Source organism: Emys orbicularis, chromosome 9 (genome assembly GCF_028017835.1).
Source record: "Emys orbicularis isolate rEmyOrb1 chromosome 9, rEmyOrb1.hap1, whole genome shotgun sequence".
Taxonomy (NCBI): domain Eukaryota; kingdom Metazoa; phylum Chordata; order Testudines; family Emydidae; genus Emys; species Emys orbicularis.
Window position 1 is genome coordinate 83059670 of NC_088691.1, and position 288358 is coordinate 83348027.

Here is a 288358-nt window from a genome sequence, read left to right on the forward strand (position 1 = left end):
CCTGTTCTACTCCCTGCAGGACATCTGTAACTCCCACAGAAGTCTGAGCCCCTGAGGTCACGTCCAGTTTTAAAGTTCTGTCTAAATTTTTACCTAGAAATTCATAACAGGGTTTTAAGTCAGTGAGAAAATCTGCTTGGTTTTAGAACAAAGCTCTCTGTTGAGGTAGCTCTGAGGCAGGATGTCTTAATAGGCACACCAATTATCTCATTCCTGTGGAAATGACCATCACAGATCCAGGTATCAGGTCTGGTGCCACAGACAGGCTGATCTAAGGGCTATAGCTGCTATATGCTTGCATAAGACTCCAGGCCATCAGGGACTGATTGTTCCAATAACAAAGCTTCTGTTCTGCCTGCTCTCTCAGCACTCCACTCTGCTCTAGTCATTAACCCTTTTACACGGGGTCCCATGTCACAGGAGAGCCAAAGAGCTTTTCCTCTCAATTCCCATGCCTACTACTAGCCGTGCACTCCTTGCACGTTAGCTGGTGTAGATACATCCTACCAGCTTCAACACACTTGGTAGCCTGTGGGGAAAGGAGGCTGGTGTAATAAGTAGGTGGGTGCTGGACGGGTCTGGTCACAGATGGGGGAGGAGCCCTACATTTCTTATTTCTTAAAGGACTCTACCAAAACTAGAGCTGATGCTGACCAGAACATAAAAGCTGGATGAAATGCCTTTCTTTCCCCACTCTTTTCCATACCCCACTGCCACAATCCCCAAGAGACGGGGCTGTCCATTTCTAATTGGACTTTTCGTTAAGCATTGGCAGGGCTATTATTTTCTTTGTCTCTCTTTCCACCACCCTCCTTCCCTCTCTTACACCAACTCTTTTGCCAGAGGAAGGATTAGTAGATCATCAAAACAAACAGGGAAGGGCATCAGGAGCTGCCCAGCTTGAGAGACGCCGCCGTACTGCACTGAACAGCTTTTATTTGTGCAGCACGTCACACCCAGAAAAGCGGAGATGAGTTTGCATGATGTGAGAGCACAGCTACAGAACTGTATTCTTCCAACTGTGTAAAAGAGCCTGTGTGTGTCCGATTGCTTTGCAATACTTCCACCTACAGTATAAATCATAGAATGACAAGGGTGAGCCATATGCAGTGTTGGTGTAGCCGTGTGGATCCCAGGATATCAGAGACACAAGGTGGGTAAGGTAATATCTTTTATTGGACGACTTCTGTTGGTGAGAGAGACAAGCTTTCGAGCTTACTCAGAGCTCTTTTTCAGGTGAGCTATAAACACAGGACTGTAGGGTGGGGAAATCTTGTAAGACATAGAAGTTGTTGCTCTTTCATTATTGTGCTTCCTTATTCAATCACTTTTCAAGCAAACCCATTTCTGCCAGTGTAAAGAGTTTGAGTTTTCATGGACTCCCCTTCATCGTTTTCAGAAAAATTACCAAAAAGGCGTCTCTTTACAGATACAAAAATAGCACCTTACTTGACCTCTCTTCCAGCTGGAACATAAAAGCACATTTTAGGACATTTTTTCATAAGTTGTAAGGGTTGTTTTTTTAACCCACTATTGGTTAATGACCAGTTAAGAGCTTGAAATGGAATCTATTTTCTTTACCCAACGTTTTTCCTCCACGGTGTTTACCCTTCATTGGTAAAAACAGACTGTCAGCACAGTTAAGATACATAGTCACAAAAACGGAGACCTCAGAGAGCCTAATTCCTTAAATGCCAAACAGCAGAATATAAATCCATTCAGTGGAATGGTGAATAGTCGACCTATATTGATGCAGCACCTTTCACACAAGACACTTCTACAAGCTTTACAAACTGTGATAAAATTAATACGTTGCACTTCTCATCTCAAAGCCCGTAGTCACACATTTTACAGAAAGGAACACTAAAGTAAAGACTTTAGTGGCTTATTCCAGGTCACACAAGAAGGCCATGGCAGAGCAAAGGAGAAAAGCAAGACTGATTCCCAGTCTTGTGCCTTGCCCCCAGTAGTGTCCTTCCTCCAGGGGAGGGTTTCCCCTGAGGGCTGGGACAATGGCATATATATTTATAAAGCTTCAGGGGGATATGTCACATGGAAAGAATACCATACTTCAATTCCTGTTCCCCAAACCACACCCACCTGCAACCAAGCATCTGGAGGAGGGGAAGCCCATTACTGTAGTGACATACAAATAGCTTATCAACAGTTATAACAATTGCTTTTTCCCCACTAAGTTGTTACGCGTTACACTGCAGCCTGCTGAAACAGATGTGAAAGGCTGGAAGCAGGAGCGGTTACAATAACCTTGAAAGGAACCATGGTCTGGTGACCTGCATGCAAAAAGAGGCTTTAGGAATTCCTGTGTTCTAACCCGGCTCTGCCACTAATGTTCATACAAGTCTCTTAACCTACCCCTGCTCTGTGCAATGGGGCCAGAACATTCCACCTCCCTCCGCAGGGTGCTGTGAAGCTAGATTAGCCATCTTGAGATTGTTGGCTATTTATTAGCCCACCATCTCCTGTCAAAGTATTTTACATCATTTACACCAGTCTCAACAGCTTATAGTAATAGATTTTTGTAATACATGAATGTGTTATTTCTTATGGTAGCACCACAATGCCCTACTCAGGGTCAGGTCCCTACTGCACTAGGCACACACTGTCTGACTGCAGACAAACATCAGCAACCTAGGAACAAGAGGAGGGAGGACAAGGGTTAAACAATGGGAAAACGCAGTTTCTTTGATAGGTTCTATGTGCTTCTTAAAGGACCATAAAGTCTTCTTGTTTTTCTATAAGTTAGTCATGAGATCTTCTGTTAATGCACAGGATGTGGCATCAGGAGAGTGGCGCGCTTGGTCCCCACTCGCTCTGAGATCTTTGGCAAGTTGCTTACCCTCCCTAAACCTTGGTTTTCCCCTTCTGTAAAATGGGGTCAATGGTCCTTGCCTCACACAGATGTTGCAAGGCTACATTCCCTTATGTGAGTAAAGTGCATTGAGATCCTGAGATGGAAGGTTCTAGAGGGTGTTATTGTTGCTGATGGAGTCACACGTTACTGTAATGCCAAGTGTTACCCTTTTAAAAAACACCGCAGCAACAGTGCAATTGTTTGGCCAAGAGCAAAGCTGCTGTGTTGCCCTCCATCCGGCAGGAAAACGCTTCGATTTCCTCAGGCTCCTTTTATTGTTCTCTTGAGCTCTGACCACTGCCAGCAGCTTGCTTGATGGAAGGTGTGAAAGCCAAAACCCGGGCAACCCTGCCAGCAAATTCAAAAGGGTAATAAAAACATTGTCAGGCAATGTGAGTGACTGGAATTGTCTTGCTGCCAATTGGAGCATGACGGCAGTGGCAGCGTGGCTTCCATGGCATAGATAGAGAAGGCAGGCACTTCTCGAAAGGCCCAGTGGCTCCAAACAAGGCCTTTGAAAAACTTCTAAGCCTTCCAACCACCCCTCCAAAAAAACAGGGTGAATATAAACAGGAAACTCCTCTGTGCAAAAAGGAGGAGGCAGAGCCAAGCCTACCTAGAATAAGGAGACAAAAACATTCAAGGGATTTTCATTTTGAAACAACCACCCCCAAATGCACAGAATTAGATGGCCTTAGAAAACATAGGGCAGGGAAGGCGTTCACGCCGTCCGGGCCAACCAGTCTTGGCAATGTCCCTTTAAATTTTTCAATCCTAATGGCATTGTGGTGCTTCAGCTCAGCACCCCCTGTACCTTTTTTATAAGTACACTGCGTGATCAACACTGGATGCATCACGCATTGCTCATAACAGCCTTATATGGCAATGACACAGTGGTTTATAGCATGTTCCTGCTCTGATGCATATAGAATCATTTGTTTCCTTAGCTGAAGTTACACAAAAGGGGGAAAGGATTTAGGGATTTTTTTCCCCTCCCACAAGAACTCCCCGAACTCTTTCCTGCTCTGTGTGTTGCTGCACGTTTCCATGTGACAGACATTTCCTCTCTGTATTCTTTTCTCCAAGGTTCATTAGTTTAGTGTTATCTGCACTGAACTGCATTTGTTGTTTGTTTAGCCTTTAGTGAATGATCTGGCTCTTTCTGTACGTGGCTGGGTTATTGCTCTTCCTTTTGTAGTTCTTTCACATTAGCTATTAGCTGCAAACATGCAAAACTTTCCAGCCATATAAAAATGTGGGGGAATCTACAGCTCTGGGATCCCTGTGGGACTTCACCGGAAACAGCTCTTCAGAGTCCCTTGAAAATGCTCTTTATTGGGCTGCTTGTGTTTTCCTGTCCTAGAGCCAGTTAGTTAAATAAACTACTTGATGACTCTGAGCCTGGGTTAGTAATGATTGATTTGCAGCTTTGGCTAATTCTGTCTGAAAATACAACTATATATATCAATTATTTGTATTCTGGTAGTAGCCACATAAAGATAGGATTCCTGCCCCCAAAGACCTTACAGTCTGCATTATGAATGATGTATAGAGGTTGGGGTAGAGGAACATATTGAGAATATAAACAATTGCCAACTTTTTATACTTTAAATAATTATCTGTCATTAATTATCTGTCACTAATATAGTAGAGGGGCTGTTTTTGTGGGGTAGATCTCCTGGCAGGAGTGGGCCTGGAGAAGGACTTGAAGGAGGAGTGGAGCAGCCTTAAAGATCAGCTCAAGAAGGGTGATCCATGTGTGGGAGAAGGTGTGCTGTGAGCTGTGACAGAAGAGAACAAAAGGATGATGAGGGCTGGCATCATGGGCAGAGTGGCTGGAATGGGTGCAATGTGATAACAGCAGGTAAGTGCAGAGTTGCAAAGGACCTTGAACATGATGTAGTGGAAACAAGGAAGCCAGTGCAGAGATTCAGAGAGCAGGGGTGTATCATGGTGCCCGTTTCCAGAAGCATGCTTTCTCTCTCTCCTTAGCCCCGTCTAGTCTGGCTATATACTTCTCCTGTCAGAATAGTATTTGTATGGGAATCCCAGCTACTGCTGCAGTCAGAGAGCTAAAGAGCTGACAAATCTTTTTACAGTGAGATTAGACAGTCTGTGACTTGTTCATGTTTGTCTCTCCTGTTCTCTTTGAAGCTGGAGGACTTTGCTTAGGGATCTAACATTATGCATGAGCTACTTAAGGCTCCCTGCAACTGCAGGGTCAACTGAGCCCTTCATCCTTCCGAGGTAGATAAACTAAGCTGCAGGTAGTTTCATATGTCTGTGCATCTTCTGGTTTAAAAACCGAGACCTTGTCTACTCTGTGTGGACATTAAAGTTCTTCTGTCACATTTTATAAGTCTGGGTGGGGGTTGGGGTAGAGGGTTTCCCCAGTGTCCTTTTTGGCCTCAATTTTCCCTCTTCCCACTGGGGAGCTGTTGATAGGTCGCCCCCTTCTAGCAAAGGGCAGGCTGGGTTTCAATGGTGCTCTAGGTGTGTAGCTGTAAAAAGCTTTCTAGACCCTTCAGGCTGAGAAACACTATTTCAGTATAAGGGATTTTTATTTTGCTTTGGTTTCTTATTTGCATGATTTTTATGATGATGATGATGATGATGATGTTCGTCCATCGTTATCGATGAAGACCTCAACAACTCATTCTTTCGATGACCGGGCTCTGTGCGTCTGGAGATGACTGATCAGTCCGATTCGGGTGTGGAACGTCCTGTCACACGTCGGGCAGACATATAATGGCACTGTCGATGGTGTACGAGAAGCTCTGGACTTGCGCAGCTCACACTTTTTTTCAGCCTCAGCAATACGCCTCGCCTCAGAGGTATTACTGCCTGTGTGAATGAGGCTGTGCCATGCTGAACGGTTCAGTGCGAAGGTTTCCCATGTGGCGGTGTTGATCTCGAAGGACTTCAAAGAGGTCTTCAGCGTGTCCTTGAACCGCTTCTTTTGTCCTCCATGGGAACGCTTTCCCTGAGTGAGTTCTCCGTAGAAGAGCTGTTTAGGAATGCGTTCATCTGCGCATGATTTTTATACAAAGCCCATAAAGGACCAGATAGTGTTACCCTTACTCATGTTGACTAGCATCAAAATAAATGGGACAATCCATGGAGTTACTGTGAGTAAGGGTGGCAAGATCTAGCCCTTCAAGCCATGGTATCCGTGTAATGCTTTCTGCTTACCTTTGACACTATTCCACACTTTCTGGTTTAAGAACAGCAGTGTAGGCTGTGGCCTGAGAGACTTTACAAAATGGAAGGCTATGCCTAAACAGGACTTTCTGGACACTTACTGATTTCAACCAATTTTCTTCAACTCATTTATTTCCTTTTTTGACATTTAAACCTTTGGAGTCTAACCACACACCAACCATTCCTGTAGGCATGACAATAAAATCCTGCACCGAAAAGCAACAGCAGCAGCCAAGAAACATGACATAAAGATGCTCGAATAGCTAAATGCCATTGGGTTGAATGCTCACCCTTGACATCACCCTCATCTTAGTTTCCTTTTATCATCTTCTGTATTTTCACACTCATTTACATCCTGGAAACGTCCATCCCTTTCTTCATGACCCCTATGTTATTGTTTTCATCAGTATCTAGGGCCCTCAGGATCCTCCCTTTATCAACAGCTTCTTCTTGTTATTGTCTTCACTGTTGGCTGTTGGCCAGATGTTCTCACCCATGGGCTCATGTTCTCCTCTATTTGTCCTAGGAAATTCTTGGAGAGGCCAAGGTGTTAGTAGAACTGGTCTTTCCACTACTAAACGGTGGGACAGTTTCATTTGTTTAGTACAAATTACTGTCTCTACTTGGATAAAACAAATGCACCTGCTGTGTCATCATTTTAATAGCATGCAGGTCCCATAGGCACTAGAAATCATTGAAAGGCACACTAGCCATTCAGACAGCAGCTTTTCGTTGCAAGGATTGTTTCTTAATGTGGGGTTTCCATGCATGAATTGAACAGCTAAAGTAGGATTATACGTTTTTGTTTTTCTTTAACAAAAGTGAATAGAGTAATGAGTTGTAACGTGTGCACAGACATAATGTTTAGGATTTAGGGCTGGGATTTTTCCTGTGATTGAGTTCTGATTGATGGAAAAGAGGCAGGAAGTCCAGATTCTGAAGTCCAGTCTGTGTTAACCCTGGCTGTGGTGATAGTTAGAGTAGCTAAGGGATTGCTTTACATTATACCACTGATGGATAAATGTAGCTCCACTCTGCCACACCCCCTTTCTGCCCGGTCATGCCCCTCAGTCCCAGAGGTAGTGGAGGGGGCTGGCATAGGAGCTAACAGCTTGACATCAGCCAGGAGTATTCCAAGGTGTGCCTCTGTGTCCCCGTGTGTACAATGGGGAGAATAATACTTGACCACAGGACATTAACAAAGCACTTCCAGTTCTAGGGATAAAGAGGTGCACTCTAGGATTTAATTATGTATGTTTTTAAAAAATTCAGATTAGACATGTAAACTGGTAGGGGAGAGTATTTTGCTTTAAATCAGGTGTCATAATGCCAAAGGCCCAGATCTTCAAAAGTAAATTGGTACCCAACTCCCAGTGGTTTCAATGAGAGCTAGGTGCCTAAATAGCTTTGAGGCTCTAGGCCAAAGCAATTTCAGGTGTTTATTTTCTTGGCCAAGTGTTGTTGCAATGAGCACAGCCAAGTCATGTTTAGTCTTTTCATTTGTCTTTTTTTCCCTTTTTCTGAAAAAAAAAAATTCAATGAGAAACAAAGCCAAACTCTCACAGTTAGTTTTTGTTTTGAATGACTCTGCTAGCAAACTGAAATACACCTCTGTGCTCTGAAACTTTCAGCAGTTATTGCATTTGGTGGCACTAAAAACCCCTCTCAGTTGAGGGCTGGGCTAATAAACTGCAGCCTACCCTGTGATGGAACTCATGACTCCTGGCAACTCATGACTTCAATAGACGCTTCTCATTTCTTGAAGCTTATCTCACCCTCTCATCCACCCATCCATCAAAGAGCAAATGCCAACACAATGAAGGCATGAAGGGGTAGAGTCTCAGCTCCAATCTCACAGCGCTAAACAAGAACAGCGCTGTCATCACAAGTGCTTTTCAACAGCTTCATATCAGCCACAAACATTTGGATTTGGTCTTGTCAGTGTCAGAAGTCCTTCTATAGGTAAATTTGCTAAACACTGTCATCTAGTGGTGAAAAAGATGTACCAAGCTGTTTTGAATTGAATATTCACGTATAATTATGTAGGGTTGTTGTAGCTCTGTCAGTCAGTCCCTGTGTAGCTGTATTATTTTCCCAACAGATGCTAGGATCTTTGGGTGGTACTTCTTGTCATGCCAAATCTCCACAGTGCTCCCTGAAGTTGGCTCTACATTCCTCCCAGTGGCACTGTGGGAGCATCAACCCTCCCAGGCACTACAGACCAGGGTTCTAGTGATGGATCCTTATGTTTTCAGCTGGATTGCTTCTTCAACCTTGGAGGTCTCAATATGCATATTTTCGATGAATTCTTCAGGGGCATGGTTGCTGTCAGCCTAGCCACCTCCTCCTGTAGTTCTCTCACCTCCTTCCTCAGAGATTCTACTAGTAGGCACCTCTCATACTGGATGGTCTCCCCAGCCTGGCTTCCTATGAAGGGAAAATACAGACCAGTCTCCTCAAAGCCACATCAGGACCAGGGTAGAAGTATCCATGGTTTGGTTCTCTGTCTGGACACAGGTGCAGGTGGAGGAGCCAGGAGTAGTGTTGGCATTGGCAGTGCAGCCTTTCTGAACCATGGCAATTTTATTCTTGCTCCGTCTCAAACTTCCTTCCTCGCTAGCTCCCCTTGGTCACTTAGCATTTGGCTTTTAAGTCCTTCTCTCTTAGGTCAACCCTGCCCCCTCATTAACATACAGGGGAAGGATTATCAAAGGCCAGGAGGCTAGAGCCTTGCTAGAGCACACTCAACTAGTAAGCCGCTAACCCCCACTCCCACGCAGTCTCCAAACATACAACCCCCAGCAGACCACACTGTAAACTTTAGGCAAGCCAAAAGACAAACCAAATTGGCAAACAAGCTCATTCACCCCCAAGAATTAGTACTCATTTGTGTTCGTTACAGGATTATTGCTTAGTTATTATTATATCCTTTGGAAAAGTGTCCAAACTACAGTATGTCATCCAACAGATAGGAGCTCAGGGCTCACCATGCCAACTCAGGAAAGTCAAGTCTGCATTGCAGTTTGGCTCCATGCAAGCTAGTAGGGATTTAATACTAAAATCCCTACTCAACATTTTAAGGAAGAATCATGTATTGAATGGAAGTTGATGTTTGCCAATTCAAACCTAATGTTGCAGATGGCAGCAATTTAAAATTAGCTTTGCATGAGTAGGTAGGTGCCTTTTCTAGCATGGTCTAAAACAAAATAACTGTAGAGTTAAAAACTCACCCTCCTGGGCTTTGACTTTATTAAAAAAGAAACTAACAATAATATAGAAGTTCCACTCAGACCTTCTCCCTGCAGTATGGGTAATCAATCACTGGAACAATTTACCAAGGGTTAGTTGGATTCTCTATCATTAGCAATTTTTAAATCAAGATTAAGACACTTAAATCTCTGGATTTCATTCATTCCAGCATCAAAGCTTGGCTATTATTGCTTCAGCTTGAGACTGCAAACCCAGTGATACATCAAAACCCTGAAGTCTCAACAGATGCGATTGCAAGAATGCATCTTACAAACTCAAAAGCAACAGGGGATAAATCTACAAAACACAAAGTATGCCAAGAGCTCTGACAAATAGCTCACTACCTGCCTCATCCTCCCATCATTGCCCTACACCGTTGAGGAAGTAAATAAGATCCTCTCACTGACAAAAGAAGTGAAAGAAACTGATGGTGTCTTTCCAGAATTTCTTAAAAACCTAAGAGCCAAGGGAAGGCAATGGCTGGCAGCACTGTTCTCCGATATCCATTCCTCAGTGCTTGTCCTGAAGATCTGGGGTGAGGCTATGGACTCTGCAATTGCCAAGCCCAGGAAGCTAACTAATAATCCCTCATTGTATCATCCCACATCAGTCCTCTGCATGTCGTACAAGCTCATGGAGAGAATATTACTGGCAAGGATTGTGTTGCTTATAGGAGCAATTATACCAGATCAACAAGTGGGTTTCTGATCAGACCACAGCTGTACTGACTAAGTATTAGCCTTAACAACAAACATTGAGGAGGGATTCCAATGAAAACTCAATACTGGGGCAGCTTTCTTAGACTTATCTGCCACCTACAACACTATATGAAGGGATGACCTCCTTCTGAAAGACAGCAAAATTCTCCCATGCAATGCAACAGTAAAATTCTTCCAAGACGTTATGACCAGTCATAATAACATATGGAGTTATACCTATCTCATAGAGCTGGAAGGGACGCTGAAAGGTGATCAAGTCCAGCCCCCTGCCTTCACTAGCAGGACCAAGTACTGATTTTGCCACAGACCCCTAAGTGGCCCCCTCAAGGATTGAACTCACAACCCTGGGTTTAGTAGGCCAATGCTCAAACCACTGAGCTCAAACCATTTTCCTTGATGACCAGCTTAGAAGGCCACTCAATGATGGGCACAGGGATTAATCCTTACGCTGATCCTATTTAATATTTACACAAATTACCTTTCCCGAACGTTATTATGAAAATCTGTCTATGCTGATGATGTTGCTCTGACTACACAGACACAGGATTTACCTACCATAGAACAAATACTAACCAAGGACCTTAACACCATGGAAGAATATTTCTTATATTGGCAGCTAAAACCAAGAACCACCAAGACTGTTGTGTCAGCATTCCAAACAAACAATCAAATGGCTATGGCGGAACTGCAGATAAGACATGATTCCACCCCAAAATATCTTGGTGTGACATTATATCGAAGCCTAACATACCACCAGCACCTGAAATATATCCATGATAAAGTAAAGATACATGTCAATCTCACCCAATCTGGCAGGAATGACCTGGGGAGCCAATGCAAAAATTCTACAGACCTCTTCACTGGCCTTTGTCTGCTCTGCCGCAGAATACTGCTCACCCATCTGGACACACATAGCTCCCACACATCACTTGTCAACTCTCAACTTTACACTGCCACATGGATAATTATGGGCAGAGTAAAATCAATGTCACAACTGCGGCTTCCTCTACTGGTGCACATCCACCCCTCCAAATCTGTCGTGACATGAGAATACTTCAGAAATCCCATTATATGAGGGAACAAGGATCTTCTAATACAAGAAGACCTAAATAACTTACTGAGATTCTAACTCAGATCTAGAAAACCTTTCTGGCTTGCAGTGGAAGAGCTCGAAGATTCAGGATTCTTCTTGACAATGGGAGCAAGGTGAAAGGTTGCCAAGGTCCCGAACAAACACCTCATCAAGGATCCAACTGAAGAACCCAGTGGTTTTTCACTCCGCTGGAAAATATGGTCACTTTGAATCACATCTGCACATCACATGGCAGATGCACTTACTTTCTCCATAAATTGGGACTGAAACTCAATCCTCTTTGTGACTGTAGAAACAGTCTTCAACCTATCAATGTCCCAAAATAATCATATCCGTGGTATCTCTGCCATGCACTCTGCATCACCTGAAGCAATTAATTGGATTGCCAACCGACATTTGGATATCTAACATGGCAGTTTCTAAGTCACATGAAAAACAGAAGAAGAATAATCAAGACTGCATTTTTTTTCTAAAAGATATATGCTAATTCAAACAAATTAATTCAGGGAAGTCCTATGGCCTGTGTTATGCAGGAGGGCAGGCCAGATGATCTAGCTTTATAATCTACGAATCCATGAACACTGAATGAAAAGCCTTGCTAGTGCTTCCGATTTCCCTTCAAAAATTTGTAAGATTTAGAGCACTCCCAGCAGCTGTTTTGGCTGAGAAGGGATTTGAACCTGATTCACTGACATCCCAGCTGAGTTAGGCTTTAAAAAAATACAAAGGCAAGCAACACCTTCAAATGGTGGGAGAGGCATGTCTTTAAAGAGCAGGGCTTTAGTCAGACTTTATTAAGCTAGTAAGAGCCCACAACATAATGAAATTAATATGCACATAGTTATGTTTTATAAACTTTCTGGCCCCATCTACAGCATTGCTGACATTCTCAAAACCAGATCAGCTGCTGCCTAACTCTACGGGTGCCAGCAGCTGTTTCAGCTAGAGAAAAGGAGTAAGAAACATGTGCTTTTACCTTGCAAACTCAGGCCTGTTTCCCGCCCCCCCTTCTGCCATCTGTTGGCCGTATGCATTCCTATGGCGTTCCACCAAGACATGCATCTTGTTTGAAGGAGGGCAGTGATTTCTGTGCAGTTTAATGAGTCACAATCACCTCTGCTCCAGTTTCACAAAAGATATTTGAACATGTATTCTTCATTTTTTTAACAAAAGTCATTATTTCTTTCTGGCAAGCGAACTGGTTTCAAAACCTGTTTTGTAAACATTGTCAGTGACAATTTTTGTTTTAATCACGGCAGGCCCATGAAATCCCATCTTACTTTGAGTTGTCTGGGAACTTTCTTGTAACGACTAATGTTACGGTTTTGCAGCAGAGTTGGGTGTTAAACTGATTTCTTAAAACAAGTTTAACAAACTAGAAAATGTAGACTCAATCCAATGTGTCGTGCAGTTGGCATTTCAGTTTCATTGTGGCTGCCATCTGCCACTCTGTAGCAACTGCATTTTGATTTCTGCAGTATAAAACAAATTCTCAACGGCTGACCATATGGCTTTAATATAACAGATTGGGTAACCTTGCCTGCTGTGCCTTCAGCAGAAGCAGAAATCCATGTGCTGAAGTTAATGATTACTAAAAATACCTGCCATATAAAAGGGACACATTATATCCTTCACTGCACTCTGCTATATGAGTGTTCCTTAGCCCTTTATAGATTTCTTTAGTGTCATGGCAGAAGGTTATATTAAAACATGTTATCAGCCATGTATGTCACTGTTGAACATACAAGTACAGTTGTATAAAAATACATAAAAGTGATGAGTATTACTGCAGAGGAAACAAGAAATCTGGCAGCCCCGGCATACTAGAAGCCAGGATTTAACACAAATATTATGGACAGCCACCCACTCCCAGAACTTAGCTATTTAATGCCCGTATAAGGCATCACTGCTGTAGGATTTACTTGGTGTATCTGTTCAAATTGCCACTCACCTAGTGGAAAAAGCCTGATGATCACCTGGAATCAGCAGCAATTACTGGCAATGAGCATCTGACAGCAGGGTAAGCTAGAACCCCATCACCATTCTTGTGTTGCAGCACCATTATACCTGAGTTCACCTTACACTTGATGGCCTTATTTACTGCCTCAGTCAGGTTCTAAAGTTGCAGCAGTTCAGATTAGGGTGTTAAAATTCATGAGAGCTGCCCCAGCACCCAAGGCAGAGAAAGAGAGGGAGGGAGATATTGTACTGCACTCCAGGATACCCCTGTGCAGGGGCAGAGCAGTGCAGGAGAGAAGGTAGTGTTACTACTATTCAAGCTCAGAGATAGAGTACTGATGTCAAGATAAAGGCTTATTTTGTTTCTGTAAATTTTATTGCCGTGGATTAGTAAGGCATCTGAGTTTTCTTTTCAGTGTGATTCCACTCGGAAAAGTGACCATGTAAAAACACCTTCTGACTCATCAGGTCTGTTCCCTGGGTGTAGCCGATTATAAACTGTGGTGCTGAGTTTGGAATAAAAACATATAGATTTGAATAGGAGAGAGATTAGCTGTTTACTTTAGCATCTGAAGTGTTACTGTTTTTTACTCCAGTTAGCACGGCACAGCCAACACAGCTAAGAGAGTGAACTTGATTCAGTAGAATTGTTTATTAAGATCAGTTACACCTGCATAAATCCAGGGATGGCAGTTGAGTTGTGCTATGTTGTGATATTCAAAAACACTGAACACAATTTTCAAAAGTGACTAAGGACTAGAGCCACAAAGGTACTTAGGTGCTGCTGACATTCGCAGAACCAGATCAGCAGCTGCCTAACTCTGAGGGTGCCTAAGTTTCTATTGGTGGGCCTGTGTAAAGCCACCTAAGTCCTGCTGTCACTCCATAGCTAATGAGCTGCTCAGGGCCTTTGCTCAAGCCAGAGCCCCAAAGCATTCCCCTGCCTATCTCTCAGCAGAGCCTGATCCCACATGTATGTTCAGAACATGCTTTGGGGATTGGGCCCTGCACAAAGCAATGGGATTTTTAAAAAGGGTGTCCCTGGAATACCCACTATCCCAGTGGTTAGGGTATGTAGCTGGGATGTCAGTCAGGTTCAAATCCCTTCTCAGACTGATTTAGAGCAGGGATTTGAATGTAGGGCTACCATATCCCAGGAGGGTGTGCTAAACACCAGGCGATTAGGAATGCTTAGGAGGGTGTCTCAGTCTCTCTTCCTGGAGCTGTTCCACTTTGTGTTAATAATGAATGGACAAGGGACGTGAACCTCAGTCTCCGACATTCCAGGGGAGTGCCTCAGCCACCAAACTATCGTCTCACCCTCTCTATTGTGTAATGAATATTTTATGAGTTATACAAAGTGGAACTTCAATGGAAGAGATAGAGGGTCCCAGCCCAGAATAGCCTGGTGGGTAGAATGCTGCCCTTAGATGTAAGAGATCTAGGATGAAGTCCCTACTCTAAATCACACAGAGCAGGGATTTGAATCTGGGTCTCCCATGTTCCAGGACAGCACCCTTAAAAATGGGTTATTGGCTCTAACAGGGTGGGTTTCCTTTTTGTGAAAAAGGTCCAGGTTTCATCTACTAGCCCATGGGCTGACCTGGCTTAGGTGCCTAACTCCAGGGGGAGGGTTCAGGGCTGAGAGTTCAAAGCAGAGATAGGAGCCTCCCTTTGGTGGCCAGAAATTGTGCGGGAAAACAGGGAATTCTGTGAAATTCTGCATTGCGCAGAATTCCCCCAGGAGTAATTATATGAAATACATATTGCTATAAGAAAAATGATTAAATTAGGCTCTGCTTATACTTCATTCTATTTCAAAAATAGATTGATGAGGCAATTAACATCCTTCCTGACTATGCATATTTGTTATATACGAAGTATAAGATAATGTGGTAGGGCAGAATAAGGTCCTGCACTCTAACTTTAGCCTACATTGTAATCCATGACATCACTGCCTTTCAGTATGGTTTGTGCCCACATAGAGCATTAATATTAATAGTTAGCTGGGAATTTCAGAGGCCTAAGGGAGACAGAGACCTTTGGCTGCTACCCCATGTCACACTTGTCCATGGCTGATGATGTGTTCTTAGGGTGACCAGATGAGGGAAAGAAAATATCAGGACACATGGGGTGGGAGAGGGGGGTGCAAAAAAAAAAAAAAAAGCCGATTCAGTCCCACCCGCTGGCGGAGCATATCAGGACGGTCCCGATTTTATCGAGACGTCTGGTCACCCTGTGTTCTTGTTTTTATTTTGCTTATTTTGCTGTGTAGGAAGCACCCTCTGCCGGTTGACCCAGGTTGGCTGGTTCTCCTTCCTCTCATTGGCCCATGCCGCTGGTGCTGGTATGTCCTCTTTGGGCAGTCCCTGTACAGCAGAGGTGAATGAAACTGCCCCATACTCCCGCCGCCCCCCACAAAAAATTTTACTGTTCCAGTCAGAAGAATTTAAATACTGCCCAGTGTGACTGACTAAATGGAAGATACGAATGGCAAGATTGGCCTATGTAATGATGCACACTATTGTGCAGTGGCAAAGAATTGGTAACACAGTTTACTCCGGAGGAGTACTCAAACATTATTGGGACACAAGATTTGCTAACTAGCTAGGATACCCTTTTAATTGAAATAGGTAATGAAGTTCAAAATGCTAATGAAGTTTTAAATCAAATGTTTGATGGAAAAGCTGAAATGTTGGTATTTCCTAAGTGTAGAGGAGTAAGGGAAATTGAAGTCTCTAGTCTGAGAAAAATGGAAGATAAGTAGGATACTGTTATGGGAAAGTAAGAGTTAACAAGGCCATGACCCAAGCTTATGCTACCATTATGTTTTGAGCCAGGTTTTTAATGATTGTTTCTGAGAATTGTAAATGTTTAGTAAAATGCTATCTATATTGAGAATATGGGAAAGCTATTGGTGCAGATATGAATTTAAAGTGTGTATTGTAAAGGGACCATAAGGAGGTAGAAATATTATTGCAAAGGGCAGTTTAATATTGATTAGTATTATAATAGAATATAAAAGGTGTCGATTTGTTAGGTTATGGAAAGAGCTCCAACTAACATCAAAACAGGACTGTTTGGGTCCAGGATCTGTCAGTGGACTGATCACCCATTGCTACATCATTTCATCTGAGAGTCAGAGTACAATAGCAGCATATGTGTAAGTAGTAATTGGATGCCTGTTTTGCTTAATTGTTTTTTTTGTTTTTTTTTTAAAGTACGGATGTATTATTGAAAGTATAGCCTAGTGGGACCTCTAAATTTTCTGTAATTGACCTAAAGGCTTGAACCTGAAAAGTAAGTTGGGTTTTACTGCATCCTTGAGAACTGTAATATTAATGGAGAACATTTCAACATAAAATACAAGTAGTGATGGGATTTTTGTAGTACACGTGATCACCACCCCTCACTATCAATTGTTGGGGGAGGGGGAGGGGGAGGGGGGGAAAGTGGAGGAAAAGGTGCGCTGTGGCTTGTAGAAACCTCCTTTGGAAGGCTGCTTTGCCCAGTTGAAGTCTATCAATCTTCTAGCATTTAGTGAACCTATGCAGGGATACACAAGATTGATGCACCACAAACTGTTCACTGGCTCATGAAGCTGCCATTGCCTTTGTGGAATGGGCTTTATATGGCTCCAAAGCTTATCTCTCTCACCAACAGAAGTCGGTCCAATAAAAGGAAATATAGTGACACTTGAGAAAGGGGTTTGAAAAGGGAACCCAACAGCAGATTTAAAACTAGGAAAGCTCACATGTAGCTATTTTGCAAATAAGGAGTCTGATTAGGCTGGAGAATTTTTTGTTTTAATGGGCAGGGGCAACTAGCTTGACCCTCTGCTACCAGAACTGAGGATAGAGCTGACAGGTGAGACCCAAGTGAAATGTACTGCAATTCCAAACACAAGCCCGTTCATAAGAATCTTAAGAGCAATTCAACTAAGGCCATGTCCACTGTGTAGCCGCCTGATGTTAACCATGAATCCAATGAGAATTGGAGGAAAGCTTGCTGAACTTCAGCAGGATTGAGAACACGTCTCTGGTACATCCTAGTGATTTTTTATTAATTAACATGCCCTCTCAATAACCAGGCACTCAGGTTTAGAGATGCTGGGTTGTGATAGAACAGTCATGCCTGTAATTGAAGATCCAGAGTGGATAGTAATAGTGGAGAGGCCAGATCTCCCACTCCATGAGGGCCGAAAACCAGGGATGTCTGGCCAGGGCAATGCAATCAGAATCACTACAGCGTGTTGTCTCTCTACCTGTTAGGTGGTCCATGCTGTCATGGGAAAAGGAGGGAATGTCTGCAGCAGAGCCCTTGGCCATACCTGGGAGAAAGCATCAAGTCCCCAGGCCCACCACTTTCTGCTCCTGACCTAGAAGTTGTTCCTCTTGGAATTGGAGCTAGAGGAGATGACACATTGGTTTCCAAAAAGTCTGGGTTATGCCCTTAAGCTCCCTCTGCTGAAGACACCATTGTTAAGGTGGCTTTGTAGCGGAGCATGCTGCCGTGAATCAGCTTAGTGATTTTAAAGCCAGGACAGCCCTGTACTTCCATTTCTTTGGCACCAAAAACAGTATGGAGTGTAAGTCCCGATACCAATCCTTGTCTAGGACAGGCTCTATCACCCCAAGATTTGCCAGACCATAGTCTTCCTCTTGGACAGGCTGATTTGGGGGAGGGGAGATCTTTTTCATTTTTGTGGCATAACCATTGGGGGGATGGGACGGGGAGTCAATCATTTGTCCACATTGGTGGCAAAATAGGTGTGACTAAAAATGGGGGGCAGCATGCACTCCACCTCCTCCCAAAATAGGCTGGTACTCTGATTTCACTTGGGAGCATTCCTGGAGACTGAATCACCTCTAGGATTAATGGTCCCAGCTTTACCCAATCTAGGGTAGAAGAGAAGATAGATTCTCTGAGCATACATATTTGAAGCTCCAATACCCCACAATGGCTGCCTACAGAGGAAAAACAGTTTACAATCTCTTGACTAAGTTATCATTAAGAGGGGAAAACATTTTTTGTCCTGTGCTTCAGATGCAGCTTTTTCTATTGGTTCCCCAACCCCCTCAAGTATAGGTTTACTACCAAAAACCTGTCTTCCAGAAGTATCTGCTTCCATAGCCATAGATGCCTTCTTGAGCATCGAGTGAGGCATCTGAAACTAAAGCAGATGTTATGGAAATTCTTTTTAAGTTTGATCCCAACCCCAGACCTTCTTGGGAATGTGAGAGAGCAGGGTCTCAGTATAAGCAAATACTGCTCTAGTGGGGGTGGGGGGAAGTGGCCTCTGCAGAGGCTCTAATCTCTTCATAGTCTCTGCAGAGAGCTCATTCTACCCATCTGTCAGTGAAAACTTGAGTAGGATTTTTTTTTTTTAAAGCACAAACAGGTTTACCAAGCTGCCTTTGCACCCTTAAACAAGATAGCCAGGATGGGAACGTAAGGGTCAGTTTTACAGCTCACTGGAAAATATTTTTGGGTGTTTTCTATCTTAGACCTCCTCCTGATCTGTGTCCCCTTTTTGGCTGACTGCTGTGGGAAGATAACAACAACAGCCATACTCAAGAGTAAAGGCAAAAAGCTGTGTAGGGAAGAATCATTCCTGATGATCCTCTAGGATTTCTTTGCTCTCTGTCTGTGACCCTTACACTGCTTAGAGAGGACTACCAGGAGAGGGGGCCAAGGCCTTTGGAGTAATAAGAGTCCGGAGAGGAAAGAGCTTATGCTTTTCCACCTTGGACTCTAAGATGGCTGCTGGGAAGGTAGGACAGGAACCTGTTCTAAAATGGCTGCCTGTGGTACACAAGCTCCCTACTCAAAAATGGGCACCAAGCCCCCACTACAGAGCAAAGAGGGGACAGAGGCAGGAAACTGATTTCACTGTGCTGCCAGTTTTCAAGAGGCCTACAGGACTGAGTGGGTGTCCTGACCACTGCATGTCCATTGGCATGGAGAGAGAGGGGTCCAGGCAATCTGCTTAGCTCCCCCATCATGATGCTTTGGAAGGTGACTGGGGCCCTGGAGTTTTACCATGTTGACTGGAGCTGCTGAGGTGGGATACTTGCTGATAAGGGCCCAGTCCACATTGGCAGCAAAATGGGCCTGTTTCCTGGGCACTTTCTTCAGTGCCTTGTCTTACTGGGCTCCTCACTTAGCAGCAGCCACCACTGCACTGTCCTATGTCAGGGACGTATGCTGTTTGCTTTCTAACTGCAGTAGCCCTGAGCTGAGGTTGGGGGAGCAAAAGGAACGCTTTTCCCCTTAGTACACTATGCCAAAAGGGGTTGAGCAGAACAGAGATGCCCTTTTCTTTTTATGCTTTTTTCCGACATTACCAGGGCTAATTTGAAGGGAAAGCATGGTCAAAGTCCCCACAACTGCCTGGAGATCCATGAGGTAAATCTGAACAGCCCTTAAACAAAAACAAAAAGTAACGCTACACTAACAAAGTGGACAGCTAAGGGGAAATAAAAGAACCAGGAGGGAAAAAAATAGATTGACAATCTACAAACACTCCACCTGCTTTCCTTTTGGAGCCTGAGAAAATTCTGGAGGGGATTTTCTGTGGAAGGACTTATCTAGAGTTAGCCCAGCCAATCAAGACAGCTGACTGCCTCCTTTAGGAGAGACTGAAGAACCCAGCACTACTGAATTTATGGAGCCATCCCCCACAGTGAGAATGCACCATATCCACAAGTTATTTTTATACTTGAAAACTCTAAAAATGTGGTCTCTAGAAATTGCAAGAACATTAACAGTTTAACTACAGCTAAAAGATGCAAAAATGAGTGACATGATTCTTAAAGATTAACTGTCCCAAACTCAAATTTTGAAATTCTAAATGTTAGGATTCCCTCTGCTCCCAAAATGACTGCGAACATTTCCTTTTTCTCCTCAGGCCATTGGTGCTAGCCATAAGCAGCAATGTCTGCAGCTACACTTACTGAAGTATAGGGAGAGGGAGGAACAGAAAAGACAGTACTGGATGTCAATTCCTTAGCAGGGAGTGACACATCTTCGTGTCAGATGACAGCATCTAAGACTACCACTTATATTATGCTGCTCTCAAATGTTTCCATATTTGAAAGGTTAATATACAAGTGTGAGAATGAAGAGAAAAAAGTAGGCAAGTATGGGAATGGAAAACAGTCAATTGCAAAATGGGAATGGGGGAAGGAGCTGGAGGAGAGGTGCAAGAGAGTAAGTAGTCATAGCCAAGTAGACTACCCAGCCTTCAACATGCCTGGGTCAGTTGCCTTGAGGCTTCCTCTGTAGATTGCTCCTCCGAGGAGCTTGCTAGAACTCAGGCCCTTCCATAACTAAATGGGTCTCTTCACCACCCCCTGCTATAAGAGATGCCAGCACAGGTTGACATTAGAGCTAAATACTATAGTAGAAAGCAGACTAGACCTTTGCCAGTTTGACAGGTTTGATCCTGACACAGATGGCACTACCGAACAAGACAAAGGGTAAGTCTTCACTACCCGCCATATCGGCGGGTAGCAATCGATTTATCCGGGATCGATATATTGTGTCTCGTTAAGACGCGATACATCGATCCCCAAACGCGCTCACCGTTGACTCCGGAACTCCACCAGAGCGAGCGGCGGTAGCGCAGTCGACGGGGGAGCCGCGGCCATCGATCCCACGCCGTCTGGACCCCAGGTAATTCGATCCAAGATACTTCGACTTCAGCTACACTATTCGCGTAGCTGAAGTTGCGTATCTTGGATCGATCCCCCCCCCCCCCCCCCAGTGTAGACCAGCCCAAAGATAAGGATGTTAGACAGTAGCCACCCAGCAATTGCAGTGAGCAACTGGAGGCTGGCCTGATTCTCCCCTATGCCTGGTCTCCCTCTCAAAGCCAAACAGAAATGGGGACAGGATGAAGACATGGGTGTTAGGCATATGAGCACACAAAGACGACGGAGCATCAGGAAATATTGCACTACATCTTATTGCAGCCCATATCAGTTAAATTTTAACCCCTTCCCCAACAATTAGACTGGCATTCAGACAAACCAAGATGAAGTGACTAGGTTCTCTATTGTTGATTGTGATCATGTAGTTCTTTTGTGAAAATTAGTGTGGTTTAATATTTGTGACTTGTTTTGTAGCAGCCTTAAAGTGAAAATATTTTCAAAAATACTGCCTAGCACTGCACTTTTAAATCAAGACGACTATTTTATGTCAGTGGCTCCCAAACGTTTTACGAAGGCAACCCTCATCAACTGTGTTGTGTTTTTGGGGACCCACCATTATACACACCCAATCTAAATAGATATAACTTTAAACCGCAATACTATATTAACTCAGCCCCCCGTTTGCCCCCCCTCCTTCCTAACCAAACCCCAAAACTACCTGCTGGGCTCCCCCTAAGCCTCCTTGCTCTTGTTCTCCTAGCCCTGCCTGCCCCTTTCCCTCTCTACAGCCAGTCTGCAATTGCTAGCAGGCTGTTGACTGCACTCGCTGGCTCTGGCCACTTCTGACCACCTGAATCCTGCTCCCCTGACCCAGTGGAAGTGAGAGTTTGGGGGCTGCGCTTCCAAGGCACATGTGGGGCAGGCTCAAGGCATAACATGAGCATCACTCTCCTATCCCAACACCCATTTTAAAAAATCCTAAATCATGGCAACACATCTGGAACCTTCCCCTGACCAACTGTGAGTTGGGACCCACCCTATGGGAAACAAGATACTACTCCAACAACACAGGCAGTAAAAAGATTCAGTACCATCTACAAGCTCTGTGTTTAAATATTTCAAATCTTATTTGAGGTATCAACAGTGGGGGTGATAATTCAGTCTAACAAAGCAGTTTGCTCCGAATTAGCTTTGGTAATAATTAGAACAATTTAATTCAACAGAGCAGTAAAAAACAGCGCTATATTTTATTTCTTGTAAAAATCTTTATACACATGCAGACTAAAACCAGTGTAAGAAAGTATCCACCATTGTTTAGACAAATAACTATACTTAAATATAAGCGTCTGCAATTGGCCTGTATAAAAATAAGGTACTTTTTTTAAACAGAAATATGTTCTCCAGTTCTGATATTGATAAACAACACACAACTCTAATACGTACAATTTAACCTGATCATTATTTTCAATCGTTTGATACTGCTAAGGTATTTTATGTGCAAAAATTTAACATAGTTCTTCCAAAGAAAAATGTCCTACATGTTTTAGAAAATTAGATGTTGGACTTTAAATAAATCAATTCCTAATCAGTTTCTTCTCCAATCTCACAGTCCATACACTGTATTATATACAGGTTTAACTAAAATCAGGTACAGGCCCAAAACTTAACGCCTGTGTCTGCTATGTCCTGAACGACTGCTGCTATGGTGCTTGCCTTTATGAGATCTCTCAAAAGAGCGGGATCTTTCACGCCTGTCCCTGTGATGTCCCCGTTCATGCCTGTGTTTCTTGGCAGCCTCGGCGTGATCCCTGGATTTACTCTGAGAACGCGAGCGAGATTTTTTCCTTTTGTGACCATGTCTATTTGCACTCTTCAACTCATCCCTGCTGTGCTTGGCTTTTAGGTGTGGAGATCCATGATTATGATGTCTGTGAGGACTGCCACTGTGACTGCGGGACCTGCTTCTTGACCTTGAGCTGTATGTTCCTGATAGACTCCTCCTATTATTGTAACTTACAAAAAAAAAGTTAAAATTAGGATGTTTACATCTTTGTATGCTGTGAAAATAAAACTTATACAACTGCCTCAATTTTAAACAGGTTTGAAAAAAGTCAATAAGCATCCATCAAGTACAGGGCATAAGCATCCTATTGTTAGACAAAGTACTTTAACAGTGTGTTCCAAACTTTTGAAAGCTGAGCTTCCCCCCTCATCAAGAGCAAAGCAACTCCACTCCACCTTCAACCCACTCAGTGGTATTGAAAGCTCAACATAAGCAACCACTCAAGCGTAGATTGTAGTTCTTTCTATGCTTACTCTTTTTTACATGCTGTGGGCAGTGAAGTGTTAATAGTGACATGCCAAATAAGTTTGATCACAGATTTGAGATCGTTCACATCCCTGAATCATCATTTAAGGCTCTTTACAAACTCCAGTAGACACTGCATTGGTTAAAAACACTGATACAGGGTTTTCTTTGCATCAATAGCTAAAGATTTGTACATGTGTTCAACTCCTAACAGTGCAAATGATAAATGGGTATCCACAGAACAAGATTTGTTCTCCAAAGCTATACATTTAAATGGCTAAAACATTTCCACACATGTTCCTTAATATGGATCTTATATATACTTCAGATATTTGGGGAGGAGGTTACAACATGCATTGAAAATTTCAAAATTTGGTTGCATAAGAGACTCAATTTCTTATAGCACTTTCAGACATACAACTACTCCTACCGTTTTAAGGGAAGTGCTTAAGAAAATTCTCATATTTAAAATGGAAAACTTAGGTGCAAATGATGATTTTCAAACAAAAACCGTAAGAGGACCTTACTCTCTGCCATAGTTGAGTTTTAGTATTATAGTTGATTTATCTTAAGAATGTATGGATATTCTTATACCACTGATTTTCATCCACTACCATGTGCATTTGAATATCTACTGGATACCAGTACAACTGTGTGATACTATAATAGTTTACTAACAGCAAATCCCTCTAACTATTGTAAGACCATCTACTATATGGAATGCCATTTTGAATTATTCTCTTAAAACAAGTCAGTCATTTAGCAATCAAAAAGTACTATTTTACTTACTGTCTCCTAGGAGTATGAGATCTAGACCGTGACTTTGTTCTTGACCTTGATCTACTAGCACTTCTGCTGCTTCTACTTCTCTTGCTTTCTTTTCTCATGCTTAAATTAAAAAGAAAATTTGAAAATTACACTTAGCAAAAGCAAATTTATTTTCACAAAACTAGATGGCAAGGACTCATTTGAAAGTGCCTGACTTAAGTTTGACTGGCTTAAAAAGCCAGATTTCTCCTACCCATTGTAAGGACTCTCTGAAGCTAGTTGCCTTTCTTCTGGTTCTTTTTTAATAGTTTTGGCATTCACAGATACTGGCGTTTTCTCCTCAGTTTTCATTTCTCTTGGGGAAGCTAAGAATGAGAGCAAATAATTCAAGGTTAAGATGTTATACACTAGTGGTAGAATTTGCCATCAAGGAACAGGATTTTTTGGTACATTTTATGCAAGTGTTAACTTTATATAAGCGCTAACTTAAAAACTTTTAATGCTGACTGCTGCTTTCCTCTTTCCATTTAGTAGCTGCTCCTGTAAGTGAAAATACTACATTAAAGACACCAGTAAAATCCTTTTATTTAAGTAGTCTGTAAATCATACGATGGCAAGTACACTGTCTAATGCGTTTTTTTCTTTAAAGATGTATTTATCCTTTCGCCCAAGGTACATGTAATAGGCACAAATTATGAAACAAGATGAAGTATGTCTCTCCATCAAGAGTAATACCCTGCTCTAACCCGCTCCCCTCACACATACTTCGTAGAACCCTGGGAAAATAGATAGCCCTTGTACCTTGTCCTGAAGTCAGAATTAGGCTGTTGGAACAAAATTCTGAGAACAGAAGCCAGTTCTAGTTGGTCTCATTGAGAGCTGCAGCCAAGGTGTTCTTGCTTAGTTAAGATATGAAACTTATCTTACTACAGTAAAAGCTTTGTTGTCCGGCATGGGTTTAGTCAAAAATTCTGGTTAACTAAGCGTTATACTTACCAATGGAGGGAGGGAGTCTGGGTGCAGGAGGGGGCTCAGGGCTGGGGCATGGGAAGGGGTGCGGGGCGCAGGCTCTGGGAGGGAGTTTGGGTGTGGGATGGGCTCAGGGCTGGGGAGGGGGCACAGGAAGGATTGCGGGGTGCTGAATCCAGGCAGCACTCACCTTGGGTGGCCGCCCACAATCGGCAATATGTCCCTGCTGCTCCTAGGTGGAGGTGCGGTCAGGTGGCTCTGCATGCTGCCTCTGCCTGCAGGTGCTCCCCCCCCCCCGAACTCCCCACAGCTCTATGGCCAATAGGAGCTGCGGAGCTAGGAGTGCACAGAGCCCTGTGGCCATTCCTCCACCACACGTTGCTGCTTCTGGGGAGCCCCACAGAGCCAGGCAGGGAGCCTGCCAGTCCTACGCCAACCATACTTTTAATTTGTATTGGGAGATATCAGAAATGTCAGTTTCTAGAACTTTCCGGTTGGTAAAGTGCTGGATAACACAGCTTTTACTGTACTAGCTTGAGCACGTAAGCTCATGGACCCACACAATCAGGTCATCTAACCACGAGCAAAACATTTAGGGTTTCATTTCAAAACCAATGCCATGAATTGCACCACGTACTGGATGTTATTTGAGAGGAAGGTTTTATCTTATGCCTCGACTAACCAACGGCAGAATTACCATTACAAATTGAGTTGCTGGCTTGTTCTGAACGCCCTCAAATCCCATTTTCATTCAGCTTTGAGGGAGCTAGCCATACATAAAATTATCCCCTCACCCTCCCTTTAGGAGTCCATAAGGGACTTTTACATGCACTACTTCAAAGAACTTTCAAAGTTCAACCAAATTGCAAGTTCTCAAGGAATAGCTGTTACTTTGAAAGATACAAAACAAAATAAAGATTTAGTTTCTATACATTTGCTCTAGTCTTCAGATAATGTACTGTAATCATTTACTGTGTGTTTGTACATTGCCTAGTATAATCATGCCCAACCTAGCTGTGGCCTTTAAGTGCTACTGGAATTTAAACGTTAAAAATATAATTGAAAGAGATGTATTGGCAAAAAGTTGAGACTTGTATGTTCTAAACTGACAGGATCCTTTTAAAGTTCTTTACAGCATAATTTTAATTATTGGCTGGTCTGTTAAATGTATAACTAAAGCTATGTTCTATGCACTGTGCCTATTCTAGATTATTGCCAAGACTGCACTGCTACTGGAGCTTCCATTTCTAGATTTCTGAATTGTTCACATTCCCAGCTTTGAATTGCAGTGGTCCTACTGTACCTTGATGGATAAACACATACTGAAAGATGTTTTAAAACAATTTTTAGAAATACCTAGCACAAGGAAAATAATGAGCAGGCACATCTGTTAAAAGAGGAATTGAGTTGTGTCATGTGACTAGATTTCAAGTTAACAGTGTCACTTTAAATGTTCTATTGCATTTCAGAAACACTGGCATATGAAAATCCCACTTACTCACACAAGCCATACTTACAAGCTTTCAGTATTTATTATGTACTTCCACAGTAAAGATACAGTGATGCATATGCTGAATGTGTACCATTAAGTGGCATTAACCAAGTAGTATGACATAATGAGCATCTAATCGATATTGCAATTTTCCTTCAATATCACATTATTGCAGATTGCCAATAATGGGTGACAATGAAAATCCAGTAACCGAAAGTAATTAAAATGTTATCCTCTAGCTTTAACCATATGAAACGTTTAACATAACTTCACAACTCTCAATGGAGAATGAGAAATTTTACATCTCATTCCTTCTACTGCATCAAGGTATAGAATCAGAAGAGATTCATTATATATAGACATCTTCCTACAGGACTGTTGCTTGCATTGTAACTTACATGGTTTGGAAGCAGGAGAAAAGCCACCCAGTGTTGAGAGAGCTGGAGTACCATCTGGGTTTAATCCTTTTGCTTTAAGTTTAGCTTCCTGTAATGCCATTTTTCTCTTTTCTACTTCTTTATCCAGCAATTCATAATTAGGCTGTTTAAGAGAGGAATATGCACTGTCAAGATTTTGGACCAAGATTACTCTAATCAATGTACCACACCTATTATTGTATCTGACACCCATGCATTAAGCAACATATCTAACATGGGTTATATGTGATTCACTCTCTCATGCTCTTCCCCAAGGAGGGAATGGTGAATACAGGGGAGCTTTTTTCTGGTAGATTTTTAATTGTACGTGTTCACATATGTGTTCAAACTCCAACATACACACCCTACTTGGCAATGCTAACTTTATCTTCATTTAAGTTAGTCAATTCTAAACACAAGCTACCTTTTTCCTCGTATAAAGCTTCAGAGTTGTTATACATATCTCCTGAATCTCATCTTCTGTGGTGCCAAAGAGTAGAAACCAATGAGGACGGGTAGGCAGTGGAATCTAAAAGACAGAATTAAGCCTTAATATCTAAAGATCAAAGAAATCTGACCTTTAGTATCATTACAGAGGTTTTCCGGGAACAAAAACAAAGTTACTAATAATGACTATGCCAATCCCAAGCAATTAAACACAAACACGCTTACCTGAAGAGCTCTAGCAGCAAGATAAATACAAGCACATGCTATTGTCTCTGGTTGAAAACGAACGAACACATTAGTTCGAAGACTGTCATTCATGTAATTCCTAAAAAAAAGTTAATTACAAGTTCGTCTCATGTTCACTTATCACTTTCAGTTTAAAGAAACAAAACTGGAGACTCAATCTACTTTATTATTTTTTCTTTAACTTACATATACTTATTGCCTTTTTTAGACTGTAGTACTACCACCACTGTAGTTTTAAAGGGTTTAACATTTTGAATTTGTTGCTTCACTTTTGTAACATCAAAATATGCACCATTGTCATTGCTCTGAAGTCCCAATGCAAGAACTACTTCTCACTTAGAAACAGAACTCTCTGAATGTCACCAAATGAGGGATTTTTGCAAATTTTATGGTTAAAATTCATTTTTTCCCCAAATACTTTAGGATATTCTATGAAGTGTCCATCAAACTAAACTTTACAAATCTATAAAGTCTAACGAATAGTTTGTCCAGTTATATGATCAGCCAAGCATGTTTTTCTGTAGGTGTTTACTGTCACTAAGCAATGAAAGCCCTCTACCCAAGAGGTAAATCCTTTTTTGTCTGAAACTCAAGTGTTTAAGAACTGATATACTTTTATATCCACTACCATTATGAGGTAGCTAAACATATGACCAATAAAGTCTGTTAAATGTTCCACATAATACACCAGCTCTGCTTCAACTTTATTTATTCTATTTTGGAAGCAGATAACCATCTTAGCTGCTTGCCCTGTGTCAACCATTTAACCCTGTGTTGGATAAAGTTAAAAATAACTGCATCTTTCAATAATCATTGGGACTGGTTACTACAAATTGCATAGTTAACTTCACACTTACTAAATTATAGCACTTTTCCTCTACCAAGCTAGTATTGTCAAGTATTGTTATGCCAATAATGACTTTTGAACTTCAGGGACAGCTCTAAAAATTTATAACATGTGAATTACAGAAGTTAACAGCACAACCAATCACCAGTGATTTATATAAAATGGTGCCCAATGTTCAGTTTCTAAATACTATGATAAGAAATTATGAGCATGCTGTATTCACTGTAAGTAACTTCATAATCCAAGCTTAATTAAGTCAACTGAATCCATATTGGTTGAAAGTAGTCAATCCAAAATGTGTCCATGGGTCCTTTGGATACACTAAAGTAAATAGGTAGGCAACAAATATACATTTAGAAACATGTTGAACAGTTACTTCTAGAAGCAAATATACAAATCCTTTTGACACCCGGACAGAACTAGAAGATGCTGCCAGATGGATATGGACCACTTCAGTGAATCTCGGATGAGAGCTTGCACTGGATTGACTGGAGAGAAGGGCAGCCAATCAGGCCATCCCCAGGTGAGCTGTGGTGCAGAGGGCAGAGTTCTATGACTTACCATCATGGACTACCCTTTAATTAAAGAGTAGAAAAAAGAACAAAGTTAAATTGAGTTCTCCATTAAAGTAAGTTAATCAAACCATGAAAATAGTAAGCAGAAACAAGCATTAAATGTATTGTGAAATGTGTATATTTTAATCTAGAACTTACAGCTCAATGCTTTGCATATGGGACATCAAGCTTGTTATTTCTGCTACTATTTTCCTGGCTAGGAAAAATGGAAAAGAATGAACTTACCAGGCTGTCTGAACGAGGGTTTGATTACGTTCACATTCTAAGACTTGTAAATACATAACAATGATCTGAGGGATAAGAGAAAAAACTCAACTTTAACACACGAGGAAAAGCGATAGATGCATGTTTTTAACACAAGAAACAATTTTCTTATATTTTTACGTGGTGGTTTTCTACTTAATCCCACAGCAAAGGCTGTAAACCCATACACATCTAGTTCTTCTTGTCCATTGAGACATAGCCCCAATTTTACAACCTTTACAGGACTGTCACCTCTGCCATAGTGTAGGCAAGTGACTTCTACCAAGGCAACCACAAGCTACTAATCGGCCAAATGTTTCCGCTGTGTGGACAATTAACTCCAGTTACCTGTAGAGGGGTGTGGGAGGGAGACCCCGGGTCACTTCCAAACCTGCATTTCTTCTATTACAGCTCACAGAGATGCTGTCAAGGCAGCTCAATACTTGAAAGCATGTATTTCATTTGACAACTCACCTTATGTGGATGCTTGACATGAACACAAAATCCCAACTCCTTCAGTACCCTCCTTTCTGCTTTGATTACTTGATTTTTGGTGTTTATGTAGTTCTGATCAAGTATCAAGGGGCTTGGAGTCCTATAGTTTGTAAGAAATAAAATCAAAACTGTTTTGCATATCCAGAATAGTTGCATCTCTGTTTTCCCTTCCAACCAACTAATGGCAACAGAAACCTGTTTTAAACTCCTGCAAGCAAGTTTAAGCATTAATCTTGTGCTGTCCAAGTTTAAACTAGTTTAGTTTCAACCTGTAATTCCTGTAGCTTAGCTCTGATTATGGCTAAACTAAGACTGCCATCTTGCTAACATTAGTCCTCTGTTACTGACTGTGCAAACTGCCTTCCAGTCTCAAAACTAAAATAATGTGATTTACAATTTATAATGCAAATTTCAGATACCTACAGTACCAACATTTGAAAGTGAGCAATGAAAATAATCTGAATACACTAACCATTACCTCTAGCAAAAGGCTTGTTTAACTATTTAAGTGCTGTATCAGCCATTACTAAGTTTAATTTAAGCAAGTTAATGTTTTATTGTACTGGAATTGCCTATGCATAGGACAAAAGGGAAGAGTCCATATCAAAATTTGAAAGAAAGCAAGTGTACCAAGATCAGATTTAAAAAGAGTAAATAGAATTTCCAAGGGAGCTTCAAAAGAGACCACCAGTGACCTCTGAGCAAAGAGGACTCCGAAAATTACACACTGCGGGGCATCCTTTTACACAAAGCAGGACACCAAGAAAAGGAACAACCCCCCTGGAATACTGAGCTATTAGAAAAACTAATGGGTGCAGTTCAGTACATCAAACGTTTGCAAGGTAAGAACTCTCAAACAGAAAGATACACAAACCTGGTATGTCATGCAATTTCCAATGTCTCCACCCACAGTCCTGCAATATATTGTATTCAGGTAATTAAAAAGGTAAAGTCTCCAAAAACAACCCACAACGGCACGAATTACTGCACAGTATAGCAACCAAGCAACATATCCTATTTTGTTTATTCCTCCCTTTTCCTAGGCTTTTGCTTCCTAACTCATTTTTGTCTACATTTTTTCTTTATACTGTTGATTTAGCTTACAAGGTCTTAGAGCAGGGACCTGTCTTATATGCCTCTAAAGTACACAGCATATTTTGGGTGTTATACAAGTCAAAGGATAACAGTTTATCCCCTCAGTAACTAATTATACTTCAAAAAAGTGAATCAAATTGCATTATTTAACTTATCTCCAGCATTCCCAGCAAAACTTTTCTACATTATGATTTGACTGCAAAGATGCAATATCCATCAGTACAGAAAGACTGCAGATGCAACTCAGCATAATAAATGTGGTACTTATAACACCTCTTTCAGAGACCACCAGTCTGCAACTCACTTCTTCCAGCTGGACCACTGAGGGAAGTAATTAGTGGTCTAGTTCCCCCTGCTGGCAGGATGGGGCCAAATATATTGCAAGATGAACTTTGGAATGCCTTTGATGTTTGGATTAACTGTATGACCTGGGAGCACTCTAAATTACTAATTCCATGACAGCTCAAAATTTGTCATTAAACTGCATTTTACTGATGTACATAACTACAAGAATCTCAAAGAACATCTATTCAAAAACTGTTATATTCCTCAAACTCTGAGTCTACTTTGCTAATAAGACATTACATTGTTTAAAGGGGTAGTCTATTTTTTGTCTTGGTCACGTTATAGGTAAGGTGTGTATATATATATATATATATATATATATATAAAATAGTAAATTAATAATAAGTAAAATAAATAGATTTCGGGATCCATTCAAAAGTCTGGATTTGGCCCGCAGTCCACCTATTGACCACCCCTGCTGCACTAAAGCATAGTCACCCACGTTTTAAGCAGGAGTAACTAGTTTATGAATCATTGTTCAACTGAGGAAAAAAAGTCAACAAATGTTTGGTTTTTTAAAGTGAAGCTGAATCAGTAGTATCTCAATTCTCTATAGTTGTCACATGTTTAAGATCATCATCATGTACATAAGGTAAAATGCAGCAAGTTACCAAATCTGGAAACAAACTCATTCGAATCTTCTATAGGGATAGAAATACCTGGGGACGTGTGATTATGCCATCAATCTTATTAAATCTGTTTCCCACAGACAAGTAAATATTTGACAATGACTTGTCTAATAAGTACAGACTATATGCAGCTTATTCCACTTCAGATACTGCAAAGATTACAACCCAGTTATCAAAATATCTCCTCTTACTTTTAGGAGGGGATCATTGCTAAAGGAGGAATTTTTGAAGAACTATTAGGGCAGCAGGGATTCAATACTTTTAGTGTCTCCTGATGAGTTTTAAGATATGCTGAGACTTATCTTAAATGCTTAGGGTGGGATTTTAGATAAACTGCTTGGGTTAGAATACTAAAGGTAGGCTTATTCTGAAGCCTAGCTAAAGCATTTCAGAGACAGTATTAACTTGGATATTATATTTTATTTATGAGTCTAACAACCAAAATATTAGCAAAACCATTATGTTTCAAGGCAAAAAACTTGATAGTTTAGCTGTATCTATTCAACTCCTCCTCTTGTTAGTAGTATGCTACTTTGTGATAAGTGACAGAGAAACATCTCACTGAACACTTAAGTCCACAAGTCAGGACCGAGTCTGACCATTTTTATAGGCCTACTGTAGTCGTTTGTTACAGCAGTTCATATACAATGGTTATTTCCTACCTTCCATTAATATAGGCTTTTGCAAAGACGAATTCTCGAACTACATAAGAAACTCCAACATATTATGAAGACCTACAATGCTATCCAGACCTATAACCACCAGAAAGATTAGAAAATAGAATTATGAAGTACTCCATATTTGTAGTCTGATTTTCAGAGGGGCTGAGTACTTACAGCACCTACTTGAGCAGTAGGCCCTCAGCACCAAAATGATAGGGAAGGGAAGATAATCAAGCCATTAAAGGATGTCTGTTTTACTCAGTTACCCAGACATGCACCATGTTCATCAGGGACATCAGTTTTATGGTACTACAATCTTAACAAAGAGTCCAGAGAAAGAACTTATGTTCATAGCATCTAGATAGCATTAAAAGAAATGGAAGACTCATGACGTGCAATTTTGGATTTATCTACTTTATCACAAATATGATTCTGCATAAAAGGCAGTCAATTGTGCCCTACTGGTGACAGAAATTAAGTCTTAAATTTTTAAGCTAACAAAGAATAATTACACATGCGTCTGACGAAGTGGGTATTCACCCACGAAAGCTTATGCTCCAATACATCTGTTAGTCTTAAAGGTGCCACAGGACTCTCTGTTGCTTTTTAAAGAATAATTAGGAATTTACACCATTCTTAAGATGGCATGTTAGTTCTAAAACTTCTTAATTTGCACCTATCTCCTAGTAAGAGGAAAGAAAAAGTTGCCACTGCTTCTTCCTGCAAATGTCCTCGGTCATAAGGATTTTCATTGTGCGCAACACTCTGAATAGCCATTTTGCTGCTGGCCTGAAAGGGGGGGGGGGGGGGAGGGAAGAGGAGGAGGGAAGATCAAGTGCTGCAACGACTATTGAGATGTCTACTCTACCTACGCATCAGAAGTGCATCCCAAAGCAGCTTTCAGATTCTCTTCCTGAACACTGCACCCAACAGTCTACCTTGCAATATCATCATTACAGTTAAAGTGCCAAGTTTCACTAGAAAGGAAATATGTACGCAGAACATGGAGCTAGTGGCCATAACCTAGATAGCCTAACATTGAAGGTTAGTCACAAAATAATCTAAAACTATGACTAGTGAATCAGACCATAAAACGAGGACGTTTTGTAATACTAATAATTAAATGAACTGCCAAAAGTGCAGTCTCTTCTATCTTTTACCACTCCTAATTGGAATCACCACCTTTGATACTGATATTAGAACATTTTTTCTGTTTCCATTAGAAAGCAGATGGATAAGAGAAACAGAAGATGAAAGAAAAACCCTAATTAACATTTGTAAACATTAAAAATACCTCACACCACAGATGTGATCCACTCAGATCGCTCATTGCCACTGAAAGAGCCTGAAATTTGTCACATTATTTAATGTGACAAAAGATGAAATAAGAGTTCTATTTTGTGTGATATTCTAACTGAAACACTGCAGGCGTCAAGATTTGCATATATTACAAGCCAACGTCATGAAGTTATTTCACTGATGATGTAAAAGTAAGAGTGGCTTCCTAAAAGCTTCCCTTAAATCAGTTCATAAGACTATAAAACTGATGTCAGAGGAGGAGTGGGTGTTTATATATAATATAGTTAGCAAAAACCAAGGGCTATAACCCACATCAACTGCAACTTATGTTCCACATGCTAAACATGGCTCAACATATGCAGTCAAGTATGTTTTCATATATTGCAAAAGAACAAGTTCTTAGTGTGCGGTTATGAAAAACAGGCTTTCAATTTAATACCACAGGTACTTATTCATGCACACAAAAATTTTATGTACAATACTCCGTGGCATATTGTCACAGTGAGAATACAACAGAAGCATTTATTTGTCAAAAAAATATCTTTAGCCCTGTGCCTACTACCTAGAAGTGAGCTACTTAGTTGACCAAAGGCTTTGTATGAGCTTCTGACTTGAGAATTCAGGCGTCTGAGCCCCAATCATGCGAACACATGCACAGGTGAGGTAGTTAAAGTTTTTTATTTTTTTAAGCACAAGACTGTGCGTATGCTAGGTCAGGGCCTTTTTTGTATTCTTGAACAACAAAGTTTATATATCAAATCTCAACCGTAAGAGGCAAAAGTTAGAACTAGGAACCAGTAAGTGTCTAAAGAAGGATATAAAGAATGAGTATTTAATGCTTCAACAGAAATCAGTTTTAGTACTTTACAGATTAACAGAAATTAGACTAAGGCAATATGAAAACTAAGTGTAACATAACTAGACTGTTTCAATTCTTCTTGTGTCACGATGTCAGTGAAAATTCTAAATAGAGCCTAAGTGTTAGCTTCAAATAAAAAAATATTAAACTAATATACTAAAAACCTGGACAGCAAAGAAAAAAGCTTATAACAAGATACAGGAGTTCTTCCAAATGGTTCACCAGCGGCCAACCTGTTAGTCCCCCGATTCCAGTGACCTATTCTCAGAGCACTGGCTTCTCCTTGGGGATTTTCGATACTTCACTCACTGTTGCCATGACGACAGCTTCATCTCTATGTACCACTCCACATCACCCAGGCTTTGGTAAATGTAGCTGGTCGCTGTATAGTCGGTTGCAAGGGAAAAAAGAGCTGAAGTTAATAACGTGTACAGTTTACGTATTAGTAAGCTTGTAAAAAGTACAGAAAAAATGTTTATATCCAGCTTGTTTTAGAAAAGCAAGCCTGAGTGTCGCACTTCGACATTAAGATTAATTTCATGCAGATTCATTTCTCAGAATCTTAAGGCAATGATACCCATTTCGCTACAAGTGAATTAACAAATGGGTCAAGAAGTGATCTCTGTCTCTTTGGGCATGATGCATTGTAGACACCACTTAACATGCGTAAATGATATTCTGAATTGGAACAGACTATCTGGAAAAAAATAAGTTTCTCTGATCCTTCCAACACCATATAAAAGTTAACTCATTCTTATTCTCATAGCACAGAAAAGCATTTTTATATCACCAATTAACCTTTAGTCTCTGGCTCAAAGGTGAGACATTAAGTGAACCAGTTTTAGTAATCAAATAAGAAGATTCCTTTGTCGTAATTATGGTAAATGGTAATCTTCTAGAGATTCCATGGAATCCAAACTGTAAATTTACAGAATTCTCCCAGTGCCAACAAGTGCAAGAAACCATTAATTCCTCATGTTAAAAACTAGGTTCCATTCAAATCAGACACAGATAGTCAATTTTTCTATTACTAAAGCTGACTTTAAAGAGGTGAGCAAGTGGCAATAAAAGAAAGTTTAACAAACTGGCTATATTTTGTGCATTGTAAGTACTGAATATGTAAAATAAATTCACCATAAATACAAATTTCCCTAAACTTTTTCTATTCTGTTTCTTCAAAAAGTCAAGTTGTAGAATATTTTTTTTTTAAATTCCCCTTTCCGCCTGGCAAGACAGAATACAGAAAATAATAGTTTTATTTTTAACTAGTAGAAAAGAAAGTCCTTCAGAGCTTTAATTTACTGTATTCTGTATCTTTCAACGTAGTCAATACAACTAGGTAGGTTTACTAGAGACAACACAGGTGAGGTAATACGACTGAAATGGCTTCATGAATATCTGCAGAAAGTCTGAATTACTGTTTAAAAGCCAGGTTTAAATATTGCCTTCTTGTGAAATATTTATTGAGCATTCCTCCCCTTCAAACACATTCCCTGCACCTTCTTTAATCTAATAATGTAACCAACCTTGCTTTACACTTAAAAAACCAAAAATTAAGCACTCAACTGAAAACGGCACTACAAACAAAAAGCGGAATCACCACAGAACCACACACAGATCAGATAAATGAATATAAGTTTCAATTTTACTGATTTGAAAGTTCTCACTGTACCATTAAAGTACCACTCATGTTCTGTAATCACAGGTGCACTCAGCTTCCAAAATTCAATCCTACATTCCTTGCTGATGATGTGTCATTAAAGCTCCATACACTGTAGATCAAATCATACTTTCCACTGTCACTTTATTATACTGCCTTCTCACCACAAATGCTGTTATACTTATATACTTCAGTCTATTTTACTGTCTACAGTAGCCAAGTATAGAGAATATTCTAACAAGGTATGTCACTAAAATACTACAGAATTACTTAATTTTCACAAAGCACTTTTAGCAAAGTAGACCTACCCTAAAGATTAAAAACAAAAAAAAAAATACAAAACAATCTGCCAGCTAACCAAACTTATACCTAAGACTTCCTTTCAGAAACTCAAAGACCCCCCCAATTCAATTAGGAACAGACTTTACATTGGAACCAATACTCAGACCTGCAGCTATATGAATCATGCTTTCAGAGCAATATATTTCTGCCTTTTCCAAATCATCCAAGTCACATTGATGGAGACCAGCTGCAGAAACGTTAATGTGTATGTAATAGCCAATTCTCAATTTTAGAGTGTTGGACTTAGCCTGGAAGATCAAACTGGTTTGATAAATCTGACATATATTACAGTGATCGTGGGTGCATATACTGAAAATAGAGCTAGTCTTACCTTTTTGCTCTTAACTGGCGCAAATGATGAAAGACATTTATCACATCTCTTATACGACGAGGTGCTTCTTCAATTTTGGAAGCGAGATTGATGCAGGCCATAGCAACAATCTGAAAAGAAGCCCATTTCCGTGAGACGGAGATTTGTAGGTCCCACTGGACACGTTACACAATCAGATGGAGAAACCACCCCCTAAAGGCTGAAAAACGCCGCTTTACCGACACTACTTCCCTAAGGAAGTGCCGGGAGGGCCCGGGGCAGGGCTAGTGCCCTCCCGCAGTTCCCATGCAGATCGGACCAAGGAGCCCCACGAAGCTGGGACTGGGCGAAAGCCTCAAGCAGCCCGCGCCCCACCCCGGGACAAGCGGGTACGCCGGCCGGCCGCGCCGGGACTCACCTCGAAGTTGTGTTTGACGAAGGACTTGGAGTAGAAGAAGCGGTGGAACAACACCTGCCCCGTCGCCATCGCCACCTGCGAACACAAGCCCCCGGCCAGGGGGAGATGAGCCGGCTCAGTCGGCGGGGCGGGAGCGGAGCCGGCTCCGGCACTAGGCCGCCGCCATTTTGTGTCAAGCACCCGGCTGGCGCCCTCCCCCTCCCCCACTCCGACCTCCACACACACGCGCCCTCCCTGCAGCGCCTCCTCGCCACAATGGCGGCGCCACCCCTCGCCCTGCGGCCCAAGCCGCGCGGTGACCTTCCGAGGCCAAGGCCTCCTCACCCGCCGAGCCGCGGCCTAAGGCCAACGGGGCGCGCAGGGCCCGTCCCGCCGCCCAGCCCCGGGGGAGCGGGAGCTCTAGGCCCAACACTTACCTGCGGCAGGCGGAGGAGGATCCCGGCCGCCTGGATGAGCTCGCAGCCCAAGATGCGCAGGTCGGTCTCGCTGGGCAGGTCCAGGCCGTCCTGCATGGAGGGGGTGGGCGAGAGCCGCTCCTCGGGGATGAGCGAGTGGTCGATGGTGAGCGACACCTCCGAGTACAGCCGGTCCCCTATGAGGATGCCCGGGGCCGCTGGGGCCGGAGGAGGAGGCGCGGCGGGAGCGGCAGCCGGAGAAGTGTGGGTCGCAGCAGAGGCCATGATCGCTGAGCACAGAACCTACCGCACCCGGAGCCGGCCACGCAGAGAATAACCCGGCCTGCCCGGCTTCTAGTGACGCAGTACACCGCGGCGCCTCCGCGCGCTGCGCACTGGGAAAAAAGAGTCCCGCCGCGCGTACAGCCTCAGCGCCGTGGTGACGCGTTCAGGAACGTATTAGGACCTTAATGCCCGCGGTGGGCGGGGCTATGGTACGGGGACATTTCGCTGCTGGCCTGGGAGAAGCGGGTTAAGAATGAGAACGCGGGGCGCATAACTAGAGCACAACGCTGGGAACCCGGACTCCTGGGTTCCATACCCAGCTCTGCCACAGACCCAGTGCCCCGGGTGTGTGCTTCAGTCTCCTCATTCCGTAAAATGGCTGTAATCACACACCCCTTTGTGAAGTTTCAGAGTAGCAGCCGTGTTAGTCTGTATCCGCAAAAAGAACAGGAGTACTTGTGGCACCTTAGAGACTAACAAATTTATTAGAGCATACGCTTTCGTGGGCTACAAGAAAGAAGTGGGTTGTAGCCCACGAAACCTTATGCTCTAATAAATTTGTTAGTCTCTAAGGTGCCACAAGTACTCCTGTTCCCTTTGTGAAGGGCTTTAGGGCCATCAGACGGAAGGTGCTTATACATTAAACGCAGTACCTTGTAACGTGGGATAAGCAGCAACCCGTGCATACCTGCTCAGTCATTGGGGGGCATAGGCAGAGTTGGGATGCAGTAGGAATGATGCTATGCACCTACTGATAAAGTTTGGAGGAGGTTTCCAGTCCCAGCACCCTTGGTAAAAATAATGCATTAGGAATCGAGAAGGCCAGGACCAGACTCACACTTAATATGTGCCGTAATTTCCTACAGAATGCTGCTGCATAACGTGTGTGATCTCTGTTCCAAGCCTATTTATTTTTAATGGTTCTAGAAAAATCTTATTTGGCTAAACTGGTCCTTCATTTACAGTCAGGAGGCCCCAAATTTTAAGATAAGACCAAGCCTTGTCCAAATGATAGTGCCATCATTATAGGCACAGTCCATGTATTAAAGTTGAGATTCTGTCAATATTTTAATTACTGCCTTTTTGTAGGGGGGAAATAGAATTAGCTCGTGTACGAATGAAAACAATCCCTTCTAAAGTCCACTGTTTGAAAAATATGTATAGCTATTTTTTATTAATAAAAATACCAACTTAACCAAATTTGCTAAACACTGTATAAGTACTGAGCTCTGAATCATAGATCCAGAATTTAGTAAGATGCTCACCCTAGGGCTTGTGGATTTTTATGTCCTGCTCAGTCCTCTTCTCATCTTTGTGGGGAAACTTCTCCTCTGTCTCTTCCCAGTATTCCAGATCCTCAAAATAGCCATCACGAAATCCCCATAAATCATAAATACTTAGAAGAGTTCTGAGGAGTGGCCAGGGTGAACAACAGTACAGGTGATATTTATCCTGTTCCTCGGTGTCTAATACAGGGTTGATCTCAGAACTGGAGAAGAAATTATGGTCCTCTTGGTAGTCTTCATTGGGTTATTTAAGCCTTATCTTATTCACTAATAACCAATCAACCAACAAATACTTAACTATAATCCACAGCAGCGTTTTATTGCAGACTTTCCTAATCCAAATTCATTCCTTTTGTGTTATCAGCATTTCTATATTTATTTTAACCTCTCTAATCTAGATTTATTGGACAAAACTCATCCTAGTGAAGTCTGTGGAGTTACAGCAGGGATGAATTCGACCTCATCGCACTACCATTTCCCTATTTTTCATTTTTGTGTAGGGGCTTTTAAGGGGCAGCTCATGTATTTGACAGCTCTTGCATCCTAGAAGAGGGGACTGAACCTCACTGAGTGTTGTGCCTGACAGAAGTGGCAGCAGTGTTAGCAGCTACCCACTCCTCTTGTATAGGTCATTAAACAACCTCCTCAAAAATGCTAACAGTCCTCTTGCCATCTGTGAGGCCCCACTGGCTGAAGTATTTTGTCATGCCTCTTTTTCCCATCAGCCTTCCCAACCTAGGGGCTGGGCTCCAGGAGCCCAATATAAACTCTGACAGCTGGATTCCAGCTGCCAAACTCCACTTGAACCTGCTGCTTCCAACATTCCATGCTCCTGATTGGGGCTTACCTCTGCCAGTCAAGTATAGTCATGAAGCAGGACTCTCACAAACCCCCATTCACAGCCTACTCTTCTTTCAAGCTTCACTTCTCTAATGCAGTGGTATAACGAGTCACAATTTTGGTACTGCTATCAGCTTGTGGGGCAGGATAGCTGTTGTTACTGTGCAATGAGACTGAGGCAGACCTGCCTCATGGGGAAGGAAAGTACTAAAATCCAGGTACAAACGTGCCTGGTAACCTACGGGAACATTCACATCACACCCACATATAGTCTGGCCTGATCACTTTTAAGATGGGAAAGGAACATCCAGACCTTCCTGATTACTCTCTTGGGTTAGTAGGGAACATGTACACACACATAAAGACCTGCCAGCTCACTCTGCTAGAAAGGAAGGAAACTCACAACCATACACAGTCCTGCCTGTTCCCTCTCATGATGGGGGAGAGGAAACTATCACACCCACAGCTACATCCAGGCCTGCCATAGCGGAGAGTGAGCTCATAATAATAACTTGAATTTATTACAGCAGTTTTCATCCTAAAGTGATTTATAAACTATCATTTGTAAATTATTTGAAGTTGGGGGTTTTGGTGTAAATTCTTTGTTTTTAATGGCACAAGCTTGGAAAACTCAACACTTTCATGGAGAAGTATAAGATACATTTTATCCACAGAGACCCGATTGACTCTCATATAAACATTCATTTAATTCATAGACTCATAGACTTTAAGGTCAGAAGGGACCATTATGGTCATCTAGTCTGACCTCCCGCATGATGCAGGCCACAAAAGCTGACCCACCCACTTTCCCTTAACTCAGCTGTTGAAGTCTCCAGATCGTGATTTAAAGACTTCAAGTCGCAGAGAAACCTCCAGCTTGCGACCCCTGCCCCTGCCCCAATTCTGGTGAATAGGACTAGCTAAATACATATTTAAAACATTGTTATTCAACTAATTAAGTAAGCATTTGTGGCATGGACTAGAACAAGGGTCGGCAACGTTTGGCACGTGGCTCGCCAGGGTAAGCACCCTGGCGGGCCGGGCCAGTTTATTTACCTGCTGACGCGGCAGGTTCGGCCGATCGCGGCCCCCACTGGCCGCGGTTCGCCGTCCCGGGCCAATGGGGGTGGCGGCAAACCGCGGCCAGCACATCGCTCGCCCGCGCCACTTCCCGCCGCCCCCATTGGCCCAGGACAGCGAACCACGGCCAGTGGGGGCCGCGATCGGCCGAACCTGCCGCGTCAGCAGGTAAATAAACTGGCCCGCCCCGCCAGGGTGCTTACCCTGGCGAGACGCGTGCCAAACGTTGCCGACCCCTGGACTAGAATATTCTTACAGGAAATGGTCTCCTGCTGCAACATACATGTAGCACTAAAGCAAAGAAATTTATTTTTAAAGCAAGAAAACATCAGTAATATAACACTGTCATGTTATGACTTTATTTCTTTTCTACAAGGTGACTGATTTAGGTGTAAACCGTTTATTGATAGATGTTGGTCCAGTAGAGTGACAGTTGCTCAGTACACTAACATTCATCTGCTATATTCTGGCTGGCTTAGAAACCTATCAGGTGCTTCAGCCAATAAGATGCCAGCTTACTCATATACCCTTTAAAAACTACTGTATTGGTATGATTAAACTGGTCTTTGGCTAAATCTGATAAGGTCAGCTATCCAGTAATGTGACTGATCATCACAGATTCCATTTGGTATACTTAAGTGATTGACTGCAGCAATTTAAATGTAGAGGTCATTAAAACGTCTTCAAGTTGATAAATGTACATCCATATTTTTCTCTGGTGAAAGCTCTTAATCATTCTAGTGGCTTATGGTAAAGGTCCCTCAGAGAGGGAAAACTTTTGGGATGTAACAACACAGAGGACATGCAAACCGTGGTCCTGGATAAACAGGGATGATACTGCTTTGTTTGTACCTTAAGTGACACCTGAGAGCATGGGAAGGATTTGGATTCAGATGATAAAGGACTCTTTAAAAAAAAAAAAAAAAAAAAAAAAAAACACGACCTCCCCCCCCCCCCCAAACACTTGGTTGAATTACAGTACAAGATAATTTTACAGCTGAACTGTAGTTCTTTTCATCCCTAAACCAACCAAACAACCAACCAAAAATAGCCTTTAATGAAAATATTGACCATATTTACATTGGTCCACATATTGTAACTACAGTATAATTATTTATTTGTGCTGATCCTATTCTGTGTACCAACTTGGTTTTGTTTTAAAATTTGAGACCTTCTGGATTTAAGTGTAGTTTCATCATTTTAAAAGAGTAACAATTCAACCAAAAATAAACTTCCAAGAATTATTAAAAAATAAGTAGTCTTGAAAAAGAGATCACATGCCACCAGTGAATATTCTGCTCCCCCCTTATAAGCATTGAGTAGTGCCTTCCTCTGCAAGTAGCCACATTGAAATAAATAAAAAGAACGAGGAGTACTTGTGACACCTTAGAGACTAACAAATTTATTTGGGCATAAACTTTCATGGGCTAAAACCCACTTCATCGGATGCATGCAGTGGAAAATATAGTAAGAATATATATATATACACACACAGAGAACATGAAAAAATGGGTGTTGCCATACCAACTATAACGAGACTAATCAATTAAGGTGGGTATTATTAGCAGGAGAAAAAAAACTTTTGTAGTGATAATCAGGATGGCCCATTTCCAACAGTTGACAAGAAGGTGTGAGCAACAGTAGGGGAAAAATTAGCATGGGGAAATAGTTTTTACTTTGTGTAATGACCCATCCACTCCCAGTCTTCATTCAAGCCTAATTTAATGGTTTCCAGTTTGCAAATTAATTCTAATTCTGCAGTTTCTCATTGGAGTCTGTTTTTGAAGTTTTTTTGTTGGAGAATTGCGACTTTTAGGTCTGTAATCGAGTGACCAGGGAGGTTGAAGTGTTCTCCAACTGGTTTTTGAATGTTATAATCTTGACGTCTGATTTGTGTCCATTTATTCTTTTCTGTAGAAACTGTCCAGTTTGGCCAATGTACATGGCAGAGAGGGGCATTGCTGGCACATGATGGCATATATTAGGGTTACCATATTTAAAAAATAAAAAAAGAGGACACTCCACGGGGCCCTGGCCCCGCCCCTTCCCCTTTACCACCCCCGGCCCCGCCCCAACTCCGCCCCTTCCCCAAAGTCCCTGCCCTAACTCCCCCTCCTCCCTCCCAGCCATGTGAAAAGGGCTGCCCGAGCGCTACCGGCTTCACGGTTTGCCCGGCAGCCTCCGGACCCTGCGCCCTCGGCCGGCGCTTCCCCAGCGCAGCTGGAGCCCAAGAGGGGAAGCGCCCAGCTGGGGGCGCAGGGTCTGGAGGCTGCCCGGCAAACCGTGAAGCCGGTAAGCGCTCGGGCTTCCGGCAGCGCCCATGCCTCCGGACCCTGCGCCACCGGCCGGGCACTTCCCCTCCCGGGCTCCGGCTGCTCTGCTCCTCCCCTGACTCTTCGGCTCTGTTTAAGAGCCGAGCTGCCCGAGCGCTACCGGCTTTGGGCAGCCCCCATGCCTCCGGACCCCGAGGCGCCGGCTGGACACTTCCCCTCCCGGGCTCCAGCTGCTCTGCTCCGGCGGCGCAGGGTCCGGAGGCATGGGGGCTGCCCGAAGCCCGTAGCGCTCGGGCAGCTCGGCTCTTAAACAGAGCCGAAGAGTCAGGGGAGGAGCAGAGCAGTCGCGGGAGGGGAAGTGCCCGGCTGGTATTTTTCCCCGGACATGTTCGGCTTTTTGGCAATTCCCCCCGGACGGGGGTTTGATTACCAAAAAGCCGGACATGTCCGGGAAAAACCGGACGTATGGTAACCCTAGCATATATCACATTGGTAGATGTGCAGGTGAACGAGCCTCTGATGGTGTGGCTGATGTGATTAGGTCCTATGATGGTGTCCCTTGAATAGATATCACTGGTCTACAATTTTTGAGAAGTCGTCTGCTTCAGAGATAAAATGTGCTATTTATTATGTATTTTGATGTGCTGAATTCAAATATGACAATTAAAACAACTGGCTACTGTTTCTAAGATATTTAAGTTTTTACATTTTATGTCTATGTATATTGTGTAGATAGTAGAGTTTTAATCATAAATTGTAAATCTAGGTCTTTTCATGTGTTTATGGTTGCTTTACATGATAATATTTCACCTGTCCTGTTTATGTAACACTTTAAAAATCAGCAAAAGGGTTATATAAATAAAATGTATTATGAAACAAAAGGCAAAAAACTATTCTGTACATAGTTTAGTCCTATTCAGTGTCTACTCGGCGCTTCTTGGCTTGTCTCTTGTATTCATTCAATGGAGCATCTCTTGTCACTGTCCAGCAATAGTCTGCAAGCATTGATGTGCTCCATTTGCCCTGATAGGGTTTCTCCATTGTTGCAATGTCCTAGTGAAATCGCTCGCCGTGCTCGTCGCTCACTGCTCCGCAGTTCGGTGGGAAAAAATCTAGATGAGAGTGCAAAAAATGTATCTTTAGTGACATGTTGCAACCAAGGCTTTTGTATGCCTTGAGGAGGTTTTCCACCAACAACCTGTAGTTGTCTGCCTTGTTGTTTCCGAGAAAATTTATTGCCACTAACTGGAAGGCTTTCCATGCCGTCTTTTCCTTGCCACGCAGTGCCTGGTGAAATGCATCATCTCGAAGAAGTTCACGAATCTGAGGACCAACAAAGACACCTTCCTTTATCTTAGCTTCACTTAACCTTGGAAATTTTCCACGGAGGTACTTGAAAGCTGCTTGTGTTTTGTGAATGGCCTTGACAAAGTTCTTCATCAGACCCAGCTTGATGTGTAAGGGTGGTAACAAAATCTTCCTTGATTCAACAAGTGGTGGATGCTGAACACTTTTCCTCCCAGGCTCCAATGACTGTCGGAGTGGCCAGTCTTTCTTGATGTAGTGGGAATCTCTTGCACGACTATCCCATTCGCAGAGAAAACAGCAGTACTTTGTGTATCCAGTCTGCAGACCAAGCAAGAGAGCAACAACCTTCAAATCGCCACAAAGCTGCCACTGATGTTGGTCATAGTTTATGCACCTCAAAAGTTGTTTCATGTTGTCATAGGTTTCCTTCATATGGACTGCATGACCAACTGGAATTGATGGCAAAACATTGCCATTATGCAGTAAAACAGCTTTAAGACTCATCTTCGATGAATCAATGAACAGTCTCCACTCATCTGGATCGTGAACGATGTTGAGGGCTGCCATCACACCATCGATGTTGTTGCAGGCTACAAGATCACCTTCCATGAAGAAGAATGGGACAAGATCCTTTTGACGGTCACGGAACATGGAAACCCTAACATCACCTGCCAGGAGATTCCACTGCTGTAGTCTGGAGCCCAACAGCTCTGCCTTACTCTTGGGTAGTTCCAAATCCCTGACAAGGTCATTCAGTTCACCTTGTGTTATGAGGTGTGGTTCAGAGGAGGAGGATGGGAGAAAATGTGGGTCCTGTGACATTGATGGTTCAGGACCAGAAGTTTCATCCTCTTCCTCGTCTGACTCAAGTGAGAATGATTCTGGTGCATCAGGAACTGGCAGTCCTTCTCCGTGGGGTACTGGGCGTACAGCTGATGGAATGTTTGGATAATGCACAGTCCACTTTTTCTTCTTTGACACACCTTTCCCAACTGGAGGCACCATGCAGAAGTAACAATTGCTGGTATGATCTGTTGGCTCTCTCCAAATCATTGGCACTGCAAAAGGCATAGATTTCCTTTTCCTGTTCAACCACTGGCGAAGATTTGTTGCACAAGTGTTGCAGCATATGTGTGGGGCCCACCTCTTGTCCTGATCTCCAATTTTGCAGCCAAAATAAAGGTGATAGGCTTTCTTAACCATAGTGGTAATACTGCGCTTTTGTGATGCAAAAGTCACTTCACCACAAACATAGCAGAAGTTATCTGCACTGTTCACACAAGTACGAGGCATCTCTGCTCACTTTGGCTAAACAGAAATGTGTCCCTTTGCAAAATCAAACACTGACAAATAAGAGAGCATGACACTGTATGATTTCTAGAGCTGATATAGGGCAATTTGTTCAGCAGAGTGATGTAAGCTTCGTTATGACTGCATCATCCATGACTTCTAGGAATAACATGATGCCATTCATATCATGTATAACGCAATACCAGCTTCAGATTGCATCATTCATTGTTTTGCCTAAAAAGCAAGTACTGTCCAAACCCAGTCATAGATTTATTCATAGATCCAGTCAAAGATGTATTTTAGTCATTTCTAGTTTAAATTGAGATCCCTTCCCTTTATAACTCACTTATCCTCCGCCATTCCCAAGTCAAGGGTCATATATACTGACCCAATAGCATATCTTGAAAACTAGAGCCAATCAACAATTTTAAGCATCATTTTCGTTCTCAGTGACCCAGAATTAGTAAAGTTTGACTACATTTATTTCAGAAGCATTTTGGCTGTAGAGCAGTGTATGTGGACAGAGTTGGCAACAGGCTTTGTTGCAAGGATAGGTTCCTGTGTTAGTGTTTTTGTTGTGTGGTTGCTGGTGAGTATTTGCTTCAGGTTGGGGGGCTGTCTGTAAGCGAGTACTGGCCTGTCTCCCAAGATCTGTGAGAGTGAGGGATCGTCCTTCAGGATAGGTTGTAGATCCCTGATGATGCGCTGGAGAGGTTTTAGTTGGGGGATGAAGGTGACGGCTAATGGCGTTCTGTTACTTTCTTTGTTGGGCCTGTCCTGGAGTAGGTGACTTCTGGGTATTCTTCTGGCTCTGTCAATCTGTTTCTTCACTTCAGCAGGTGGGTATTGTAGTTTTAAGAACGCTTGACAGAGAGCTTGTAGGTGTTTGTCTCTGTCTGAGGGATTGGAGCAAATGCGGTTGTATCTTAGAGCTTGGCTGTAGACAATGGACGTGTGATGTGGTCTGGATGAAAACTGGAGGCATGTAGGTAAGTATAGCGGTCAGTAGGTTTCCGGTATAGGGTGATGTTAATGTGACCATTGCTTATTAGCACTGTAGTGTCCAGGAAGTGGATCTCTTGTGTGGACTGGTCCAGGCTAAGGTTGATGGTGGGATGGAAATTGTTGAAATCATGGTGGAATTCCTCAAGGGCTTCTTTTCCATGGGTCCAGATGATGAAGATGTCATCAATGTAGTGCAAGTAGAGTAGGGGAGTTAGGGGACGAGAGCTGAGGAAGTGTTGTTCTAAATCAGCCATAAAAATGTTGGCATACTGTGGGGCCATGCGGGTACCCATAGCAGTCCTTCTGACTTGAAGATATACATTGTCCCCAAATGTGAAATAGTTGTGGGTGAGGACAAAGTCACAAAGTTCAGCCACCAGGTTTGCCGTGACATTATCGGAACTGCTCAAACAGTGAGGTACTACTCAGCATGGGAGAGGGTAACTGAATCTGGACTCACCTGTGCAAATAGTAGGAGACAGAACACAATTCTCTGTTTTTAACTGATATGAGAGGGAAACTATGGAGGAAAATGCAAAGAAAGGTAAATTCTTAAATTTGACCTACTTTTTTAACTTATCTATTTTGGGAAGGCTTTATCATTTTTTAAATGGCCAGAAAGCCAAGGAAAGAAGAGTTTTCTTAGATTTGTAATGTTATTTGGTGGTACCTGAACTCTTTTTTTAGGGCAGGATTTGTGATGACTTCCAGCTTGCTAGAAGGAAGCAATCCTAGGGCCATTTACATTCATTCCAAGAGCCAGATGGGATAAACCTGAGCTTTGCAATGTAAATCTTTTTAGGTATGACTATTGATCTCCCAAAGACTGCTGAGAGGGTTGTATTACTGTTTGATAAATCGCTTCAGAAGAGAGATTTTTTGAGACGAGTACTCATTACAATGTGTCGAAAGTCATGTAGTTACATTTCTGTGTATTGGGCTGACTACTACAGCAGGACTTCAGTGGGGCAGAATTGGCATCCCGTAACGCGAGCAGAGGTTGGTGACAGCTTGTTCTCCTTTCCCTGGAAGCAATTTATTCAGTTTCCTCCACCACTCATTTACATTTATGGTGTTTATTGCTGAGATAAAGACTGCAAATGGAATACACACCATTCTATTCATGACATATTTTCATTACCTTTCCTTCATCTCATGGGGCCCACCAAAGGGCATGGAACATACATTTATGAGCATGCAGGGACATGAACAAAATTATCCCATGTGCTCACACTGACATGCGTGTGATGGAAAGCATGCTCACAAGCACGTGCTGACACAAATATCAGCCTTCCAAGAGTTTGCACTGACACGTATGAGGGAACTGCATGCACTGACACACCGGCTAGAAAACATGCTTACAAGCATCCACTGACGTGTGAATGAAATCATCCCCCATGCGCTCACACTGACACCTGTGCGATGAGCTGCACTCACGAGCACACACTCACTGACACTTGTGAATGAAATCTTCTCCCATGTGCTTGCACTGACACGCACGCTCACGAGCGAGCACGCACAGGCCCGTGTGAACAGACGTACATCTACCCGTGACCCTGCCAACAGCCGCTGCCAGCCGTAGTGGGCTGGCGCACGCGCACACTAACAACTCCCCATGCGCCGGCGGAGGGCGGGGTCCGGCTCCGAGCGCCCGCTCCCGGCAGGCAAGCGAGCGGAAAGCCGCTAAGCCCCACCCTGCCTTCCCGTCACGCAGTGACGCAGACCTCGCAGCCCTTTCACATTTTAACCTGGCCGTGCGGGAAATTTCCCTCTCACGAGTCACTTATCGGAATGATACCTTCTCACTCAACCTATATGCCTCCGCTTCTCGCGCAACCGAGCCGGTACTAGCTTCCTCCTCCCGGTCTTGGCAGCCGTTTGCGAAGGCGATAGCAGATCCCGCCCCTTGGGACGGATTTGAGTTCTGATTGGCTTACTCCATTTGATTGGCATTAGGCCTATTGCTCTGTGGCCCTTGATGCGTTCCTTGCCCAGGCCGCACCGGCTTGGGCTCCCTGCTGTGGCCTGGCCCGGGGTGGCAAACTGCCTCTCGCACAAGTCTGTCTGCACTGAGGGCAGCAGTCCCAGGGGCTGTGGCGGGCCACCCCAGGAGAGCACACCGGCTGTATAGCCGGGCCTGTGGTCCCCTCATCCCCTAACCAGCAGCAGGGGCAGGGGATGAAGGGGTGACCGTGTTGGACCCAGACATCCCCCCCCCTCCCCTCCATGCAGGGTCTCCGATTACCACAGTGCATGGGGGGGAGAGGGATTCCAGCAGCGGAGATCTCTCCCCTCAATGCAGGGCAAAGACTGGCCTGAGCTGTGCAGAGCTTGACTGGGGCATGGGGTCAGCAAAAATGCAGAGGATGGCTTGTGAGCAGATCTTGTCTGAACCTGGGTGGGGACAGAGCCCCTACAGGGTGGCTTCTGGACCCACCACCAGAGTGAGGAATAAACGATGATAGGAGACTGCCACCAAAGACTTCTTCCTCTCACTACACAGAAGCAGGCAGAGGAGATTGGACTGGTGTATGAGTTGCAGAGCTTGTCTGGATCATACAGGCCTTCACGAATATGGGGAGGTCCACATCTCTGGTCCATTGCCTGAAGAGGAGGAGGAGAAGGAGGTGGAGAACAGGGCCAGATTAACCTTTTGTGGGCCTGGTGCCAAACATTTATAGGCCTCCATGTAGGCATTATAGGCCCCTCCCAGTGTGGGCCCAGCACGATGGTGCTGTTGGCGCCACTGTAAACCCAGTACTGATTGTGACTATGTCTACACTACTGCTGGATCCACACTCCGGTGATCGATGCCCCAGGGGTCGATTTAGTGGGTCTAGTGAAGACCCGCCAAATCGACTGCAGATCACTCTCCGGTGGACCCCAGTACTCCACCCTGAACAAGAAGAGTAAGGTAAGTCGAAGGGAGACACTCTCCCATTGATCCAGCATGGTGCAGACACCGCAGTAAGTCAACCTAAGCTACGTTGACTCCAGCTACATTATTCACATAGCTGAAGTTGTGTAACTTAGGTTGACTTACCGCAGAAGCGTAGACATACCAGGATATAGGCTATGTCACATGTGGACATTGGGTGATGCCTAAAAAACTAAGCCTAACAAGCTGTATACTTACAATACTGAAAGCTTCTCCTTATGCTCTCAGTAAAAGTAAGTCAGTCAGTTGCTGTTTCATTCTATTTTGCCTTAACAAACAGATCTGATCCAGCTTCCTTCAGACACTTCGCTTTGACCTTTCTCTGTAGCAAAAGGAAACAGTGTCTTTCCAGGCCCCTCAGCAATGTTGATATCAGGCCCATCCCAAGAAAACATTAGAAGTTCCAGCCTGACTCTGAAGGCAGAATGATGTGATAGACCTATCTGTAGCTTTGATATGGACTGAGGCTCTATGTTACAGCAGCAGGTGCTCTGATACACCAGAACCACTTTCTGTTCTTGGGAACTATTATCTCATGTACCTCCTACTATTCTGCAGCTACAGAATCTGAAAATAGTGTGAGGAGAGATAATGAACAAATTTACCAGGTGTTTCCCTTGCATACAAATAAGCAGCTTCTACAGAAATACTTTATCTGCTGTGAGCAGCAAGCAAAGCTTTCAGTACTTAATCCATTTGTGAAGTAGTAATATTAATAGACCTAGCTGATCAGTACTGAAAGAGTAAGTGGTAAGTGCAGCAGTCACAGGACTGGCTATATCTCAGGCCTCGTGTACATATAAAAGTTGCATTAGTTTAAATAAACAGGCAAGGAATAGATGTAAGCTAAACTGATATAAGGTACTCTTGTCTTAAACAGATTGAAGAATGTTCATACAAGAGGGCTTTACTGATGTAACTAAATTAGCATAGAGTAAATGCTCTCAAATGTGGTGGCCGCTGCTCCTGGCTCATTTTGTGTAGACATGGCCTCAGCCTTGCAAAATTTTACTCATCTACTAGCTCAGGGACAGTTTTTTTTAATATTACATTTTATTAAAGATAAACAGAATTGTTGATAGTACCAGCTATTTTCTTATGTAAGTATTAAAAGAGAGGGTGACAGACATACAAGATAAGAATACAGCAGAGTGGAAGCAGTATACGTCAGGAGTCAAAGTACCTGTTGATTCTGGGAGTAAATCATCGTTAAGTTTTGCATTGCAAGAATTATAATGATGGTGGGAAACTAGATTTTGTGCCCGGGCTGGCAAATTTTTATGAAGATTTTGCAAGTCTGGTCTATTTTAGAAATGCTGGGGGGGAAAAATGAAGAGATGTATTTTATTAATTTCTTGTTTCATTCTCTGAAAAAGGTGAAAGTCAGTCTGGAGGAAAGGAAAGGCATTCTTTACTTTTCATTACAAATACTCAAGAAATTCACCTACATGCATCTGCCAACGTTTGAGGGGAAAACCTGGCCCCACTGGAATCAATGGCAAAATTCCCATTGCCTTCACTAGGGCCAGGATTTCACCTTTTGTACTGATCAATAGGGTGATCTGGGAATAATAAATGCTACAACTACTTGGTAATGTGCTATATAAATAATAATGTTAACTATTTGCTGAGGGCATCAGCTAGTTAGGAACACACTTTAATCCCAGTTGAAATATCCATCAGGAACAAAATGAGAAAATTTTGTGCTAATAATTGGGGCTGTTGATCCTAGCTAGGATGCAGTGTTGTTGTAACTAGACAGTTGGCGCACATACGCTATACTTAGTGGTAACATGAAATAAACGTGATATTGTAACCATCATTATTATCCACAAATTAATGAAGTATAAACCCTATCACCATCATTGAAAAAGAGTTGTGTATGCATACGAAAGTTGTGTCTATTTTCTGAAAAACACTGTACTCCTGAACTTTGCTTTGTAAATGATGGCATGCCATCTAGTGGCATGATCTGGATTTGCACAATAATCCTAACAAATGTAATTGATTAGTGATTGACATGTAACAAAATCAAGATGCTGAGAACAAATTAGAGTGAGGAAAGTGACAGCTGTGGGTGCCTTGGTTTGCATATGTGGCCGAGTGATAAATTCTAGACATGCAGGAGATGTTGTCAATACACTCTCCTACACTATCATTTCCTTATACAAAACCTGTGTCTATTGCCAATTTATTTTCTTATTGACTATTCATTTTTATATTATTCTATTTTTAATTATTAATATGTAACAATTGTTTTGAAATGTTATTTTCGAGACTACAAATGAAAGATATATAGGCATGTTATGTTGCTTTTCATCCAGCAGGAGGCAGCATTTTACTATAAAAATTATCAAGATATTTTTACCACTAACTGTTTTTTAAAAAGAAAAACATGCAAAAAAAATCATTTAGGATACTTATGCATAATTTGTTACTCTCTACAGTAATATTGTTAGATAAATGCTTGTGATATAGATAAATCCCTACAACTTAATCAACACATGTGAGGTATGGATGATGATTTAAGCCAGTCTGCATCAACTAATTTCAGAAAAATTGATAACTAGCCAGAAAAACTTTAAATATAGAAGGATTCTACATTTTCCTTGCATATAATTAGGTGCAAAATTTCAGTATACTGTAAAAATGGAAAAATTTACAGTGTTAATTTACATTCTGTGACCTTCTTGGAGACATCTTTCTCTGGGGGTCCTGACCCACATGTTGAGGAATCCTACTCTAAGGAGGCATCCCAAGGTGATGACACTGCAATGCAAATATCAACACATCACTAGGTTACAAGCAAGATGACATGAATATATCATCACTAAAATTATACGTCTTGTCCCCATGAAATCAGAAACCATGAGCAACTCAATTACATGCAGGTTCAAGCATCCAAGTGTAGCTGGCTGAGTTGTAAGTGAAGCTTTGTGACCCATGACACTTTACTGAAACTGAGCAAATATATGTGCAGTCTCTAGATACTTAAACATTTTTCAAAACTGTTTCAGGATTTTGCTTTGGTTTTATAGTGAAACTTATGACAACTGTTGATATGGGTCAGACAAACCTTCCTAAGCCCATATGCAAAGAGCATAACAAAACTCACTAGATTTGTTCTGAATTTTGCCTTCACCATATTGGGTTTTAGTGGCAAACTCAAACGATGTTAAGCCACATGAAAAGAAACAAAACAAAACCTTTGCTGAAATCCATCTGAACCCAAAACAGCATGGTTTGGACAGTTCTAATTTCAGTGTGACATCCCAACATTGAGACTGCTGATATTTGATTTTGGAGACTGCAAACTACTTCAGAGAAGTTCCAATTCTGTCACTGCCAAATAGTTTTGTCACTGAGCAGAACCAGTCTATTTGCAGGGCCTCTGCTACTGTCACACAACTCATAGTGCATACAGAAAACTACTAATCTAGGCTTAAAGAATTGCTAGAAGTGTGACTGACACATTCTCACTCACCAGAGCTATTCCCTTAGTAGATATGGCTCTGAATACACAAGCTTCAGTAACAAAAATAGTGGGTTTTTTAAAACTACATTTCATCCCTATTAGCATAGCAAAAAGCTACATAGCTCTGAGAGAAGATGGTGGAGTCAATTCTGGCTCATGCATTGTCCACAGAATTAACTAAGTTCCAGATGCAGAATCTTTACTACCGGTGCTGATGTATGAACCAGTAAGAACCCAGTTTGATGCTCAGATCTCAAGCTGAGATGGCAGCACTGGCAGCTAGAAAAAAACATCATTTTGCTTGAAAACCCCAAGCAGAATTGCCAAGGAGTCTTGGAGCAATGACAAACAGGGAACTGCAGAATGCCATTTTTAGAGTCACTTTTCAGAGCATAACCACATTTCAAAGTGGGTTTGTAGACCTGCCAACTAAATAAAAGGAGAGAGCTCTCAGATGGGTCATTTACTGGTGAAAGGCCATTAAATAGCTGTGTTTAAACAATCCGTTCAAGCACTAACATTTTGTAACAACCTGATGAAATTCCATTGATGGACAACAGTAGTCCTGGCTAGAACCAGTCAGGATTTTTTCATTGAAATGTTTTTTTGTTGGAAAACACTAAATCACAACAAAACCTTCTCAGGAATGTATCTGTTTTGATTAAATTTTCATCAGGAAGTTCTCAGGTCCAGGATGGAATTTCTGATCACAGCAAGAGCAAGCCCAGGCAATAGTTAGGGCACTTGTGGGAAACCTTGGTTCAAGTCCCTGCTCAGCCTAGTTTGTAGACTACTGGGTATTCTTGAGTGGGGTGCTCAATCTCTCCTACTGGAGCTTTTCCACTGTGAACAAATAAACGTTCATTGGAACCATCCGAGTATCCCACATTCCAGCTAAATACCCTACCCACTATGGAGCCAGTCTCCCTTTCTTTGGCCCAATAAATATTTATACGAAGTGGAACAGCTCCAACAGGAGAGATGGAGAGACAGACACTCACTCTTGACGCTGGCTTTTCTGGGTTTGCATTCTCTCTCTCTCAGCTTTTTTGTGAAAATCATCAAAAGGTCTCATCCAATGCAGCATGTGGAAAATGTCTGAAATCTCAAAAATTTTCACAGGGTGGGAAAACAACTTCCCATGCAACTCTAGACCTGATGTCTTGGGAGCCCCTGCCAAGCCTGGCAGTTAATCCTAATCCTGATATCAAAACAGTGTATCCAGTGAAGACCTTTCCTAAATGTAACACACATTTGGGACACAATGGTGTGTTACATTCTCTGCAGGAGGCATCTTGTTACAATGAGAACCTCATGTGCATAGTAAATTTCAATTTCTATTGACTAAGCTTCCTCTGCTGATTTGCAGCAAGTACCATCAATCCACCCACTTGGGCCCAAATGGGACTTTGCACAATATCAGTCTCTTATGCAGAACAATGGGAAAGTTCATTACAATGAAAAGTGAGCTAAAAGAAGGAAGGAAATGGCAGCTGATGCATCTTGCTTCATCTTTCCCAGACAGGCGAGGGGAAAAAAAAAGTGTCTTTCAAATGACTTGGCGCTTGTACCCTGTGACAAGCAGAAATTTTATCAGATGTTGCTTGCTAAGATATGGTGCACCTGATCCCATGAACACTACTCACAACAGTTGTCCCAGTGGCGTCACATGAATTATTTGTCTGAGTAATAATTATGATTATTCATGTGAGTAAAAGATGCAGGATTGGGCTCATCACTGTTTGTGATCTGTGAATATTTGGATGACTGCAGGGTATTTATGAAAATGGACATCAGATTTTTAATGAATTCACTCTCTGGTTACTCCCTATTCAGCAATGGCCATTAATTATTTTCCTGTTACGAAGTTTCAGCCATTCTTTTGGGGAGCAGAAACAATACCAAATCATTCAAAGGCAAGGTGAACAGTTTTCAAACAACTCATGGTCTAAAGGTTATATAGTTTAGATCTTCAGGTGCTTTATGCTGTACCTTGTTATAATTTGCTCATTAACTCATTTTAATCGTGGCCAAAGAGGCATCACTCCAGTATAAGAATGAACCTCTAGTGCCATAGAGCTGACACAGGGTTCCTATGTCATATCTGCTCACTGTTCGCACATAGCAGGAAAAAAGGATTTCTTAGGCCTATGCCTCAGTGTCATGCGTGCTCGTGAAGTGGTCTTTAATTCAAAGAACAATAACCTGGACATTGTCAATAAACTTAAGCTACATGGCAATGGATTATGTTAATAAAACCCAAAGGACTCAATTGACCATACTCAGAGAACACCGATGACAAAAGAGAAGTGAGGCTGAGTTTACAGGCCTACAGATAGTTATATGTTAAAGAAGTCCTAAACTAGTTTCAGTGTGGGATTTCCATAAGCACTCAGCATTGGAGTAACTCTGCTCTCACTGAGGTCAATGTGAGTTTTATCATTTACTTCAATGGGTATGTCTACATGGCAAGCAGAAACCCACGGCAATGAGTCTCAGAGCGCAAGTCTACAGGGCTTGAGCTATGGCGCTAATAATAGCTGTGTAGATATTCAGGATCAGGCTCTGAAGCCCAGGGAGTAGGAACGCTATATCACAAGCCCTATGAGCCCGAGTCTGTAGACCCAGCCTCCGAGACTCACTCCTGCAGGTTTCTACTTGCCATGTAGACGTACCCAGTGGGAGCAGAGTTAACTTGGTACTTCAGACAGTCTTACCCTGAAAGTTTAAAAGTGTGAGGGAAGAGACTGTCTGCATGGTGGCTGGAGAGCGTCACTAGAAGCAAGTCCCTACCCTTGTTTTGTTTTGTGTGGAAGACATTAGCAAAACAGGCAAGACAAAAAGCAACCTTCTGCAGCCTGCCCAGTTTCTGCAAATCCACACGCTCACTGGAGGCGTAACCAGCGCAGCGTGCCGTGTCATTGAGTGTAAGTTACAGGGAACTGGAGATGTGATGGTTCAGTGGCACAAGGATTTGTTATATCCAAATGAAAATTGACTACATTTTTATCACATGCACTAATATGATTTCCAAGTGCTGTAATACAAAACATACGAGCAATATAAGTGCAACTCAGAATAGGTGGTACAAAACTGACTGCCAAGGCTGTAAGATGCAATCTAGTCCATTAAGTTGCCAGAGACAAAACCAGGAGGTAAACAAAGGCTTAATCAAATTAATAAGCCTCATTCTCTAACGGATGCCAAACAAAGGCTCTGCTGGACTGTGCCAAGGGGAGGGAAATCCACAGGCAGAGCGCTCCGCTGAGAGAACTCAGGCCATTTCTCCTGGAGAGTTCAATGCCAGGAACTGATCCCATCCCAGCAAAGTTTAACTGTCATGATGTGGTGACATAAGGTGGAAAGGAGTCTTCTTAAGTAGCCATGTCCTAGGCCTTACAATCAGCGATATGGATTAAACTTGGCAGGCTCGGAACTCTGCAGCCATGGAAGCTGGAAATTGGAATCCAGCACAACTCCCCTGAAGTCCTCTTTATCTCACTGAACGAAGACTGGGCTCAGTGAATTCAAGTTTTGTATGAGGCTCTGATCAAGCGTGAAACAAATCTGGGCGACATATGGAGAAAATACACTAATGAAACTGATACCCTTGGAATTCTGCCTGAGAATGTATCAGACAGTCTCATATACATGGTGTGTGTTTAAAAGTTGCCTTTGATTCTTTATAGTTTAAGTTTTTGTCTCCATTTTAAAGCAATATCTCTAGGGTGTTAGGAGACAGTATACTTCTGCTGTCTATTTAACATAAAACCCAGATCCTGATTACTTGTTACTAGAGACTTGCTGGAAGTTTTTGAAAGAAGAGGTGTATTAACCTTGGGATCCTGGCCAAACGTCCCTTCAAATAGTTGCCTTCAGCCTACCTGAATTTCCCCTTCAGTCTCAGCTGGATATGGTATTCTTCTTCACTTAATGTTTGAGATTATTGTGCGCTGTTGAACAGCGGATGTGGTCCATGCTAGAGACAGTTGTATTCCTTTGGTAGGTGTAGTGAACCTTATGTTTGTCTTTTACCTATCTCACAAGTGTGTTGTGAATCTCAATTAATTAATGAGTTCTTCAGATGAAAAGCAATGTGAAAGTGCAAGGAATACAATTATAAATACTGCAATATTTCAACAACGGTTCACTCCATATATAAAACTTTTGATTAAATAGTATAGATCTTCCTAAAGTGTAGTACAGGATGTAATTGATGATCTAAAGCAGTGATCTAAGGGCCATCTGAAAACCAGTTTGTCTGATTATAATAAGGATCATAAGCAAGTTATTAGGATCAATTTTGGTTACACTGGAAAGCATTCATAATTAGCCAAATCAAAAAGCATAGGTTGGTGGTAGGCACTACCATAGTACAAATAAATAAAATAGTAATTCTATTGAACTTGCATTTCTTGGGTTCATTCTCCCACTGACAAATGTATTACCAATTAATTTAAAGTTCTTATAATTTATAAAAGAAAATCAAGTCGAAGAAGTCGGTTCTTACCTGGATTCACAAGGAGTTTACACGCATAATTCCCATTAGTGTGAATGGGGATTTTTTCCTATCATCATTGCTAGCTGAGAGGTGTTGAGCACCTCAAATTCTCACTGATGGCAGTGGGAGCTGCAGGTGCTCAGCATCTCCCAGGTGATGATTATGGAGCTACAGGCAGTCCTGGGGTAAGCAGGCACAATGGTCATGGACTTCAATTAGGGGTGTACCTGTCTAGGTCAGGAATTAACTTAGGTCCGAATCCACAAAGGTACGTTGGTGCCTAAATCTTGGTTTTATGTGGCACTGTGGTCCACTGCACCCACGCTTAGCTGCTGCCTCACCATGTAGGCACATAAATTCACTTGGAACCTAAACTTTTTCAGTAAAGTTCCCTACACACCTACATTTCTGCCCCTAGGCATGTGCACTGCTGCCTCATTGTCAGCACCCAGACATCTATCTCCTGCCTAAGCCCCAGAGCGGTCCATGAACCAGGGAAAAGTAGGTGAGTTCCTTAACCACTGGGCTACAGAGTGATTCATTCTTTCTCTGGCCTAACTTCAGTGGGATAGATTGAGGGTGATCCCATCAGAATATCCCATTGCTTAGTGGTTAGAGCACTCTCCTAGGAGGTAGCAGATTCTTGTTCAAATCCCTTCTCACCAGAGAGACTTGAACCAGTGGTCTTCCAGATCCTGGGGGAGTGCTTTAATCAGTGAGCTAAAGGGTATAAGGGATGTCCTTCTCCCCCTGGCTACTTTGTGTGGAGTTGTGGTCTCTGAGCACACCTACCAGATTGGGCCCTGCCTATAAGTCAGGTAGAGAAGCATTTATCATCCCCTGGTTTGCAAATCAATAGCAGCAATAGGTGCTTCCCTGCAGTCTGGACTTAGGTGCCTATTTTAGGACACACCCCTTTCACCCACATCTGTCATTGGCTAGTTTACGTGGCTCCACGCCCAGTGGGCTGGGTTTTATGAATTACATCCTAAGGTGCCTGTCTCTCGCCATTCATTGCAGAGGGCCCCTCCCTACCTTGTTCAGGCTTTGTGTGTCAGTGTTGTTCCTGTGATTTTTTAGGTACCTAAAAGTTAGACAGCATGACAGTGATTTTGTTTGTTTGTTTCATTTTGAAATAAAAGGTAGAAATGGCTATTATTTGAGAATAAATAGCAACCAATGTTATCATCTGATGTTAAAGGTCATCCATAACTGCTTTAACTTCCTGACAAATATCCTGAAGATGTGCAGAAATTTACATCCCAGCTGAGAAAGATTCAGGAGAAGCCATACACATCAGTGTGCTGAACTTAGCTCATAGACAGTTACAATTCATTTTTTTTTTAAACACACACACACACACCCCTCAGTGTAAAGGGAGAAATTAATTAAATGGCAGGATAACATTTGAATGTTAAAAATATTAGCAGATATTTACACTAGAGTATTCGCACTGAAGTGTTTAGAGTAACAACATAGATTAACTATATTTACTTCTATCAAAGTCTTTTGATGTCCCTGGTGTAGCAATGTAGGACTCACCCCCACAGCACCTCCTGTTGGTCATCTCAGGAATTGCTCTCCAGCCTCCAGAGCACCCTCTGCAGGCCAGTGTCCTGCTGCCACTTGGCCCCCCCATGTCCCTCCCAGACCCCAGATGACCCTTTCTCTGGGTGCTGCCCCCAGGCAGTACCCCCACAGTTTCTGTGGGTCTCCCCACTCAGGGGAACCCCTATCCCCACCTCACTTATAGGCTACTGCCAGTCACCAACTAGCCCCCGCTCCCTGGGGCAGACTGCAGTATAAGCCACTCATCACAGGCAAGAGGGGTTTGGATCTGCTGCCTCAGCCTACCTGTGGGCTGCCCTCTGCAATCCCAGTACCTGTTGGCCTTCTGCTGGGCTGCAGCCTGGGGCTTTCCAGGCTGGAGCCTCCCCAACTCCTCTGCCTTTCCCCAGCCCTGCTCCACTCAGGTACTCTGCTCAGGTCCCTGCAGCAGGTCCATCACCCTCTACAGCTAGAGAGAGACTGATGAGCTCCTGGCTTTTATAGGGCCAGCTGATTCTGGTTGGGGCATGGCCACAGCTGAGGCTGCCTCCCAATCAGCCCAGCCTAAGGCTCCCAGCCCCAGCCCTCTCCAAGGGCCAGCTTTTAACCCCTTTCAGGCCAGGAACGGGTGACCACCCCGCTATACCTGGGTTCTGAGAAGCCCAACATTAATAACATAAATTAAGAAAGTTCCAAGTTATCTTAATGAATGAGTTGTATGAATCAAGCCTGATTTGGCTTCTTTCTTCAGGTAATCCGACAATGGAGATTTATGCCATAGCTGAGTCGACTAAATGTTTCTGTAATTTGACATCTAATACAGTAATGTCCATTGTCTCTGCAGTTGTAATTTAAACATTCCTTAATTGATGCACTGAATGTTTTTATCAAAGGAATCTGAAAATATATTTATTTCCTTTGTTCCACCTGCATTTTTAATTTCAAAACCAGTTTTACTATCATGATTGTTCTGAAACCTGATCAGCTGGGATGGGAAGACCACAGAATTTTGATGGATCTAATTCCCATATAGTCTTAATCCACTCCTGGCTACTAGAGGTTGCTGTTCAATATTAATTAGTGGAATGGGAATCCCTTCCCAGCCCCCTGCCTAGAGATCACAGTGATGAATCCAGTTACTGTGGTGTTCTCAGGTAGCTTTGTAAGCAAGATTCAAACAAGAACAAGATCAGGGTGACATCCTGGTCCTATTAAAGTCAATAGGAGTTTTGCCATTGACCTGAATGGGGCCAGGATTTCATCCCAGGAGTTTTAGTCATCCATATCAAGCTGTCAACATTAGGTAGGTTGAGTTACTGCAATCCTGAGTTTAGTAGGCCGTGGGGAAGGTTGGGAAATCTATGAGTGAAAAATAATGCCCTGTTTATTCCATTTACTCACAAGCTACATGTTGTGCTCAAATGTAAAATCTTTGCATTTATGGTCTATTTTATTTTCTGCTTCTCAAATGTTTTCAGGAGGTCTGTTGTTTGGAGAGGTTGGGAAGGGAATCTGAGGGTAAAATTCCTTTGGATAACTTCCCAGAACTATGTTCCGTTCCCATAAACAATCCCTGTGAAAGGATTTCACTGGGCAATCAATGGTTTCTGATTCTAGGAAATACTGTCGAGTGAGACTACTGAGAACTCAAAACTTGGATATCTTGCAACATACTCCTACCTATGCATGGTTGCAAACCTTGCCTGAAGAACAGAAACCTCATTTGAAATACTGCTTAATGGATTTTGAAAATGGGACCTAATCAGAGCTGGATGAACACTGAGAACAATGTATCACCAGTAGGGCAGTCGATTAATCACAGCTAACGCATGTGGTTAAGTCAAAAAATTAATCATGATTAAAAAAATTAATAGTGACTAATCACAGTTTTAATCACATTGTTAAACAATAGAATACCAATTAAAATTTATTAAGTATTTTGGATGTTTTTCTACATTTTCATATATATTGTATTCTGTGTTGTAATTGAAATCAAAGCATATATTATTTTTTATTACAAATATTTGCACTGTAAAAATGATAAACAAAAGAAATAGTATTTTTCAATTCACCTTATACAAATACTGTAGTGCAGTCTTTGTCATGAAAGTGCAATTTACATATGTAGATTTTTTTTATTACATAACTGCACTCAAAACCAAAACAATGTGAAACTTCAGAGCCTACAAGTCCACTCAGTCCTACTTCTTGTTCAGCCAATCGCTAAGATGAACAAGTTGATTTACATTTACAGGAGATAATGCTACCCTCTTCTTGTTTACAATGTCATCTGAAAGTGAGAACAGGTGTTTTCATGGCACTGTTGTAGCCGGCGTCTCAAGATATTTACATGCCAGATGCGCTAAAGATTCATATGTCCCTTCATGCTTCAGCCACCATTCCATAGGACATGCTTCCATGCTGATGACGTTTGGTAAAAAAATAATGCGTTAATTAAATTTGTGACTGAACTCCTTGGCGGAGAATTGTATGTCCCTTGATCTTTTTTACCTGCATTCTGCCATATAGTACATGTTATAGCAGTCTCGGATGATGACTCAGCACACGTTGTTTGTTTTAAGAAAACTTTCACTGCAGATTTCACGGAAGGTACCAGTCTGAGATTTCTAAATATCGCTACAGCACTCGACCCCAGATTTAAGAATCCGAAGTGCCTTCCAAAATCTGAGAGGATGAGGTGTGGAGCATGCTTTCAGAAGTCTTAAAAGAGCAACACTCCAATGCGGAAACTACAGAACTCAAGCCACCAAAAAAGAAAATCAACCTTCTGCTGGTGGCATCTAACTCAAATGATGAAAATTAACGTGCGTCGGTCCGCACTGCTTCGGATTGTTATTGAGCAGAACCTGTCATCAGCATGGACACACGTCCTCTGGAATGGTCAAAGCATGAAGGGACATATGAATCTTTAGTGCATCTGGCATATAAATACCTTGTGATGCCAGCTACAACAGTGCCATGCAAACGCCTGTTCTCACTATCAGGTGACATTGTAAACAAGAAGCAGGCAGCATTATCTCCCCCAAATGTAAACAAACTTGTTTGTCTGAGATTGGCTGAACAAGAAGTAGGACTGAGTGGAGTCCTGTAGGCTCTAAAGTTTTACACTGTTTCATTTCTGAGTGCAGTTATTTTTTGTACATAATTCTACATTTGTAAATTCAACTTTCATGATAAAGAGATTACACTGCAGTACTTGTATTAGTTGTATTGAAATACTATTTCTTTTGTTTGTTTTTTACAGTATAAATATTTGTAAAAAAAATAAATATAAAGTGAGCACTGTACACTTTATATTCTGTGTTGTAACTGGATCAATATATTTGAAAATTGTAGAAAACATCAAAAATATTTTTAAAAATGGTATTCTATTATTGTTTAACAGCACGATTAATCCTGCGTGATTAATCGCGATTAATTTTGATTAATTTTTTTAATCGCTTGACAGCTCTACTAGCAACTCCTGGCTACATATAAATCTGGGTTGTTTACTCTTTACTTTGGAACATCCATGAGAGGGAGTTAAAATATATATAATGTCAGGCTGCTAGTGTGCTGAGACAACTGCCTATCTCATTGACCAATATTGTCTCATTGTTCTGTGTACTTCCCCGTCTGTCTCCATCCATCTGCCATCTCTTGTGTTATACTTAGATCAGTGGTCCCCAAACTTTTTCTGTCATTACCCCCTTACCCGTAATAGAATCTGTCCATGACCCCACAGGAGCCATGGTTGGGAGCTGGGCTGGGAGTCAGGATGGGGCTGCAGTTGGAGGCGGGGCTACGGGTAGGAGCGGGACCACAGCCGGGAGCAGAGCCGGGGCTGGAAGCCAGAAGCTGGGGGCAAAAGCTGGGGCTGGAGCTGGGGCTGGAGGGCACTTCCCCATGCCCCGAGCACTGGTCTGGGCCCTGCCATGCACCCTTCCCTCCACCCCCGAATGTTCCTCTGTGCCTCCTGAAGGGGGCATGCCCGGCCCCACAGTTTGGGGACCACTGACTTAGATAGTATACTCCTTGGAGCAGGGACTGTGTTTTTTGTTCTGTGTCTATTCAGAGCCTAGTACAATGGAGTACTGATCCATGACTAAGGCTTGGAGACACTACAGTAAAATACTACTACTAATAAAATCATCAGATCCATAGTTTCTTAGACACTTTAGTTAGAATCATAGAATCATAGAATATCAGGGTTGGAAGGGACCTCAGGAGGTCATCTAGTCCAACCCCCTGCTCAAAGCAGGACCAATCCCCAACTAAATCATCCCAGCCAGGGCTTTGTCAAGCCGGGCCTTAAACACCTCTAAGGAAGGAGATTCCACCACCTCCCTAGGTAACCCATTCCGGTGCTTCACCACCCTCCTAGTGAAAAAGTTTTTCCTAATATCCAACCTAAACCTCCCGCATTGCAACTTGAGACCATTACTCCTTGTTCTGTCATCTGGTACCACTGAGAACAGTCTAGAGCCATCCTCTTTGGAACCCCCTTTCAGGTAGTTGAAAGCAGCTATCAAATCCCCCCTCATTCTTCTCTTCTGCAGACTAAACAATCCCAGTTCCCTCAGCCTCTCCTCATAAGTCATGTGCTCCAGCCCCCTAATCATTTTTGTTGCCCTCCGCTGGACTCTTTCCAATTTTTCCACATCCTTCTTGTAGTGTGGGGCCCAAAGTCAACTGGTATTCACCCATAACACTTCCTGGATGTGTAAGCATTGTCCGTTTCAGGAAAGCCTTTAAGATGCATCTCCTGGAAGTTCACAAACTGCCTTTTTTCTCCCCACTTTGCTAACTTGCTGACTGAGCGGGACTCTGGCCCAGACCTTTCGGTTTAACTCCCCCACCCTTTCAAACTGTCCTTTCCCTCTAATCAGCTAAGAGGTGATCCTGGAAAGTTCAGAGCCAGGATGAATTTTATTAGCAGAGTGGCGAATAGAAATGGCCGCTGGCCATCGTTTAACCCCTTCGTTGCTGCAGCAGAACAGCTGTAATTAGGGTAAGAACAATGCCAAAGGGGTGCTTTCTGCGACTTTTGCTCCCAAAGGGCGGGGAACGGAGTACAGAACTTGATCCGTCATCTTTACCTTGAGCACGGTTGTCAAGGAGCCGGAATAAATTCTCGAATGCCACAAGGGTGGATTTTCAGCCTCTCTGTCCAACCCAAGGCAGCAGGTTTAAAACAAATAAAAGGAAGTTCTTCTTCACATAGCGCACAGTCAACTTGTGGAACTCCTTGCCTGAGGAGGTTGTGAAGGCTAGGACTATAACAGGGTTTAAAAGAGAACTGGTAGTTCATCTCAGACACTCTGTTTTTAAGCAAGAGGCAGTGATTTCACAGTGCTATAGTGGAAAGCAATGCTGGTCTGCTTCAAGGTATATTTTGTATATGTTTATGGGATAAGATACTGTCTTTTTGGCAAAGTTTTTCCACTGCTGTGGATCCACTATATCAGATATTCATTGAATCTCTAAACAACTGCAAATATTTGATGTAATGGGTACCATGACCAACTATAGGTCAGAATGTTTACTACAAGCAGCACACATGGCTTTATCTGCTCAGATAGTCTGATTTGTACTGATTCTGCTCCTGCACCAGCTCCTACTCTTCTTCTTCAAGAACCATTCCTGATATTTATCTTCTAGTAATTCTTGGAGGAAGGTGAGCACTCTATTCGTTCCATACAGTGGTCGTTTGCCAATTTTAGTTTACACATTAAGTTCACATTAAGAGGTGCAAGCCATCTTGGTTATGCCAAGATCATCATATTGTTCCACTTTGTCCTTACAGGAAGCCAAATAGATCAGAAATGACTTTTACCATCACTTGTTGTTAATATGATATTATGGTTCACAGCATCATAGATCCTGAGATCTTTGTGTGACATAGCAGAACAAACATGTGAGTTGCCAGCTATACAATGAAAAGGCTGATTATTTTCCTTGTAAGGAATATTTCAAATATACTTTGTGCCTGTAGTAGGTTGGAGGCCATCCCTCCCCCTCTGGCTCAGAGGAAGGCCACTCTGCCTCACTGCATCACTGTGGGGTCAGTCCAGTCACAAGGTGGGAATTAGCGAAGCAAAGGGCACAATCTATGGGGCTCTGTCCCTCAAGCAGGGCAGAGCAACAAAAATGGTCTGTTCGGCCTATGGTAGGGAGGCTACCACCACCGGGGTGTGGTTGGCAGGAAGGGGAGTAGGGGGACCCAAGCCCACCCTACTCCACCAGGTCCCAGCCCAGAGCCATGACAGTGTTGGAGGGCCCTGCCACTGGGTCAGTGGGACTCCTACTGAAACATGCTGACTTGAGCACTGACAGCAAAACCAGACTCTAGTCTGGTTTCCCTGGGCTACTTCCTACCAGTCTGGGGAGGGAGCTCCGTCGTGCAGGGGTCCTCAGCTTTGTTGGGGTATTCAGCTGCCAGCAGTCTCAGCAGCTTCTCTCTAGACTCGGTCTCTTCTGGAGTCGGGGCGCTACCCAATTCAGTAGCAGGGCCAGAGTTCTGCAGCAAGTGAAAAGCATCTGTCTCCTTCCCTGGCTCTGGCCCAACTGAGCTGGAGACCCCACCTCTTATGCTTACTGTCCCACCTCTCAAATGCTGGTGCAAGGGGTGGGCCCAGCCTGGCTCCGCCCACCCAGACCCCAAAAGTGTCCCCTACCCCTCTGACTTGGAGGGAGGCTACTCCGCCTCAGTACGGTGCCATAGTTTTCTCTCTGCCTGTCAGTAAGATTGAGAAACTGGGAGGATTGGCAATCTGGGATGTAAAACCAGTTGTTAGCTAGTTGGACCCAATGCCCCACTCCTTTACTCCTATCCATATAGCAGTGTGGGTTTAGGGCAAGAGCAATACTTGGTTTTGGTATCCCATAAAGTCTCAGCTGCAGGCCCCAGACAGCAGTCCATATACTTCTCATCCCTGGTTTTTCAGGAGAAAAGCTCATTCAAACAAATAACTTGGGTTATAAAATACTTCAGCAAAAGTTAAATTGTGTGATGTTACACTCCCCAGAGAAAATGACATCTTTTGTATTGGGAGTTGCGCAAGACAGAAGACAAATTGTTTCCTGGAAGAGAGGAACATAGGTTCTGTAGAGTCCAACCTCAGAAAGCAATGGGGCCATTTGAATCTATTTTCTAGCACTGCTGCCACATACACATTTACATGCCAAAGTAACATGATGAGCCCAATCTTCCACCCCCTGAAGTCAATGGGAGTTTTGCCATTGTCTTCTTTGGGAGCAGGGATGGGCCCACTAAAGGAAAAAAAACAAATTAAACCAGAAAATATACTACAATATCTGACACCAATTAACTGTTTTAAGGACACCAGTGAACCCAGTTTAGCATGTATCAACCTGGGCATAAACATTACTTAAAATATTGAAATTGAAAATCAAAACCCTTATAAAACATTTTATATACCTGTTCAAGTAAGACATTTGCAGCAGTGAGGGGTTTGTTTGTTTGTTTTTTTGACATTTTTGTGTTCCCGTCATAACTTGATGATTTCTGTGTGTCCTCTTCTAGAAGGACAAATAGGACAGGATGCCAGCTGAATTTCTCTTTTATTTTATTCCAAGGTTTAATCTAATACAGGATAACTAAAGTTAGGCTTCTTATTTTATGTAATTATTTTTGGCACAGAAACAGGAGTCTCTGCCTACATATTGTTTCAACCTACATATTGTTTCAATCTCATTGACGTTGAAGGGACGGATTTAAATGATTGATAGCTTTAGAAAAAAGTGGATTGCAAAACCACTGTAAAGTAGGTGCAGCAAAGACATAATTGCCATGTTGTACAATTTCACGCAAAGTTTGCTGAAACCACTTGACAATAAAAATGGATTTTCCATCCTGGTTTGCACATTCACATGGTTTATTTAATATAAATAAATAAATCAGAAACACCAAATTAGGGATGAAACAGACATGGATGGCAGATTGAAAAAATAGCATCAAAATGATACTTTATAAAGCTCTGAAAAAGCAAGAAAAATAGACTGTTTTCAGAAGTAGTTTCTGTAAAAATAGATTTTTTTTTTTAATGTCCAGCCCTGCCAAATTTCAGTTGGGTTCCTTGGATGAATGAATGTAGTGTTCAATGTAAAACACAATTCAGAAACTAAAGCCCTAATTCTGCATTCACATATACATGTGCTTAACTTTACACACGTGGACTTGGAATCACATGGACTGAAAAGTCACTTGGCCTTAATGGGACTTTTCAGGTGAGTAAAGTTAAGCATACACTTGCAAGATTGGTATTTTAGTATGGTAGCACATAAATTCTTTAAAGATTTAGGCCTGTGACATTGAGTGACTAACTCACCTTGTCCCTTTCTTCTTCTCAGACAATTTAGGTTTTCCAGGTTGTCTTTGCTTTCCACCTTGAGGTTCTTTCTGAAGTGAACAGGATCTTCTCAGTCCAGTGACCCTGGTACATGTTCACAGCTGATATAAGTTGTACTGTAAGTTCCATGTAAGTAAATGGGTGTAAGTTACGTGATAGGCAGGAAAAGTACAACCAACAGGACAGCATGAAAGGTACAAGAAGATAAAGTCAGATGGCTCTATTTATCTCAACCCTTCTTACATTTTCCTCTTGGTTGTTTTTTCCTGCTACTGTCGTTTTGCTTCTTCCAACATATAAATTGCATCAATTTACACATTGGGGCCAGATTCATCCCACCATTCCCCCCTGCACCAAGACCAAATTCAGCCATAGCAATGGATAGAGTGTGGGGGAATTGAGTATAGCTTGTGTATACTGTATATTGAATTATAAATGGAAAAAGGCAATTGGCCTGTTCTTCAGCTGGTGTACATGGGCATAGCTACGTAGACTTCAAATTATTTGTATTCTAGTTGTGCCTAAAATGTGCTAGATGCTGAGATTAATGTAGCTATACAAATTTACATCAGATGAGGACATGGCCCAATGTGTATAACATACCCCTTATATGAAAATCGTATACATTTTATTGTATCCTTTTCCACCCTTGGTGTGTTGCTTGACTTCTTAGATTATGAGTATTCAGATAATAAACTGTGTCATCCTCTATGTATGGAACAGCACCTAGCATCAGGAGTATAAATTCAGAAAAATTCAGAGTCGGGCAGGGGAAAGTTGTGTCAGCCTATAGAACATTATATGTATTATAGTATATCCTGCACGATGTTGGGCAGAGGGAGGGCAACAAGTGGAAGACATAAAGGAGCATATAGACTATAGAAAATCATGGGAGGGAGGTGCATACCAAGATCTTGGAGGGACAATTGCCCCCCTTGTCCTAGCAAATGATGTCCCTGCTTAGCACATTGCAGGCATTACTGAAATACAATTAATAAATACTTAATAGTGAATCATAACATTCAAAAACCAGTAGGAGAACACTTCAATCTCTCTGGTCACTCAATAACAGACCTAAAAGTGGCAATTCTTCGACAAAAAAACTTCAAAAACAGACTCCAACGGGAAGCTGCAGAACTGGAATTAATTTGCAAACTGGATACCATCAGATTAGGCCTGAATAAAGACTGGGAGTGGTTGGGTCATTACAAAACCTAAACTTAATTTCCCCAATCCTAATTTCTCCCTACTGTTACTCACACCTCTTGTCAACTGTCTGTAACGGGCCACTCTCTTACCACTTCAAAAGTTATTTTCCTCCCTTGGTATCCTGCTGTTAATTGATTTATCTCATTAGACTGACCTCACACTTGGTAAAGCAACCCCCATCCTTTCATGTATATATACCTGCTCCTGTATTTTTCACTTCATGCATCTGATGAAGTGGGTTCTAGCCCACGAAAGCTTATGCCCAAATATATTTGTTAGTCTCTAAGGTGCCACAAGGATTCCTCATTGTTTTTGCTGATATAGACTAACACGGCTACCACTCTGAAACAAATGGGTGTGTAACCTTTCTGCCAGTCAGAGTTGGCAGCAACAAGGGCCGGTTTCAGTATCTAGGGGTTCCTTTTCAACAATACAACACAAAACCGGCTCGAGCCCCCACCCAGTGACCTGGGACAATTGCACACCACCCCCAGGGCACCTCTAAGAGGCAATACTTCCCCTTTTGCAAGCACAGAGTCTGAGGCCTGGTCTACACTAGGAGTTTATATCGAATTTAGCGCCGTTACATCGAATTAACCCTGCACCCGTCCACACCACGAAGCTATTTAGTTCGACATAGAGCTCTCTTAAATTCGACTTCTGTACTCCTCGAAAACGAGAGGAGTAGCGCTAAATTCGAAATGGCAATATCGAATTAGGCTAGGTGTGGATGGAAATCGACGGTAATAGCTCCGGGAGCTATCCCACAGTGCACCACTCTGTTGACGCTCTGGACAGCACTTCGAGCTCGGATGCTCTGACCAGCCACACAGGAAAAGCCCCGGGAAAATTTGAATTCCTTTTCCTGTCTGGGCAGTTTGAATCTCATTTTCTGTTTGGACAGCGTGGAGAGCTCAGCAGCACTGGCAACGATGCAGAGCTCTCCAGCAGAGATGGCCGTGCAATCTAATAGAAAGAGGGCCCCAGCATGGACTGATCGGGAAGTCTTGGATCTCATCGCTGTGTGGGGCGATGAGTCCGTGCTTTCAGAGCTGCGCTCCAAAAGAAGGAATGCAAAGATCTACGAGAAGATCTCTAAAGCCATGGCAGAGAGAGGATACAGCCGGGATGCAACGCAGTGCCGCGTGAAAATCAAGGAGCTGAGACAAGGCTACCAAAAAACCAAAGAGGCAAACCGACGCTCCGGATCCCAGCCCCACACATCACGTTTCTACGAGGCACTGCATTCCATCCTAGGTGCGGCCGCCACCACTACCCCACCAGTGACTGTGGACTCAGAGGATGGGATATTGTCCACGGCCGGTTCCTCGTCGGAAATGTTAGCGGACGGGGAAGATGAGGAAGGAGATGAGGAGTACGAGGCAGTCGACAGCGCTTGCACCGCTGATTTCCCCGACAGCCAGGAGCTCTTCATCACCCTTACCGAGATCCCCTACCAACCGTCCACAGCCGTTACCCCGGACACCGAATCAGGGGAAGGATCAAGCAGTGAGTGCTTTAAACATCTAAACATGTAATTTTAACATAACTGGAATATTTATATTGTTAAGAATGGGCTTTTCATTCACTCAGTTAAACATAGAAACTTTTATTTATAACAAAACAGGAATATTAACTGTATTAGCAATTTGGTGTTCATGATTTATTTGGCTTAGTCAACTATTTAGTCCTAACTATGTATAAAAAATCAAATAATGTCCGGATATTCATGATTAGGCCACCACAGGATGCTCCACTCTGTAGTCCCTTATACTGCACTTAAACGAAAAGACGGTCAATGTGCCCGGGAATTGACAGAGAGTCCTCCTGGGATAGCTCAGCATAGCTCTCCTGGAGGTACCGCTCAAGCATGCGCATCAGGTTCCGTGGCAGGGCGATCTTGTTCGGTCCACCGTGGTAACACACGTTCCCACGCCATGAGTCCATTAAGTAGTCCGGGATCATGGCACGGCACAGCATGGCGGCATACGGCCCTGGCCTCTGCATGGTCTCCCGAAGCATTCTTCCCCTCTCGCTCTCCGAGATCCTCATTAGAGTTATATCGCACATGACGCCCTGCTTTAAATTAGGGAGGGGAATGTTAGTATTGGGACTGCTTTACAGCCACGCAGTGGAGGCGGCAGAGGGGCAGCATACAGTGATCTTTCCTGGGGACAGCCGCGAGGTGGTGGGACAGGGGCAGAGCTCATGCTTCCCTGATTGCTGCCAGCAGAGAGTGGCCTTGCATTCAGTGCGAAAGGAGCCCAGTGCTACTATTACATTTTTAAGCTGACACAAGTCTACGGCTTACCATGTTTTCCTGCAACAAAAGTAGAGGTGTCCTGCCACGCTTCTCTGATCGCAACTGCAAGACCCCAGGCACTGAAGGCGAGGGCCGAAAATTCTACCTTGTCCTGAGTGCGCATGTGAAAGGTGCAGTGCATGGTGTTGTTCACAGAGAAAGACTATGTTCTTTGTTAGCAACTTCATTTATCTGTCTCAGGAATTCACTCCCTTTTTCCCATTCCCACAGACACATCTGCGACTGTCTCCCAACCCAGCCTGGCATCACACTCCCAGAGGCTAGCGCAGATTAGGAGAAGGAAGAAGAAGACGCGTGAAGACATGTTTTATGAACTTATGGACTGCTCACGAGAGCAGGCAGCCCAGACGACACAGTGGAGGGAGAACTTGTCACAAATGCACAGAGCAGTCATGGAACGGGAGGAGAGGTGGCGCCAGGAGGACCAGCAGGCTACTCAAACCCTGCTTGGACTAATGAGGGAGCAAACGGAGACGCTCCGGCGCCTAGTGGATGTTCTGCAAGACCGGAGGCAGGAGGACAGAGCCCTGCTGCTGTCTATCTCTAACCGCCCTCCCCCGCCACCAAGTCCCACACCCCCCTCACCAAAAGTCCAAAGAAGGAGGGGCGGCAAGGGCCGTTAAAACTTTCAGTCAGCCCCTGCAGACTGCTGCAGCAATGTAAGGCTCTCGTTCCACAAAGTTTGAAAAGTCCTTTCCTACCCATCTCACAGAAGCCCACGTCCAAGTTTCCTCCCCCCCCTTTTCATGTGCGGTTCATAATAAAACATCTGTTTCTGTTAAGTACTGTTTCCGAGAGTGTCTTTTAGAGGGGATACTGTCTGAAGAGGGGGAAGGGGTTTGTTACTTGGACAGGACAGTCACCTTTAGCAGGCTACAGAGGCGGGGGCAGGTCCAGCATCAGGACACATACACAGTGCAGTCACCAGTTACCCTGGTCAGTCTGGGAGGCGGTTTTCATGTTCTGGGGTGCGAGGGGGTTGATCTGTGACTTTGTGGCGGGGGAGGGCAGTTAGAGATCTTATGCCGCGGTCCTTATCCTGGATCACAGAGCCACGCAGCAGGGGGTCTGTTACCCTCCGCCCCCTGCCAGAAAGTCACTTGGCCGACACATACACGCAGTCCCGCCCAGGACTGCTGGCAGGCTCCGTTGAAACAACCAATCCAGCACTGCGGAGCCTGTCAGTCCCGGAGTTTAGAAGCATCATTTGCATCAGAACACTAAACCCGCCCCCCGCCACAGTCTGCGTCCCCGGTTTAAAACATTCCCGCGAAAACAATAAGAAAGAGAACCTTGTTCATTAACAAAACGGAACAGATTTTATTTGTTGGGAAGGTGGTGAAGGGGGTATGTAACTTGGAAGGATAGTCAACAGTAACTGGGTAAAGAAACGGGGGCAGGTTCAGCATCTGTGTCCACAAAGTAAACAGTCACTGGAGACCCTGCTCAGTCAGGAACCTGGCTTTCAAAGCCTCCCTGATGCACAGCGCGTCCCGCTGGGACCTTCTAATCGCCCGGCTGTCTGGCTGGGCGTACTCAGAAGCCAGGCTATTTGCCTCAACCTCCCACCCCGCCATAAAGGTCTCCCCCTTGCTCTCACACAGATTGTGGAGCACACAGCAAGCAGCTATCACAATGGGGATATTGGTCTCGCTGAGATCACAGCGAGTGAGTAAGCTTCTCCATCTCCCCTTGAGACGGCCAAAAGCACACTCCACCACCATTCTGCACTTGCTGAGCCGGTAGTTGAAGAGTTCTTTCCCTGAGTCCAGTGCGCCAGTGTAGGGCTTCATGAGCCAGGGCATGAGCGAGTATGCAGGGTCCCCGAGGATGACTGTAGGCATCTCCACATCCCCAACAGTTACTTTGTGGTCCGGGAAGTAAAGACCTTCCTGCAGCCGTCTAAACAGACCAGAGTTCCTGAAAACCCGAGCGTCATGAACCTTGCCAGGCCATCCAACGTTGATATTAGTAAAACGTCCCCGATGGTCCACCAGTGCTTGCAGCACCATTGAAAAGTATCCCTTTCTGTTTATGTACTGGCTGGCCTGGTGGTCCGGTCCCAGGATAGGGATGTGAGTCCCATCTATAGCCCCACCGCAGTTTGGGAATCCCATCTCGGCAAAGCCATCTATGATGAGCTCCACGTTTCCCAGGGTCACTACCTTTGATAGCAGTAGCTTGACGATTGCCTTGGCTACTTGCATGACAGCAACCCCCACGGTAGACTTGCCCACACCAAAGTGGTTAGCGACGGACCGGTAGCTGTCTGGCGTTGCAAGCTTCCAGAGGGCTATGGCCACTCGCTTCTGGACAGTCAGGGCTGCCCGCATCCGGGTGTCCTTTCGCTTCAGGGCAGGGGACAGCAACTCACACAGTTCGAGGAAAGTCCCCTTCCGCATGCGAAAGTTGCGCAGCCACTGGGATTCATCCCAGACCTGCAGCACTATGCGGTCCCACCAGTCCGTGCTTGTTTCACGGGCCCAGAATCGCCGTTCAACAGTATCCACAAGACCCAGTGACAGCGAGATGTCCTGGGCGCTGGGTCTCATGTTTTCTGAGAGGTCGGAGCTAGTGTCCGACTTCATGCCGTCACGGTGGTGCCGTAGCCTCCTCTCCTGATTTATCTGCAGCTGCCTCTGGTAAAGGTGGATGAGAAGCTGCGATGCGTTGAGAACTGCCACAACTGCAGCGATGGTCGCAGCGGGATCCATGCTCGCACTGCTGTGGCGTCCGCGCTGTCAGTAATCAGAAAAGTGCGCGAACTGATTTCCCGCCGGCGCTTTCAGGGAGGGAGGGAGGGCGTGAGTGACGGACGGATGACGACAGGCACCAAAAAGCACCCTCGACACATTTTTTTACCCAGAAGGCATTTGGGGCTCGACCCAGAATTCCAATGGGCAGCGGGGACTGCGGGAACTGTGGGATAGCTGCCCACAGTGCACCGCTTCCAATGTCGACGCTTGCCCCGTTAGTGTGGACTCACAAAGTCTCACAAAGTCGAATTACTGTCCTTAGTGTGGACACACACGTTCGACTTTGTAATATCGATTCCACATAGTCGAATTAACTAAAATCGAAGTACTCTCGTAGTGTAGACATACCCTGAGTGTAGCAAAAACTTTTAATAAAAGGAGGGAAGTAATTTAGCATTAATTTGGGAAAATACCGCAACTGGGGTTCATAAACATAAACCATGAGCAAAAGACCCACCCCCAAGTAAGTTGGGCAGTGTCCTTTTCCCCTCAGGTTCTTAAGTCCAGCAATCCAAAAGTCTCTTTAACATGCCCGTCCCTTCTCTGCACCCCACTCACAGTTGCTGTCCTTGGCCAGTGCAGCCCCAGAGTTCAGAAGTTCATCCACAGAGTTCACCTCCCACCCTGGGTGGAAGTGGGGGGTAAGGAGGCACCTTACACGCTCCACTGCTTGGGCACTCGCTCACCGCCCCAACAGCCAATAGCCACGCCTCTCTGCGGGGCTTTGCTCTATCCCTCTCTGGCAGCCGCCCTGCTGGCCACTTGCCACACCTCTCCACCAGCCGCCATTCTTGCCATTTGCCGTGCCTCTCCACCAGCCTCCCTGCTGGCCACTCACCATGCCTCTCCGCCAGCCGCCCTGCCGGCCACTTGCCATGCCTCTCCACCAGCCTCCCTGCTGGCCACTCACCGTGCCTCTCCGCCAGCTGCCCTGCCGGCCACTTGCCATGCCTCTCCACCAGCCTCCCTGCTGGCCACTCGCTGCGCCTCTCCGCCAGCCGCGCCTCTCCGCCAGCTGCCCTGCTGGCCACGCCTCTCCACCAGCCACCTGGCTGGCCACTCACCAAGATGTCTTCAGAGCCCCCCACTTAACTGCTGGCGATGTGAGTGGCAGGGATACAAATGTCAGGACTGCCCGGAAATGGAATGTGGGTTAGCCAAATTTTGTGGCTGGGCAAATGGTTGTGGGAAGAAGCTGGGGCGAGGACAAAAAGCAACCTCCAGGGCAGGGGGAGAAGGGGCCAAACCAGCCCCCACTCATGGTGGTCACTTAAGGGGGGAGGTGTGTGGCAGGGTGCTGCTAGGAACACCCCTAAGCAGCTTCTGCCACCCCAGCCCCCAATCAGGGAGAATGGATTGGGGCTGGGTAAATAGCCAGTGCTTGCCTGGGAAATGCCCCCACCTGACAGCCTCATTAGCAGGAGCTAAAAGGATGGGAGAGTGGGGGAGGGGCAGGCTCAGAGGGAGGAAGGTGCCTACTAGTCTGTTGCTGGTCAGGTTTGTGTGAGGTCAAGCCATGTAAATAGCCTGTAAATAGTGGGAAACTGGTGGTGGGAAATGGATACAAAATAAAGGACATGGATGTTGCACCAGCTTGGAGTGTCCCTGAGTCTTTAAGGAGCGGGGCCAAAGGGCCAAATCCAACGGGGCGTGGCGTGCACCCCATTACAGACCCTAAAAGTTCCTTTCTGCCCACTGGCAAGGGGCACACCCAACACACTGTTGCCAGGATATTTAGCCAAATAGTGTCTTGTAAAGTTTCATATAAAAACTGGTGACACACTGGTCATGAATATCATTGCATGATGTACATATAGTTAGCATATAAAGAGTTGTGTGTGCTGGAAATATGTTCTTGCAACATGTTTTGGAGGCAGCTGATAAACAAGCCTGCCCTAGACAAAGGAATATGGATTTACCTGTCTGCGTGGATCAAGCTAACAGGTGGATGAGAAAACAGCATGGCTTGATTTCAATCAAAGGACAATAAAAGGACATTTGCATCTAAGGTAAACAAAGTGATCAAACCAATCAAAAAAAACAAATTGACCAGCTGATGAAGCAGAGGTTTTGCATCTGCACCTTGACGGGCAAACAGCAGGGGAGAGGAACTTCGCCTAGGCTTGCTTTTCAAATAATACATGTCAAAGGTTTTCTGGACTATAAAGGGAAGAAAAGGGACTCCTTTGTTATCCGTCACTTAAGGGACAAAAGGGGCTAGCGCTCTTGGAATCTGTGAAAGGTGGATTCCCCACTCGTGGGTTGAGGATGCTGAAAACTGACTCCCCCCTCAGATGAGCCACCAGGCTGGTGTGTATTCTGACTCTTTGGAGACAGCAGACTTGATAATTTCTGTGAGTGTCCTGTGATAGGAGCTGGATACTGCAGAGGAACACACTTCCAGAAGGTTTGGGAACTGGGATTCACTGAATGTAACCTGAAAGCGAAGGTTAAGACTGGCAGAGTTTCAAGGACTTTGATGATAAGGCTGACTGACTGGTGCGTGAGGGAGCTAACACAAAATTCAAGCTCCAGTAAATCTCTCTCTTGCTGACACAGAGGGCTAACAAATTGGCTTTTGGTTCTGGCCTCCATGAGAAAGCGTCTCACACACCCAACAATAAAAAGAAATACAGAGTGTTGGTAAATTTACAAATCAAAACACCACCAGTTAACACTTATATAGCACATTATAAATTCAAGTGCTATACAAACATTTACTAATAGGTGATAATATCAAAGGAAATACTCATCAATGAAGAGCTATGTCTATTGCTCCCACTAAATGTTTGTGCACAAAAGAGAACTTGCACATGCAAATAGGCAGCTGTCTGCACAATTACCTGCTTTGCATATGCAAATTGTAATTTGCATATATATATATATATATATATATATATATATATATATATATATATATATATATATATATATGTAATATAGGCAGATTTTGCAAGGCAGTTTTAGAGGCTGCTTTGCAAATCTGGCCCAGAAACCCAGGTAAATAAATGCTGTGGCAGTAACATTTAGGAAACTGATATGAAGAAAAATCTAATCAAAGTCCACATTAAGAAAAATAAAATCCCCTATGTGGCTAAAATCCCTGATGAATCTCTCATTTCCTTTGCTGAGATACAGACGGCCTTCTTATCCTCAAACACATTGCAACAAGATGATGGGAAGAAAAAAATAATCATCCTGGCCTCCATAGAGAGGTCTAAGGATAAAGCAGTTTGTGTTCCAGGTTCATACTTTTATCCTCACTCCAACAACTATCAAATCACATTTCTTCCAAGATGTCAATGGACTTAAATCCAGACAGAATAAAATGTTAAGATCTAGCTAGGGACTAATGTTCAAAGTTGCTGATTGCCTACAACTCCAACGGAAATCAAGAGAGCTGTGAGTACTTGGTATTGCTGAAAATCAGCCTCTAGGTTCAGATTTCTATGCTAATTTCAACTTTATCACCCATTGCAAGAAAAGTCAGTTATGCAAGTATTAGACTCAATGGTGACAGCTGAAAATAGGTTTATGAAACTCACATGTAATGGTGTGTTCAGTGCTAGTTTACAGCTGCAGGTAAAGGACATAGTATCTGACTCAGAGCAGGTTATGTAAAGCCTATGTCACGGAACCTCCACTATTGGTCTTTAACACTGTTGTCGAACTGGGCTTTCTAGGGATGCCAAGCTCCATGGTACACTGAAGAAGGAATTATAGTAATCCATCTCCAACACCTTCATAATCTACTGGAAAGAAAATATTTCAGCTTATCCTATCTCCATGGCTTTGGGGACTATCATGAACCCAGGCCATCCTGGGTGCAACTCCATTGGCTTCAGTGACAATGCGCCAGAGATAAATTAGGCCCAATATATTTTAATCTAAATTTATTTTCCAGGTCATTGGTTTGATCCTTCAGTGCCTTACAGTTCTTCATATTCTCAATTGACACAGCACTGTGTTCATAGACTGTTTTCACCTTATCTTCAATTTTTTTCTTAGCATATTGATCTCTGACATTGAAGTCCTACTTAAGTAGGACTTCACTTAAGTCCTACTCTATCATAATGGCTTGAATTGCACCTTAGCATTTACCCATTTCGCCTCAGGCCATACCTATGATTTGAAACCTAAACAAACTGACCAAACATTGACCTATTAGAAGCCATATAAAATAGAGGATCCGTTGCAAAGCTGAATGTACTTCTGGCTTTGTAATATCTTTGCATTTGCAAGAAACATTTGAAAATATACTATGGACCCTTTCTCTCATCAAACCAAAGACACAAATCTTTTAAAAGAATAATGATTAAAGCAGTTCAAAATGTTTCATTTGAAACTTTTTTCCCCATGAAAATGGCCTTTTTGGAAATGACTGGACTTTGAAATCTCTGCAAATGTTACTGCCTGGAAGAGATTTTCTTTTGCTGCTTTTAGCAGAGGGTAAAATGAGATACCACCACCACCACCATTATATAATCACATATATACACTTCAGCCTGTATCAAGTCACCTTAAAAGGATAGGCAAAAATAGCTTGGAATGCTGGATTTTATTACATAAACCACTTTACTTTGCAGGGGTTAACAGTCTAGATTAGCTGCTTATGTAACAAAGTGAGAAAAATGTAAATATATACATGCTGAAAAATAGTGCTACAGGGCAGCTTTTGTGTACCAGTGTCTGTCAGATTAGTTTCTCAATATCATTTGCTACCGATATCATCTAACAATAAAACATGCTGCAAAATATAGAATTTGCTATGTAAATTCCATGGATGTTCAAAAGGAGCCTCTTTCACCACATTAGCTGTAAACTAAAGTCACCGTTGGAAAGATATTCACTTTATAGCAATTAGATGAGTTGCTTTGAGCTACTTTGTTGCCAATGGTAACTGTCTACGGGCCTGATCTTGCAGCCATTACTCACTTGAGCGTTCCCTGCAGTAGCCAAAACCACTGAATCCACAGGGACTACTCCCACAAATAAGGTTTGTTTCTTATCACTTTGTTTGGTTCTGTGATAAACAGGATGAAGTATCTTTGCATTTCAAAGGCAGATGCAAAAGCTCAGTGTTAGACAGGCTGACGGTTTTACAGATACGTGGTTGCCTCTCTGCTTTCCCTTTCTTTAGCTTGTGCTACGGCTACATTGATGCACTGAAGCCACTCTTCAGCATTCTTCTCGTCTTTGGCCTTGAAAACATAGGTCTTATTGTTGGTGAAGATTTCAAAGGCCCGAGGAAGGCTGCGGTCCCTGCGCTTCTTGGCCACAACTTTTACACTCTGTACCTTACTGAGTTCAATGGGGCAGTCGTCTGGATCATCCTTCTGAAACACAGGAGGTGGGGGAGGGAGCACAACGGTCAGTTCAGAGGGAAAACTTTTGTTGATCCTACAAAGTAGCTTTAGACTGTGCAACCCTTACTCACTTTGGGGAGCACTGAGGCTGGGATTTGCAAAAGACCCTAAAGGAGTTCAGTACCTAACTCCCATTGAATTTCAACAGGATTTGGGTGCCACATTCCCTTAGATAATCCTGCCTCAATCACGTAACTAATCCAATTAGGGCTACTTGTGCAAGGATTGCACAGTAACCCATGAGCTTTCCTCCCTTAGCATTGGCACATGTTACTCCCACCCTTTTGCAAAGGATTGACATCCGCCCCCAATATAGGATTGTGATTATGCCCCCTCCCAATCCCCACCCCCCAATGTTAATGGTTGTGAAAGGTGCCTGAAGGACACACAGGGAAACTGAAGTGCTCCATGAATTCATAACCCAGACAGCAACAGTGCCCACTTCCCTACACTGCCCTGTGGATGTGCCTCGCTCTGCCCTGGAGGGACCAGGAGGAGCAAAGGCTCTATGCATATTCAGTTGCTGAGCTCTCTATCCAGCCATTTGCTCTGCTGAGACTGCCAATGGTTCTTTATACATTCAATGCACGTTGCAAACATTAATTGGTTCATCTCTCAATCATATAACTGTGAGGTTGTGTGTTGTAAATATTTTGGCAAAATGTTGGAAATAAATGTCCCTAATAAGTTTATTACGGTTGACTGTTTCCACACACTGGGGGGGGGGAGAAGAGGGGCAGATTTATGTGAATATGTTTAAGGATTGTACAGCTCACAAAGCCCTGAATATGTTCGTTGTATACATATGAATAGGTCAATGAAATAGTAGCACCATTTTATAAGTGGGGAAAATAAGGTAGGGAGAGGTAAGTTCTCCTAACTGATGGAAAACCCGCAGGAGGCATGGAGAGTCCTAGCTAGCATCCTCTCAGGGATGAGGGATTTATGAGCTCAGGGAATAGGCAGGGATTGTGGCCTTCTAACAAGGAATCAGTCCCCAACCCAAGAGATGTTGTGGCATCAGCATGGAGTGCTTGTTCCTCATCCACCCAAGCATGGCTCGCTCGGGAGCTGTGTTGCCACTGCCTGAACTTCATCCCTTCTTCTAGCCAGGTAGAGGCTGGTGCACGGGGTTAATGTTGTGATGAGCACCATTAATTCCCACTGAATGGCCAGGGGGCAGTGGCAGGCAGAATAGCTGTACCCTCAATGTAGACCCTTTAAATCAGACCAGAGGGAATCCATGGAATTTACTCAGGCACCACACTGGGACCAAAGGCTGTGGAGATGAATCATCCATTTTTCCATGGTGTCCCAGGCGATGCAAACCAGTGATAGACCTGAAACAAAATCCTGGATCTGAACACCAATGAACCTTGTGGGAGTTCAAATCCAAACTTGGATGTTCAAGCCCATATCTACACAAACTAGCATTTGTTCTTATTATAAGCTACACATTAACACTAGATGTGACCTCAGGCTGCTAAGGAGAGTTGGCGTTTAGTACCTCAGGGAGATTTTTGTGTATGGGACCCACTGTAGTTTTCATGGACGCTGAGAGCAATGCATCTGTCCTTCTCAGATTCTGGCTTTCCTTTGCCTCCCTTTCACCCACTGGCCATATAATTGTTTGCACAGAGCAAATATTGTTAGCATGGTTAATTTTAAAGGGGAAAGGGTAGTGACAGGCCTACAGGAATACCCAGGCACAGCCAGCTGGCTATTTCACAATACGTCTTCTGTGTCTGGTTTATATTTTCAAATCTGCAGTGAGGTAAAGGGAGAACATCCACATAATACTACTCCTTGTTTAACAGTTCAGGAGAAAGGGGGATGGGGTAGGATTTTAGTACTAAACCAGATACAACTACCTTCCAGTTCCAATAACTAGAATAAACACCACATACAGCTGGACGTGGATACGTAAAACTGACTTAACTAGCCATTACCTATGACTGCACAGCTTAATAGTATATACTCTATTGTAAACTGATGCATAGATCACCTTGATGATCTGATCTGGGAAGGCCCATTTACTCCCTGGACATACAGGTGCGGAGGGCATGCAGGACTGGAACCCTCACTGTGTGGGGTGGTGAAAAGCCCAGCAAAATCTTTATTTTCTCCTATTTTAAAATTTTGATTTGGAATGATTTTGTATTCAAATCTAAAAGATTTCTAAAATAAAAAAGACAATAAAGCTGGGTATTGGTAGCATGTCAAATCATGTAGTTAGGCCAGTCCTCACAACCGCAGCTGTGTCTATCAGCTCATTAGCTACTTCACCAGTGCTGATGTTCATTTCTGTTTTAAAAATCTCAGGCCCAGCACTACAGTTTGATGGGTGCTATGTAGCATGCATTCTCCATGAGCAGACCATCTACGCAAACATGCATTACTAAAACAGCACCTTTTCTATGTGTTTCTCCGATATCTCCAAGCAGTGGGAACTAAACTGGTGTTTTCCACAAAATGCATAGTGCTAAGTAACAGGATAAGGCTGTTCCCATCTGTTCGTTGTTCCCATTGTGGGAATAACATACAAGACAGTGTCATACGCTGCCAGATCTAGCTTTGGGACATGAGATCTCCTACCTCTTAGGGTGGACACCAATAGCACAGCCAGACCGCCCCCTCCCCAACCCTTTGGTTCATGATGCATTTCACTGAGGTTGCACCAGCTGGATTTGAGAATCTTAACTCAGACTCTCAAAGGGGAAAGCAGTGGACGTGTTATTTCTTGACTTTAGCAAAGCTTTTGATACGGTCTGCCACAGTATTCTTGCCAGCAAGTTAAAGAAGTATGTGCTGGATGACTGCACTATAAGGTGGATAGAAAGCTGGCTAGATCATCGGGCTCAACAGGTAGTGATCAATGGCTCCATGTCCAGTTGGCAGCTGGTATCTAGCGGACTGCCCCAAGGGTCGGTCCTGGGGCCGGTCTTGTTCAATATCTTCATTAATGATCTGGAGGATGGTGTGGACTGCACCCTCAGCAAGTTTGCAGATGACACTAAACTGGGAGGAGCGGTAGATACGCTGGAGGGTAGGGATAGGATACAGAGGGACCTAGACAAATTAGAGGATTGGGTCAAAAGAAATCTGATGAGGTTCAACAAGGACAAGTGCAGAATCCTGCACTTAGGACGGAAGAATCCCATGCACTGCTAAAGACTAGGGACCGAGTGGCTAGGCAGCAGTTCTGCAGAAAAGGACCTAGAGGATACACTGGACGAGAAGCTGGATATGAGTCAACAGTGTGCCCTTGTTGCCAAGAAGGCTAACGGCATTTTGGGCTGTATAAGTAGGAGCATTGCCAGCAGATCAAGGGACATGATCATTCCCCTCTACTCGGCATTGGTGAGGCCTCATCTGTTTTGGGCCCCACACTATAAGAAGGATATGAAAAAATTGAAGAGAGTCTGGCGGAGGGCAACAAAAATGATTAGGGGGCTGGAGCACATGACTTATGAGGAAAGGCTGAGGGAACTGGGATTATTTAGTCTGCAGAAGAGAAGAATGAGGGGGGATTTGATAGCTGCTTTCAACTACCTGAAAGGGGGTTCAAAAGAGGATGGATCTAGACTGTTCTCAGTGGTAGCAGATGACAGAACAAGGAGTAATGGTCTCAAGTTGCAGTGGGGGAGGTTTAGGTTGGATATTAGGAAAACCTTTTTCACTAGGAGGGTGGTGAAGCACTGGAATGCGTTACCCAGGGAGTGGTGGAATCTCCTTCCTTAGAGGTTTTCAAGGTCAGGCTTAACAAAGCCCTGGCTGGGATGATTTAGTTGGGGATTGGTCCTGCTTTGAGCAGGGGGTTGGAATAGATGACCTCCTGAGGTCCCTTCCAACACTGATATTCTATGAATCTATGATTCAGACATCAGTTACGTGAAGCACTCTCATGAAATTTATATATTCGATTCCTTGTAACCCCTGTCTCCCGCTCCAGCCCCACTTGCAGGTGCATGCAGTCAAATACTTTGACATTCCAAAATATCCAGCTCCCCAAATATGGCCAACACTCATGCTAGTCAGCCAATTATTCTATTTGCCCATCACTATTATAGACACCCTTGCAATCAGGGGACAACTATAAAAGTCTGCAATACCCATTCTCTCTCTAGAGATAGCCCTTCCAGAACTGAGTTGAGCCACACTGGTGAGGCTGTGCAGGGAAGCTTTCAATGCCATTTCTCATGCTATACCCATGCTGAGGTTAAAGACAGGCCTCGAGTCTCTAGGGATATCAATCCAGTACCTTTGTCTAGCTCTAATTTCAGCAACAATATAAAAGTAACAGGATATAACATAAATACTTGAAAAATATGCTTGCCTGAATACAGCTACTGTACCTTAAACCTGCCTAGTACTGTGCATCACCATTACAAACAGTTAAAACAGCTCAAAATTCTTGATTTTACCAGTTAAAAAGAAGTAAATTAATCTGTATGAAATATACAGCTGAGAAGAAACTGCCATTCAACAACCTGATCTGCCACCTTCCTCTGCCTGCCAAACAATATACATTTCTTGCATTAACAAAAGAGAGCAGCAGTAAAACAATCTTAGGGGGTTGATTTTCATCCGATAATCACATCCCATGGGAATTAGAGGCATTTTTATGTGCCTGTTGCTTTATTAGTGTAGGACATCTAATTAACTTCCATTACATCAAATAATTTTTTTATAGGCCAATCAACTTGTGAGGAAGTTGACAATTATTCTGGCAAATTTAAAAAAGTAAACATCAAGCAATAGTAAAATAGACTGGTCATAAAAGTACAGATTAATTTTTCTTTAAAACCCAACCAGCACATTAGGAAATCACTAGAAGTGCAGTTCTTTTATGAATTAGCCCCTTTCTGATGGACTGCATTTGCCCAAGAAAGGCACAAGTGCATCACAGACACAACTTTGTACTGCCTCCATGAAAGGAAGGGGCTCAAGCAACCATTTTAGAGTTTAGAGTGCTTGATTTTGTTTATAGATGGTAATAAAAGCTCTTTAGAAGCAAAATTAAGCTTTAGGGTCAAAATTTCAGCCAGGCTCTGATAAGAGGCTTCTGTTATCTTGGAACCTCTCTGGAAACAAAAAAGACCATTTTGCAAAGTATTTGGTAATGCCAATTGCTAAGGGATGAAGAAAGTAATTTTCCACTCAGAGTGTCTAATAAATCAGAAGCACTGACATTAATTTTGCAGTATTAGATACACTGGGCCAAATTTCTCTCTCACTTCTTCTGGTATAAATCCACTGAAATTTCAGAATAGATACTCTGTATTTATACACTGGGACAAGTGAGAGCAGAATTTAGCCCTTTATTGGGAGAAACAGAGAACTCTTGCATTAGTATCCCACTTTCAGCAATACTTTGTATTTCCTTTCTGGTGATGATTAGAATGCTATAATGTCAGTATGGATTATTCAGTTAAACAAGAGAAGTAGTCCAAGATTTTTTTTTTTTTTAAAGAGAATAGTGGTTTTGTTTTGAGTACCCAGCTTGAAATATCTTAGAGGGCCCTGATTTTCAGAAAGTGCTGAGCACCTGTCCTCTGAAAATCAAACCCCTTTAAAGTCTGTCAAGTTTGGCACCCAAAATCACTGATCACTTTTGAGACTCTAAGATGGAATTAATACTTTCCTTGCTGTTGTACTCCAGGCTTTTTGCAAACGGTTGCTTTTTTACCTGTGCAGAATTCAGTTTCACTGTTGCTTATCCATACATTTACTTGAACAACAAAATTAAGAATTGCTAACCAGGACTGAAAGGCATTTAGGTATTTTTATTTTTCAACTCAGTGCAATTTCTTAAGGCATAGGTGGATTAGTGACACAATAGCCTGGTACTAAATTAAACCTTCACCTTTGGAGGCTCTCTTAGTCATAGGTCACCAACTAAGGGAATCTGAAAAGATTTTAAGAGCTGGTGGGCACAATCTATCTGTGTTACATGGGTGCAACTTCCCTTGAAGCCAACGGAAGTTGCATCTTTTTATCTGAGAGCAGAACTGGACCCTAAGTATGCAGGGTGGGAGTTTCAAAAGTGCTCAGCATTTGCCTAACTGTTGCCACTGACTTCAAAAAGAAGAGCATTAGGCCAAAGCCGAGGGCCTTTGAAAATCCCACCCTTTGTCTCCACAGGAAGAGGCATAAATCCTCCTACAGCATACACAAGCTTAGCCAACAAACCATTGGCTGAAATTAGCTATGTAGTGTGAGAGGAATATGGAATAATCATAGTCTTGAAAAGCCCAAGGGAGAGGGTAATGCTGGGGAGGGAAATGAGCAAACCAAAGTGATGTTCTAACTTACAGATTTTCCTTTGCGAAACAGAAGCTGATTGCCAGCGAGAGTGAAATAGCGAGTTTTCCATCTTTTGATAAACTTCCATCTCACTTGCTTTTCTTTCAGCTTGCCTTCAATCAGAGGTTGTCCATCTTGATTTACAACTAGTGAGGAAAAATATAATGAGGAAGTTATTCATTTCCTCTCTCTTATCTCAGAAGGAAGCACAATTTTTCCTCCAAACCAAAAATCAGTTTTGCAATGTTGCTGTATAAACCACAAGACCACATTTCCCTTCTGCCTCAAAATATTCAGCCATGATTGAAGAATGGTGCTGCAGTCCCCTACTCATGAAGGATCCATTTTGAATAGTAGGTCTCATAGAGCGGACGATCTATACAGTTCCCTCTCCCCTTCATTTTTTCTTCTCCTAACTCTTACTACTGCATAGTCATCCCCCCTACTTCCTATTTCTACCCAACTTATTATCCAACCTCACAATATTTATTCATAATCTTGTACAACGAAGCATACGCTTAACAGAATAACCAACAAATAATCCACCAAGATGCACCCAGAATGACAAAAGCAAACTCATGACCCTGTAAGATTGATCTTTGCCCTCTTCTCCCCCAAATGACACCTATGCTCTGTTTTCTCCTATTCAACGTTGTCATCGTATCACCAACAGTATTTAACTCCCCTGCAAATTACATCTTCACATAACATGTATTTAAAAGATCAGTTTAAAAATGCTTGGAGTCTGAAGTGAGAAATGCTACCTGCACTGGCCCAATCACGCCTTATGAAAAGTCCCATGGAATCTGATAGAGGATAACAACTTTCTAGGTTTATATTCCTGCTATAGAATGCTATGGGATGAATTGAAAATCCACACAAAGGATAACATTCACTATTAAATTCAAATCATTTTTATTTTTTAGAGTCATTTCCACAGAGCCAATTAAAGGCCAGGACTAGGATTTTCAAAGGGACCTAAGGGAGTTAGGTACCTAAACCCCATTGGAAGTTAGCTCCTATCTTCCTTAGGTCCCTTAGAAAATCCCAATCCAAAAATAAGATATTAGGCACAATCTTGGTGAAAGGGTGGTACATGAGCTACACCTGGCCAGGAGTGACTCAGACACACCCAAATCACAGTTCCTTCCCTGCTGTCTTCTTGCTTTGCGGGGAAGAGTTTGGGGAAAGAGTTGTTTGCTACTCACTTCCTCTACTGCTTATGTAGTTCAAGTCACAGCCTACCCCTACATTTTTAAGAGAACCCTATTGGTTTAATCATCATTAACTTCTTTAGGTCCTTCCATAAGGGAGGCCACAAAGTTATTTAATATTAACATAAAATGCTGTGAAAAATAATCCTCACACTTTGGACAAACCAAGAATTACCTAGGTCCTGCTCCTACTTATGTGCAGCCAAATCTCACAGCACCAATGTTGGTAATGTTGGTAAAACAATACAATTATTCGTAATGTGATATTTTCTATCACTTACATCTGCCTAAAATAATACAATTATTCCAATGCCTGGAACACAACTGCTGGAGCAGTGCAACACAAGACAGACCCTGGACATCCAATGTTGACCTTTCTCCCTCAATAACAGTTTGGCACTTAACTACTTCCAACCCCACTGCTAAGTGTGGACTTATCATTTCATGACCAAGGATTTAGAGTTTCAGAAAGGTGGTTTGTATAGATTTTTTTTAAAAAACAGACACATTCTCACCTCTCAAATGGAACTCATTAAGGGGAAGTAAATAAAGCTGGACATTAAGGTAGAGCATGTGAAGTCTTTTTAATAGATGCATAGATTTTAAGGCCAGAGAGGAGCAGTATCATCACCTGCCTAAGCTTATTTTTATATTCTATATAAATATAACATTATATGAGTAAAGTGCCCTAATGCTTCCAGGAATAATAGACAGAGTGTATATTCAATAAAAAGAGGGGTGCCGTTGGCTGCTCCATCTTCAACTCAGCTGTTTTCCAGACCAGTGCATCCTCTATATTGAACCATGGTGTGCACAAAAGGCTACTTGTTATGGTTGTCAATCCAGATTACTTTTAAGGGAAACAACCAAAGAAAGAAAGAACATACCGTATATACTCGTTCATAAGCCGAAAATTTTTGGTAAAAAAGTGACGCATCAAAGAGCGGGGCTTGGCTTATAAACGGGTCTACACCAAAATTTGATGATTTTAAATTCTATGGAATCATTGAATTGAATATCTAATACATTGTCGTGTTGTTTACCTGGAGTGTCTGCAAGCATGGAGCCCCTCGGCTCCCTGTAGCCGTGGTTCGCCGTTCCCAGCCAATGGGAGCTGTGGGAAGTGGTGCACCACTTCCTGCAGCTCCCATTGGCTGGGAACGGCAAACCACAGACAGCTGAGGGGCTCCGTGCCTGCAGATGCTCCAAGTAAACAAAACGTCCCGACCTGCCAGCAGCTTACCCTGATGGGCCGGGAGCAAAAGTTTTCCAACCCCTGAAATGTAGGGTCAGCTTATGAAAGTGTCATACAGTTTTTGCTATTTTTACCTAACCATCTTGGGTGGTCGGCTTATAAACGAACGGGCTAATGAACGAGTATATATGGTATATAAAGTTTCTAGTGAGGGAAATATATGTTTCCTCTCCATCACAATGGTTTCATTATCTATGTTTAAAAAATCACTTTGATGATTTAAAGCGCGGCATGGGTGTTAAAGATTATTATTTGCTTCAAAGTGCCTCAGATTCTCATTTATAAATGTGCCTATATTTATAAGGCCATATATATCCTTCACCCTCTGCCCACAATGTCCATAGAGGTTATATGTCCATTGACTGTAACAGGCTGAATATCAGTGGGAGATGTGCAGGATTTGACATGGCTTTCAGACAGTAGACACACAAAGAGTAACGTTCTAACACAAAAACCAAATGAATGAATGAACAATCCACCCCGACTTAAAAAACAGCTAGCCCGGGTGTTATAATGAGTTACTGCTTGCCATTCTAAAGCACACCTAGCTACATTATGACTCTAGGCACAGCCCTGAGCAAAGGGTGGTGTTTCAACAGCATCACCTCAGGAACAGCCCCAGTAGGGCCTGTGCATCACAGGCACACCTCAGAGTCACAGTTCCTTCCCTGATGCCACCCTTGCTCAGGGTAGAGGAGGGGGAAATGGCAATAATTTGCTGCTGTCTTATACCAGTGGCAAGTTATGACTGTCACTCTGCCACACTGGTTTCGCTGACCACTGGCCAGTGTTTACGGAGAAAAAGATAACGTTCAACCCATTCCTCACCCCTTTCTGCCCACCTACTCCAGGATGTGGGTGGGTGGGGGGGAGGGAGTCAGTGGGTGTAGAGTCCCTTTTTACTTGTATGTATAAGGACCCATTGTCTAGGTAGCCCATGTTGGTGTGTCAGGGGAATTCTTACTCCCCTACGCTCCCTTGCATGGATGCATAGTCAGAGTCACCATCTAGCCCACAGAAAATAGACATGGCAACTCTGAGGACATCCTTTGGAGTTTCTGAGAAGGCATAACTCTATATCTATACAACTCTATTTACTACTCACTGTCTGGTTCCTGAAAGACAAATAAAACGTTAAAAATGTTATTCTTTAGAATTAGCCCAAGAATGGATATTTTTCTCCAGCACTGCTAATGTTGTCTGAGGGGGTTCCCTCCCCTTGCACTCCAGCTGCTGTGAGGTGGGGTTTTCTTGTTGTATTATTGTAATTGCTTTATGAAAGGCTCTAAAGGAAGTGAATAGCAAACAACTATTTCCCCAAACTCTTCCCCCACAAAGCAAGATACAGCTGTGCTTTTAAGCTGTATATAGATATGGATTATATGCACACTCTATATAGTGTGTGAATGTATGAATAAAAACCTTCTACCTTCTTTTTAAACCTTGTACATTCTCAGTTTAAACTGACAAGATAAATGTTAGGCTTCCTTTCATCAGTGAAAAAAAAAAGATCCATTCCAGATTATCCTATTTAGTAAATAATGAGGCAAAGTGTTTTAGGACACAAATAACAAAAATCTGGGTGCCAAATTTCTACTCACGCATGAAGAGCTAACTGTATGTCTCTGTGGTTAAAACTGTTTCTTTCTCATTGCTCACCCCAATGCTCCACATTCCTCAACTATACTTTGCATCTCTTTGTGTCAGGTCATGTTATGTTGAATTCTTTCATGTCATATTTGATGTGTTGTGAGACACGACCTGACACAAGACAAAGTGAAACAAAAAGCCTTTCCTCCCTGCTGCATAACCTTGTCATTGCAAATATATGTAAATGTTTATGCAGAAAAACTTTGTTTGCTTCTGCACTCAGGTCATCTGAAGTTCTCTAGATTAATGGTGTCACATTTTTTAATTTACACCTTTGTAATAGCCCTTAACTTTATTACAGATGCACACACACACACTCACTTTTGTACTGCAAATCTCTTGAGAGATAATGAAAAAGTGAGCTATTACTCCTAATTTTTCATAGAACTAAATGCATTTTAGCAGCTGAGAGAAATAAATTCAGCCCAACCATGATTTACATGAACTCAGCTGTCATTTGCTTGGGTACAGCTATAAAACTGCAGTACTTTCAGGAGATTGGCTTTTATCAGTGTGGGTAATTTTGGAAAGAATCTGCAATTTGTGCATGGAATCCAATACAAGGTGGGATGGGATCAAGGAGATGCATAATATTATCAAGAGTTGATGTGATTAAAGCCAGGGGTGGCGAGATCTTTACAATATGTAGGCATAGTGGGTTGTTGCAAATGGGCAGCTCTGAACGGTTTTTCCTATATATCTTCCCTGCTTTTCATCCCACTGATGCTAGCTGCTTTCAGCCTTTCCTCCGCTTTCATGTTCACTTTTCATCCACATGCAGTTCAGTTTTACTGGCCTGAACATTCACGAAAGCAATGTCAGATCTGCAGGTGTAAATACTGGTGGAAACTGAATTTTAAATGCACAGGTCTGAGTTTTTGCTGTAAGAGAACATGCACACTCCTTCACCAAACATATTTGTAGAGACTGGTGTGGACATTGGCCACACATTTGATCCAGGCTCCAAATGTTTGTTTTTTACCCTGAGGATCACTAAATCCATATTCACCCTTACAAACTTGCTAAGTTGTTGAGTTAATTAGTATCAGAGGGGTAGCCGTGTTAGTCTGAATCTGTAAAAAGTAACAGAGGGTCCTGTGGCACCTTTAAGACTAACAGAAGTATTGGGAGCATAAGCTTTCGTGGGTAAGAACCTCACTTCTTCAGATGCAAGTAATGGAAATCTCCAGAGGCAGGTATAAATCAGTATGGAGATAACGAGGTTACTTCAATCAGGGAGGGTGAGGTGCTCTGCTAGCAGTTGATGTGTGAACACCAAGGGAGGAGAAACTGCTTCTGTAGTTGGATAGCCATTCACAGTCTTTGTTTAATCCTGATCTGATGGTGTCAAATTTGCAAATGAACTGGAGCTCAGCAGTTTCTCTTTGGAGTCTGGTCCTGAAGTTTTTTTGCTGTAAGATGGCTACCTTTACATCTGCTATTGTGTGGCCAGGGAGGTTGAAGTGTTCTCCTACAGGTTTTTGTATATTGCCATTCCTGATATCTGACTTGTGTCCATTTATCCTCTTGCGTAGTGACTGTCCAGTTTGGCCAATGTACATAGCAGAGGGGCATTGCTGGCATATGATGGCATATATAACATTGGTGGACGTGCAGGTGAATGAGCCGGTGATGTTGTAGCTGATCTGGTTAGGTCCTGTGATGGTGTTGCTGGTGTAGATATGTGGGCAGAGTTGGCATCGAGGTTTGTTGCATGGGTTGGTTCCTGAGTTAGAGTTGTTATGGTGCGGTGCGTGGTTGCTGGTGAGAATATGCTTAAGGTTGGCAGGTTGTCTGTGGGCGAGGACTGGCCTGCCTCCCAAGGTCTGTGAAAGTGAGGGATCATTGTCCAGGATGGGTTGTCGGCGACGTGCACAGGCAGAAATTGTGGAAAAACAACATTGCTTGCCTCATAACCTAAGTCGTGCAGAACGCAATGCCATCCACAGCCTTAGAAACCACCCTGACATTATCATCAAAGAGGCTGATAAAGGAGGTGCTGTTGTCATCATGAACAGGTCTGACTACCAGAAGGAGGCTGCCAGACAACTCTCCAATACCAAATTCTACAGGCCACTTTCCTCAGATCCCACTGAGGAATACACTAAGAAACTGCACCATCTACTCAGGACACTCCCTACACTAACACAGGAACAAATCAACTTACCCTTAGAGCCCCGACCGGGGTTATTCTATCTACTACCTAAGATCCACAAACCTGGAAATCCTGGACGCCCCATCATCTCGGGCATTGGCACTCTCACTGAAGGACTGTCTGGATATGTGGACTCCCTACTCAGACCCTACGCCACCAGCACTCCCAGCTATCTCCGTCACACCACAGATTTCCTGAGAAAACTACAATGCATTGGTGACCTCCCAGAAAACACCATCCTAGCCACCATGGATGTAGAGGCTCTCTACACAAACATCCCACACACAGATGGAATACAAGCTGTCAGGAACAGTATCCCTGATGATGACACAGCACAACTTATTGCTGAGCTCTGTGACTTGCATTACTTGCATCTGAAGAAGTGAGGTTCTTACCCACGAAAGCTTATGCTCCCAATACTTCTGTTAGTCTTAAAGGTGCCACAGGACCCTCTGTTACTTTTTGAGTTAATTAGATATTAATTAACTCAAGGTAAAAACTTCTAGGGAAATGAAGGAACATCCATGCGACTCATCTGACCAATCACAACTAGCCACCCCTTAAATAGTGAGGCAAGAACTGCCCATGTTCACATTTTTCAAACTCTGTATACAAATATTGTCAAAGACTGCTGAGTAAATACATTGGCGTAAATCATGATCCACTCCTGGATGTTCCCGGAGCAGGGAAAGGCTGTATTTGTCACATAAATCATCCACTGCAAATGATTTGTTCACCTGGAACCCTTCAAATTCTGATGGCACTCTCTCTTTTTTCAGAGCCAGACAGTATGGGCATTTCAGCCTGAGTCTGTGGCTCAGATGAGAACTAGTTCATTGAAGCTGGATCTAGTGATCCTGGTTGGGTGGGGGGAAACAACCAGGGGACACAGCAAAGATTACGGGCCTGACTCTGTAGTCCATGAAGTCTGCTTTATGCCCATCCCCCAGTACAATACACAACCAGACCCCTTGATGTGCCTGGCGGAAGATTTGTGTGACACGCGGGAATCTTTCCATGGCTTAGGGCAATGGTGCCTGCTCCTTCCCAACCCCTCCTTCCTGGCTCCCAGCATAGGAAACATGGCCAGAGGAAAGGGCCATGCACTCTCAGTTTCTCCTTGATACCCAGATAACAGCAATGGACTTGAGTGCTTTTTCATCTTTGCTTGGCAAGGAGGTTATGACTTTTCTTCTTGAACCCACCATCGTTATCTATATCCTTGTCATCCAGAATGGATTAATGCAAGGCTAGCCTTGGAAATGTCATCCAGTCCAGAACGTGACTGTCTACTACCTACCAGTGGTTCCAGTTAGGCACATGCTGCACCCATGCTCCATTGACTGCACTGGGTTCCACCTGGTGTCTGGGTGACATTCAAAGTGCTAGTTTCGAGCTATAAATCTCTTTATGGCTTGAGCCCTACATATTTTAGAGCCCTGAATATCATCTCTCTCTTTATACTACAAACCAGCAGTTGAGATTAGCTGGGATGTTCAAGATGACAATCCTTAGATTTATTCCTCTTTAGGGGCTGACAGGAAAGATGGTTTTGTGGTAAAGGCACTGGATTGGAACCAGGAGATCGAAGTTCAATCTTCCCTCGACCACAGACATCCTGTGTCTTCGGGAAAGTTACTTAATCTGTCAGTGCCTTATCTGTTATTTTCCCCAGTTTTTGTCTGTCTTGTCTATTTTGGCTGTCTATGTTCAGTACCAAGCACAATGGGTCCCCGATCTTAGCTGAGGTTTCCCAGAACTACTATCCCTTGAATTTACTTCCCCTGGGATTCAAGAGGACATTAGTTTACCATTAGGGTATGTTGCAAAACCTGTCTATTCTTTCAGGCTTTTCCAGAGGAGACAGGTTGGAGTTGAGGAGGTACTGAGAGGAGATGGGGAGTTTTTAATTACTGTTAGTAGACATCAGTTCTTCTGGTTAATATGTTTTTGTGGTTTATTGGTTTTTGTACAACTAGGTGAACTTTTCTAAATTGCAGGGTCACCTTGCCCCATCTCGTTTCTGGCTAGCTTCTGCCTCAGTTTCCCCTCAGTTCCAGGGGCTGATAGCTTGCCCGCACATTCCACCACAGGTAGGCTGCTGGCCTGTGCCTCTCGAACCCAGGAAGGACTCAGTGCCGTGCTCAGAGTCTGCATCGGGCCCAGTTTTATTCTCCAAATGTAAAATCTAGGCAAAACATCAAACACAAAAACAGCTCCTCTGCCCACCTTGGGCTACAGCTCCCAGAGGCTTTTCCCCTTTGCCTCTCTGTCCCTCCCAATTCAGGGTTCACTGCAGGAGCCAGTCTCCCTCCTTCCAACTGAGCTTTCTCAGCTCTTTATAGAAAACACTTGATCCCTTCCCAGCTGATAAAAGTACAGGGCCGGCAGGCCTGCAAGCTCCCTGGCCATTGAAAAGGTAGGGTAGCCTGCGACATGATAAAATAAAGGAATATGTCATTGCCATTGATGTCTCATCGTAGGCATTTTGTTGTAGACAACTTTTGACCCCATATTTACATGTGTAGTTAACCTTCTAGATTGTGATTATATCATTTTGAGACACACAAACTGCTGTGTTATGTTTTGCTGGAGGATACTGTGTCCCCATTAGAACGTGAAGTTTGGTGTCTAGAAAAGAATAATATCCATGGCATGCTTAATAATGGGGGAGGAGAGGATACCTGACAAGACAAGATGTCAGAAATGCTATGATGAAGTGTCCACATTGAAAAACACATGGCACAATGATATGGATCAGAAACTTACCTGCAGCATCAAGTAGCCAAGTTTAGTGGATGAGTATTAAATAAAAAGGGAAGAAAGGAAAACAAATTGTTTCTATAGTTATATAGTAATAGAGTGTCATACAGCTACACAATGATTTACAGAGCACAATGAGCACAGTATAAATACCTAGCCACATTGATAGATTTCCAGAGGCTCTTACAAACCTGCCCACTCCTGATCCCATTCAGCTCAATGGTAGTTCTGATATTGATTTCAGAGGTAGCAGGGACAGGTCCTAACTCAAACTCAGGGTATGTCTACAGGAGAGCCGCTATGGTGCCACAGCTACAGTTTTGCATCTGTGCCACTGTAGTGTTGACGCTTCCTGCATTGACAGAAGGGGTTTTCTTGTCAATGCAGTTAATCCACCTCTCTGAGAGGCAATAGCTAAGTCGACAGAAGAATTCTTCCATTGACCTAGGAGCCACGTCTACACTGCAGGTTAGGTTGACCTAACTATGGTACTCTGGGTGCAAAGTTTTTCACAGCCCTGAGCAACATAGCTAGGTCAATCTAATTTTTAAGTGTAGACCAGTACTAAGAGGACACAAAGGGCAATAAATTCAGGCACAAGATGATGATGTTGGTGAGATCAACAGTAGGTAGACAGGTTTCAAAGTAGCAGCCGTGTTAGTCTGTACCCGCAAAAAGAATAGGAGTACTTGTGGCTAACAAGTACTTAGAGACTAACAAATTTATTTATGCTGAAATAAATTTGTTAGTCTCTAAGGTGCCACAAGTACTCCTTGTCTTTTTAGTAGGTAGATAGTTGATATGCAGTTTCAGACCAAAGTGGATATTTATGGGTAAATTATAAAGTCTCTCAACAGCAGGTTTACGTTGGAAATGAAGATACATCTTCAAGAATGTGGTAGCTGGAACCAATCCTACAATCACAGTCCTCATATGCATCTAGAGACAAATCCATTGGCTGCACTGATGCCAGTTTCAGCAGACACCATAATGAAGTAGATGCCAGTATGTCTGAGGCCCTGATTAAAAGAGAGGAATTCATAAAGGATAACAATGAAGCATTATTCCAAATATTTTTAAAGTCCTTTCTCTTATTTTCTTAGCAATTAAGTTTCCTAAATATCTATAGGACATAAGGACCTTTCTCATAACCTTCTTGTTGCTACAGTTTGTTCACTTAATGAACTAAATCGCCTTTTTATGATGTCACAGTCACTTTAGAGCCAAATCCTGAAGTCCTAATTTTGTTTTTACTCAGTGTTTACTCCAGCAGAATGCCCAATGAATGTCTAAATCTCCTTTTGTTTACACTGGTGCAAATCAGGACTGACTGTTGAAATCCATGGAATGACACCAATGGTGCAAGGGAGCTCAGATTGAGTACATACTCTACTGTGTAAAGACTTCAGGACTTGACCCATCAGTAGCAGAATTTATTTAGTTGATCCAAGAGAAGGTTAACAAGCAACTTGATCACATTCTATGCACACCTACGTGAGGAAGCGATTTCTGATAGTAGATGACTTACTCTGGCAGAAAAAAGCATAACAAGATCCAGTGGTTGGAAGCTGAAGCTAGACAAATTCAGACTAGAAATAAGACACAATGAGGGTAATTGACCATTGGAACAACTTGGTTAGACATGTGGTGGATTATCCATCACTTGAACCCTTTAAATCAGGACTGGTTTCTTTATATGCTATAGCTCAAACAGAAGTCAAGGGCTTGATGCAGAAATTATGGGGTGAGGATGTATCGCCTGTGTTATGCAGGAGATTGGACCAGATGCTCATTATTCTTCTGGCCCTTTTGGCCCTAAAATCTATATTTATGGTAATATCTAGGGCAGGGGTCGGCAACCTTTCAGTAGTGGTGTGCCGAGTCTTCATTTATTCACTCTAATTTAAGGTTTCACGTGCCAGTAATACATTTTAATGTTTTTAGAAGGGCTCTTTCTATAAGTCTATAATATATAACTAAACTATTGTTGTATGTAAAGTAAATAAGGTTTTTAAAATGTTTAAGAAGCTTCATTTAAAATTAAATTAAAATGCAGAGCCCCCCGGACTGGTGGCCAGGATCCGGGCAGTGTGAGTGCCAGTGAAAATCAGCTCGCGTGCCGCGTTTGGCACGCGTGCCATAGGTTGCCTACCCCTGATCTAGGGTGACCAGATGTCCCGTTTTTATAGGGACAGTCCTGTTTTTTTGGAACTTTTTCTTATATAGGCACCTATTACCCCTCACCCCCGTCCCGTTTTTTCACAGTTGCTATCTGGTCACCCTAGTAATATCATGATGTGAACGGTTTAATATATGTGACCTTTTGTTCTAAAACCTAGTGTTTACACACAATGGATTCAAGATACGTAAATATTTAAACATTTACTGAAAATTTTTTCACAGCCTCTGACTCGCTGGTAAGCCCACAACAATGCTGAAAATGTTTCCCAAACCCAAATGGAAAATTATTTTGCCTAGAACATCAGTTGCCTCCAAAGGACCTGAATATTATAGAGAACTTTTCCAAGTCAATTTAAGCCTGACTGCTATTCCTGAATGTACCTCCACCAGAATTCCTTCCCTTCCCCCATCCAGTAATTGCATTAAACATCTTTTGCGTTACAGAACTGCAGTTCATTGCGCTTTCAGTAGTTTTGGGGACTGAGTGAAAATAATGAATATCAAGATTAATATACAGAGAATATATATAGCAATCAAATGAGATAAAAACAAAATAATAAAACTCAAATTTTGAAACAGTAAAATATGAAGATGCTTACAAAATTCTACCCCATCATGACCAATAATAAACTCCACTAAACTTAAAAGAGTGCTCTGGAATGTGTTGGTGGTAAGTGGAAGAAGATAACTGCAGCTAACCCATGGGAATATGTATTCACATTCTATCATTGCTCATGCTTTTGTTGAAAACCTGGAAAAGACACATTTCTGAATGCCATTTTCTATAGCTTTCAGACAAGCATTATAGCTTGGCTATTTCAATGTTTAGATAATCTTCACTGCTAGCTAAAGATAAATGCATTCAAGAGAGTTAATAGGCTGAGTGAATTGCTTTTTTGAGAGGAATTGATAAAATGCCCCAGTTTTACCCGAATCACTGCCCATGGGCACTGTGTCTCTTTTGAAGCCCACAGGGATTACTACAATTTCTTTGTAAGCTTCCAGAATCTGGAATGTACTTCAATTCCCTCCTAGGCTATCAAGTGGTTTTTACTGAATGTTTTTTTGTGCAAGATCTTGAGAAGCCAACTGTTAATACAGAGGGTTATGTTGAAACTGGGCTGTTAAGAGCCAGCTTTTTGTAAGAACAGGCATATACTGTATTTACTCACACTTTAATGACTCATAATTGGGGCTGTACAAACACATTTCAAAGAATTTAACTTTGTTTTTTCAGTTATGAGACCAACTGGACACTGAACATTGAAACAAACACAGATTTTTGCTGTGAATATCAGGACTGTGGGAATCCTCCTCCCCCTGGCAGAGGGGGAAATTGTAGGGACAGTTTATGATTATTTAATAGCACCTATGCAAAAGCTTGGTTGCCTAATGAAAGCTTTCCAGTGAAAAGAATGCATGTGAAATATACAAACTTACTCAGATATTCACCACTTGGGGCCATCCTCCATGTTGCCTAAGAACTGTTGTCTCTCCTCATAATCTTACTATCAAAGATTATGAGGCCTCTAAAAACCACGTTGGCTGCCTCTGAAGAGTGTCACTGATCTGGTGGCCTAAGACAGGATCCAGGCTTTAAGGCATAATCCTTTTTAAATCTTGAGGATAAGCAGCATCTTGCAACATGGTATCCAATGTAGAACATCGAAAAATTGTAGCAAAACCCAATATTAATACTAAAAAAGGTATGTAAGTTACAATGAACTTGCCATTGAACTCAGAGAAGGCCAGTTCCAGACTAATATAATTACTTTTGGGAAGAAGGTAGGATTGTGAATATTAGGAGACCATCATACGGGGCCTCATCCAAAACAACAGGAAGTCCAGGGAAGACTCCCTTAACTTCCACAGACCTTGGACTAGGCCCACGGAAGCTCCAATAGCTCTTTGACTGTGTTTTTTTGGACAATGGCGTGGCATGGTATGAAAGCCTCAATGACATAGATGACCATGTTATGCACATGTGACAAGTCACAGGTTGGGCAGCACATCCCAAATGAGTGCCCTTTACACCACACCACATCATTTCTTCTGTATAGGCTGCATATTTTACAGAAAATATATTTTAAAAACTTTAAAGAGGGTGAGTTTTTTTGAAAATTGTTACTTCTTTATATCCTTCCTTGTAAAATCAAGCTCCTCTAGCACCATGAATTCAATGGTACAGGTCTCAGAGGCAGAGCAGAATTATAGCTACTACATTTTATAAGCCTCTAGAATTCTTAACATAGCTTTTCCATAAAACATAATATCTCCATTTAAATTTCAATATCTTGTGATCTACCAGAGCTATAAACCAAGGGCTAAATTCTCAAGCCTTCCTGGAGCCGGGGTGGTGGGTGGTGGTGAGAGGGCATTCAAGTCAGTTATCGCTCCTGGATCTAGGGCTGGCTGGCCTGCATGGAAGTGAGCAGCCGAGGATGGCTCTAACTCATACAAGCGGCATAAGGTTCCTACGGAACCACAAACAAGTGGAGCATAGACATAGAGCTGCCACATTGCCTCATCTGTTCTGCCATATCCCCTTCCTGACCACCGCATACCCCTAAACCAGGTGGAGGTGGCTGTGGCATGGGGTATGCGGTGGTCAGGAAGGGGATATGGCAGAACAAATGAGGCAATGTGGCAGCAATGGAGCAAAACAAGGGGGTAAATCTAGACTTAATAGATGCTGTTGACATTTAATCATAGTCTGTAAATCAAGGAAAGGAAAGGTTACTGATGACTGGAAAAATACACAATGCTACTTCTCTCTGCCAGTACAACACAGTGTGATCTCAGAGCCCATGGAAATCAATGAGAGTCTTTCCATTGCTTGTATGTGCTTTGATCAAGTCCTTGGTGAAGATAGATGCTGCTGAAATAAAGCCTGATAAGACCTGGGATGTGAAATGCCCTCTGGGACATGCAGCCCTAAAGTATTTGATATTTGAATGCATTAACAGCTGGTTCCAAAGGAGATGGCCAACAGAGTTGTTGGGTTTCTCAACGAGGTCTTCAAAAAATAGAGGGGATAGTTGGAGAGGATATCAGAGGGTCAACTGGAGTCTCACAAGCAGAAAGGAGACATGGGAGGGATTGAGAGCTGGAAGACTTTTATATAGTCTTGAAAAGGGAGGGGAAGGAACCTCTGAAAGTTCAGGTAAAGAATCAAGCATTTGGAGGCTAATCAAAAGTGGGTGATCTTCCAAACCTTTGGATGTTCACACACTGCTACCTACAGAGCCAGAGCCAGAGCCAGAACCAGAACACAGCAAATAACAATGGAAAATATGGCACTGAACAATTAATTAAAGCACAGATTAGCATGTAAAAGAGCTGCAACATATTTGCCTCTATGTGGAATAGAAAGATTAGAACCTCCATGGTAACATTCCATGTGAAGGGCCAGTTAGGCAGGCAGAACTGTCTGGTCTCAATGCATGGATGAGACAATGGTTTTCGGAGGAGGGATTTAGGTTTATTAAGAACTGGGGAACCTTTTGGGAAAGGAGGTGGCTATACAGGAAGGATGGGCTCCACCTAAACCAAAATGGAACCAGATTGCTGGCACATAAAATTAAAAAGGTTGTAGAGGAGTTTTTAAACTAAGGGCTTGGGGTAAGCTGACAGGTGTGGAGGAGCACACTGTTTGACAGAGACATGCGATGGGGGGGGGGATTTATTAAAGGAGATACTCTACATCCTACTAAAAAGGAGAGGATAGAAGTTGATAAAATATAGATAAGACCTGAAGAGAAACAGAAAAAGAGTCCCATCTATTACATCACATTAAGGCAGACAACTAAACATTGACAAATTTTATAAGTGCTTGTATACAAATGCAAGAAGTTTAAATACTAAGATGGGTGAACTGGAGTGCCTGGTATTAAATGACGATATTGATATAATAGGTATCACAGAAACTTGGTGGAATGATAATAATCAATGGCACATGGTAACACCAGGGTACAAAATATAGAGGAATGACAGAGAAAGTTTTGTTGGTGGGAGAGTGGGAATATATGTGAAAGAAAGTATAAAGTCAAATATTGTCTGAATCAAACCGTACCATAGAATTGCTAATGTAACACTGATTTTTTTTAAAAGGCTCCAGAGGCAATCCTGGCAATTACAGGTTCATAAGCCTAACTTCAGTACCAGGCAAATTGGTTGAAATTATAGTAAAGAACAGAATTATCAGACACATAGATGAACACAATATGTTGGAGAAGAGTCAACATGGCTTTTATGAAGTGAAATCATGCCTCACCAATCTGTTAGAATTTTAAGAGGGTCAGCAAACACGTGGACAAGGGTGATGCACTTGACATAATGTATTTGGACTTTCAGAAAGGCATTGACACAGTCCCTCACCAAAGGCTCTCAAACAAAGTAGGCAGTAATGGGATAAGAGGGAAGGTCCTCGCATAGATATGTAACTGGTTAAAAGACAGGAAACAAAGGGTAGGAATAAATAAACAGTTTTCAGAATGGAGAGAGGTAAATAGCAGTGTCCCCCAGGGATCTATAATGCGACTGGTGCTGTTCAGCATATTCATAAATGGAAAAGGGGGGAAACAGGTGGCAAAGTTTGCACACTATACTAAATTACTCAAGATAGTTAAGTCCAGAGCAGAATGTGAAGAGTTACAAAGGGATTTCACAGAACTGGGTGACTCGACAACAAAATAGATGAAATTCAGTTGATAAATGCAAAGCAATGCACACTGGAAAACATAATCCCAACTATACATACAAAACGACGAGGTCTAAATTAGCTGTTATCACTCAAGAAAGCTGTTATCACTTGGAGTCACTGTGGAGAGTTCTCTGAAAACATCTGCTCAATTTGCAGCAGCAGTCAAAAAAAACCTAACAGAATGTTAGAAACCATTAGGAAAGTGATAGATAATAAAACAGAAAATATCATAATGCCACTACATAAACCCATGATATGCCAACATCTTAAATACTGCATGCAGTTTTGGTTGCCTCATCTCAAAAAAGATATATTAGAACTGGAAAAAAGTACAGAGAAGGGCAACAAAAAGGATCAGGGGTATAGAATGGCTTCCACATGAGGAGGGACTAAGAAGACTGGCACTGTTCAGCTTAGAGAAGAGACGACTAAAGGGGGAGATGATAGAGGTCAATAAAATCATGACTGGTGTGGAGAAAGTAACAAGGAAACGTTATTTACCCTTTCACATAACACACGAACCAGGGGTCACCCAATGAATTTAATAGGAATGCACAGTCAACCAGTGGAACCCATCAGGGGATGCTGTGAAGTCCAAAAGTGTATCTGGGTTAAAAAAAGAATTAGATAAATCCATGAAGGATAGATCTGTCAATGGCCATTAGCCAAGATGGTCAGGGACGCAACTACATGCTCTGGATGTCCCTAAATCTTGGACTGCCAAAAGCTGTGACTGGACAACAGAGAATGGATCACTCAATAGTAGCCCTATTCTGTTAATTTCCTCTGAAGCATTTGGCACAGGCCACTGTTGAAAGACAGGATACTGGGCTAAATGGACCATTGGTCTGATTCAGTATGGCCATTCTTATGTTATAAGAAACAAGGGAAATTAAAGCAGGAACAAAAGTAAAGTCCTAGTCTTATGTTAGTACCGCCACCCTGAATCTGGGGATTCAGTTTCTGCCCCCCTGTCCTGTGCAGGTCCCAGGTCTGCCCTCTCCTCTGAGTCCCAGTCATCCTGGGCTGGGCAGTCAAAGATTGTTTGCATATGTCTCTTGCTGCCTCCCACCTCTACCCCTTGCAGGTATCTTCTGTATGGCAACCTTCCCTGATCTTTCTGCCAGCAAAGTGCTCCCTCTAGGCAGCTTTCCTGCATCTGATACTGTAGTGCTTCTCCACTGTGGTGTTCGGCCTCTCTGACAGTCACCCTACTCTGTCTGTTTGCAGCTTTTTATTGCAGCCACCACTAACAAACCATTTAGGCACAGCTGAGAGAGCGAGTGCGCTCTTCATTAACTCTTGGGTGCCGTTGCCTTGTGGGATCTATACACCCCAGCAGAGATGCAGTCTGAGAGGGAGACCATCAGATAGAAACCTCCCATAGATCCTTTATAATCAGTAGTTTAGCACGATCTAATTAAGGTCTTCTTGCCCTAGGGAACTTCTTTTCTACACAAGTAGAGACGGAGTCCTGATATTTGCCTGACAAGCGAAGAGTTAAATTTGTCCAGGGTACCCGCAGTTCACATCTTTAGCTGGGAGAGTAAGATAGTGGTAATGATACAGATAGTGTTTTTCAGAGGGATGGCTGACTAGCGTCCTAACAGAAAAAATGGCCGGATCCAATGGAGTCCTGTGATATCAATTATAGTGTCTTTGACCCTGGACTAGGAATGAAGGCTGGAAGTTAACAGGAGTTAAGAGAGGCATCTTAAAGGACAGGAGGTAGGGAGAGAAAGGAAGGGAATGAGTGGAAGAAAAAGAAAGTTAATGGAGGAAGAAAGGAGCAAGGGAGGGAGGGAGGGAGGGAGAGAGTGAACAGACAAATGTGGGTGGCAAAAATGTGAGAGTGGAAAAGGAAATGGCAAAAAAAATGCAGACATTTGGGCCAAAATTTCCAGAAGTGGCCACTGATTTTAGCCAACTCGAAACACCCTAGACATAATTTGCAGAAATGCTGAGCATCTGTAACACCAACAGGCCTTAAGAGGAGGTGAGAGTGCTCAGCACCTCTGAAAAGTCATGCCCCAGGTGTCTACGTTAGGTACCCCAAAACAGTGGGCACATTTTAAAGTTTGGAGGGACAAGGAGGTGTGTGTGTAATGTCAGGAAAATGATATTCTTCCCTGTAGCCTCATCTCAAAGGCCAATGCCCCTCCCTGTCTCTCATTGCGTGTGGCTGCATCTCACCCTGTGGAGCTGGGAGGTTATGCTGTTAATTCCAGTTTCCCAATCACTGTTTTTCTCTTTTCATAAAGTAAGAAAGCCTATAATAAGCAGTGCGAGGGCATGTTCCCTCAGGACATTTCAGTACTTTCACAGGCCCCCATCTATCCTGAGAAAAATCAGTTGTTCATTTGAATGCGGTTAATAGGGAAATGGAGTTGCTCTCTCAGGACTGGAAGTCTCCAAAGCAATCTCTCTCTCCACGTGGCAAGAAGAGCTGCAATTTACAAGGCAAAGTGAACATTTGAGAATGAGGATTACACTGCTAGGCAGTATGGAATAGCTGCTCCTCCTTGAGAGTATAGAAGGGATTGAGGAAAGGGTTTGGGTTTCCATGGTTGCCAGATGAGATGAGTGTATAGAATACGGAATGTCTTGAATCTTTTCTCAATCATTCCTTTAATTCCTAATCTCTTTCCCATCAACTTCAGTGTCCAGCTCCTGAATGTCCTTAGACTTCTCGCTTATACCAGTGTAAATCTGAAGTAACTCCACTGATCTCAGTGGAGTTACACCAAGGGAAAACCAGTGCAAATGGGAACAATATCAGGCCTTGGCTTTATCAGCTTTTGAGAATACAAGGAAGAAGCCGCTAAATATATCAGGACACATCATAATCAGGTATTCTCCACACACAAAGCAGCTGTAGGACAGGTAAATTTTCTGCATAATTTTATCATTAAAATATTTTAAAACCTTCTTAGAAAGAAATTTCTCTTTTGTAAAAAGTCAATTGCCTGGCTTGCCCCTACTGGGCCAAACTAGAGAGTAGAGGTATAAAAGGAAGAAGAGGTAATGCTAAAAGCACTGACACGCTCCATCCAAAGAAGCATGTTTATTCTGAATGTGTGACAATCTGTTTTTTTATTTTACAAAAGAAACAAGGAACTGAGATGCAAAGAGATGTGTTAATGCAATAAATCTCAGGACTTTTAATTCCCAACAGTCAGGGAATGCTTCCTACAGCAACCACAGCTTGGACACATGCATTCGTATGGGAGAATGCATGGTCTAGTGGTTGAGACATAAACCAGGTGACAAAAGATCTGAGTTCTGTTCCCCGTTCTGTGACTTGGAACAAGTCACTTCATCTCTCTGGGGCTTGGCTTCTCTTCTGCCCACCCCCCTTCTGTAAAATAGAGAAGAATACCTACCTTGGAAGGGTGTTGCAAGACTTAAATATCTAATGTCCATCAGTACTGTGAAATCCTCAGATGAAAGATACTATAGAAGTGCAAATGATTGTCTTGATTATTGTTATAAACCATATATTAGGGCATTAAAGTTAATACCATCTACATACAGAATATTCATAGAAAAAACTACATATGTACCAGGGGGCTGTGCTATAACTGTTGTGGGTATCATTATTTTAAAATCCTTGAATGTTGTGTATTTAAAGTCTCAAGATACATAGAATTTGAATTTCATGCATGTTGTGCATGTAAAATTTTATTTAAATCATAATGTTGTATTAGCTGATTTGTATGTAATGTTGTATTAAGCATTTGGGGATTAATAGTTTAGAACTGCTCCATTTCCAGGACTGAGATTCCAGCAATCTATAAAATAATACTTTTGAGTCCTATAGCTAATGCCTTTGCATGTTGTATTTATGGCAGCAGGAAATGAGCAAAGAAAAACTTGAACAGTGAAGATTCTAATGTCAAACATTTTGATTCACTATGTTCAAACCTACATCTGGTAGTGTTTGAATTTTTACCAGTCTATTTCCTCTGCCTGAGAATTATCTACTTTTAAACAACAACAAAAAGAGAAACCTAATATGCCAACCTATTTGCTTCAAATGTTCTAAAGAAACACTTCATATCCTTACTTTCAGGCATTTCTTCCTAAAGACTCTCAGAGACAGGCACAATGTAACATTTATGCACTCAAGATGTTAGTGATCTGTTCAAGTACTCTGAATTCAGACTCTTAAGTGCCTCTTATTGAGGCAGCTCTGGCTGCATGGACCGCTGGCGGGGGGGCTCCTTGCACGGCCAGGGTGGAGGGGGAAGACTGAGGCTCTGCCAGAGCTGCGGGGGATGCTCGGAGCAGTAAGGGGATGGAGCAGGCTCTGTCACTTTGTGGTGATGGCACATACGCAGTTAGGTCAGCACTAGGATCTATGCGAGGCTCAAACTTGCTCAGTGAGGTGAGAAAGTTTGGATATTTTACCTGCTACAATTGAAGAAGTCTCTACTGAGCATGTGTTAACTGTGATTTTTCAAAGGCTTATAACTTGGCCAAATTTGGGCAGATGTTCACAATGATTGCAAAACGGTGTTAGAATGGGAAATGTCAGGCGACCTTAGTAACAGGCAGTGCTACCAGCTCTACTTATAATGATACCAAATATAGTAGGCAATTTGACACACCTATATTTTTTACCTATACAAACATTTTCATCACTGAATTGTTAAACAGCCTGTTCCCAGAAAAAGTGTGCCAGGAATTTGATCACATTAAAACTAATAATTCTGAGTCAAATTTAAGCCACTTCTTCCAGGGATGTGTACTCATACAAAGAGACATCAATTAAAGGGCAACTGTTGCATCCCTTCTAGGCTCCCTAAACACCCGCAGCAAGGACATTCTCAGCTGGAACCTGTGGCCTGGGCCAGCATGGACTTTTAAATTCATATTCCCGTATCTGGCCACTCCATGTCTGCAGATTACTCCTGCTGCACAAGGTGACTGTAGGACAGGTCAGTATACATGTCCACATTCACTCTGGGTTTACAACCCCACTTCCAACACACAGCTAATAAAGTTCGAATTTAATCCTGTGTCTCTTCAGAAATATTGGGAAGAGAGATAAGGGAAGGGAAGAACTTTGCTGATGAGCTCCAATTAAAGGGAGAACTTGTCTGCCCTCTTCTTCAGAGTTTGCTGCAGTATTTCCCTTCTAACAGCCTCCCTCTCATAGGCCATGTCTACAAAGGGACATGCTGAAAAGTTAAGGTGAATAATCAAAAGTGTGAAGTCAATGCACATAAATTAAATTACGTTATGCCCACCCCCCATAGTTTCATTCAGGAGTAGGTGGTCTTTAGGTAACTGCAACTTCATCATCCAAGGATCTGACTGAACTTTCCTGAGTGTCCCTGTATAGAAAAGCCCAACAATGCCATGGCTAGATCTTCTCCTCTGTTGTTACTGCTACATAAGGTGTAGGAATCATGTTACTTTTGGAGACTCGAAGTCTACACTGCATTATCCAGCCAGGTAATGTAGTCTGCCAGAACCGGAACCCTACTACTTGTTGCATGGAAGTAGTGAATGAAGATCCCTTACCTGTTGCCTTTTCAGGATTATTGCACATGAAACACTGCCATGTTCCTGCTTCCTCACTGTATCCAAATAAATCAAAGAACCTCACTTCTTCCAGATGCATCTGAACATGGTCCAGATCCTAGGGCAGTAATAAAAAATTCACAGTATGAATGATCCAATTGCCCCATAATTTATTACTTGTAAAATGAAATCATAAGGGTCAGTGCTTCCACCTGATAAAAACTAGAGCTGTGAGTTTATAAATAGCACCTGGTGAGCATTGAGCTTTGAAGGGTTAAGATCTAGTAGAGTCCCTTCTTTCTTATGTTTTGTGGCAGCAAACACCCCGTCTGGGTGGATCTATTAAAAACAGGGTGTTTCTTTTCTCTCAACAAAAGCAGCTGAAGTTGCAACTCTTCAGAAGGTAGGATTTGGGGAGGTTTTGATACTCTTCCGTTCTTGCCAGCTGTGCTCTGGCCACTACCGCCTGCCATAGCTTCCCTCCAGCAGCAACTTCTTTACTACTTTCAGCCTCTCTCCAGAGCTTTTTTTTTTTTTTTTTTTGGTGACCCACTAGACTCCAATGATCTCTAGTGACACTACATCGCTGGGAATTTCCTCCCTTTTAAATGGATATGAGGCCACAACAGAGGGTTAATCACTGAATGGTGGGTTGGGGCCCACTCTTCTTTAAAAGACAGATGAGAGGGTCTTGTTTGCCAGAACTCAAACCTCTGGTGAGCAGCACTGATATTATGAGGTTTAGTTCCAAAACTGCAGTAACAGGTTAAATGAAGCTCATACAAACTGTTTTCCTAACAAACCTTAAAGGAGCCACTATCCCAGCTGTGGATTGCTGGACCACAGCAGCTTTCTAGACTTGCCTTATCTCCTGGCCATGTCTCTAGAGCCAAGGGGAAAAGAGGAGCCAGCTTAGGGTGATGTCCCGATTTTATAGGGACAGTCCCGATATTTGGGGCTTTTTCTTATATTGGCTCCTATTAACCCCCCACCCCCATCCCAATTTTTCACACTTGCTGTCTGGTCACCCTAAGCCAGCTACATCAGCTCTATGTCATTCAGGGACTCCTCCAGTTGGGGGAATCCCCAGTTGGCTGAAGTCCCTGGCTCTAAAGGTTCTTTGTGCTGGCAGACAGAGGAAAGGGGTTGTATTGCGGGGGGAAATTTGGCCCATTGTTTTCACAACTAGGGACTCTCCTGTACTTCTAATATGGAGATAGAAATGGTTGAATATCCTCTCCCTCCATTAAAGACCTCATCTCAACCACCTGCTGAGTTTGAAACAGACACATGCACAAATACCAGTACAGGGACATCTGCCAAAACACACATTTATTGTCCCAGGGAGAGATGGCAGTCAAAGAAGCACATCAGAAAAATCTGCTAATTATAAACATTTAATTTCCATCAGCGGAAACAGGACAAAGAAAGATTCTTCTCTGTCCAAAAGGAGCTGGAACATAAATGTGTTTCCCAGCACACCAAGAACTAAGGACTGAAAAGCTGCATCTTAAAAAGTTTTTAAATCATTTTGTCTAATGGAGGAAATATCTATATAAGGCCTATAGAAGCAAGAGGGTCTTCCTGTCTTCTACTGATTTCTGGCCTGGCCTAACATGCCAGCTCCCACTGGACTACATGAGAGATACATTCCTCCTCCCCCAGTTTGGAACCCTTTTGGTTCTGAAATAGTTTCTTTGATATGGGGACTGTACTCAAGCATACCTGAGGTTTGGCGTAACCAGGCTGTCCATGTCTAGGGTGCTTTCTTTCCTGGCGTTTGAGCACTGATTCACTGAAAATGGCCAGTAAAACTTGACTACTTTGCTCACTGACTGCCCTTCCCATACCAGTGGGACTAACTCTCCTTCTACAGGGGAACCCTCTCCATTCATGGTATTCAGCAGGCTGCTTTGCTCTGAAATTGGAGAGCTTTCTCTACACTGACCATACTTATTCAGCTGACTTGTCAATGGCAGGATAGCTGGTAGCTACTTAGGCAGGAACCACCTCAGGTTTTTCAGAGGGAGGCCCAGGTACAATGACCTGAGGCAACAGAGCATAAGCAGGATGGTGTCGGAGAACCAAACAGAATAGGACGTGCCCAGCTAGCTTCTGGAAGTTTCCCTGGCCTTTGGTCCCTTGTATCAGTGAAGGAATAGCTTCCAAGAAGGGGACCTGAGCAAAGTAATGGGCAGTGAAGTGCCCTGGGATGTGTGGTTCTCTCTGCCCTGGTGTGGTGTGTATTCTCTGCCATAGTCTATCACTGGAAAGCTGGGCACAAGAGTGGTGATGCTGCCTCCAGTGTGTCCCCAGGGTCTTCCATGAATGACACATTGTGAAGAGATGAGTTGATAATGTCAGGGTTGAAAGGAAAAACATCTAGAGAGCAGCAGGTGCCTTCTCTATGCTTTTAAAAGCACCTCTTGGGTGGCTAGGGTGCGTTGGCTATGGTGCCAGGGGATGGGGAAAAGGCTCAAGAAAAGTCTGTGTGGCAATCAGCAGTTGCTTGAAATACACCATCTTGTGAGGTGGGAGGTAGTCAAACTTTTGGGGCAAGAGATTTCCCCGTCCCTCACCTGCATCATCTGGAAGGTGTAAGGCGACTACTCAGCTGTGAAAATGGGGCATTATTTCTTGATGGATAAAGTGATTTATCAAGTGCAGAAATGGAATAAATGGAAATGACAATTGCTTAAAAATGTTATTTATTTTCTTGCAAAACTACTCAGCAAATAAATCTGAAGGAATCGTGTAAGGTTCATAAAATAGCTGCTCCATCACTCTTCTGATGAAATGATGGCATGAGTCAACACAATGGATTTTGCAATGAGTATAAAACTGGTTCTGTTTTTTATAATGTAGCCTATGTTCTCCGATAAAGAACTGTGAAGCAACTGACCGGAAATCTATGAGGGTATACATCTGGAAATACTTTATTTCTGGCAAATTTTAAACTGCGTTGTATAAATATTTTTTGTGGCATGAACATATAGTATGTTGCTACATAAGATTCTTTGTGTGATGGTAGGTATTTATGATAGTGAGTTGGCTGCACATATTGGCCCAAAATCTGCAGTCAATCACCATGATGCAAATCTGAAGCAATTCTACTGGAGTCAATATTCTGCTTTCAAGTATACCAGCATTAATCTGGAGTAACGTCTTCACTACTAGAAGAGGAATAATATTCCTAGCTACTAATATTTTTTCAAATTATTCACATATTTTTCATTTTTCAGTGACATTGTAAACAGGAAACTTACTGAGCATAAGTGTACATTTAAGAATGAGAAACAAATAGTTGTGAAATCTGAGCATCTCCTTCATTCCTAATGTCTTGATGTTGTATAATCTACATGCACAACAACTATTTAGGCATTGTCAAAAGTATTCTGTTAATCTGGTTATTTTAAAATGTTAATTTCAACAACTGTAAATCTCACAAAACAAAAGTAATTCAAACACATAATAACAAAACAGAAAATAAAGAAATGAATACATTGGTATCAGTAACAATGACATTTATTTATTTCATTTTATTTAGATTTAATAAAAAAGACCCCTACCTAGGCTTCAGGCTCCCTAAGACTTCATTAATATCACAATAAAATGCCAGTAACATTAACCATTTCAACAGGAATTTAAAGGCCTTTACTCCTAGAATGCCCTAAATTCAGTTTTCAAGACAAGGTTTTAGTTCATCCATATCTGTGACTGATGCATCTCCATGTGCCACATTGTGTCTAGGTGGTGAACTGAGTGCATTGGAAGCATGGCATCTGGCTCTCCTTTCACTTACATCACTTTACCCCAGAGAACCTTCACTGGCTTCAGAGGAGTTATTGGTTTGCCCATTCAAAACACTGAACTAGAGACAAAGTGTTTTAAAGCGCTAAAAGCAGCAGCAGCCACATGATACAGAGTGTTCTCTGAATTGCTTCCAGCAAGTTGCTCATCCAAGATGATGCTTTCCTGGTTTTAGTGGGCGAATGGTGTTATTAACTTGCCGCCAAACCAAACAAGTGAGCAAGCCAGCTGGGCACCCCTAAAGAGCCCAGGGAAGAGAGTAGGCCAACTGGCTGTTCTTGAAGATGCAGATTGTGAAATAAAAGGCAAATGGATCTCTCATCCACCTCTAGAACACAATGCAAGATATTTGCCCTTCCTATGAATTGGTGGGTATTGTTATTTGTAGAGACTTGCTCACATTTCTGCAGGTGATATCATCTGTGATTATTATTTGTGCAACAGCCTAGCATCATGCAAAGATCTTAGAGCACTTCACAAACATCAAGCCTTAATACCCTTTTTGCAAGTGGGGAAACTGAGGCACAGAGTGTTTCAGTCACTTGCCCCACGTCACATAAATAAACCACTCTCAGAGCCAAGATTAGAAAAACCCAGGTCTTGTGGCTCCCCATCCTATACTTTATCCAACAGACAACACTACTGCTAAGGAATTATTTTTCCAAACAATATTTATTTTAGTGTGTTAAGAAAGGAGCACGTTATCAAAAACCTAAAATTGTTCACTGCACCCAGTTAACTGATCACAAAGGATTAGTGTGCCAATAAAGAGAAGAACAGGATCTCTCTTTGGCATTCTTGTATCACAATGAAAGAGTGCAATGCATGCACGCATACACAGCAAAACAGATACTTAGAGCATTAGTGTCTGTTGACTGCATTCCCAACTGATCCTACTATAAAGCAAAACGTTATTAAACGCAGCTACTCTCCTAATCTCTCTCCAGACTTCAGAAGTAATGGCAACTTACTGAGGGACAGGATGAATAAGGCCTTATTCACCTACCTACTGATTACTTGCAAAAATATTTCAAAATGCTACTGGAATTTGTTAGAGGACAGTGCAGCCTGCTTTCTCCCAGGAAGAGAGTGGTTTCTTTAACCATTTTCAGAAACCCAGAGTTTCTGAATTTCCTAAGCTGATGTAGAACATGTGTCTGTTTGTGACGGAATGTACAGTATGGTGCTGGAATTGCCATGTTTGATTATATTTCGATAGACCCATAAACAGAAAAGAAAAAAGGTAAGGAAACTTTTCCCCCGGAAATTTTTGATGAAATAAAACTGCAAGGGTGTCTGTATGTGTGGTGGGGGGAAAGCAGGATATTTTGTTTTTAAATTTACTTTTCCATGTTAGCATTTCTTTTAAGTGTCTTTCTACCTGCAGAAATTGGATGGGCCAGCTCCCCAACTGTTATAAACCACCGGACCTCCATTCATTTACACCAGCTGAAAATCTGGCCTAATATGCTGATCTGTTACCAGAATATTCAAAGGTAGTGCTAGAAAGCTTACATGACTAAGCACTTCATCCTGTCCCTTGGTAAACCCAAGTGCCTAAGAGTTTAGTTAGTTAAGAATTCTAACCCACAATTGCTTTTAAGAAAGTTATGGAGTCCTTCTGCACAAGGTGCTTGAGCGTTCTCAGCTTCCACTATAGTCACTGAGGGTTGAGAGTATGTCGTGTCTTGCACGGTTGGACCTATACACAGTATAAGGCAAATTTTCCAACTGAAGCAAACTTTTCTGAAAAAGCAAAAGCTTTCAGGAGAATGTGTGTGTGTGTGTGTGTGTGTGTGTGTAGTCACACATTTGCACTTCTTATAGCCACTCCTGGTCATGTTTGAGAGACACTGAAAAAACTGCATTGGGCCAACAGCATTACACCGGACTCTAGCTAGTCTTCTTGGTCTCTGAATTTCACAAGAAATAAAAAGAAATCTACTAAACAATAGGTCCAGATCCTGCTCTCAGAAAAGTCAGTGGGAATTTTGCCAATGAAATCAATGAGTTTTTTGACAGGAGCAATAGCAGGCCCTATCTTAGTAAGCAAACCAAAAACAAAGAAAGTGAAACCAGCCAAATGCTGCACAGCATTTTTAAAATCTCAAGAAAGTCTTTAATGTGTTGCATCTACTTGATTGTTATCCAGAATCCTAATAACAGTGTGTAATTCTACAACTTGCTGAGTTTCCAAAGTTCCATTTTCTAGTTGGTTGGGATCAGTGTTTTAATTTTACAGTTTCTTGATGTACTGTCCCATTAGTTTGGGAATACAGTTAACCAAGAAAGTACTCATACAAAAAAGGAATGATGAAATAACCCCCAAAGGACTAAGAGTAATAGAATTATGCAACAAATACTCTGGAGACTAAAAGTTTGCTGGATGTGATTGTTAGCGCCCTAGTGTGGCTCATTGGCCCACTGGCCCTATTTAAGCCAGCAGCAGGAACAGGAAGCTGTCTAAATAACTGGGCTCTGGCTCCAGCTCCGGCTCCTGGATTTCCTGGTATCCCACCCCAGCTTGACACTTGGCATTTGCCTTGCTGTTCCAGACCTCCTATGTGTTTCCTGCTTCTTACCCCCTGGTATCCTGACCTGGCCTCACTCTGGTTCCTGACTCATGGTTCTGATCTCCAGTTTGTCTCTTGGTTCTGATCTCCAGATATCCTGTCTCGTGACTGTGAACGCTGGCTTTGACTACTAGGTCGGCTGCCATTAACCTTGGTGTGACACTCTCTGAGCATTGTGGGCTCATGGTATGTAAGTGTGGACAGGAATTTGGGGGAGGGAACAATATGGAGCTAGTGGCCAGTCCCCATATGGAAAGGAGATGCACCAGCCATGGGGGCTACTGCAGCTGGCCATGAAGTGGTTCTACTGTAAACACCACTAGACTCTATGAATCTGCCCAGTGCACAGCCCAGTTCTTCAGACTGCATGCTGGGGTTCAATTTGTTCCTATATACGCAGTCATAAGGACCTTCGCATCACTTCGGTTGACAGATCTCCGAGTTCATAGTACTGTGCAGGTTACTCCATTCTCAGCAAATGAGCTATTACAAGCTTTATTCTAAGTTAAACAAAGAACAGCTTTATGATTTTGGAAGAAACAGCTTGGATCTAGTTTTATCTAATTTTGAATATAAAAAATCTGTATGTGCATGTGTATGATATGCACGTACTGGTATATGTTGCATCTGGATAGGTCATGCAACACGATCACCTTATGTTTCAGAAGATGTTTCCATTAATAACTCCTATTTTCAACTGTCATCACTTTAGTAAAATAATACTTTCAGGCAGACATTTTCCATTCTTAGTCTCAGCCTGAGAAAGAATATTTTAAAACCACATCTGACAATTTAGTTCATCCAATTTTAGCTGAGATGTAAAAAAAAAAAAAAATTGTACATGTTGAAGAATATTTCTGCACTTAGCTCAAATACGTCTTTGTTTTATAATCCTCTACTGGTCTTTTCCATGAAGTCTGATGAATAGCTTTGAAACAGTTTTCCCTACAATTCCTGAAACAGTAAATAGCTTTTAAACTTGACAGATGGTAAGAATGGAGTGTGTAAAAATCATCATTTTCATAGCATCCAAGGCATTGTGCAGAATTGTGTGAATTTCCACAGGGCAGCTAAACAGTCCATCATGGCAGCTATTCTGACTCTAGCCTTTAAAATTATGTATGTAAATAGGAAAAAATACCTACATGTACCATCACCTGTTTTCATTCACTTCACTAGCAACTCCCATGAAGCATATGTGAGGGCTTAGGTAAACCTGGAGACATTTCAAAGTACAATACAAAATGACACATTTATGGATCCACTACAGAGCTCAGAAATAAAATTCCTGCTGAGCACTGGTCAACGCCCTTACAAGCTGGGTGTGGTTTATGTAAGAGAGGGGGCCCTACATCATGAATAAGCCATAGACTGCCATATGAATAAACTGGCTGAAGAGGACTTGGCAAGGTAATGAGTGAAAATACCTAGAAGAAACCAGAGCTGTACAGCACTGAAGGCAAAAGAAATTTAGTGACATAAAAATTATTCAGTGCATAAAGAAGCTTCCTTTCAACACACAAACATACACAGAGCAAAAGAGGGTGGAAACAGGTTGTAATTTACCAATGACGAAAGCAGTAGTTCTCAAACATTTTCCTAATTCAGATCACCTCTTAATAGAGAAATGGAAAGTGAATGGGACTTCTGTTCCTAAGGCACTCTTGAAAATCCCACCTGTGTCCACAAACCACTTCCCATCCTGTTCTCAGTGTCATGGGCCACCTCCTCTCCCAAGAGCAAATGCTTAGCATCTTTTTGGCAACACAGCAATTGCTCACATGGAAAAGTAATATAAAAAAATGGTGTCCTTTTAGTTTATTTTAATGTGATTCAATAGTTAGAAATAAGAAGCAGAGGTCACCTGGACTTGATCCTGCTTTGACTTAAGTCAGCCTCAAAATTTCTATCGACTTCTTTGGAAGCAGGATTGGGCCCCATGTTTAATTGCTAAGATAGTTATGATTTGTTGATATTATGTGTGCACACACATGTGCATGTGTGTAAGAGGTTTGCTTTCCAGTAGTTAAACACAGTATGGAGCCATCACATCTATTGCAAAGATCCATGTAGACCGGTTCTAAAGGTTGGTATAAAATCACTTCCCCATCCCCCCACCCCAAGGAATAAATGTTTACCTTCTGGTGTGGAAATGTAGATTGAATCATCGCAGTTTCAAAACCATGTGTTCCCTTCAGCTGTGTCTTCTCCCACAGGGCTTTAAGGACTTGCACAGAGTTACTTTGTATGGACAAGGGTTCTGGAAACAAGTTCTGGAGAAAATATTTGAAAAGAAAATTTCAGTCTGAGTCTTCAAAAATCGTATTGCTGTTATTTCAGAATGATACAACTACACAAAGTAATTGCTGTCCTTGTTGCATCTTATATCAAGAGCAGAATGTCTGACACTGACATTTAAAAAAAAATTCAGTACAGTTAAGATTGATTCGTATCAATGCAAAGTATATAAATCTGTGAAACTAAATAATTCCTGTATACTCCATTAGTTCTTCTGAGACTATTTCTCTGCACAACACCTGATTTCACAGGCACTTGATTCATTACATTTTACATATAAGCTAGTACTACTATATACCTACAACATACCACTACTACCCTGTGTGCGCACACACATAACACTAGTATATAGTAGTGCTGGTAGTGGAGAGAGCACTGGACTCAGAAGACCTGGGTTCTATTGCTGGCTCTACTACTAACCTATAGGTGACGATGGGCAAGTCACTTCACCTCCCTGTGCCTCAGTAAAGTGGTGTTAATGATGCTGACCAACTCTGTAAAGTGCTATGAGATCTAATGTTGAAAAGTGGTATATATGAACTAGCTATTAGTAGCAGTACCAGCACTCTTATATACTAGTATTATGTCTCTTTTGGTAAAAGACTTGGGATGCGTACATTGAAAGCCCAGTGCAGAGACAAAATTAACTTCTTATCTCAGTCTCCTTTCTCAGCAAGACCTAGTCTTACCCCTCCAGATTCCCCATCCCAATCTCACAGCCCCGTCATGCTCATTTCTCCCCCTACACTCCCAACTCCTTGTCTCCAGCCTTCTTGTCACCCAGTCCCAATTTCCTCCTTCCTGGCTCCTATTTATCTCTCTTCCTCCCCCTGGCTTCCAGTCACCCCTCCCCTCACCTGCATTCTCTGTCCCCACTGGCTTGCAGTCCCAGTTTTCCTGCCAGGGCTCATTGTCCCAGTCTCCTTGCCCCGCCAGTCCCAGTCTCCCGCATCTCCTCATCCAATCTCAGTCCCCCCTCCTCCCCCATTTCCTCCCTGGTTCCCCAGCCCAGTGTCCTTGCCTGCTAGTCTCAATCTCCTCTTCCAGCCAGTCTCAGTCTGCCCCATCTCCCAATCCCTGTCTTCTTGCCCACCTAGTTCCAGTCTCCCTCCCCAACTACCAGTTCCAATTTCCCTCCCAACCCCAGCAGCCTCCAAGTCCTGCACTTTCCCTTCCACAGGATCCTTGTTCCAATGTAATCCCCCTGCACACAAACCCCCAAGTCTGACTCGTGCCTCTTCAGCATTTGAATCATGTAGCTTACTCCTCCATGCTGCCTGGGACCAGCAGGGGGTCACTGAGCACCCAAAAGACACAGGCTCCCTGCTCTCAGTTCTGGTGCTTGATCTGGGGGACCAGATGTCCTGATTTTATAGGGACAGTCCCGATTTTGGGATCTTTTTCTTATATAGGCTCCTATTACCTTCCACCCCCATCCCAATTTTTCACATTTGCTGACTGGTCACCCTAGCTTGATCCCAGCCTGACCCACAGCAGTCTAGAGATGCAATTGCAGGGAAAGCCTGCTCAGCTCTGGGCTGGAGCATGCCCAATGTGGATGCAAGTTTCAGGCAATTTAGCTGCTAAAAATCTAAGACATTTCTACTGGGCATGCGTGAACTGTGATTTTTCAGAGACTTAGAACTTGGCCAAATTCAGGCATATTTTCACAGGAGTGGCAAAAGGCATGTCCCTGACATAAAGGCCACCCCTTGCCAAATTTCTAGTATAGTATAGTATAGTGTAGTATAGTATAGTGGCACCAGAGTGATTCAAAGATGCAAAGAAAAGGTCACCCAAATTTTTTTTAATATGGGCAAAACAACATATATCCTCCTAGACACATTCTTAGACATGGCTAAACCATTTTAGCTTACATTTTCCAAATCAATTTCTGCTTAAGGGACACCTTTGCATGGAAAATTTGAACCCAAACAGTTAGTATTTGGCAAAGTTACAAGCAACTGAAAACAGGGTCTTATAATACGAAGTATCGGACAACCTTAAAAATAGGGGGCACTACCAACACTGCCTATTATACAGTTTCACGCCTGAAGAGACCAATGAAGCCAGAGGTGGTGTGGCTGTAGAGTTGACCTATATCATCTGATGCAAAATTTGCTGTAGGAAAAAACTTAATAAATAAATAAATAAATCAAACTTGAAAAATTGAACTAGATTTGTTCCTCTTCAGCTGGTCATTACGGTCTTGCATTTTCAGAAAATGTCAGTACTTCTTAAATACCATGCTTTCTTCCCCCAAGACCATCATTATTCTACCTTCATTTCTGTTCTTAATTGGAAAAACAGTCTCCTCTCAAATCTGCAAAACAGATCTGAAGTCAAATATTCTGCTCCCTCTATGAGCATAAAATCCACCCAGTTTGAAATAATAATAAATAATACATATAATAATAATAATTTTCAGTTCCACAACTTTCAACCAAGGATTTCAAAGCATATTAAAATTATTAACCTAGACTTTCACAATTATAGGGAGAGCAGAAGACAGAAGTCAAGGTCTGTTATGGAGATATGAGAGCAAAACTATTCCTTTGCACTCGACAAAAAGAGTATAATAAATGGCAAAACATAGCATTCATTCACAAAAATAAGGTAACTCATGGAATTCCTTGGATCTGGGTCAAAAAGGACTTTTTATAGTTAGCATTTACCTAATTTAGTTAATTATTAACACATTATAAAATATTTTCTGCCAAATTCATGCCTTGTGCAATTCCACTGCCTTCAATGGAGTTACACCAGGGATGAATTTAGCATGATATTTAATTTAAAAATGGTTATATACACAGTATGTAAAAGCGTTTAGAGTTTCAAACAAATGAAAAAGTGTAAATTACGATACATCAAACTTCATGTTACTGTACAATAGGTTTGAATAGAGAATACAACATAATAAGAATCATCACTTTTTCACAGAAGGGCATATAAACTGCTATGTGTACAATGTATTTGCAAGGACACAAAACCAAATGTTACTGACTTGATCCTGCACGTCTGAAGCCAATGGGAGTATTGCTGTGGACTCACTGGCACCAGAATCAGGCTCTAGATGTTCAGCAGTAATTTTTACTACAACTACTTCAAAAGCAATAGAAGAATAAAGCTTCAAGGACCCCGATATTAACCAGTAATTCAGAATAGAAACAAAGCCATAGGGTACATCTATACTTACCTCCGGGTCCGGCGGTAAGCAATCGATCTTCTGGGATCGATTTATCGCGTCTTGTCTAGACGCGATAAATCAATCCCGGATTGATCCCAGAAGTGCTCGCCGTCAACGCCAGTACTCCTGCTCCGCGAGAGGAGTACACGGAGTCGACGGGGGAGCCTGCCTGCCGCGTGTGGACCCGAGGTAATTTCGAACTAAGATAGTTCGTCTTCAGCTACGTGAATAACGTAGCTGAAGTTGCGTATCTTAGTTCGAAGTGGGGGGTTAGTGTGGACCAGCCCATAGACATAAAAGATGGTAAAAAAAAGAACATAAATTCCTAGGGAAATAAGGACTAGATCATGGTGTTACCACAAGCCCTCAGGAAGGGGCAATGTGGAATTTCGCTGCCCCAGGAGCACACCAGGGACAGAATGAGACTCTGAGGTGTTTACACAAGAGCTGGAAGGTGTAATTTCCATCGCAAGGAGACATACTTGTACTAGTTCTAATTGCACTAGAATGCTAAAAATAGACTGTAGCCCTGGTAGTGCAAGCGGCAGAAGGGGCTAGCCACCCTAAGTATGATCCCGTCTGAGATGATGGGTTTGTGCTCAGGGCGGCTAGCCCCTCCTTCTGTTCGTGCTGCCACAGCTACACTCCTTTTTAGCACACTAGCTCAATCACAGGTATGTCTCACTGAAATTACACCTCCAACTCAATGCAGAGTCACCATTCAGTCCCTGCTGCCCCCTTGCTCCAAGAGGGAAATATTCTGGTCCTAGCAGAGTTTACATCCCCTTCTGGCCCGGCTCAGCTCTGCCAGCCAGTGCCTTGGAGAGGCAGAGCCAAGACCCCACTTATTGTTGCAATCCTGCCTGTCTACTACCTGTGTACCTGCATGGGAGGGTGAGCAGCTTCCCCTGCAGCAGCTGCTCTCACACACGCACACAGACCAGATGGAGATGGCCCACGCAGGGGAATGCTTTATGCCCCTTTCCCCCCAAAATGGGTGTGAAAGGTGACTCATGATGAGCCCTATACATTCAGGGATCTATTCTCTTCTGGGTACATAAGGGGTTACACGTGGGACTTCCTGTGCATAGATGGAAGAACGTAGTCTTGTGAGTTTCTAGCATAGTATAGATGGAGTATATTCCAGAAGTTAACAAAAAATACTTGCACAGTACACAACAGCCCATAGAACAGGGGTGGGCAAACTACAGCTGGGACGCAGGGTCATGGGCCTCACCACACGGCTCCCAGAAGCTGCGGCATGGCCACGCTCTGGCTCCTACATGCTCCAATGGGAGCTGCAGGGCGGTGCCTGCAGACAGGGCAGTGTGCAGAGCCGCCTGGCCGTGCCTCTGCATAGGAGCCAGAGAAGGGACATGCCCCTGCTTCCGGGAGCCGTTTGAGGTAAGTGCTGCTCGGCGCCTGCATCCCCTGAGCCTCTCCCCATGCCCCAACCCCAGCCCTGATCCCCCTCCCTCTCTCCAATCCCCTCGATCCCAACCCAGAGCACCCTCCGGCACCCCAAACCTCTCATCCCAGCCCCACCCCAGAGCCCGCACCCCCAGCCGGAACCTGCACCCCTTCCCTCACCCCTGCCCCAGCCCTGATCCCCCTCCTGCCCTCTAAATTCCTCAGTCTCAGCCCATAGCACCCTCCTACACCCCAAACTCCTCATCCCCTGCCCCACCCCAGAGCCCACACTCCCTCCCACACCCCAACCCCAATTTTGTGAACATTCATGGCCCTCCATACAATTTCTATTCCTCGATGTGGCCCTCAGGCCAAAAAGCTTGCCCACCCCGCCATAGAAGATTAATCATCAAAAATGTGGAGAGAATAAACAGATAAGGAACAGCATCAGTATATGAGCTGCTATGACTAAGATGAGCCAAAATTTAAGGGTGTCAGCTTGGCAACAGCATTTTTAATTTAACAAATGCAATTACCCAAGACAGGAAAGTGAAAAACACATTAAAGCCAAAGTGTAACTGGAGAAGTCATGGTCCAGGAGTTCTAAATGAGGTGAGGCTCCAAAGGGGGATGAGGAGGTATTAAAAAAAAAAAGAGAGAGAGAAAGAGAGAGATGAGGAACAGAATGCAGACAGAAGGGGTGGAGGAAGAGGGATGGGAAATCTGTTGAGATGGGAAATATTGCAATGCTTATTGTCCTAGCTCAATAAAAGACTGAAAGGGTCAGGCCAAAGTGCAATGCAATCTTGGTGAAAGGGTTAAAGCAAGACGTTTTAAAAAAGAAAAATTATGAGGAAAATGTTAAGCACGAGGAAATAAAGGTGGAATCAAAGATGAAATCATCACTACAATTGATTCAAAATATACAACAGAGAGAAAGAGAGGACTAAAGTCATTTTGTTAATATCCAGCAAGATGGTGTGTTTTTGGCATCAGACTGTATATGTTAATAAAGAAATAGACTGTTTACTCTCCTAGTATGTGCTCTTCCTTCTCTGCTCATTCTCATGTATTTCAATACATCATTTCTGATCTTTTTCATCAGCTATTTTCCTTGCTCTCATTTTTCTATCATGCACCATTGTATTCAGGTTATTTCTCCCTGAGGCTACTCTTTCACCTTTTCTTTTGCCTTAAAAGACGTCTCTTTTCAAATTCAGTCTCTTTCTTCAACTTCTTGTTTACCCCCCTTTATTTTTAACTTGTTTGGTCTTCTCTTTCCTATTTCTCTTTCTGTCCTCCTTCCTCTTCTCCCCTTATACCTTCCCTCTTTCCCTTGAATTCTCTCTCTGCCCCTCAAATGCTAGTGTCTCTCCCTTTCCCTTCCCTACTTTCAAGAAAGAACCAGACCCGTAAAAGCCAGCAGATCACATTTCTTCTTTTCTCCTCCTGGGCTCTACATAGTCCAGCTGGGGCAGACAACAGTTTGCCCCTTGCTCAGTGGCTTAGTTGCTCCCAGATCTTTGCAGGGTGAGCACTTAAGCCCCAATCCAGCCAAGCTCCTAGGCATGTGCTTGACTTTAAACATGCTCAGCCCTGAACCTTCTCCCATAGGCTCAGAATATAAACAAACATCTCCACGACAAGCTCAGAACCCATCCCCAGGTTCAGAATTCTTCCCCCTCCTACCCAACAACCATCATCACCTGGCTCAGACCCTCCCCTCCCCACATCCCCACCAAATCAGAACACCCACCCATCCACACCCTCCCCCCAGCATCCTCTAGGTGTGGAAAAGCAGGAACAGAGGCAGCAGAGGGCATGTGATTGTGATTTGAAATAGCCTCACATAACAAACCCTGTATCCCCACTCTGTAGCTTCCACCCTGCTATTTGAACCCATGTGCTGAAGGAAGCATGTGCAAACAGTCATGTACTCTGCTGTGCAAAACCTAAGAAACCTGTGTTCCCTGCTCTGTGTCTCCTCCCTCAGCCACCTGTGGTCTATGTCCTGCAGGGTGGTAATTCCTCAGTGGCACCCAGCTCTACTCCTTTAGGGGCTGAAGCAGCTCCAAATCCTAGTGGCAGTGGGTGGTATTGTACTTTGCCATACCCTGCTAAACTACACAGCTGTGACATTGGTGGTTTACCCCATTAGGTCCTAGTGACCTGCTGGCTGCCACAGCACAGATCACTTCTTAGGGTCAGGGTCAAGATGAATATGCTCAGCTCCAGAACCAGCTGCTGGCAGTGCTGAATTTAGACTGGAGCTGGCAGGGAGGGCTCAGCTCACTGGTGGTACAGTAATCTGCTCGATGGTATGTCTACTTGAAATGAAAGAGTTAAATCAAAATGGTTCTTACTTCCCATTTGCATTTTTCTGATCTTTTGGGTACTTATTTCTAGGACATCATACAACATGTAGGAGTATCTTGATCTGTTAAATCAACCAAATGTCCATTAGGAATACAATTTACAGTACCATATGTGTTTGAATATTCCCGTGGTAAACATTTAGCCAAGATCAAGGGTAGCATTAGTTTAATATCTGATCTATCCTCTATGTCACTATGCCTTGCACTTGCGGAGAGATTTGACCCAATGATCTAATAGGTCTTTTCCACCTCTAATTACTAACATTGCAATAACATTGGGCATGCTGCATCTTTAACTACTATATATAGTTTATGAGAAACTGATTTTTTTTTATTACAAATACAAGAAAAACATCATGATTCATGTTGAACTGGGAATGCAGATTTGTTTTTCTTTTATAACTTTATATTATTCAAAATAATGTTCTCTCTCTCTTTATATATATAGATAAGCATGATCAATTAATGGTCTTTATTTGGAAATATATTTAATATAATCATCAAAAGAATCATCTTAATCAATAGGTGAACAACACTGATCAACTCCTGATGATCTTACTTGCCCTCTGGGAGTTTTGATTAAGGGGTGCTGATCATCTCCAAGGCTTACTGAAGTCTATAGACCTGACTCTACTTCCACAGAACTCAGCTGAAGTTTGCCTATTCATTTCCACGGAAGCAGAATCGTGACTTTAATGGGAGTTTTGCCTGAATAAGGATGACATGTTTGGGTCCAATGTTGTTTGTACTTCAGATTTCTTAATTTCATATGGACATCTTAAATTTGTTATATTTAACAGAAAGCACATACTCTGTCATACAACATTATGCCAGTCTACTGCAAAGCACTGGATAGTGGAGAGCTTATAAGTAACTCTGTTCACTTCTGAGAAATCAGAAGGGGGAATTCAAAGGACATACACACGTACAGTAACAGTGATGGAGATGATAAACATATCTAAATGGGTTACCATTAAAACATTGTTTTTTCATGTACAGTTTATTGAGGTGCCACTACTTATATGTATTGCACACACCTGCTGAAAGAGAAACATGATATGGATCCATAGCTGAGGCTGTCGGCTGATGAGAGTAAAACTGGATTTACTGTATAGGCAGTAATGACCCTTCAGGGGGCAGCTGAAGAACAGCTTTGCTACACAACTTCTAACAGTATCTAGAAACAAATATACACAATATTAACATCAACTACTTAAAAGAGATTTAACTACCTGATATTACTTTACACTTAAACATGCAATGCTTCTGGCTATAGGAAACCATTATTTTCATATTTGAAATATACCAATTATGTCTTCATATTTTAAATTATATTTTTCACTTTCTCACATTTCAATGGCTTTTATCCAGATAAGAGTAGATATTCATTTAGTCGGTATCATTAGTTGTCTCTAAAACTCAAAATGGGTGAAATTCAGCACTGCTCAGAGGGCCAGCACACAGGCAATGTACCAGTTACATTGAATATAAGCCACAATAAGTGGTGCATAGGCCCTGTACCGATCCTGTGCACAGGACTATATTTCACCCACTGCACATATAAAACTCCACTGTTTTGCACCTTATATAGCCATTTATCGTTGACTCCACAGGGCAGAGTTGGGCCTTTAGTGTGTATCACTTCCTTTTTTGTTAAAGAATGCGCTGAAGCTTGTATTTTACACTCACAGGCTTGCTTATTAAAACAGACGAATATATTAAAACTGTTCACAACTCATTCTTATTTAAAAGAGTTGGTTGAAAGAGCATCCCATGTTAGGTAGCAACAAAGTGAGACTTCACTTCTGGTCCAAGTTTATGCAGCTCTCACCCAGGCCTTACTCAGGCAAAAACTGATTTCAATAGGGGTTATGCCCAAAATAATGAATTGGGACTTTTCCTTTCAAAAACAAAAGCTGCACCATTAGTCATTGGCTAGAGCAGTGTTACTCAACTCACTCTGTCACTGAATAGATTGACTGAAAGCCACAAAAGAATTAAATATATTTACAATACCAATATGCATGCCACATGTTTATTATACAGCAGTACTTAATACAGTCATCCTAGAAGTTACAATAAGAGCAGTATTATTCAGGGTTCAATGAGCAATTTGGCATTCTGAGTCTGTCATCAGTTTAAAGGACTTCGGGCTCTATAAATGTCACTTCTCATCAAGTGTATATAAAATAATCATCTTCATAATAACACATTGCTCTTAAATATCACCTTCCAACTCAGGATCTCAAAGCACTTTGCAAATATTCACTAATTAAGAGTCACAGCACCCAAGTGAGATAGGGAATTATTGTACCATCATTTTACAGTGTGACTTGCTGTCAGACAGTGGCAGAGGCAGTCCCTTGCTCTAACCTCTAGGCATCACTGACATTAGTGCAAATACAAATATTTTCATAGAAAAAATAATGGAAAGTTTTAGTTTTGGGGGTGGTTTAGCATTTAAAGGTTGATAAATTAAATGACGTGGGAAAGTTTGCAGAAACATCTATACATTCATAGGTGTAAAAACATCAAACCAACACTTGGGATGGAGATTAGATCGTCTCACTGGAACAGACAGACTCTCTCCAAAGGTCACAGCTTGATTGGCTGGTTGCAAGGTTATGTACAATCAAAATAGAGAGGGTGTTTTTATTTTTCACAGACTCTCATCGCTCACTCATGTTTTTCTATCGAAACCAGTATTGGCTTTGTATATTTTTCTCAACCACATTCATATTAGTTATCTATAAACAAACCATGGTGGTGACATGCAACTTGAAAGCACCCTCAGTGTGATGTTCTTAATACAGAAGGCTGTATGCACTGCATAATATATTATAGCGTGATTCTGATCATATTTATGCTAGGTTTAACTGGAATGGCAGCACAGACACAGCCCTTTAGATGCTTGTTTCCATTTTTGCAAAATGTTGACTTGGAGGCCTTGTTGAAGGTTGAATTCTCTGTCCTGGCTGTGCTAAGCTCAATGCAAAAATGTAGGCCACAACTGTGACTTTCCACCATCTTTGCACTTCACCCATTGATAGAATGGCTGGCGGGGACAGCCAGGCCCCCAGTGTAAATAAGAGCAACTCTGATGGTGCTTTAACTTATGCCCAGTTGCATATCACCCTAAGAGGCCATTTCAGCAGCTGGGAATAGCCAGATCAAACATGCTCATTCTACATCCTGATCCTCCCCATCTATAATCTCTTATGCCCCTGCTCTGGAGATGGCAAAGGGGAGATGACTCTACACCACCTGGAGATTTCCACTATGTTGGTGGAATTCCCAGAGGCCAGACCTAAAAGCCTTATGGTCCCTTCACACTGGAGTATCACAAAGGAGCCATAATGTAATGGGGAATCTGGTCCTGAGATTTCTTATTCAGTCAGTGGACCCATCCAGCAATCATTCTGTGCATGCAATGCCCATTGATGCTGATGATATAATTGAGTAAAGGTTGGCAAAACGAGGGATGATTTTGCACAATTTAAATCCCATCTATATGAACCCTTTCTCCAAGATTAAGCAATATTCAAACAAAGACATTTTTAATAAGGTAGGTCTTAGAGGCGCCTAATTCTCCATGGCGCTTCACCTTGGTTAGTTATGTCTGTGCCGACTGAGTGTAAAGTACAATCAAATCGGACTTCTCCACTCATTTACAATGATGGTAGCATTTGATATGCACCTTGCACAAGTGTAGATGACTTTACAGGGAGCAAGGCAGTGGAGAATCAGGCCTAGAGCATCAGTTTTCCTCCATGAGAAAGATAGCTGACATCCACTCTGTCTTCATTAGGCCTGAGAGAGAGAGAGAGAGAGAGAGAGAGAGAGAGAGTGTGTGTGTGTGTGTGTGACTGCTGTGCTACTTTCCTCACAGCTGCTATCCATAGGGTGGAATAGCAGACAACCCTCCTTGCTGGTTGATGGAGCCACTGGCTCCATATATATGCAAACATGCCATTCCTGACATGCTATTCCTGACATGCTCAAGTGACCTTCTTGTGCCAGTTTAAGCAGGGCCAGTTCAGAAACCTTTTTGAGGGGTGGGCAGGGGTGTGCAGATACCCCTGTATAACTGCTCGCCCAGTGGGCTTCATGTGCAGCCCCTCTGAAATCATAGTCCTTTGCACCCAGGGGAATATCGTCCTTAGAGACTGACTTTAGGAAAAGACACAACTTTTCTAAACTCCCCAAGCTTCACTGCAACAGAAGGAAGAGCATAGTGCCTTTCTATAGCTTTGTCCATTGGCGCATTTTACTGCCAGGACTATGCATTTAGGCCTTGACCCAGCATTTTACTGCCAGGACTATGCATTTAGGCCTTGACTTCTTTGTTTCGGTCTTCACCGAGAAGTCTGAAGGAATGCCTAACCTAGTGAATGCTAATGGGAAGGGGGTAGGTTTAGCAGATACAATAAAAAAAGAACAAGTTAAAAATCACTTAGAAAAGTTAGATGCCTGCAAGTCACCAGGGCCTGATGAAATGCATCCTAGAATACTCAAGGAGCTAATAGAGGAGGTATCTGAGCCTCTAGCTATTATCTTTGGAAAATCATGGGAGACGGGAGAGATTCTAGAAGACTGGAAAAGGGCAAATATAGTGCCCATCTATAAAAAGGGAAATAAAAACAACCCAGGAAACTACAGACCAGTTAGTTTAACTTCTGTGCCAGGGAAGATAATGGAGCAAGTAATTAAGGAAATCATCTGCAAACACTTGGAAGGTGGTAAGGTGATAGGGAATAGTCAGCATGGATTTGTAAAGAACAAATCATGTCAAACCAATCTGATAGCTTTCTTTGATAGGATAACGAGTCTTGTGGATAAGGGAGAAGCTGTGGATGTGGTATACCTAGACTTTAGTAAGGCATTTGCATGATATTCTTATTGATAAACTAGGCAAATACAATTTAGATGGGGCTACTATAAGGTGGGTACATAACTGGCTGGATAACCATACTCAGAGAGTTGTTATTAATGGTTCCCAATCCTGCTGGAAAGGCATAACAAGTGGGGTTCCGCAGGGGTCTGTTTTGGGACCGGCTCTGTTCAATATCTTCATTAACGACTTAGATATTGGCATAGAAAGTAAGCTTATTAAGTTTGCAGATGATACCAAACTGGGAGGGATTGCAACTGCTTTGGAGGACAGGGTCATAATTCAAAATGATCTGGACAAATTGGAGAAATGGTCTGAGGTAAACAGGATGAAGTTTAACAAAGACAAATGCAAAGTGCTCCACTTAGGAAGGAAAAATCAATTTCACACATACAGAATGGGAAGAGACTGTCTAGGAAGGAGTACGGCAGAAAGGGATCTAGGGGTTATAGTGGACCACAAGCTAAATATGAGTCAACAGTGTGACGCTGTTGCAAAAAAAGCAAACATGATTCTGGGATGTATTAAGAGGTGTGTTGTGAGCAGGACACGAGAAGTCATTCTTCCGCTCTACTCTGCGCTTGTTAGGCCTCAACTGGAGTATTGTGTCCACTTCTGGGCACCGCATTTCAAGAAAGATGTGGAGAAATTGGAGAGGGTCCAGAGAAGAGCAACAAGAATGATTAAAGGTCTTGAGAACATGATCTATGAAGGAAGGCTGAAAGAATTGGGTTTGTTTAGTTTGGAAAAGAGAAGACTGAGAGGGGACATGATAGCAGTTTTCAGGTATCTAAAAGGGTGTCACAAGGAGGAGGGAGAAAACTTGTTCACCTTAGCCTCTAAGGGTAGAACAAGAAGCAATGGGATTAAACTGCAGCAAGGGAGGTTTAGGTTGGACATTCGGAAAAAGTTCCTAGCTGTCAGGGTGGTTAAACACTGGAATAAATTGCCTAGGGAGGTTGTGGAATCTCCATCTCTGGAGATATTTAAGAGTAGGTTAGATAAATGTCTATCAGGGATGGTCTAGACAGTATCTGGTCCTGCCATGAGGGCAGGGGACTGGACTCGATGACCTCTCGAGGTCCCTTCCAGTCCTAGAATCTATGAATCTATGAAAGCGTGTAAGCATATGCATAATCCCGTTTAAGTCACTGGGACCACTCGCATGTGTGTAGTTATGCACATGTTTAAGCACATGCTTTGGTAGATTAGAGCTTTAACCTATTTCCAATGGGGTTATTAGTATTATAGGTTTTAGATTCTGTATTAAAATGTAACTATTCACACTAATATGAGAGTCAGTTGAGAGAACTTGTGGCATATCATTCAGTAGTACAGCATAATTCATTAATACTGTTTAGTACATTACCATTTTTGGCACAAAATATTCCTGAAAATTGCCAAGCTACCCATAGAAGGCATTTTTTCAAATACCCAGCTACTTCTACACTGATTCTTACCTGCTACATTTTCATATTTAAGAAGCTTATTGAAACACAACACATTTTTAGGAGCTCTAATATTACCCCACACAAAGATTTTCCTTCTCATCTACTGTCAGCAGTATTGCTTCAAATACATGTCATTAATTGCTATTTCCTATTGTAACACCTCATCATATAGCTGCATATTTTTAATATAATGCTGCATTTCTATAATCTCTTACCTGGTGCTCCCAAACATACATTACTTAAACTTCACAGTGTCCCTGTGAGGTCGATAACTGTTACTGTGCCCTTTTCACAAGTGGATGAAAGTTAAGGGATTTGTCCATACTCAGGCCTAGTCTACACTGGGGGGGGGGGGAGAGGATCGATCTAAGTTACGCAACTTCAGCTACGTGAATAACGTAGCTGAAGTCGATGTACTTAGACCTACTCACTGCGGTGTCTTCACTACAGTGAGTCGACTGCTGACGCTCCCCCGTTGACTCTGCCTGCACCTCTCATGGCGCTGGAGTACAGGAGTGGACAGGAGAGCGCTCGGGGGTCAATTTATCGCGTCTAGACTAGATGAGATAAATCGACCCCCGCTGGATCGATCGCTGCCCACTGATCCGGTGTGTAGTATAGACATACCCTTAATAGCCTGGGACAGAACCCGTGTGCGTTCATACTCCTGCTCTAACCAATAGACGGCCCATTCCATCTCATAATGATAGTTACTTTTTACCTTTGTATTATAGATACGTAGTTTATAAGTATTTGTGTGACATTCATGTTAGACAATTTATTACCAAAATACACTTTTGCTTGTAAAGCACCTGCACACAATGAATACAGATGAACAAATTTGGGTTAACATTTCCAGATCCAGAGACCCGGACTTTCTCACTAACCAGATGTCTAATGTCCCACATAATTCATAAGGTTTCATCATCTCAGGATCTGGAGTTTGCCTTGCTGCAACTTCAGCTCTGTCCTCTATTAGTTTTAGACCTATGTAGCTATCAGATTGCTTATGACTTCCATATTTGGCTATGCTTCTGAAAAAGATTAGTTGTTAAGGAATTCTGTGACTTCCCAACTGAGCTGTACATATACTAAATTGGACACTTACCCCAGTCCTATCACTGTGATGCTTTGAAAAGCACCATGAATCAAAGGTATCTAGGGTATAATTCCTACTGACGTCAGTGGCATTACTGCAGAGATATGTTTGACCCAACAGACCAAAATCTGCTCTCACTCACAGCTCTTCAATTTAAGTTTAGTCACGATCATCCAGATCAAGTCAGTGTATTTGCATCTGTGTACACGTAGCAACTGAGAGCAGGCTTTGGTTACTTAATAGGATATTTTACTCTAAATGTACTTATTAGGTTAGGCAGGAGGTGATGCTTACAAAATAATGTAGAAGGGTCTAAAATAAATCAATTAACACAGTGACAAAGTTTTGCATTCCCATGTTAATAAGATACAAACACACCTGAGCAAAAAGCTTCTTTTATCACCAGTACAAAGTAGGTGAACTGAAGCATGGGGAGAAATGTGCTTGAGAATTATGTTGTTCTGTATTCATTTACAGTAAGTGTATCCAAGGATATCATGTCCACAAAACAGAGGAATCACAGTGATTCTGCTGTGAGGGGCAGTGGGAGCAGGAAACAGGGATATTCCATATCCCATGCTCATGGTAGAACTGGTCTTCATGGCAGATCTGCATAGTCCAATATGTAGGCGGTAAGAGAGTGAGTCAGGGGATGGATGGATGTCTATCACTATGAGGTTCCTACAAACACATGTGCAGTGAGTGTGCAGAAGGCTCAGCCTCTATTCCAATGCCTGGACTGGAAAAGAATCTGTGGAGAAGATGAAGGGCTACCCCTGCCCTGCCCATGGAGGTGGAGGTGAATACTGTTTGCTCAGTTCTTAGGTTGTTCCCCACATGAACACTCCAAACAATTCACTCTGGCTTTGCACTGATGAAGATGACAAGTTTGTCCCTAAACTGCATGTTATCAGTGAGATACAACAATACACATGTGATCCTTGTCAACAAAAGGTAATAGTTTTGAAGCAATTCGCCCAACATTTAACAAATCAGAGTCACGCCAAATGCCAGTAATTCAGGATCAGCTTAACTTTCTTTTGATGTTATTTAAAGCAATGAAGTGCTAATACAGCAAAGATGGCTCTGCATCTCTTTAAAATAATTGGCCAAAAATGCGTAATGGAAAAAGGAAGGGGAAAAGTAACAAATTTCCTTGATGATATCATTATATCTTATATTTTAAAACCCCTGAAACTGATTTATACTAGAACTAGTTTAACACTATAAAACTAATTGTCACTTCTAAAAATAGAAAGGAAATTTTTAGCAATTTGAACCAACTTCCAGCTCTCTTAATAACCTGCCCCAGCTGACCTAAATCAACGTTTATGGAAACATCAACTCAACCTTTAGATTAGTGACTCTACAGACACCTCTATACTAAATTGAGTCTTAAAAGCTGTTACTGTGAAAAAACCCAGACGATTCACAGCAGAGACTGACTTATCATATGGCTATTTTAAGAACACTGGCTCAAGGAGTTGGAGGATAGATAATAAGTTAATATATACTTGAGACAAGATTGTTTAAGATTCCATGTACTTGTTGTTAGGCCAAAAGACACTGCATTGGGAGGGAGGGGCAAGGTCAGGGACAAGACAACATGACATAGGGTACGTCCTCACTGCAGAATTAGTTTGGTGATCAGCACTTGGTTGTGAGTGCCCAGGTTGGTCTAACATGGCTATGAGCCACCACCCTGCAAAGTCACTCCACTGCAGTTACGGTGCTGCTGCGCTCACTGATGTAAGGTGCTAGGACATCTGGGGTGATGTCTGGGGGACTTCTGGTGTTCTTAGTGCTACAGTAAGATGAGTAAGATGTGATTCTTTCCCAATGAATTGAGAACTTGTCTGCCTTTGGGATAGGAATTGTGGGAAGGCTTTAGAGGACAGCACTCAAGGGATTTAGCCTGCATCCACACTGCAAAGTGAGTGGGTTACCAGCCCAAGTGTAAGCAGCACTCAGGCGTTAACCTATATCCCAGTCTGGACAGGTAGTTCTAGTGTAAGCAGCATCACACTTAGGTGAGAGGTTTTGTGTGTGGATGGAAGCTGGGTTAGGGGCAACACCCAAATAAAAGCCTGAGTGAACCCTGCAGTGAGGACAATCCCATAGTTTTGATTCATTTTACAAGAAGCTTATACATATCAAATTTTACTGGTGAGTATTTTATGTATTAGACTGAACAGCTGAATGGCTGTCAGTTATGTCACATTCATATTAATAACCCCCCCTCAAATTAAAGAGTATGGGACCCTTTCCTCTGGGTAGAGGCATAGTCATATATGTAAAGGATTTTGGTTCAAACAGCTAGACCAAGAGATGTAGGAATAATGGATTTAACACTATTTGAAACACATATACAGAGGCAATAGAAAATATAAATAATTGATGAACCAAAACTACAACAATAAAGGATATCGAAGGGAAAAATTAAAGACCTAACCCAACTCCCACTGAAGCAAATGGGGAAACTCTCCATTGACTTCAATGGGGATCAGTCTGTAAATATATGTCATAACTCAGTGCAACAGCAAAGCTACATTAAACCAGGCCCACTAACCCCAGTCAAAAAATATTTCTCACCACATCTGTCTGAAGATCTCAAACTGTTAGCAAAGCAATAACCACCATTTTGTTTTTGCAAGACACAGGAGCAGAGATATTACAGTTTTTAACATAATTAATCATTCAGTGACTGGGCTAGGGAAAAAAAGCAAAAGAAGTTAGCAATGTAAGATCATTAGAGTCACTGCTTGATATTTACCTCAGTTTAACTGGTCATTGGATTAGAGATAATACTAGACACTGATCTTGCAAACACCTATGTACATGCATAACTTTATGTGAATAGTCCCACTAGTTTTACTTTACTCTGATGAGTAAATTTCATTTATGTACATATGTGTTTGCAGGATCAAGTCTTTAACAAGGAAACAGAAGCAACCATAAGCAGTGAAATTTTTCAAAACTTCAGTTTTAAACCATTTTCCCCTTCACTGCTTTCCTTTACCTATCTCATTTCTTTTGTTTTGAAGATGGAAACAATAGAATTCATTTTTAGAAAAGAATAAGGGAAAAGGGAATTTTTAAATGTCGTCCTCAAGAGAGGCCCTTTGTTCTTCATCTTGATTTTGAGCACTAGCAGTTTTTCAGTTTGGCAGATTATTGTGTGTTGTCACAACTGAGGCAGAGATATTTCACCTCCAGTATACTCACCTGAAATGTTCCTGGATAAGATATGGTTATATTGACGCCCAGAAGGGCAAACTCAGCTTTTAGTGTAGTAAACTTGGTTCTCTGAATATGAATGGAAAAAGCCACATCTGGAAACATATGGATCTGTATAGCTTTATAATGCTTTTTCCTCCTCCCCTCCCCTCCCTCCTCCCCCCCCCCCCCCAACGCCCCATTATACTGAAAAGTCTACGTCAATTGCATACCAAGTGGAAACAGGCAGTGAAAAGGCATCTTTGTTGCAGGGTCCCATCTTCAAAGCTGAAGAATGTTTATCTGATTTCTATTTATAATGATGAACCAGCTCAAAAGAGCATCCACCCAAAGCCAGTGGGGAACAGCAGGACTCATTGCTGATGGAGATAGAGAGAGGACCCAGAGGCCTAGGGTTGGTTTGCATCCCAGACTGGGAGAGTCTGCTGTTCTTTGTTGTTGCTGCTTACATTAACTTGTTTGGACTCCCTTTGAGGAACATCCTTGCTGACTGTGTTTTCTTTCTCCTGATTACAGTCCGATTCCCTTCCTGTCTCTCTCCTAAAGGAAGCAAGAGCTCTCACAGTTCCATAGCCTCTCCACACACCCCTCTTCCCTGCAACAGAAACCCTCCCCTTCTTCCAAAGGGCTGCTGGATCCACCTTCCTTCCTTTAAGCCCCAGGCCCTCTCCACTCTGGACTTGGTGCCAATTCCTCCCTAACTCCTGCCTTACCTTTCAGTGAAACCTGCCTTACCCTATCTGGTCCATGAGCCAAGGGAGGGGTCAAGAACTAGTAGCAGGAGCAAGCAGGTTATCCCAGCCATGCTGGCTGGGGGAGAAGTATAGTTCCAGTCAGTGGGGAGGCTGGTTGCATCAGTACTTGCTCCTGCTAAGAGTCCAGATCTAACTCACCTCCCAGCAGCCAAAATTCCTGTTTCCTTCGCAGCACAGTGCCCAAAACCCCTCATAGGGAATTAGCCCATTGCCAGGCAAGATCCACCTAGAGATTAGTTCATTTCCTATGCTTAAATTAATGGTTCCAATTACTGTACTAGAATGAACATGCACTTGATTTGCTAGTTTTCACTATGATCACACATCTGTGCAGGCTGCAGGCAGGAGTGTGTTAGTGCTCCTATTACAATCCTTGCAGAGCTGGGATTCCACTGAAACCTGACGACCACAATCAATGCCCACAACAAAGCCATTCTGTATATTAACACTTCAGTTTTCACAGTGCATACATTTTTAGATTTTGGATGAGTCTGGGACTTAATACTAGTCCCAAATAATATGATGCCAACTAATGCATTTTGGCATAGACAAAAATATGTCTAGAAACATTGGCCTGTGTCTCTGTAACTTTGTGGTCATAGTGAATTAGCAGAGGCCCATGTGTTCTAAATCAATGTTTGGCTTATGGCATGTTTAAATTTATCAAAAGAGTGCAGAGGCAAACACTGCAGGGGAGCTGTGATCTTTTCCATCTAGTCTGTCATATGGTACCAATTATCTCTCAATTCAGCATAAAACATAACAACCCCCAGATTTAGGTTCAGAGCACTGCAAACTAGATCCCTCCCCCCCCCTTAAGGAATTTCTGTCATAAATCCTATACAATTTTTGTTGTTTATATTTTATCCTGTAGAACTATCAAGAATCAGAAGTGACTTACAACTGGCACAGCATATGCAGAATGTTATAATATTTTCATATTTTCATTGAATCGCATTACATTTCCAATCTGATTTTGATGTTAATTCAATACCAAGCTTGCCTTTGAAAGATACATTAGAAATCCCTAAGCTCTGTCCCTGGAAAAAAAAGTTTAACCTCTGGCCAGAGATGTGCAGATTCTAAAATATCCTCCATATACAGGCACTCTCAAATGTTTTCTTTCTGATGGGTCACCTGCCACACAAATTACCTGTAAGGATTTGGGATGTGGGTACTATAATGGTAGTATTATTATATCAATTATCTGAAACAGCAGTAATGCAAGAGAGGAAACATTGTCCTTCCTTCACCAATTGTAAACAGACAACTGCAATTGTTGTATGGGTATAGCGAGGAGTTGTTAGGCACAGCAGAGAGAGCATGAGAAAAAAAAGAGAAAAAGATGTCTTGGAATGTGAAGCATCTGGTACCGGCCAATTTCAAAGACAGGGTATGCACTAGATGGATTGCTAGTCTGATCTGCTAGGGCAATTCCTATGTTCCTATGACACAAATGTGTAGAATAAGGGTGATGGTAATGGCATAAATAAGGGGACTAACATCACAGATGCAATCATCCTAAGTGGTAATTGGTAAGACTAAAAAGTAAGCCCAGTAGATGGCTGTGAGTCTTGCACTGGGACTGGAGGAATCAGTCAATGCTAAATTCTCTAAAAAGAAATAAAGGTAGTTTCAGCTCTAAGCTAATTTGCTGTAGTCCTCATTGAGTTTACTCTAAAAGTTCATGACACTGAATAGAATGATAATACTTCCCGCTGGCATAGCACCTTTAACCTAGGGATCTCAGAGTGCTTTACTGCACTCATTATTACCCCTATTTTTCCAGACGAGTAAACAGAGACAGAGTGGTAGAGTGGTTAAGTGACCTTTCAAAGGGCACACAGTAGGGTCAATGAACAGTCTGTGAACAGTACCCAGGAGTCAATGTTGAGTCTCCTGTTCTTAATCACTCAACTTACAGAGAAACTGAGGTGGTTGGAAATTCTAGCTAACATAAACTTAAACTTAATAAAGGGACTGGGGAGTACTCAGGAAATTATAGACCAGGGAATCTGGCCTTTGAGATAAGCAAGATCCTTGAACACTGATAATATATAAGATCACAAAGCATATGTAGAAGTATGAGCTGCTGAAAACTACTTTGCTTTGTTTAATAAAGGGTAAAATCATATGATAAATATGGTGAAAATTTTCAAGGAAAAATTCAGAGGGTTAAATAAGGGTGAAGTGATGGACATAATATACAGGAATGTCTAAAAGGCATATAAGGTATGGAAAAGAAGCAAACATGGGTAAACTGGTTCAAAACAACAACTGAACCAAATATTCAATCCCAAATGGAAGCAAACTCAAATCAATTAATTTTGTAGGTTTCAGATGACTTCCTTCTGGCACTATACCAAAATGTAGCGCTTAGCTCCAAATATTCACTCATGCCAACACATTAACTTTGTTCTATTTTGACCTTAAGCACTTGCAACCATACCCTGAACTTGACCATGGTCTCAGGCCCGCTCCAAAATCAAGCCAGCCATCCAGCTTCATTTCCCATCGAAGTTCCCCTGAATCAATTGCTCTTCAGGCTGATGTAGTTAAGGCACATCCATTTCATAGCCAACAGTACACAAGTTTACTGAGGCGGCCAGCCTCATGTCCAGCCACCTTTGACTGCCCTAACCTGATGGATCAGGTACCCATTCTGCAGCTATGTGAATTGGAGGTGGCCTTTCAGTGTGAGATCAAGCAAGATGCAAACCCATGACCTTCTGGAATGTAGTCAAGCACCTTAACCACTAGCCACCACACCTCCGATCCCTAGGGTGTAAATCATTAGATCACTGATTCAGTTCAAAATCTGAACCCTCTTTGGGCCTAAACACCCCAGAATGCACTGCACCCTACAAAATGTGATAACAAAGCTGAGGAAAATGGTGATTGTTTTGTTTGTTTGTTCAATATATAGGGGCAGCAGCTAGTGTAAACTAACAATATATACCATCTGAGGATCTGACCCCACAGTTTTTAACCTGAGTGTCCCTTTAAGACTGTAAAGTCCAATGTACAAATCAATATTACAGAGATTCTGAAATACCATATAAAGAAATATTACAATCCATAGAGATTGAATAATACTACTGGCTGAGTGTATAAATCAATAAGGAGTCTGCAAAACACATGTTGTAAAGCACGAATACTGCTATGCAAAGACTATGAAATACACACGGAGTGTGCAAACCAATAGTAAAGAAACTTGGTCAAAACACAGTGTAACAGATCAGAGAAATACATATGTATGTATGTATTTATGGTAGGTCAATCTATGTATTTATTCATGTCAGGATACAAAGAGAATGAATGAATGAATGATCAGCCACTATCCATTATCCACATCCTTGCTAGGAAGAGTAACATAAAGTTAGAAACCTGGGCCTGATTCTCTTCACACTAGTTTTAGACTGGTATAATGCCACTAACTTCAATGGAGTTATTCCCATTTGACTGGCTTGAATAGAGTTAGACCCACTGTCAAACTCACTAGAAGAAAGATGGTTGAGAGGGGTGTTGATTGGCATTTTCAAGGTGCTAAAAGGGGTGAGGAAGGTAGACGTTTCTACAAACCCTTTAAACTGCTAAATACTAGGAGATAAATTCTGCATTTGGATCCCTGTATGCAATTCCCACTGAAGTCAAGGTTGTCCCATGCCTATAACCAGGACAAGAATTTAGCCTTAGGACTCAGGGACACAGATTTTTTTTAAAAAATTAAGGAAAATGACAGACAAAATGAAAATTGTTGCAAAGCTTTTTCACACAGATGACGAACTTCTAAGACACTTTACCTACAGCACCAGCAGAGGCAACTAGATTATATACAACAAATATGTGAGGTAGTGATGGCCAGCCAGGCCCTCACTTCTAGAATTCAAAACTACAGCCTAGATAAGGGAGTTTGCTAAGTGGTGATCTTTACCACTGCTTCTCTAAGACCTTCCCAAGAAGTTCCTTCTGGACCTACAGGAAGCTCTGCCCTCTACCAGGGAAATGATTTATTAGGGTTGGGCAGAAATCATGTTCAGCTTGTGTTTAATGTATTAAGGGATATGCAGGAATAAAGCAGTGTTGGAACAAATCCGTATGGGTTATGGGCACCTGCTGTCACTGCTTATGATACTTTTGAATGATGTGTTTCCAGCTTAAGTGAAAATTCAGGTGATCAGGTTTTGGAAGTACCAGACTGAGGGCACGTCTTCACTACCCGCCGAATCGGCGGGTAGCAATCGATCTATTGGGGATCGACTTATCGCATCTAGTGAAGACGCGATAAAATCGATCCCCGATGGCTCTTCCGTCGACTCCGGAAATCCACTGCGGCAAGAGGCGGAAGCGGAGTCGACGGCGGCGCGGCAGCGGTCGACTCGCCGCCGTCCTCACAGCCAGGTAAGTCGACCTAAAATACGCCACTTCAGCTACGCTATTCACGTAGCTGAAGTGGCGTATCTTAGGTCGACCCCCCCCGTAGTGTAGACCTAGCCTGAGATTTTGTAAAGGAAGGGAGTACACACTGTATGTTCAAGAAAGTACCATACGGGATATATTTTGCCCTAAGAAGTTTACACACATTTTATGTTGTGGTCAACAAAAACATAATTTAAATTCTGTATAACTGCAGTACTGTAGGGCCAGATGTTTCCACCCTCAGAAACATCAAATAGTACCTTACTCCAGAAACAGCCACACTGAAATCAATGGGACTTTTCACAGTATATGGTATTATTTACAGATTTTAAGACCAGAAGGGACCATTAAATCATCTGACCTCCTGTCTGACACAGGCCATAGAATTTCATCCAGTTACTCTGTTGAACCCAATAACTTGTGTTTGGCTAAAGCTTATCTTCCATAAAGGCATCCTCTCTTGATTTGAAGACATCAAGGAATGGAGAATCCACCACCGCCCTTAGTAGTTTGTTTCAATAGTTAATTACCTTCATTGTTAAAAATGTATGCCTTATTTCTAATTCACCTTGAGTAAGGGTGACAGAATCCAGCCCATAATCTACTGGGTGCTACTTACATCTAATACTGTTCTTTGTTAATTTGTGTGTATAATATACATTAAAAGTTATATTTAAAAAGCCCAGGAAAGGACATGACCCAAATCAAGTGTTATTGTTTGGGAACTTGTTGTACTCTCCATTATTGATAAATTGTACTGCTTTGTTGCAACATCCTCTTATCCTCCTCCTTGTTTCTTTCCTATTTTGCATAACACACACACACCCCAAAATTCAACAAATTCCTGCTTAACTGACAAAATCAACCAAAGATATGTTTTTTAAAAAATCTGAATAATGCACAAATAGCTTTATAGAGAGTAAAACATGTATAAATTTGAATGATCTCCTGTTATGACATGCGGAAATAATATAGGTCAAATAACTGCCAGATTTTGGACTGAGCAGTTTATGGAATATCTGAAATATTAACACGTTGTCCCCTGTGTAATGAGCATGAGTGAGTTTCTGTGAATGTATTTAGAATGAGTCACATAAGTCATCTATCTTACTCAACAAGTATGTCCTTACTCATCACTTTTCTTCAAGAACTTTAGTTGATGATTTCCCAGGAAATTACAATAGTCGGAATGAATTGTGAAATAATGACTTGCTTAAAACATCACTATAATAGGGCTTTTAATTAGTATGGCACTAAGAGGAAACTGAACAAAATGTTTAAAAATATTCACTATATTAAAAGAAGATATAGACTCACATTTAATTCTTTAGGCAAACTCACAAGCCAGATTGTCATTTACTGAAACAGTAAGACATACGAATAACTTTGACAATGAGAAGTGTTTCAAACAGCAAAGCTGGACTTTGGAGTATTTTTCTCAAATTTCTGCAAAAAAACAAACTTGGCAAAAAGTGTCGTTTGCAGGTCAATACTGCTTTTCAACTCCTTGGCCACAAAATAAATAAAGACAGCTGGAAAGGCATCTGATGCACAAATGTCAACGATTGAGACCTGCTTTATGTCTTACTATGGAATGATATTTTAAGTGATCAGAAATTAAAGCTTTAGTATCAGATTTATTGATTGAACGGAATCATTCAGCTATTTTCTACAATTATTTAGCCTATTAATGCCTTACTCCCACTGGTGATCAATACACCTATTGAAGTAAGTGGGACTACTCACATGAGTAACTGCTCAGCAATGGGAGTAAGATGTTCACAATTAGAGCTGGGCGACATTTGTAAACTCATGCCAAAAAAAAAAAAAAAAACAATATTTTTCAGGGCACTGAAACTATTCAGTGAATTTGAACTTAATTCAGCTAATAGTTTTGGCAAACAAACAAACAAAAACTGAATTTTTTTTTGAAGTCTTGAAAGATTTTCAAAATGAGTCCTGTTGATGTTTTGTTTAGATACAGTTGTTTCTACATGAAATTTCAATTCAAATTGACATTTGAAACATTTCATTCAGCCTGAATAAGAGGTTGGGTTTTTTCCAGCATGAAAAAGCAAAGAAAAGAAATCAGTTTGGGTCTGAAATGAATTGTTTGTTAGGGTTTCCCCCCACCCCCGCCCTCCGGTTTGGCCACTGAACTGAAAAAATCAATTGTTCACTCAGCTCTATTCACAATCTGGCCTTTAAGAATTTTAATTTGAAAAGGAGTAATGCACTGAGATCAACCCTGCAAGGTAGTGAGCACCTCCACAGGGGCCTCACAGGATCAGGCCCCATTTCATTATTGGCTATCAAGTGCTTGAAAACAATTATCTGTAGACCTGGCTTGACATGAATAATTGGACATAAGGAAGGCCTCACTTCTTGGAAGACAGGCTTAGGGAGGTAAATGATGAGCAGGCTAAAAACACAATGTCCGTGCTAACTAAGATAGGCAAATGGGTCAGTAAACTGAGCGACAGAATGTCTGAACTAGCTAAGATAAGGGGAGGGAACATCCAGGGAACCATTTACAAAGAACAAGTTAATAATGGACAAGTCCAGAATCCAAAGATGAGCTAAAGAGTAAGTCATGCATGGAAAGTGTGTGGACAGAACATGCAGTACAGGGATTGGTCCCTAGAAAGTAACCAAGTCAATCCCAAAACGTGTGATGCAATCTATAGTAAATGCAATGATCTGTGTAAACGTATATAAAGGAAGAGGATTGCAGTGTAACTTTGGTTCTGTGATGTATCCTGCATTCACCCCTGCGTTTGAGTCATAAGAACATAAGAACGGCCATACTGAGTCACACCAAAGGTTCATCTAGCCCAGTATCCTGTCTTCTGACAGTGGCCAATGCCAGGTGCTTCAAAAGTAATGAACAGAACAGGACAGGTAATCAAGTGATCCATCCTCTGTCGCCCATTCCCAGCTAGGGACACCATCCCTGCCCATCCTGACTAATAGTCATTGATGGACCTATCTTCCATGAATTTATCTAGTTCTCTGGTCCACTCACTGTTGCTTTGCTGTATGCCAAATAAAAATACCCGAATGATAAAATGTGGAGTTGAACTGAGTGTTTGGGAAGCCAAGCAGAAAGAGGTCTCAGGGGGGTAGGGGAGGATCCCAACACTATCCACTGACTCTGCATGACGAAACTGAGAATCATTATAGAGTTCTGATGCAATGGTAAATAGGGGCCTGTAGTGAGTCAGTGTGGCTCCCCGGCGCCCCAGAAGGGGGAGAGCCCATCCGGAAGCCACAGTGGGCGGAGCCAGGGAGCTCTGAGTCCGCCCCTCCGGGGGTCAGGCGGCGACCCGGAAGTATAAAGGCTGGCCCTCAGAACTCAGTCAGGCCCCAGCCGCCAAAGAGACCAGACGTCTCCAGCCTAGCTCGGGGCTGGGAAACCTCTGCAGCCCGGGGCGACTGCCGGGAGCCGCCGGGCCTGCCCTGCGCCCGCTACCCAGAGGAGCCGCCGGGCCCGCCCTGCGCCCTCTACCCGGAGGAGTTGCCGGACCTACCGAACGACGCCTGGCCAGATGAACCCATGGTCCAGGATCCCCCCGAGGCCAACACCGGCCCCCAGGTAGACCCAGAGGGGGAGTGTGGAAGTAGCCCGGGGGCAGCCGACCCCAGTCTGGCTGCAGCATTGCCAGAGCCTATGTCAGTGTGTTGCGGCCAGGATCCCCACTGACTAAGCAGCGGGCCTTCTGCCGCTGCTAGGGCCCTGGGCTGGGACGCAGTGGAGTGGGAGGGCCTGCGTCCCCCCGCCACCCAATCCGTGGGTGGCAGTCTCCCCCTCTCCCAGGCCTGTTGAGGCTTAGTTTGTACTGTTGCTCAGCCCTGACTGAGGTCCTGAGTGCCTGCCCCAGCGTTTGTTGTCCCGCCCTGACCTAGGGCCTGGGCCTAAAGACTTTGTACTGTTGCTCAGCCCTGACTGAGGGCCTGAGGGCCTGCCCCAGCGTTTGTTGCCCCGCCCTGACCTAGGGCCTGGGCATAAAAACTTCATACTGTTGCTCAGCCTGGACTGAGGGTCTGAGCCCTGATATAACATTGGTGTCCGCCCGGAGCCCAGGTCGGGCGGACACCAATGTTATATCAGGGCTCAGACCCTCAGGGCAGCGCGGACCGACGGGGAACCCGGCCGCCGGACAGAACGCCCCGCCCCGGTGTGTAGTGAGTCAGTGTGGCTCCCCATCGCCCGAAGAGGGTTGAGCCCCGGCAAACTCTTGTACACGTGGTACCAGAAGTGGGGATACTGATCCCTGGGTCCTGTGAGAAGGGCCTGACGGGGGAGATTCTTCCCCCCCCCCCCCCCCCTGAGAACCATGGAGATGGAGCGACTGTTTCAACTGCTGGCTGAGAGCCAGGAGCGACAGCAGGCCGCCCACGTTCAGCAACAGCAGCAGCAGCAGGCAGGCAGCTGCCCAGCTCGAACAGCAACAACAGCAGGCCGCTGCCCAGCTACAGCAGCAGCAGCAGCAGCATGCCGCTCAACTCCAGCAGCAGCAGCAGCTCATTCAGCAGCTGGGGGACCGGCTGCAGCAACTTGTGACCGCAGTGCTGCCCCCCGTGGACCTGCAGCCAGGGGACGGGGCTGGGTCGCCCCGCACCGCCATCCCGGTCCGACTAACCAAGATGGGTCCCGACGATGACCCTGAGGCGTTCTTGGTTACGTTCGAACGGGTGGCGCTGGTCGCGGGGTGGCCCCAGGTTCAATGGGCTACCCTTCTGGCCCCCTACCTTACAGGGACCGCCCAAACGGCATATCGAGGGCTGGCGACGGAAGATGCAAGGGATTACAGCCGGGTGAAGGCCGCAATCTTGGATGCATTAGACGTCAGCCCAGAGACGTTTTGGCAGCGGTTCCGGAGTCAAACGTACTCCACGGGAACCAGACCCAGGCTGGTGGCCCAAGCCCTGAAGGAGGCGTGTAGGCGGTGGCTACAGCCAGAAACGAGAACAGCGGAGGAGGTTACAGAACAAGTTGTCCTCGAACAATTTGTACACATCCTCCCGACGCGAGGACGGGCCTGGGTGCTCCACCACTGGCTGGCGATGTTAGCTGCGGCCGTCGCACTAATGGAGGACTTCCTCGTGGCCGAATCGCCAGTGGGACCCGGCCTCCAAGCTCAGAACCCTGGACTGGAGTGCCTGAACACCGAACGGAGAGGGGACGCCCCGACCGGACCGCGGAATCTGGGCCGCGGGCAAGAGGCCCGCCCGGGACCTCGGCTCAGACGCCCGGAACCTCCCCCTCGGCCCGGACCATTCACCCCCATGCCGAGTGTCGCGAGGGTTCCCCGGAGCCCCCCTAGGAGTTTGAGGGGAGCCCCCTCCCGCGGCGGCCGTCGTGAACTCGGGCCTTGCTTCCGTTGCGGGAAGTCGGGGCACTTGCAACGGGACTGTACGGACATGGACTGTAGCTTCGGCCAGGTCTGCGCAGGGGACACCAGGGCCCGGCTACCACAGGCCCCCAAGATCACGGTCCCGGTAGTTGTCGGTGACCACTCCACCCAGGCCTTGATCGACTCAGGCTGCGGCCAGACCCTGGTGCGCCAGGCTTTAGGACGCCAGGCGGACCCCCACTTGGGGACAATCCACCTGCAATGCATCCATGGGGAGGTACGGCCGTACCCTAGTGCCTGGGTCCGGTTAATAGTGGCTGGCGTCACCCACCGAATCGTGGTGGGCTTAGCCCCTCGACTGGCGTACCCGGTGATCCTGGGGCAGGACTGGCCCGCCTTTGAGGAGATCCTCCGGTCCACCCCAGCCCTGGAGGGGGAGTCCCAGGGGGCACTACCGGAAGAGGAGCCCGAGGACCTAGAAGCCGAGGCAGGAACCGGAGAGGCCAACGACCCCCGGCCTGGGCCCGAGGTTGAGCCCCTCCTCCATACCGATTTCTGCTGTGACCAGAGAGCTGACCCCACCCTTAGTGGGGCCTATGAACAACTAGCGGCCGTCGATGGGACTATCATCGACCCCCAGCGGGCGACCCAGTGGCCCCATTTCGAATTACGCTGGGACCGTCTTTACCGCATAGACCGTGACGCCCGTACAAAGGAGCCCCAAACGCAGCTACTGGTACCGAGGTGTCACCGGCGTGCCGTGATGAAGTTGGCGCACGACATCCCGGCGGCTGGGCATCTGGGCCAGGAGAAGACCCTTGCCCGAATTCTAACCCAGTTCTTCTGGCCCGGTGTTCACCAGGAGGTGAGGAACTATTGTAGCTCCTGCCCGGAGTGCCAGGTAGCCGCTCCGCAAGGGGTACCCCGGGCCCCCCTTGTCCCCATGCCTATAGTGGAAACACCATTCGAACGGGTGGCCATGGACCTGGTGGGACCCCTCCCAAAGAGTGCGTCGGGGTTCCAGTATGTCCTGGTTATCGTGGACTACGCCACCCATTTCCCGGAGGCCATTCCCTTGCGGAGCAACACGGCCCGGACCATCGCCAGAGAACTGGTGAAGGTCTTCGCGCGGGTGAGGTTGCCCCGAGAAATCCTCACGGACCAAGGCACTAACTTCACCTCCCGCCTGCTGCAGCAGATTTGCAAGCTCCTGGGGATCAAACAATTACGGACTTCCATCTACCACCCGCAGACAGACGGGTTGGTGGAACGATTTAATCAGACTCTCAAAGAAATGTTGCGAAAATTCCCCCCGAAGGAGCTACGCCGGTGGGATCAGTTGCTACCTCCCCTGCTGTTAGCTATCCGCGAGGTACCCCAGTCCTCAACCAAGTTCTCCCCGTTTGAACTGCTGTACGGGCACTGTCCGCGGGGCCTGTTGGACTTAATGCGTGAAACGTGGGAGCAGTCCCCTTCTCCAACTCAGGGCCTCCTGCACTACGTCCTCCAGCTGCAGGAATACGTTGCTCAGGCTGGGGCCCTGGCCCGTGAAAACTTAAAAGCTGCCCAGAACTGGCAGGAACGGACTTATAACCGGGAGGCGCAGGTGCGTGACTTCGAACCCGGTGATCGGGTCCTGCTCCTCCTGCCCTCGAGCGAGTCGAAGCTACTGGCCTGTTGGCAGGGGCCCTATGAGGTAGCTCGGAAGGTGGGGCCCGTCACCTACGAGATCCGCCAGCCTGACCGACTCAAGAAGACGCAGTGGTACCATGTAAACCTGTTGAAACCATGGTGGGAGCGGGAGGGCCTGCTGATTAATCCCTACCCGCCAGAGCCGGAGTTCGGGCCCCACGCACGCCAGACCGAGGACCCCCCGGCCCCCCTGCTCGGCGACACCCTTACGGAGGAGCAGCGCCAACAGGCCAAGTGTCTTCTGCAGGCCTTCCCAAGCACCTTCACAGCCCTACCCGGGTACACAACCCTGGTCTGTCACTCGGTCCAGACCGAGCCAGGGAAGGTAATCTGTGAGACGACCAGACCCTTGCCATACCGGATGCGTCAGGAGGTGGAAGAAGAGGTACAGGCCATGCTGGCCTTAGGAGTCATCGAGCCATCGCAGAGTGAGTGGTGTAGCCCGGTGGTCTTGGTGCCCAAGGCTGACGGCACCCGACGCTTTTGTATAGACTTCCGACGGGTGAACGCCATCTCACGGTTCGACGCCTATCCGATGCCCCGGGTGGACGAGTTGCTGGGCCGCCTAGGCGAGGCCCGGTTCATCACCACCCTCGACCTCAGTAAGGGGTATTGGCAGATCCCGCTCGATGACCCCTCTAAGGAAAAGACCGCATTCGCCACCCCTACGTGACTGTATCAGTTCACCCGGATGCCTTTTGGCCTCCATGGGGCCCCGGCGACGTTCCAGAGACTAATGGATCGCCTTCTGCGGCCCCATCATGACTATGCGGCCGCCTACCTGGATGATGTCGTGATCTATAGCTGGCACTGGGAAGACCACCTGGAACGGGTGGCGGCGGTCCTGAGAGCCCTGCGGCAGGCGGGACTGACAGCCAACCCGAAGAAATGCCGCATCGGATGGCAGGAAACCACATACTTGGGGTACGCCATAGGGGGAGGACGAGTGAAGCCCCTCGTCGGGAAAGTACAAGCCCTGGCAGCCTGCCCGACCCCCACCACGAAACGCCAAGTCCGACAGTTCCTGGGACTCGTTGGGTACTATCGACGCTTCATTCCCCAGTTTGCATCCATCGCGGCTCCCTTAACCGGACTGTTGACAAAGGACAGCCCCCGGCAGGTACGGTGGTCCCCAGAGTGTGAAAACGCTTTCCGGACACTCCAGACGTGTCTTTGCCAGGAGCCGGTCCTATACAGCCCCGACTTCCACCGGGGGTTCATCCTGCAGACGGATGCTTCAGAGGTAGGGCTGGGGGCTGTCCTATCCCAAGAAATTGATGGAGAGGACCACCCGGTTCTATACCTGAGCCGAAAGTTGTTCCCCCATGAAAAGAACTACGCCATGATCGAGAAAGAGGCGCTCGCCATAAAATGGGCCTGTGACGCCCTACGATACTACCTCCTTGGGGTGCCGTTCTTGCTAGTCACAGACCATGCCCCCCTCCGATGGTTGATGAGAATGAAAAACAACAATGACCAACTACTGCGGTGGTATCTGGCCTTGCAACCCTACGCGTTTAACATCCAGCATAGGGCTGGCAAGGAACATGCAAACGCAGACTTCCTGTCCTGCCTCGGGGGGACAAAGGGGTCTGGCCCCGAAGAACGGGAGCCAGACTTGAGGGGGGGTGTGTGTAGTGAGTCAGTGTGGCTCCCCGGCGCCCCAGAGGGGGGAGAGCTCATCCGGAAGCCGCAGTGGGCGGAGCCAGGAAGCTCTGAGCCCGCCCCTCTGGGGGTCAGGCGGCGACCTGGAAGTATAAAGGCTGGCCCTCAGAACTCAGTCAGGCCCCAGCTGCCTAACAGACCAGACGTCTCCATTCTAGCTCGGGGCTGGGAAACCTCTGCAGCCCGGGGCGGCCGCCGGGAGCCGCCGGGCCTGCCCTGCGCCCGCTACCCAGAGGAGCCGCCGGGTCTGCCCTGCACCTGCTACCCAGAGAAGCCGCCGGGCCTGCCCTGCGCCCGCTACCCAGAGGAGCCGCCGGGCCTTCCCTGCGCCCGCTACCCAGAGGAGCCACCGGGCCCGCCCTGCGCCCTCTACCCAGAGGAGTTGCCGGACCTACCGAACGACGCCTGGCCGGACGAACCCATGGTCCAGGATCCCCCCGAGGCCGACACCAGCCCCCAGGTAGACCCAGAGGGGGAGTGTGGAAGTAGCCCGGGGGCAGCCGACCCCAGTCTGGCTGCAGCATTGCCAGAGCCTATGTCAGTGTGTTGCGGCCAGGATCCCCACTGACTAAGCAGCGGGCCTTCTGCCGCTGCTAGGGCCCCGGGCTGGGACGCAGTGGAGTGGGAGGGCCTGCGTCCCCCCTGCCACTCAACCCGTGGGTGGCAGTCTCCCCCTCTCCCAGGCCTGTTGAGGCTTAGTTTGTACCGTTGCTCAGCCCTGACTGAGGGCCTGAGTGCCTGCCCCAGCGTTTGTTGCCCCGCCCAGACCTAGGGCCTGGGCCTAAAGACTTTGTATTGTTGCTCAGTCCTGACTGAGGGCCTGAGGGCCTGCCCCAGCGTTTGTTGCCCTGCCCTGACCTAGGGCCTGGGCCTAAAGACTTCATACTGTTGCTCAGCCCGGACTGAGGGTCTGAGCCCTGATATAACATTGGTGTCCGCCTGGAGCCCGGGTCAGGCTTATCGTGTCTCTCAGGGCAGCGCGGACCGACGGGGAACCCGGCCGCCGGACAGAACGCCCCGCCCCGGTGTGTAGTGAGTCAGTGTGGCTCCCCGTCGCCCGAAGAGGGTCGAGCCCCGGCATACTCTTGTACAGGGCCCAATTCAAATCCCACTGGGAATCTTTCGACTGACTTCTAGTGGGCTTTGAATCAGAGCGTAGCAGAACAGAACACCTTTATTTGAGATTCTGGATCTGATTCTTTTCTGACCTACCCTGATGTAACTCTATTAGCTACACTGATTTATCCTGATGTAAGAAGAGAATCAAACACTGACCCTGAGTCCAATCAAGCATTCTTTGCATAATATTGCATTAACTTCAAAGGGAGTTTTGGGTGTGCGAGGACTGCCAGCTTGGGGCCTCTGAAGGATGCACAATATTGCTGAAGGAAAGGACAAAACCTATGAAAGAGGGTTCAAAATGCTGTAGTTTATAACAACGTCATTGTGTAAAAACGTGTTTCATCCAACATAAGAGCTCATGCTTAGAGAATCTTACTTAACGGTTTGCATGAGTATTGAAGGGTTTTGTTCTTGTTTTAAACTGTTTCTTTAAGTTTCCCATAATTTGAAAGGTTCAGAGCTCTTACCTTCAATAATACACTGATCTGGGCTAGGAATTTTCTTCCCAATCTCCATGACATATGCTTTCACTTTACTAAGATTTTCCTTTAAGTGCAAGTAGAGCTTATCCTGATATTCCACAGGATTTTTTATTGCCTCTGTACTTCCTTCATGGCAGTTTTCTTTAACAGATCCTGGCAAATTTTCTGATTCTGTACATTTGATTCTTGGGTGTGAAACTGAAGAATTTTCCAGCTGTGATTCTTCAGTGTCTGGACTAAGAGGCAATTTGTCATTTTCTTGGCTAAGATAAATTTCTGTGAAAGAGATGCCAGCTGCTATATCTCCATTGTCCATGTCTTGTCCATTGTCTGAATTCATCCCCTTTGTACGGATTGCATGTAAAGCTAGACTTTTGGACCTGCAATGTAAATAGAGAGAGACAAATGGTTTGTGATAGAGGTAAGATGGACTACACCATGCTGAAGCATCAGATAACAAGATTTCTGGCCAAATTCTGCTCTCAATTACATCTGTGCAGCTGCTTTGGTGCAACTCAGAGCAGAATTTGGGCCTAAATTGCCTGTTGGTTGGCAAAGACAAATAGCTTTTAATAAACCTGTATTTCATGAACAGGTACTCAGAACCCAAATCAAACCACAATTGTAGTAATAAAAGAAGTCAGACAACAATATCTATATATCACAACATATTGTGACAAAGTTCCTCCTCTATCTTGGTGGGTCCTGCACTTATTGGCGGATTTTCTTGCCTCAGAGATTCACCATGTGGGTTGGGGAACAGCCCAGAGACCTTCCCCTCTGGAAGAACCCACAGTCCAGGTCAATTGGGAGGTTTGGGGGGAACCCGGGCCCGCCCTCTACTCCGGGTTCCAGCCCAGGGCCCTGTGGACTGCAGCTGTCTATAGTGCCTCCTGTAACAGCTGCATGACAGCTACAACTCCCTGGGCTACTTCCCCAGGGCCTCCTCCAAACACCTTCCTTATTCTCACCCCAGGACCTTCCTCCTGGTGTCTGATAACGCTTGTGCTCCTCAGTCCTCCAGCAGCACACCCTCACCCTCTCAGCTCCTTGCGCCTCTTGCTCCCAGCTCCTCACACTCACACCACAAACTGAAGTGAGCTCCTTTTTAAAACCCAGGTGCCCTGATTAGCCTGCTTTAATTGATTCTAGCAGCTTCTTCTTAATTGGCTCCAGGTGTCCTAATTAGCCTGCCTGCCTTAACTGGTTCTAGCAGGTTCCTGATTACTCTAGTGCAGCCCCTGCTCTGGTCACTCAGGGAACAGAAAACTACTCATAAGTGACCAGTATATTTGCCCTCTACCAGACTCCTGTACCCCACTGGTCTGGGTCTGTCACATAATGCATACTAGAGAATGCACCAGTATATCTATTACTCATCACTATAACACCTCAGTATCCAGTCTATCAATCACATTATAAAATAATACCATCCAGCAGTGGTTCAAGCAAATCCAGAGATCTCTCTACAGTCCTTCAGCTGGGCCACCTTCGCCACAAGCCCCAACATTCAGGAATTGGTTCTCCACTCTCTTGTGTAGTCATTTGCACCAGAGTAAATGAGGTATAAAATGCTACTACTGATGTGAATGAAGAATTCTGATTTGGCAGCATTTTACACTCACTTTGAACAGTTGTATATGAGTGCAAAGGTGGAAGGCAATGGAGAATCAAGCCCTCAATGAGCATCCTTCCCCACCACTCCTTTCACAACATGGGAAACTTTAATCCTCAAAGGGGAGCTGGGGAACAGGAAATGCATACACAACTGGTGAATGTGTCTCTGGAGAGAATTAGGAGAAAAGTGGACATAGGTTCCCTGTTAAAGAGGAGGAAGGTGGAAGCTATGACAGCCCCAGCAAAGGAGATGTCCAAATTCCCCAAAGGCTCAAGTTATCGCCACAGAACTCTAAGTCAGTATGAAACGGGTCATGCTCCACCCATGCAACACTGCAGCATGAGCAGTAAACATCCCACTAGAATTGGTGAGGCCTGCATGTCCTAGGGGTACATTCTAGTTGCAAGTTCTTTGGGCTGGCCCTAGTCGCAACACACAACGGGTCTAGGCAGAATCAAATTTAACTTGACACAAAGTATCAATCTAGAGTAATTGAGGGCATAATCTGACCCAAAATATTGATACAAATATATTACCTAAACTAACGTTAGAGTTGCCATTATTAGTATCCAGGAGAGTTCTTTGAATCTTCATTTCTAGATCAGTAGTTCTCAACCTTTCCAGACTACTGTACCCCTTTCAAGAGGTGGATTTGTCTTGTGTACCCCAAATTTCACCTCACTTGCTTAAAAATCAGACATAAAAATACAAAAGTGTCACAGCACACTAGTACTGAAAAATTGCTGACTTTCTCATTTTCACCATATAATTATAAAATAAATTGCAACCCCCCCAGATTGAGAAACACTGATATAGTATATAGAGCAGTATAAACAAGTCATTGTCTGTATGAAATTTTAGTTTGTACTGACTTTGCTAGTGTTTTTCATGTAGCCTTTTGTAAAACTAGACAAATATCTAGATGAGTTGATGTACTCCCTGGAATACCTCTGCGTACCCTCAGGGATATGCATCCTCCTGGTGGAGAACCACTGTTCTAGAGTGTTCTGTAAACAAACATGTTCCTCTTCCTTCTCTCTTGTCATGTTAGGGCAGGTTAAATACATAATTTAGAAAGATCTTATCCAGCTCTGAGATGCCCTGACAAGAGATCTGGTTAGAATTAGACTCATGGTGCCCACAGGTATACTATAATTGAACTATTCCCTTAATGTTTGGATAAAGATTTATTCCAAGACTGATATGCATGAAAGTCAGTCATGCATTTTACAGAATCATACCTGTTAAATCTCATATCCTTCCTTTCTTCTTTAGAAACCTGGCCTAAACTATATCTACGCACAGAGCCAGGAGTACTGTTGTCAATATTTATTTTTTCTTCAAAAGCCTGTATTTTAACTTGAAGCTTTTCATCCTCTTCATTTTCATTCATAACAGATTTTAAATCATCCAACTGTACAGGAGATTCTGTTTCAGCATCATTTTCTGTCCTGAAGAAGAAAAAATCAGGGGTTTAACACGGTCATGCTTTGCCCAAGATGACACTGACAGTGTCTCTCTTACTTTGAACCACATACTGTATCTGGTAAAATAATTGTGTGTCAGTAGTGAATTTCTTAGAACTTGATTAATCATTTTTGAAACAGCTTTCAGCTCAATATCTATGTCAAAAGGATTAGAAACATTAACTATCTATGACAACACTGGATTAGAAATAGCATGCAATATATCTGCAAAGGTAAAAACCACGCTTCCTCTTGATATGGCCTCAACCACATTCCCGCCAGCAAACCTCTCCGGGAAATGTTTTTCAGTTGAATTTAAGCGAGTCCTACAAAGCTACTAAACAACCATTTATTACAGCATACTTATAAACCAACAGCAGAGCTCACAGTGGAGCCTGTGAATATTTGTGGTTTTACAAAATTGCACATGTACTTTCTCCTGAATAATTGTACTCTGAGTAAGAAAAACATATTTCAAAACTCAGCACTTGGGAAGAAACTGGTTTAGAGAAAGTTTTAAGTAATCTGACTCACGTTCAGCAAAAGAAATCCCAGAATACTAAAATGGGTTTATTTAGAAGTCTGTGCAGCTCGAGTTTCTATTTAATAGAACAAAATGGTTAGAAATGTACATCGTCATTAAAATTTTCAAGCACAGAGTTGAATAAACTCTGTGCAATAATAAATTTGGATTTAAAGCACCAGTTAGCATGAAGTTATCACTCTTAAAAACATAGGACCTAATTCTGCCCTCAAACATACCTGTGAACCTCATTGATTTCACAGCACTGATGAAAATGATTGTCCCAATGATGACACTGTCATATCATTAGTGATGAATTCTGTCTGCAGTTGATTTCAGTGGCGTTACATGGGGGTAACTAACAGTAGAATAATTTGCACCTGCCAAATTACCCTGACATGGAGGGAGCCCATTGAAAGCAGGTAATGAGATCCAATCCTAAATGGATCCACTTTCTAACCCCCTACCAATGGGGGTCACAGAGGAGCTGCAGCTGTTATTCCAGCTCATAGGCTAGTGTAGCAGCAGTGGACAGGTGACATTGCAGCTCTGCAGCCCTTCCAGCAGCTGTGGGGAAGCAGGGGCGGCCCTAGACTAGCTGCCAGCAACTGGCGCCCTAGGTGAAGCATGCAATCAGCGCCCCCACCACCAAACCCCAAGGGCAGATCTAGCCTGAGGGTTTTGGTAAACTGGGAAACATTTTGCTCCTTTTTTCCTTTTAATGTTTTTTAAGCATTTTTTTTTTAAACAGAGGCTTAATTATGCAGTTTGTCAGTCTGTCCAACCAATGTTTCTGAGATCAGATAAAATAGAGACATGAAATGTTCAGATTAGATTTGTACATGACAGCTAGATGATACTTCAGTCCAATTTCAAATAAAAATGCATTAAAAATGTTAATTATAATTTTTATTATTACAAATCCAAAATCATCCATTACGCTATCCTGCTTTAACTGCCATTACCACCACATCCAATATAGAAAGAAATAAGAGAACTCTTCAGTGAACTTTAACCTGTATTTACAAAACACTCTGTGCTCTTAAAACATGACTTTTCTTCCTTTAAGTTTTGAAAATTCAGTCACTAGTTCTTTTAGATCTAGTTTTCCAGCTATTTCATGCTCTATGGACATTGTGGCAAGCCCAACAAGTCTCTCTTGCGCCATTGTTGAACGCAGATATGTTTTTATCAATTTTAACTTTGAGAAGCAGCGTTCCCCACTAGCTACGGAAACTGGCAAAGTTAAAAGAATGCGTAGAGCTATAAAAATGTTTGGAAAACTGTCTGAGAGTTTATTTTCACAAACAAACTTCAGTACTTCTTCAGGAGTGGAATGTTTCTTAAGTCGTCTTGAAAAAGCCTGAAGCTCACTACACAAATCTGTAGCATCAATGTCTTTTGAATTTTCATGAGTCAGTGCTGACTCCAGTTTTAAACAAAATTCTCTTATCTGTTTTGCTGTTTTCTTTTGCAAGCTGTGGATATCATATAGAAAGCCAATACTGACTCTAGCTGCTGAATCTGTTGAAATCTTTCGTCAACCGAGTGACTAGCAGTATCAAGGACTGTGAAGTAGAAATTCACTTTGAACCTTCGTTTTGGGTTCTGAATGCGTGTGTCTCGTCCTTCATATGAAAACTGCTGTTTCTTTTGCCGAATGCGAACTGCCTCTGGTTCAAATTCTGTCGGAAAGTCTATTTCTTCAGCAAGCTCGAGAGAATCTACCAGTATTCTTTCAAACCCTTCATCACTTCTGAATTCCTCCAGAATATTTTTAGTTTGCTGCAGTTTTTGAATAGCAGAATGTATGTTCAAATTCTTTTCCTGAAGCTGCTTACTAGTGAGGTTAATCTCGAAAAGGATATTATACCCTAAAATGAGTGAAGTCACAAATTTGAATTTGGAAAGGCCATTTGCAAGAGCTTCTGCATCTGAATGTGCCATATTGCCAGATGATCCAGTAAAGGTAGTATCATCAGAAATTTCAATTAGGGCATCATAAATGTTTCCAAGTTCATAGTAAAGAGGCTTCAAAGCATCAGTGCGACTCTCCCATCTTGTCTAAGTGGTTTCACAGTTAGAGAATTCACACAGCGAGTCAGAATCTCCCAACGGCGTGTTGAGCCTGAGAAAAACACGTAAACACGTTGTACCAGGTCAAAGAAACTGCTTGCCTCCAAACAGCATCTAGCAGCATCATTGACAACCAAATTCAGAGAATGCGCACTGCAAGGAACGAAAAAGGCCCTAGGATTGATTTCCATCCTTCTCCTTTGCATACCATTGTCTTTACCCTTCATATTACTCCAATTATCATAGCCTTGGCCATGTAAGTTTTCAATAGATAATGACATTGTTTCAAGCTCTTGTAGAATAGTTTCAGTCATAAATGCTCCAGTCATCTCCTTCAGTGGTACGAAACCCAAAAAATGTTCCTTTATGAGCACTTCAACATTCTCTTCATATGCAGACTTTTCCATATCCACACAATGAATGATCATCGTCATTTGTTCAACATGACTCACATCTGGTGTACAGTCCAGTATTATTGAAAAGTATTTTGCAGAATGGGCAGCTTCTACAATTTTCTTTTTAATGGCATTTGCTAGGATTTGAATCAGTTCATTCTGCATATTTTTTCCTAAGTAATGAACCTGTGTTTCATGATCAGTTATTTTACGTAGATGCTCCTTCATGACTGGATCAAACAAAGCAAGGTATTCAACAAATTTTAAAGAGATTCCATTACCCGGAGTATATAATTTTTCATTTTAAGAGAAGATATTTCAGGAAGGATCCCTGCTGTTTCGCTTGGTCCTTTTCCTTCTCAGCCTTTTGTTTATGATACTCAGCTCCTGAGGCTTTTCTTTTTCCTCTTTCTGCCATGGGACATTTGAATATTGTTATGTACTAACTGTGTTCCCGACTGCAAGCATTATAGCGTTATGGATGGCTGACACACCCACCACATGGTTGGCGATTTAAACCACATTGCAGCCATCCCAACACATCTTTTCACTGCTTAAAGGCTCAATGATTAGTAACATACACTCACTTACCTATTAAAACAGTTAGTTACAGCATTTACATGGAAACAAAATGACCTTTTTCAATGTTATAACCCGACACCAGTTGTTTGGAAATAATCCCCTTCCTCACGGTTACCCGCTTGGAGTGTGACATCATCACTTTTGTAGTCTATTAAGCGTTAACACTGTTACTTTTCTTTTATGGACCTTATTTATTACATGTGAACCAGTTATAACAAAGAAAAGTTAATAATTATACAGCCCCGATAATAACGCTAAGGTTTAATAACGCTTAAAGATACTCACATTTTGGATTTATAATGCTGAAAGATGTTATTCTTTATTCTTTGGCACCAAGAAACACAATTTTCCACAATATTCGCTCTATTCTTAACCATCTACCTGCGACATGTGTTAAAATGACCGTTTGACATGTATCAACGCGTGATATCTCCACTCTACATGAATTTCCGGCTATGCAACCTTGATGTATATTTGAGTTAGGCGTCACTAGCATTGCAGCTCTTGCCGCTGGTGGATGTGTTTCATTGTGGCTGAGTTATTGCTTATCAAAATGGCAGAGTGGGTCATCTTGACCCTACGTCGCAAATTGGAAAGAAAATTCGCTAAAATATTATTTATTTTTGCTGTAAATAAAAGAGTTGACATATTAATAAATTATCAGAAATGTAGAGAAATGAATTATAATTCATATTCCCTCTGTACGCACATGGGAATTGAAATAATGACATCTTCATTTTTTTTTCATTTTTTTTTATTTGATTTTTTTCCTTGAATTTGGTGCCCCATTTAAGCAGGCACCCTAGGCGACCGCCTAGTTCGCCTATATGGATGGGCCGCCGCTGTGGAGAAGGATTTCATTCACCCGAACAGGGGATACTTGCCTAAAGTCTGATTTCTTAGACCAAAATTTTCAAACCTCAGTGCTAGGCACTTAGATCCATACTGAAGATCTAAGTGCCTTGAAGCCTGATCTTCAAAGATACTGTTCACCCGCAGCTCTCATTGCCTGCGATAAGAGCCGAGGGTGCACAGAACCTCTGAATATCAGGCCACTTTTTACAAAAGCCAAAATATGGAATTAGGTGCATCCCTTCAGCCACTGTAGTTTGAACATTTTGAGCTTTGTTTTTATGCAGCAGTGAGGGAACTGAATTTATTATTATTAATCATGTTTACTACAGCAGTGTCTAAGGGCCAACCAAGAATGGGGGCCCATTGTACAAACCCAGAGTAGTAGATGGTCCTTGCCCTGAAGAGGTTACAATCTGAATAGACCAGACAGACATAGGGTGAGGGAAAGGGTAGACCACACGAGCAAAGTGAACTGTGTGATGGCAGCAAGTGGTATGTTAGTTCCATTGTTCTGTGTGTGTGTGTGCGTGTGTGTGTGTGTGTGTGTGTGTGTTCGTTCTTAGGTGGGGATAAGCTGAAAAAGGAAGGAAAGGGAGGTGAAGGGGTCAGGGCAGGGGAGAAGAGGGTAAAACAGACAGGTGTGCAGTGAAGCAGAGGTCAAAAGACCGTGAGGGAAGGAGGTGGGTTGGAGCAAACAGCCCATCAGCACAGGATGAAGAATGTTCAGTCAACACTAATAGGAAGTTCTCTGAATGCCCAGTGCTCCTTTCCTTGACCACTCCTGTTCCTACCAGCTGGAGTCTGTGGCTGGCTCATCTCTGCAGTTTTCCTCCCCAAAGCCTGATGCTCGGGGGGAAGGGGAGGTCATAGCAGTCCTAGAGAGAGAGTGTATGAGGGGGAGTGTCTCCTCTGAACAGTTCTGGGTGCAGGAGGTGAATTTCACCCTTAATGAACAGAGTGGTACAGCTAAACCATTACTATGTCTTCCCTCTTCAAAGATATGGATATCACTACTATTCTGATGCATCCGATGAAGTGGGTATTCACCCACGAAAGCTTATGCTCCAATATGTCTGTTAGTCTATAAGGTGCCACAGGACTCTTTGTCGCTTACTACTATTCTGGAATACTATTAGGTGTATCATGTGAACAGTCGGTATGTGCCCTTGCTGTTATTTTGTTATAACCAAGTTTCCCGCCTTCTCTTTTGGTGCGAGGCTGCCAACAGGGCCACAAAATTATCAAGACAACAAAATCATGGGGGCAGTATGCACCGTAATTCACAGAGGGATGAGTTACCACATTTTACAGGGTCAAAACATACCTATGCCATACTTTAGCCTCTTATGTGTAATATTTATAGATTTCTTAATAACAATCAGAACCCTCCCACAGGGTTAAAGAGGGGAGTGTCAGTATTTTTAACTCTATTCACACGTTTAAACATTATATCATAATTTGAATTTTTTTGATGACCTCTTTTTTCTTTTTTTTTAAATGAGTGTCTAAGTGGATAAATTATTAAATGCAAAACAGCTAGGTTTATGGAATGTCACAGATGAGAGTTAAAATGCAATGTTGCCAAATATAGCAGAATCTTGCTAATTCACATTCATGACTGGAAGGCCTATTGAGAATTTCCAAATATTGCAAATTATTGCTTATGAAAACAAACATATTTAACAGAAGCAACCAAGGAAACTGCATCACAAAATGTAATTTTTCATTTGTTTTGATATAGGCAGTTTAGTTTTTTTATGTAGGCAATAGCTCCTGATATAGTAATAAATGTTCTGGAGACCATTTTGTAAAAGTAATGAAGTCTTAGCAATAAGGAACCTCACTAGAGATTTGGCTATCAAATCTTTGCAGAGATGTAGGAGAAGACTTAATCTCAGCTACTGTTCTCTCTCTAATATATGTATCAATGGTATGCCCATTACCATGTCAACTATGTGCTAATAAAATTATATATAGCAAACCCCCTGTACATTGGGATTTTGGAGTGGGGTATTTGATGGAGCGATCAGGTTTGTGGATTAGAGGAATGTGAACTAACAAGGCTCTACAGAATTCTGAAATAAGAGCAGACTCTGAGTAAACTGCATTTGGTTTGTTTTCACCCCTCCCCACTTGGGACATAATCCATAGCCCACTGAACTCAATGGGAGTCTTTCCATTGGCTTGAATAGACATTGGATCATGCTCTCAAAGGAAATGTTATCAGAGTGTTTCTTTCAGGGAAACATTTGGTTCTATTTGTCAGATGTAAACCAACAGTGACTTTCTTAAAAACGTGGTTCATTATAACTCTGAAGTCCACAAATCAATAGCTTGGCTCAAACTCAACTAGCCTGCCAATACCAGGCTCCTGGGACTTTCAGGATAGCTGGTACTAGTCTTAATGGACAAAACAAAATACTCATCTCTTGGGATATCCTGGGGGGGGCAGGCTTCATTATCTCTCTTCTGTAAGCCCAGGCTCACTGCAGTAACAATGTGACCTTTGGACACGAAGCCATTCTTAACAAGCAGGAAAGATGTAACCAACATGAAATACGTCACTGAGCCTACATACTGTGCCTGGCTGGAAGACCGGCAGGCTGTTCTTCTGGCTCCTCCAGTCAAACAACAATAACATTAACAATTGTGTAAAATCTTGGCAAAATTATTGAATACATTACTGACACTGCTGGAGTTGGCCCCACTTACCCCAGAGCTGAATTTGGCCCAGACTGTTTTCAGAAGAAAAGAGATGTAAAAATATCCAAGGAAGTATATAGAACATGTTTGCAGGAAGATTTTGGTGGCACCATATTCGTTATTACTGAATTACTTTTCAACTCTCTATGGTGAGGTATCAAAATATTATACAGGTCACCAGACGATCATAAGAATAATATTTTTATTTCTATACACCCTCCTCAACCAGGTGCTGAGAATGTGATGCAGCACAATCCAAATACCTTTCTAAAAACACACGAAGGGTGGGATTTGCAAAAGCACGCCATGATGGCCTACCTCTGCTCCCGCTGCAGTTACATGGGAGGATCAGGTTCTACTACCAAGGCTCACCAAGCAAAGGCATAATCACCTCCTGCACTAAGATGCAATAGTAGAATCTCTAAAAGACAGGTCGTATGTAAGCATAGGTAAGTATCAGAGCAATGCTCAAGGATATTGAATAGAGTCAGGGTCTACAGCCTTAAAAGCTTCAAAAATACAGTGTCACCTTACTATCACTCCACCTTAGAGGTAGCTAATGTAAAAACATTCTGTAACTGGGCAGGCATAATCTGTTAATGATTTCTCAAATAATTCTGAACAAGCTGTGAGCAATGGAGATGCCCTGCTGTAAGTGCTGCTGCATGTCTTGCTAAGGGACAATTATTAGAATCAAACTTTATTGTCACTAGAACATGAGCTTTATCCAGTCAAACTTCGTGAACCATATTGTTTCCAAAGCTGATAGCAATGTCACCCTGCAGTCCCATATCATCCTATGAATTTCTTAAATACAGCTACAATCCTTTACACCATAACAAACGTTGCTTTAAAGATGGATAAATGGAGGAGAAAATGAAAGGCATATGAATTGTAAATGACACCATATGCCAGACTTTGCTTGTCCTATAAAAAGAAGAAATAATTTCATCCAGCCACTATATAAAAATAAACAACAAAGAGCAGTCTGGCTTGCATGCTTACTTTGTTGTTCCCAGGAATGGTGGTTGGGAAGCTTCATTAGATCCTGTTTGTTTGTTTTTTAATTGACCACGACAGACTTCTAAGTTGGATCAGCAGACATTAACATTCTACATTCACTTTTAAAAGTTATCTCAGGGGTGAATGACTTGCCTCTTTGTGATAGTAGGTGGCAATGCTAATAGACCATCACATGATTTTAATGATACTCTCCATCAAATGCATGTAAAATTCCCCATGTCAAATGATTCCAAGCCCACAATTACTTAGAAGAAATCAGTTTTTCCTTATAGAAAGGAATGGGTTATTGTTCATGCACACAGATGAAAAACCTATTTTTCTTTCACAGCACAAATACTCTGAATTGTTACTCTTGTTTAAGAAAAACTTTCTGCAATTAAGTAGTTACAGTAGCTCTGGAGCTACTGGGTATATTTCCATGTTCAGGGCCTGATTCTGATCTCACTTACACTAGTACAAATCAATGGTAAATCCAATGAAGTCAGTGGAGTTATACTGTGTAAAGTACTTTAACTCCGTTCCTAATTTTTGGTCTACGTTTCGTCTTGCCCCTCATCTATCTGATGTTGTCCTTGGCTAAGCCTCTGAAATATAAAACCAGGGAATAACATAAGATTTTTAAAGTTCTGCATTCGATTAAGATCTTTGTTTTATTCTATGATCTCTTACAGCTATGTTTTTAAAGGGGTGTCAACTCAGCCTCTAATTTGACACCTACAATTGTGTAAGGCATAGCACAAAGAACTGCAGGTGCATATGGCAACGTTTACGGCCTGATCCACAGCCCAGTGAAGTCAAGGGGACTTCAATGGAGAGTGGACCAGTCCCTGGGACAGCTAATTGTGATTGAGTGTGCATGCAGTCAAGGAGCTAGTTGTTTACATACTTTCAGAAATAGAAGTTCTTTTATTCTAAAATGAGGCCCTCGCTGAGCATTTACACAGTGCAGCCTGGTTGTTTATTAGCCTTTTATTTCTTTATTATCCTATTCCTTTATTGTTATTTATTCTCTACATTGTGGACTGAAGGCCAAATTCTGCCCTAAATTGAAAAGGATTAAATCCTGAGCAACTCCACTGCAGCCCTATGGCAACTTCGTGATTTCCTCTGGCTATGCATTGGTGTAAAATAGTATTTGTCCCTGAGTCCAAATGGTCACTTTTGAAACGTTAAAACTTTGTTTTTTCAATTGTTTATATGCTCTGGTGAGGGTCAAACACACATACACAAGCAAATATTAGAAAACCAATATATGTCTCTCTCACGCTCTCTCTCGCGCGCTCTCCCCAGGGGTTTCTTCCCCTCAGCAAAGTGAGTTCTTTCCATTTAGAATTTTGTGGGAAAAGATTGGAAAATATTTCATTGAAATTTTAATGAAAAATGTCTCCTGCTTTTCAACCAGTTGTACCAGACATGGGACAGAGTAGAATAGAGCAAAGATATCATAACATTTCAGTAAGTGGAATACCTTTGAGCCTTTCTGGTATTACTAACGTATCAAGTGAACAAGCATGGTCTATATCAATAATTATTAAACTCTACAATCAGATGGTTTGTGAAGCCTCCCCTCCTTCTACTGCTTCATCATAATACAAATGACAGCTGGCATTATCATTCCCCTTTAGTTACTCTTGGACTAGTTTCCAACACGTGCATGTTATCTCACATGGACTTATTTTCTATTCCCAATTATATTCTCCGGTGACTTTAATAAACCCTTTACAAGAGCGAGCGCCAAGACTTTTAAAGGTGTTTAGGAGTTGCTAAACTCAGCACTGCAATGCCTGAGGATCCTAAAACTCATTTTCAAAAGCGATTTAGGCACTTAGGAGCCTATATCCCATCAATGTCAATGAGATTTAGACACCTAAGTGCCTAAATCACTTTTGAAAATGAGTTTTAGCATCCTCAATCAGATAGGCATTGCAACACTGAGCACAGCAGCAATCCCTAAATACCTTTACAAATCTGGGCCTCAGATCTATTTTTTGACCAAGCACTTTCTCACCAGGTGAGTTGTATAAATTTCTCACAGCTTTCCTTAAAAATGATTCAGTTCCACGGGGTTCCTCTCTTTTTTACTATTTAGCTCTCTCCAGAATATCAATTAATTGTTTCTTGAATGACCCCAACTTTTTGGCTTCCACTCATTATCATGCCTCCAAGGCCATTCCTCACATTTATGAGCTTGATGACATCTGTGTTGAATTTTATCATAGAAGTAGTTTCCCTTTGTGTCCTCTTGACCTGTCACATACCACATAATGGTATTTATACAGCTCTTAGTAAAATAGCAACTAGTGTATCTTCGCTGTAAACTACACTAAATATCATTTGAACTATCCACTGTGGGACAAATACTGGAACACTCAAAGTACTTTGTTACGAGGTGCATTAGAAAGAGATTGTTGGTGCTGGTGGTGGAGGGTTAGAAAAACTTATTTAGACATTTGAAAATACTTTCTCCCTATTTATTTTGTCCATTTGGCAAATATTAACTTGCGGGGAAAGGGGCAATTTCAGTAACTGTTCCTGTAGGCTTTTCTGGTTATCTTTTGGACTAAACTCAGTTGATAAAACATACTACCTCACTTTTAACCTGAACTTTTGGTTAAATGAAGCTTGGTTACATTCCCTGGCAGGGCCAGATTAAGGCATAGGCCCTTAAGATTTGCGCCTAGAGCCCCAGCTCCTGGAGTCATGTGATTACATCAGACACTCAGCTTTCTTTCTTTTTTTTTTTTAATGTAGTCTTCATGATTACTAAGGACAACTTGAAAATGTAACGCAAGTGTCACAAATACAGTGATGTCTGCCTCAGTCTGAAACAATTGCTCTAAGAGGTGTGAACTGCCCCATGCATCTCAATGGGATATTTACTCTAAGATCCACTACTCTGGGGTACCCTGACAACACCACGCAAGCAGAGGGCTCTGTGGGGCAGGAAGTCAAGGGGCCCCAAAACCCAAGCAGATATAGCTAAACTGCTGGGGTAAATACTAGAAGAACCCCTTGTTGCCACCACCATCTCTTTAGGGAAAAGAATGAACTTCTGTTGCCACTCCTGGTGTGTGTGTGGGGGGGGATGAGGGCCACCACACCACTCTCTCAGTCTGTTTGGAGAGAAGAGAGCTCCCCTGCCACCACCTCTTCGAATGAGGGCAGGGCTAAGACACAGAGCTCTGTGCCATGTCTGTGCCTCTGGCCCCAGGTTACCTGGGATTGCACTGTCCCTCTTCACAGTGTTCCGGGTTCCCCAACCCCCGTGGATCAATAAGAAGCTATAAGCAACTTCTCCATAGCTAACCAGCAGGCTTCACAGGCCCTGCTCCAGGTTCTCCAAAGTCAGCTGGCTTCAAAGGCTGCACTCTGAGCCAGAACCAGAGCATAGTGAAAATAAGGCCAACTGGCTTCGGAGACTGGCTGGATTTAAAGGGTCTGTGCCACATTCACCCTGCCCTGTCCCTGGAGGATTCCAGCCAGCAGGTCATGAAGAAACAGAGCACTAACGGTTATTCATTACTGTGTTCTAGGTTTGGGGGACCCAAAGAACAGACTTAGGATCTAGGGGTGAAATCCTGGCTCCATTGAAGTCATTGGCAAAACCCCCATTGATTTCAGTGGAGGCAGGATTTCACCCCTAGAAGTCAGGAGTGAGATTCCTTAAAATCAGAAGAGGTGATGAGCAGGTTTTGAGGATTGCACATGAAGTTGAGGGGACCCAGAGCACAGACTTCAGAACCTGCTGGGGCAGCTCCCCCCCGTGTTCTGGAGGCTTGAGACCTCCCAGCAGTCAGGTCTGCCCCCTAGTGCTTTTTGTAGTGTTATTGTAGCTATGTTTGTCCCGTTTAAACCCAAGAAGACAAAAAAATCCAGTTCTTTAACTTTGGGAGGGAACCTGACCGGAAGATTGGTCAGTAATGCTTTTGGAAGCATATGGTAAGAATTTTACCTTAAACCAAGCTTAGTTTGTAAAGTTTTAGAGTAGGAAGCATTTTATCTTTATTTTTCTTATAACCATTTCTGATTTTAATGCCTTAATACTTGTACTCACTTAAAACCTATTTCTTTGTAGTTAAATAAACCTTTTTTTGTTCCTTAATCAAAATTAATCCAGTGTTGTGAACTGCGTGAGTAACTCCATTTAAGATGGCAAGTTGTTGTAAATTATTCCCTTACAGGGACAATGGACCTTTGTTATCTGAACTGTCCAGGAGAGGGTTGGACAGCGTAATACAGAATACACATTTCTGGAGGGAAAATCCGTGTCTGGGAGTGTGTTGGGGTTACCCTGCATGTGGTAACCGAGGTTGGTAGAAGCCAGAGTGTGACTGGAGCATGCTGGCAGGCTACAGCTATACACAGACACTCAGAGTGTAATGGAAGGCTGTTTGTGAGCAACCCAGGTGGGAGCTACAGCAACAAGGCATTGTAAGGCACCCAAGGTTCAGGGCAGGGGTGACACAGCCCCTCTCTGGTGTGGATTGCACCCCAAAAGGTCATAGGGAGCTAATATCTTTTACTGGACCAACTTCTGTTGGTGAAAGAGACACACTTTTGAGCTAGATTGTGACTAGCCCTGCGAGGGCCTCATTTTGTCAACCAGTTGCGTGATAAGATGGGAGATGTTATGAGAGAACTTTATGTCTGTACAGAAGTGAAGAGTTACTAGCTAAGGTGCCAATAGAAGGCATTCGTGAATATGTAGCATAGTTTCTGTGTTTTGTAGGACAGCTCAAACTTGTTGGTGTCACTGCAAATATCTTCCTTTGTGGCGCTCTTTACATCAGCTCTTCATATGGTGCAGGGGTTGATCCCATCACGTGCTCTCTGAAGCAAGGCTGTGAGGCAAGGGCTAACAGCAATAGAGATGTATTTATTAATCGAGTGATCTTGTTAGCTACTCTCCCTAAGAAAGGGTGAGGAGGAATGAGGGAAGGGTTATGGAGTCACCCCACCCCCGCACCAGTGACCAGTGAAGCTAAGATGGCACACATCAGCCTCCCTGACTGATTTCAGCCGAGCTCTGGGAATGGAGTTACTGCTATTGCCTAGAAAAAACTAGCAGTAGTTGATTCTGATTTGATTTCTCTATGATGGAAAGGTGAGGGACGTAGGTCATGTTTTGTGCTTTAAATCCTTCCTAGTGTCCCTTTCATCAAAGTATATGAAATGGGGAGCACTGCTCTCAGTCTGTGAGCAGCAACCGAACAGAAGATGTTTAGCTGGTTTATTGTTATTTGTTTTAAAAGCTGGACATATCCATGTAAAACAATCCAACAACTGTGCAGAGCTAGTCACTGGGCCATTTAAAAAAAATGCTGGATGCATCAAATTATGTAAAATATACTCTTAGTGAAAGCAAAAGAACATAAGAATGGCAACACTGGGTCATCCAATGGTCCATTTAGCCCAGTATCCTGTCTTCTGACAGTGGCAAATACCAGGTGCTTGAGAGGGAATGAACAGAACAGGGCAACAATTGAGTGATGCATCTCATATTGTCCACTTCCAGCTTCTGGCAGTCAGTGGTTAGGAACAACCAGAGCATGGGGTTGCATCCCTGATCCATCTTAGCGAATAGCCATTGATGGACCTATCCTCCATGAACTTATCTAATTCTTTTTTGAACCCTGTTATAGTTTTGGCCTTCACAAACGTCCCCGGCCATGAGTTCCACAGATTGACTGTGTGTTGTGCGAAGAACTACTTCATTTGTTTGTTTTAAACCTGCTGCCTGTTAATTTCATTGGGTGAGCCCTGGGTCTTGTGTTATGTGAAGGAGTAAATAAAACTTCCTTATTCACTTTCTCCATGCCAGTCATGATTTTATAGTCCTCTATCATATCCTGAGATGTTTCCTGAGATGACCATATTAGTATGAGATACTACGATCCGTGGCGCTATATTCGGAGTGCAAACTTCAGTAGACAAGTCCAAGGTAGTTACACACCAAAAATCCAGCTACAGGTAATGTTAACTTAGTTTCTCAGGAAGAAGACTTTAAAACTTTTGCATTATCAAATTACAGCACCCAATGAGTGTAACTCCATTGTCTAGGTCCTTCTCAACCTTCTACCTTAGTCTCTTCTCTCAGACTTGGATACCATACCATTTCCACATAGCTCCTGAAATCTGGAACAACCCTTCTCTTCTCAGGTTCCAAGCAACCTATTGCTATTCTATTCAGATTATTATACTGAGCCCAGCACCTTGGTATCCAGCAGTGCACTAAGTAATATGATTAGCTACAAATCTCCTACAAATCACACCTAAAACACACTTTCACCTTTCCAACACTGATCTCTGCTTTGGTGCTGTCCATCCCTATTTCTGCATTTAATCTTGTAAACTGCGTATTGTATTTGCCTGAGTTAGATTGTAAGCTTCTATGGGTAGGGATATTGTCTATTATATTACATGTTTGTCAAACATTCTGTACACCTATAAGGCTCTTGAAATGAAATAATCCAGTGGCCAGTTCATGTGTGTTGATACAAACCTTATGCCTTTCTCTTATGTTTGATGTTCCTACATGAGGAGCTATTCACATACTTAGAAGCACAGCGACAAATTCAAGTCTGGGGTAATTCCACTGAAGTCAGGTCCATATTGTTTATTTTATTGCAAGGAAAGGTTTTTCAAGCTTTCAAATGAAAATCACTGGGATTATTTTTGCTCCACATTTGAAAATCTGAGCAATGCCTTCCATCAACTGAGCTAATACAAGAGTTATTTGGAGGAAGATATGGTGAAGCCTCCTCTTGAGATATGAAACGTTAAAATAAATACTTGAAAATCTGTGTATTAAGTTACTTCTGATAGGAGAAGGGACAAATGTCTTAGAAAACAGGAGTGCCCCAAACACTGGGCAACGTATAAGTGTATGAGCAGAATCAATATTTGGTATTGCTGCAATGGTCCTAAAAAGAATTTTTGTTACCTCCTCCCTTAAATGCCACCACATTTCCCTTATCACTGCCAGCTATAACTCCTCCCAAAGTGGTAGGAGTGTGAAATTCTTTGTAGTAATTCCTCTGCCATTAGAGATAATGCCCTTGGCCAGGATTTTCAAAAATGGACTTCTAAAGTTAGACTCCTAAATCCACACGGCACCTTAATAAGTGACCTGATTTTAAAAAGTCCTAAGCACACAGTACAACCACAGTCTTCACTGGAAACTGCAGGGTGCTTAGCACTTTTGAAAATAAGATAACTTATTTTGGTGCCTATATATGGAGTTAGAAGTCTATCTTTGGACTCCTGTTTTGAAAATCTTGACACTTGTCTTTAGGATTCCCTTAACCCTTCCAGATGCCTCCTTGACTCTCCTCTCTGATGTTTCCCAGCTCTCTCTGAGATTACCTCTGTACTTTCTGATGTTCCTCACTACTGCTGTATGGTTGCATGGTTCTTCATGTTTGATTAGGGAATCACAAAGTAAAGTGGGGAAAGCCCTACTAAATCTACTCCAGACCTTTGCCAACTCCAGATTGTTCATATTCTTCAGTGTTTTGCTCAACCCAATATAAATGACTCAAATGACTGGGCGACCAGCACTTCCCTAGTGAAATTATTCCACCCTTTAAAAGGCCTTGATGTCTCCTACTCTGTAATTTGTTATTTAGTCCTTTAACTATTTAACTGCTTTTCAGCCCTTCTGACTGGTGGCAATCCTCCTCTCACCATATTGGTGTATTTTGGAGGCTGCAAAATAGAATAGATACTGGTACCATCCCTCCTTCCTAGAGTCATAGGTTTTAAGGCCAGAAGGGACCGTTCTGATCATCTAGTCGGACCTCCTGCGTAACACATGCTATAGAATTTTGCCAAGTGCTTCCTGCATTAAGCCCTGTTTGAACTAGAGCAGGCCTTCTAAAATGGCATCCAATTTTGATATTAAATTGATTGAAAGTCAGTTTAGAGATGGCAGCCTACAGTGACGGTAGAAGACATCTGATATACTGATTTTACTGAAGTTCCCTGCAGGTACTTGTATGTTAGCTCATTACTAATTGAGTACATTTAGCATAATTGTATACTCCTGTCACTCATCACACCGTGACAAATGTCTCAACTTATCCAGATATAAGATTAATACAGAAACTGGTTTTACCTGCTTCCTAATGTGGTGTCGTTTTCCAATTGTCGGATAAGAAGCTTGGCTATGGCAGTGAAACTGTTACTCATACGGTAGATATCTCTGCTCTGGTTGCCCAGAATATTTGAGAAGGTGTCGGTGATGTTCTTAATCTCCAGCAGAAGGATATGGTGAAACGAGTGCTCCATGTTGGCCAGCTGATTTACCAAATAGATCAGACACATCCTGGCTCTCTCCTATCCATTAAGAGAAGATAAATCATTTTAAAATGAATGCCTTTAATATTTGTTTAAAACTAAAGCCGACTGTGTGTATGCTACTGAGAAAAGCACAAAGGCAGCGTGTAGTGGTTGTTTCCTGGATTACTGAGAAAAGAACAATTGCATCAATTGGTGACATTATTTTTACGTACAGTTCATTTTATTCTATATTATCTATGCTGGCCTGACACCAATACACCTGACCTACAATTTACAGCTGTAGAGAGAGACTTGAAGGACAAATTCCTGAAGGCATTGACTTCACAGTGGCAGCCTGGCCCAGAGGGTAGGGCACCGGAATAGGAATCAGGAGACGTGGGCTCTATCGCTGACTTTGCCACTGGTCTGCTGTGTGAACTTGGGAAAATCTGTTTACCTTTCTCTCCTGTGTTTCCCCTCCCACCTGTTGTTTGTTATGCTGTAACATCTTCAGGGCAGGAATTATTTCTCATGATGGGCCTGGTTCTCATTTACACTAAAGCCCCTCTGGCAGCATAAAAGATTGATACCTACTTTAAGGCCCCTTTACACTACCAGAGTGCTGTAAAGGGCTTTAGAGGATCAGGGCCAAAACAGACATTCACTTAGAAAATCTTCCCATAAATAACTTTATAAATAAATGGAGATATTATTGAGTTCAGCCCCCTGCCTTCACTAGCAGGACCAAGTACTGATTTTTGCCCCACATCCCTAAGTGGCCCCTCTCAAAGATTGAACTCACAACCCTGGGTTTAGCAAGCCAATGCTCAAACCACTCTCCCCCCCCCCTTTAAGGAAATGCACAATTTAGGTGAAAAGGCCCTATGTGCAGTTAAACAGCTGGTAGTTCATTTGCATAACTGTAGAACAACATTTAAAATGATTGTATAAGTGCAACCAGCAGCTGAACAGCATAAAGAGCATTATCTTTATTGCTCTTTAGTTATGCATTTCCTTAAAGTTTTTCCATGTGAATGTCTGTTTTTTTAAAGGATTATTAAAGTGTCTCCCATCTAATTTTACTGGGCTCAGAGCTGATCGGGGCTATTGCATTTGTACACTTTAGCGGTGTCTAAACTAACCAGTCTCACCCTGTATGTGTACCGTCAATGAGTAGACACTCTTCTATCAAACACTGCTATCATCTTGCGCCTGCTCTTGCTTCCAATGAGCCAGTGTGAGTTTGGGCATTCAATTCAGAGGGAGCAGGATCATGATCCATATAAGTTAATACTATAGACACTGTCGCAGATCCTAATATAATTCCTCGGGTAATGCAGATATTATAGTTTTCTCTCGAAGATACGCTGGGATTTCCTCCTTGCAATTGGTAATATCTCCAAGTGTAATAAAAACTACATACATAAATGTTGTTCTTCTAGAAATATATGTTAGGATCTCCTATATATAGTGTGTATATATATATATATAGTATAGTATATATATAGTATCTGAAAGTGTGTGTGTGTGTATCTATTTATATCAGATCCTAAAGTATATCTCCATGAGATGTTCCAAGGTTTCTCTGTTTTGTTAGGATAGCTCCATTGACTGTAATACATTCAAACTCCACATTCATCAAAACATTAGAGGAACAAGTATTGAGAAAAGTGCACAGGAACCACAAATTGCAGCAGTACTAGCCAGATCCAATGAAACAGACTCCAGGCAAGAAACTCAGTTGGTGTAAATGGGTGTAGTTCCATTGAAATCACAGTCTACTCAGTACACACTTTATAAGTTGTTATAAAACGAGGAAGAAATTTTGCTTTCAGGATCTATAGTAAATAAAAATAAAAACATTGTAGCAGAATCCAAAACTTCTTTCTTTGGTTCCCAAAAATTAGCAGAACAATACTCCAAGTGTACTTCAGTGTAATGACATTCTCATGTCTGTTCTCCTTGGGCTATTTAAGAAGGGAAGAAAATAATAATTTCCAATACAGTTGGGACATGAAAATACTGCAGAGACTTCAGCAAAACCATTGTCTAAATATAACCAGAAAAATATTTATAAAAGAAAAACTAGTGGACTCATTTCAAATGGAGCAGTATCTCATATACTGAACAGTGACTACACATAGGATGAGTTGTTTCTTCTCTTCAACATATATTAAAAGATAACCATAGGTGAATCTATTTGTTGGAAAGCTATGGTCTGACTCAGTGCCTTTTTCTCTTTTCTTTATGGGTCTGAGAGATCTTAACTTTTTGGTATATATTCACTTATTTGTTTAGAAGACATTCCTCCCTTCAGGAGATAAACAAGGGCTCAATTAACATCTAACACACATTTTTTGTTTCCTAAACAATATTTGCAGCAGACATAACTGGAATGGAAGTTTCCACCATTTTCATGATATTGTGATCCAGCTGGAATGACTCCAGCAATGCTAAAATGCTGCTGTTTGCCCAGAAAGGGGTAGAACAATAAACTGTAGCTAGTAATATAATATGTAATTATTATACAAAGCAAAATTACAGGGAAAAAACTCAGCATGAAAGCAGCCATTATCTCTGCCACAATTTAGATTAAAAACTCCTCATAAAATGTATTTAGATGTAAATAACCATTGTTATTTTAAGCTTGATTATTTCGTATATTTATGTGCTTTACCAAAAGCATCTCTTGCATTTTATGGCATTACATTACCTGTTATGGGGAAAGATTTAAAATAAAAAAAATCAAGATCAGCAACATTTTAAAAATATTCGCTGTGTGGAATCAAGCAGGATCAGGAAACTAGAAAAGAAACCCAGAGTAACTCCAGATTTACATTGGTGAGCTGAAAACAGTATTGGCTCAAAACACTCAGCACTTGTAGGATTCCTAAAAATGTCCAATTGACTATCCCGCCCAAACTGGAGATGCTTTACTTTTGAAAAATTGCCAATTAAGGGTCAAATTCTGCCTTCAGATTCATACATGAGGCCCCCACTAAAGTCAGTGGAATCTGTGTGTGTGAAAGGAGGGCAGACTTACATCTAAGGGGATGTATTAGGCTTTTCTAGCAAAATCTCATCTCTTTAGGGGTTCTATCTAAACTATCTGGGTACTGAATACATTTTAGTACAGCACAAGAAGTTGCTTCCAGAAGTTAGAAGCATTACATTACTTTCTATCTACCTTTACAGTCTATACCCAAAAAGGGCCAAATCCTGAAATCCTTGCCCACTCATTCAAATAAACCTCCCAAAGGAAGGAACTAGGAGTAAATAAATAACGACTTCAGGATTTGGATCAGGACAATTAATAGTAAAAATAACCTTAAGCAAGCTGCCTTAAACTCCCAATAAACGGTAAACAAATAGCAAAATGCCGACAATACCTTTGTTATTCCAATTTCTCACCTATTTTCTTCATGTGGTATTTCTGGGGTTGACCCTCCTCTAAATTTAACTGGCCTATGCAAATGGCATATCTGTAACAAAGCTCCATCTCAAGCTATTTTATATAAAAAAGGTGAAAAATCACAAAAGAGCCATATTTAGAATGACTCTCAGGACACACAATATTTGCACCACCAAGATGAGCTGCAAGGTAAGAAGGGGTCATCAGTACATGTACGTGGGTATCATAGAATCAGAGAATATCAAGGTTGGAAGGGACCTCAGGAGGTCATCTAGTCCAACCCCCTGCTCAAAGCAGGACCAATCCCCAACTAAATCATCCCAGACAGGGCTTCGTCAAGCCTGACCTTAAAAACCTCTAAGGAAGGAGATTCCGTCACCTCCCCAGGTAACCCATTCCAGTGCTTCACCACCCTCCTAGTGAAAAAGGTTTTCCTAATATCCAACCTAAACCTCCCCCACTGCAACTTGAGACTGTTACTCCTTGTTCTGTCATAGAATCATAGAATATCAGGGTTGGAAGAGACCTCAGGAGGTCATCTAGTCCAACCCCCTGCTCAAAGCAGGACCTAATCCCAACTAAATCATCCCAGCCAGGGCTTTGTCAAGCCTGACCTTAAAAACCTCTAAGGAAGGAGATTCCACCACCTCCCTAGGTAACCCATTCCAGTGCTTCACCACCCTCCTAGTGAAAAAGTTTTTCCTAATATCCAATCTAAACCTCCCCCACTGCAACTTGAGACCATTACTCCTTGTTCTGTCATCTGCTACCACTGAGAACAGTCTAGATCCATCCTCTTTGGAACCCCCTTTCAGGTAGTTGAAAGCAGCTATCAAATCGCCCCTCATTCTTCTCTTCTGCAGACTAAACAATCCCAGTTCCCTCAGCCTCTCCTCATAACTCATGTGCTCCAGCCCCCTAATAATTTTTGTTGCCCTCCGCTGTACTCTTTCCAGTTTTTCCACATCCTTCTTGTAGTGTGGGGCCCAAAACTGGACACAGTACTCCAGGTGAGGCCTCACCAATGTCGAATAGAGGGGAACTCTATTCCCCTCGAATAGAGGGGAACTCCGCTGTACTCTTTCCAATTTTTCCACATCCTTCTTATAGTCCTGATCACTTTCCTCTCCTCTAAGTGCATCAGAATTGATTCCTTGAGGACCTGCTCCATGATTTTTCCAGGGACTGAGGTGAGGCTGACTGGCCTGTAGTTCCCCGGATCCTCCTTCTTCCCTTTTTTAAAGATGGGCACTACATTAGCCTTTTTCCAGTCATCCAGGACCTCCCCCAATTGCCTTGAGTTTTCAAAGATAATGGCCAATGGATCTGCAATCACATCCACTAACTCCTTTAGCACCCTTGGATGCAGAGCATCCGGCCCCATGGACTTGTGCTCGTCCAGCTTTTCGAAATAGTCCTGAACCACTTCTTTCTCCAGAGGGCTGGTCACCTCTGCCCCATGCTGTGCTGCCCAGTGCAGTAGTCTGGGAGCTGACCTTGTTCGTGAAGACAGAGGCAAAAAAAGCATTGAGTACATTAGCTTTTTCCACATCCTCTGTCACTAGGTTGCCTCCCTCATTCAGTAAGGGGCCCCCACTTTCCTTGACCTTCTTCTTGTTGCTAACATACCTGAAGAAACCCTTCTTGTTACTCCTAACATCTCTTCCTAGCTGCAACTCCAAGTGTGATTTGGCCTTCCTGATTTCACTCCTGCATGCCTGAGCAATATTTTTATACTCCTCCCTGGTCATTTGTCCAATCTTCCACTTCTTGTAAGCTTCTTTTTTGTGTTTAAGATCAGTAAGGATTTCACTGTTAAGCCAAGCTGGTCGCCTGCCATATATACTATTCTTTCTACACATCAGGATGGTTTGTTCCTGCAACCTCAATAATGATTCTTTAAAATACAGCCAGCTCTCCTGGACTCCTTTCCCCCTCATGTTATTCTCCCAGGGGATCCTGCCCATCAGTTCCCTGAGGCAGTCAAAGTCTGCTTTTCTGAAGTCCAGGGTCTGTATTTTGCTGCTCTCCTTTCTTCCTTGTGTCAGGATCCTGAACTCAACCATCTCATGGTCACTGCCTCCCAGGTTCCCATCCACTTTTGCTTCCCCTACTAATTCTTCCCTGTTTGTGAGCAGCAGGTCAAGAAGATCTCTGCCCCTAGTTGGTTTCTCAGCACATACACCAGGAAATTGTCCCCTACACATTCCAAAAACTTCCTGGATTGTCTGTGCACCGCTGTATTGCTCTCCCGGCAGATATCGGGGTAATTGAAGTCTCCCATGAGAACCAGGGCCTGTGATCTAGTAACTTCTGTTAGTTGCTGGAAGAAAGCCTCGTCCACCTTATCCCCCTGGTCTGGTGGTCTATAGCAGACCCCCACCACGACATCACCCTTGTTGCTCACATTTCAAAACTTAATCCAGAGACTCTCAGGGTAGTACTCAAGGGAGTAGTTGTTCTATTGCTTATACATCTCTGCTGCAAACCCCATCAAAATAAATTAGGCTATTTCCTTTGGTCAGTTGCTGCAATGTTTATGGCTATACAGCTATGCATGCACGAGATTATTACTTTTATTATTTTTCCTGGGTGCACTAATTATTCATTTTCTAAATACTTGACATCTGTTCAGTTTTTATGATGCCAGCTGTGTGTCTGCTTATTTTATCTTTAGTTGATTTGCTGCACTGTCGTAAATAACATCCGAAGGTTATAAGTGAGTGAAATTTTTGAAGGATTCAAAGAAATGAATTTTTTTTCAGAAGTCTACCTACAGCTGAGAAACGGGCAGCTTCAGGGGCTCTGCAGACACCAAAACAGCACCACCGCCTCTGCCTGCTCAATGTGGGGCGGGGGCAGAACCTCTGAAGAGAGCTAATGCGCTATTTTAACAAAACTTTGGGAAGAAAACTGGAGCATGAGCTGAGGACTACCGTGTTATTATGGGAGACCAAAAAAAGTTCCCCAATGAACAGCACAAAATACCTCCCCAAAGCTTTCAAAACCTGCTTAACCCCCTAAGAGGGACCTTGTTTACAGACCCCACCCCACCCTACATGACAACATATTACACTATTACTAAAATACCACTCTGGCCCACTTTTTTTCCTTTTTAAAAATCAGAGCTAAATGTCACATTTTAGGTTGCATGCCCTAATTATACCAGGCAGAATGATACTACTGGGATGCTGTGACTAACAGAGCCCAGAACCAAAACTTTCAGGAACAACATTAGTAATTGTATATTTTACCCCCACTCCCAGAATTCAGGAACACTCAAACTTCCAATAACAACATGCAATGCACCGTTTGGGCAAAAACCAAGGGGTAGATTCTGTGCAGTACAGAACTTACAGGTCAGGAGGTGAAGGGTGAAGGTAGCTTTAAGTCACCCTTGCAGCCTCCTAAGTCTAAGCTACTCCCACAGCTGCAGGCCCCAGACATAATTTAGACAGCCTTGAAGGCCTAAGTTAGAGTAACCTCCTTAGGCTGTGCCGCATCTCGATAGTGTTCATCTCCACCACACCCACCCTGGACGTGCTGCTTCCAAGCCGGACACACCAGTGGTTGTAGGGGAGTCCTTGAAGGACAGCCTGTAGTTATCCTCCTTACTTCCTACACCAAGGAATTGTTCCCTGACCAGAAGCAGGGTGTGTAGGACCCCGTATGCCACTCTGGCCCCTCTTCCCAGCAAAAAGTAGCCAGAGCAGGAATGAGAGTCTGACTCTAAGCATGGCCAATATCAGACCAAAGAACTGAAGCTGGATGTTTCAGAAGGTTATAAGTGTGTGTAACCAGGCGGCAGATACTGGCAAATTGTTTGCGAGCCTTAACAATGCTCGATCTGGCCTGAGAACAATATGAAATACATGAGTGTCTCCTGAACCCATTGAACAATGTGGTTCAGAGAAGAGTCAGTAAGTAAAGCTAAATAAGCGGGGCACACAGACAGGTCCAAAGCACATTCCTCTTCCTGTCTGTACTGTTCCTAACCCAATTAGTCATTTGGATCAGGGTAGACAACTTCCATTACCTAGGACAGCGGTTCTCAAACTTTACCAACCCAAGGACCCCCATTCTGATTTAATTTTTTTCCCAGACCCCCAAGGTCCACGCTCAGCCCCAGGCCCCACCCCCACTCCACCCCTTCCCCCAAGGCTCCACCCCCGCCCCACCTCTGCCCCACTCCACCCCTACCCCTCCTCTTCCCTGCCTCTTCCCTCCCACAGCTGTTCCCCAGTGTGCAGGAGGCACTGGGAGGGAGGGGGAGGAGTTGATCAGCGGGGCCCAGTTTGAGAAACGCTGACCCAGGACATTTTTTAGAAAGCAAAAAAAGGGGAGAGGAGTTGCTTGACCATTTTGGAAAGTTCACCTTTGCTTGTTGCTTCTATAAATGTTTTTCAATATCTAGTGAAAGGTCTGCCAGATGTCACTGGAACAGGACAAACAAGTCAAATTTATGTTATCCCTTCAAATATTCAGTGTTCATTGCTACATAGCCAGACTGTAACTAAACACTACACTAAGTCAGCATGTTACAGCTAGTTAGAAAACAAGACATATGACACAGGAAATAACTTCAGTTACTAAACACTTACAGAAGATAAGTTCAGAGGAAATAAACCACAGGTATATGGCCCAGTTGAGACTGAAGAGTGTTTGGTAGCTACACCTCTACATATAACGTCAGATGAAATATATAGGAAAAATACTCAGCAAATTGTTTCTTTGTAAACTGATTTATTACTGTTTAATATTTCAGTCTCTGTATGAGATGCAAAATCCATCTAGACCATTACTCCCTTATACTTGGTATAAATCAACTGAAGTGCCAATGTACTGATTAAGATGCTGTAGCTGAATGCAGCAGAAAAGTGGTTAAAGCAATACACATCTATTGGGATCTGTGACTCTCTCAAATGGGAGAAAGATGGTCTAATGGTCTAAATACAGAACCTGAATCAAATGCCTCAGTTCTAATTACAGCTCTGCCACTATTAGGTTTAATTAGTTTGAGATTGTAAAGCTTTTGTGTGATGTGAGCTGCTAAGAATTGTTCATAGAAATGAACAGATGCTGCACGGGATTGGTCAATAGCAATTGCTGGGGAAGGTTAATTTTACTAGGTTCCCTAACCATCCTAAAAGGCAGCAACAAGCTAATTTTGGCTCACTCTGCCCTGCTAGCCTGGGTTTTTGACACTAATGGCAGATAAACTTGCTGAGCTGAAACAGAGGTCTGATTTAATTCTCATAAGATTTATTTAATTAGATCTAAATGGCCCAAGTTCTAGTAGAAATAGTAAACATGATTTCTTCTTGTGCTCTTTCCACCACTGTGAGCATACAGCAGCTATTGCCTGTCTGTTGTGGCACTATATACTGCAAATCAAGAGCCAAAAGACGGAATTTGCCTTATTGCAACAAGTGAACTCAAAAAAAAAAAAAAAGGCTTTTGCTTGTATATTTCACTCAGTCCATTATTAAACAAAAGTGACATCCTTAGACTAGAAATGCTCATGGGGATGGTATATACACCACTTGCTGCCCCTCCCCTCCCCACCAGTGCATTCTAAAAAAGTCATCAATTGATTTTCAAGTACAGCTAGTTATACTGACACTTAAGCAAGGTACAAACAATTACTTGGAGCCTAGACTTTTGGGGCCCCTGCAGTCTGCACTGATTTATCAGCCCTTGCATGCTTAATCTCCCCATCAACCAACTGGGCTGTAGAGGAAGAATCACACCTCCAACCCCTGAACTCATCCCCTGAACCAGAATCCAAATGGTCACATCCCAATTTCCTCCTTCCTCTGCATCAGACTCTCACTTTAAATAAAAGCAACTACCTAACCTAAGTTTATGGGAATGACAATTCCCCATCCATCAAAACAGTTGCATGAAGGAGCATTTTCCCATAAACGTCACTACATTCCTGATGTGTTCTTATCACATCAATTTATCCTTTGCAACACTAGTGATGGACACAACATAGCTAGATATAACTCGAGTCTGTCTGAAGTACACCAGGGCAGGCAATGTACAGTATAAGAGAGTCTCTGTTGGGTTAAGCCAGCTGAACCGCGCCTTCATCTTGATGGCTGATCATTTATCAGAGCTTGCAGTCTTCCCTTCTAGTTCCCCCTATGGCTCCTTCCTCATCAAATATATTTATTACTTCTATGTGCTGATGCCTGTCAGTGAGCTGTGTGACAAGCTGCAGAACACAGAGGCACAGTGATGCCTCACGATACAAAATAAATATTTTGGGATGAAGGAAGATGGGTGCTAGGAGAAAGAGTATTTACTCCAGATTCTTTGTAGATCAATATCACTATTTAGGACCCTGGATATCATCTGTAGCTAAGCAAATAAAGATAATGATAACAATAATCAAATGTCATGTTTCCAGGCATAACCTAAGTACCTGTGTGGGGTCAGGAAGTTTGTTTGTTTGTATTTGTGTTTGATTTGTTTGTTTGTTTGTTTGGGGAGTGGGGGAGCACATGGTTTCAGTACTTTAAGATATCTTTTTTCACCTTCCTTGGACATATTCACTATTAGTCTCTACTGGTTGCAGGGTAGAGGACAAGATGAACCAAAGGCCTGGAAGTTAGGACCCTAAATACTTTTGTGGATGTGGCCCAAGGTCTGATCCAGGAAGGCAAATCTTATGGTAAATTCCTAATTTAAGAATTTAGGAAGCACCTGTATGCAGGACATTTATATTCTGTCTACTACTGGCAAGTGGCTGAATAGTCTAACTGCATCTTTTATTTAGATCAGGTAGTCACTGAAGAACATGCTGGAAGCAGCAGTCACATTAGGAAACTCACTTGGTGCTCAAGTGTGATACAATAGCAAAAGTTCCGTTTGTGCAATCTGTTTCCATATGTTCCTTTTCCTGACGCATCTGCATTTATGCACCCAATATAGTCCGCATTAAGTTTCAATTCCTGAGACAGAATACTCTATAGTGGAGTTACTTTAGTGTCTTTCCATATATTTGACCTCAGGGAATCAATTCCATCACAGAAATTATTCAGAAATATGAGTTTCTGTTAATATAATTTATATATTTTACTTTTTTGACTCTGCAATCCACTTGCAGGCAAAACTTATGGGAGGAGCTGCAGGACTGGGCCTAAGCCCAAGATGAATCACTGAAATAAACAATGATCTTTTAGCTGAAGAAAGAAAACTAAATGTTGAGTTACATTTTTAGAAAAATGAATGCTGTTGTCTCAGGAGCAAAATACCATTATGCTGATACTTTAATAGACAATTTGAAAATAAACTTCAATAAAGGATTTTAAAACGTTTAAGTTGTTCCTTGATATTCCAAAGTTATTCTACTTCTAATCTATACAGAGAGGGTCAGTTCCTGTAGCCCTTATTCAGACAAAGTCCAGTTGACTTCAATGGGAGTTCTGCCTGAGTGATCTCTGCGCAGGATGTGAGAGGAGACTGTAGGATTTATCCCTTACTGGAATAAACTAATCAGGTTATTGTAACATAGGTACCACTTCTATGTTTCTGAAAATGTTTACATTTACTATATTCCACGTATGTTCTATCTATAATCAAGTTCTGTCACAAATCTAAAAATCTGAATAATTTACCATAAGCTGTTTGAATTCAGCACAACTTTAATTTTGATTTTACAGGCTATTGATTTGAAACAGAAGGAAAATGTCTATTAATAATTGTGAATGACACATAAAGCATATTCACAGGAATGAATATAAAACCTCATTAGAATTTATAACATGCCATGTTTCTATCTAATGGGCTCAGTGTCCTCAGAACACACCATGTCTTCTGACTTGAGAGTACTTTGCAGGTTTCCAGTGTTAATCTCAGCACGGGTTATATTTCTTAGTACTTGCAGATATCAACAAAGTAGAAGAGCTTGTGCAGCATACAGAGTTGACAGTCACTCCACTATAAATCTAAAGATGGACTATGACACAGATATTACAGAGTGATTGAACATACTACAGTGCTCTCCTTGACAAAACCCTATATAGTTAGTGATTTAGGGCATTTAAAACAGAAAACAGAGTGTGTGTGAGTGATGTTACCCTCTATTGGTTGAACCACCAAGAAGATACAGGATCTACTACTACTGTTAATTAGATACCTATCATTTAGGAATGGAAGGACAGGGGTTCAGCCTCCATCCTCAAAGAGAGTATGTATGAAAGAGGTTTATGTACTATAGTTATGTCTGTAGTATATGGATTAGTTAAACATGCAGTAATTTATTCACTATTTGCTAATTGTGGTCTCCATTTAGAAAGACATCAAGATTTCACATTAGTGAGTAAAGCACTAAAATGTCTTACTGGTGCAAGTTATTAGCATGATATGCAAATTTATTATTCAGCCATGCACCTCCCAGTAGCATTGTGAGCCTAGATCCTTTTGCAGCATGCTGCAAGATTACTCAAAGGAGTGGGGCCCTGTAAAAAAAATTCAACCATGCTCACTCAGACAGGCTGCCAGGAGAGAGGTGACACGTACTGAATTCGAGTGGCCACAGCATTAAAAAGTCAACTCTTACCCTCCACCCCTACCCCGGTGGTATTAGAGATACTGACACTTTTGTCTGTACTTAAAAAAGCAAATGAGCTGGCAACTATAGCTAATCAATGACATTTGATGGCAGCCACTGTACCTTGTGCTATATCACATGATGGTCACAAAGGAACTCCTTTAGATCTGCAAGCATACCATATAATACAATCCTCCCATCCAAACTTTTGTGGACCTTCCTATTATACAGAGTTAAAAGACAGTATACAGAGTTGGAGTTTCCAGAATGTGTTCCCACTAATTGACTTTTTATATGTAATAATCCCATTGGTCCAGATTCTGATCCCAGTTACACCAGTGTAAATCTAGAGTAACTCCATAATGTCCATGTAGTCATTCCAGATTTACACTGGTGTTCCTGAGATGAGACTGTGGTCCATCGTCCTCAGGGAACAGTTTCAGTTTAAGGACGTGTGCGTAGAATATCCAATTAACTATGGACCCAAAGCCAAATATTTGGATTATGTTATCCAAATAAGTTCATATTTCACTGCCTTATTAAAACAACATTGGGGACTGTTTAATTTGTTTCTTAAATTTAACAACATACAAAGGCTGCAGATTTCCTCCTCCCCCCAAATGCTCTGCCTTTAATTTAAAAAGTAGATATTGCAGTCTCACGTGGCTTTGTTATCTAAATGATGATCTTTTTGTGTTGTTATATACAAGTTTTAAAGAATGACTTAAGACGAGAACAACTCCAGAACCCATAAACAGAAAAGGAGACATACTGCATCTGATGCACGGTCCTAATTCTTCTTTAGAACTTTATCTTTCCCTGCCCCCGTCCAGTAATCTTTGTGGAAAATTGCCCACTTCCACACAAATTCATGTCTCCCTTCTTCAGGACCCAGTACTGCATCTATATTCCTTCAGATGGCACCCAGATTGAGCTCTTTTGCTATCGGCTTGCCTATCCACCCTAATGTTATACTTGTGACATACTGTCTTATATGTACTTGGCAGTAATATTGTGAGTGTGTACAAATTGGGAGGCCTCTCATCTTTTACTTAGGGCCCAGCAAACAAAGGGAGGAAAACATGTTTTTAAAAAATTAGTCATTTACCTCATCAACGTGCCCAACAGCTCCATAGATCTTTGCGGTTTGTCCAATCAGGCTCGGAAAACTCTCACCAATCTCTTTCAGCATTGGAAGAAAACTGGTCAAGGCTACCGGTTCATAGCCTGATATTTCTATCAGTATATTTAGGATAATGTCATTATGGTTAGGGTCTCTTAAGTGACCAATTAGAAAAGGGATACATTCTTTTAGCACCTATAAAATACAAAGGAAAAATGAATCAGAAATATATTTGTAATGGAGCCAAGACAAGTACTGCATATGGCAGTGATAAAAGAGCAATTAGATTTTGATTTTGAACTATGCCAATCCATTTGTGTAATATTAAAGATTTTCCACCGGTGACAATCTTCGCATAGAGCTGCCACTGAGGTCAAGGGGAGTTCAGTTCCACACATGGAACAAGTGTGGACTTTGCCTTAAGTTCTACATGCATGAATGCAACATTTCATAATTAAGGAAATGCTTAACTGTCGAAAACCAAAACTTTCTCCTTTTGATTTGTACTAGACTAATGCTATGTTTTATTGATTAAAACAATTTGTGAATGAATCTCCCCAATGATGCAGTAAATTAAGGATTAGTAGAAATTCTTGCTTTCCCAAGAGACTGACTAAAACCCCAGGACTAGTGGCTGAAACAAAGACAGGAATAAGGGGCAAGATCCTCATCTGGTGTGAAATGATGTAGCTCCATTGACCTCAGTGTAGCTACAGCAATTTACAGCAGCTGAGGATCTGGTCCTTAAAACTGAACGATCCAGTAAGCAGTACACAGTATGGTCAGCTACAGCAGCGTCAATACTCCAGTATGTGCATGTTACTGAGTGACTACTAAGTGTCTATCTATATATCCAAGTCAGAGTGACTGCTGTCATATAGTTTATGTGATCACACGCTACTATTGTAATACATGTTTGTGATGAGAAGTAAATGTTGAATGTGACTGTGTCACTGTTCCATGAACTCTGGAGAGTTACTGCTCATAATAAGGAAAAACCAATACTCTGTCAGCATAATGAAGATGTGCTGACAGTATAAACTGTTAGTAATAATAAATAATACTTAGCACTTATGTAATGTGGCATAACTTCAAAGCACTGTAGAAACATGCAGTAGTTTAAAGATGGCCCTGGTCAAGCATAGAGATTTGTATGGATCTGGATTGGGTAATAAGGGCATGATCCTAAGTCCACTGAATTTATTGGGAGTCTTTCCACCGTCTTCAATGAACATTGGATCAGGTTTTTAAAGCATATTTGTATATTCCTTGGTTTAGGCATTCTCTTTTCACAATGGCTCATCCCATTTTTACTAGGAAGTGCATGACTCAAAAAGCAATATAGCACATAGCAATGACAGTATGAATCATGTGAGGAAAGTATTTTGACCCACAAGCAATGGTAAAATGGGGCCCATCTGACTGAAAAGTATCATGTTCTCAAAGGGAGTTACATTTCCTCTATAACTGTATATTTATTATATGGTTTCCTTGGCTACTGTGGGGGGCGGTATTAAACTACTGTTGATTTTTAAGAAGATTTATTAAATGTGTGCTCTGTAAAGTAGCCAGCATTGTACCCACTTCTAATGTTCTGTGCCTTATAAGTGTCATGCTTGTGTAAGTAGGTGTATCATTTTCAAAGCACAACATCTTTCGCTCTAGTTACACTCTTGCTCACTCATATTCTGGCACTAGTTCATTTTAACTTGACTTCAAAGATTGTTTAAGCCTTTTTAGTACATCCTTATCTTCAAAAAGGAAATGTAATGATGAGAAACAATACATAATTGGCAAAGGAATAACCAAAAGTGGTAGGAAATTTTAAGCTAAAATGAGCTGAGTCAGGGTGGATAGTCTCCCATTTTAGATCCTTCATCCCTGGCCAGATAACAGTGCCAGCTTTAAATACCCCCAATAAATCTTATCTGACAGCCTCAGGCAGCCTGTACAGATTAGCTGAGTACATTAAACTTCCATGTATTAAATTACAGTAATTAAAGAACATTTGCGAAAATCTGGCTCTTCGAAGGTTTTTTGCAAATATGTAGTGTATATAGCAGCACACCTTATGTAAAATAGTTACATTACATTCCCTAACTCAGTAAAAATGTCAGCACTCTGAACATTTTCCTGACGATTTGACCATCTCTTTAGCAGAGCTGAGCAAATAATTGGCAAGAAGTAATTTATTTGACAAATTCAGTGTCCTTTTCTTCTTGCAGAATATCCATGGGAAGATAGTAATTTCCTTGCATTTTTTCAACCAGCATCTTGTAAATTTACTACATGGATTGATCATAAATATTCAAAATTTGAGCTGTGTTGCTTAGTTGTAATTGGTTGAATAAGCTGCCTGGTGGGGTTCCTTGCCTGTCTGACTGAGTGAACAAACACGTCCAGCACACAAATTTATCCATTTGAATTTAAAGTTCAATTTTCACAAATATTCACCCAGATCACTAACGTTTGCTTTCCAGCAGCATTTTTGTAGGTAAACCCTCTACTGCTCAAATGTTTGCAGAGAGCAAACACAAAAGAGAGTGTGGCTGAAGCAAATTCATTTACCAAATCCAACAAGTAGTCGAACAAAATGTTTGCAGTATTGTTTGAGCTTTAGTCCTGTCTAATAGATTTTCAGTGAGGGAGTCACAAACAGGTCTAGCAGGGTCAGGATCACCTTCTCTTTCTTTATGGCTACTTGCAGGGAGTCCCGAAACCTTTTCTATTGTAACATGGGAGCCTTCTGGTATGTGAAAGATTGAGAACCACTGACCTGGTATGTGCAGTACATGGGACACTTTACTGTACTGTCAGGATGTTCTGAACAACATAAACTCTCCAAAGAGAATAACCTTATTCCACTGGCAATGTCTGGTATTATACATTTACCTCAGGTTGCTTTCTCCTTGCCACTATCTGAAATAGCCTTAGAAGGTGGTGTTGTTCTGCTTGCTCCAGCTGAGACATCAGTGTCACCAGCTCCATCAGATGGTTGTTAATTGGCTGTGGCTGCTTTTCATACACAGAAGGCAACACGCGCAGCAACATGGAATTTCCTGTTAACAGAGTGAAAATAGAGTAATCCCAAGAAATGTGTTTCAAAGCTTTATCTGCCATCTTGGCATTTCTGATACCAACATCCCTATAGCTAGATACCTCCATACAGGTGCGGCATGTTAACAACTTTGAATTTCTGAGAATCATGGGGAATATAGAAAAACAAAAAGTCCACAGATGTACAACATGTATATTAGACCAAGAAACCAGAGAACAAATTACTGAAGGAGGAATTTCACTAAGTGAAGCAATATGGGGAAAATAGAAAACATTTCCTATTAATCATTATTTTCAGCCTTGAGTACAAGCCCATGTAAATGAAGGCTGGCTCATGAGATTTCAGATTTGAGTGATATTTAACTGAGACCTAAAAGACAGAGTAAGTGTAGTTTTAAATGAATCTGAAAAGGACCACAGAATGCACAGTAACTATTTTTTCTTGTTTGCTGAGAATAAAAGGCTAAAATGAAACAACCAACATATGGAAACAGTATTTGGTTATTTAAAGAAGTAAACGAGCATGAAGGTGAATTTGAACATAAGTGGTTAGGGTGCCATTTCCAAGAGTCAAAGGGAAGAGATGAGAGAGTCAATCAGAGAGAGACATGCAAAATACTCTGACACATTTCCTAGTGTTTGAAGATGTGCCTGCACAATTTAATTTGAAACCAAGTCTCATATAGAAATGTATAACATAACAAGCTATACATGCCTGTCTTGGAATGTTTAAGTTACATTTGCACAACATATGGAAAACATCTGCCTATCACTATGTAGTATGGATCCACTCTCTAAATCCTTTAAAGTACTTAAAGTCTCTGTGGATTTGGTTTCCAATAGGAACTGGCATATTGGCCTTTTGCTTTTTCTCCCATTTTAATTTGTGCTTTGTAGCTATGGAAGATAAACAGGCTACTCACTGGATAGTAGAAATGGTTCATATGTGTTAGCTGAAAAGCCAGCAGTTAATACATTTTTACAACATCAAACTCATGGAAGACACAGTAAAAGCATAATCGAAAACTGACTATGAACTAAAAAACTAAAATGCAACTTTGAACAGCCTAAGGGTTATTTTTCATTGTGCCAGCTTGTAACCACCCGCAGAGGCCATTACACCTACAGGAAAATGCAGCACCTCCAGCCATACCCCCATCTGGCCCCCTACTCTGGAGAGGAGGTAGCATACAGCTAGTTACATCAGTCAGGAATTCTTGGTTCCCCATATAGGGCAGTTTTAAGAGAGCAGAACAAAGGGGACTTGGCAGGGTCTAGGATATTATCCTATAATTATTCATCTGTGGTTACTGAAGATTTCTCAACCATGATCAGAAGCTATGTGCTTTATATCCATCATATACACTAGGAAAGTGTAAATCCCAGCTTGGTATTTCCCCCTCTTCCACTCTTGTGCAGCTGGAGGGCCACCCAACTTTCACTTTCTGCACCAGAGTTTGTTTCATGTGGGCCATGCTGTAAATATAATGTTTGTTAAGCAATTTGGAACCCTTCAGGATGAAAGGTTATAAGGGACAGTCATAAGGGAAAGGTATTTGCTAATGAATTATCCCAAAGGAATTAGCAGACAGTGGGACTAGTTCAGTTTTGGGTCATATTCTATCCACATTCTTTGTGCAAAACTCCCACAGATATTACTGCATGAGATTTTAAAAGCGCCTAACTCATTTCGGAGCACAAATCCCATTGTAAATTAATGGGAGTTGTGCTCCTAAAACAGCTAGGTGCTTTTGAAAATTCCACCCAGCTGGACTTCCACTGTAGATTAAGGGCCACATATGGCCTCTTTATTCTGTAACAGTCACACATCTAAATACCAGACAATAAGAGCTACATTGAAAGGTGATGTATAATATTGAGGAAATTGACCGGTATAGCTACAGCGGAATAGCTGGTATAACTAGGCTGTTTCCCTGTGTAGACAAGCCCTTACATGTTGGTAAGTGGGGCTAGCAGAGTTTCAATTTACATAATGATGGGCCAGAAGACGACAAATTATACTGACTTAAACTTCCCTAGATTTACCCTTGAGTTTGAATATGAACCTACATTTTTAATGATTAGTGTAAAGGAGTGTGCCAGCCCTGTGCACACTTTTGTGGCTAGGGTTGGCACTGCAGGTTACTTTCTCCCAGGTGAGCATCGAACATTCCCTGTAAAGGGAGCTGGGCAGTGAGAACCAAAAGTGACACACTAATCAAAAATAAGTGTGTTTCCTTTAATCAAGTCTCCTGGAAGGTGCTTGTGTAATAGCAGTTCAAGTGGCCCTTAACTCTCAACTCCTGGTTTGCAAGCTCCTCAAGCCTCAGCGGGCCAGGCAACGTCTCTGAGTCTGTTCAGGTTAGTCTTCTGGAGCCTGGGAGAGCAATCACCACCCTTGGCAAGCTGGATGACTTATGCTCCTGTTTAAACAGGTCATTACTAAAATGGAGCAGGGAGACTCCGTGATTACACCTAGGCTATCCTCATTGTAAACTCTGAGCTGACCCTTAGAGGGGTAGTACCGTCCTTCACAAGTAGGTTAAACAGATTATATTTTCTCCTCTGGATTATTTAGTTCTTACAGAAAGAGATCCTGCATCCTTTCCACATGCACAATCCCTATTTACTTCAAGGGGAGTTTTTCCATGTCCATGGAATGCAGGATTAGACCCCTAAACGCTACTAACTGGTCAAATTCATTGATGATAACCTTAGGGAAGGATGAGCTTTTCATGCTCCTGGACAAAGAAAATTCATCCCAGTTGTGAAAAAGGAGGAGTGGAAGGAATTCAGTTGAGAAAAGACAAAGAACAACAGTGCTGGAACAAATGAGACCTGGTCTACATTTAAAAGTTTTGCTGGCATAGCTATGGTACTTAGGAGTGTGAAGAAAATCACACCTCCAATCAATATAGCTGTAGCTTATTTTGTTCAGGGAACTTGTATAAGCTATATCAGGAAGACAGTGCTTTTGCCACTAAGTTGTGTTTCCACTAGGAGGGTTTCCCAATATAGCTATACCAGCATACCCTGTCTAGCCTAGACCAAGGCTGAGATGTCGTGGGTGTGCCATCTTAAATCACAACTTATTACTTGTTGATGATGTGATATCAGTTATCTAAATTAATAGTAAGTATGCAGTCTGGGGAAACAAACATTTTAAAATGCAGGTACATTACAGTTAGTAACACTGTGAGGTAGCAACTCTACCTGCTGTACACAGAGAGTCGAATTTTGCCCTGGATTCTATACATCTGTCTTAGTTCTTTATATGGCCCTCATCACTGCAGTTAATGATGGCCTCTCAATCTTTAGTGTACTTAGCTTCACAACACTCCTGTGAGGAAGGAAAGTGTTTTGTTATCTTCATTTTACATATAGGGAAACTGAGGCACAGAAAGGTTAAATGACTTTCTCAAGGTCGATGCTTGACTTCTCACAGGAAGTCTATGCAGAGTAAAGAGTTCAGCTTGGGTCTCCCAAGTCCTAGGCTAGTGCTCTAACCCCTGGAACTTCCTGCCTTTCACCCATGAAACCACTCTGAACTCAAAGGTATTTCCCAGATGAAACTGAGGGTAGAATTTGGTCCAGTGATCTAAAATCTTAATGAGAAATTGCCTGAGTATGTCCCTGACTAAGACAAATATAAAGCACGAGAAAAGTTAAACTAGAATTGTCTAGATTATTTCAGAATAACATTTAAATGATCTCACTGGCTAGGTATATGGAATTACTATAGTGGTCATGGAAGGATTGGAAGAAAAATTAAAATAGCTGGAATTATTTTAGATAGAAATGTGTTGTAACGTCACTATAAGTATTTTATTTCAGAAGTAACTTTAGCTTAGCAGCTGCATAATTGGACTATTTATGCTAAAATACAATACCAACATTTTTCCATTAACTTGAAAAGCCCCTAGTTATTCATCCAGGGCTTAGATATTACTGTTGCTTCGTATTAGGTGCTATATGAAACTTTTGGTAGATAGATTTCAGAGTAGCAGCCGTGTTAGTCTGTATCCGCAAAAAGAACAGGAGTACTTGTGGCACCTTAGAGACTAACAACTTCCCCCTTTTCATGTTCTCTGTATGTGTATATATATTTCCTCACTGTATGTTCCATTCTATGCAAAAGGAATTTGTAAATAGGTCGTCTACAGAAATCCTTCCGTACAAAAGGTATGTAAAATAGCACAAGATAGTAAAATGATTATCCTGCTTTTATCCATCAAATTCACAGTGATTTAGTTCCCCTTGTTCTCTTCAGTCAATGCTACCACTTCATGTTACAAAAGTCTGGTCTCACAGGAAAAGTCACAGTTGCAAGAGCAGCTTTCCCCATTCTTTCCCCTCCTCTAGTTAATCCACCCACACTGTAAACTTTTAAGGTTCAAGATTGTGCAACGTGCATGCCTCCCCCCTACTCCCATCCAAAAAAAATAAAAGTCAGAAGCACTCTTATTACAGCAGTGGCACTAGCGTTACTCATTCATTCAAGATCAGGAACTCCCAGAGTATTTATTAAGGGCTTTCTGTGTTAGACGCCGATAGTCTTGTCTCTGCTCAATTCCGAGAGACCTTTAACTTCAGAGGACTCAGAGACTTTTAGGAAACAGCTGGAGTATGCTGTCTCAAGAAATGCTTTCTTTGACAATTCTACTTTGTGCTTTCTGGTCTTCCTCCTCTGCTCTGGACAATGAGGACTATGATCTCATGTACCTGAATTTCGAGAATGAAATAGAAAGTATAGTTCCTGCTACTGAAGAAAGTAAGTGGATTTAAACTATTTTTGTGTTATTAAACACAAGATAGCAGTTTCTATAAAAACCAAAGAGAAGCTATTTAAATCACGCTCTTTGTTACTTAGTTCTTGTAACAGTTATTGCAAACATACCATTTTTTCAGACAAAATGAAAGTGCTTTGTAAAAGTAGATTATTTAACATAGCCAAACGATGCAAATACTTTAGCATGTCCCTGCAAAATCTCTCTATACTCCTTATTTTCCAGTTCTCCCTTATAAAAGAAATGTTGGGAATGTTGCTGTGATTCTTAGAACACCTAAATTACACATTGCCTTATCTTCTGTTTTAATTCAGAGGGAAAGCACTGGCGGTTTAGAGAGCATAGGCAATAAATGAAGAGAGATTTTTATTAAATAACTCCTTTGTTTGAAAAAAATGAGTGAAGAGAAATAATAACATCTGTGTCTTGTACTTCAGCTATTTCATGTGACTGTCAGCGAGAGGACACGGAATGGGACAAACTCTTCATCATGCTTGAGAACTCGCAGATGAAAGAGAACATGTTGCTTCAGTCTATTGATGAAATCCTTAAGGTGGAACTGCAAACTCTACGAGCAGAAATGATCGAGTTTGTGGCTAACTTTGCTGGCACGTGCACCACCACCATTGAGAAAGTCACCTCCCGAGTCTTGTCACAGGTGGACCAAACACTGATGAGGAAGAGAGATCACGTTCAGGAGTCCAAGACGCTTCATGAATCTGAGCAAAGAAAGATTCTTGAAGAGCTTCTGCAGCTGACCCTCAATGTGTCTAACAGACTCACCCAGCTGGAGAGTGTTTGGCAGAGGACAGCTAAAGTGGAGACAGGTTTTCAGCAGCAAGATAAATCGAATTACGTGGGCAGAGGGGACAATTTCACTTTGAACTCTCTGTGGGAAGAAGTACAGCAAACAAGAGCTGAACTGAAAGGATCGCAAAAGTGGGCAGCTCAGCACTTACTGCCAGCTGGTAAGTCTATGCCAGGTAGCATTTGTCAGAATTCTCTCTTTTAATACCCTGTCCAGAACAGCAATATTCAATACATCAGCTAAACATTCTTATGTCAGGGCATGACAATAAAGGGACAGTTGGAAGTAAGATGTGTGTGCAGTGGGGAAACCCACCAAGCTCTCCGTAAAAATAGTTGGCCAGCTTTTCAAATGTGGGGACCAAAGAAGAATCTAGTCAAAGTTATTATTAGAGTAAGTCAACTCCAACTGTGATGCTGAGGCTAGGAGAGGCTTCCAGACTAAGGCTGTGACCAACGAGCAGTGGACACATTTTAAATAGACTAACTTATGAAATCTTGATGTTTTCTTGCCCTTCACCTTCCCAGCTCCAGATTTCCACCTTAGTTCACAGAAAGCTTTCATTTGCTCCATATACTGCCAATCTTTACTTTTTCTAATCCAAATGCTGCATCCTTCTCACCAATTCTAGCTGTGAATTGGGGCAATTGTAGACCTGAGAGAACACGGACAATGTCAATGGGCAACATCTAATCAAATGTCATGCTTCTGGGCAAACACTGATCACCTTTGGTGGGTCAGGAAGGAACAGCTTTCCCCATGTATCTTGTATATAGGGTTTTTTCCTTCTTTTGAAGTATGATACAGTGATGGCAGCTAAGGTCTGGATACCATGCTAGATGGATCATATGGACTGATCTAGTATTTCAAATCCTGTGTTCCAGGCTTTCTATACACCATTGTATGGCACCTGACTGAAATAATTAGAGAAATTTAGGGATGGAAGAATAAACCCCTATATATTACTAACTAAAGAGGTGTGTGAAAAATTACTACCAATATACCACATCTCTTTCAAATATAAAGCTCAAACTACTGAATATCTATAATTCCACCTGTTATAAATATTACCAATATAATGATTTTATGGGCCAAATTTTCCAACAAGGACAAAAGGAGCCTGGTACAAAAATGCATGCACATTGGAATCACAAAACCCCATATGTGTGTGTGCATGTGGGAAGTGTGGTGTGCAGTTACACAGTTTGTGCTAGTGAATATACAGTGATGCTGCAATGTGAGTTCTTACAAAAGTAAGTATCTTTTGTAGGCACACCTCTTACAGCTTTGAAAATGTTGCCATAACTGCAAAGAGTAATTCACACCTGAACCTATTAAGATAATATTAAGGCATTTTATAACCTTGAACAAAATGTATCCTATGATGGTAGACCATGAATTCAGCTTTAATTTAGAATAGCTTTGTAACCAGAAGCAGGAAAAAATAGTATATAGTGTTATACTAACATATGTGGGAGGAGGGGAGAGTGACAGAGGCAAGGATTACACTGAAAGAATGCAACCAGCAATATTTCTTTTGCTTGCACAAAAATGTTGTCTTTTTCAGATTTAACAAGATGGTTACATCATTATTCAAGTCTCTCCCACAATATGCCAAACTCATTCTATGAAACAAAAGTGAAACCTCTCAGTCAGTTTTCATTTGTGCATATTTGTACCAACCAGAGAGCAATATGTATTCTGACTAGCATTTAACAATCACATTCCAAGCTCAGTTCCACTGGTGTAAATCCAGAATAACTCCAGTGACTTCATTGGAATGACTCCTGAATTACATCTGTGTAATTGAGACAGACTCTGCTCTATATGTTTTTACAGAAAATATCCTAATATGATATAAAATAGAAATAATTATATATATATATACTCCATAGGTCTCTCTGGAGATCTTTTCCAAGAGAGTTTTCAGCAACTGGTTTTGATTTCTCACATCTTGAATTACTGCCAGACCTACTCTTAAGGGATTTTCTAAACACACTTTTGTTGTTCTTCCATGAAGCTGGTTTTAATTTTGTTTAGCCCTCAATAATAAAGCCAGAAAGTCTGCTAATTAAAAAGCAGTTTCAAGATAGTATTCCTAACATTTTAAAGTAGTGTCTATCCACAGTTGCCTCCCCACCATATGCCCCCCGAAAAAAAGCCAATGAAAAAAAAATTATTGTGCTGAAAGTTCAAAGAAACCAGCATATGAAATAATGCAGCAGTCTAATCCTGGAAGGCAGAAAGAGTCCTTCATTCATTAAAGCAAAGATTTTAAGACATATTTGAGAAATTTTAGCTTCTATAGCTTCTTTAAACAGGAAATGAGTCAGCTTAATTGTAGAGGGGGGCCTCTTTTACCCTAAGTCAACTGGAATATTAATGTATCATATATTAACTAGACAGCAGTATTGAGAATGTCAAATATGCTTTTATTATCATTAGTTACTTTTCTTTCTTGAATGGATTTCTGTTACTGGCCATCACTAATCTAATTTTTGTTATCAACATACTGATCATCACTGATTGGAGATGGGAGAAGAGCTTCTTAAGAAATTGATCTTTTCAGTTCATTTTATATTAATTGGTTTTGGGTGCAGTTGAAAGTTAATGACTAAAAGAATTAAAGCAAAGTTCAGAGCAGGCAGGCAGTTTTGGAAGTTTCTCTACATGGCTCTGCCTATGGTCCCTACACACGCCTGCCTTTCAACACCCATTGCTCCAGTCCACTCCAGCAGGCAACACCACATGTGACAAATTGCGTGAAAATATTATGGTGTGGATAGAAACTCACAAGGGACTAGGATGAGCACACTGAGCTCATTGTCACTTGGGAACTAATCAGGATTTGACTCTAGTCTGAGTAGGTGAAATGTTCCTGTAATGTACTGTATGCCAGATTCTGTTCACAATTACAGCAGTGTAAGTCTAGAATAACTCCTCTGGTGTCAGTGGAGTTGCTCTGGATTTACACTGATATAATTGTGTTCAGAATCTGCACAGTGGGCCTCTTTTTTCCCACTCCTTTCAGTATGCACTTTTATGCAAAAAATATTAAGTAATAAGCTATAGTATTTTTTCACTTATAATTGTGTTTATCTGAGTCATAATTTCTTCATAGTATATCGTATTCAGAACATGGGAAAATTTTCAAAAGCATCTAAGTGATATAGGAGTGCAGGTCCAATTTTCAGAAGTGACTTAGGCACTTATAAGCCTAGGTCTCTTGATAGTCAATGGGGCATAGGCTAGTATGTCACTTAGGCACTTTCCAAAATTGTAGCCATTATCTAATATGGTAATAGACTGTATTGCTCTTTATCATACATATAGTATGTGATCATGACTATCCAATGCCTGGGTTTCACAAACTATGGAAGAAATTTCCAGCCATTCTAACTTTAAGATGAACCTGGAAAGGCCACTGAGTTCCTCCCATGCCAACAGCATGCTGTATTCCTAAGGAGAAAAGAACACTGAGGCACTGAAATAAATTGCCTCAGGAGATTGTGGAATCATTGGAGATTTTTAAGAGCAGGTTAGACAAACACCTGTCAGGAATCGTCTAGATAATACTTAGTCCTGCCATGAGTGCAGGGGACTGGACTAGAGGACCTCTCGATGTCCCTTCCAGTCCTATGATTCTAAGGAGAAAAGAATACTGAGACTAAAAAAGGACACACATGAAACAAAACATGTCATAAACAAAGCATGTCATGGTGCAGGCATGCTGTAAATTTTTTATAGCTACTTCTTTGGGAAGACCTGTCTAATCCAAGCAATGTGATTATTTCAACCCCATGGCAATAAAATGTTCAATGCATTCATTCTATCATGTATTCCTACAACATACTGTATGGTATGGGGATTTTCAAAGGAGCCTGACTCCCTTTGGAAATCCCAGCCTAAAGAGGTAAGTTTATGTCAAGGATCCAAACTGTGAATGTACAAATACTTCACCTTTTACAGAAATTAGCTGGGGTAGAATAATATTTCTAATTCTGTTTTCCCCCCCTCCCCCAGGGTGTGAAACTGCAATTTTATTCCCAATGCGTTCCAAAAAGATCTTTGGGAGTGTTCACCCAACTGCTGACATGACGCTCCAATCCTTTACTGCCTGCATTTGGGTCAAAGTGACTGAGGTGCTGGACAAAACTATCGTATTCTCCTACGGAACAAAGAGAAATCCATATGAAATTCAATTCTATCTCAGCCATGAGTCTGCAGTACTTGCTGTAGGTAGTGACCAGAACAAGTTAATTGCCCCAAACACAATTTCTCCTGGACATTGGGCTCACTTTTGTGGCACTTGGAGCTCAGACAACGGGACCATATCATTGTGGGCAAATGGGGAGCTTGTTGCTACCACCTCAGAAATAGCAGAAGCTCATATAATTCCAGATGGAGGAATTTTGCAGCTAGGCCAAGAAAAGAATGGTTGCTGTGTCGGAGGTGGTTTTGATGAAACTTTAGCCTTTTCGGGAAAACTGACTGGCTTTAATATCTGGGATAGAGTTCTCAGCAATGAAGAGATAACAGCGCGGCCTAGAGCAGAAGATTCATGTAATATCAGGGGCAATGTTGTTGGGTGGGGAGTTACAGAGATTCTGCCACATGGAGGAGCTCAATATGTTTCCTAAATACTGAGAAACTAGATCCTGAACCAAAGAATGAATTTTCATTAACAACAATATACCAATAGGTACAAACACACAGAGCCCTACAGCCCTGAGTGTCGATATTGTAGAGATTGGATTTGATCTCTGTCTGCTGTCTTGACCAAACACTGAAAAAACATGTCAGAGAATGATATTGGAAAAGCTGTTCTTAAATATAGATAAACTGCTGTCATTCCAGCTGTGTTTTCAGATTCATAGCCAGTGAGAGCTACTTGTAGACACTTGAGAGCAGACTTTGGCTCTTACATTCATTGCTAAACTAAACATATGCAAACAAATGGCTGGAACTGCTTTTATAGAACTAATATAAGACGGTTGCATTTTCTGGGGTTCCCCATTTGTTGCTTTCATATTGCTAATGCCACTCTTACAGATGAACCATCTGAGACTTATAAAGTAATGTTTGTTGTTTATTACTCTTTGTTACTGGTATGTATACTATCATAAAATAGTGCGTTGTTCGAAATATTATTTATGCTATGGATTGACCTAACGTATGCCTAGACATAGTATTCCCCATAATAATCCAGTGTTACCTTTTGAGAAGATGCAGCTGTATTATATTGTAAATGAATTTTGTAATAATTTTATTGAAATTATTTTTGTAAAGTTATCTTGTAAATAAAATACTTTATCAAACTGTCATTGCCTACAATTTGTCACGAGGATGAACGCTGACAGTAATACAACAGTATTCTGTTTTTTTCATCAACAGATTTGTTTTTATTCACTATGTAAAAGAGCGTACAAATATCAGCATCTCACACAAAGGGCCTGATCCTGAGAGGCCTGAGAGGTGATGAGTACTCAGGGTCTCATTGCTAAACATTTGCCCAGGCTAGGTATCCCTTCCCTGAAGGTAACCAAGGGGATGGAGTCATGTTGGGGCAGTTGCTCTTCCCAGGAGACCGAGGTGTCCTTAAAGGGGCAGATCCCCTCTAAATCTGTGTCCAGATGGAGTTGTCCTTGTATAGCTTCCCCTGGAGAAGGGGGGTGTCCAGTCTGGAGAAATCCCTAAAATAAATGAGCACCATATTCCCAATGCTGCCATTGTTAACACCCAACATTCACACTGAAGTCAAGGCGCCTATTCCTGAAGTTTCAGAGTAGCAGCCATGTTTGTCTGTATCCGCAAAAAGAACAGGAGTACTTGTGGCACCTTAGAGACTAACACATTTATTTGAGCATAAGTTAGTCTCTAAGGTGCCACAAGTACTCCTGTTCTTATTCCTGAAGTGTTTACACAAGGTCAAAATTCAGTTAGAAATCCAAAGTAACTGACTCCACTGATCCAAAGTAACTGACTCCACTGAAGCCAACAGAAGTTTTGCATTAGTGAGGATTGACTAATAGCTTCATAAGGACCTCAGGATTAGATCCAATGGGAACAGCAGGTGCTTGGCACATCTCAGGATCAAACCATAATTTATTACTCAATTTATTTATTACTGTGGGAAACAAGGCAATTTGGGTTCACAGGGAAACTTGTCTTTGTGATCCACCTGGGTTTTCTCCCCAAGTTTTGCTTTGAGAACCACATGTGAATGTACCCAAAACTCAAAGCAAAACTCAGTGTGAACAATGAAATTGCACCCAGTTTTTTGATGAAACAACAGGAAAGAGTAGGAGTTTCTCATGGTTTCAAGGTAAATACAAACTGACCCAGGTCTATATGAAACTGGCTAGGTTTGTTCAAAAAGTCACAAACTAAGAGTGTTACAAGTTTGTACCTGAACCCATGAAATGTACATGAGAGTGACCATACTGGGCCAGACCAATGGTCCATAGACTCTATAGAGGGGTTTGGCCGGGACTTGTCCCTCTCCGAGGCGGCGGGGAACCACACCACCTCGCTACTTCCTTTCAGTTGTGACGGGGAATTAGCCTGGCCATGGGAGTCTCTCGCCGCAGCAGTAGAGGCAAAACATAACAGTTATTCACACCCGGTCAGCGGGCAGTAGTGAGTCACAGGCTCAGGCCCTCAGGCAGGGGCTGAGCAAACAGTTATACTTAGCAGGCCCAGGCCCTGGGTCAGCGCAGGGCAGCAAAGAGTCAATGGCTCAGGCTAGGGCTGAGCAAACAGGTAAACAGCAAGTCCAAACTCCTGCCTCCAAAGGGCCTGGGAGAGGGGGAGACTGCCACCCACAAGTTGGGTGGCAGGGAGGACCCAGACCCACCCACTCCACTGCGTCCCAGCCCAGGGCCCTAGCAGCGGCAGAAGACCCGCTGCTGTGTCAGTGGGGATCCTGGCCGCAACACACTGACATGAGCTCTGGCAGTGCTGCAGCCCAACTAGGGTCAGCTGCCCCCAGGCTACTTCCTACTTCCCCTCTAGAGGTACCTGGGTCCAGATGGTGTCCTCCAAGGGGTCAAGCATGATGGGCTCCTCAGGGTAACTGGCGAGAGGTAGGCTTGGCAGCTCCTCTTGGTAACTTGCGAGGGACAGGCTTGACAGCTCCTCCGGGCTCTGGTTGGCGTCAGGCATCGGCTGGTCCGGCCAGTCTTCGGGTCAGCCGCCGATTGCCGGGGTCTCCCAACCAGGAGGTAGGCCACAGGCATCTGGCCTCTCCGGCGACTGTTCTTCTAGTGAGCTCTGGGGTTGGGCCTTTATACTTCCTGTCCTGCGCCTTGACCTCTGGGGGGCAGGCGCAGGATTCACTGGCTCCGCCCACTTTGGTGTCCGGAGAGGCTCGTCCCTCTCCGGCGTGACGGGGAAACACACCGCCTCGCTACAGACCCATATCCTGTCTTTCGACAGTGGCCAATGCCAGATGCTTCAAAGGGAATGAATAGAATGGGGCAATCATCAGGTGATCCATGCAGTCGTCCAGTCCCAACATCTGGCAATCTGAGGCTAGGGACACTGAGAGCATGGGGTTGCATCACTGACCATCTTGGCTAATAGCTATTCCTGGACCTATGAACTTGTCTAATTCTTTTTGTAATCCAGTTATAGTTTTGACTGTGCATTGTGTGATGAAGTACTTTCTTTTGCTTGTTTTAAACTTGCTGCCTATTAACTTCATTGGGTGACCCCTGGTTCTTATGTTATGTGAAGGGGTAGATAACACTTCCTTATTCACTTTTTCCACACCATTTATGATTTTATAGACATCTATCAAATTCCCCCTTGGTCGTCTCTTTTCCAACCTGAATCGTCCTAGTCTTTTTAATCTCTTCTCAGATGGAAGCTGTTCCATACCTTTAAATCATTTTTATTGCCCTTCTCTTGTACCTTTTCCATTTCTGATATATCTTTTTAGATTTAGGTCGACCTGAACATGCACACAATATTCAAGGTGCATGCAATCCATGGATTTATATAGTGGCATTATGATATCTACTGTCTTATTATCTATCCCTTTCCTAATTGTTCCTAACATTCTGTTAGCTTTTTTGACTGGTGCTATACATTGAGCAAATGTTTTCAGAGAACTCTCCACAGTGGCTCCAAGATTTCTTTCTGGAGTGATAGCAGGTAATTTAGACCCCATCGTTTTGTATGTATAGTTGGGATAATGTCTTCCAATATGCATTACTTCGTATTTATCAACACTGAATTTCATCTGCCACTTTCTCACCCAGTTTTGTGACATCCCTTTGTTACTCTTCGCAGTCAACTTTGGACGTAACTAGCTTGAGTAATTTAGTATAGTCTGCAAACTTTGCCACCTCACTGTTTACCCCTTTTTCCAGATCATTTATGTATATGTTGAACAGCACCAGTCGCATTACAGATCCCTGGGGGACACAGCTATTTACCTCTCCATTTTGGAAATGGACTGTTTATTCCTACCCTTTTTTCCCTGTCTTTTAACCAGTTACTGATCCATGAGAGGACCTTCCCTCTTATCCCATGACTGCTTACTTTGCTTAAGAGATTTTGGTGAGGGATCTTGTCACAGGCTTTCTGAAAGTCCAAGTACAGTACATCCACCGGATCACCCTTGTCCACACATTTGCTGATTCTCTCAAAGAATTCTAACAGATTGGTGAGGCATGATTTCCCTTTACAAAAGCCATGTTGACTCTTCCCCAGCATATTTTGTTCATCTATGTGTGTCTGATGATTCTCTTATTCACTATTGTTTCAGCCAATTTGTCTGGTACTGAAGTTAGGCTTTGCAGCCTGTAATTCCCAGGATTGCCTCAGGAGCCTTTTTTAAAAATGGGCATCACATTAGCTATCCTCCAGTCATCTGGTACAGAAGATTATTTAAGTGATAGGTTACATACCACAGTAAGTAGTTTTGCAATTTTATATTTAAGTTCCTTCAGAACTCTTATGTGAACACCATCTGGTCCTGGTGACTTATTACTGTTTAATTTATCAGTTTATTCCAAAAGCTCCTCTTTTGATACCTCAGTCTGGTACAATTCCTCAGTTTTGTCACCTAAAAACTAAAAGCCTAAAAAAGAATGGTTCAGGTGTGCCACTTGAATAGCACTTGATTTGCCAGAGTTTATGCTCCTTTTTATTTTCCTCAGTAGGATTTGATTTCCAAGTTTTAAAGGATGCCTTTTTGCCTCTAACCACCTCTTTTACTCTGTTTAGCCACAGAGGCATTTTTAGTCCTCTCTCTATTCTTTTTAATTTGAGATATACATTTAATTTTATTTGAGCCTCTATTATGGTGTTTTCAAAAAATTCCATGTAGCCTGCAGGCATTTCACTCTTGTGACTGTTCCTTTTAATTTCCATTAACTAGCTTCCTCATTTTTGTGTCATTCTCCTTTCTGAAGTTAAATGCTACTGTGGTAAGCTTCTTTGGTATTTGGTATTTCCCTTCTCCTCTGCCTCCAAGCATGTTAAATTCAATTATATTATGGTCACTATGACCTCCTGGTAAATTGCATTCAGTTTCAGATTTCTTAAGAAAAGGCTTGTATAGCTCTATTTATTACTGTGACCTTGAAACGTCGTATGTGAGGGATACTGTACTCCCAAACTTGCATTCTAAGGCCATAGCGGGGTGCCAATACCAGGTGCCCCAGAGGGAATGAACAGAACAGGTAATCATCAAGTGATCCATCCCCTGTCGCCCATTCCCAGCTTCTGGCAAACAGGCTAGGGACATCATCCCTGTCCATCTTGACTAATAGCCATTGATGGACCTATCCTCCATGAACTTATCTAGTTCTTTTTTGAACCCTGTTATAGTCTTGGACTTCACAACATCTTCTGGCAAGGAGTTCCACAGGTTGACTGTGCGTTGTGTGAAAAAATACTTCCTTTTGTTTGTTTTAAACCTGCTGCTTATTAATTTCATTTAGTGACCCATAGTTCTTGTGTTATGAGAAGGAGTAAATAACACTTCCTTATTTACTTTCTCCACCCAGTCATGATTTTATAGACCTCTATCATATACCCCCTTAGTTGTCTCTTTTCCGGGCTGAAAAGTCCCAGTTTTATTAATCTCTCCTCATATGGCAGCCGTTCCATACCCCTAATCATTTTTGTTGCCCTTTTCTAAACCTTTTCCAATTCCAATATATCTTTTTTGAGATGGGGCAACCACATCTGCAAGCAATATTCAAGATGTGGGCATACCATGGATTTATATAGAGGCAACATGATATTTTCTGTCCTATTATCTATCCCTTTCTTAATTATTCCCAGCATTCTGTTCCCTTTTTTAACTGCTGCTGCACATTGAGTGGATGTTTTCAGAGAACTATCCACAATGACTCCAAGATAGCTTTCTTGAGTAGTAACAGCCAATTTAGACCCCATCATTTTATATGTGTAATTGGGATTATGTTTTCCATTGTGCATTATTTTGCATTTATCAACATTGAATTTCATCTGCCATTTTGTTTCCCAGTCACCCAGTTTTGAGAGATCCTTTTGTAGCGCTTCGCAGTCTGCCTGGGACTTAACAATCTTGAGTAGTTTTGCATCATCTGCAAATTTTGCCACCTCACTGTTTACCCCTTTTTCCAGATCATTTATGAATATACAGACCCCTAGAGGGGGTCTTTACTATCGTTTCAACCAGTTTGCCCGGTACTGAAGTCAGGCTTACCGCCTGTAATTGCCGGGATCACCTCTGGAGCCCTTTCTAAAAATTGGCGTCACATTAGCTATCCTGCAGTCATTTGGTACAGAAGCTGATTTAAATGGTAGGTTACAGACTACAGTTAGTAGTTCTGCAATTTCACATTTAAGTTCCTTCAGAACTCTTGGGTGAATACCATCTGGTCCTGGTGACTCATTACTGTTTAGTTTATCAATTTGTTCCAAAACCTCCTGTAATGACACCTCAATCTGGGACAGTTCCTCAGATCTGTCACCTAAAAAGAATGGCTCAGGTTTGGGAAAACTCCCTCACATTCTCAGCTGTGAAGACCGATGCAAAGAATTCATTTAGTTTCTCCGCAATGGCTTTATCGTCCTCGAGTGCTCCTTTAGCATTTTGATTGTCCAGTGGCCCAATTGGTTATTTAGCAGGCTTCCTGCTTCTGATGCACTTTAAAGAAATTTTGCTATTACTTTTTGAGTCTTTGGCTAACTGTTCTTCAAATTTTTTTTGGCCTTCATAATTATATTTTTACACTTCATTAGCCAGAGTTTATGTTCCTTTCTATTTTCCTCATTAGGATTTAACTTCCACTTTTTAAGAGGATGCCTTTTTACATCTCACTGCTTCTTTTACTTTGTTGTTTAGCCACGGTGGCACTTTTTTGGTTCTCTTACTATGTTTTTTTAATTTGGGGTATACATTAAAGTTGAGCCTCTATTATGGTGCCTTCAAAAAGTTTCCATGCAGCTTGCAGGGATTTCACTTTTGGCGCTGTACCTTTTAATTTCTGTTTAACTAACCTCCTCATTTTTGTGTAGTTCCCCTTTGTGAAATTAAATGCTACAGTGTTGGGCTGCTGTGGTGTTTTCCCCACCATAGGGATATTAAATTTAATTATATTATGGTCACAATTACCAAGCGGTCCAACTATATTCACCTCTTGGACCAGATCCTCTGCTCCACTTAGGACTAAATCAAGAATTGCCTCTCCTCTTGTGGGTTCCAGGATTAGCTGCTCCAAGAAGCAGTCATTTAAGGTTTCAAGAAATTTTATCTCTGCATCCCATCCTGAGGTGACATGTACGCAGTCTATATGGGAATAGTTGAAATCCCCCATTACTATAGAGTTTTTTATTTTAATAGCCTCTCTAATCTCTCTGAGCATTTCACAGTCACTATCACCATCCTGGTCAGGTAGTTGATAATATATCACTACTGCTATATTCTTATGATTAGAGCATGGAATTACTATCCATAGAGATTCTATGGTACAGTTTGGTTCATTTAAGATTTTTATTTCATTTGATTCTATGCTTTCTTTCACATATAGTGCCACTCCCACACCAGCACGACTTAGTCTGTCCTTCCGATATATTTTGTAACCCTGGTATTACTGTGTCCCATTGATTATCCTCATTCCAGCAAGTTTCTGTGATGCCTATTACATCAATATCCCATCTTATTATTTAGACTTCTAGCATTGGTATATAAGCACTTTAAAAACATGTCACTTTTTAGCTGTCTGCCATTACATGATGTAATTGAATGGGACTTCTTTTTCATTTGACTATTTCTCATCGGACCCTACCTGTATTTTATCATCTTCCATCCTCTCCTCCTTACTAGGACATAGAGAATCTCCATTAATAGATCCTCCCCTAAGGGATGTCTCTGTCCAAACCACGTGCTCCTCCGCACCTGTCAGCTTTCCCCCAGCCCTTAGTTTAAAAACTGCTTTACAACCTTTTTAATATTAAGTGCCAGCAATTTGGTCCCATTTTGGTTTAGGTGGAGCCCATCCTTCCTGTATAGGCTCCCCCTTTCCAATGATTCTTAACCCTTGATAGTGTGACTAAGCATATAATTATTATTCACATACAGTTCAAAATCCTTTTTGAATCCAACTAAGCTCATTGTTGCAATAATATTTTGTGGCAATGATTTTCACAAGTGGATTAGGCACAACCACTGAAGCCCATGAGCCCCATGAGAGGGGAATGAAAGTAGAGGTTGGATACTGCGGGAGAGAAGCAGACTCATGACTCAGAGACGGGAGAGAGCTAAGAAAGGCTTCTGACAGTGGCAGAGAAGCAGGTGAAGGACACAGAGCAGAAGTGGAGGGTGATGGAAGAGCGATGCTAGGTGATTAGCTGGATTTGTCAAGGAAGCTTCTATATTAAATGTTGGTATCAATGAAAAGTAAGATTAGAATTATGGTGAACCTTGGAGAAAGCCTCCTTCAAAGCAATTACTATTTGTCACTGGAGTCATGCACACCTTCTTTGCCCTGAACTGATTTTTCCATCTATTTCTCATACTCTTTAGATCACATGATGAAAAAAGGCTCTGGTATCCATTTCTGCATATTACTGTGATACTAATTCCTGAACACTATACAACTGCCAGATCCTTTCTCTTAGCAGTAACACAAAAGCAATAAGATGGATTTCAGACAAGGTAATTTTCCCTTTATCTTGAAGTTTTGTGCCTCCTAGTACACTCATACATACACTGTGGTATCTAGTGCAGGGGTTCTCAACCTTTTTCTTTTGGAAGCCCACCCAACATGCTATAAAAACTCAGCTGCAGGGGGAGCACTGGGCTTCAGCTCGGGGGGAGGGGGGGTTCTGCCCCATAGGGTGGGGCTCAGACGCCCCATTGGATGGGGAGCTCAAAAGGTTTTGCCCTGTAGGGCAGGGGACTCAGTGCTTCTGCCCCTTGGAGCAATGGGACGGCTTGGTGCTTTAGCCCTGTGGGGCTGGAGGTTTCAGCCCTGCAGGGAGGCTTCTGCCGGGGCTTGGGGCTCTACCCCACAGAGCGCTGGTGCTTGGGACTCCGAGCTTTGGGCACCAGGGCTCGGGGCTCCAAGCAGCCCGGCTTGGTGGACCCCCTGAAATGGCTCTCGGACCCCAAGTGGGCCGTGAACCCCTAGCTGAGAACTGCTGATCTAGTGAACAGGTTCTGCCCACATGGCTTATTCTATCTACAATCTAATTGCTTTGAGATCAACTTCTACCACCACAACAATGTATCTGCATTTAAAATGTTCAGTCAGTTGCACTACACACATTGATTAAATAAAATTCACAAATAATCTTTGCTGTGGAGCAAACTATGAGATTCCCGGGTCAAATGTCATCCCAAATAATCTGCTCTGGACCAGAGAATGCACCTCCACATTGAAGAGAACTCCAGACCTTCCAGTAAGCTGTGCAAAGCCAACAACTCTGTCAAATCCCATCTATATATACTTTCTTCCATTAAATACAGACAAATATACATTAATATAGTAGAACAATTAAAAATAATTTGCAAAAAAAATCTCTTCCTCAATGCCCTGTTTCTAACTAAGTCTGACATGCCATGGTTCTGGAGTAGTCTTTCACCTGCTACCACACCAGATTTAATCTTGGAAATGCTCCACTGCTGAAGATAAATACTGTATGCTCATTTTCAGAGCTTAGATTCCCCCCACTTCCTGCTGGAAACTCATCTGCCTCCCAGCTGCTGCTCTCTTCCTCTCCCTCCCCTGAGTAAAATGGAACTTTCCTCACTGCCCCAACCGCCTCCTTTTGAGAGCCAGAAATCCCTCTGCCAAGCCTGAAGTAGAATGCTTCACAGTCCCTGCATACACGGTGCAGCCCCATCTCATTCACCATGCAATCTGTGCACTGAATGAGGCAGACTCCTGTAGAAAATATAGTATGTGATCACGTAACCGAAGGCTGTATTGTAATTCATCCCACAAGAGGCAGAGTTAAGGCTCTGTGGGTAACTGTTGTTTCCTAGCTTTGGGTGCTTCCCTTTGTAACTTTAACATTCTTTAATGTCTTCTTCGTATGGAACATGTAATATGATGCCGGCTAGTAAACACCAATATCTCATACAGCAAATACTCTATGGATGTTGAAAACTCTGGGTGTGGCAGACCCAGTGTGATTCTGCCATGTGCATGTGGGAGTATGGGATTTAGGGAGACTAGCACACTGATGAGCTGTGTCCTGTCAGGGCTTCATTCGCACTAGCATCCAAGAAGGTCTTGGGGTTGGGAGGGACAAGGTCAGGGCCCGTGGATCTGCAACAACATGGATCAACTGACCAAACTGCCCCATAAAAAGCACCAGTAATGGGGCTCCGCGGCTGCAGTAGTGACTGTGAGGCAGCTTTGCTGCTATTCCATGGAAGTAGGGAGGGTTCTGTCTCTCCAGTCCCCCTCAAGGAACTCCTCAGCACACAGTCTATTTATCAGTGTTGAGTGCAGGTTGTGCACATTCATGTGTTGGAAATGGAGTTAATCTGTTAGAGTCATCTCTAAACATAATACTCTAGTTAAACATTCTTCCTAAATAGCTTTTCATGGCTAATAAGATATAAATAAATCATACAGCCCAACAGTTTCCCCACTGTCCATAAATCCATTAGCTCCCAAACTCTCCCAGGCATTGAGCCAAATTCTGTTCTCAGTTTCACAAGTGCAACTGCATTGATAGCTCTGGATTTGCCCCAGTCTACCTGAGAACAGAATAAGACCCTTTGTCTCCATTTATCTTTTCACATCCATATTTATTAGCGTTCTCCCTCCCCCTCAATAAACTGTCTTAGTTTTAAATCATGGTTCTTAGCAGCATTTTGAAACCAAGACCTTCCCTGATTGAAATACTATTGATGAAAACACAAATAACTAAGAAAAGAGTGCTAAACACAAGAATTCAGAGTTCCCTTTTTTAATTTGGAATTTTAATCTCTGAAGTCCATAGCGACATCTGCTGGTGGAATAATATAAATGCTAAACTAGAGCAGGTGTCAGCATATCTGTGATTATATCTTAAGGACCAAGTCTTTTTCCACTTTGGTTCTTACTATTAATAGCACTGTTTTCCCAAATGTTAGCATACAAGCTAAAATCCTAATATATTCTAATGACACTAGTCTTGGCTTTACTGATCCAGACAGACATTTCTTTTGTCAGTAATATTCTTCAGTCTGGATTTTATTTCCTCAGCAATGTTACATGTTTTAAATATATTCATCTCAAACTGGCCCATAAACAGAATAGCCATGCTTTCCTCCAGCAGCATGGTTAATTTTGGTAGTAACTTTAAAATTCATCGTGCTGATTTTTCCCTGGATCATGTTACAAGCACCTTGGAATCCTGCACTGGCAACACTTGCTAATGCGTGTGCTAATCATGCCTGCTATGGCTTCTCAGAAATGCAACACATTACAAGAAATAGCCATTGACACAACAGTAAATTCATTTCTTTTACCACATTTTGTCCTATTGTGAAATAATGTCTATTAAAGTCTTACTCAAACCACAGCTATAATGCCACAATGGGTGAAGCTTTTACCGGACTGTTATGGGGAAGATGGCGGGGTTTGCCTCTTTGTAATATGAAATAGAGGGTTCACCCCACTAAACCCTTGGGTCTCCAGGATTTGTTAGAGGCCAGGACCATCCATATTGACTCTGGGGTCTCCTGCTCACCCGCTTCAGCTCCCTGGCAGCCTGGTACGAATCCAATGGAGTAGTCCTGCTGACCTGAACTCCTTCACCAACCACTTCTCTAAAGAGAGGGGATTGGGAAACTTCCACTGCACAGATGGATTCCACAGAAGAGTTAAGACACTCTGAGGCCATTTTAATTTGTAAGTGGATTCCACACCAGGCTAGAAAGGAAGAGCAATAAATATAGTGCACCTGTCTGCCCAACCTACCAGCTCCCACCCCTCCTAGGGTCCTGAGACAGAGGAGAGGGCACCCCCACTTCCACATGGAAAAGGGAAGACCTGTGCACAAAGACCCTTTCTGCTCACAGATTTCTGTGGGATGATTTGGCCCACTGTTGTTTCATGAACATCACTGTAAAATGGTTGAAAGGCAGTACTGGTTACCACCTGCAGGCATGAAAGAGCAAACTCTCACCACAGTTTATAAGTATCTTAATGATTTGGTATCAAACTGTTTAAGGAATAAATTAGCATCCATTTTAGCTCTCTCTCCATATAATACCATAAAATAAATGGATCCCAAAGATTTTTAATATATACAGACTGTACATGCTTGGGTTAAGACCTATCATCTTTAGAACAACATCACCACAGTAATCCGACCAGCTATTATAACTCACTGGCAGCATCCTTATCTGGAAAATAAGGCCCTATTGTAAACAGAATGATTTCAACTAAATCACATTACCCTTTAAAAATATGTAATAATATTTTGCTTCTTTACCATAATAATTTAAACCCACAGAGTAAAATTTCAAAAATTTAGCCACAGAATTCTTACTAAAGACAATAGCGTGTATGGGAATAAAACTCCATTGCAATGCTTTAAAAATTTCCCTCAGACTCTTTCACAGAACAGGAAGGACCCCCCGCCACGGGTCTTCAGGGCACTTCGGCGGCAGGTCCCGGAGCGGAAGGACCCCCCGCCGCCAAATTGTCGCCGAAGACCCGGAGCGGAAGAAGCTCCGGGGGCCCAGGCCCCGCGAGAGTTTTCCGGGGCCCCCGGAGTGAGTGAAGGACCCCGCTCCAGGGGCCCTGAAAAACTCTCGTGGGGGCACCTGTGGGGCCCGGGGCAAATTGCCCCACTTGCCCCACCCCCCACCCCCTCCGGGCAGCCCTGTCTTGCTCCCACAGAAGTCAGTGGAATTTTGCCATTGGCATAAGTAAGAAGGATAAAGGCCTGATATGCACAATATTGTCTCATATTACTATTTATTATTTGCAGTCCATTCACATGTGAATGGCCTAGGCACTGTCTATACACATACATAGGATGACATAATCCCTGCCCCAAAGATCTTACAGTCTACCATAAAGCTTCCTAGTCAATAAGGCTTATCAAATACTGTAAGCCTTTATATACGTTACGTGAAATCTTTCTCTTTATACAATCTAATATTAGGGCCTGATCCTGATAAATCCATGTTTGGGGTTTTTGCAGGATTGGGCCCGAAGTCTCATAGCAGAATGAGCAAAATATTTGTACCTTGAAGGACACTTTTCACAATTGCGTCTGTGTGATCAGCCAGCAGATCTGCTTTGGTAATTGCAGCTAGGGATAGGTAACTTGACATGTTTCTGCACAGTTCCTTGTTACCCCTCTGGAGAAATTTCACTGCCACTGGGACAGCTAAAGCCATTATTGGAGGTCGATTGTAATTCTGTGAAAAAAGGAGGGGACACTGAAAAATAAGCAGCTGAAAAAATAATTAAAATCAAGTTTAATGCTGACAAAATTTGAAAACCAGAAATCAGGTGATCAAGAAAACAACTGTATAAAACACATAGAGAAAGGTTACACTAACGTCAGGCTTTAAAGAGGGAAAACAGTAAGACAGGAAATGTCAAACTACTGCAGCTTTAGGTGCTAATGTACCTATTTCCTACTTCAACAACTGGAGTAACAAACATACTATGTAACTGATAATAAGAATGATACTAGAATGTTGACAGCTGTAACATACAGTATTTTATCCATTCTGGAATGAGTAACTCCATCCTGCAGCAGAAGAAATGAATGGAGGGTAGAGTACAATATGCTGTTGACAGGTGAATTATTCACTGTACCAAAAGTGATATTGTCACTGGCATATCACCTCAATTCTTTCATTGTACACTGTGGCCTTGTCTATACTGGGAATTAGCCCCAATTTCATCAGTCACTAGCCAGTAATCAGTGCAGGTGTACTCATGCAAACAAGGAAAGCTGCAATTTGTGGGGATGCAGATTACCCTGATTTCAATCAGGGATAAGTCTTCAACAGTGCGAATCATGACTTTTCTTATCTGTACGAGGGGTTTGCTCTGGTGCAACTGCACTAGGTTCTGGACACCAACTGCTAAATTCAAGGCTAATCCTCCATACAGACAAGGACGGCATGAAGTGACAAATCCTACATTCCTCAAAATATAAGCATCCAATGCTATAATGTCCAGTTGGGAAACAATGTACATATCTGTAATATGGGTCCAGTTCTGCTATCATTTATGCTGATATAAACCCAGAGTCACTTCACTGAGTCAAGTAGAGCTGATTTACACTGGAATGATTGAGCTAGCAGTCTGGATCTCTTGTTTTGGAAGCACTCAGAGGAGAACATTGCTTTAGAGAGGACTCAGATTGTATTAAAAAACCCACAAATGAGCTAAAGAACATTATTGACATTGCAGTGCATTCATCAATAAGAATATCATGGTTAATATTCTCACTAGTCAAAGAATAACAGAATTAGAGAGAAGACCTATTAGGTCCCTCTCCTCCAACCCTCTGCTAATGCAGGATTGTTACTTACAGTACATTATATTGTCTTGTTTTTCCCCCCCAAGCAATGGTGCTTCCAACTGTTCCTTTAGGTGCATGCTTGTCAACCTGGCAAGCCGGAAATGTGGGCTGCAAAATGCGGCAAAGCCCCAAAATCAGGGATATACAAAAATTATTCCTGCAGGAGACCCAAAATGCTGTGGGATTTATTCCTTTTGTGTAAATGACTCTTTCTGCAACCCCAGTTTCATGAGTCTTTATTTTTGAGGTAAGTAATTTTCAACAATAATAGTAAAAGTGTACAAATTTTGGGGGGCACAGCGGGGGGGCATAGATAACTTTGGGTTTGGAATGACATCCCTTGAAATGAAGGACACTTGATAGGTATGCTTGAGAGACTGTTCCACAGATTTAATTTAATCAGTTTACCATCTGGAATTATTTTCTGATAATTTGACTGTTTTCCTTTTATAATTCCATACAATTTCTTTGTACCGTCCCCCGGTCCCTTCACAAATAACTCCTATCCATGATGTTTAAAACCATCTACAAATATTTCAAGTGTGCTATTTCTCCCTTAAGGCCAAACTCTGTCTTCCAAAAAGTGCACACAACTTCAAATGAAGTCACTGTGGGTTGCATGTGTACCTAGAATTTGATCCTAACAAGAGATATAGCAATCTTTAAATGTTTGGAAACACCAAGGACAGCCTATGGTAAATGTTTAGCCAACCTATACACATCTACTGTCAAATTATGTTTTCCATTAGAGTACACATACATAAACTCTCACTGAGGTCAATCGGACTTGTGTCCAAGTAGCTGAGGACTTAATTGAGTCATACTTTCCTTTACTCTTCCCTTGATTATTCCTTCATCCTCTAATTTTTGTGGCTTTTCTCTAAACTCCCTTCACATTTGAACATCTTTCTGACACTGTAGTACATGACTGTCTTTGAAATTATTATTAATTATGTGTTGTTAGTTTTGCTAGCATCTATGAACCACAACAAGTGATCAGAGCCACACCGTGCTAAACTCTTATACAAGCACATTAGCAAAACAAAAAGAAATACACTCCAAAGAAATCTGAATACGATTCAGTGTGGAGCAGCTTTGAGTGAAAAAGTATACATGTGAACAGAAAAAAAAATATTGTGGTTCCATGTACATAATTCCATTTGGCCCATTTCTGCTTCCAGTGAAGTCAATTGGACCTTTGCTGATAGCACCAATGGGAACAGGATTGGGCCCAATGAATCATATTCCCTAGTTTGTTAAGTCTTCTTTGTGTTGCTCAAGTGCTGCAAAACAGCCCCAACCTGGCTTAACTGGCCACATGAGGATTCCCTATGTTAGGGGAGTCTTCAGGCAGTATGGAGTGTCATAGCAATTCCTACACTGCCCCTTTCTTGTAAGAGTTGTGGCCAAGGGGAAAAGACTGTGGTCAGGGTATTCAATGTTGTTCCAGCATCCCCAGGTTCCGGGACAACCCTTTGGAGCCATCAGCATCTGGCCAAAAGAGTGTGTATATTGAGAAAGGTCCTTAAAACTAATGGAGTTTTTACATAGCAACATGTTTAAATCCACATAATTCCTTATTACTTATGACTGGGACAGGCTTTTGTCAAATTCTGCCTTCAAGTTATATACCCATCCCCACCCCCACAACACCATTCATTTCAGGCTCTTTGGTTGGCATGTAGCTCTTTTATGAAAACAGAACAGAAGGGGAAGCTCTCTATAATAAGGATGATAAAATACTTAGCTGCCGGAGAAAATGTATTAATTCAAATGGAAGCACAGAGTAAGGTTTCAGCTGCCCCTAATAAATATCTGTACATGAGTGTTCACTTATGAAAATATGCAGGTGACAATGAAAAACAGATTTAAATAATATAATGTAACAAAGTTTGCAAAACTTGGGGACCTGACTGCTGCTAATATCAACAGAACATGTAACATTCAACCCAGGTGTGAGATATTCATTACTTTTCCAATTGTCCCTCATGGATTGTATAAAAACTCAAATTGTTCTTTCTTCTGTAAAGTAACACATGATGTAGCTGTGATTCTAAGAGCAGCAAATGTATTTGTAGAAGTTCTCAGCTTTGATTTTTTTTAAATTTATTCTGAGTGATTTTTTTACATAAAAAAAAGAATACAGCCAACACATGGAGGGTGGATTGCATAATGCCCCATGACAGGTGGGCTAACTATGGCCCGTGGGCCAGATCCAGCCCACCAGCCATTTTAATCCAGCCCTTCAGCTCCCACTGGGGAGCAGGTTCTGGGGCTTGCCCCGCTCTGGCGCTCCAGCTGGGGAGCAGGGTTGGGGGCCGCTCCATGCAGCTCCCGGAAGCAGCGGCATGGCTCCCCTCCGGCTCCTATGCATAGGGGCAGCCAGGGGGCTCCACTCTGCACACTGCACCTGCCCCAAGCGCCACCCCCGCAGCTTCCATTGGCCGGAAACCTCAGCCAATGGGAGCTGCAGGGGTGGTGCCTGTGGATGGAGCAGCATGCAGAGTCACCTGGCCGTGCCTCTGCGTAAGAGCCAGAGAAGGGACATGCCGCTGCTTCCAGGAGCTGCTTGAGGTAAGCGCCGCCTGGAACCTGCACCCCTGAGCCTCTCCCTGCACCCCAACCCCCTGCCCCTGCCCTGATCTCCCTCCTGCCCTGCAAACCCCTCAGTCCCACTCCGGAGCACCCTCCTACACCCCAAACTCCTCATCCCCAGCCCCACCCCAGAGCCTGCACCCCCAGCCAGAGCCCTCAACCTCCCACCCCAGCCCAGAGCCCCCTCCCGCACCCTGAACTCCTCATTTTTGGCCCGACCCTGGAGCCTGCACCCCCAACCAGAGCCCTCATCCCCTCCCACACCCCAACCCCAATTTTGTGAGCATTCATTGCCCACCATACAATTTCTATTCCCAGATGTTGCTCTCGGGCCAAAAAGTTCGCCCACCCCTGCCCTATAACCATGGTGAACTTTGGCACATCACAGACTTTCAAACATGCATTGTCATCTATCATAAATGTCTGAACTATCTACAGAAAGAGAACAGCTGGATTTGATCATCATTCATTAGTGGGGAAGTGTCCCAGTAAATATATTAACATTAACTAAAGGTCGAATCCAAAGCTCATTGAAGTCAATAGGTGTCTTCCCATTCACTTCAGTGGGTTTTTAGTCTGGCCCTTACGGTGTGTACTCTGAACGAATTGAATTTAATGCTAACAAATACAATTCATCTAGGAAATAAGCAATGCTTTATTTTGACAATGTTATAATAATAAGCAGAGTTAAGACAATGGAGACTTGTTCTGCTGATCTCAAGAATTATATTCCTGGACAAGATCAACACCAATCTGAGCTTCAGTTAGATTTTTTTTTCTTTCTTCATTGTGAATATTCATTTGGCACTGTTCCCAGAGTTTGGGAAGTGAAAAGAACAGACCTGGGCATATGGACGATTGTAAATTGCTATTTCATTGAAGTGAATTCAGATTTGGGGTTCTTTTTTCTTTAACTTTTTTTGTTTCTTTTGGACTTTCAACACTTCCAACCAAGATCCAAACTAGATGATGAATCTCAAGAAGTTTTAAAGACAACATGTCATAATGAGGACCTTGTGGCAACTATTTGAGCAGTAGTCTGGAGTAGACAGTAACACACTGAGGCCTTTAGTACTGTTGCTTCAGCTACTACAGGGAAAGATTGAGTGACACACACCTGAAGATACCTCATTGCCAACAACCAGCATTTGCTGGGCAGATGTAGAGAAGTTCATTTAAAGAGCAAGTCTGAGTCAAACCTGGCAAGTTGCTACCAGTTGGTCAATGCAGAAGGCAAATTGGAAATAATAAGGGAACTATACGAAGGGATCTTAGCAATGAAATGCGGTATGTAGAGCTGACACGTCAGTGCTGGGAGAAGTGGGTGACTCAGACCAAATAGGGAAGACTGACTGGCCAAGGAAACAATGGTGTGCTGGGAAGATTCAGCATGGGCCAGCCGAGGAAAACTACACAGATAGGAGGTACCCATAAAACAATAAACTTCTCAGACAACTCCACTTCCCTCTCCTGTAACAGGCTCTCAGTGAATTTCGGTTTCTTTCTTCCATTCCAGCCTGCTTCAGCTTCCTCATTTCTACTGCAATTTCTCTCCCCAGCGAGGAACATACCCAGGCTGTACAGATTACGGTCGTTGATGGGTCCCCATTAATAGTCTCCCATTTTGAATAAACCATTGAGGATTATTTTACCAGGGTTAGCACAAATAATGGCTGCAGTTGTTGGATGTCCAGGTCAGCCCAACAATTCATAATTGAGCCCAAGGGGTCACAGAGAGGTAAAAAGGCAGCTGTTCCATAGGGTTCGTCAGGGCTAATACCTAGGCTACTCCCTCCAGCCTATCCCTCCTAGGGGCAATTAAACCCTGGCTGCAGATTCCACCACCTCCCTTGCTTCATGTATGTTCCCCCTGCTGCTGGCCTCCATTGACTAATAGTCTGCTTCCTGCCAGGCTGTCAGCTTGTCAGTGCCAACTCTCAGGCTGCCTGCTGCTGGGCCTTCTCTCCGTAGCCTGCTCCCAGGATGCTGCACCCGACCTGCTGCTCCAGCTCATAGAAAGCCTCTGGTTCTGTCCTGAACCTGTACTCCAAACTCAGGATATTACTTCCTTTACCGCTTCTCTAGACATTATGGTGCCCTCTATTGAGCCTTTCTTTCCAGGTCAACCAGGGCTAGGGGTAGGTGTTGTAGCAGAGTTAGTATGGAGGCTGGATGAGTGTGTTCCTTAGGATACACACTCACACAGCCCACAAAGGGTGTAACTTCTTCCACAAGTGAAGGCTATTCAGGGGTGTGTCTGCTCATCCCCCCCTCTGGACCTAGAGAGGAAAACATTCGGTAACGGCGGCACCAGCAGCAGGAGGGGAGGTTCCTCTGTACCCTTCTGTACTGGTAAAGAGACACGGCTGCTTTGCTCACTGAACTCATGCCTGCCTCATTATTCTGTAGCTTGTGCCCGCTTATGCTAGCTCACCAAAAGGCAGACAGTGAGGTAACTTAACAGTACCTAATACTAAGCATGCAGATTTATAACAATATGTAACCTTGGTTTCCTGAGAGTGGTACCCCAGCGATATACATTTCACAAAGCAGAGGAGATGAGTAAATAACAACCGAAAAAATACTATCAGGATACATTAGCAAATATGGGCACAGTGCTCTGACTTTAACCCTATTTCTGCCCGGAAAAACATTTCACACCATTGAACATAGCTATGTGTTCTCATTGAAGCAGGCAACTGAACGTTGACAACCAGTCTGTTGCATGTAATTTTTCCCACCATTGATACTGACCTTCCATACTCACCTTCCATTTACTGTACACAGAAACTATTATGTAAATGAGTCCCACAGCACTTTATATGCTCTACTGGAGAAACATTCAGGAGCCGGCTTCAATTAAAACATATGACTGTTCAAAAACAACTACTTATAGGACAAAGATTCTCCAAGCAGACAAAGTATCAAAATCTGAGCTGTGTGTTCAAGGTCAGAATTTGGCCCATAGATTAGTTTCCAATACTGCATCTGGACTCCGCATCACAACTGAGCCTTTAAATGGGATCCTCACTCTTGAAATGCAACATTTCTATCAGCTAAAGGATCCTCTTCAACCTTTGCCCCAAATGATACTTTTCTTTCAAAGAGTCATAATTGCCTTGAAAATAATAGGTTTTGAATGAAATGTCTTTCCCATCTGCTGCTGCTACAATACTATCCTTCACACTTTAATTTTTATGTAAGATGCAAACGTCTAGGGTTCATGCAACATTAAGATTGAGAAATTCACCACACAGGAAATTTCAAAAGATAAGAATGCTGCCAAAACATTTACTTGGCCTCAATGTACATCATATACATTTAATAGTATAAATTAATATGAAGCTCCAATTCTTGGCTTTTTCAATAAATGTGAGCACTCCAATACACCCCAAGAGAGACTAAGTACAGCTGCTATTAAACTATGACACTGTGAGTGATAGGGTATTTCTTGTGATCCAGGCTTACCTGCAAAATGCAACTCATGATATCAGATGCAATTTTTGCATGTGGTGTGTCCTCATCTTTTCCTGAAGGTTTTAGATTGTGCTCTAAACACGACTCCCAGAGAGCCACAAGTGCCTTTCCATGTTTTTCTATGGATGCAGTCTCCCTGATAGCAGTGGTGATTCGAGTGATACAGATTTCCACCACTGCCTGGTCATTGTCGTTAGTCTGGTAGTCCTAGTTTTAAAGAAAATACGGGTTTTAAAATTGTATTGTGCAAATGAAGTGTCATCCTTTAAAGAATGCCACAAAATGAACCAGAAGATGTTAAGTTAATTTAACTCTCCATTTTCTTCATGTCATCTATACAATAAATAAGTAGAATATTGAGAGCAAAACTCTAATCATGTCTTTAACTTTTCCAAGTTGTAATTTAACACAAAGGAATAATTTGTGCTCCTACAAAAAGATATGGATTAAATTATTAAGATTGTGAATTTTTGTAGTCCCCCATTTTGAAGCTATGGCTTCCCTGTTCAGTAGATGTGAATGTATGTGCCTTGAAATCCCTGGTTTATATTTTTTCTATTTGTATATTACTATAATATTAAAACATTTAAATGTCAACTCTAAAAAAATTACATCCAGGAGTCTAAATAATTGCATAATACAAGTTATTTGGACTCACAGATGTAAATGGAGATATTTCAGATTTACACTAGGAACAGAAATTGATTCAATAGGCCTGATTTTCTGTTTCCCTGCATGCTGTGTCGTTATTTACATCTGTGCAAACTAGATACAAAATGCTACCAAAACATCCATTTTGTACTAGTGTAAATGACTACAATGGAGGCTCAGACACAGTATTTACAACAACTAACCCTCATGCTAAACTATAATATTCTACCAAAGAGGCACAGAGGCCAGACACAAGCTAAGTATTCATCAAAAAATATGTTACTTTTACCTGCTAGCCATGGAAATATTTAAGAATTTGGGCTAAATTCAACATTCATTTACAAAAGGATAATTCTGGAATACCTCTATTAAATCCAGTGGAGTAATTAAATCCATTGGTGTAAATGAGCACATTGGATGCACATTTTAAGCTTTTGGGGTGATCAGTTGACCTACCCTACCACATATATCTGATCCTGCAATTTGGCTTTTCCTCCTTGCAATTCCATGAAATCTCTCCTCCTCTTGTTAAAAAGAGTTTGCTTTATTTTTTAAGATAAAAATTTGATAAAAGCAGAAGTAGAATAATATGGAGATAGCCAGTAAGGTGTTGGCCGGAAACAGAAACAAGCAAGAGATTCATACTTAAGTTTGCATTTGTATTCACTAGCTGCCTTTTGGCCATAGAAAGATGTACAGCAGAATACTCTGCAACTCTAGGAGTCTCCCCACATACCTGGGAAAAATAAATACTCCTCGACAGCTCAAATTCTGAATTTAAAAATTGTGAGAAGCCTTGCTCCAGAGCAATAATGAAGTATATCACTGAGCACTGCTGCCCTCTAGTGGGAATTAGCCTTAGGGAATTTAGAAGCACAAAAAATCCTTTGTTCTTTAGGATGTAGTATGGTTTTGCAGTTTAGCACGAAGTATCAGTGGCAAATTCAGTCCTTTTGTCTCAGAGGACTATGATGGGAGGGATATCTGGAAATGCTGATAATATGCCATTAGTGGAAATATACCAGGAATAAGTGGAGTCAAGAGCTAAACTAATTTGAATAATGTTCTGGAAAAATGTGCAACGGTAATTGCAGTCAAAGCAATGACCCAAGGAAAGAATTGTCTCTGCACAATGATTTCCCTAATTGATGATTTAGAGCGTTTGTGGCCACAAGCAACAGTGTGTTCAAAAGTTCTGAAAGTTAGAGTTTGGTATGCTGCCAAAATCCATTTAAAATCACTATGATATCCAGAAAAGTGCATGTACATTTGCTGGTTCAATATATTAGGGTCTTGTTACAGCTGACAATTTCTCTTCTGCAAGCTGATGTATATTCCAATCAAAAGTGGTCACTATGGGGATTTAAGGGTTTGCAAAATGGCTCAGGCTCAAGGCCGCTCTGAAATATAATTGAGGAATGGATTGGGCTGACCCAAGCATTAACACAAGTTATGCTTTAGTCAAACACAAGATATTGGACTCAATGAAGGGGTAACTGGGTGAAATTCAGTCACCCATGACATACATGAGGTCAGATTAGATGATCTAATGGTCCCTTCTCGCCTTAAACTATATGAATCCATGGTACAGAAGAGTTAGAGAGATCTAAACCGATAAACAAATAGTTTCTTAAAATGCTTTCAGAGTATCTTATCTTTGTCTGTCTCCTACCAACTCCTGCAGTACTTTAGCAGCTGAATTCAGCAACATCACAATGTGGCAGGGAGGGAGGGAAGTTTGACTCTATAATAAGATAACCAAAGCAATAAGTAACCAAATAATTAAAAGAAGCTACTCATATGAGAGGAGGGGTGGGTGAGAGGAGGAGTGGGAGAAAACTTAGAAGAAAAGGGCAGGAGGAAGAGAGAAAGAAAGAAAGAGGTGAAATTGAGAAAAGGTGAAAAGCTAAAAACAGAATGGATTGAGAGAAAAGAAAATCAAGGCTGCCAGGGAGCGGGTGGGTGAAGAAAGTGTCCATGTCTTTGCGTGATAGCAACGTATAGCCCTGGAATGACTGTGTCTGTGAGCACTTCCCATTCATTCTCAGGTCCTCCAATCAATATCCATCCTTCAGCCTTTGGATCCAACTCCCTTCAGTGTGCTAGTTTTCATACTCTCTTTTGGTCAGATTAACAAAAGATCAGTACTGGACCATGCTGATAGGTTATCTGTCAGCCGCTCTGGGAGTCCCACACAAGAGCAGAAGATAAGCTGGCAAAGAGAGTACACCTGAAGACATGAACTGGTGGCTCAGAATACGGAGAATTTAAGCTCTCCTCACAAAGAGTGCTGAGTACCAGGTCAACCTATTATTTCTTATGCTGCTCTGTCTCCTTCAGAAGCTTATAAAATGCTGTAACGGAGCTGAGAAAACCACCAGTGCAGGGACTCCTCCTGTTAGGGGCAATTCCATCAGAACAAAATTTAGAAGGGCTGCTGATCTGGGTGTCATCCTGTCAGAAATGAAATGATGGCATTTATGTTCTTGCCCTATGGCACATGCATTCTTTATTTCATTCATAGCCATAGCATGACTTTAACATCTATTAATCATGTATTAACCCTCAATACACTATAAATAGATGCTTAATATGAAGTGTGACTAAGATCAGTTTAAATTATTTTTCTTAAAATAAAATTCAGAAGAATGAGAACTGAATGCAAGAGCTGAAGTCTTTGAATCTGACATTTTGTTTAGGACTTTTGTGGTTTTTAAAGGGTTAGATTTATTATCTGTTTTTGGTGTTCTGCTTATTCTGTCATTTTTTCTGACCTTTCTTTTCATGATACATTATCTCATGCAGAAGGATGGGGGAGCATGTCTTACTTACTGGAGATGAACTAATTATTTTTATTTGCTCAAGAGCTTCTGACAGGCTTCCTTCTATCTCTGCATCATCTAAGGAGAATAGATCCCCTGCACGTGAAAGGTCCTTTTGTCCCAAAACCAGCCCAAACAGATGATGCATGGCTTATGTGTTCTACCAGTCAGACAAATCTCTGCTTGTACCATGTGCTTCAGTCAAATGAGGCTGGTGATGTAGCAACCCATAACCTAGTCAGCAGTTTATTAGGTACAGTAAGCCTTTTGCACATTTTGAGGCCTCTTCTGCCACGATCTGGAAAAAAAAAAATGCACATATTAGCAAAAGTCTGGGAATGTCACCCTGTGATTCACCAAAGATTTTTCAATGACTGCTTGTGAAAGGTACTTAGCCCCTCATTCAGCAAAGTACTTAATAAGCATGTGCCTAACTTCAGGAATGTGAATAGTCAAAAAAGTTAGGCATCTGCTTAAGTTTATTACTGAATCAGAGTCTACACAGATAGCTATAAAGAAAGAAGCCTTCTCTATTTCATTCTATTCAGGTTGTTATATTATCCTCATCACCATGATATCTGAGCACTTTCCAAAAGGGTATTAAGTGCCACGACTAACATCTGTCACAGATGACTCTTTTTTTACCCTCTCCCCAGAGAGAAACTGTGTGAGCAGGATATGTGTGTGTGTGTGTGTGTGTGTGTGTGTGTGTGTGTGTGTGTGTGTGTGTGTGTGTGTGTGTGTGTGTGTGTGTGTGTGTGTGTGTGTTATTACATGCACACTCTGCCTTCTCTTTAGGCACTGAACAGGTACAGCAGGCAACAGTGCCCCAAATCTGAACTGGGGGAGAGACTGGACACAGAAAGCCAGGTTATGCAACTGTTACTGATGATGAACTGGGACTACGCATGCGAGTAATGTTTTCACAACGGAACCCTGATGTATGAAAAAACCCTGCAATTAGGATGAGCTAAGAATCCTTTTTCCACATACATCAGCTGTAGGCAAATCCTTATGTACAACAACTGTCCAAAATTCCACAAGGAATATTTTAAATATTGCATGCTTTGTGTATTTCTTGCCTACTTTAAATTATGCTGTTCTTTACCATTGATGATGGGAAATTATCTGCTACCTGAATCTTGCAGGACATCAGTATTAGTGGGATAAACCAAGAGATATCTGTGGTGTTCAGATATTAAAAAGATATTAATGGTGCTGGTAACCCGCATAATGCAGCAAGAACAATTCACTAAGAAACCACAACAGATTTCCCTTGATCTGAGTACAAGGACCAGGTTTTAATACCCCTAAGCATGATGAGCAATACCTGACTCCATGAGAAATCCTATTGATTTCAGTGTGGCCATTCAAGAGTTTGTAAATGGCTGATCTATCCCTTTAAGGGCAGTGGAGTCCTGAGGCCAGCCAACCCTGTTCCAAATAGGGTGACCAGACAGCAAGTGTGAAAAATCGGGACAGGGGGTGGGGGGTAATAGGAGCCTATATAAGAAAAAGACCCCAAAATCAGGACTGTCCCTATAAAATCGGGACATCTGGTCACCCTAGTTCCAAAGCATGGTATCTTTAAGAACAGGTCACTCTGGGAAGGATCATCATGTGACTACCTGCTGAGAATTGTAAGTGCTCTGAGCTAAAAGGAAGCCTACAGGCAAAAGGGAGCTGCATGGAGGCTGTCCTGTGGCAGAGCTAGGATGATCGTCTGGGGCAGGATTCAAGCACAGCCTAATGAAGTAGGGCTGTGGAGGCCTTGCTCCAAGGGAAGGAGGAGTTTGAGCATGTTATGTTCATAGCATTCACACAGAGAATTCAATAAAAACATAAATAATAGTGCTGGAGAGTTGCAATATAGGTCTACTTTCTTTCTTAAACTCCAGAACCCTAATGCACAAGAACCCAAAACCCGAGAGACAAAGCAAACTGTTCCTTAAAACAGAGAGGCACAGCCCATCTTACTCCAAGCTAGCTAGTTGCAAACTGACAGCAGGTAGGCCCAGATCACACACATCCCTACAGTGCTCCTTAATTTGCAAGCAGGATCAAGAAAACACCCTCAAAGTTAAAGTTACAGCTGATAATTTAAAGAGTTTTCAATGCACCGCAGAGCACAGGGACTGGGGGTAGGATAAGACTTGGGGGAAGGTCTCCAAGGGCCAAAGTGGGACCAGCAGAGCTCCAAAGCTCAGAGGGAATTGGGGAGCAGAGAGAGAGAGAGACAGAGCCTGAACCCCTGAAACAAGGGTAAATTGGAAGGCCTGAGGAAGGGCTAAAGGAACTGTGTATTTGTTTTGTGAGGACTTAATAAATTACAGCCCAAAAGAGGGTACCTTATTTTAAACCTCTTGGGTGCATGGGAGTTGATTAGAGAACCAAGAGGGGAACTGAGGCAGGGTGACTGCAGTGACTTGTTCCAGGACTGTGCCCTGCAACAGGCCTGAATATCGAGAGGATCTAGAGCAAGTGGAGCCAAAGTTCGCTTTCTGAACACTCAGAAATGATAAAATCATAGTGAGCAGGAATACGGGCAAGGACCCTTCAAAGACTACAATATCTCAGATACAGTTGGAGACAGGACCTGCAGCTCTGCAATGACAGAAATAGTCTGCTGACTGAGCGGACATGCCAAACCTGCGGAAAAAACGCAGAAATTGGGCTTGTTTTTGTCTTAATTGGCATGTGAGTTGCTTGTTGGCTAGTTTTTGGCTTGTAGCTTGTTGCTTGATAGTAGCTTGTTGCTTCTTTTTTTTGATCGGCTCCCCGCAAGCTGGGGCAAGGGGGAAGAGAGTCAGGGATGCACAGTGGGCCCACCAGACTGCACGCCGGGGGAATCTAGTCACATAGAGTGTTGGGGTTCTCAGGGATTGCCTTGTTTTGAAATGGGATTAGCTTGATTTTGGGGTTATTGTGAAAGTCAGGGTGCTTATTTACCCCGTGAAAGTTGGGAACTGTGTGACAGACCTTACAGAGAAAAGAATGAACCACATGAGGAGTACATTCGCAAACACTCACAAATATATGCAAACAGCAGCTAACCTTCAAATTTCATCATAATCACAAGAGGAAACTAAAATACACATCACATGACCCCAGTAAATTAAACACAGACATTAGAAGAAAGGTTACAGGCCCACTTAAAACAGTATGAAATCTTTTCTGAGAAGGCAAAGAATAAGAAAATATTTTCTCAGAATGCATCAACTCTGTTACATATAAAAATGATGGTCTGACAACCTAGAGGTATGTCTTAAGCCAACACAACCTAAAACACTCTCTTTTGTCATTGAAACAGAGTCTTCATTTTGTAAGACCTCTGCAATGTGTCTATCTACCCTATCTTGTCAAGGCCTAACTTACTTGGTGACTCTTTAACATATAGATCTTTGACACAACAGAACGCATAAGTTAGGTATGGAAATGAGCTATTAGATTATCTGTCATAGCCCACAGCCAAAGAGAATTGATCCCTATTTTTTATGTCCAGTCCAGTTTTAAATGTCCCAAATGATAGGGCTGCCACCATTTCCCTTGGAGAACAATTGCACAATTGAATAGATCTAATTGTCAAGAAATTTGCCTGATATTTCGACTAAATATTCCCTTACTTTCATTGTATTAGTCCTTGTTATTCCCCAGTGCATAAATAATTCTTCTCCCCTTTTCAAATATCTTAGCCTTATATTTCACACTGCCAGCCACCACTTCCTGAAGCTATACAGACTTAGCTCTTGAAAGCATTTCACATGAGAAAATTCCTTCAGCCCCTTTATCAGTTCTACTGGTCTTCTCCAAAGTCCCTCCTGTTTGTCAATATCTTCCCATAATAGGGTGTCACGAAATGAACACTATATTCCAAGTCACAGCAGAGAAACTGTGTACTGGACTACTACCTCCTGTTTCATGCCAATAAGACTCCTCCAGAGCCCAAACAACATAAGTAAATAAGCCTAAATGTTGATGATAGGTGTATCTATAAATGGAACAAATTCATAAAATAATCAGAGTGAGGCAACTTCAGCCTAATCACTACTGGCTACCATTGTAGGAGATGTTTTCACCCCTCAGCCAAAAGGCCAAGAAGCTATATCACTAGATATATATATGAGTACATAGATGCTTGATATAAACAGCGCAATTTATTAATATAAGAATATGTAGCATTGTTCATGAGTTAGTAGGTTCAAAAATGTTGTTATTGTTGCTACACACTGCAAATGTCTTCCTCAGTCTAGCTCTGAACAGCTACCAAGACTATTGGTGAGTTTCTGCTCTCTTTTGCATTTGTATAAATTATTTCAGTGCCATACTCTAGATTTATACCAATGTAACTGAGCAGAATTTGCCATAAGTGTGCAAACAGGGAAGTGTGAATATTCTGAGTTTTGAAAGAAAATCATGTCTGAAAATGTTTGGAGGTTTAAGGAGAAATGCATGTAGCGTAAGCATGGTAAAGGCAGAATCTTGCAAAAAATGAATTATTTGTGGGGTGGTTGGTTGTATGGTGGGGCTGGATAAGAAAGGTGGTGTAAGAGACAAAAGATGGGATCAAATGTAACCATATTTGCCTGGAATTTCTGCATTAAATCAAGCTGCTGCATTACTGCTAGCAATCTGCCATACAGAGCATCTAGAAGTGACAGGGAGTGCGCCTTAAATGAAACCTATGCATACTAGTTATTGTTTATAAGCAGCATGGCTCAAAACAAGGCTGGACTTAGGTTTTGCAGCTCCTGATCCCATCCAGATTCCTCCTTATAGATAAATCTCACTTATTCTGTGTACTTGCAATATTGAGGCTGTTTCCTACCTGTCCAAGACCTTCTCACCTCAATCTGTGGTGACCCCTCTCCATAATTTATTTGAGTGACTCCATGTCCACTGGTGACCCTCTGTACAGACACATTGACCGAAAAGCCAGGAGATGAAACCAAAGGGCAACTCTCTAAGGGATATGCAGGGAACTCAATCTCTGCAGCAGCCTGCAAGCAGTGGAACAGGTCAGGGATAGCATTTTGACTGGAGGGCTCAGTGCATGCATGCATGCAAGACCGAGAAGAGCAAGGTCTTAATGAAGGCATGTATACTTAGGGTGACCAGACAGCAAGTGTGAAAAATCGGGACGGGGGTGGGGGGTAATAGGACGCTATATAAGAAAAAGACCCAAAAATCGGGACTGTCCCTATAAAATTGGGACATCTGGTCACCCTATGTATACTGTATAGGTTTGAGGCATCCTTTGTATATAATTAGCATAGAGAATCCCATGCCTAAGCAATATGTATATTATATAGATCATAGAATATTAGGGTTGGAAGGGACCTCAGGAGATCATCTAGTCCAACCTGCTGCTCAAAGCAGGACCAATCCCCAATTAAATCATCCAACAGATTTTTGCCCCATATCCCTAAATGGCCCTCTCAAGGATTGAACTCACAACCCTGGGTTTAGCAGGCCAATGCTCAAACCACTGAGCTATCCCTCCCCCCTTTAAAGGTCATTGAGTCCAGCCCCCTGCCTTCACTAGCAGGACTAAGTACTGATTTTGCCCCAAATCCTTAAGTGGCACCCTCAAGGATTGAGCTCACAACCCTGGGTTTAGCAGGCTAATGCTCAAACCACTGAGCTATCCCTCCCCCCTGGTCAAATATGAAACTTTTTACTGTATTTCTAATTCCCATGTATAGTTTCCACCAGCACACTGATTGGTCATACCTGTGTGATACTACCACTTAGAATTGCTGTCAATCCTGGGTAAGAAGGCTCTGAAAATGCCTACTCATTGCATACACATTTCATTTATTTTTGACACACCATTAAATGGCATTTTAAAAAATGTGGAGAGGTTACATTATGGAAGATGCTTCAAGTTGTATTGATTTAAAAAAATATAAATGCAGTACCAGTGGGCTGTCTCCAAAGCAAAATTTTATCAGTACACATAATAATTCTTGTCATAAAGAATCCTCATTGATTCTAAAAGAAAGAGGTTCAGTCAGGTGTCTCTCACAATGGATCATACAGACTCAAGGCCTCACAAACTCATCTCACCTGGGACCTTAATTTGAGCTCTACCTGCAGTGTTGTAAGTAATCAGTTCACATATAACCACCTATGATCTGTTCAGATCTCTTATATTTGTAATTCAATGTACCGGGCTAAATTTATAATCTCATTTACACTAGCTTTGTGCCTTTTTTTCAGAAACAATTGTAAAATGTTAAACAAAGGTCAAAACTGATGCAGAGCGCTGAGGTTTTTATAGGAAATAATTCAGTGAAACAACAGTCTCTACTTAAATAACATGCCCAACACACTGCATTCATCCTGCGGTGAGCCTACTCTTTTAGATTTTATATTTTAACTACAAAGATTTGTATCAATGCAGCAGATTTTATTTTTTCTGGACTATTCACAACAAAACAGAAAGAGAGCTAGTAAAACATGTGCAAATTAAATCAACCAAAATGAAAGCACAATGGACTAGATTCTCCTGTCAACTACAGTGGGGTAATCAGGAGTAACTACATACAAGTCAATGAGAAGTCATTGATATAAATGAGAGAAGCAGGCCCACCATATTCATATTCAGTATTTCTTACATTTAAAGATGAAAATCCACAGAACAACAAATACAAACAGGTGATATTTTTACCTGTGCATGACTCCCCAGTGACATTCTTTAGTGGCACTTACAGCTGCAGAGTTGAAACTCGGAGTTGATATTCAGCTTTGCCTTTGTGCTACAACAGGCAGCATCCAAGGGCATAACAAGTGGAAAGTTATGGAATTTACTGTTAACCAGTGAACCTGAAGCTGTTAATTACAGTGCCAGGAGAAAGGAATTCAAGGAATGCAGACTAAAGCGGCCTAAAAGTTACCAATGGCTTGATCAGGTGACTAGAATGAACCTAAATGCAGAGTGGCCTTATCTGAATGAAATGCTCTGTTCCTAGGACAAATTACAAAGCCTACTCAAAGTGAGTGCAGTGTGTTTCTAATAGAGAAAACAGAACTCTCTGTGTTAGTGAAAAGCTATCCTTCCCTGGGAAGAATGTAAAAAGACCCCAGTAAGCTTATGCTTTTTGAAAGAAAGAGAGCAAGTGAATAAAACAACCAGAAGAAGCTTTACTATCCCAAAGAATAAATGTGGCCATTCCATAAAACAGCTCATGAATACAAAGGAAGGCCTGAACTTTACTTGAGCTTTTATCATCAATTTAATAAACAGCATCACACAATCTCTGCACACATGACCTACAAAGATGCTTGAGTCACGACAAGCCTGCTGTCCATGTCCACTCTTTGAACACGCACTTTGATCTTACAAGTTGAAACGCGAGCATGCTCCCTTTGAGCTTTTGGAAAGGATATTTCACCTACAATGCTCCTGAATTTTAACTTCCCAAGACTGCCTTGTGGGGGGTGGGAGCAGAACCAAATCTAAGCCAGCAACAATGCATTAAATGGTGATCAGCTCTTCAAGAGATATGTGGTGAAATAAATGGGGTTATAAGTACCTTCAGGGGGAGAAAATACCAGGTATTAAAGGGCTGTTCAGTCCAACAGAGAAAGACGTAAGAAGAGCCAGTGACTACAAGCTGAAGCCAGAAAAAATTCAAATTGGAAATTAGGCAGACATTTTTAACAGTGAGGGGGATTAACCATTGGAACAAACTACCAAGGGAAGTGGTTCATTCACCATCTCTTAATGTCTTTGAATCAAGAGTGGATGCCTTTCTGGAAAATCAAACACAAGTTATTGGGCTCAATACAGGGCTAACCGGGTTACATTTAAGAGCCTGTGATATACAGGAAGTCAGGATTTAATGGTACCTTATGGTCTTAAACTATGAAATTCAGCACCCAATGAAATCAATGGCAAAACTCCCATTGATTTCAGTAGGGCCAGGATTTCACCCACTATATCTCCTCAATGGATAATTAGTGAAGTGGGGCCCTTCCTTCCAGTCACTGAGTCTACCCTTCTTCAGAGGTACTTGAATTTTCAGAGGAGGAAGGTTACAAGCATTGTCTGTTTTAATTTAATTTAATAAAATAATTAATAATAATACCATGTGTGATTGGTAAATATCATTATATCCACGTTACAAATGGGTAAGTTGGTGCACAAAAACGTTAAGTGATTTACCTAAAGTCACACAATCAGTCTGTGGTAAGATACGCAACAGACACAGGGAGTCTGATTCCTCTTCCTCTTCACCAAATCACTAGACCACACTACTCCTCTAACTGGGAATATGGATAAAAAACATAGTTTAAGACAACTACTCTATTGATATATAGGGCCAAATTCTCTGCTTGTGAAATTCTTTGAAGTCAATGGGAACTATGCCAACAGACAATTTGGCCCATAGTGTTAGAAGCCAATACTGTTGCAAACAGTCTTTGGAAATCCTCCCACATTCACATCAGGTTGGTCTCAGTTTATATTATAACTAATTAGAGACCAAACTGATATATGTGCATGTTTTAGTCACCAAAGCACAGGATATTATTCAGCTATGCTGTCACTGTTTCAAATGGAAGATTCTAAATCTCTTCCTCTCTCTGCGGAAAGTGATCTTTTGAGGCACACTCCAGAAACCTGTGAAGGTGTCTGCATCTGCTATGGGCCAGATTTTCAGCAGAGCTCAGCTCCCATTTAGGCACCCTCCTCATCGCCAGATTACAAAAAGGATTCCAGGCCTTATTCTCCTCTCATTTGTACCGATTTTACACCAGTGTAACAGCAATGTCTGCAGTGGATTTACTCCTGATTTGTACCTCAGCAAAGGGAAAATCAGGCATCTCAATCTCTCATAATGGTTTAGCTCCCTGCCTCAAACAGATTCCATTTTGCAGTTTTTATAGACATATTAAGGACAATGCCAGAAGACATTTCCTTACTGTATGCTCTCTGAAATTGAGGCTACCTCTTCAATAAGCTACAATGTCTTAACTTCTAATTATGACAAATCTCCTTAAAAGTTTCATTATGTAACACTGCTGAAAAGATTTACACATGCAGGACATTTCAGCTCTTATAAGGAGAAGATTTTAAGCACTTCCTTGTTCATTACAAGCTTATGCTGTTTGCTTCTTATTATCAGATAATTTTTATTAATTTGAGCAAACCATGGCATATTCTTGTGATTAAATACAGCCTTTATTCTCTTTGCTTCTCTGTACAAGGAAACCAGTTTCATAGGCCACTAAAGTAACATTTCCTGTAGGGTTGGTAATACTTCCTCAAAGGATGGTTCCTCAACCCCCCTCATGAGCATCTTGATGCTATTTCACCTACCTCTGTTCTCTGCTATAAAATGAGTTAGCATCTAAGTGGCTCCACCTCCCTAAAATAAAATAAAAAATTGTGGAACAAGCATGCCATTTGCTACCATCACACTCTTCGCTCTGCTTGTGTGTGTTTTACCCGTCCCTCTACCCTGACTTGTCTATTTAGATTGTAAGCTCTTCGGGGCAGGGACCATCTACTCCTCGGTGTTTGAACAGTACTTGGCACAAGGGGCCCTATTCTTGGTTGGTCCTTCAGCTACCATAGTAAACATTAATAATAATTAAGCAGAAAAAATGTCAGACACATTACATTAGGTGTTCTGCTTCTTCCACTGGTACTCTATGCATTTCCAGATCTAAATCAAAGTCCAACTCCTAATTTTAATGTCCATTTTAATGTATTTTAGGACCTGTTTCTCTTTCCATAACCCACTGAGACAGATGCACTCTCATTGGGGACCTTGAAGATATTAGTGTCCAAGGTGATCTCTTGGTAGCTGGAGGCACAGCATTCTTATCAGAACTCCTTATTAGAGGCTGTCAGAATGAAACCCTAGCCTGACAGGTTTCAGAGTTTGATGCAAAACACTCACCTCTATGCATAATAATTGCTCTCATAATTGAAGAGAAACAATAAAAATTCCAAGTATAAAGGCAACTGGACCTAACTGTGAGTCTTAATATTGCCTTAGGTGCTTAGATTCTACAGCAGGGATCGGCAACCTTTCAGAAGTGATGTGCCGAGTCCTCATTTATTCACTCTAATTTAAGGTTTCGTGTGCCAGTAATATATTTTAACGTTTTTAGAAGGTCTCTTTATATAAGTCTATAATATATAACTAAACTATTGTTGTATGTAAAGTAAATAAGGTTTTTAAAATGTTTAAGAAGCTTCATTTAAAATTAAATTAAAATGCAGAGCCCTGCCGACTGGTGGTCAGGACCCGGGCAGTGTGAGTGCCACTGAAAATCAGCTCGCGTGCCGCCTTCGGCACGTGTGCCATAGGTTGCCTACCCCTGTTCTACAGAAATAGATAAATTAGAAATACAAGTGGGCTGGGCTGGAAATAACATTATACTTAAGCAAAGCAAATTTTGCAAGAATTGCAGCCACAGTCTTTATTTTTAAAGTATTTATAATGAAAGTATTGTTGCTAATTTTTGTCCAGATGGTGCCAAGTCACTGAAAACAGTGTAAAAAGGGGGACATCTTAAATGTGTGGATTAAGTTGTTCCCCAAGCAACTGGAGCATGCACAACAACAACAAAATACAAAGAAATAAAAACATTTCCTAAGTGGTTTCTGATTTGGGGCACCTAGTTTCAGACATTTGGGGCCTGATTTTCAAAGGTTCAGACCATCATCTGTTGCCTTCAACTGAAGTTGTAAAAAATCAGAGCCAAGGTTTCTTCAGGTTGAACATCCAAAAATGGAGGCACTCAATGGTGGCTACTTCAGCAAGTGCTGGGCTAGACCGGTGAATATCTTGTGCGGGAAGTTACTTAGCAATGCACACCAACATGTGCCCAGCTACAAAAGTAGGTTGAGCACACAGCACAAAATCCTGAGTGATGTCATATCCATGATAGGCTCCAGACACTCAAACCCATTACAGATATCTCCCGTCTGCTCCTAAATCATAGAATCACAGAATATCAGGATTGGAAGGGACCTCAGGAGGTCATCTAGTCCAACCCCCTGCTCAAAGCAGGACCAATTCCCAACTAAATCATCCCAGCCAGGGCTTTGTCAAGCCTGACCTTAAAAATCTCTAAGGAAGGAGATTCCACCACCTCCCTAGGTAACCCATTCCAGTGCTTCACCACCCTCCTAGTGAAAAAGGTTTTCCTAATATCCAACCTAAACCTCCCCAACCGCAACTTGAGACCATTACTCCTTGTTCTGTCATCTGCTACCACTGAGAACAGTCTAGATCCATCCTCTTTGGAACCCCCTTTCAGGTAGTTGAGAGCAGCTATCAAATCCCCCCTCATTCTTCTCTTCTGCAGACTAAACAATCCCAGTTCCCTCAGCCTCTCCTCATAAGTCATGTGTTCCAGCCCCCTAATCATTTTTGTTGCCCTCCGCTGGACTCTTTCCAATTTTTCCACATCCTTTTTGTAGTGTGGGGCCCAAAACTGGACACAGTACTTCAGATGAGGCCTCACCAATGTCGAATAGAGGGGAATGATCACGTCCCTCGATCTGCTGGCAATGCCCCTACTTATACAGCCCAAAATGCCGTTAGCCTTCTTGGCAATAAGGGCACACTGTTGACTCATATCCAGCTTCTCGTCCACTGTAACCCCTAGGTCCTTTTCTGCAGAACTGCTTCCTAGCCATTTGGTCCCTAGTCTGTAACAGTGAATGGGATTCTTCCGTCCTAAGTGCAGGACTCTGCACTTGTCCTTGTTGAACCTCATCAGGTTTCTTTTGGCCCAATCCTCTAATTTGTCTAGGTCCCTCTGTATCCTATCCCTATCCTCCAGCGTATCTACCACTCCTCCCAGTTTAGTGTCATCTGCAAACTTGCTGAGAGTGCAGCCCACGCCATCCTCCAGATCATTAATGAAGATATTGAACAAAAGTGGCCCCAGGACCAACCCTTGGGGCACTCCGCTTGAAACCGGCTGCCAACTAGACATGGAGCTGTTGATCACTAAAGCCTGGGACAAGGTTGTGATCTAACACATCAAGGTAAGACAGCTCCTGAGTGCCAATCATCACTGGGCTAGGACAGCCCTCATTTGAAAAAAAAAAGATCTATAGTAGTAGGCTGGTTTAAAAGTGTATCCAACAGGAAACTTGTGGAATTCCTCAACTCCTTCCACCTTTCTCCAAGCTCCACTCTTGTTTGTTATGTGTCAATTTGTTGTGGACATTATGCATGGTTATGTTTTTAGGCTGCAGTGTGACATAATGGTAGACATGCTACAAAATCAGCCCATTTTGCTTAAGTTGGAGTATTTCCAGTAAATTTTAATGTTGTTCTTTACTCTGGCACCAACTAACAATGGGAGCCAATAGCTCTTTGCTTTCTATTTTTAGCATGGACTAAAGGAAAAGGGGGGATTCCAAAATTTAAATAAAAACAAAAAATCACAGAGGCTTTGTAATATCCCAACACCACTGGATCATTCCTCTCATAGGTACCTCTCGGGCATAGTAAAATCAGGCCTGGGTGCGTTTCCTAGTTACCTTTGGTCTGAAAGTCTCCTCAGAATGTTCATATGCACAATGAATACACAATACACAAAATATTTGGGACAAAATATCCCCAAATGTTACTCTAATAATTTGATTTTAAAATGTTATTATTACAGATCATTGGCTGATTAATCTAGAACACTTTGTCCTGCAATTTTTCAATAAAGTTCTCAGACTTTTCAGTGAAAGAAAAGGATTAAAGATTATTTTGAAAGAGCATCTTTTTCACAAAGTCTGAATGGACTACAGCAGTTCCCATGGGATTAGCTGCATACATTTAAATTCTTCCCACAAGACATCTATTGTTTTCTACATGCCTCTCACTTTCATTCTGTCATGACAGGTTTCCACACTTCATTTTGACTAAAAAACCTGTGGATTCTGTGCTCTGTCAGATGAAGCAACAAGCACTGACAAGTCGATTAATTTTAAGGTATTTTTTTTAAATTGATCAACTGTTTTATAAACACATTGCTCTGGTTATTGTGTGGTGGAACATTATTGACATCTGATTCTCACATACAGTTTGGAAATTTTATTTTCATTAGACACATCTGTAAGATATATTCTCAAGAGTTATACACTGAATCTTCAGATTCATCTCTCTGAAGGAAAGGAATTTCTACCAAAATCAAAGCAATATATATTCTCCCTTGTATACTTTGGAACAAAACTTAAGAATTCTTTCCAGAAACAAAACTAGCATGTGAAGTATTTCTCATATGATAATCTGAATTTCATAAACTGTTATACCTTTATATTTTAGTGAATGTTTAGTTTTTAAGAGTCTGATTCTGCTTAATCAAACCCAAATTACCACTGATCTCTGTGGGCGTTTTGGATGCACAACCAAAGCAGGACATAACTGCTATAGTAAATAGAAAAATATACACTTCCACTTCCAAGGGCTGAATTCACAACCCTCTTATTTCTTAACAGAAAAATATCGTATATAGCTCAGACTCTTAGTATATACTTGACATTTCACATACCACAGAGATGAAGTTTTCTTGCAATAAGACATAAAGAATAAAAAATCATGGGGTTTAATGTACTATGCAACATACAGCCAGCTTTAATTGTGTTTTATGTGACAACACTTTATGAATCCTATTATGATTTATATTTTGTTAAATGCCAACAAATTATATCTTTTGGGTAAATATTTCTGAATATCTCTAATATCTGAAAATATTATATTAAATATAAATTAAATTATACTTACAAGCAAAAAAACTACACTGTTTCCTACCCTTAAAGGAAAATTATTAAGTACATCATAGAACGCATACCAGTACACTCATTGTCACTATGATACTATATAATGCTGGTATTTTAAAATGTTTCTTGAATGAGATCTCAATCCCTGTGGTCATTTTTCTATAACACGGGGGTGGAATGGGGAGGGAACTCCCCCAATTTGAAACCTTACAAAAGTAAAAAAAAAAAAAAAATCTTTTTGCCATTTATGAGAGAGTGAGAGTGGAGAGACTTACAGAATGAAGAAGCCAGAGGGAGACTGCGGGAATAGGCTTGTAAGAAGTCCACTAGCAAAGTGAAGGTTGAAATGTAGTAATAAAAATGAATTCAAAGTGGCTGTCCCATAGAGCCCTCTACAAGAATGATTATTGAACTAACCCTGAATTTCCTTCATGTGTCTGACAATCCAGTGGGCTTCTCTTTAGTAAATCTTTTAACAGGGCCAGTGCCTTCTCTAGTCCGAATTTTATTCAGAGTTGCCCTGAAACTAAGGCAGTAATAGTGCATTACCTTATATAAAGTGCCTGGGGGTGGGGTTGGGATAGGGAATAAAACAAAATGCAATGAACCCCGGGGGGAGAATTAAGAACATTGTAGGATTAGTGCATATGCTGCAACACACTATGCTGGGGAAACATTGCTTTCCCTCTCTATGGCATTTGAAGCAAGTTTCCAACATGCACTGTATGTATATTATTGAAATACACTTACACAAGCATAATAACTGTAGTACTTGAATCCACACAAACTAATCAACAATAACTATACAACTTCTGCTCTCTCAGAAAAACTATTTCATTATTTAATATTTGGATGTGCTATTGTACATTTGTATTGCAGTAATTATTTATTCATTGTTGAAAAATCCTACACAAATGCATATTCATTTAAATTAATTATTCATACCTCTCAGAAGGGAAACCTCTGAAAAACATTAACAACTGAAGACAAAATAGTTGGTCTTTAGAGAAAGTCTGATAAAATCCATTACAATTGTCAGAGTCCCCATTTCAGCCCCTCTCTCTGGTATGTGAAGCTGCTGGCTCAGTGCATAGCCTTGTCAAACCAACCGTACAGTCTATTCAGTTACCCTGGAGTTGTCATGTGGAATCAAGCAAACAAATATCTTCTCTCCATTTCCCCCAACTCTAGCATTCAAAAACAAATCAGAACTAATTCTTTGCAAAGCTTAGCTTCAGCAGCAGCCCGAGTGAAAATTCTCTGAGCTTGATATGTAATTTGAATTAGTTAAAAGGATTTATCTAACAGCCAGTGGTTACATTCAGTTAATGAATAACCTGCTTAGAGTATGAGGAAGTTTTAGAAGTTAATATAAATTATGGGGCCTCTTGTCAGAAATCAGTAAGAGATTGAACCTGTTCATTAGTTTGAGGGTAGGCAAGCCAAAAGGACGAAAAAGAAAAAGTGGAGCCCATTAAAGGAAAGATATTGTATCAACTGGCAATGGCTGTATCACACCAATTCATCAAACTGAGATAAGCCAGTCTCACTTGCCCAATTTAGACCAAACGCCAGGGCAAGTCTAACTGATACAGCCAGTAACATGTATCCAAAGCTTGGCAGTTATACTGGAGAAATCCTTTCTAAATCCAGCCATGTTTTACACATACACTGTACATGCTTTCCTTGAATGTTAAGCATGACCGGCTACTTTTTTTTCTTCTGCTTTGCTTGGACAAGTATGTTACAGCTTCTCAGTGAATTGGCCACAACTACTGCCAAAGGCAGCTATGCACCACCATATTCTCTCTTCCATGGTCTGAAACTGAACTCTCTTCTTAGTGTATGAAAGTCTATGGGTATAGCCCCAATCAATAGCAGATGATAATCCTGAGGCTGAAGTTTTTCCAGTGACAGCAGAGGTGGCATCAAATGGAGCATCATCAAGAGAAGCAGACTATATTGGGAAACCTCTCTTCCGTGCAATCACAAAGCCAAACTTTCCCAGCCTGCCATGGGAGAATGAAGGCTATGTCCCCACAGAGGGTGAAGGTGAAGTGTTTGTACCATCTTTGTTAGAATGTTTGTTCTTGCTACAAGAAGGACCTTTCACATGCTCTTTTTAAAAATTCATTTTATAGCACATGCAGATGTATATGTCCTCCATTTTTGATGGTGAGTGCTGTACAGACTACGTACATGCTGAGCCACCCAGAGAAACCCATGCCAAAAAAAACCCACTTTTAATTAGAAGTGGCCTTGAGATAAAAGCCGTCTACTCACTGAAGGTGAACTGAAAAGGGTTTTGTTTTTTTCCTGTCAAGACCTGAGATAAGGCATCTGTGTTTTCACTGCCATACCAGATCACTAATACTAATAGTTCAGACTGCTACATGCCTCTTCTTACATCTTTGGGGGTTTGGCATGTGATACTAGGAAATACAAAATCCTTATGGAGGCTGACAACATCCAAAACTGAGTAGCTGTTAATAGCACTCAGACAGCTGCAGCTGAAGATCATAACTTATCAGCAGGTAAGTAAAGGAAGAGCTGGTTTTCAACTCCTTTGTTTTAACTGTATTTAATGATCATTTTAAAGGCCATACGTATGTTTTGATATTGGTTTGGGGACTTAATAAAATACTTAGATTTATTTTCTCTCAGTCTGTTGTTTTGCCTTTAAGAAGGCTTTTATACAAATCAACTCATGTTATTAGTACAATACCTAATGATTGTACACTGCTTTGACATTTTAAATGAAAGGTGCTATGAAAGTGCCTATTACTATAAAACTGAGATACAAGTCAGCTTCATTAACCCACTTACATGCGTAGTCTTGTTGCAATATATGGCCCCAATCCTGCAAAATCTTAAGCATGTGCTTAACTTTACTTATTGTCAACAGTCTCATGGACATCACTGGGACTGTGGGTAAAGGTAAATATATGTGGCAATCACTACAGGATTGGGACCCATAAGGCAGCGAAGGAAGATTTTGCCGCCCGCACCACAAGCCACGGGGCAAGGACTCAAGGCCCCAGCTCCAGCCCCCAGCAGCAGCTACGAAGCCAGGGGCACAGGGCACAGGGATCCAGCTCCAGCCCCCGGCTGAAGCCGCAGGACAGGGGCGCAGGATCCTGGTTGCAAAGTCAGAACCAGTTGCAGGGCAGGGGAGCAAAGGGTCACAGTTCTAGCCCTGGCTCCAGCCCCAGCCACGGTCATAGAGGGGAGGCCCACAGTCCTGCCTTCAGCTGTCAGTGGCTGAAGCTGGGGCTGAAGCAAACTAAGTCACAGAGATCTGTAATCAGTGAGTGTCATGGCCCCCCTGACTAAATTATAGACTTAGTTGTAATCCATATTTAAACATACAGATTTATTTGTACACTAAACAAACAACAGGGGTAAAGGGCCGGGTTTTTTATTCAATCAATAAATCAACTTCCCAATTTGCATACCTCTCAGATATGCCAGAAGTCTAGTACTTCTTGGATGACTTTGTCATAGTCATGACTTGCTTCTGGGCAATCACAAAGCTGTAGAAGTCCTTGCAACTCATCCGGAAATTCATTTTGACAAGGGTTTTCACTCCACACCAAGTCTATGCTGCTTCGATTCCGGACATCAGTCCATGCATCTTTCATGATTGAAAATACACGCTCTGTGTATGCGTTGCGTACTGGTATACTGAGCACGTATGACACCAGCTTTGTCATGTTCAGGAATTCAGTGCTACTGTCCTTGTTTCTCAGCACTTGAGACCAGAGTTCCCCAACTGAGTAGTTTCCAGGCTCCAACTTGGAGTTGATGTCTTTGATGATACAGAACTCATCATAGAGCAGATCAAGATCCACTGTTTTCTGGAGATTTACAGCTATCACGGCCGCAGACAGATCCTTGTATTCAAATGCCCTATTAACTTTGATGTTCAAGCACTGGGTATTGAACAAGTAGCCAGTTGTTGAAAAATCAAACCATTTCTCCAAATATAGGATCGACACATCATAAAATTTCATGAAGTCTTTCTGGAGACATGCAGCAGTGACAGGCAGCATCTCAGTTCATGCATTTTCAACTCTGGAGCCAAAGAATTTGTCATTCTTCCATTGCTGAAGTTTAATTCTCAGAGTATTCATTATGGCATACACTTCACATGCTGTCATACTATCATTTTCCAAACAGAGCACAGTATCATTGAAGATTTTCAGGACATTCTGGAGGAAAAACAGATGAACCTCAACTTTGTTAGGCCCCTCACCTCGTTCACCATTTTCCATATCCGAGAACAGCATCCATAGAGATTTTGGGCACTTCTCACTGCCCAGAGAAACAAAGTAGCACTTAACAGCCTGCCACGTATTTACAAGCCTGTTTACAGCTTGGAAAAGACTCAACCAGCGTGTCGGAACGTGGCGCAGTAAAGTGGAATACTCCATATCCACATAGTCAAACATATCCTTCAATGCTGCTACTCTCTTAGCAGAACTGCTGAAATGATTGAACGTCTTAATCACCAGAGTCTCAATGTGAACTTGTAGGGTATTGCTAGCATGTTTCACGGCATTGTGCACAACATGGGCAGGGCAGTTTGCAGGCAAGATGTTTTCGTTTTGTTTTTTTAAATTCTGGTACACTGATTGTCGCTTTCCATAATTCACGTTTGCATTATCAGCACAGTAGGAAGACATTTTGTTTAGGTCTAGTTTGTGTGTCACAAGTTTTTCAACTAATGTGTTGCTTATTGCCTCTGCAGTCTCTTCGCTTTGCTCATAGAAGTCTAACAGTTTATCTTGGACCCCATATTCGGGTGTCCAGTATTTTTGCGATAAGGGGAAAGTTTTCACATCGCCCTTATTAGATGCATCTGTGGCAACTGAGAAATAGGGACCGTCTGGCTTGCTGAGGTCTTTTAAAAATTCTGTTGAGAGTGGTGACAGCACATTTTTGATCAATGCCTCCACTTTAGTCCAGCCACAGCTGACATGCTTCGCAATCGTTGAATCTGGATACAAGGTAGGCGCCAGTTTAAGTTCACAATCAGACGAGCGATAGGAGTGTTGATGGACTACTGTGTGGTAAACTTGAGTTAGCTCAACAGCAATAACCTTGTTACTGAAGGATTCATTTGGCCTGCTGAAAAAATGTGAGACCAGGGTATTGCTCTTGTGAGTCTTGGTGTTTTGTTCATGATTTTTTGAATCAGCATGATGCTTAACATCAGACTCACCACCATGGCAAATGCTAAATTCCTTCTCGCATGCTTTACAAAAGGCTTTTGAATCACACTCGTAGGATTTCCGAATCCAAGTGTAAGTGGCTTCCCATTCTATCTTTTTTGTTTTTTGGTAGTTGGCTCCTCCCTTGCCGTTGCCATTTCGGGTGGGGTTTTCGGCTGAAGACCGTTAGCTAGCTAGCCAGCCACTGAAAAGAACCGCGCAGTCTCTGTGCTTCTTACTTGTTATTATGTGCCCACTGTAGTTTGTCCACTGTGGTTCAGAACTGTAAACTACATATCCCTACTGTAAATTGTGTTACACCTGAAAACAACCTGAAAAACCAAAATTGCCAGTAGATAACAGATCACAATTGGGTTTAATGGGACATTCCCAATCGACTAATTTTCTATTTCACTACCAAATTTTAAATTTTACCTGAATATCGGGACAAATGGCGTCCCGATTGTACATCAAGCAGATGTACGCCACCAGGTGCAATCCCTGCTTGCCAATGTGGGTAAGTGAACTGGGCAGCAGCTTAGCAATCGTTAGCCCCAGCCTCCCTGGGTGGAATCAGCATGTGCAGAGGCAGGTGCCTCCTTCCCTTGGCTCTGCCATGAGCTAGGTAGACCAGTCTGCACACACTTTGCTGGGGGAGCCTGGGCTACACTGCTGGTTCAGCCCAGCTGACACTCACCTCGGGGACCTGACGGCCGCTTCCCAGGAGCCGCCCCAGGTAAGCACTGCTGGGACCTACCCCTGCACCTCCTACCCCCGCCTTCAGTTGAGGAGGTGAGCAGCGGGAAGGGCAGGGCCGGCCAGGGGCAATGGGGTACACTGGTCCACCTGGCCCTGTGCTACCAGCATGCCCCTTCCTGTTGGGGGTGGGCTCATGCTGCGCCACACAGCTCCTCTGCCCAGCGCCCCCTGGATCCACTATGCCCTGCACACCCTGAACCCACTATGCCCAGAGCCTCCCCACAACCCCCCCACATCTCCACCACAAATGCACAGTGCTGTGCACACTACCACCCCTGCCCAGCGCCCCCCCCACCCACAGCCCCACCACAGCTGCCCAGCACCCCACACAGAACCCCCCACTCGCTAGTTTCCCAATACACACAGATTTCTCCTCCCTCCCGCCCAGTGCCCTTCCCCACAGCCCCACCACCACAACTAAACAATGCCCCACACAGACCTCCACTGCCCAGACACACACAGATCTCCCCCACTGCCCAGCACCCCCCAACAGGCTCCCACTGCCTAGCACCCCAAAACACAAAAACCTCCCCCACTGCCCAGCGCCCTCCACACCCTCACAGCCCAGCACCCCACACACACCTCCCAGACACTCACTCCATCACACCCTGCCCCCTTCCCTGGCCGCACTCACCAGCCCTGCTGGGAGGTCTCTGGCTCCTAGGGTCAGAGTGGCAGCGGGGGGGTGTCTCCAGACTCTCCACGTGCTGTGCCCGCCACAAGCGCGAGCTCCATGGCTCCCATTGTCCGGGAAAAGCGCCAATGGGAGCTGCCGGAGCCACGGAGCGGGGCTTGCAGATGGGAGCAGTCAGCAGAGCCCTCTACCCCCCCCCCCCAACCCTAAGAGCCAGAGGGACCTGCCGGGGGTGGAGGGTCCTGGCGGTGCCTACCTGGGGCGGCTCCCAGGAAGCATCCGGCAGGTCCCTCTGGCTCCTAGGGTCGGGTCGGGTGGTTGGGTGTGGTGGGGGGGTGGAGGGCTCTCTGCCTGCTGCCAGCACCTGCAAGCCCCACCCCCGCAGCTCTGATTAGGCAGGAGGGAGCCGGTGCAGCACGCGGAGACCCCCTCCGCCTCTGTGCCTAGGGGCCGCCAGCACTGCAGGCTCCTGCTAGCGGGTGGGCGCGCCGCCAGGAGCTGCCCCAGGAAGCGCCGCCTACTCCAGCCCTGGGACTTTGGCGGTGATGGTGAGCGGTCCCTGATATTGGGACAAAGGGCATCCCGACCAATGTGCGGTCGGGACACGGGACAAATGTGTTAAAATCAGGACTGTCCCGATAATATCGGGACGTCTGGTCACCCTACCTTCTGCACACCTAAGGTAGCGTTCCAGCCAACTGCAAGGACACATTTTCAAAGACTGTGCTCGCTATTGCCCACTGCTCAGAGTCCCCTTGCTCATTAATGCATATCCCCTCCAGTCTGTTCTCTCATTTGTACTACATTGTAAACAGTTCTGACAGCATGTTTTCCCTCTTCGTTCAAACAATGGCCTTTGTAACCAAACAGAAAATTAACAAGTGAACATTTATTTGTAATGGTCCCGAGGAAAATTCCTATTTAATTTAAAAATAAAATATGATCATGTGTTCTCCAAGCCTCTCCTTCAATGCCTCACTATATAAATTATAGCTTGTTATCTTAATACCTCTGCGAAAGAGTTCAAGAATTAAAACCCAGAGGAAAAACACACAATTGTTTTCTAAATAAATTATGAAAAAATGTGAGGTCCCAGGAGATAGTGTGGTCTAGCTATTGAAATAGAAGAGTGGGAGTCAGGTCTCCTGGGGATCTATTCCGTGCTTTGCTATTGATTCACTGGGTCACCTTGGGCAAGTAACTGAACCTCCGTGCATCTCGGCAGTATGTTTTTAAAATGGGAACAATCATACTTGCCTGCCACACAGGCTGTTGTAAGAATTAGATAATGGGCTCAGTTCCTTTCCCATTGTGAGTCTGCCTGACTGATATTATCAGCTTCAATCTGAGCAGCATTTCCCCCAATATTTGTGACATTCTTTCCCCTCATCATCGGAAAGGAACTGTAGAAATGCAAAGTAAGTTTATATTTATTTTTGTATTAGTCAAGCATAAAAGCTGTACAGTCAGGATGTAGCTAATCAAAGTCCTCAAAATATGTATACAGGTACAACCTTCTGCTTGACTGCTATGCTACAGAAGAAAAGACAAGCATTGACCACGTCCTTCCATCTATCTCCTTATGTTCTTGTCATGAGGTAGAGCGCAGTAGGTGGTCCCAGTGTGAAGTGTACCTTTCGCTGCAATTAATGCAGGTGTCATGTGCTACAGGAATGTCTGATAGACTAACAAGCAAAACATGAGCAATAGCAGGCAGGAGGGCACGCCAGGCAACAAAGAAAGGAACAGGGCTGTGGGGGAAAAAGAGAAGCATTTACGGGTGAGAGAGACAGCCATTGGAAAGAAAACTGGTGGGTACTACTGGGAAAAGTGATAGGAGTGGCCTTGGGAAAGTTCTGGCTAGAGGCTTCAATATCTAATCACTGTTCAGAAAACCCGTCAAAAAAGATTTGCAACCCTAGCTTTATACTTTATACCCTGGACACATTCAGATCTTAACCCTTTTGCTGCTGCTTTTCCATTGCACTTGATGCATTTATAGTTAACACAATCAGCAACGGAGCAGGTGCATTGTACCAGGCTGTATCTAGACAGAGATTCTAATTCTGTCCTTTGCAGATCATTGTTGGTCACACACACACAGATCGACTGATTACAGGGTTCTGCCTCTTCTTGTTTCCAGCTGAGAGGAACAAAACAGATAAGGGAGGTGAAAGTATAGAGTGAAAGGAGACCCGATGTTAACTTTGTTTCAAAAGGTTCTCAGTGTGACCACAGATGTGAAGGGATGTGGCTCACAAAACAGTCTCTATTAAGATGTGGGAACCCCTGATCTAAGCTATTTAGCAGCAGCCAAACAGCTAAAGTGATTATCAGATCAGAAAGTGATCTCTTCTTTTTTATTTACTCAGTAATTATTAGGGGATTGAATAGAGAAATGGGGACTTCTCCATGCTCAGTCCAACTGAGATGCCAAAATGAGACTCCACGCACAGTAGATTGTGCAGATGCTCTAAATATTATCATATGTGCACTGCGGGGCTCCTCAAACTTCGCTTCCCCTTTGGCATGCTCCCCCATCTGTAGGCATCACAGCATTGGCTTAGTGTGGAATATTCTCAAGTGTCTTAGGCTATGTCTACACTGTGTGCTTCTTTTGATGGCCATGTAGCATACATATTCACGTAGACCCCTTAGCATGGGTATAAATAGAGTGTAGACTCTGAGGCTTCGGTGTTTAAAGATGCACTTGAAGGATGTGGGTATGTACTCGCATACATACCCTACACATCTCTCTATTTGTCCAAGCTGTGCCTCCCTATCTACACTGCTATTTTCAGCTGTGTAGTGTCCTGCTGCCTCCCTGCTGCTGGAGCCTTTCCCTGCTGCAGGAAAGACTCCAGCAGCGGGGAAAGGCACCAGCAGTGGGAAGGCAGCAGGAAAAGGCAGCCTTTCCCCACAGCCTCCCCTCTGCCAGAACCTTTCACTGACATGTACCTACACACTGCAGTACAGACGCAGCCTGCTTTTCACTGTAGCATGTAGCTACATGTACACTGTACACCACCAACACTAGTATGTGGTGTAGACGTAGCATAAGTAGCTTAGGAGCACAGGTGCCATTTAAAATCAACAGGACTTGTGCTCCTAAATTACTTAGGATCTTTTGAAAATCTCACCCTTTCCTTACGTTCACAGATTATCTTTGTGAACAAAGGAATTAGAGACTTATTTTTTCTTAAAATAAAGAAATCAGATTCTGGAACACCATGTAATAGCATTTACTAGAAAGATCACTAGCTCATTGAACACCAAGACCCCATGTAAATATTATTCATCATAGTACATGCAACATAAAAATGAAGAGACCACAAAAAGCCACTATGTCCTTCCTTTTATTAAGGTTTCAGAGTAGCAGCCGTGTTAGTCTGTATCCGCAAAAATAACAGGAGTACTTGTGGCACCTTAGAGACTAACAAATTTATTAGAGCATAAGCTTTCGTGGGCTACAACCCACTTCTTCGGATGCATATAGAGTGCATCCGAAGAAGTGGGTTGTAGCCCACGAAAGCTTATGCTCTAATAAATTTGTTAGTCTCTAAGGTGCCACAAGTACTCCTGTTCCTTTTATTAAGGGCACACTCTCCAATCAATATGCAGCAGGAGTGACATTCACTAAAGGGCAAGAAAGCTGTCAAATCTAATAGGATGCTTGTATCCTACTGGACTGCCATAGTCACTCACAAACAGGTAAGTTCCAGTCAAGCTCAACCTCTCTTCTTGTTAATGCTCAACTGGCTTCAACATTATTCATACATATTTTTGTTTGTTTTCTGTGAACATTCATTTGAGTAATTTTTTGTTCTCATGAATGTTCATGTAAAACGAATACTTGTAAGATGTATTCACATGGCAGAAATATTTAGATGGAATCTCTTTGATTTTCCTCAGACTGTTTATAAAAGTTTTAATCATCCAATCAGGGAGCAGAAGCAATACCATCTGATCTTAGGGACCAATCATATACCATGAATTACAAATAGAAACAAAGGCATAGGTGAAGCAAAATGTTCTTGAGCAACTTGTAAGTTTAAATATGCTCATGCAAAGAGCCTGTTGACCGGTTTCAAATCAAAAGGCTTTTCACGTACAACTCACAAGTAGAAAAAAGGACTAAATTTATCAAATAAATTATTCACTGTAAATAGTTCGCCCAATTTTAGAACATCCTCAGCTTTAACTTTTAATTAAATAGCTTTGATCAGTTTGTCCTTTTTTGAAAGAAACCAGTAAAACTATTTTTTTTTGTTATGCATTTATTAGATTTCTTGGAGTAAACATCTTGTTGGGGGGGGGGGGAAGTACATGCTATTGTGCTGTGTCTGACTAACTGAACAATGATGGTGAAGAGAAATAGAGTATTCAGCATTCATTTCATTTAGCCTAAATGAATAATGTTATCTAGTACTCAGACAAAGCATTTTAATTTTAATAATGACAATGCTGACAGCTACAGTACTGCTTTAGCTCAGACTGGCTTGTAAATAATTAACCATTGTTATATAACAACTTGGGTTTTGATAGCTCTATTAATTTCACAGTCAGAGTGATGCCATTTAAAGCATGATATTTGTTAAAATTAAACAAATAGCAATGATAAAAACATCAAGATTGGGGTTGTCTCCCCACAACCTAACTGGGTCCCAGAAACTTCTTGTATCACAAGAGTTAGCAAGCAAAAACAAGCAGAATACTGTAGCTTCCATAATACAAAACACTGATAGAAATATTAAAGAAGTTGCAAATCCTGCCTAATAATAATTTACAAGTTTGACTAATGATTAGCGAATCTCAAACAATTTTGCTTTCAGTTCAGGTAAGTAGCCGGAACCTCAAGAGGTCAAATTCTGTTCTCAGCTACCGTGATATAAGGATTAAGCCCTGCAACCATTCCTTAAGCTACTCATCATTACTACAGGCCCGATTCTGCTGTGTGCCATCAAGGACTCTCATTCAAGTCAATGGAACTGAGGACTTTAAGAACCTTGCAGGATCAGGCACTTGGTGAGTATTCCCACTGAATCCAAGTGGATTAATTAACCCAGAAAAAGGTCCACTGACTCCAGTGTACACCTGGAACAACTGTGCGAGCATTTCCTTTGTAAAGGAAGTATTTTTTATGTGCCAAACTATTATGTAGCTCATTAAAGTACTCAATAAAGTACTCTGCACTGGTCGACTTGGTCCTTAATCAGGCATATAGCTAGTTAATCCGTTGGGGATTTTGCCTGAGTGAGGACTACAAGATTAGGCTCAATACCTGTACATGCTACCTGACATAACAAGAGATATCCAGCTTCTTTTAGGACTCAGCTCTGAGTCCTCCACATTTTTGGATGCCTCTTCCTGATGCATTCAGTCTTGTGAGAGGAGAGAAGTCTGCACTCTGGGAGCCTATAGCCTAGTCCAAAGTGGGTTGAAACTAGTGGAAAGACTCCCATTGACTTCAGTGGACTTTAGAATAGTCTCCTGTTCTCCCAACAGACATTCCCTCAAGCAATGTTCTGGCCTAGATAAAGTAGGGCAAAATGGGGCACATAAGTATATTCAATAATCCCTTGTTTCTATATGGGCCAATTTATCACAGGCATCTCTGGGCAAAATATTTGACTGTAAACCGCCCCAATGATGAGTACACTTATATTATTTCAGAGATTTAAATAGATTTTGTGCAGGGTGTGAAGTTGTCCTGACAGATAAAATGTTATATATTAGCCTAATATTTTAGCAAATTCCATATTAATTTATAAACCTACTTTCTAACCATTCTAACGATTATTTTTGCATAGTAAGTGTTGCTTACATTCCACTTAAATTACTGTCACGCCACACTAATATTCTTTGACACTTTGAGAGTAGCTGCTTATTTCCAGGGGCCAAATCCTGCAGTCCAGACTCAGTCAAAACTCCTGATGAAGTCAATGGGAGATTTTCCCTGAGTACAGACTAAAAAGCTAACGGATTGTGCCTGTAGCCTCCAGAAAACAGACACTGTCTGAGAGCTGTAGCCATCCAATCATAGGGTGTGCATGTGGAGCTGTTTGGCAGCCTTGTTTAGCAGCAATAAACAAATCTCATTATTAGTCTGTAGTGCTTGAAACAGCTCATCTGCATCACAAAAGACAACATCTGCTATGTACCTAGGTCCAGTACAGTTAATAAAGTAAATCAGAAATAGAAAAAGTTTGCATACTCAATTTCTTTCTGACTGATTTCATTTTCGAGAGTGTTCTAGCATGCTCATCCTTAACTGAAACAAAAGCCATTGTCGGTACATACAATGTAGTCCTTTATGGGCTCAGCAAATTTTCCCTATCATTAATGCACAAATTGCAATTTTAACTAGTCAGTTTTGTATATATATTTTGGGGATCAGGTTACATATTTTAATTATCCAGCTGCATAGTTTGCTGATCGAGCTGCATATTTTATTAACTTGGAATAATAGATTTCAACCCATATTGTTACCTATGTATAGTGCTTCACTAATTGAGCTGCATGCTTTATGAACTGTGCTAATTGAGCCGCATAACTCAGTTGCTGGGTTCTTATGTACTGTACTGAGCTGATCAAACTTCACTGAGTAGTTGGATTTGTGCCATTTGAGCTGCATGCTTTACAAATTGAGTACTTTACTCAGGAGCGCCGCCAGCTTTTTTGCCGCTCTAGGCGGCAGAAGGTCCCGCCCCCGAAATGCCGCCCCCGACAGAGGCGGCGGAAGGTCCCGCCCCCGAAATGCCGCCCCCGACAGAGGCGGCGGAAGGTCCCGCCCCTGAAATGCCAACGACGACCGGGGCGGCCGAAGATCCGGCCGCCACGGTCGCTGGCCCCCAAATGTTAGAACCCCAGGCGACCACCTAGGTCGCCTAATGGGTTGTGCCGGTCCTGACTTTACTAGTTCAGCTGCATTCTTCACTTTTTGGATTGTTACATACTTTTCCATCCTTAATGTACTGACATGGGTTGAAACCTGTACCAAAGACCACTTGCCTTAAACAAAGACCTTTAGACTGGTATCCAGTAAAAATTTATTCAACCTTTGCTGGCTCCTTGTGTGGAAGCTTAAGAGCAATTCACTGTAATACACAGGGCAGTTGTTCCCAAATTGTGGTCCAGGGAGAACTATGTGCTCACCTGGCACTGTTTCCAGCTGCTTCAACAGGTGCTTAGGCTTTTTTCTGTGAAGAAGAGCAAGAAGTCTTGTACACCTGGAAACAAGGAGCTAGATACCAGCCTAGATAGGTAACTAAGAAATCCTGATGCTCTCAGCTACACAGATGTAAAGGCTCCATCTGTTGGGGGCTGTGGTTATTACAGAGGAGGAATTCAGCAAATGAGCTGTCTGGGCCAAAGACTGTCTCATCTGTTTTTGAACAGCACCCAGCACAATAGTCTCATTCTGATTAGGGCCTTTAAATACTACCGTAATGTAAGTGATTAATGATGAGAATTGCTCTCCAGAACTGGTGGTGCCAACCACACAGGATATTAAGGTACATGTATCAATATCAATATTACAAATATTACAGTAATTTTGCTAACTTTTTCGAACGATAGGGAGGAGAGAGAAAAGCAGTTAGTGTCTATAACATGCTATGCGAGCATATGTGTCTTTCTCTCTGTCCTTCCACGGCCATCCTCTTCTGGATACAACGTCTAAAAGTGTGTGAAATAATTGCTCTCTGCTGATTAAACAATTAAATATTTAATTTAAATATACATGCTATAGTAGTGGTGTCTAAAACGTGAGTCCACATTGCCCTGGAGTGGCAGTCTATCCTGGATATAATGCCTAATTATTAAGCTGCAGGCACTAGAGAGCAAAATGATCTCACAATTTGGAGATGCCCCTGCAAGACAGTAGCTCTCTAACCCCTAGCGGGTGCAGTTACTAGTGTACTATGCAAGTATAAATGTTTCACATAGTACAGCTGGCAGATAGTAGTTTTCAAACAGACAGAACAATAATTTAGGGCAAAGTTCTTCTCAAAACTAGATATGTATCAGCATGCACTTGAGCCATGGAGTTCCACTGATCTCAGTAGGAATTGTGCATATGGAACAAACATGCATTACCAATTACTATTTATGTAGTTCTACATGGGAGCATGGTGTTTTAAAGACAAATAAGAAGAAAATTTCTTCCCTGAAGAATTATAATTTAAGTTAGAGCATCGAAAACAAATTATGGTAACATTTACTTAGTGGTTCAGGGAAGGCAGACATTAAAAAATAAAGGGAGAAGGAAAATATCTCGAGGGGAAATTATTTACATGAATTCAGATCAGATGCAATGTAGCTTCCTTTCTGGTACAGATTTTTGCTTGCTAGTTTTGCAGTAGAAGACTTCAGTACAGATAAAAGATCCTCGGTGTTTAGAGGATTGTGTCATTAGTTATTATTATTATTATTATTATGGAGGCACAGTCGTGACTTGCTAGCTAAGGGTGCATTGATATTCTATGGTAAGCCTTATTTTGACATCACCCCATCTAACTTTTGATCTGAGTAAAAAAATTGTGAATGTAACTGTGTGGAATATAGGTTAGGAGAACAGGTTTTACAGACAGTTCCATAATCCTAGGCTACCTAGTTTTCACACACAATTTAATCATAAACTGGCACTTTACAAAAGGTTATTTTAGTATTTCATTAATTTTTGTCTCTGTTTTCTCAGCCCAGAATACAGTTTTAAAACTTCTCTCCCCTCCCACTGGTATTTACATAGCTTGGTGTGCATACTCCAGCAATAAGTTGCTTAGCTTTAAAAAGAGAGAAATAACAAATTATCATAATTAAGCAGGTCTCTTTTACATGAACTGCCACTGACCTATAAAGAGATAAATGCCAGTTAATATTCTCTCCCACCTCCTCAATTCTATCCAGAACTGGCCCTAGCTTCACCAAGCTTGCATGATCCCCAAACATCTCCAGTCTTTGTTATTCCCTCTTTCCATGCCCTTTTTGCTGCATCCTGGCTAATCCTATCACCTCCATGCCCACCATCCCACCAAAATGTCACACAGCTACTAGTGAGTACTCCAATACAAATAAGACTCATTGAACTTTCACAATATATTGCAGAGAATCAATTTTTTTTCTTGTAAATTAAAAATGCAGACCAATAATCTCTATTATATAAGCCAACATCTGGTCCTTTGTGTTCACAATATGATCTGTAGTTCTTTCCCACAAGGTCTGAATTTATCAAGTACTGAAGCATACACATTGCATAAAAATCAAGAAATAGCAAATTGAATGTTCACCTTTCATGCTCAGCTCTGCAGGAAAAACTATTCAATTTCGTTGTCAAATACATTAGGGAGAAAAAGTACAAAATAAAGATAAATCAGATTAACACTTTCAAAGATAAATGGTATTTCAGCCAAATTTAATCTTACTTTGGCAAAGTGCAAACTCATTTCAAAACATCTACTGTACATGGGATACTCAGCAGAGTACTAGTTATAATCATTTTGTAATTGCATTAGGGTGGGGACATTTTCAGCTAGACTCATGGGGCAATGGAGCAATTTAGATCTGAGGTTAAGAGCTGGAATTCCAGTATTCAGTCCAATTGAGTTTAACCATAAAAGTTGTTTATTCCTTCTGCTCAAGCTGGTTTACCCCTCTGCTCTTCACTTAACAGAAAATGACTCTCCATGATTCTTGCTTGTCAAAAAGAACAAGAGTGAAGGAAGAGAGCTGGAAAGGAGATAAAAATTATACAAACTAGAAGGCCGATACTAATAGTTGTCAGATAAGCTAGTTGGAGGTCCTGAATCCCAATCCAGCAAAGCACTTAAAAGTTTAACTATGTGAGTAATAATCCCACTGAATTCTATACTATGCACAAGCCTGATCCACGACCCATTGAAATGGACTGGAGTATGCCCATAGGCTGCAGTGGGCTTTAGACGCACGTGCTTAAAGTTAAGCATGTGTTCACGTGCTTCACTAGATCAGGACCCTCATGCTCAACACCTGTCAGGATAAGGCCCCGGGACAGTATAAATAGGGATTATGGGTTAAATTCATTGCTGTCATAACTGAATGCTGCCTCATTAAAGTCAAAGTCGTGTTTAACCCATTGACTTTAGTAGGGTTGTACAAGAGAAGCTGGCTCAATATTTTTAGGGTTAAATCTGATGAAACACAGTTTGAACCCCATATTTAAATCTCTTCGGGTTAAATTTAGTTTTAAATCCAAATTCCACACTTTTATTCATACTTGCTAGTAGCTCTGCTTGGTCCAATGAGCTTTGCAAACTCTTGCAACTCTGGCAGCAGGTAGGTTAGGTAGAGATGGTGGGAGGGATAGCTCAGTGGTTTGAGCATTGGCCTGCTAAACCCAGTGTTGTGAGTTCAATCCTTGAGGGGGACATTTAGGGATCTGGGGCAAAATCAGTGCTTGGTCCTGCTAGTGAAGGCAGGGGGCTGGACTCAATGACCTTTCAGGGTCCCTTCCAGTTCTAGGAGATAGGATATCTCACTGTCTTCTAAATAATTTCAAATATCAGTTCCATTTTCTCCCACCACATAAATTCAAAACATTTTAATTATAAAAATATCTCTGCCTTTTTACCAGGATTGGAAAAAAGAAGATATCAAAATTATGTTGGCATTACTTCACCTTTAAAAAGTGATAAACCCCATTGTGTCTATATAATGTCTCTTTGAGGCTGGTAACTACAGCAGCTCTGCTCTGTGTTACCTATACAAAAGTTAACATGTCATGCAAACACAGACAATGAAGATATTTTATTTTTTAATACCAAGGCAACAAAGACATTCATAAATGTTAAATCCCTTGGACTAATGTATAATTCATTCTGTGATGTGACAGTTGAACAAAATTGTATCTATAAATATATAATGTTGTACGGTACTTTTTAAAAAATGTAGTTTACATTTATAAAATAATTGGCTTTCATTCACCAGATCATCTTCTCCTTATACATTTTTTTTCAGTGGACATCAGGAATTGCAGTTCATGACTTGAGAGATACATACATTTTCAAGCCTGAGTAAACTGGCCCTGATAATGTTTTACCACACCATACATGAAATGTTATTTTGTTCCCTTTTCCTTATGGCCAATTTTATTTTTGCAAAATTGAGGAAGGGGATGTTGGACACAAACAATGGAATAGCAAAAGAACTGAAAATCTACAATTACCAGTACACTTACCTCTGATATGGGCTGTGAGACCTGGGCATTAGAGCTGTATGAATATTTCAACTAGAATCATCAAAATACTCTAAATATTCCTTGGACTGAGTGTGAACTGTTTCCAGAATCTGTCACTGGCTTGCTCAAATTTTGTTTGGGTTCATGAACTGCTTGTAGAGGTATTTTGCTAAATGATTTGCTCTCTTGTTGTCGGTATGTTTATCAGACTACTGTTTGCAATGTAGTTCAAGTTCAATCCTGGTTCTTTGAGGCTGGTCACATATGGAAATTCACATGCTAGAAGTCATAAGGGTCTTGATTTTCTGAAGTGCTGAGCACCTACAAATCAAACTGCAGTTAATACAAGCTGCAGGTATTCAGCAATTGTGAAAACAAGGCTTGTGGTTCCTATTGGTTGGGCCTTGTGCGCAGAAGGATCAGCCAGTTCTGCAGAAGACATTTTCAACTGATTTCTCAGAGGAAAGTGGGAAGTTGCATTTAAATTGGGCATCATGAATCAGCTGGAAAACGTAGAAAAACAACAATTTCCCCTGATATCTTTATCTGTCCAGCTGTCAATGGCCTATCATCTTCTCTAACTCCCCTCATTCCTGGGCATAATGTCATTATTATTTATACTTTGGCCCACAGAACAATTTTAATCCAGTTTTACAAGGTGCGTTGTATTTCCCTGAGCTCCAAAGTCTGTAGCTGCATCACTGCTGAAACCCGAACCATTTCTGGTTTTGGCAAACCAGAGTGAATCCATACAAACCCAAACTTTGCCTATGGATTTACTATAGGATTTGATCGTTGGATAATTCAAACTTTAAACCCTGCAAATTGTATTTCACATACTAATTTGTAAACATCTTTTAAGTGGAATTTGAAAGGGTGCAAAGACCTGCTGGGCAACACTAGGCATAACAGGCTCTTAATGAGAATTCTATACAGACAGAGCTTACAGGACTCAGACCCTTTGTGAGGAATGATTGAAGTAAGGTCCAAACAGACCAGATATATTAAAAGCAGAGCTGGTAGCCCTGCCTACAGTTAAGGTTGCCCAACACTTTCCATTAAAAGGCCCTGCAATCATGTGCTTTTGTGCCAAACTTAAACTGTTTGAGCTGAAATTTTCCATGCTGCATGTCTGCTTCCAGCTGAATTTTTATTGGAAAATTTCTGCAAAAATTATTCAACCATTTCCAAGAACAAGGTTAGGAAAAAATATATTGTTTGCCCATGTTAAAAATATTCTTACAACTGATTCACTGAGAAGCTCTAGCAGCTCCATGTTTTGAAGCAGGGCCTTGACATTTGGTGAGGGAGTCACTTTGGCATCAGGGACATGTCTTTTGTTACCCCCATAAAAATTCACACATTTGGTCAAATTATAAGTCTCTGAAAAAATCTGAATTTGCACATGCTCATTTGAGACTTCTTAGAGTTGGGCAGCTAAATTCTCTAAAAATTCCATCTGTACTGGGCATGCTCCAGCGCAAGGCTGCAGGGGCTGAGCAAGACTTTCCCAGCAATTGGTCCTCCTGGCCACTATAGCACCAGAACTGAGAGCAGGGAGACGGTCTTTCCTGTGCACTCAATGCTCACCATGCTGGTGTCCAGGCAGCCACAGTGGAATACAGCAGGGAAAGGGGCAGGTGTAGGAAGGAAGACTGACAGGAGCTGGGGAGGAGGGGGTTGGATAGGAGCAGAGGGGGAGAGGGCAGGTGCTAGAGTGAAGGGGGTTAGATAGGAGCAGGTGGGGCACAGCCCAGGGGTGGGGTTGGATAGGAGGAAAGAGACAGGCTGGGGCACAGGGGTCTAACCACTAGTGACCACTCCTCTACAGAACCTGGAATTGAGTCTACAAATCCTCAGTCTCCACATTCCTCTGCCGCCAGCAAACACCTGTGAAATCCACTGGCAAAATGTTTATCTCATTTCCCTTCTAGTCTCTGATCTATACAGGATAACAGCTTACTGCTGCTACCATTTACTTGATTTGTTCAAATGGTAGAGATCTATGCTGTGACTCTGAAGGTCTGAGTCCTGCTGATGACCTAATTTGAGGGGCTCAATACAGTTCCATATGATGAAAAAAAAATTCAATCTGTTTTTTGTAAAACATTAAGAAATTATATCAAACAAACAACCTACTCCCCCACCACCACCACCATACACATTAAAATAACTCTAAGGTTGCAAAGTCAAGCACTCAAAATTAAGAAATACCAGAATTAAGGTTGCCTGTGCAGTCTTAATGTGGTCGTCTCATGTGTATGCATTATTATACAGTTACATGATCACATATTTTTTTCCCACAAAAGCCCAACCTCATTCAGAGCACAGCATGCACAGTGCTCAGGGTGGTATAGTAAAGGAGGCTGTTGTCAGTAGGCCACTTGCTCATTTGTTCTAGAAGTTGGGAAGGTGTATAATAAATGAGGCAAAGGGTTGAAGGAAGAGAAAGGATGGCTTTATGGTTATGGCTGTTATTGGTTCCCTGAAGAATGAGATTCTATCCCTGCACTCTGTCACAGAATTTGTATGTGATGCTGACTTAACTACTTATTCCGAACCCTTCCCAGATCTATTAAAACTTTCATATCAAAATGGAAACGGTTTATATTTAATTAATTATGTTTAATCAGGTTAGTATAAAATAATTAGTTTCATATGGTAAATAATCCCATGACTTTTTGTGAGAAAGGGCATATAAATATGTTAGTATTATAATACAAACTTAAGAGATTCAAGGCATATGAACATAATGTCATATGCATGTCATTTTGATGGTGAAATGTAAAACTTCCATGGGAACAGTTAATATGCAGATTTTGCATATTAGATCATTTTAGCTTGGAAAATGGTGTCCTATATCTTTAAAACTCCAATTGAAATAACGCCTCCCTTTTTAACTAACTATACTGACACTAGAGATGACCAAAAAATTTTAATTGAAACTTTTTTTGATGGTTTATGGCTTTTTGATTAAATGGAAATATTCACCAAAAAAATCCATTTCATCAAAAAGAATTCAGGTTTTTGTGAAAACTTGAGAATAGATTTTTTTCAGTTGTTGAACACTTTAAAAAAATCCAGGTTTTGGTTTTTATACCAAAATCCTGAATTTTTCAATAAAAATGTTGATGAAAACAAAAGTTTTGTTTCCATCAACATTTTTTGTAGGGGAAAAATGATTTCCTGACCAGCTCTGACGTAAGTAATCATCATATAGGAACTTAGGAAGGATGATACAGTGGCTAGGGTGCTAGCCTAGAATTTAAGAGACTCATGTTCAATAGTGCACCACACAGTCACTTAGTTTCTTGTGCCCCATTTCCCCATCTTTAAAATGGGGGTAATAGCATTTCCCTATATCGGAGGGGTGTTGTGAAGAAAAAGACAATAGGGCATTCAGCTACTATGGTAATGGATGCTATATTAGTGCTTTAGGTAGATTGTTGTAAGGCACATAAACTGTTCCTTCTACAAGTCTAGCTCCTATTGTACATGTATAAGAAGCTGCCTGCTTTTGCCAGTCAGCAACAGATGAGTCTCATAGACATAAATAGGGAAAATTTACAGTGCCAAGCAAAGTCTGCTCAACTGCCAAAACCAACAGTGAATCATTGGTTGAGCAGCAATTAAACCAGAACAATAGACCCTAAAGCCTGTCTTTATGCATTTTCCCAACCGTATACTGATTATCCAGGCCACAAACAATATAGAAATAAAGACTCTCTATGAAAATAGAAAGTAAAAATTTATTAAAAATTCAGTATCTTATATAACACTCTTCCCTATTAAAATATTTTTTTAAATATTCATCTTTACAATACACCTCTTATGAAGCTCCCAGGATTGTACATTAGACTGTTTAGTATCTTGGCTCATAGTCTCTGCGCCATTATTAGAGAAATGCTAAGGTAGCATTTAAGGTAGCCTGTAACATGTAAAGTATATCAGACACCACTAAGTGTCAGCAATATAAAGTACAGGCTCTAAAGACATCAGAAATGTCACCACAGTATTCAGAGGGCATAGCAACCATGAAAAATCCCAGGACATTTTTATTTCTCTCGTTTAGTGGATTCACTGCTTGTGAAAGGTGTTAGACTGATAGCCTTGGAAACTGTAGCCCTCTGTTTATCCTCAGGGCAGAGAGAGTACAGCCCAGATCTGGAAAGACCACAGTCCAAGCTCATCCCTGGAGTAAATAGGTGCAACTTCCTCCTTATACCAAGCCTGATCATCCACCTCTAGGAATGAGAAAGTAGTTCAGTCCCCATTCCGATTCATTGCTTGGCCTTTCTACTGACACAGCCAGGAAGGGTGCCAATTAGTACCAATTGTGGTGATGGTGTTTGGCATAGACATCTGTTCTCTGGGAACTGAACTCAGATCATCAAACTATCAGATGTTACAAATTTAATTTTAGTATCCATTGCTAGTCAGAAACATGCAATGAACTGTTATTTATGTGTGACACTACTATTTACCAGATTAGGATAGATGGATGGTATGAAACCAATCTCTCTCTACTAGTTGAGCTGTAACAACTACTCCTTCAGCTCACTCGTCTGGGGGAAAACAACCTAATTCAACTTCATTTGCCACATTTTGAGGCCATAGGTGTAAGGTTATTTTATGGTATTTTTATGCAGCTATTGCAATACAACCAATAATTTGCATGAAGTATCCAGCATTTATGCCCTGATTTAATAAAGCATCCCTATTCAGAAAAGCATGTGCTTCAGTACTTTTCTTAATCAGAGCCTCAAACATTTGTAAAAATCACAGAGTAGTTTCCAGCTTCTCCAGTAAGGCAAAGCACTTGTTTCTAGACCTTTAGGTTCATGAGATGTTGGACCTTAAATCTGTCACTGGGCCAGGATTTCAAGTTATTTTTAAAAACTGGCAGCTGTTTGAACATGGCTTTGGAATAAGTCATAGTGGAGATGGATTAATGAGCAAAGTGCAAGTGAGGCAGTCAGTGGTGCATGATAAATGTGATTTATCACACGGCTTTGTAGTTTACCGCGTTGATATCACCACCATAAACAGTATGTGGTAAAAATATATATATTCCATCCAGCAGAGGGCAGTACTAGAAACCAAATCATTACAAGTTCATTTAGAAATTGTTCAGAATACGCTAAGCACCAAAAAAGTTAAAAATAATAATAAAAGGTATTCAGACCTTGGCAGTTGAAGGTGTCAGTCATAAGCCACTGAGTGGAAACCGTTAAGCACAAATCAGCTGGAGATGAAAATCCTTTCTCTTGTCCTCCCCAACTAACCAGTAAAAGGCTTATCTCCTATAGCCTAATGGTGTCCTATATGGAGATGAAATTACATAGTGTTCCACGTTACTGGTACAATTCTGTGTGCGGGTATGTTGACTCAGGGTGTGTACGGATACCTCTCTTGTGCGTGTATGCCACGTGTATATGGAATGTGTGTCTGTGGCAATTGGTATCTGTGTATTAGAGCCGCCCGAGGACTCTAGTAGTGTATGTGTATGTTGTCGCTACATGTGTATTATGAGTCCGTGCATGTATGTTTTCTATAGGTCTGTTTATGTTGGGTTACAATGTATGATGTCAGTCACAGTGGGTTGGTGTGTGTGTGACAGAGTTCATGGCTGTGTGCTGTGGGTGCATGCCAGTGCCTGAGCACAGCTGTGTGTGTGTGTGTATTGTCTGTATGCCAATTGTGTGTGTTGTGTGGTTCCCTCTGGGTGGGCATTGCGTCAGTGAGTGTCTGTGTTGTGTGCCGAGTCGGTGGTGCTGTGCGCTTGGCGTGTGACGGGCAGACACCCCCAGCTGCCTGCAGAGGGCGCCCTGGCTCCGCTCCGGCTGCCGAGCTCTCCGTTCCCCCCGCGCGGGGCTGGGCGTGGCCGGGGGAGCGGCCTCCGGGCCGGGCCGGCTGGCAGGACGCTGGGGAAGGCGCTGGACTGGGCCTGGCGCTTCAGCCGCGATGGGGCGACAGAGGCAGGTTAGCGCTCCCCTGCTGCGTGCGGAGGCGAGGGGCTGGAGGGAGGCCGGGGACAGGGACCCCGTTCTTCTGGGGCTCGACTGCAAGGAGCCGCGCAGGGCTTGCGCTGGGGACCCTCCCCGCCCGCGCTGGGCTGTGAGGTTACGGGGCCGGAGTCCCCGTGTAGGCAGTGGGGTCAGTTGGGGGCAACCCCAGGGATCCCCGTGTAGGCAGTGGGGTCAGTTGGGGGCAACCCCAGGGATCCCCGTGTAGGCAGTGGGGTCAGTTGGGGGCAACCCCAGGGATCCCTGTCTGCAGGGGGGTAGTGAGGGGCAGCCCCAGGGATCCCTGCCTGCAGGGGGGGGCAGCCCCAGGGATCCCTGCTCTTTATTGTGCTTTTGGGGTTCACTTCCTCCCCTCCCTCTTCACAGGGACTTTGTGCCCCCGGAAGGGACCTTCTGATGAGCTAGGTAACAGGCAAAGGCCCGTGAGCTTCAGCCTGGGACTGGGGCTTCTCCCTCCCTTTACCTGATGATTTCCTGCTAGGAAGCTGGGTAGCTATTGCCAGGTTGGTGCTTTGCTTTGCCCTCCTCTTGGATTTGTTTTCCCTCCCTCAAACAGCTCCACTTTGATCTTCCTTTGGCTCTGGCCATACATGACTGCCTATTACCTTTCTGTGGTGTAAATTCAGCTGATCACATTTACAGAGGGCACAGAATAAATATTGCAGGGAGGAGTAGCAAATGCACATGGGGGCAGAGCAAATTGAAGGAGAGTTCATGAACTAAATGTAAAGTTCTGGCCCTCCTCAGAGACAGGAAATAAAGAGAGCTCTGGTATGAAGTGTGTGTAACAAAATAACATCAGCATCCAGGTTAAAGTTAAATTATTTTCATTTGCTGGCTTTTAATACATCCTCATTACTTTTTCTTCTTCTGACCCAGTACTATAGTTGCCTCGGGGAAGTTATGGGCTCAGGATTATGAGAATGATATTGCCAAGATTGTTTCTGATTGGATCACAATACAAAAAAGTTTAATAACCACCTCTATACATTATTATGCCAGCTCCCCCAGTGGCACCTTTGAAGGATTCCTGTTCTTGGAAAGACTGTGAGAACCAGGGCAAGGGCCTCTGGGATGGATTTGGGCAGCTTGTGTTTGACCTACACCCAGCGTTCTCAGTCTTTCAATGTACCTGTGAGATGGCCATTTAGCCCACATGCTGCTACTACTCACCTTGCTCTTGGATGGCTTGTCCCTTTTCAAAAATTGACTTTATTTCTCCAGCTGAATTTTACCAGGATAAACTGGGAGCTCCATACTGAAAACAATTATTATTATTATATTTTTCCAAATGCGATACATACATATTTGATTGGTGAGCCTAAAGAGACAATCATCCATGCTGAGAGCATGCAACCAGTAAAAGGATTATTTAAAGAAACTAGGAACATGAAAGAGTTGTAGGAATAAAATAGGAGGATCAAGTGAATGAAATAAGTCGTAAGTCTTATCACGTAGACTAGTTCCACTGATTTTGTTGTGCAATATTTGTATTTATGTATTCCTAACTGATTTTTACCTTCCAAAGTCTCAAGCTGTCTTTAGTCAATATTATTATTTGAAACTGAGGGGGGACCACTTTCAAACCCATAAATTCATAGTCAGGCACCTGTAAGGGAGTCTCATTGCTTGGCATCCAAGAAGAGAGGCAATCAAAACTCAGTGGCCACTTGGGAAAGTTGCAGGAAGGCAAATTTTCACAAGGAGACACAGGAGGTTTATGGCAGATCTCCTGAGTCCTAATACAGCCACTTTACTAGAAGGCCAGCCTTCCTCTCCTCAATATAAACTTAGGGCTTGTCTACCTAGGGAAGTTTTCTGGGATAAGGTAGGGTGGGAATTTAAAGCACAATAGCTCTTCTGATCAATTTCCTCATGTAGACAAGCCCTTATTACAAGTCTTTCTGAGATCTGAGTACTGTGGTCTAAGTCATTCATTATGGTAGAAACAGAATGTAATTTAGAATATTTTTTCCAAGGACTGAATGGCAGTAACTACAGTAATGTACAGTAATCTTAAAAGAAAAGCCAGTAAAATCTCTAGAGGAAAAATTTTTTTTTACTCTCTTACAGAAATACAGTGTTGTGCACATAGAGTTGTGATGAAAGCAAAAGATTGATGCCTCCATACATTTTCTTTTCCTTTTATTATCACTGGTGACTCAGACAACACATTTTTCTCTTTCTGTTGTACCTATCTCCTTATCCTCTTGTCTCTCCTCAGGGAACGTAGTCAGTTTTGAGGAAGCTAATGAAAAAAAGTAAACTCATGAGCTTTAAGAAGTTGTTAGAAAAAGTTGAAAATTTCTGTCCAGAAGGGAAGAAAAGGTGTATTAGCGTCCTCAAGTGGACTAAACTGGTCTGAGCCCAGGAAATCTTGCAATATTCCACCATCATAATGGGTATGGGAGTTTGTTCATTACAGTGCATTTCCCAGTGCAACACTGAACTGAGTTAAAACAACCCCAAAAAGGAACAAAAGGACACTGACCCTGGCCTCGGAATAACATGATCCCAGCAGCAACAGAAGAATGTGGGTTTTAAGCCTTACCCAGATCTTTGTCATAGTGAGTAGGGCTGGGTGGATAACATACAGAGGTCCCCGCATCTAATAGAGCTGATGATTTTGTCATCATGACTTTTAGAGTTGCAAAACACTGTGCAAAATTACTCCAATAGCTGGAGCTTTAAGAGAAACAAACAATTACTGAAAGACTTACAACAAATTCACAGGAGTTGCCAGCACTGAAGTTAGGGTACCACGTAAATGTTAAGTAAAAATAATCCCTGAATAACCACATGCCTTAAATGTGTTGTGTGGCAAGAGGGCAAAGACAAAGATTTCATTCACCTGGGAAGTGTCTGTGACCCATGTAGTCTCCACCACCTTTTGAAGTGTTTGGTTTTCTGTAATGGCTGCAGTTTTGTTTATTTGTTGGGGGTGGGGTGGGGGGCACCATGGTGGAAGAGGACAGGTTAACGTACAGTGAAGTCAGGTGACTGTGTCCTTATTAGCTTGCTTATACTCAATACCCACATAGCTATTCAGCATTGGAACCATAGTTTTGAACAGTGTTTAATCAAACTGCTCATTTATCTAGACCATTCTACAGATCTGTGAAATAGGCATTGTGAGAAATGGAATCTGACTGCTAAATATTCAGATTATATGGGTGCCGTAGGTGCACAGATCATTGCTTGTTAACCAACCCTTACAAAATGTAAGAATCTATCACAAGAATAATACTTTCTGGATGATTGAAGATGCTTGCCCTTTGGCGTCATGCCTAACAATTGGTGTGGTCCATGACTTCAGTGGTGCAGGATCAAGCAAGTGTATCTAAAACATGCCTGTTTCCCCTGTAACCATCCACACACAGTTGTTAAACTTTAAAAGTGACTTGCAGAAATGGCTACAAAGATCAGTAACTTTAGCAATAAGTGCTGAACCATTCACTAGCCAGGCTAAATGGGGGATTCAGTACAATGTCAACATTTTTTTGTATATTTTTTTTATAGGTCCTGTGACATCAATTCCCCTACAAGGCTATCCAGCTTCATCTGCAATGTGATACCCCAGCCTGCACCACATTATGATGACACAGCTACCAGAGGTCTCATGGAAATATAGAACAGGCCCTGGAAGGGTAAAGATAATCCCAGTTTTATAATGTACAGCATTTACTCTATGCCCTCAACCTGTAAGATTTCAAAAGACATTGAACATAGCTTCTTGTATTATAAAAACAGCTTCAACCCAATCCCTTACAGACTGGCTACATAATCTAACATGGTTCTGTGTTACCTATAGTAGAAGAGTGTGCTCTCACACAGATATTAATCATTCCTGTTATGCACTTGGAAGTGTGTGTATAAAATATCTAGAAACCTGAAATGACTTTCATGAAATTCTGTCATTAACCTAAGAGTAAGATTTATCAGTGTGGTGCTGATGCATGTAATTCCCCTCCTGGCCCCATTCCCACATGTACAATATATGGATTTCATACCCTGTATCTGTGGTATCTTCATGCAGGCTTCACTCTGGAGTTGCTACTGACACCTCCAGAACACTCTTGGAAAGCTTGTTTTCTAGTTCATTCCATGATACTTGGTCAGTAGCATATTGAAAATAAACTTGTACTTCCTGAAAGCTCTTTGTTTTAATTTTACTCAGTGCTGAGGCATGCCTTATTTGTGTTTAGAAAAACTGAGGTTTCTTGAGCCTTTCAAGTAATAAATGTAACTTACCAGCTGAAGCAAACAACAACAAAAAAGTTTAAAATATTGGGTATTTTACTTGAAATACAGAAATATAAAACTTGCCAAACTTATAATAAAGGGAAAACAATTTTTAGAAATCCATTGAGAGTATGATGTTTTGTGGAGGACTTATTTGGAAAGTTACAAGAAATCAATATTTTGTTATTTAGACTCCAGACCAAGTTTAAACAGAATCCTATTCTTAATTATCTGACATCATGAACAAATTCTGTGGTAACAGATTTTTTTCTTTTATTTTTTTTAATGCATACACATATCAGAGAGCCAGAATATGAAGCCCTTATTTGCACTGGTAAGCAATACTTACATGAGCAGTTAAATTGAAGTCAATGCGGGTATTCATGTGAATGAGGGGTTCACAATCTGACCCATTATCATTAAAAAGAGTATTTGGTAGCCCATTATTTCATTGGGCTAATCTTACCCTAAGAGGCCTCAATTCAAAACCTGGCTTTGGTCTGAAGGGGAAGTGAGTTGCTTGATTAGTGTATAGTTTTTTCACATTACAGATATATTAAAGTTTGGTACCACTGCACAACTGTCAGTCTCTACCAAAGGTACTAGAATGCCACAGGTGACGTAAATTAGGATTATGCATTTGTACATTGTGTGGAGTAACCTGTACAGTATCTGCTTGTGTAATACCTGGTTCTGGACAGTGCCATTTGTCCTTTTTAATAAGCAGTAAATATAAGCAAGTGCATTATGGGTTAGAGTCTGTATTTGCAGTTTTATTCTGTTTGACTTTATGTTCCCAAACAATGTTTCTTGTGGCTAAATTACTGAAAACTTTGATTTGGTCTTTTAAATTGATATAGTCACACTGACTGTATTTTGTGTCATTGAATTTGGCAGGTCCATTTATAAGATTGGAAATATCTGCTATATCAAGTCATCCGTCTGGATGTGGAGGTCTTTTGAGAGAGAGGATATTCAGCATTGATAAACGGATTTGCGGATTTGCATGGGGTAAAAACAGAGGCAAAAATAAACTTCTGAAATTGAATCTCAGCACTTGAATGATGGCTCCTCAGCTGTATACACATGCTTTCAATATCTCTCCAGTAGAGAATAGGAGATTGTGTATAAATGGAACACCATGGATTTGGCATCTCTTGGAAGAATGTGTAGAAAATGCGTGGGAGTACTGGAGTGTTGTCATAGGACTGATTTCCATTGTCTGTTTTCTGTTTGCTGCACTACCGTAAGTTTAAAATCTTAAGCAGTCTTCAGATTCACACAAGTAATCTTGCCTGAAGCCTTTTTCAAAAGCTGCCTTTTTAAAGTTGATCTTGGATACATTTCTGTTTCCATCTGCAAAATAGCATATGCCAAAGTAGTATGATGTTCATGTTTAGAACAGTATTTGGTGGTTGGCAAAAGAGCTTGATGTACTTATTCTATTGTGCCAATCTGACACAAATCTCTGCCCCTGAGAGCAAATGAGAATAAGGCCCCATGACTACGTTAGCGAGCTTACAGCGGCACCGAGGCAGCTGCGCCACTTTAAGATCGTTCGTATAGCCACTCTGTGCCAATGGGAGAGAGCTCTCCCATCGATAAAATAGCTAACACCGCTCCTGGAGGTGGTTTTATGTCAGCAGGAGAAGCTCTCCTACCAACATAGCACTGTGCACACTACCACTTATGCCAGCCAAACATACGTCATTCAGGGGGGTGGGTTTTTTCCCCACACAGCTGAGGGACATAAGTTTGGCCGACAGAAGTGGTAATGTACATGGCCTATGTCACCCTCACCTCATCTCCCCTACACTTGAATGTGTGCACACACCTGCAGTCTTTAGTGGAGAGTGGACTAATATTTATTTAAACCACATGTTATGTCACACATACTATCCTGCTGCTCCTGGTCAATGGACACTGGGACCGAGAAAGGGTCAGAAACAGAGTGTCAGTCAGCATTTCTGCAGTGCAGTGTGAGGTGCTTATGCAGGCTGGGGATGGCAGGAGTTGAGTAGATGAAAATGTCTCAACTAAATGGAATCGAGTCCAAATAAAAAAAATCTGTTCGCATAGGGAGAATATTAGTTACTGAACTAGTAAAGGGTGTCTGGAAATCATGAAGAATAAAACCATTTTTGAGCCTTTGAGCCTCTGAAATATTATTTGAAAGGCATCTTTACATTAAAACTGTGACGTTGGTGAGAATTGCATTAATCTGCCTAATAGACTCTCAAACCCTCTCTCATAGAAGCTTTGTGTATCCCTAGCCATTTTATTGCTAAATGTGAATGTTTTTCTAGTTTCAGCATTACTAAAGATGGTTACTACAGCACTATACATCAAACACTAATAGCTTAGTTCTGCTGTCCAACAGATGGTGTGTTTCACTCCATGCCATGGAAAAATAGAACACGCAAGCAAGCAGTATTGGGGACAGGGTTGAGCATTTTGTTTCTAGGCTTAAGAGAACCAGAAATAGTGAGCTGGACTTATTTTTTTCAAAATACTAGTTTAGTCACTTAGTCCCTCTACAGGAAATTCCTCATGACTGGGCTTTTTTAAAGTAAAATGTATTTAAAGAATTCAAACATTTCATGTTTGCATCTCTTGTGATTTTTTTTTCATAGTCAAATTTATGTTGCTTATCAGAATGGAAAAGTGGACCAAGCACTCTCTCTGGGCTTTTTGCTGTGTTGGATTGGTGGGGACCTTACAAATTTCATAGGCTGTTATTTAACAAATCAACTGCCAATTCAGGTAATCAGCTTTTCTACATGATGATTTATCATTTTGAAAATTTATCTTTTTTGCTGTTGCAGAGAGAAACAGATACTAGAAAAGGAAATTATCACCCTTTTATAAGTTTGTATTGTGTGGCTTTGTTAGCACAGTAGGAGTGATTCTGTATCACCAGCTAGTTCCCTTTATACTGTTACTTGTATTGCATAAACCATTTCACACAATTAAGCATTTAAGTAGACTAAATGGGCTTTATTTGATAAAAGTTCAGTGGGAATTTTTCAGTTTACTTTCAAAGTAAGTTTCCCTAATAAGTCGGGTTGGGAGTGAGTGGAGTCAATTAACTTTTTGTAGTCTAACAACAAAATCAAATTGTTCTAGAATAATAGAAATGTAGGACTGGAAGGGACCTTGAGAGGTTATCTAGTCCATCCCCCAACCCAGGCAGGACCAACTATACCTAGATCTTCCCTGACAGATCTTTGTCTAACTGGTACTTAAAAACCTCGATGAGAATTTCACAACCTCCCTTGGTTACCTATTCCAGTCCCTACAGTTAGAAAACATTTCCTAATATCTAACCTAAATCTCCCTTGCTGCAGATTAAGCCAATTATTTCTTTTCGTAGCTTCGGAGGACATGGAGAATAATTGATCACAGTCCTCTTTATAACAGCTCTTAACATATTTGAAGACTTACCAGGTCCCCCACAGACTTCTTTTCGCAAGATTAAACATATCCAGTGTTTTTTAACCTTTCCTTATAGGTCAGACTCTTTGAACATTTTTGTTGCTCTCTTCTGAATTGTCTTCAGTTTGTCCACATCTTTCCTAAAGTGTGGATCCCAAAACTGGACACAGTACTCCAGCTGAGACTTCAGCAGTGTGGAGAAGAGCAGAAAATTTACCTCCTATGTCATACATACAACACTTCTGTTAATACACCCCAGAATATTAGGTTTTTCACAACTGCCTCACACTGTTGGCTCACATTCAGTTGTGATCCACTATAACCCAAGATCCTTTTCTGCAGTACTACTGCCTAACCAGTTGATCCCCATTTTGTATTTGTGCATTTGAATTTTCTGTCCTAAGTGAAGTACTTTGCGCTTGGCTTTATTAAATTGCATCTTGTTGGTTTCAGACCAGTTCTCCAAGTTAGAATCATAGAACTGGAAGGGTCCTCGAGAGGTCATCTAGTCCTGTCCCCTGCACTCAAGGCAGGACTAAGTATTATCTAGACCATCCCTGAGAGGTGTTTGTCCAACCTGCTCTTAAACATACCCAATGATGGAGATTCCACTGATATCCTTTTAAATTGAAGCTCTTACCCCTTTTCCTTGGCCAGTTGTCTATTAGTAAAGGAAAGGAACTAGGTCAAATAATGGGTTTATCCGTGAATAACTTGAAACGGGTACTTATTGCAGGAATAGGAAGATTTCTCTGTGAAAAATACCAATGATACTTTAGCTGGATCTGCAACCTTCACCGATTTACCTTCCCCTCTTGCTTTAAAAAAAGTATGCTTCATAACCTGGAAGGCTGTCACAGGCCATAAGGGAGACCAGGACTGGGTGGAGTCTAATTCCAGTTTATAACACAGTTCTGCAGCTGTCAGCCAGAAGATCCCTGTTCAGGCAGCATTACTCATTCTATCTCCCCAGCTGGGAAATAGCAGGAAAGAAAGCCACACCCTTTTAGTATGGGGGAGGCCGTGAGCGTGCACACTGCCTTCCTAAGTGAACTTCTGGTTTCCCGGGTGGGGCAGAGACACATCTCTGGGCAAGGGAAGGGATTCAATACCTAGCCCAGATAGGGATTGTGCCACATTCCTTTAAAATTTGTTTAAACCTTTGCAGTTGAAGCAGTAGTTGGACTGCATAGCTCAAGCTCTATGCTGCCTCAGGTCTAAAGACCAGGAATTTGTCTTACTGCAAATATATACTACAGTACACTGCAGCAATCTAACTTGGTTTGTATCCTAAACAGCTTTTTTGCAAAATTTTGGTGCTTATCATCTCTGTGTTCTCTACATCATGTAAATCATTTCCAAAAATACTGTCCTGTTTTGTTGAATGTATAAGAAGGTGCATCTTATGATTTCTTTTAGCTCGTCACTGCCATCTTTTATGTTAACATGGACATAATTGTGATCTCACAGTTTGCCTACTATAAGCTCAAGAATCAGAAGACGACAAAATGTAAGATTTTCAACAGTTAATTCATTTACCACAATATGAAGTGGAATACTTTGGTCCTTGATATACTTTTCTTGAACTTTTAGGTATGAGTTTTCAGAGGGGTCTAAATGGAGGTGAGCACCCAAATCCCAGTTAAAGTGTTCTTAGGCCCCTGTGAAAATCCCATTCTTCCTCCTTAGGGCATGACTTACAATTTTTGAAGGGTAATTTATATTTGTCCCCAAATTCAACTAGTCTATTCAGAATTTTTACATATTCCTAGTTGGCAAAATACTGTAATAGCTGTGAGTATTTTCTATGTAAGACTGTCACTTTATATAGGTGTTTAAAAAAAAATGCAATAAATATTGTGGAATCTAGTTGCTTGCTTTAGCTTATTTCTTAGTTTTACTATTTACTTTCAGCTATCTAAGCATATGTAAAAAGAAGATTGAAAGCTTGTATTTCTTTCCATTAGGCTCTGTTCAATTAGTTTCCCTGATTTTGATCAAAGTTGGACTTTTTATTTTGTATTTGCTAACGGCATAAAATATCTTGACATTTTCATGTGTTCTGTATCTGTAACTATACATAGTGAAAAAGACCTAATGGAAAAGGAATGAAATTACTTGAATTGCTTCATAAAATCCTGCCAATAATTATAGTGTTTAATCTTGGAAAATTTTCAGTCTTCCATTTATATTGCAATAGCAGTCAAAGTTCTGTTCGAATTGTAAAAGTTCAGGAAGAACAGCATACCAGACCATATCAGTAGTAACATTTTAAAGTCAAAATGTAAATATTAAAACTAAAGATCTAAGAAAGGTAATAAAAACAGAGTTACAACTTAGACGTGCCCAGCTGAATAAAGAACCAAGGGCAACAGATATGGAACTGCTCTTAAATCCATGCAATATCTAACCACATCAAGATTAAGATTACATGGTGTGTCCTTAGCTCTGATTTTTCTTGTTTTTATTTCATAACCTTAAAAAAAAAAAAAAAAAAAGAGAAATTCACAGTTCCGGCTGCTGTGCCCCTTTTCACTCATAAGTGCCCCTTAGACACTCATGCCTAACTAGAAGGTGAAGGATAGTTTGGAGGTTAAGGTGGTGGTGTGCGACTCCAGAGATCTGGATTCAGTTCCCAGCTCTACCTCAGACTCTTGTGTGACCTTGGGCAAGTCGTTTAGGGCCAGATATTTAAAGGTATTTAGCTGGTGCTGCGCTCAATATTGCAGTCTAATTGATTTATGAGACTGGATTCATTTTCAAAAGGGATTTAAGATCTTAGATCCCATTGACAGTCAGTCAATGGGAGTGCAGCAGCAGCTAAATATCTTTAAATATCTGGGCCTTAGTCTTTGTGCTTCAGATCCCCATCTGTTAAATGGCAATAGTAATATGTCCTTTGTCTTGGCTGTTTAGACTGCAAACTCATAGGGCAGGGACTTTCTCTTACTTTATATCAGTACAGCTTCTAGCATAGTGGAGTGCTGATTTCATCTGGAGCCTGTAGGCACTACTGTATTATAATACAGGAGGTACCTTATCTACTGAATTATTTATCATATTTTCTGCTGTTTTGAAATCCTTTGTAGGTGACTATAGCCCCAATCCAGCAAGTCACATAAGCGCATGCTTAACTTTAAGCATGAGTAGTCCCATTGACGTAAGTGGGACCATTCATATGCTTAGTTAATCATGTACTTAAGTGCTTTGCTGGATGGGCCTGTATTAACAGCAAAGCCTTTGGGACAAAAATGGAATGAAATTTACATTCCAAATGTCTTTGTATTTGGGGTGTTTAGTCAATACTTGTGGAAAGAGAGTGTTCTGTTCTGTTGTATTTAGCATTGTACTAGCTAAACCTGAACGTATTAGTAGGAGCTAGTTTAAAAAGTGGACTGAATGTGAAACTTATCTTCACGTGTAGATGTTGCAAATAGCAATGTTACTAGCCAACAAGTCATTTATCAGCTGACTTACTGTATTTTATTGTAGGCAGCATAAACCTGAAGAATTTCTGTGTAACCTGGGTCTTGATGTGTATAACATTGTGTGTAATTTTACCCAGTCAGCTACTGCTACGAAACCAAGACCAGAGTACTGTGCTGGAAGCTAGCAAGGTAGTTTGTTTTTTAGTTAACCTCCCCCCTACACAAAAAGACTATAAATAAAATTTTGATAAGGATTGTGGATATGCTTCTTAGGAATTTGTATGATGATCCTAATTGCTTTAGAAATTGTGTGCGCGGTATTATGGGTATTTGTTTGAAGGATACATGCCAAACCCCCACCCCAAAAATATAGAAGTTGCCTAAAAACAGCTGTGGAGATGTCTTGCAGTTCAGTCTTCCTGACTTGATATTTGACATCAGGCTGTATTTCCAGCTGGTATTATTAAAATGCAGCCCATTAAGCATTACACAGCTTTCCAGTTTGTATAAGTGGAAATTCTGAAATGATTATAATTATTTGTAATTAACATGTTTAGCTACATATACTAATTAACTGATTTTTTTGGTAGTCATTTAAGGCAGTAGTAAAAATCACTATTGTTTTCTTTTAAACTTGTGTCCTGAAAATATTAATTGAGACATTAAAATCTGTCACAGTGAATTGAGTTCTTTTTTCTCCTAAAGAAATCTTGAGTACACTCATGCAAGCTTTCAGTTCGCATTGTACTGGGATTTCATAGTTTGTACCTAAAGAAATCTTTCTCCATCTTCTGAAAGAAGGCAGGCTCTTTTTCTTGCCCTGAATCTCCCCTCTCCCCAACCTGTTTAGATTTTCCTTCAAAAGAGTGAGGACCATAATCTCACAGTTCTCCCAATCTGAGAATATTTCTTAATGCCATTCCTAGATCTAGACTACTGCTGCATTATTTCAATTATTGTACCTGCCTACTGAGGAAAAAGATGTACATGAAGTAATGACTTAGTGCAAACAAATGGAGCATAGTTCATGTAATGCAATATCCCTTCTCCTGAGTAGGGGCAGGAGTTTGAGAAGATATTGTCCCTCTTTTGAATTTTGCAAGCTATGAATTTATGCTTTTTAAGATGCACTTTATCTTGCTAATGGAGATATATTAGGACGCACAACTCTGTAGTAAATTAGAGTGACAGATGAATGCACCTTCTCATCATTGATACTAGCTAACATAGGCACTCATTTGGAGACTGGAAACCCAGGTTTACCCTCTGATGTGGGAAGGGATAGCTCAGTGGTTTGAGCATTGGCTTGCTAAACCCAGGGTTGTGAGTTCAGTCCTTGAGGGGGCCATTTAGGGATCTGGGGCAAAAATCTGTCAGGGACAGGTACTTGGTCCTGCTGTGAAGGGAGGGGACTGGACTCGATGACCTTTCAAGGTCCCTTCTAGTTCTATGAGATAGGTATATCTCCATATAATAATAATAAAAAATGTATCTACTGTTGCCTAATACGAGAGTTGAGGGGTACATAGATGCTGGAACTAGGGGTGCTGCCTGTGGCTTGATGTGGTTTCCATTATATACATGGTTTACAGTTTGGTTAAATGTCTCTCAGCACACACACACACACCATAAAAATTGTTCCAGCACCCCTAGAGGGGTATATTCCATCATTTTGCCAATCTTCATAATAGTGCTGGTTTATTACCTATACAGTAATCCAAACTACATTGCTCAGCAGGGAAGCCTCTTATTTTCAAAATGTAGTAGAGTGGGGAAACTAACATGATTCCTGTTGAACACAGTAGAAAATTAATTAAGTTTCCTGCTGTCTTGCCACACTGTGCTTAACTTTTCACTGGCCATTGCTGTAGTTCTTAATTTTGACTTTAATCACCAAATCTAGCATAGATGCATTTTGCATTAATATTTAGCATTTAAATCCCAACTGTTGCATGTCACTAGCTTTGATTCTGATGTGCACCACTCTGAGATAAAGATCAAACTCTTTCTAGCAGTCACCTCTTTGGCCATTTACAGCAGCATTGAACTGCTTTGAAGGGAGTTCTGGTCCAGTCCTTTTCCAGAAAACCAGTGGCCATAATGCAGGCCTTGAGAGGAAGTTAAGCTGTAAGTTAAAACCTCTTGAAATGCTAAAAGGCATTTTTAACCAAAATCTTTTTGTGCTTTTGTTGGTTTTTCAGAACACTCTTGGTATGATCGAAATGTCAGGCTTCATTTGTGGCTATGTATCTTGCATGTTTTACTTGGGATCTAGATTTCCCCAGCTGTATAAAAACGTAAGTATATTTTTGAGAGAGTTCACTTAAATTGTATAGTGCTTCCTGTTGCTTGATGCACTGGAATCTTCCTCTCACTGAACACAAACTTCCATTTCCATTTGAAATCTGAACTTTGCATTTGGGACTATCTGAAAGGGGAAGAGGCAAGGAAGGAAAACTGTTTTCCCCCAAAAAGAGAGAGGTGCAGATTCCAGAAAGATGCACAGCTTTCAGAGAGGACAAGAGAAGTAGATCTGAATTTATAAGGTTGGGGCAGAGGCATGCATTGCACATGAAAAACAAATATGCAGTTTATAGCTCTAGATTGCCAAGTGTTCTCTACTAAATAAGTAAGTAAACAATGTAGAGAGTTTTATAGAGTACAATGAGTTTAAAACATAATCGACTGTGACTTCAAAGATCTCATTATTGATTTCATAATCTTCCTACTGTCAATGAACAAGGCTGCAATTCTTTCACAGAGGTCGCAGAAGTCACGGATTCCGTGACTTTCCATGACCTCCGTGACTTCCGCAGGGGCTGGTGCGTCTGACTTCAGGGCCACCCGAACAGCTGGCCCCAGGGCCAGCTGCTCAGGCAGCCCACAGCCAGCAGCACCGGCCACTGCTGGAGTGACCCATGCCCAGCTGCTCCGGCGGTCCCCAGGGCCAGCCGCTGCTCGGGAGGCCATGGGCCAGCTGGCTCTGGGAACCGCCTGAGCAGTGGCTGGTCCCGCAGACCGCCTGAGCAGCAGTCCTGGGGCTGCCCTGGGAACTGCCCGAGCAGCAGCAGTCCCCCAGGCGGCCGGAGCAGCGGTCCCAGGGCGGCATCCAGAGAGCAGTCCCTGGCAGCAGCGGCTGGGGGGCAGTCAACCCCCAACACTAGAGCAGGTCCCCCTCTCCCCAGCAGGGCTCCCCCAGAGCAATGGGGCCCCAGAAGTAGAGATTTAGTCAGGGGTATTTTTGGTAAAAGTCATGGACAGGTCACAGGCCGTGGATTTTTATTTATTGCCCATGACCTGTCCATGACTTTTTACCAAAAATACCCCTGACTTAATCTTAGCCTTATCAATGAGTGAAAGATTTTATATATGCAGAGAACGACAGGCATTGGAATGCATTTTGATCTTACATTGAAAAAGACTTGGCACAGTGAACTGCAGTTTATTTCCAGTCCAGCAGGCCTCTCTGAACTAAGCTATTACAGCATTTTCAAAATGCTCCACTGGAGAAAGTGAAGGAGTAACAGATTTCTGAAGAAATGAACAGTAACATTGTATAATGCGCTAGAGTCCCATTCTGCTCTGCAGCTGCAGGAGTTAACGTGCATTATTCCCCAGAACTATGCACATTACTACTGATTTAGATTATTCTGGTGCAGAAAGTAATAGATCTAATGGAGGCAGAAGCATTAGAAACATAGGTAAATGTTTTCTAGCTGGAAAAGAATACGTGTTTGAATTTTGGGGGGCATGTTAAAAAGTAAAATAACTGGAAAATATCCATAACTGGTCACTGTAATATATGTGCCAACTTTTATTTTCCTATCCCTTTTTTTTATATTTATTTGTAGTTCCAAAGAAGATCCACGGAAGGCACATCTTACCTGCTGTTTGCATTAGCCATGATGGGAAACTGTACTTATGGACTGAGCCTTGTTTTAAAGATGCCTGCAGCTGAATCTCTCAGAAACCTCTACTTTTTACACCATCTTCCATGGCTCATTGGGAGCTTTGGAGTTCTGTTTCTAGATATTTTTGTATCCTTTTCCAGTTAGAGCAAGAGTTTCTCAAATGTGTGTTTGTAAATATTGGATAATTTGAGATTGAATTGGTATTTTATATGGTTTTTATTCTGCATCTAAACTGATTGTGAAACAACATCTTTTAAAAAATGATTTGCCCAGTTTTATAAGATGGCCAGTAAATCTGAATAAGGTATCCAAATTAAAGCTACATTGGATAGCTTTACTTTTTGTAATCAATACACAGTGGACCAAATTTTCAGATTTAGGCGTGAGCAATGGCCCTCCCATTTGTGCATGGCTAATGTGTGTTTAATACCTGAGAAACGCACAAAAATTATTTCCAAGTGCACAAGGCAGATTATAACTGAAACTGGCCCATTTTTAAAGGTATCTTAAATCAGCTTATTGCCAGACTCATCTAGAGGTAAAGGACAAACATGAAGCATATTAAGATATTTTTGAAAACATAATATGTAGTGAACATACACTGCAGTTGCCCATAAAACTAAGTGCATCGCCAGGGGCACAAACATATGCACCCATGCATTTAAGTGTATCTTAAAGTCAGTTACTATGCTTGAAGAATCATGCACAATAGCACATATTACAACATGGGTTAGCGTGCCAGGCTGCTGTAACAGACAGAGCTTGGTCTTAAATGAACTCTCTTAATTGGGATTTGTATTGTGTGTGTTTCCAGCGTGCTAGTTATTGCTATATATGTGCACTCATTCTAGGAAGATAATTGTTCTTACTGATTGCAAATTGTTGAACAGTATTGAGCCTTTGTTTCATAAGTCTAGTGAATGGTAACATATTTGTTGGTCTTACCACTCATCATCTGTATAACTATCTACCCCATTATCCTTGCCAGTTAAAATTCCATGTTTTGTCTATAAAGCCAGTCAAAGAACCAGCAGTACCTTGATATACATAAGGAGGGAGAATACAGCAAGTTGTAGGAAAACCAGCCCATTTTATATTGAATTTGGGCTCCTATTTAGTAGCCTTATGAATTTAAGTGCAACACATCCAAGGAGGAGCCTTGGGGCAGGTCTGCACTACAGCCCTGATCGATGCTCTGAGATCGATCCACCCGTGCTCGATTTAGCTGGTCTAGTGAAGACCCGCCAAATCAACAGCAGATCGCTCTCCAGTTGATCCCTGTACTCTACCCCCAACGAGAAGAGTAAGATAAGTCTCCCGTCGACCCCCCACGATGTAGACCCTGCGGTAACTCAACCTAAGGTATGTTGACTCCAGCTACGTTGTTCACACAACGCACAGTCAACCTGTGGAACTCCTTGCCAGAGGATGTTGTGAAGGCCAAGACCATAACAGGGTTAAAAAAAGAACTAGGTAAATTCATGGAGGATAGATCCATCAATGGCTATTAGCCAGGATGGGCAGGAATGGTGTCCCTAGCCTCTGTTTGGCAGAAGCTGGGAATGAGTGACAGGGAATGGATCACTTGATGGTTACCTGTTCATTCTCTGTGGGGCACCTGGTACTGGCCACTGTCAGAAGACAGGATACTGGGCTAGATGGACCTTTGGTCTGACCCAGTAGGGCCATTCTTACGTTCTTACGTAGGTCGACTTACTGCAGTAGTATAGACGTAGCCTTGGTTTTGTCACAGCAGAATAGTTTCATGTGAACTAACCTCTTCCATTACTGTACTGCTTTAAGCAACTGCACACAGTAGAACTGTAGTATGAGTTTTGTTACACCAAGGCCCTCCCTGCTTAATATTAGATGAAAGCTTCTGTGGATTATTGGCTACTACTGAGATCCCAACAATTGAGTCAATAAATACAGAATTCCAAACCATCTAATTGTATGGAACTCAGAGCCTGGATTTTCCAGTTTTCATTTCACTAAGCATTAGCATTTAAAGGAGGTATTCCTGACCTGTCTGGATTGAGAACTTCAAGTCAGTAGCTCAAACTAACAAGAGGAAGAGGGATACAATATTTAAAGTGTAAAGTTGGGATAGAGTGAAAAGAAGTCTGAGAATCAGCTTAAAGCATGTAAACAGTTCAACTGTTAAAACTTCAGATTGACTAACTCACTTCTTCACTCAGGATAGCCAACCCTGCTCTGTGCATCCAAAGACATGAAGTTCTAGTAAAAGGTCCTTCACTATGTGAACACAGAACTTCACTACAGTGGTAATACACTACTGAGGATAACTGCCTGTTTTGAAATTAAAAGGTGTAGTTTTATTACTGATGACATATTTCTCTAGCATGAGCAGACTGTTACATTTCATGGCTCTTTGCCCTGGTTTGGACATACAAGGCTTTCGTTCCCTAAACAAAGCCCTGAAATTTTTGGCCTTAGCTGGAAACATAAAATTGCCTATACTTACAAAAAGGAAAATCAGAATTTGATGCTGATTACCATGACAGTACACTACTTGCATATTTGTACGTGCCCTTCCATCATGTATTCCTAAGAGGAACTCTGATATTGGCCACAAACTGCCCAGAATCGCAATGCTTGTGTGCACATGACATTCATTTCTCAGTTTTGACTTGATTAGAGTCTGAATCCAATCCTACTAGTAGTCCTCCAGTTCAAATTATATTGAAAACACATGCTTCCAGCCTGGCTTGGGGAATTTGAAGAAACTTTGTAATCAAGAGAAAAGGAGAAACAAAAGCAGACCTCCTGCCTTGAGACGTCCTCAAGATATGGAAATAAGTGCTTTCCAAAGAGAGCTTCATTCTGTTTGTTGCAGAAAATCCTAGCAAACTCACACACCACATTAGACAGTCATGAGTAAATCAGAAAGAGGTAAGCAGGATCTTTCTTGATTGTTGGGAACAGAGGGAGTTGGAATAAAAAGCTCCCAATCTTCAGAGGAGAAGAGGTGTCTCAGTTGTGTAAAATCACTGCCTTTGAGTGATTAACTTTCTTTTCTGGTAGTTAATTTCTGAGCACATCCACAGTTATATTAGATGGGATACAAAGCAGCATGTAGCTAGGACAAAACCAACCTCTAACTGACTGGGTTAGGATTATGCTTCCCCTGTCAGCCAGTTACTCCATAACTGTCTGCTATAGAATTTTTGCACATATGTCTGTTGTAGTGGCAGCTGAAGTTAGCCAAGAGACTAGTCCCTAGACTGAAATGGCTGGGGGAGGGCATTCTCAGTAGATTAACTGGGATTCTGGAACTTTCTTCCCAGTGGTCCAGGTTTGTTTCCTATTTAGGGACATTGGAAGAATCATGACTCTTCACTGGCTTTTGGTTGAGGTACAGGGTTGGGTTGGAATAAGAGTTTGGCTGAATGTGCAGTTACTTTAGCTTCATCATAAAGTACTATAAAACGCCAAATATTAGAGTAGTTAATGCCCAGCTCTGCCCTCAAACACATGGATGCAGCTTTAACTGATTTCCCTGGAGATTTAGTTCAGTGGGAGATCTACCCATGTAGCTGATGGACAGAATTGGGCCATTAGGTTTCCATCTTGAAACCTCCCAACCAGCCCCTTTTTATGTCTTTATCTGTAAATTGAATCCCCAAAACAATGCCTTGTGCCTAGATTAGACAGACCCTAGTACAGAGATTCCCCCCCCCCCCCCATCTCTGTTTTATTTGCCATGCAGTACTTTAGGTCCGGCCTTTGTCAGCAAACTACATTGAAATGCTGCATAGTTATTTGCAGATTACATTGTTACTAGAGGGCCAAAAATAAGTATAGTCAGCCAGAGCTAAGCAACAATAGCCAGAGTCTTATCAGTCCTGCCTCTTGTGATTTGCAGGGCAACCGTTTGGAATTCATTATATACTTTTACAAAACCTCATTGTGTTGTAATTCAATTACATCATGCAGAGAATCTAAGCCTGACCTGGCAATTCAGCAAGGGCAGTTTCCCAACTGAGCATACAACTTTCTCCTCTCTCAGCATCTGTTTTTCTCAGGATGGTTTCATATATCACGTATTGCACATTAATATCTTTATATACTTAGAAAACAAATTTTTGACCCATTAGTTCACAGTGACTGTCCAAGACTTGGTTCTGTCAATTTAGTATGGCTATGAGCCAGCCAAGCTGTCTGCATGCTCAGGCCTTCATTTTCATTGAGAAAGTTATGGACATGAACAGTAAGCATGCTTCCATATGCAAGAGCTTTAGCGGTCTTTAATTTTATTCCTTAAATCCCCAAATAAGTGTATCTAGTAATAAAAATATGTGCTGGAAATATTGATCTGAAATTATACATTGCAAGTTATTTGGAATTGGTTCCTTCCCATACTCTTCATCTCATTAAATAAAACAGGCCACTAGGCAGTTAATGGTCATGGGCTAAGTATGATAGTCTGTGCTGGCATGCAGGAGATCCACACTTGTCCCAACTCCCAGATCTATGGCCTGATTTCAGTGGAGTAACTCCTTATTCACACTGGTGGAAGGACTCAGTCCCACAAGAGCTCTTAATGCTTCATCAGGAGATGAAAGCACTCAGCACCCTCAGAAGGTGCTCAGTCTCTTGCAGGATGAGGTCCTATCAAAATCCAGGTCTCTTGGTTTCCTGACCTACAGAAGCCAGAAGTGCTATGCAGCTAACTTGCTCAGCTCTAATCAGGGAGAGTCCCATGTTAATACAGCAGTGAATAAGAGTGCTTATCTACTGTCTGAAGGAAATCCTGACTAGTCTTTAGCTGGAAGGGACTTCAGAGGTGGGGTATTGTAAAGCTTTGGGAAAGCAGGGTGATTCGTGGGGCTGTGCCTAGGATGTAGAGAATTGCTTCCCTACCCACCTGCACCTTCCAGCAAGCTTCTATGGCAATAACATTTTTTGAAATAGCAGCATGCCTTAGCGTCAAACGTCTCACTGCTATGGTCTACTAGTCAAGTTATTTTAACATGTTTAAAGTGTTCCCAGGAGAGATCTGATGTGCCAGGTTTCCTCCCAGAGCAACTCTATTTCATTTGTAAAATGGGATTTGAAGTATAGTGGTAGTATGACCGTCTTACCTAAAGCTGTGTGAATAAGGGCATGCATTGTACTGTGTGCGTGAAGATACCTGGTAAACAGATACCCCCTTGTATCCATTTCCTAGACCTTTAAGCCTTTCATGCAGGTCCCTATGACTGAAAGTTCCTTCCTGACCCCATCCACTTCACCTCCTCCTCCAAAACCCCTTCAAGGTTGGATATAAACACTAATGGTAGTTTGGTCTAATACAGTGATTTTCAACCTGTGGTTCGCAGACCCCTAGGTGTGTCCACAGACTAAGATTTCCAAAGGGGTCCACACTTCCATTTGAAATTTTTTAGAGGTCCTCAAATGAAAAAAGGTTGAAAACCACTGGTCTAGTAGATTAGACACTTGTCTGGGAGTTGGCCTTGGATTCTATTCCTAGCTCTGCCCTGACCTGCCAAGTCACCTACAGCAAGTCACCTCTCAGTGCCTGTGTGGGTTTCTCCTCCCACCTTCTGTCTTGTTTATTTGGCCTAGAAACTATTTTGGGGCAGGGGCCATCTCTTACTGAGCATGTGTTTAGTGCCTAGCACAGTGGGACCCTGATCTCCCCGTTGGAGCCTTGATGCACTGCTGTTATACAAATAAATGAAACTAAATATGCATTGTTTAATTGAACCTCTAGCAAAAAGTGACTGGAAAAACCGGGTTCTCTCCTCATGGTTCTCCCCTTTACCATGCTAAGAAAGGAATGTTTTAAAGTGAGCAAATTTGTATATACCGGGTTAGAGTCTGTGCTGCACCTCCAGGAGGCACAGCACAGAACGTGCGGCTTAGAGGGAGGGGGGCAAAGGTATCTTTAAGCTGTCTCTGTGCCTCCAGATTCTGGGTGTGGCTGGGGATCAGAGTAGCCCCTACAGGCCCCCAAGGGCTGCTCTCATTTATGGTAGGCTCCCTTCATCTGCTTATGGGCTGCTTTGCAGCCCCAAACAGGCCAAGTGCAAAGCACTGTGGCCACTCTCCGTAATGCCTCTGAAATGCTCTCTATGGTTCCATCCCCAGCATAGCCCTCTGCCTGGGGTTACGGGAGGAGGGAGTACAGTGTAGGGCAATGTCAGTCATACACTGCTCCTGTGCTGGAGCTTTCACCTGGGGGTCATTGTGGCTTCTTTACATTCCTGCAAGTCACCGGTGACATATATAGCGGCCAGAATGAGCGCCAGGATCCAGCCCAATATGTATTAATTTGATCATCATAACTGAGGAGATCTGAATTTAATGTATTCTGTCACTTGGAGTTAAAAAAAAAATTCTGAATACGGCCAACAAGATAGTAATCTTAAATTCCCAGAACACCACACTGGTAAAACTGACTAACTCATTGCTGTAAGATATAATTGAGAACAAGTGAAGCAGAATTTGAAGAAGGATTACACACATATGGTTTAGAAATAGGGATATTAACCCTCATGCATCAGAGTATAAACTAGCCATTAACTAGCTAGGAAGAAACATTATAGGCATAGTAATCTTCTGCAGAGAGTTATTCCTTCATCTGAAGAATCAAAGTGATCACTGTCCGAGACTGGTTGGTGGACTAGATGGATGGCTGGTTTTCATCCGGTCTGGCAATTTTTTTGTTCCTAAAAGAGCAGAAAATGCCATCTTTATATCTCATGTTGTTCATTTCCTTACCCAAAATATCCAGATGACGGCACAATTTATTATGTATCGCAAGCAGAACAAGAGAAGACCCAGTTTAGTGGCATTGGAAGTGGAACCCTTACTTGTGAACGAAGAGGATTCATAACATTTCTGTCTCTATATACTATTATTTTTTTTCAATAAAGTTTACATTTGGAGAACTTGAAGTTTTTTCACAGAGTAAAGATTAAAATTGCATAGGGACCAAGCTAATTGTCAGTGGTTTGTTCTTTGTAATAGTGTGAAGATACTACAAAAGAAAATATTATTTAATGTCTACTGTACTGTAAGTGCTAAGATGGCACATGTAATCAACACATTTTCTTCTGAATTACCCCATTTTAGTCTTTTGTCTCCTGCAATGTGTTGTGTTCTACAGTGAGGAATGCTCTAGAAATACCTAGAATATATGATCTCATGGTATATTCCATATTGTAAAGTAACTCAGAAGAGTGCTGGATAATACTATTGTAATTCAATGCAGATATTTCTCAACCTAGCAAGCTGTTGCGGCAAAATGTAGTATAACTAAACTGTAAATTCTAAGGCTGTGTGAACATTTTTAATCCTGTCACCATATGTAAACAGCAGGTCTATATTTTGTAGATACACATATATAGCTCATTAATGATAACATGGAAATATAAAGTCACCAGCTGAAATTCACCCATGTGCCACAAGTCCTCGCAAGGCATACATATCACTTAAGGTTTTTTAAGCCTTCAGAATAGGGTAGTGCGAAGGCCTTGTGTGGGCTGTCCATACAGGGCTGAATTTCATTCACCTCAAGAGGAAAATGAAGCCTTTAATTGAGTGATTTTAATCCAAAGGCCAAATTCTGAATGCATAAGCACATGCAATGGGTCTGTTCATGTAATTCCCATTAAAATAATTGGGAATCTCACACACAGTCCAGTACAGAATTTTACTCTGTGCATTTGTTCTCTTCTTGGTGTGTGAACATTATTTTCATTAAGATAATACCTGTTTAGTGCATGTTGTGTGGAATGTACTTATAAATTACTGTATATCTACATTTTGCACAACCTTCCTCTCTTTTCAGCCTTCTGCATACATATGGTCCAATCATTAGAAATTAGAGATAAAAGACTGACTGCATTTTTTTGCAAATGCAGGATTACTGGGAGGTACGTTTTTCATTTTATATACTTTGAGCAATATAGACAAGGATAAATAAATCATTTTGTCCAAAATGTGTACTGAAGAGTAACTAAACTTTTTGCTGACAAAAACTGCCATAAGATTGTCAACAAAAGAATTCTCACCATTTGAAAAGTCTAAATCTTGTCTCTCTTCATATGGATTATTCAGCATTTTCCTTTTGTATAAATTCTGATAACTATATTAAAAGGGACACTCAATTTGAAACGTATCCAATTTACAAAATAATAGTTTCAGTTATCACATCTGCCCCCGAGTTCCCCTGCTAAATTTTGTGGTTTTACATTTTCTAAATTTTAAATCCTTTACTGTCTTGCCTTGTGACACCTGTATAAAACGAGAAAAACATTTAACTGTAGGGAAACGGTCTATATGGTAAGTGCTGTCAAATGTACAGACTAAAAATCAAAAATTAATTGTTCACCTCTGTAACCTTTCACTAGAGTTTAAATATTACTTCTAAAAACAAATTAAAGATCAAATAATTTTTAAATTAAAACATAAAATAATCGCTGATTGAAGTTGGAATGATCACTGCAGCAATATGCTGTGAACATTAACTAAATTCTGTGACCTTGTTAGAGCAAGTTAAAATCAGTCATTAGTCCACAAAACCTAAGACTTTGAGGATAGTATGATAATATTACATATTGTAGGTAGCACAAAATAACATTGTATGTACTGTAAATAGTTGCAACAGTTCTATATTGTGTAATACTGTATGTGATACAGTAAATATTGACTGGTCAATGTGATTAACATATCTTTCTTACTCAGCAATAATTTAGGGGTTTGGTTTGTGGTTTTAAAGTTGCCACAGCAGCTAAGAAATGCTGAAGTAGTGTGCCAGTGGAATTATCCCAATGAGTATCTTGTAAGTATTCCTCCAAGTGCTTTTAAGATACATACCCTAGTTAGGCAAGACACTTCACTTGACTTTAGTGGGGCTTTGTGTGGGCACCTGGGATCAGTCTGCTTGGAGAAGTTTGCAGCATCAGGCCTTAGTACATATTTGAGATGAGTATGTATACTTCCTGATTTCTTAAACTGTTGGGAGAGTGGGTTAGAATTTGACCTTTCCAGTGCATAAATTCAGAAACAATTTGTCTTACTTGTAAATTTATATGCTGTATTTAAGAGATTACCCAAAATCTTCCCTTGCTGGTGATTTAAACCGGATCTTGTTACCTTTTAATGCAGTTAACATTTGTTCTTGCATCATTGCTTCAAGGATTATCTTCCCTTTTCATTACTATATGTAATCCTGTTTTGTGTTGTGTATCCTGAGTTTATATTGCTGTGGTTTATTGAAACAACCAAATATAGGTGATACAAAATTTACTGTGATTTAGTTTAAGAATATTGAAAGATAATTTAACATCTTAATATATGACAATATTAAATATTGTCATTATTTATTGTGTGTGTGTGCACATGTGTATATATTTAGGACAGTATTGAATACTTTTCCTTTAATAAAAATAGGTGTCAAGGTAAATCTTTTGCTGTAACTGTTAACCAAATAAATAGTTATTTATCATGTATTTCTAACAGTGTTTTTTATTCTATATTAATATATAGGGATTCAGTTTGATCAGTGCACTGATCATCTCTTTTGCCAATCCCATGGTTATTCTGTTCTTCGAGACAGATCCTTCACTGATGTAAATCAGCATAGCTCTGTTGAAATCAGTGGAATATACTCCAGCTGAGGATATGTCCCGGACTTTTTCTTGTTTGTTAATTTGAAAGAGAGTGTGAAATAACGCATGTAACATCCAGCATAGCTACTTGGGTAAGAGAAGAAAACTGACTTAATCTCCTTGCTCTGTCCCACTAATTCTTCCCCTACGCTTCTTGTAATCCAAGATTAATAGCATTGTTTTCTTGTTTACTGTCATGAAAACCTGATTAACTAAAGGAGGCATCTAAAATGTCTCTAGGGCTCCCTGTACAGTTAAATTCGTAGCATGAATCTTGTCATAGGACATGCCTACCTAAACTAACTCCCTTCAGCCCAAAGAAAACTATTCTAAATCTGAGTGACCCCAAGGTCATTGCACAGTGTTTCCAATTACTTTTGTCAATAAAGCAGGCAGATACTGAACTGCTTCTGACCGTCTCCTGAAGTTTATGTAGGTTGGCAAATTTTCTAAAATTGTTTTTATGCCCCCTCCCAAACTGTCAAAATAGCCTAGAATAAGTGGTTTAGCTACAGCCATAGGAAACATCAGGCACAAGCTGCTGCAGCTGCTTGACTCCTTTATGATCTCATATTCCTCCCTATTCCTATTAACCAATGTTTACTGTATACAACCACTTATGGAAGCACTGAAGAAAGGTAACAAGCTCCATAGCAGTCCAAAATCCTCCAGAGGGTAATTTTTTTTGCTTCTGCAGCCCTCTTTTCTTTACAGATGCCATAAACCAGACAAAAAACACAAATGTTTGATATTATCTTCAGTTTAAATGTCAGAGATTGAAATTTTGTTTCTCCATTTGTCCACCTTACCATGACTAACATGACTAATTGTCCAACAGATCCTTGCTCACCTGTACCAATTCCAAAGGGACTCTCAAAAACTTCAAAACACTAGATATAAGGCAATAGGTTCCTGATGTCCAATTCTGCCCTCACATCCACAATTACAGTTCCTATTAACATGAATATGAGGAAAAATTGGGCCCTTGATGCCCAAATAAATAACAATTCTTAGTGGCTGACAGCCTTGGAAGTTTCTCAGTTCAGCAAACCTCTCTTGCTATCATACTGAAAGAAGACCAGGGCTCTTCCTCATCCCTTTGTTCAATAGCCATAATATTAAAAGATTAAGAAGAGTTTGAAAGAATGGCATGCTCTCTTACCTATCAGATGCTTTGTTGGAGCAGTTCTCTTTCTCTAATAACCAGACAACTCAGTGGTTACGTGGTAATTATTCCCCATTTACAGAATTGTGTGTAGAATTTACAGTTTTTTCCTGTTCTAAGGTAGTTATATACTTACCAATAGATTATTTTCTTCTGTACTTAACTGTTAGGGCTTTTCCCCCCAGATGAAGGCAGTAATTTGTCCAACTTTTATTGTAGTAATTGCCTCTAGGGTAAAACGTGAGATTTAGTAGAGCTTCCATTAGTACATAGGAAGCCTAAAGGTAGAAATGCTAACATTAGAGAAATCATTGTTGTATTTATTCATAAACAATGACCCTCACTGACTACCTTATAGATAGGTATGAAACATGCAGCAAATCCACCTGGCTACCCTTCCTACTTCTTCTTAAGTAATTACTTAATTGCTATTTCCATTCCTCACTGCAAAGTTGCCTTGTTATAGGGGTGTTTCCCATCATCCTTTTCTGGAGGGCTGGCCTTTTAAATAGAGTAGAGTCAAGCTGCTGTAATACTGAAATAGCTATTTTGCAGCTACCTATTATAACTTCTCTTCCTGCTGGTGAATAACAGAATTCTCTCAAATTTGTCCTTCCTTATTTCTAACTAGCTGGTGTGTGCTACCAGGTTGTGGGGGACAAGATGAGGAAGAACCCTCAAATTCCTCTTCTTCCTGCTTAAAATGAAAGATTGCTCCTTTTAATAAACTTAAGAGATAATACTCATGCTAATTACTGTAATGACTACTACAGACAGCTGAGGTAACAACACCCCCCTGCCAACACTGAGGAGGGAAAGGAAGGTAAAGCACTTGGGTATCATCAATTCCTTTTTCTACTTGAGAAATTGGGGCTCCAGAGGGAGAAATGCCATCGCTTTTCTGGTTGCCCTGAGTTTCCACCATATTAGCAAAGTATGTAGGCTAGAGTCCACTATTTTGTCTCCCAAGTACCCCCTGCCCCCTTTACAGAAGTTGTAGACTATTTAGAGGACAGGGGTTGGAAAACATGTCTTATGTATTGTATAGCTATAAAGGAACTAGCATTCATACTGAAAAGGGGGGAGGGGAGTCCATTTAACTGAAGTAGCATATAACCTTTATAGAAGGCAAATTTGTCAATAACCATAGTATTGGAGGGCTCTGTCTCTCTTCCTCTGTTCCCTGTCTATAGTTGATATTCCCCCCACCCCCTTATCCTTGGTTATTTCAAGCTAAATTCATTTTATCCCTGTACTGGGGCTTTCTTGAGGCCATATGTGATACTACCTTTGCATGATGCTGGCTTGAAGATCTGAATTGTACCCTGGTCTTGACTGGATACATATAGAGCAGGGTTCATGCTGGAAAAAGATATAAATTGCACTTTAGGTTACTTAGTTTCACTTATAAATGTACCCTCACATTGTTGGGGGCCACTAGGCATAGCTACCAGGTAACTCGGGAGAGTGGAAGACCAAAGTGTCGATGAAGCTCTTTTGCTCTGGGCCTATCTGCACCCCCAAACCCCATCTTGTGAACTCTCACCTACTTCTGTGCTCGCTGCTTACAGGCTTTGTAGCAAGCTGAAGCAGAAATGTAAGGGTCAGCTTTTCTAGCAGGCAGACTGCTGTAAACAGGCCTTGCAAGGCCACAAGATAAGCAGGCGTATGGGAACTTTCCTAATTGTAACTGCTAGAGAAGGGAGGGGTGGGAGGTGTAAGAGGAAGTAACAGGACAAAGGCTTACACAGAGACTGTTTGAAGTATAAAAGGTAAAAGTTATTTGTATTTGTTGCACTGGATTTGAGACATGCTGGTCTCCTAGTGCCATTTCAGAGCTCTGAAATAAACTTGGCTTGCTTTCTCCCCTCGGTGTCTTTATTGGTGCCAAGCACACCGGGCAACGGACCATTTGAAGTCCGCCTCGAGCACTTGGGCGGTAACAGTTTTGGCGTCCCTGGGTGGGCTCGAGGCTGAAATTTAGCCTTGCCCGGATCCCTCCTGGTGGCCGACGGATTACGACGACGACCGACGCCCAGCGCGCACCGGTGACTTCATCGGGGGCCTCGGCAGAGACGTGGTTTGCTCGACCCCGGAGGGCACAACGGTGCAATGCACACAGACAGTGGAGAAGCAGCTGCGGGCGACGATGGGGAACCGGTCCCGTCGATAGGGCGACGGACCGTCGATAGGGCGACGGTGCAGAACCGGACCCGTGGATAAGGTAGGAACAGTCCAGTGGGGACTTTATCTGTCTTGACCTGGGGACGCCCAGAGGTCTACCTGTTGTGACTTGGGGACGCCCAGAGTCTCCCTCAGTATGGGGCAGGGACAGAGTACAGCCGGCAGGGTACAGTGTACACCTTTAGAATGCATTCTGGTGAACTGGAAGGTGTTTGGATCTGATCAGTTGATTAAAAGTAAATTGAAAAGGTTCTGTACAGTTGATTGGCCTCAGTACCAGCTGGAGTGCCAAGAAAGGTGGCCACCAGAAGGATCACTTAATTACAACACGATCCTTCAGTTGCTTTTGTTTTGTCAGAAAACAGGTAAATGGAATGAACATCTCTATGCGTATACGTTTATGGTGTTAAGAAATAGGACTGATATTTTGCTCAAGTGTCATTTGACTCCGACAGGCTCGGTAGTATGTGCTGCTAAACCCCAGAACCCTCCCACTGTTGTAATGCCAGAATCGGTGTCCCCTTCGGCTCCTCCACCCCCACAGGCTTTAGAGAGTACCCCCCCCCCCCGTGGGATTGTATCCGTTGATTACTGAGAGTGTGGTAGCCCGTCCAGGAACACAGGAACGGCCAGCACAGATAGGGTCAGTGTATTCTTCCATAAGCCTGACTGGGATGATTGTAATATACTTATGAGAACCCTGTTGTCTGAAGTGGAGCAGAATCAGGTTACAGCCAAGGCTAAGAAGGAAGACAGAGAAGGCATTTAAGGTTAAAAGGGAAAGCTATTGGACACCAGAGGTTGTACAGAGTGGAATCCTCAGAAGTGAGTGTGCTCATCCTGGTTTGTTGCTTCAAAGCTTTGCACGGAAGTTATGTTACTGGAAAGGTGCATGATGGCAATGAGTATGTGTTGATGGTTGGAGGAAAGGTGTATAAGTGAAGAGTGGAAGGTTCCTTTGGAAGTTAGAAGAAGCCGAGAAAGGGAGAAGAGGAAAAAGCATAGAATGAGTTAACTGAGAGGAAAATACAGCTGGCCTCAGTCCAAGGTCAGTGTTCACAGCCAAGACTTTGCTGACAACCAAGAGGAAGGGGGGCTGAATGTGCCCAAGCAACTGAGATCAGCAAAATACTGCAAGGCATAATGAAGACAACAGAAGGGTTAAAAGGCAGTTTTGTTGGACTGTATTGGCTCAAGGATTTAAAAATTCTCCCACTCTGTTTGGACAGGCTTTGGCCAGAGACTTGGAGGAGTGGGATAATTCAGACAGAGCCCGCCTGCTGCAATATGTAGATGATTTGTTAATTGCTGCTGTGGGTCTAATCCCTTGTTTCAGAGCTACTGTGAGTCTCCTAAACTTTATTGGATTGCGAGGATACAGGGTATCTCAAAACAAAGCCCAAATTGCTCTTACAGAGGTTCAATATCTGGGATTTCACATCAGGCAGGGAGAGAGACAGCTCTCAAACGAAAGAAAGGAGGCTATCTGCCAAGTTCCCATCCCCAGCAATCGTAAACGGCTTAGAGCATTTCTGGGCATGGCAGGCTTTTGCAGAATATGGATTCCAGAGTTTGGACTGTGGGCTAAACCTCTGTATGAATGTGTTAAGGGAGCGGATCAAGACCCCTTTCACTGGTCCCCAGAAGCGGACAGGGCATTTAAGATCTTGAAAAGGAAACTAATGGAAGCTCCAGCCCTCGGCTTGCCCGATATATCTAAGCCGTTCCAATTGTATGTGCATGAACGAAAAGGGGTAGCTTTGGGAATGCTTACCCAGCTATTAGGTGCCTGAAAGCGTCCTGTAGCATACTTTTCTAAACAACTGGATCAAGTTTCAAGGGGATGGCCAGCCTGTTTGAGGGCGGTCGCAGCTACGGCTCTAGTGCTTGGGAAAAGCTGAAAGCTGACACTGGGAGGAACTGTGCAAGTGTATGTTCCTCATATGGTCCGAGCCTTGCTGGACACTAAGGGGGGTCTTTGGCTCACACAGGCTCGGGTTGCTCGGTACCAGGCAAAGCTGTTAGAGAATCCTGAAGTCACCCTGCAGATCTGTCCCTCCCTTAATCCAGCTACACTGCTACCAGAGACAGAAAGGCAGGAACATGACTGTTTAGAAATCATAGATGTTCAGTATTCTAGCTGCCCAGATCTAAAAGATCAGCCACTCCCAAATGCTGACTTGGAATGGTATACAGATGGAAGTAGTACTGTTGTGGATGGGCAAAGGAGGGCTGGTTATGCTATTGTGTCTCTTCATGATACCGTGGAAGCTGAGAGTTTACCGGCAGGAACGTCTGCCCAGCTTGCTGAACTAGTGGCCCTGACCCGTGCCCTCGAGCTGGCAAAAGACAAACGGGTTAATATCTTTACTGATTCAAAGTATGCTTTTGGGGTATTGCATGCCCACGCTGGTTTGTGGAAGCAAAGGGGAATGTTAACAGCTCAAGGCTCTCCGGTCAAGCATGGGTCTCAAATTCTCCGGCTTTTAGAAGCAGTACAACTCCCCTCAGCAGTAGCAGTGGTGCATTGCAAAGCCCATCAAAGGGAAGATCAAGATGTAACCAGGGGCAATGCCAGAGCAGACAGGGAAGCTAAGCGAGCTGCTACCCTGAAATCACCAACAGAGGAGAATGCCAAATGCATGCCCTCATCCCATCAGTGGATGAGCTTGCAGCCCCTCAGTACTCCCAAGAGGACAGAAACCTGGCTGACAGTCTTGGTCTCCAGGAAAAAGAGGGATGGTTTTATTCCACAGAGGGAAAAATCCTCCTGCCCAAGGGCCTGATTCGACCGGTGTTGCAGAAACTGCATCAAACCACACACGCAGGCAGAGAGGCTCTCACCCAGCTCATGACTAAATATTTTTTAACCTCTAGACTTAAACCCCTAGCATCACAGGTACAAGCTGAATGTTTAATTTGCCAAAAGAATAACCCACGACCAGGAGTAGCAGTGCCACCAGCCACCCTGGAACCTACCCCAGGCCCAGGATTGGTGTGGCAAATAGACTTTACTGAGTTTCCCAGGACTCAAGGGTACAGGTACCTTCTTGTTTTAGTGGATCGATTCAGCGGATGGCCTGAAGCCTTCCCATGTCGCAACAACACTGCCAAAACAGTGGCTCTTAAGTTTGTCAAGGAAATTATTCCTCGCTTCGGCCTCCCCCAATGGATGGAATCTGATAATGGAACACACTTCACATCTCAGGTGGTTCAAAAGATATCAAGTGCTCTGCAAATCCCCTGGAAACTCCACACACCCTGGCGACCACAAGCCAGTGGAGTAGTGGAACGCACAAATCAGACGCTCAAGAGACACCTTTCAAAGGTCTGTCAGGAGGCCTCTCTTAAGTGGCCTGATGCCTTACCCCTTGTGTTACTTCGCATTCGTGTTCTCCCTAAGGGTAGGATAGGGCTTAGTCCCTTCGAGATTATGTTTGGAAGAGCATGGCCTATGAATGGTACCCCAGTTCTGGCAGGGGAATGGGAAGTGGGGTGTGGTTTCTTGTCTCAGTACATGTGCCGTCTGTCTGCTGTTCTTTCTTTTCTTCACAGGTACACCAAAGATTCACAGCCTCTTCTGCTGGATACCTCGGGTCCACTCCCTGCAGCCTGGTGACTCCGTTCTCGTGCGGACCTGGAAGGACGAGCCTCTCCAAGAGAAGTGGAAGGGACCCCACACCGTCCTGCTTGTCACCCATACAGCGGCAAAGGTCGAAGGACACAAGAACTGGATTCATCACTCTCGACTAAAAGCAGTGCCCGCTCCTAAACAGTGGACTGTCCAGCCTGTGGAGAAGACTGCTAACGACGATTTGGGACTTAAGCTGTTATTCAAAAGACAGTAAGGATCGCTGGGAATGCGTTGTGATCTTTCTGAACAGTCACAGCATACTCCCCGCGAAAACCCTGAGCATTGGTTTTATTTTCTCACAGAAGGCGGACCTGGCCTCT

General features: G+C 42.3%; 4 protein-coding genes across 8 annotated transcripts; 2 read left to right on the forward strand and 2 right to left on the reverse strand.

Moving 5' to 3' along the window:
* Positions 1-21947: 21947 nt before the first annotated feature.
* CCNL1 (cyclin L1) lies at positions 21948-37960 on the reverse strand. Its single transcript, XM_065410628.1, has 11 exons — positions 37590-37960; positions 37174-37248; positions 36777-36886; positions 29534-29654; positions 29042-29106; positions 27374-27473; positions 27126-27230; positions 26684-26825; positions 24078-24189; positions 23846-23944; positions 21948-22760 (listed from the first exon to the last, which is right to left on the reverse strand). Exons 1-11 carry the CDS (start codon positions 37851-37853, stop codon positions 22412-22414), a joined length of 1542 nt encoding a protein of 513 aa, XP_065266700.1. The 5' UTR covers positions 37854-37960; the 3' UTR covers positions 21948-22411.
* Positions 37961-79156: 41196 nt separating this feature from the next.
* On the reverse strand, positions 79157-218958 carry VEPH1 (ventricular zone expressed PH domain containing 1). 2 transcript variants are annotated; one of them, XM_065411150.1, is made up of 13 exons: positions 218821-218958; positions 215329-215544; positions 207970-208144; positions 184510-184676; positions 181603-181812; positions 168359-168579; positions 151861-152070; positions 148987-149381; positions 123869-124008; positions 115700-115834; positions 107179-107296; positions 85739-85875; positions 79157-79393 (listed from the first exon to the last, which is right to left on the reverse strand). In XM_065411150.1, the coding sequence occupies exons 1-13, from the start codon at positions 218956-218958 to the stop codon at positions 79157-79159; spliced, it is 2499 nt and encodes an 832-aa protein (XP_065267222.1). The 2 variants fall into 2 exon arrangements, with proteins under 2 accessions (XP_065267222.1, XP_065267223.1); XM_065411151.1 differs by lacking the exon at positions 115700-115834.
* Positions 189301-194909, forward strand: PTX3 (pentraxin 3). Its single transcript, XM_065411321.1, has 3 exons — positions 189301-189445; positions 189899-190429; positions 194293-194909. Exons 1-3 carry the CDS (start codon positions 189301-189303, stop codon positions 194907-194909), a joined length of 1293 nt encoding a protein of 430 aa, XP_065267393.1.
* Positions 218959-256282: 37324 nt separating the features above from the next.
* Positions 256283-278349, forward strand: LOC135883619 (lysosomal amino acid transporter 1 homolog). 4 transcript variants are annotated; one of them, XM_065410835.1, is made up of 11 exons: positions 256827-256901; positions 259918-260045; positions 260943-260974; positions 261538-261886; positions 263274-263403; positions 265495-265585; positions 265669-265698; positions 267568-267692; positions 269705-269800; positions 271355-271540; positions 278175-278349. In XM_065410835.1, the coding sequence occupies exons 4-11, from the start codon at positions 261702-261704 to the stop codon at positions 278274-278276; spliced, it is 945 nt and encodes a 314-aa protein (XP_065266907.1). In that variant the 5' UTR covers positions 256827-256901; positions 259918-260045; positions 260943-260974; positions 261538-261701; the 3' UTR covers positions 278277-278349. The 4 variants fall into 4 exon arrangements, with proteins under 4 accessions (XP_065266906.1, XP_065266907.1, XP_065266905.1 ...); XM_065410834.1 differs by lacking the exons at positions 256827-256901; positions 260943-260974 and adding an exon at positions 256283-256354; XM_065410833.1 differs by lacking the exon at positions 260943-260974.
* The last annotated feature ends 10009 nt before the right edge of the window (positions 278350-288358 follow it).

Bases quoted from the DNA above. Each gene is read 5' to 3' on its own strand.
- CCNL1 (XM_065410628.1), bottom strand. From the start codon at position 37,853: ATGGCCTCTGCTGCGACCCACACTTCTCCGGCTGCCGCTCCCGCCGCG. The intron at 36,887-37,173 runs GTGAGTCCCGGC...GCTTCTTTTCAG, and splicing joins TCGTCAAACACAACTTCGAG to ATTGTTGCTATGGCCTGCAT. The intron at 22,761-23,845 runs GTAAGTAAAATA...TTTTTTTGTAAG, and splicing joins TCTCATACTCCTAGGAGACA to TTACAATAATAGGAGGAGTC.
- LOC135883619 (XM_065410834.1), top strand. From the start codon at position 261,702: ATGATGGCTCCTCAGCTGTATACACATGCTTTCAATATCTCTCCAGTA. The intron at 265,699-267,567 runs GTGAGCACCCAA...ATTTTATTGTAG, and splicing joins TCAGAGGGGTCTAAATGGAG to GCAGCATAAACCTGAAGAAT. The intron at 271,541-278,174 runs GTATCCTTTTCC...CAAAATATCCAG, and splicing joins TTCTGTTTCTAGATATTTTT to ATGACGGCACAATTTATTAT.
- PTX3 (XM_065411321.1), top strand. From the start codon at position 189,301: ATGCTGTCTCAAGAAATGCTTTCTTTGACAATTCTACTTTGTGCTTTC. The intron at 189,446-189,898 runs GTAAGTGGATTT...CTTGTACTTCAG, and splicing joins AGTTCCTGCTACTGAAGAAA to CTATTTCATGTGACTGTCAG. The intron at 190,430-194,292 runs GTAAGTCTATGC...CCCCTCCCCCAG, and splicing joins TCAGCACTTACTGCCAGCTG to GGTGTGAAACTGCAATTTTA.
- VEPH1 (XM_065411150.1), bottom strand. From the start codon at position 218,958: ATGCATCATCTGTTTGGGCTGGTTTTGGGACAAAAGGACCTTTCACGT. The intron at 184,677-207,969 runs GTACAAATATTT...CTCTGTTAACAG, and splicing joins TGTGAAAAGTGTCCTTCAAG to GAAATTCCATGTTGCTGCGC. The intron at 115,835-123,868 runs GTGTGTGCAATA...TATTTTCTCCAG, and splicing joins TCATGTTTCTCTTTCAGCAG to AACTTGTTTCCAGAACCCTT.